General features: G+C 41.2%; 4 protein-coding genes across 11 annotated transcripts; 2 read left to right on the top strand and 2 right to left on the bottom strand.

Moving 5' to 3' along the window:
• Positions 1 to 10,419: 10,419 nt before the first annotated feature.
• Positions 10,420 to 12,640, bottom strand: LOC119650173 (mini-chromosome maintenance complex-binding protein). The gene is made up of 5 exons (XM_038052726.1): positions 11,666 to 12,640; positions 11,491 to 11,605; positions 11,257 to 11,436; positions 10,948 to 11,191; positions 10,420 to 10,859 (listed from the first exon to the last, which is right to left on the bottom strand). The coding sequence occupies exons 1-5, from the start codon at positions 12,531 to 12,533 to the stop codon at positions 10,494 to 10,496; spliced, it is 1,773 nt and encodes a 590-aa protein (XP_037908654.1). The 5' UTR covers positions 12,534 to 12,640; the 3' UTR covers positions 10,420 to 10,493.
• A 35,406-nt stretch (positions 12,641 to 48,046) lies between these two features.
• Positions 48,047 to 180,302, top strand: LOC119648144 (ral guanine nucleotide dissociation stimulator-like 1). Of its 8 annotated transcripts, XM_038049695.1 has the most exons (8): positions 87,299 to 87,525; positions 87,587 to 87,916; positions 137,993 to 138,526; positions 166,864 to 166,968; positions 167,029 to 167,814; positions 167,883 to 168,035; positions 168,100 to 168,249; positions 178,321 to 180,302. In XM_038049695.1, exons 3-8 carry the CDS (start codon positions 138,158 to 138,160, stop codon positions 179,227 to 179,229), a joined length of 2,472 nt encoding a protein of 823 aa, XP_037905623.1. In that variant the 5' UTR covers positions 87,299 to 87,525; positions 87,587 to 87,916; positions 137,993 to 138,157; the 3' UTR covers positions 179,230 to 180,302. The 8 variants fall into 8 exon arrangements, with proteins under 8 accessions (XP_037905629.1, XP_037905628.1, XP_037905626.1 ...); XM_038049698.1 differs by lacking the exons at positions 87,299 to 87,525; positions 87,587 to 87,916 and adding an exon at positions 87,107 to 87,262; XM_038049696.1 differs by lacking the exon at positions 87,587 to 87,916.
• A 3,480-nt stretch (positions 180,303 to 183,782) lies between these two features.
• Positions 183,783 to 185,328, top strand: LOC119648818. Its single transcript, XM_038050670.1, has 3 exons — positions 183,783 to 184,076; positions 184,367 to 184,615; positions 184,669 to 185,328. The coding sequence occupies exons 1-3, from the start codon at positions 183,971 to 183,973 to the stop codon at positions 185,154 to 185,156; spliced, it is 843 nt and encodes a 280-aa protein (XP_037906598.1). The 5' UTR covers positions 183,783 to 183,970; the 3' UTR covers positions 185,157 to 185,328.
• Positions 185,329 to 192,750: 7,422 nt separating this feature from the next.
• LOC119649143 (eukaryotic translation initiation factor 4 gamma 2) lies at positions 192,751 to 204,854 on the bottom strand (the record flags this gene model as incomplete). Its single annotated transcript, XM_038051154.1, has 7 exons — positions 192,751 to 194,412; positions 194,488 to 194,674; positions 194,770 to 196,129; positions 196,198 to 196,332; positions 196,400 to 196,614; positions 196,726 to 197,268; positions 203,745 to 204,854. Coding segments are annotated over 7 exons (3,726 nt in total), but the record flags the coding sequence as incomplete, so codon positions are not given.
• Positions 204,855 to 237,998: the final 33,144 nt, after the last annotated feature.

Here is a 237,998-nt window from a genome sequence, read left to right as displayed (position 1 = left end):
AACCCTACACGGAAAACCGAAGTTACGAAGCCAAAACAGGAGCCTCGGACTGGACGGATAATACAACGACTCGGCAACTTACGAATTGCGCATTTTCTCATGGAATGTGTGCTCCCTGTACAAAGATGAAGCTGCCAAGCAGTTAGCCGATAGTCTGTTCTAATATAGGGCAGATGTAACAGCGTTATAGGAGATGTGTTGGATAGGGACTCGTTTCCTGACGAAGAGCCCACCATATATTATAGCGGCCATTCAGTAAATTATTTGCTCGGAGTAGGTTTCTTAGTTAGCCAAAAAATGAAACCTACTGTTATCGGCCTTAGAAACATAAGCGAACGGCTATGCACTCTACGCTTGCGAGGCAAATTTAGAAACATTAACGTTCACGCCCCTACAGAGGAGACTGCAGAGTCGGAGAAGGATACCTTCTACGATGCAGTAGAACGAAACCTCGAAGCCTATCCTAGATATGATGTCAAAATCATCCTAGGGACTTTTAACAGCCAAGTAGGGACGGAGCCCGTATTCAGGCGATATGTTGGCTCCCATAGCTTACATCAAAATACAAATGATAACGGACTGCCGATTATTCAATTAGCAGTGTCACACCAAATGGTTGTTAGAAGTACCTGGTTTGCGCGGAAAACGGTCCACAAACAAACGTGGGCCTCTTCAGACAGGACCACTTTCAACCAAATTGACCACATGTTGATCGAACGCCGCCACCTCTCAGCCTTGATCAATGTCAGAAAATATAGGAGGGCCAGTATAGACTCGGATCACTATCCCGTTGGCATGGTGCTTCGAACTCGAATAACAACACCACTCAGAATCCCTCTGACAATCAGAGTTAATACTGAAGCCATTCACAACACAACCCTCCGCAACACCTATAAGAGGGAAATGAATGCCGCAGTCAACAGTCCTGGAGATGAAGCATCAACAAATGATCTTCACCATCACCTGAAGAAAGTTGTCATGGATATGACCACAAACATACTTGGCCCCAGCCGCAAAAAGAGTCGGAACGGCTGATTTGATGATGAATGTAAGCTAGCAGCGGAACGGAAGAATGCTGCATATCGAGTAATGTTGCATTCTCAAAGAACGCGGGCACGCGCAGAGAATTTTCCCGAACTCCGGCGAGCGGAGAAGCGACTTGACAGACGGAAAGAGGAAGCCTGGGGAAACCAACAGGTCTGCGAACTAGAAAAGTAGGCGCGGAAGTTTTACCGACAAGTCAGCAGGATGAAGCCTTATACACCCCGATGCTCATCCTGCCGTTGAGTACTTTGATGAGCTACTGAACAACCAGAACATCGGCGAGTTGGAGGTCCCACCAACTGAAGACGACGGACATATACTTCCACCACCAAGTATAGGAGAAACACTCCATGCAATTCATCGGCTTAAAAATCATAAGTCGCCAAGAGTCGATGGTATTACAGCCGAATTAGTTAAATATGGAGGTGACCACTTACACCAAATGGTTCATCAACTTGTGACTAAGGTATGGGACAGCGAAGCAATGCCTGACGATTGGCAAAGAGGCAGTATCTGTCTCATACATAAAAAGGGAGATATAACACAGTGCAGCAATTATAGAGGTATCACGTTGCTGAGTACCATCTATGAAATATTCTCCACTATCTTGCTAGGCCGGATAGCCCCACACGCCCAGAACATCTTTGGCCCATACCAAAGAGGCTTCACTCTAGGCAAATCACAAACAGATCAGATTTTCTCTTTGCGGCAAGCGATGGAAAAACTGTTGGAATATGGACAACAGTTGCACCATCTTTTCATCGCCTTTAAAGCCGCCTATGATAGCATAGCCAGGGTAAAACTGTACACGGCCGTGAGAGAGTTTGGTATTCCGATGAAATTGATAAGACTGACTAGCTGACCCTGACCAATGTGTGAGGCCAGATAAAAGCAGCAGGATCACTCTCAAGACCATTCAACATAAACAATGGTCTACGACAAGGGGATGCCCTATCACGCGTCCTCTTTAACCTGGCCGTCGAGAAAGTGACTCGTGATGCTGATGTAAATGCAAGAGGTACGATCCTCTTCAAGTCCATCCAACTACTGGCCTATGCTGACGATATCGACATCATGGGAAGAACAACCCGAGACGTACAAACTGCCTTCATTCAGATCGAGCAGGCGGCGATTGGCGCGAGATCTTGGGCTGCACATCAATGAAAGTAAGACAAAATATATGGTGGCAACGTCAGCACCAAAAACCAACCAACCAATAACATCTAACCGCACTGGTCAAACGGGAAGAATAAAGATAGGTGACCACAACTTTGAGACCGTTAAAAATTTCTCCTATCTAGAATCGAAAATCACAACCGATAACAACTACGACGATGAAATGCGCGCACGATTGCTGCCAGCCAACAGCTTACAAAAACTGTTCCGCTCGAAATGTCTCACCATAGTATTGAAGCTCTTACTGTACAAGACAATGATCTTGCCAGTACTCACGTATTCCTCGGAAACTTGGGTTCTTAGCAAGAAAAATTGCGAACTCTTGGCCACGTTCGAGAGAAGAATCCTCCGAAGAATTTTTGGCCCCCTACATGATGATGAACGATTCCGTAGCCTATATAACGACGAAATCTATGAGCCATACCATGACCGTCCGGTTGTGGATAAAATCCGGCTCAATAGGTTACGTATGGATGAGGATGATCCAGCCCGGCAAGTTTATAAGGGCAACATCTATGGTAGAAAAAGAAGATGAGGTAGACCCTGCCTGAGATGGAACGATGGCGTAGGTCATGACGCCAAACAGCTTTTAGGGATATCGACTTGGTGGACCTCGAGCAAAACCGGGATGTCTGGAGTTCCTTATTAAGGTAGGCCTAGACCGGATACCGGTTGTTGCGCCCTTGATGATGATATCCCTGTAAGATCATCGTACCTGTAACTCAATATTTAGCCGTTAGAGATCAGTAGTGTCGTTAAGGTATAATAAAATATTTACGAAGTGTTTTTTACAAGAGTGTCAAAATTCAGTTGTCGTTGAGCGATTCAGCAGGAAAGATCTGTATTGTTTAATGCATAAATGAATTATTTTTTCAGAAAACAGCACTTCGCACAAGGTAAGAGTATTTTTCATTCTTAGTTTTGTATCAAAAACGCACCATTTGGTTTTATGCCTGTATTGTAGAGGAAACGAAAGGTGTCTAGTTATTGTTTATTTTCATTCATGACGTTCTTGTACAGTGAGTGAAAAACATGGATTTTACTATTTTAACTTATGACATTATTGTCAATAAAAATGTTTGTCTCACACCAAATTGTTTTGGATCAATTTGTTTTATGACCCTCTTCTAAAGTAAAGTTGGCTCAAAATGAGAAAATTGTGCTTGCTGCTCTTCATTTGAACTGTGTCCTTATTGTCAGTAGAAACTAGAAAGATCTGCTGTTTGGAAGACGCCACAGGTCTAGGTTAAAATAAACGAACACTGCACACACTACCGGTAACATGACTTATCAGTACTGCCCGCGCATCCTGCCTTTTTCCTAGGTTGAGCATACTTCTTCTCATTACTTCTTAATTAACTTGTATCTTGCCTAGATTGATCATTATGGCTACCCGTGGAAAAATGTTGACAAACTTAGCGCTACATAAAATTCAAGATGATGGGTTCATGTGCAAATTCATCAGACAATGGAGGTGATCAAATTTTACGGGTCACAATACTTAATATGCAGCAAATGGTGCTTATTTGTTTTGATAACTAATCTTGGAAAGTTTATTTCTGCTTTTCACTTTTTTTTTTCAATTTGAGAAAAAACAATGCGAATCAAGTCAGTTCGATTTAGTGGTTGGGGAAGAAGACAAAAATTTCGCAGTGAATGCAGCAAATCCTTTGTTGAATGTTTATGGCTATTTGTTTCAGGAAAATCTGGTTTCCAAGTCAAAAGAAAACTCACTTTCAGTGATGGGCCGCAACCAGGCAGAAAACCCATAAGAGGCAAAAATTTGTAATGACGAAAAAAGACCCACCTAACGATGATATACCTTCAAATGTTGGTATGTTCGTTAGTAAGAAACTTGAACTAAAATTATCTAAATGAAAATGAACTATGAGCTGCCAAGAAGAGTACATAGTTGTGATCGGTCGCATGCTTACTATTTTACTTTCATTGGTTGCAAATTCTTTTGAAGAAAACTTGAACAAAGCCGACACAACCATAGATGCAAGCGTAGCTAGTGAGGAAAAAGCCACCCAGTTGGGTGTATGTGCCATTGACAGAACTGATATGAAGAACGAAGCGGTTGATGGGAAAACTTCTGAAGCTATAGATGAGAAATACTATGAGTTTTGTTGGAAATACTTGTTGAAATAAGCAATAATACAGAAAACAAATTAGCGAGAAAATCAACAAAGAGCATAGTAAAACAGATGTGTAAATTAAGGGAAGCAAAATTCACTTTAAAAAAAACATTAATTCAATTTGTTTTTTCTACGTATTGCAGGAATCCACCGTTCTGGATTCAGCTCTGATGAATCAAGCTCATCCTCTTCTTCATTGGAGTCAGGCAGTTCAAGTAATGGAAGCGAATCTGAAGTTTTCGATGATACTGATTTAGACAAAAATTGGAACCGTTCATCTGACGAAGAAAACAGTGAAGATGAAGTTCAGTAAGAAATTGACCGAGTTATTATGACCCAAACACTTTCAAGCAGTGATAGCCGTATCCTTTGTAGGGTAACTGGCACTGCCATCACTACAGACAAGTATTCTGCAGCACCAGCCAGCCGAACTCCTAATTTACCTGTAACAACTAGTACACTTGTCTCAAACAACATTAATATGAACAATAATGACCTAAAATCTGGTGACAGTAGCGCAGCCTCAGCTAGTAATGCAAAAACATTCGTTACTACTACTATTGATATTTTGAGAGAAGGTAAAAAAGGCAAACCAAAAAGAAATGAATTCAGCTTGAAGAGGAACATATTGAAGACAGCTAGAAATAGTGGAAAAATGTACGAAAGCCACCTAAAGGATCCTGAAAACACGTGAAAGAAGCAAGAAAAATTAAATCCCCATGTAACGATAGATGGTAATTAAAGTGCTCTGAAAAAATGACTGACGATGAAAGGAGGGAGGTGTTTGAGGCGTATTGGAATCTTGGGGACACTGCCAAACAGAAGGAGTTTATTCATAACTGTACAACTGAAATTAAACCTAAATATCGTTACGTGCCGGAAGGTGGACAAAGACCACGGAGAAATCATAATGCCGCACTCTTTTTTAATCCTGGTGACAGATGCATTCGTGTTTGTAAGAAGTTTTTCAGAAATACCTTATCTGTCAATGATCGTCCTATTCGCACTTTCTTTGCGAAGAGAGATAAAGTGGAAGTTTGCGCGATGGCCGAAGATAGAAGAGAAAATCATGGTAATCAGCCCAAAATGAGCGAAGCTGTTAGGAATATAATTAAAGACCATATCAACAGAATTCCTAAAATTGAAATTCACTATATTCGTAAAAATACAACAAAACACTATATTCAAGGAGGAAGAATAACCGACGTTTGTAACGATTATGTGAGCGAAAGAAATAACGTTACCTTCACTAACTTCAACTCTCCTGGATAAAACCTTATTAGCAGTTTACCATTTATAAGCTGTCATGCCATTGCCAAAAGGTGACTGCTCCACTTTCTATTATGCGTCGAAATTGAATGTCTTCAACTTCACAATTACTAATCTTCTTAAGAAAACACCGAATGTTATGTTTGGGATGAATTAAAAGGTCACCGCGGGGCAAATGAAATCGATTCATGTGTTTTAAAATATATTGAGAAAAATATTAGAGCATACAAGGATGTAACATTCTATTCTAATAACTGTAGCGGACAACAACAGAGTAAGTATATTTTAGCCGCATACATCTTTGCTTTTCCTAAATACGGCCTTAAGGGGGTCATCCCGTGCGAAGGCCGTTTTTTCGTATATGCGTAAAGGGAGATATCACACAGTGCAGCAGTTATAGAGGTATCACATTGCTGAGTGCCATCTATAAGATATTCTCCGCTATCTTGCTAGGCCGGATAGCCCTATACGCCCAGAACATCATTGGCCAAAGAGGCTTCACTCCAGGCAAATCAGCAGCAGATCAGATTTATATGGTAGCAATGTCAGCACCGAAGACGAATCAACCAACAACATCAAACCGCACTGGTCAAATAGGAAGAATAAGGATAGGAGAATACAACTTTTAGACCGTTGACAATTTCTCCTATCTAGGGTGGAAAATCACAACCGATAACAGCTACGATGATGAAATCCGCGCACGGTTGTTGGCAGCCAACAGAGTTTTTTACAAAAACTGTTCCGCTTGGAACGTCTCACCATAGGGTCAACGCTCTTACTGTATAAGACCAATACTCATGTATTTCTCAAAGACTTGGGTTCTTAGCAAAAAAAATTGCGAACTCTTGGCCGCGTTCGAGAGAAGAATCCTCCGAAGAATTTTTGGCCCCCTACATGAGGATGGACAATTCCGTAGTTTACATAACGATGAAATCTATGAGCGATACCATGACCGTCTGGTTGTGGATAAAATCCGACTCAAAGTCTATAAGGGCAATATCTATGGTAGAAAAAGAAGACGATGCAGACCCTACCTAAGATAGAGCGATGGCGTAGGCCAGGACGCCAGACAGCTTTTAGGGATATCGAATTGGTGGACCTCGGCGCAAAACCGGGATGTCTGGAGTTCCTTATTAAGGCAGGCCTAGACCGGATACCGGTTGTTGCGCCGTTCATGATGATAATGATGAAAGGCCTAATCAGTATGGAGAAGCGAGGCTATCAAATCACCATCGAGCGTATCAAGCCACCGGCCTTTTGGTCGTTTTCCATCGACTTCGATGTTCAAACCAAACTTGGTAAGTGAATTCTCTCGTCGCCCGTGACTAATAATAATTTTTGTTAACACTTCAGTCCTTTTAATTATTTTGTTTTATTTCATTTATATTTAGTTTGAATTAAATATATCTATGGCACAAAAACTTGAACTGAGTTCCTTTTTTTAAGCGAAGAAAATGACGTTTCACGAAACAATTTATGGTGCAGCAGAACTACCCTCGCCAACGGCAAATCGAGAGTGTCAGCCCGCTGACATTTTCACGATAAACCGCAACCGCATATCGATCACGAATACCCTCATTTCGAATGTGGTTATCGCAAAGTTACGCCACTGATCCAACATCTTCGTCTCCATTACAGTGAGACGCCGTTCATTGTCTTTTATATTTGGCCAATATTCAGCACTGTAGAGAGCGACAGGTCGGACGAGACTACGGTAAGCTTGGGGTTTGAGATGTTCGCTGATATATCAATCACAAAGAACGCCAGTTGTGGCACGTCACTTCATCCAAGTGCGTTAATGCGTCAAGCAATTTTATAATGCAGTTCACCATTCGCTGATAACATTAATCCGAGAAATCGCTCAGTTCTGAGCAGATTACCGCTGTAGTGATAGTGCCTTTCCATTAGAATTGATCGTCTGTTTTATTCAGATTCAATCTAAGGCGATCATTCCATTTTTGAACATGGATGTCGAGTTTGTCAGTGTCCATAACAAAAACAAAGAGGATTGTTGAGCGGGGCGCTTACTTCACGACCTTCGCGTACTAGAGTTCAAATGCTCTACCACGATCCGAAAAGTAAAGTTCCAAGTGTGGCGGGTGTATTAAAACCGCTTCATGTCTCTATTGGTGTTCATCAAGAAAGCGGCCCCTCACCACTCCTCTTTGTTCTTTTTATGGACACCGTCACACGGGACATCCAACGTCCAGCGCCCTAAACACTGCTTTATGCAGATGATGTTTTCCTAACATCTAATAGCAAAAGAACTTGTCCAAAAATGAAATGATCGCCTCATGCAACACGGTCTCAGATTGAATCTGAATAAAATTGAATTTTTGACGACCGATCTTCATGAAACAGATACAATCACTGTCAGCGGCAGTGACCTACCCAGAACTGAGCAATTTAAATACCTCGGGTCAACGCTATCAGCCAAAGGAGAACTGCATTATGAAATTGCTTCACGCATTAACGTAACCCGGATGAGGTGGCGTTTCACAACTGGGGTTCTTTGTAATCGGCATATCAACAAACGTCTCAAATATAAAATTTACCACAATGTCGTCTGTCTTGTCGCTTTCTATGATTCTGAGTGTTGGCCGACTATAAAAGGCAATGGACGGCGTCTTGCGGTAATGGAGACGAATATGTTGCGTTGGACTAGTGACGTGACACGTTTTGATCACATGCGAAATGACGATATCCGCGATCGATATGGGGTTGCACCGATCGTGGGAAGACTGTGAGAGAGGCGTCCTCTATGGAATGGTCATAAAATTCGCACTATCGAGAATTCACTTGCCAAGATTGGTCTGAACATCGAAGTCGATGGTAAACGACCAAAAGGCCAGCCGAAACAACTGTGGCTTCATGCACTGGATGGGGATTTAGAAACCTCGAGATTGCATCCAGATCAGGCACATGATAAAATAAAATGGCGAAATCGATCACGACGAGCCGACCTCGCTTTTTTTTGGCGGGGATTGCCGATAGCAGAAATCTTTGGTACGACACGGATAATAGGCCTAGAGAATACACTGCCTCAGCGAGTGTTCCAAACGGGCTTTGTTCTGGGACTGCTACTGTGGAACATCATGTATAATGATATCTAAAACAGCCCAGTTGCTAGCGAGGCCACAATAGTTTGTTACGCCGATGATATAGCGGTAATTGCTGTTGAAAAACCTCTCGCGAATGTGAAATTGTATTCATCCGAAGCAAACAGTGCTATAAACAAGTAGCTGAAAAATGCAGGTTTTGCACTCGCAGAGGATAAAACAGAGGCGGCATAAGGAAACCAATGTTCATATCGGAATGGGAAAGCATATCATTACTTCAAAACCAGCAATTAAATACCTTGGAGTCATGATAGATGCGAGGCTGAATTTCAGCAGCACTTACAATAAATTTGCACTAAGGCATCCAATGTTAGCATGACCCTAGCAAGGATGATGCCGAACAATGAGAGTTTATAGCTAGAGTAGTCAGCTCTACACTGCTGTACGCAGCGCCTGTTTGGGTAATTGGATTGTATACCGCATGCAATGCTGTGAAGATGAGCACGGTCTTCTCAAATAAAGCGGCTTACGAGGTAACCGGAATGTTGCCGATCGACATTTTAGTCAACGAGATGACGCGCATCTATGATGGACCTTATTCTTCCTCTGTTTGACATGTTGAAAACGCAGAAAGAGGGACATTAAGCACGTTGTTACCTGCCACTTATCCTGCAAAACGATGGGAAAGGGCGGAAAAGGTCGATGAACCCAAAGATTGATGCCCAGCATCAATGTGTGGACGCAGACACGATGACAAACCATGATCTCACGCAGTTTCTCACGGGATATGGTGGATAACGTAAATATCTCTATGGGTTTAAACTGGACAGCTCACCCGATTGCCCTAATTGAGAAAATGCTTGCGTGCCAGGCGAACTGGAATGCAATTAACGACATGGTGGGGCGGACTTAGTGCAGATTGAGAGGGGCAGAGGAGGCGAAAAAAGGCGCGACTACGAGGAAGAGGACAGGAGTTAGGAGGTGGTTTTAGCGGGTAAAATCGCACGTGTGCATTAATGTCTTTGGAAGACTTCCACTTCAAAAAACAAAAATAAAAAGACAGACAGACAGACATTGAGCCGATTTTAGGAAGGTTTTGTTTTACGTCCTTGGGTAACCATCACCCTGTTGAAAAAACTAAGGCTAGAAGGAATGTCCACCAAGGAGGCAAATTTTAATAAAGAGGACTTTTAGAAAATCCCAGTTCGCTGCTTACCAGCTCAAATCCAACTCAGGTACAAATTAAGTCCAGTGACATTCGGCATTATTAGCTCTAAAAGAGACGTTTCCGGTGTAAAAGCGTCAGCGAAAACGGCACACACTGTTATCTTAGCAGGAAAATATATGGTAAATAGAAGATTGTGGAAAAGATAATAACAATCGTTGGCGCAACAATCCATGTTGGATCGGGGCCTTGAAGTTTGTTAGAGAACTTCATTCAAGACCGTAACGGTACACTAGGAGGCAATGTGGTCAGCATTGCGCTCGTCCGAGATTATTAACCCGATTTCACTCAGGTACTCATTCACAGCTGAGTCGACTCGTATCCTACGTCAAATCACGATACAAATTCCACTGCCACCAGTGAGATTTGAACCACGACCTTCCGTACGACAGCCTTGCGCTCTAACCACTCAGCTATCTGGACACATGTGGAAAAGGTACTGGCGGAAATTGCGTAGTTTCACAAAGGAGATCACAACAATAAAATTCTGGTAAAAAATTATCAAGAGTACAAAAAATAACTTATATTTAGGATAAACCCTAACAACTACACAAATAACATGTACAAACAACTTACACCTAATCATCTCCTTTTGGGCAACTGTTCAAGACGTGATTGTTGTTCAGCTTGCAGAGACTTTGCCAGATTCCATAATTCTTTGTCAAGCATATTCCTCCCTCTGGCTGCTGCCAGCAATCTTGCCAGTATCAGGAGGGAACTCAGTTGATCCGGGCCAAACCGCTGATCTGCCTTGCGCATGTCCACAAAGTCCTGTTCGATCATTTGCGTAGTCTCAGGATCAATGTTAAATTGGACTAGTTTCGCTGTTGTTAGATATTTGCGAATTGCATTCAACTTCGGCTCAAGATAATGCTTCGCGGCCTTGAGAGTCTCTTCAATGAAAGTGTCGCCAGCCATTTGATCTTTGAGAGGAATTTGAAAGTCGCACTGGATTGGGGGAGAAAGTTTGGAATTTAGAATTTTATGCTCTCATCGTTTCAGGACTGAACGACAAACTCAGTAAAATATAACTCACCGGCAACATACTCCTTCCCTCACTCAATGTCAACACTGGAATATTCATGTCGTATTGCATTTCAAAGAATTCGAAATTCGCTTTGATCTGTTGCGACTTGATGAGATCAGCCAAGCTTTGAACTCCGCGGACTCCATTATTTTCCAACTTCCCTGGTTCGAGCCGAGTCTCGTCCAAGATTAAATGCGTGTGTGGGGCGAGTTGTAGCAAGCCACTCACCAGTTTATTCGTTTTATAATCTTTTCTGCAAAATAAAATGAAAAATGTGTTCATTGTTTATGAGTGGGAGGTTTGAGGAGGTGAACTTACTTTGGAAGGAACTGATGAGTGTTCATATTTTCAAGCGTCATCGGGAAGTAATGGCTTGCTGGGAGTAGTGACTGAATAATATCGTACAAAGCAGTCGTGTAGCCGGGAGGGTGACCTGTTGGGAGACCGCAAATGTTCAGACTGAACTGACCAAGTGTCTGCATATCTGTTCGAAGAAATCTACAAAAATAAAGATATTTGAATTTACTCCGGACATGAGTAGTCACCACTTACACATTAGATATTAAATGTAGTAACAAGAACTCTGCAGCCACCGGGTCTCCAAAAAGGCATTGCGTTAGGATAATGTGCAAATCCTTCCGAATAACCTCAGCGGTTTGGTCTAGATCTAAAAAAGGGAATTGTAAATCCACAAATTATGGCAACGCAAAGGAGAATTCAAGCTTACCAACGACTGGCTGTAAAGATTCATCCAAAAGAGGATTGACGTGGTCCAGCGGTTTAACGAGAATAGCGTGCAGTCTGGGAATCAGTGACGGTGGCGGGTTGGCTGCTTGTACTTCGCTCATTTCCTCAAAATCTTCTATTTGGTGGTTAGATCCATCGAGAGCCGGATCGACGGACAGGAACCCAACAACGTCCACAATGCTGTTCAACGGGAACTTGTCGAAATCCGAGTAGAGCTTCACCATGCATGCCTTGCTGGGCCGATCGGGCAGGGGGGAATTTAGAAGATATTCCGAGGACAACAGGTTATCGGACGTCGCTCCGGAATTCCGCATTGGAGACTGTTCGTTGCACAGTCGCTTCACTGTTTTCCTCTCCTCAGGCTCCACTTCCATATTTTCAGTTTCGTCATCCAATGATCGTTTCTGACCATGCCCGTTCACTGCTTCGTTGTTCGGTTTCTGGATTGCCACTTCACTAACGCTTCGTTCGTGGCTGACGGCCCAGTCATTCAGTCCTGGGACGGTTATCACAAATATTGTTCTTCGGTCTCCGTGAACATTCTGGTTCGAAGTCAAGTCAGCTTCCTCGTGCGGTCCCACCGCGAGGCAGTCCCGATATTTACCTTGTTGAATTCGAGAGCTTCCAGAGTTTTTGTCTCGGACTTCGTACTTCTCCAGGTAGATTTCTGGGTCACACATATCTTGAATCATTCCGCGAAAACGCACTAGCGACAGGTCCTTCAGTTCGTGTAAGGGTGCATGGTTGAGAAATGGTATTTTCTGCCAGTTCGTCGGATTTTGTAGCAATTCCAAGTAACCATTTTCATTACACAAAAAGGACTCGAGATTCAGCAACGGAATTTCCATGATTTCACACTCACTAAATGACTATTTACTGAAAATAAAGCTGAGAAACCAAAGACCTCACTAACAAGGCTTGAGAAAATATCGCGACTGACAGTATTGTGGTTGTCTATTGGATGAATTGGCGGGAGGCGAAATTACCCACTGCACATTTGAACAGTGAGTACACATACCGATGAAAGGTTTGAGAATAGCTGGAAGCAATTGGTTAAATTTTAAAACAAATAACTTTACAGAAAAATGAGTTTTTCATGATTGAATGAAAATAATTCTCATTGGTAAAGGAGTACAAACTTTATTTTCGTTATCCGATTATTAAATTGGTTGATTGAGTAAATTCCTGTCATAAAAAAGGGAGCATTCACCAACCTGACTTTTTGGACACATTTGGCAGCGTCATGGCGGAGCAGTTGGGCATGTATTCTTGATAGATTGATGCTGTGGAGTTCGCCGCTTCCTTTAATATTGGGTTTTATGTCTTTTTAGCGGGGAAAGAAGCGGTGGTCATGTAAGTCCATTTTATATTATGTTGAGCATTTACATTACACTTTATTTGAATTCATAGGTAGGAACTTAAGGGCGTGGATAACTGGATAACTGTGGATTGTTTTAGAGAGGTACTATCCGGTAATCTGATTTTGCCATTCAGAACATTCATTCCCCGACCTAGCTGTATTTTATCGGTAAGTTGACGCCGTTTGCTTAGAATAAATACCATTTTGCCATTGCACGAATATAATCCATAAGCCGCTTGTCCTTCTATTTCCCGACGTTCATTTTATCCTGAAACATGGACCTATTTTTTTTTTTATAGTGTTTTGTACGCCATGTCCTTAGGATACATATGTCCTGTTTTTGCTTTATTTGACGAGGCATCGGCAAGTTAATGATGATTCGGTTCACGACGGCTGCCATCAGAACGAGTGGCAGGCCTTTGCCTATGTACATCATCATCAACGGCAAAATAACCGGTATCCGGTCTAGGCCTGCTTTGGTTTAGCGCCTAGGTCCACCAATTCGGTTTCCCAAAAAGCTGTCTGGCGTCTTGACCCACGCCATCGCCCCATCTCAGACAGGGTCTACCTCGTCTACTTTTTCTACCATAGATATTACCCTTATAGACTTTGCGGGCTGGATCATCTTCCATACGTGACTCGCCCACCGCAACCTATTGGGTCGAATTTTATCTATAACCAGACGGTCATGATATCGTTCATAGATTTCGTCGTTATGTAGGTTACGGAATCGTCCATCCTCATGTAGGGGACCAAAAATTCTTCGGAGGATTCTTCTCTCGAACACGGCCAAGAATTCGCAATTTTTCTTGTTAAGAACCCAAGTCTTCGAGGAATACATGAGGACCGGCAAGATCATAGTCTTGTACAGTAAGAACTTAGACCCTATGGTAAGACGTTTCGAGCGGAACAGTTTTTGTAAGCTGCAATAGGCTCTGTTGGCGTCAACAACCGTGGGCGGATTTCATCGTCATAGCTGTTATCTGTTGTGACTTTCGACCCTAGATTGGAGAAATTATTAACGGTCTCAAAGTTGTATTCTCCTATCCTTATTCTTCTTCGTGTTTGACCAGTGCGGTTTGATGTTGTTGGTTGATTCGTCTTCGGTGCTGACGTTGCCACCATATATTTTGTCTTGCCTTCATAGATGTGCAGCCCAAGATCTCGCGCCAATCGCCGCCTGTTCGATCTGGATGAAGGCAATTTGTACGTCTCGGGTGGTTCTTCCCATGATGTCGATATCGTCAGCATAGGCCAGTAGTTGGGTAGACTTAAAGAGGATCGTATCTCTTGCATTTCCTCAGCATTACGGATCACTTTCTCAAGGGCCAGGTTAAAGAGGACGCATGATAGGGCATCCCCTTGTCGTAAACCGTTGTTGATGTCGAATGAACTTGAGAGTGATCCTGCTGCTTTTATCTGGCCTCGCACATTGGTCAGGGTCAGCCTAATCAGTCTTATCAATTTCGTCGGGATACCGAATTTTCTCACGGCCGTGTACAGTTTTACCCTGGCTATGCTATCATAGCCGGCTTTAAAATCGACGAAGGGATGGTACAACTGATGTCCATATTCCAACAGTTTTTCCATCGCTTGCCGCAGAGAGAAAATCTGATCTATTGCTGATTTGCCTGGAGTGAAGCCTCTTTGGTATGGGCCAATGATGTTCTGGGTGTATAGGGCTATCCGGCCTAGCAAGATAGCGGAGAATATCTTATAGATGGTGTGTGTATGTAGGGTGGGAGAGAAGCTACAGCTTCTGAGCACTCAGGTCGTGTTTGCCCATTGTAGTCGTCACCCCCGTCTAACGGAATATTCCGGATTCGTTAACGTATCACAGGAATTCCGTTAGTGGATGTGATGCTACCCGTCACAACTGGAGAACATCGGCACTAAAGATCTAATGCCTGATGCGTCCATAGGTGGGGCATTCACATAGGAAATGCTCCTTGGGTTCCGCTTCCTCATTACAGGAGAGACATGTATCATCTGAACATATGCCCAGCTAGTGAATTATGGCCTGTCAGAATGCCCACAATACACCTACAAGTCCTCCTGCTTTTCGACAGGATAAACTTTGCGGTACGCGTTTTCGGTTCTGGCAGGAAAAGTTTGTTGTGTCGAGCAGCATTTAGGCTCTGCCACCTGTCATTGTGGGAAGCTTGTTCCCATTTTTTGAAAAAAGACTTAGCCAATGCTACTGATACTCCAATTGCTGGTTCCGGTCCCGGCATAGGGGAAATTAACCTCTCTTTCGCTAAAGCATACGAGATTTCATTCCCCTCTACGCCAAAGTGACCAGATACGTAGAGTATTTCCACCGCATTGAATCTAGAGATAGAGTTCAAACGGTTTCTGCATTCCTGAACGATTTTCGAGGTGATAAAAGGACTACTAAACGCCCTCAATGTAGCTTGGCTATCACTGCAGATTGCGATGCGCCTGCCCTTCAACCGCTCGTCAATCACCCAGTTGCCGCCCTTAGGACCGCATAAACTTCGGCTTGAGAAACCGTTGCATATTGTTCCAAAGGAAAAGCCCACTTCTAGTTTTTATTCGAGGGCTAGACTCCGGTTTCAGGACCCTTCTTCTGTTTTTGAGCCATCGGTGTAGAAGACTTCCGAAAATCCCGCCACACATTCCTCTGGGGCTTCCCAGTCCTCTCTACGCTTCAGGGTAACTTTATTCTACCAAACAGATGTATGGGGACACGAGAATCGGAAGGCATTGTAAGAACTGGATTTAGTCCTCCCAGTAACTTTTCCAATGCTCTGTTCCCCCCACATCCGTTATTTCCCCATAGATCTAATCGAATTAGTCTATGAGTTGCTTTTATTGCAGTGCTTTGAATAAATATATCCAGGGGCTGCAAATTGAGTAGTGCATACAGAGCTGCGCTGGATGTCGTGTTCATGGCACCAGTGATACCCAGACACAGAGTTCTTTGCAGTGCGGCTAGTTTACGGTGAAAACCTTTTTGTCTCACCTTAACCCACCACACTACGGATGCATATACGAACATCGGCCTAATGATGGCAACGTATATCCACATTACCACATGAGGTCTGAGTCGCCATGTCGAGGCAAAGGTCTGTCTGCACATTCCATAAGCTATGAGAGCTCGTTGCGAAAGCACACCATTTTCCTCTTGTGGGCTGATATTTGCTGTTCTCCGTTTTCTTGGCGCTGATGCTAAAGGCTTAGGTCTGTCCTTTCTTGAGGGCATCTTCTGATTTCATGCCTTCCTTCAGATAGCACAGATGTCATTTAGCACCTTCGTCACTTAGTTCTCTTTCCATCCTGACGTCTGATATCCTGACGTTAAACGTACCCTTGCTCATCCTTGCCTTTTGAGCGGCACCTTTGTTGGTTGCGGTCTTCGCAGTAGATCAATGTTGGACTTGGCTCCACTAATTGACCTCCCCACTCTTATCTTCTTGGGTGTAGTCATCTGGAAATTTGTCTCCGGTTGGCCAGTTCGGTACGGAGTCCCACTTGTTTATTGTATGTCTTTTTTGTGTCTTTATTTTTTGTACCAATTTGAATACAACGAGTATGGGGATTAGGAGGTCGCCGTGCCATGACTTCCTTTAGCATGGTAAGGTGAAGCTTATTCACTGAGGCGTCTAAGTATCAGTGAGGCTTCGTTCGAATGCAGTCAGTTACCTCCGACTGCAAACTATTTAACAGGTTCGCCTAACACTCTGGATTGGGGGAGGTGTTTTTCGACTCCTCGGTCTAGATCCGTAGCGTTCTGCTAATAGTAAGGTCAACCTCGTACAGGGTGTGGCTGTTACCACCCACTAACGATTTTGGTACACGGGTAGGGTAGGTGAATGCGTTTACGCACAGAGTGATGGACCCCCGCAACAGTATGTTGTGGGACTGCAAATTAAACCCTACCATTACAGAACTAGCTTGGAACCGACGTGATCATCTCCATCCTCCTCTGACCCTCTAGGGTCTCATAGAGCAGGAAGCGGTCTTTCAGATAATCCTTCAATATCTGCAGGCGATAGCTTGGCATGTGGAATGAGCTTTTCCTATCATATCTGTCTATCTTACGGAATTGAAGGCATTTCTGACGTCAAGCGTCATGAGGACCACTATCCGTCGAGATCGGCGGCTGCGTGCCTCAGCGACCTCCATAACGGCATCCACCGTGGATATCTCTGTTTAGCAGCACAGATCGGTTTAGCGAGTCTACTCCTGATGAGTTATTCAAGCCCTTTGCCAGTCGTATCAAGCATACAAAGTTGTCGGTGAGGAGACGGCATCTCCGGGTCTCCTTTTCCATTGCTGGTCAACGTCAGTTTCGCTACCTTCCAGCGACAAGGAAAAATGATTTCCTTCAAGCAAGCGTTGAACGCGCCAAGCAGCAAATCTGCCCATTGGCGTAACACCAGTTTGTAGCCTTCGGCCGGAATGATGAGAACCCTTTGTTCGAGCTCTTTCATTGTAAAAAAGGGGTAATCCTCGACGCCTTCCGCGTTATTGACATCAACGCGTACAGGATGTCTGGGGAATAATGTCCGGGATCGTCTCATTTGGCGTCAGGTAAACGCTGAAAAACGCTACCTGACCGCATCTGCGGCATGCTGTTCTCCTGTCAGGTCCCCTGCATACTAACCATCCAATTTTGACTTGTTCCTGCTTCTAAGGAGTTTCCTTGAATATTGCTAGGGGACTTCCTCCACTTCGAACTTTTCTGTGAGGCAATCAAGATCTTGGATTTCTAGAAAGCACATGGACTCTTGACCGCTTCGCAGAACGTACTCTTGCTAGTCGTCTTCGGGCCTAGTTCGACAAGGACACCGCCACCGTTTGTTTTCTGTATGGAAGGCACTTCTACTCCGTCGCTCTCTACATTCGCCTGCCCTTTTTTGACGACTTTGCTGACGTTTTTCTGGAGGAACGGTCCCCACCGCATACGCTTCACCACTGCCGTGCATTTTCTGATGAGCGTTTCCTCTTCAGCTCTGGCTAGGACGGTCGACTGCACTTCTACTCAGTTCGTGTTCGAACCCACCTGCTCAGAACTAGCAATTTTGACTGAACTTTTTTTCGGAACAGTGATACTACAGGGTATTGGAGTTGCCGTCCCCACACCGACAATCGCGCCCCCGCCCGGCGTTACGTCGGGTATTTCAACTCTCGCTGCCTCTTTTGCTGGTCGCTGCGGTGAGTGACGCATTTTTGTGTTGCGCCCAAATGCAGTAAGCTCTTTCTCCTTCCTTGCTACTTCGTTGAGTTTTTTTGCGTATTTAGGTTTATTCTCCATAGAACTTTCACCAGCGCATCGTGTACAAAGGAGCGGGCCGCATTAGTGAGGACATCACCCCATCGACGTCAACAGAGAGCCGTGGACGGCTCCGAGGACTCCCAGTGTGTCCCGACATGTACCGGTCATTCACGGTTCGCTCTTCACCGAGAGGTTTTCTCTAGGACGTACTACAAGCGGGGTGGGGGTCAGAACTATTTACTCGGGCACCTCGGGTATGTCACAATGTAAGCGTCAACGGGTCGCGGGTTGCTGACGACCCCTGAGGTCATCTGGACATTCCACACCATACATCGGGACATTATAGGCTCTTTGCAAGACTTGCATGTCTGCAAGAGTTAATCATTGCTCAGTTTTCAGGGTGGCTTAAAGCACCACCTCGGTTTCAAGTGTCATCTGGCAATTGCATGCCATCTGCAGCCCAACGGGATGCTGAAACGTTGGCATCGGACGCTGAAGGCCTTTATTATGCCATGTTGTGAGCGCTATGTTGCGTTCTTTGTTCTGACGGCTACACCAGTGCGAGGTCGGCATTCAGCCTGTTGAGTAATCCTAAAATATACTTAGCCGCTAATGCAAACTGGTTAGCAAAATAAGTGCAAGTTGGCATTCACTCTTGGGCAACTATATGTCGTAGTCAGTTTTAAATACTTCAAGGTTTTTAGACGTCCGCAATCGTAGTTAACAGCGATAGTTGAATACAAGAGGTCCTGTCAGGCCTTCGGAAACATTAAATCACTGCCAGTATCCAAGGTCAATAGGATCGTGGGTAGTATCACCTGAAGCTGATTGTGGAGTTGATCAAACATTGTGAAATTACAAACGTATTATTGGACTGTTACTTCGTCCTCAATATGTTAATTAAACGGGAAATTTAAAATCAGTGGAAGATTTCAAATACACTTCACTTTGATAGTAGCTTCAGTCTTCCGAGCTGAAATTTGTATCACGTTCGAACATTTTAACTTGGGCAAAAAACACGTGGGAATTTATTGACAAGGTTTTTTTATTATTTCCACAAACTCAAGAAAATCTCCAAAAAAGCTTGCATATATTTTATTTCCCGTTCAATTCGACCCATTTCCAAGAAACATTCCCAAAATGTTTCATTCGACCCGACTATTCCACCTTCATTTTAGGTGAACAACTTCTGTATTTCCATACAACGGGAATGCGAATAAAAAGACGGTACACCACCAAAACAGTAAAGCCAGTCTTGCTGTAGTACAGTCGGAGTTCTTGGCACGTTTTGCTGGAGAACTGATCACCAGCCGGTTCTCCACGAGCAACAGTGATTGACTTAGAATGTAAATAAACTAATCTGGAACCAGCTTCCCATATGTGCTCGTATAACTCTATACACTGGTCAAATGTGCCTCCAGCACTAGGCGGAATAAGATGATGGTCATTGGAGTTAATATTGTCGTACATGGATATGAACTCTTTTTAGTGTTGTTAGCAAGGTAAGAGAAAAGGAGAGTATATTGTCGTTATTAGTTTAGTGCTGCTGGACATAGTCCAATAGAGGAGAATGTTGTGGTTACGGGCAACGTACATATATTGTTACTGGATCATATGAGGAATAAAATTTCACCTATAACAAATCTATAACACATATCAATTTTATAATTTTGAAAAATAATCAAGAATACACTTGGCACACTTAATGGCAGAAATTTTGGCAAAAATACAGAGCCATAGAGAAAGAGAGAACCCAGTCCCCAGGCGAAAATTATGCACTGTTTTCACCTTCAAGGCATCCTTTAAAGCCTTTCGTCCAGGGCAAATCGCTGATAGTAGAACATGACATACTTTGGACCTTCAGGTGCGTCACCGCATTCAAAACAAACACGTAGGGTAGGTAGGTGGGTATCGGTGACCGTTCCTAACATCCTAATTAGTGCTGTGGTGCGCCGTGTTAATGCCAAAAACTCCTAAGACCACTTGTTATGAGAGCATCGAGGCTGAGTCTAGCGGGCTCAGATCTTCAAAGCCACGCTGTAGCATTCACGAAGTAAAGCTGCTCTCCCACCCTGCGGCTAGAAATCTCTCTGAGGTCCCTAAAAGAATGGTTTACCCAGTGTTCGTAGCCTGGCTAGTTAGAGCTGGGCAATCGCAAAGGAAGTGCCTGAGAGTTTCCTCCTCTTCGGCAATGCGAATTGTAGGAAATGCCGAGGCTGGCGGCATGGTCTCCTATGGGCCAGCGCTTCGTGCAGAACGCCATAACCTTGTATGCATTTGCACGCGTCTGGCATAGTAGATTTCGTGATCGGATTTTTTTTATAGACGGGGCAAATCCTCCTTGACTTGGCATAGGTGGTGAGCCTTCGCCATCTGAGGCCCGCGGCAGCTAAGTAGTGCGAGTAGATTCCGCCTGCCAAAGGACTGCCAAGGGCAGAGCCCCGCTTGGCCAATCCGTCAGCCCGCTCATTCCTTTCTATGCTCCTATGGCCGGGAAGCCAGAGGAGGGTCACCTTGAGCGTGCCGCCTAGATTGTTCAGCGCGTTTCTGCAATGCCCTACCAGCCAGGATGTCTTCGCTGAGTGCAAGACCTTAATGGCCGCTTGGCTGTTGGTCAGAATGGTTATGTTACTCGGGGGGCTAAGATCATGTCCGAATCATTGACAGACTTTTAGTATCGCCAATAGTTCCGCTTGAAATACACTGACGAAACTTGGGAGAGCATACGACTCGGATACACTGTGTGTATTCGAGAAAACTCTGCAGACCAATTTTGATCCGTCGGTGAGGAAACTGTGTCATCGCCTTGCAACACGCCGCCGGTCTTCCACCCTGCCCTGGTTGGAAAGCCCAGAGCAAAGTTTCTCGTGAAGTTCAGTTTGCATGTGGCATATACCGTGGGGAATGCTCAGATTCCCTGAGGTAGGGCTTCGCTGTCCAGGAGCCGAGCTTATGTAGTCTCACGCCACTGCGCACTACAGCGTATTTAATGTGGAGGTCTAGGGTGAGGGGATGCAGGACTGCATTGCGAGCATCTGCTGGACAAGACTGTAGACTCCAGTAGCACCTGCACACGTGGTTCTTTAAATCATATTAAGCCTCATTCTATTGTACTTTTGTTCAAAGCCTGCCACCATACAATAGACCCATACTTTAGGGTTGGACGCGCCACGGCTTTGTACATCCAGAGAACCATCCTTGGCCATAGACCTCATTTATTTGCAAAAGTTCTCTTGCTGCCATTGAAGGTTAAACATGCCTTCTTAACCCTCAGTTCTATGTTCAATCTCCAATTTAGTTTTGGATTCAGGATTACACCCAGATACTTTATATTGGCGGAAAGAACCAATCTTTTTTCATTCGGCCGCGGTAGGTTGAATTCAGGTACTCTTGTCCTGGTGGTGAATAGCATCAGTTGCGTTTTGGTTGGATTTATGCCGAGTCTGCATTTTGCGACCCACAGACACACCTTTCGCAACGCTCCTTCCGACATCATGGAATGGACGGAAACATCCCTGACACTAATATCACCAAATCGTCGACATACGCCACCACCTTCACCCCGCTGCTGCCCAATATTCGCAGAATCTCGTCCGTCACTATTAAGCAGAGCACCGGATAGATGCCGCCACCATGAAGCGTGCCTCTGTTCACAGTTCTGGTACAATAGTTGCTTCCCAAATCATACTGGATTATCTTGGCTTTTGGATATAATCCAATGTGTAAGATACACCTCCAATCCAATACTGGTCAAGGCATCCTTGATTCAAGAAGGCAGCTAGGCTATACTGCTTGTACTGCATTTACCTCTGCAGCCTTTGAGGTATGCATGATGGGACTTGGAGAAAGGCGTTAAGTGGTTGTCCAGGACGCGAACTCATGGCCGCGCCTGCCCGCTTTTGGTCTGAAAACCATTCGTGCGCGTCTTCAAGACTGTGGTACGTATCCTAAAGTGATACAGCTGCGGTAAATTTCGGCAAGCCACGGCACAACTCGTTCCTGCTGCTTCTATATCATGACTAGCAATAATGTCATCTGGACTCGGAGATTTATATGCGGAGAAACTGTTTATAGCTCAGTCGATCGTATCCTCGGTAATTACCGATTTGATAGTTTCGCACGGCTGGTTTGGCTGCAAACCTTCCAAGCAAGGCTCTGATTCACAGTCCACGCTTGCAGGTAAGTGCGTCTGAACTCAGCAGCTCCAAAGTTTCACTAGATGATTCCGGCCAGGAGCCCTGCGACTTTTTAAGAAAGGATGGGCTCCTATGTTCTTTGGTTGTACCAGCAAATATTGTGAAGTGGTGACCCTGGATGTGAGGAATGCATTCAACTCGGCCAATTGGAACCTTATACGAAAGTCTCTGGCGACGATTGGTATTCCCACCTACCTCGCAGCTATTATCGATAGCACTTGCAAGAGCGGACACTCTGGTATAATACCGATGATGGACCCAAGGAGTACGTTGTCTCCGCGGGTGTCCTACAGGGCTCTGCGCTGGGCCCACTACTATGGAACATCATGTATAATGATGTACTTAATCTTCCGGTTCCTGAGGAGGCCACGGTGGTGGGTTACGCCGATGATATAGCACTGGTTGTGGTCGCAAAGCATCTTGAGGATGCTGAGTTGTACTCAAGCGAAGCAATCAGTGTTGATAAGGCTTGGTTAGAGAGGAGGAGGAAAAAGCGGAAGCGGTTCTCATCATTAAGCGCCGCAAAAGAGATGACGCCTACATTAGAATCGGGAATCGTATCATCACTTCCAAGCCGGTCATCAAATACTTGGGGGTAATGATAGACGGAAAACTTAATTTTAAGCAGCACATAGAGCATACTTGTAAAAAAGCATCCATCAAGAGTATGGCTCTGGCAAGGATGATGCCGAACTTTGGAGGACCGCGGCATACCTACAGTCTGCTCATAGCAAGGGTGGTGAGTTCTATCATGCTGTATGCAGTCCCAGTTTGGGGAAAAGCGCTGCAGGGTTTAGGAAATGCACATAAACTGAGTACGGTTTACAGAAGAACAGTCTTAAGGGTGTGTTCTGCCTTCAGGACCGTCTCAGACGGTGCAGCGTTCGTCATTTCGGGAATGATGCGGATTGACATCCTGGCAACCGAAATGATGAACATTTATAACACCAGGTCCATCTCTCCCTTATCGCAGGTGAAAAAAGCCGAAAGGGAGAGATCCATAAGCAGATGGCAAAAGCGATGGGAACAGTCAGAAAAGGGTCGTTGGACTTACAGGTTGGTCTCTTCCATCGGGGAGTGTTTGGAGAGAAGGCATGGGGAAATCAATTATAATCTCACCCAGTTTCTCACCGGCCATGGAGGATACCGTGAATACCTGCATAGGGTTAAATTGGACACCTCACCTAATTGTTCAAACTGCGACGGGATCCCAGAGGACCCAGCGCACGTATTCTTCCAATGTCCTAGGTTCGTGGAAACTCTAGGTGAAGTGCTATCACCCGTTTTTATGGGTAAAAATCCCACACTCTGGCGTCCCCAGGCCAGAGTCTTTTGAAGGTTTCTACCTTTTTTTAAAAAAAAGACGGACAGACAGACACCGAATTGATTCTAATGAAATTTTTATTTCACACAAAACCTTAAAAGGGGTGAAAATTATGCGGAGAAACGAGGCCCGGGGTGAAAATTATACTTGTTTAGAGTAAAATTATGCGGTCCCTCTATTATCCCTTTTTAAGGTATTGTGTAAAACATAACCTTATTAAAATTAGTTTGCTATCTGTCTGCCTGTTACACGCATTTTTCTTAGAAACCATTGCACCGATTATTACTACAAAATTTTATGACAAGGTGCGATCTGTGGACGCTCACTCATGCAGTGAGTTACATTGTTCTATGTGGAACTTAAGGAAGGTCTCCATACATGCAAAAGGGGGTGGATGTTTTTTTGACCAAATATTGTCATGTGGGGTATCAAATGAAAGATCTCGATTAGAACTTTTCAACGTTCAGTTCTGACATTTAGTCTAAAATGGGGGAAGTTGGAGGCTGGATGGTGGTCTTTTCTTTCACGGACCTATTTTCAGAAATTACCTAACTGAAAAATCTGAAAAAAAATCACGAAGCTGCTACTATACGGTGACTAGCCTCGAAAATATCCTCTGTATAGTATTGTGTATAATTTTTAGCAACTTACTGTAAATCCTCCTTAAGTTAGTAGTAGAATCATGAACTGAATTTCCAGCGATAAAGGCTATAATATAAGGCTTGATCCTACCAAGTCTGGTGCAAATAGCAGTACTATTAACAAAGTTATAGTAGGTCAAGGTTGTTGTTTCAGTTTCAGTTTCAGTTCGCTAAAGTGAGATTGCAAGGGACAAGTAGAGCAAATGTCCACTCAAATATTTTTATATAAAAAAGTACAAAACCTTTCATACCTGAAGTGTCCAGCTTCTGGTTTCTCGACGCTATTTCATTGGAATTACTATTACGTGCCCCTAGGAAACTCTGGATGCGGGGCGAATTTCCCCTTTTCACCCACTCTCGTCACTAGTCTGCCTTGAAATATATAATTGGGGAAATGCTTAAATTAAAGTTATCTCCGCAATCATAAAAAGTTAGGGTCAGAGGGAGGTATTATTATTATGTTAAGGGAAAGTCGCACCGCGTCCTTAAAGAACTATTGTGCCCTTTTTACTGGTTATTGGTCATAATATCTCAAGCAAACCTATAACCGTCAGGAACTTTAGTATGTTCTCTACTTCCAGATCTTTCTACTTTGCATCTGATATTAAGTGCTCTCCCAGATGCCTCGACCTACTTAGCACAAGTGCCGGACCCTGTCCCAGGACGTGTATAGGGGTTTCGTCACACTCCTCACAAAACCTGCAGGCAGTGTCTGTAAATATCCCTAGCTTCCCTAGGTGATAGTTCAGCCAACAGTGACCAGTGAGAATTCCCACTAAGATTCGGAGGTTCTTTTTGGTGAGGTTTAAACAATCCTTTGTGCGCATGGGTTCGTATCCCCCAATAAGCACCCTGGATTGCTCCATCCCTGGTTGCCTCGCTCAGTATCGTTCCCTCAACTGTTCCTCTTCATTTCTTAGAGTCATAGCCATGAAACCGTTTCCGATTCCATAGAAGGGTTCTGGCCCGTGTAAAGGCGTCCCTGCTCCCTTCTTGGCTAGTTCATCCATGGCATGGAATCCAAAGTAACCAGACCTTGTTGGACGAGCCGAACGTATTCAGTCTCTGAAAGCATTCCCATACTAGTTTAGAGTTCACCTGGTGGGACCTAAGTTCCTTGATCGCTGCTTGGCTATCGGTGGGAATAGCTATGTTCTGTCCCTTGTAGTTCCTTTGCAGATTAAAGGACGCACATTTGTCTATGGCGTATATTTCTGCCTGGAATATGCTGGTGTACCTGCCCATTGGCTTAAAGTACATTTTCCTTGGACCAATGACACCCGCACCCGCTCCTTCTGCTGTGAGGGATCCGTCAATGTATCAAGTAATCAGTTGCTGGTTTAAGCCGTATGTCGCATCCACGCTCTCCTAGTTTGCCTTGTTACTCCAACGTGTTTCAAACTTCTTATCGAAGTGAAACCTCATTGTCATGTTATCCCTTGGTATCAGTAATTCGGGATACCGCCTAGAAAAAAATATCAATCTTTCTTCGGTTTAGGCAGCTCCCCGCCTCACTGATACTCCCGGCCATCCTGAATATTGCCCTCTTTGCATGCATCTGTATGTGCAGATGGAAAGGGGTTAATCAAAGAAGGACCTCCAGGGATGCCGTTTGGCATATCCTCATTGTCCCACTGATACAAACGCAAGCCAGTCTTTGGAGCTTATGTAATTCCCTGGCTTGTGTGCTGAGTTCGGTTCTTCCTGCTCATATTACCGCTACATAGGTAATCATTGGCCTTACTATTGCAATATATATCGTATCTTCCGGCTGCAACCCCATTTTTTCCTGCTATGGATCTACAAGTCATCAGAGCCCTTGTGGCTTTCCGACATGTGTCTTCCAGAGTAATTTTTGGTCTAGCATAATTCCCAAGTATTTGACCTCTGCTTCTTGTTTCACCTCCATATCATGTAACAGAGGGAGGTAAGGGCGAGGGAAGCTAAAGAGTTCGAATGATGAATAGCCTAACCGCAAGCCTATTCCTGAAGCAATAGTTATATAAGGAATTCATGGTACCAAGACCTGGAAGAGGGAGGTTTTTATTGGTTGAGAATTGCATACAAACCAGCTCTAGTTTGGCCATATTGATGTGGACATCAAGACAAGAAGGTAAAGACTAGCAAAAAATCTTCTCTTGATTTTCGATGCTACAAATTAAAGCATGCAGCTTAAAATCCTAGCTTAATGGGAGCTTTGCCTCCTTGGTTGCCCTTCCATTACTTCTTTATAACTTCAAAATATAGCTACCAAAATATCAGCTATCGCACTCCTGCACACTCATCCTCGCTCTATAAAATTACGGTCGAAATCGTCTGGGAACGCATTGGTGAAATATTCGGCCTGATTTTTTTTACCAAAAGGTTTATGCAATACATGCGGACCCTCATATCTCAAAGTTCAGTATCCATAGTGTTTATGTGCTGTACCATGAATCATATTACGAATATTTAAAATACTTGTAGCAATGTAATCTGTTTTCGAATAAAAAAAACAAAATGGGCTGGTCGCATTCGCCTTTATCATACTCGTTAAACGCACTATTTGTAGTAGCCTGGGGGTATCGGTCCAAACATCATTGAGATGGTATTCGTTTTTACAACCCGGAATTTAACTATATTATCGAATTAAGGTAAGCTACCTTAGACAACGCCTGCCTAAGTCTAAATATTTTGCGGTCTCCATGAAAAATTTTTGTGTTTTAAAAACAAATGCGGTCGTTTCGCAAGAGTTTGAATGTGAGGCGTTCTTTGAACCGGCTGTCGCGGGTGCATTCTTGGTTTGGTGCGCAGCAGGAAGAATATTGGACATATATTGTGAGTAATCCATTAATTTTATCAAAGCAACAATTACCTAGGATACTGATTCAATATACGCGTTAGCGCATTGTGATTCACGTTAAGCTCAGCTAAGTCATTCTACATTTCGACCCTTCCTCGACAGAAACCTTTCCTGCAGATGTGGCTAATAATGTTTTTATATTCTCTATTTTAGAATAAATGAATGTTTACCTCTTGAATTTAGCGAAGTAAAGATGGTTAACTTAGATTGTCCTGGTCCTCACTGAACGAATCCAGATCATCATCAACGGCGCAACAACCAGTATCCGGTCTAGGCTTGCCTTAATAAGGAACCCCAGACATTCCGGTTTTGCGCCGATGTCCACCAATTCGATATCCCTAAAAGCTGTCTGTCATCCTGACCTACGCCATCGCTCCATCTTAGACAGGGTCTGCCTCGTCTTCTTTTTCTACCACAGATATTACCCTTATAGACTTTCCGGGCTGGATCATCCTCATCCATACGGATTAAGTGACCCGCCCACCATAACCTATTGAGTCGGATTTTATCCACAACCGGACGGTCATGGTATCGCTCATAGATTTCGTCATTATGTAGGCTACGGAAATGTTCATCCTCATGTAGGGGGCCAAAAATTCTTCGGAGGATTCTTCTCTCGAACACGGCCAAGAGTTCGCAAATCTTCTTGCTAAGAAGCCAAGTCTCCGAGGAATACATGAGGACTGGCAAGATCATTGTCTTGTACAGTAAGAGCTTTGACCCTATGGTGAGACGTTTCGAGCGGAATTGTCTCATGGCCATGTACAGTTTTACCATGGCTATGCTATCATAGGCGGCTTTAAGGGCGATGAATAGATGGTGCAACTGGTGTCCATATTCCAACAGTTTTTCCATCGCTTGCCGCAGAGAGAAAACCTGATCTGTTGCTGATTTGCCTGGAGTGAAGCCTCTCTCTCAATGATACGTCTATAATTGCTGCACTGTGTGATATCTCCCTTTTTATGTATGAGAGAGATAATGCCCCTTGCCAATCGTCAGGCATTGATTCGTTGTCCCATACCTTGAGCACAAATTGATGAACCACTTGGTGTAACTAGTCGCCTCCATATTTAACCAATTCGACTGTAATTCCATCGGCTCCTGGCGACTTATGATTTTTAAGCCGATGAATTGCACGCACTGTTTCTTCTATACTTGCTGGTGGAAGTATTTGTCCGTCGTCTTCAGTTGGCGGGACCTCCAACTTTCCGATGTTCTGGTTGTTCAGTAGTTCATCAAAATACTCAACCCATCACTCCAATATGCCCATTCTGTCGGAAATCAGATTTCATTCTTTGTTTCGGCAGGATGAACATCGAGGTATCTAAGGCTTCATCCTGCTGACTTGTTGGTAAAACTTCCGCGCCTGGCACGGTTGCCCGCTGTACTTTTCTAGTTCACAACCTTGTTGGTTCTTCCAGGCTTCCTTTTTCCGTCTGTGAAGTCGCTTCTCCGCTTCCGGAGTATGTCCCTGCGTGTGCCCGCGTTCTTTGAGAATGCAACATTACTCGGTACGCAGCATTCTTCCGTTCCGTTGCTAGCTTACATTCAACGTCAAACCAGCCGTTCCGACTCCTTTTGTGGCTGAGGCCAAGTATGTTTGTGGCCGTATCAATGATAACGTTCTTCAGACGGTTGTGAAGACCATTGGTTGATGCTTCATCTCCCGATACTCTGTTGACTGCGGTTTTTGCGGCATCCATTTCCCTCTTATAGGTGTCGCGGAGGGCTGTGTTGTGGATGGCTTCTGACCTGATTGTCAGAGGGGATTCTGGGTGGTGTTGTTATTCGAGCTTGGAGCACCATGCCAACGAGATAGTGATCCGAGTCTATTTGGTTGAAAGTGGTCCCGTCTGGAGAGGCCCATGTATGTTTGGACACCGCTTTCCGCGTAAACCGGGTACTTCCAACAACCATTTCCTGTGACACTGCTAATTGAATAATCCGCAGTCCGTTATCATTTGTATTTTGGTGTAAGCTATGGGAGCCAACGTATCGCCTGAATACGGGCTCCTTCCCTATTTGACTGTTAAAATCCCCAAGTATGATTTTGATATCCTTGGAATGTTAAGGGGTCAGCTACTCGCAACTCACTTTATTGGGCTTTAAATTAATGTAGAAACCATGCAGATTACTCTAGTGATGTAATACAGCGACCGATGACTTCCGGAGGCTTTTACCACGATGGATGTTGACTTTATAAGTAATAAAACCCATTTTGATGGATGCATGAATTGTCTGTTATTAATAATAATACTGTCAAGGGAAGTCGCACTGCGTTCTAGAAGAACTACTGTGAGCCTTTACTGGTTATATTATACTTATTAACTATAATAAACCGCTCAAGTCCTCAACCTTTATCATGTTCCCTACTTCCAAGTGTTTCAACTCAGCATCTGCTATTAAGTATTCTTCCGAGTGCTTTAACCTACTTTACACAAGTACGGGACACTGTCCCAAAACATGAGCGGAGGTTTCGTCACTCTCCACAAAGAATCAGCAGATATTGTTTGCAGATATGATTAGTTTGCCAAGGTGATAATTTAGCCTGTAGTGACCAGTGAGTATTCATATTATGATCCTGAGGCTCTTGGCGAGGTTTAAACAATCTTCCGGGCGAATGACAATGTTCCGTCCCTTATAGTTCCGTTCCAGGTTGAAGGATTCGATACATATCCTCCAGAAATATGCTAGTGCGCTTACTCTTTCGTTCAAAGTATTCCTTGGACCAATGATCCCCACGCCCGCTCCTCTGTTGCGAGGAATCCGTCAGTGTACCAGGTAACCAGTAAACCGGTGAAATGAAATCTTCTTCCCATCCTATGTCCTGGTATTAGTAATTCAAGATACCGCCTTGAAAGAATAGCCTGTACGAGGCAATGTGGTCAGCATTGCACTCGCCCGAGATTATCACCCTGATTTGACTCAGGTACTCATTCACAGCTGAGTCGACTCAGGTTGAGGGCCTCTTCTTCATCTAGGATTTCTTCCAGTTAGCACAGATACTATTTAGTGTGCGCATCACTTAGGCCTGATTTTAGTCTCAGACGTACTTTTGCAAATCCCTACCTTCTGATGAAAGACCTTAGTTGGCTGTGGTCTTCGCAGCAGGTTAGTGTCGACCCTGGTTGCGTTGACCAACTTACCAACTTCTCCCTTCTTGAGTGTATTCACCTGATTCTCAGTATTGCAAAGATGTGCCTCCGCTCGAAGGACCAGTTTGTGTACCTTACGGAGTTCTGCTTGTTGTTGTTGCTTGTATTTTTTATGCTTTTAATTTGTTTGCTCATTTAATTCTCACAAGTATGGAGGTTACGAGGTTCGTTGGGCCATGCCCACCACAATTAGGTGAAGTTTACTCACTGGGGCGGCCAGGTGATTTAATGGGCACGGTTCACATAACACCTTATTTTACGGCAGGACTCCTCAGTCTAGATGCGTCCCCTTTTGTTAATAGTAGGGTCACTTCGTACGATTGTCAACACCCACTGACGGTCTCGATTGGCTCCTGGCAAGCGCAATGCTGATCACATTGCCTACAGTGTACCTCCTGTAGTGCATCGTTGCAGCCTTCACTAAAATGTTCTAATCCACTTAAAGGACCGGATCCCATTGGATTGTCATTGATTGATCATCATCATGAGAGATTGATTACTCAAGGGTTTGACTTGATAATAGTGGAACCAGAACCAACTTTTGACTATAAGCCATCCACTGTTAAGTTTGTTCTGAAAAGTGAAGTAGCAAGGGTTCACACAGTCAAATCAAAGAATTTGAGCTCATGTGGCAGACGAAATTTTCGTGAGCGCCTACTGACTTCTCAGACCTCAGACAACGATACCTCGATAGAAGTCTCTTCAATGAAGGATTTGCATATTCGCTTCGCTAATACTTTAGTAAGTAGACAAGGTGTCTACATGTTCTTGTGTTGTTATTTTTATATTTGGAGAGAATATAATATTTTTCATTTTCATAATTGCAACTCTGTAAATGGTGCTTTTACGGTTCTGAGGCAAAGATATGAACTTATTTTCAAACAGAGACTCTTTCTTGAATACGCCAGCCACACCAATGTCGGCCTCAATGATCTACTGAATTACCTCTTTTGGACCTTATACGCTCTAAGGATTTTCCTCAAACATCACCATCTCTTCAATTATATTGTACGGTCTTGAGAGATAATAAGGTAGGAGATGAGAGTGAATGAAAGCTGGGTAGCAGTTCATCTAAGAGTTCTCCTATATTAGTCACGTCCTTTCTTTATAAATCTTTCTACATTGAATTCCCATAGGCAGTAATGTTAAGAGACTAGAACTCAGTCCACCTTTCTGAAGTTGCTAGCATGGTGGAATGTATATCGACGGATATTTGTGCGCAGCTGCACTTACGGAAGAGTAGACCTGCGCCTATGGTTGATAAAAATTAAACCGGATCGGTCATCTGGCCACCCTCGCGTTCAATGGTTCCACAGCGTTTTCTAACTACCTTCAGGCACAATAATGGGTCATTAAGTGGTCCAAGTGTTAGAGTAAAGCGGTCAAATTCGACAAAGTTAGGAGTTAAAAGATACTTCTGTGAACCTTTCAGGGTGGGGTAGCTAAGTGACCTTCCTACATTAACTTTTATCACTGTCATGAAACCGAGTCAATGCGAATACTTTATGCTGTGTAAGGAATTTCTCCAGTTAATCTTACTAAATCCATTTATAAATTCAAGGGATCTGTGAATGACTCCAGTGGTCCTTACTGCACATAGATTCATTCTCCTGTTCCTGTAATATTTTAGGTAGTTAACTTCGTTCGGTAAAACGTTTATTGATTCCTAGACGTACTTTAGACTCATTGCGAAATTAGGCGTTGGTTCATTGCATTGAACAATATTTTCACTCAAAGAGAGGCTTTCTAAGCCGGGATAGACCGCACTACTCCGGTTACAGGCAGTCTGCAACAGTACTTTTCATATATACTTGTATACCTATATGTATATATATTTGTTCCTATACGGAGGTATAAACAGGTGGAAAGACACGTCCAATCCAGTTTAGCCGTGGTCGAAGCCAGAGCGGGCGTGTGTGGACTTCGCAGCCATTAAAAATCATTCCCAGCCTCTATAGCCTCAACTCCGCGGAACCACCATTTAGGTATTACTTCGCGGGGTAGGTTTGGTCTTCACGCACTTGTGCTATCTTCCTTATTATTTCAGCAGCTCGTTGTGTACTTTTACGAATGCGGAGGAAACCATGTCCCAGTATTCCTTCGACCTCAGCATCTCCCCAACTATATTCTTTGGGCTCACACTCTTTCCTAGCGTTTCGTTTAGATGCCTTCTCTCCATTATATTCTCTAGATCCTCCGCTTTGCCATGGCATCACCAACTCCCTTTCATCATCATCAACGACGCAACAACCGGTATCCGGCCTAGGCCTGCCTTAATAAGGAACTCCATACATTCCGGTTTTGGGCTCACCAATCCGGTATCCCTAAAAGCTGCCTGGCGTCCTGGCCTACGCCATCGTTCCATCTCAGACAGGGCTGCCTCGTCTTCTTTTTCTACCATAGATATTGCCCTTATAGACTTTTCGGACTGGATCATCCTCATCCATACGGATTAAGTGACCCGCCCACCGCAGCCTATTGAGCCGGATTTTATCCACAACCGGACGGTCGTGGTATCGCTCATAGGTTTCGTTGTTATGTAGGCTACGGAATCGTCCATTCTCATATAGGCGCCAAAAAACTACTTTTTACCTTTAAGATTCATAATTTAGGTGTTCCCTAAAGCTGAGTTTGTCATCAATCTTGAGCTGCAGGTATTTGATAATCGGCTTTGGGACAACAGTATGTACACTGACTTTTACTTTCCCAGTGTTCCCTCTACGGTTCGGTGTTATGACAGCTTCCATTTTCTCATCCGCCAACATCAGCCCGGTTCTTTTTAGTCAGGACTTTGCTGCTCTCATTGTCTCCGTCACGCAGTCTTCTACATCCTCTTTTTTTTTTTTTTTTGTGGAGGTGGAAATCTTCAAAAGACACTGGCCTGGACACGCCAGTTTGTGGGATTCTTACCCACTAAAACCACCCCCGACTCCCTCCAAGCCCCGTGGAACCACCGTACGGTATTACATCACAGGGCGGAGTCAGCTCATTTTAGCTTCGTCCCCTTTCGTCTCTACGCGGCGTACGTAACCGCGCTTTTCTGATCTCCTCTGCCTTTCGCAGTTTGCTCTGGATAGATACGACCATGGAGTTGATCGCATCCCAGTCTTCCTGACATGTTAGCATTCTTCGCACCAGATTCTCTGGCACGAGCACCTCTCCTAGAGTCTCCTCTAGGTTCTTCCTTTCCTCCACAAACCTTGGACAGTGAAAGAATACATGCTCTGGGTCCTCTGGGACTCCATCGCAGTTTGGACAATGGGGTGAGGTATCCAGTTTAAACCTGAACAGGTTCCTCCATGCCCCGTGAGAAACTGCGTAAGCTTATAATTAATCTCACCGTACCGTCTCTCCAACCACTCCTTGATGGCAGGGATGAGCCTGTGTGTCCACCGACCCTTTCCCGAGCGTTCCCAACGCTCTTGCCATCTATTTAACGATCTCTCCCTTTCGGCGTTCTTCGTCTGCGATAAAGGAGAGGTAGACTTCGCATTATATATATTCGTCATCTCGTCTGCCAAGATGTCAATGGGCATCATTCCAGAAATGACGAATGCTGCATCATCTGAGACAGTCCTGAATGCCGAGCACAGTCTTAGGGCTGTTCTTCTGTAGACTGAACTCAGTTTGTTACCGTTAAATGTAACCTGCAATGCCTTTCCCCAAACTGGAGCTGCATAGAGCAGGATCGAACTCACTACCCTAGCTATAAGCAACCTGGAAGCATGCCGTGGCCCTCCCACGTTCGGCATCATTCTTGCCAGGGCCACACTCGCAGTGGATGCTTTGTCATAGACATACTGCACATGTGCTTTATAGCTAAGCTTCCCATCTATCATCACTCCCAAGTATTTGATCGCAGGCTTAGAAGTGATGATATGATTCCCAATTTGAATACGGGCAAAATTGACCGCTTCGGTCATCGGTGTCATACCAAAGACTACGTTCTTGTAAATAGCTGTTGATGATAGCTGCAAGATAAGCGGGAACACCAATCTTCGCCAGAGATTCCCGTATCAGGTTCCAATTGGCCGAATTGAATGCATTTCTCACATCCAGGGTCACCACTATGCAGTATTTGCTAGTACTGCCCCTTCCGTGGATTGCATTTTCGGCCAAGCCAGTAACCATTTTGACGGCATCAATGGTTGATCTGGCTTTACGGAACCCATACTGCCGATCTGAGAGACTTCCCTGGCTCTCAATAACCGGGAGTAATCTATTATAGATTACTCGCTCTAGCACTTTGCCCACAGTGTCCAAAAGACAAATAGGTCTGTAAGAGGTTGGCTCACCTGGTGGTTTGCCAACCTTAGGCAGTAGCACCAACTTCTGTCGTTTCCATGATGTAGGAAATATCCCCTCGGACATGCACGCTTCGAACAACTCAGCGAACATGTCCGGTCTGGATTTCACGGCAAGCTTAAGGGCCTTATTCGGCACGCCATCCAGACCCGGAGCTTTATTATCTCCTATCCTAGTGCAGATCTCCAGCAGCTCGTCACTGGTGACTGGCGGTATTGCCGTGTCGTTCAGAGGTCGCTGGAAGCTGTCTACGCCCTCCTCTTGCTGAGGGAATAACCCCTGGATGATTTCTAACAAGAGTGTAGGACACGTGATCTGCGGAGATGATCGGCCTCTGAATCGCCCCATCACGATTCTATAGGCGCTCCCCCACGGGTTTACGTCTGCTTCTAAACAGAGCTCCTTAAAGCATTCCCTCTTGCTCCGTTGGATGGCGAGCTTGAAGGTTTTGCGGGCTTCCTTATAGGCGCGCTCTTTTTGCCCTTGGTCAATTCTGCCTACCGTTCTTTGAGCCGCTCTTCTGGCTCGGTGACAGGCTGATCGAAGGCTGGCCAGTTCAGCATTCCACCAGTAGTTTGGTCTTCTACTGGGGAATGAGCACCTCCTCGGCATGAACGCGTCACACGCTTTGGCGATGCATTCGGCCACATGGACAGCTCGTTCCGTAGAGGCGCCTGCTTTATTAGGTTGGTCTAACCACACCTCCGTAAAGGTCTGCTCATCCAGAGCTTTAGCGGACCAGCCTGACATCTTTCTCGGTTTCGGGCATGGTGATCTTATGCCCGGTGACTCCACCCATATCCCAAAGAAGATTGCCTGGTGAGCGCTGTGGGTGTAGTGGTTGCTGACACACCAAGACATACCACGTGCCAGTGCAGGGCTGACAAAAGTTAGGTCTACGATTGAGGTAGACCCCCCTTTCTGAAAGGTGTTTACACATCCTTCGTTGGCCAGACCGACATCCAATTGTGCCGCTTTGGGGCGCTGATCTGTCCTCTACCAGAAAGTCCTCTCAGAGACAGAGAGAGACTAGCCAAATATCCAGGAACACCTATGTATGTCAACCAAGGCGCTTTACTTTCGACATGCAATGTTAACAATATAATTCATACACCCAGTTACCACCCCGGTCACCCTGCTCCCAGAAGAGAGGTGAGACCGCGTCTGATGAGTTGTCTCCACCCTGGACGAAAGTCAAACAGTCTATATATTTTTTTTTAATAATATTATATTTCAAGGTTAAAACGAGGTGTGGGGTGTATTTCTTTTCTCCATGCAGCATCCTGCTGCTATATTCTGGTAAGTCTCAAGCAAGTAAATAGTGAGGGATCACTGCTGGCAAACATAGCTGATGAGAGGGGAGTGGGAAAAGGAGATTCTCCTCGGGCCCGGAGTAGAAATCTCAATGAAAATAAGACCCCGGATTTTCTCTATTCGAGTGGGGGAGTGTCTGTGTGAAATTATTTAATGTACTTTTTCTAAATTCATTGCAGTTTATGTAGGAAACCAAGCCCCGAAATTAAAATTTTACTTTAAGAGTGGGCAATTTGTACAATTACAAATTAAAAACCTTGAGAAATAGCTCACATCCGTGGTATTCGAGATGGCTAATATGGAGTGTACTAAGAAGTCAATACCTAGGGGAAGCGTTTTAGAGACACTCATGGCTATTATTATTATGAAAATGAATTTAAGAAATCTACACTTAAGCATTGCTAGTAAAATGATGTCCACCCTACACCCTTTTCCTACGTGATCTGCTTTGCGATCACGGAATCTGATCTGCAATATGGAGAATTTATGTCTATATCTTCTCATTTTTTAGGACGAATCCTTTTCTGATGTAGATAGCGAGTTTCACTTACTAAGAGATCCATCGAGATCATTCCTAAAGTAGCAGACGTAATTGATATTCGGCTTCTAAATAATGGTGCAGAAACCGACCTGAACCTTATCTGCACTTTTTTTTAGCGGTTTAGTATCAATATCCCCTCTGTCTTTTTCAGTGATCATTTGCAGCCATACTCCATGGACATCTTAGCACCTTCAAGTGGTTTCTTAACCATAACCACAGTTAAATAATTCGCAAGACCTATTTTGTAGCCTTCTGCAGCACATGGCAGGACTCACAACCGAACTATGAGTCTCCTGTCGTGGGGATATACATTTTAGGTTCCTTATCCGTATAGTATAAAAGTATTGTTTTGAAGAGATTATTCTCAGATAGCTAACTTGACTAGGGCTCTTAATTCACTCATCAGCCATCTTTATTTTCTATGATGGCGGAAAGTTTGTTGTAAGTAATCCTCTTTAATATTCTTCCGGTGGTCTGCATTCCCTTTTATGTACTAATTTCTTCGATATTGTGGCTTAGCGAGATTCGATTCCAAGCAGGCATAACGAGTTGACATTGAGATATGTGTTAGTTGGCTTAGTCCGTGGTGGTCAACAGTTGGCCAAGTTGAACAAAAATTCTCAGAGTGCTCTAAAATTGCTCGTTGGATTGGCCTGACTGGAAACTTTATTATTATTTATTGAACTCTGGATGAAGTCATCAAAATTACCAATCGGAGAGTGAATGTCATCCAGTATGGCATCATCCCACTATCGAGCGTATCCTCTAGTACATCGCATCTGAGGTCGACGAATTGGAGCATGAAGAGTTCTATTGTCTCAATAATATCCAAAATAAAAAACATGAAGGTAATGCTACTTAAAGGAGAACTGCTGGCGTAGCACGTCGACATTCACGACCAAGGCCAACTTTGTAAACGGCCGTCCGACCAACCAAGTGGGCAAATGAACCCCCAAAGTGCAGTGAAGTCTTTGATAGTTATATTATTGATCGAGTACAATAGACCACTGGGGTCTGAGTGCTCAGAGGCTTCGCCTCTTCCTTACCTCATTCACTCAGAGATAATGCTCCCAACAGCCAACTGTTGCGCGAAATGAAGTAGGTGGGTGGTGAAATAGTCGGCACCGAGCTGCTACAGTCTTTGTGGCTGCAGAGATATCTGGAGAACACACAGGCCATCCCTACGTATGAGGATTCGCTGCCTCTAGACATCTGGTCGCCGCCGGAGACGAGCCTTTGCACTTTTTCTATAAAAAACTAGACTTTCGGGGAGCTATGACAATTTACTACCGCTTAAGCCGACGTTACTATCTTGTCGATACATGCGCTGAACTCTCGATTCTTCCCGCATCCTAAAATCATTACTTAACATCGTAATTGTTAAAACTCGCGGCATCAAATTCCTCGTCAATCCGCACTTATGGCAACAGACAGGTAGGTATGAGTCTAGGTATTCGACAAGCGTTTTGTTAGTGCTTCACTTTATCAGATATCAGCACTCCCATCTTAGGTAAAGATTTCTTACGCCACTATGGATTGCTAGTTGATCTGCACAACACATTGAACCTACATCCTCCCTCAGATCATCTGGAAGTGTCTCGAGATGCACGTCTAACATTCTTTACATCATTTTTGCCGAACCATGTATCCGCGGCCTTACCGCAACGTTTCTGCGGGGGATAGTCTCTCTGAGCCTGTTAAGCATGTTATTCACCACCACATCAGCACTACTGCCTCGTCTATCTTTTCTAAAGTGTGTCGATTACCACCGCAGAAACTTTTAGTTGCGTGGAATATGTGCGAATCACTTCTTAAGAAGGGTGTTTGCAGATCTTCACACAGATGTTGTTCTTCGCACTCCACTTATTCCCTAAACCCAATGGCGATTGGAGGCGCGGTGGCGATTACGGACATCTAAATTCCCTAACGAAACCAGACTGGCATCCCATTCCACTCATCCACGATTTTGCGCACTTTATTGCAATATGCATATCCTTTGGACCCGTCGAGTTCACTAGGGTGACTTTTTAGCCGCGTGCACCAAAATTCTCTTGGAAGTAGACAGAAACGCGAAAAAGCGTCCCTTTGTCAACTTCGAAGCCCGAGCTTTATCAATCAGTTCACTTCCGACATTCAGCACGTATCTGGAAAAGAAAACATAGTTTTCTTACTTGTTGCAAAGGTCGTCACTGTTGTGATTTTCCGGCAATCGCAGAAACGCAGAGGGATGACGCAGTTTTTAGAGCCTCAAGACCAACTCTTTCTAGAATTTACGCATGCCCCTCGACAACGGTAGCAAAGGTTCTCAAAATCTCCGCTTTCTCCAACTCGGGCGAAAATTCCGACGGTATAAGGTGGATATTCTTAGCCTGGGTGGGACTGTGGGGAGTACTCTTTTCCCTTTTGTGGAAATGTACTTTTGTATTCTGGAAAGTCAAGTTGGTCAAAGTCAAATGGTGCCAGACACGAATCTGTTATCGGGTTATATCTGACGGCTACCGTAACGAGTGCGCTTTTGATCTGGGAGTCGATTTCTGACAGATGTCTGACTACAAGGTTCCGGTCCAGGTTAAGAAGCATATCAATTGTGCAATGCTATGTACCAAAGGAAAGTTCCGATGTAATGGAGAAGGATGCTTTCTACAAGCAATTAAACGCAGTTCAGGGAAGGTTTCCTAAAAGTGACATTATGATCGTGATGGATGAACTGAATGCCAAGGTGGGCTTTGACAACACACTGCTCGGATATGTGCTGGAGAAACATGGTCATAGCGACAGTAACGAAAATTGTGGGAGTTTTGTGTAGTTCTGCAGCTTCCCCCGCCTCGTCATTGGTGGCACATTGATTGAGCACAGAGCCTGCCATAAGGTAACTTGGGTTCCAACTGAACGACATCGTACGAGCAATCAGATTATCGACTTTGCGATCATCAATAAAATTTAGGAGTTGTGTCCTGGATGTGTGTAACAAGAGAGGCGCTGATATCAACCTCGAAAGGGATCACCATCTGACGGTCACTTATGTTCGCTTGCATGTTGTTTTTGCCATTTTTCGCAGGATTGGAGAGCTGCGGTTCCCAAGTTCAACATCGACCAGATGATCCAGTTGTCGCTCGATAGTGGGAGAGTTATCTTGCTGATCGGACGGCAGATACACTGAATAACCCGCCTGAGTATATCTATGAGCCATAAAAAATGATCTTTTCTCGGGTGCTACGAAGGCCATCCGCCATGTCCGGAATCGTGGAAGTTGGTAGAGGAACGGAAGGAGTTCAGGGCTCTATTGACCGTTGCGTTGTGTGCGTCATGATAAAAGGGGATTTATTATCGCGCTGGTTAGGGACGGAGAAGATGGCGTAGAACGCAATGATTTCAGAAGTGTATACTACATCCCACAAGAACGTGTATGTGGACGCAAATCGTCATCCATGTTGACGAAAAGCTGAAGAGGTGGAAGGAACACTTTACCATGGTTCTTAATCGCATCACATCCGGTGAGATTCGTCTTCTTGTGGATGAAATGACTAGTCACCGTAACGTGCAGATATGGACTGTTTCCTCAAACAGAAGAGACATCATTTAAACCATCAATACACTCGAATGGAGTAAAGCCGCTGGGCTTGACGGTCTCCCCTTTTCTTTTCGCTGCACCTGCAGTTACTACAGATCTGTTACTTCCACTATTACGGAGATCTTGGGAATCCGTAAGCTCGATCGACAGAAAGCAGCCTGGTTTCTGCTGCATGGAAACCAATACTTTATGGATCATATTGGAACAGTGGATGGAGTTTGCTATCTCACCGCTTCATGTACCTTGGCCAAATGGCTCTGGATTTAGAAAAGGCAGTTAACATGAAGATAAACACGAACAAAACCAAGGTTCTCAGTCTGACGGCTTATCGCTTACTCCCTATTTACAATAATCGACAGAATGTCGAAGGCATCAATTTGTATATCTAGGAAGTGTGGTTGTATTTATTTCAACACCAAGATCAAGTTGAGACTGCTTCGGGCTAGTGTTTTTTCTGTGTTGCTGTATGAGAGTAGCACATGGAAAGTGACTCCGACGATCACTCGAAGGTTCCACGCTTTTGTCAACACCCTTCGGAGTCATATCAACGGAATACGCTAACCCGATATTATTTCAAACGAAGAACTAAGTCGCGCACACGACTGATGCAATGTGATCAAAAGACGGATGTCGCATATTTCACCTACCTAGATACATTAAAAAAGTGCGACAATCGCATTGCTGCCTATGCTATGCAGTAGAATTTACTCCCCCCAGATGGCCGATGAGTGGGTCGCCCCAAGAACACTTGGGGCAGGGCCGAAAAGAAGGAATGCGGGCTTCTCACGAAATTTTGAGGGAGCTGAAGGACATTTCAGGTAACCGAATTCCACGCTTCTTCTATGCATACCCTAATTAATATGGAGACCACCACAGCCACCTTACGAATGCCTCTTCGAAGTCCTCGTGCCCACACCATTTTAGCCTCGACAATGGAGGTGCGATCAAGAGGGTCTACCTGGCCCGATTAAAGCCTTTCTTCTCGGAAGAAAGCGCAGCCAGGAAAAAAGACAAGGGGCGCTTCCATTTTGATTTGTTGAAAACAAAACCTTATTAGAATTGGTCTGTCTGTCCGTCCGTCCGTCTGTCACACGCACTTTTCTCAGAACCGGTTGTACCGATTGACATCAAATTTGGCGAGAAGGTGGAAACTGTGAATGCCTACACATGCAGTGAGTTACATCGTTCTGCGTGCAACTTTAGGGTGAGTCCCAATATATACAAAAGGAGGGTGTAGCATTTTTTTCACCTAATATAGTTATGTGGGGTACTAAATGAAAAGCCTCGATTAGTACTTCAGGTCAGGTCTTAGTTTTGAAGTCGATTGGGAAACGTGGGAGTGAGGGGGTCATAAAAGGGTCACTTAAATTAAGCGGCCATTCTAAGAAACTACCCACGAAAACAATCTGAAATCTGGTGGCATATGCCGCCGACTTGGCGATATTTTTTTTTTGGTAGTAGGGTAGGTGAATGCGTTTACGCACAGAGTGTTGGACTCCCGCAACAGCACGCTGGCGGACTACCAAATAAAAACCTCCCTGTCATCAAAGAACTAGCCTGGAACCGATTGACACATTACTTCGGGCTAGCCCTCTCGCTCTCCCGGCTTTGGGAGCCTTTAAGTCAGGGAATTCCTTTCACCAACGGGAGGGGAGGGGAGGAAGGGAGTTGTTGTTAGTTCAGGGAACCCCTTACCGCCCGATCCCTCCGCCGGTCGAGTTCAATCTTCTTCGTAATAAGAAGAGCCCGAACGTAATGCGCAATACGATTCCAGCTACCAGCGCTCTTCAGCATCTCTCGCACAATGTTTTCTGGAGAGAGCTCCCCTGCGTCTGCATAAAGCTGCGAAAATTCCGACGGTATAAGGTGGATATTCTTAGCCTGGGTGGGACTGTGGGGAGTACTCTTTTCCCTTTTGTGGAAATGTACTTTTGTATTCTGGAAAGTCAAGTTGGTCAAAGTCAAATGGTGCCAGACACGAATCTGTTATCGGGTTATATCTGACGGCTACCGTAACGAGTGCGCTTTTGATCTGGGAGTCGATTTCTGACAGATGTCTGACTACAAGGTTCCGGTCCAGGTTAAGAAGCATATCAATTGTGCAATGCTATGTACCAAAGGAAAGTTCCGATGTAATGGAGAAGGATGCTTTCTACAAGCAATTAAACGCAGTTCAGGGAAGGTTTCCTAAAAGTGACATTATGATCGTGATGGATGAACTGAATGCCAAGGTGGGCTTTGACAACACACTGCTCGGATATGTGCTGGAGAAACATGGTCATAGCGACAGTAACGAAAATTGTGGGAGTTTTGTGTAGTTCTGCAGCTTCCCCCGCCTCGTCATTGGTGGCACATTGATTGAGCACAGAGCCTGCCATAAGGTAACTTGGGTTCCAACTGAACGACATCGTACGAGCAATCAGATTATCGACTTTGCGATCATCAATAAAATTTAGGAGTTGTGTCCTGGATGTGTGTAACAAGAGAGGCGCTGATATCAACCTCGAAAGGGATCACCATCTGACGGTCACTTATGTTCGCTTGCATGTTGTTTTTGCCATTTTTCGCAGGATTGGAGAGCTGCGGTTCCCAAGTTCAACATCGACCAGATGATCCAGTTGTCGCTCGATAGTGGGAGAGTTATCTTGCTGATCGGACGGCAGATACACTGAATAACCCGCCTGAGTATATCTATGAGCCATAAAAAATGATCTTTTCTCGGGTGCTACGAAGGCCATCCGCCATGTCCGGAATCGTGGAAGTTGGTAGAGGAACGGAAGGAGTTCAGGGCTCTATTGACCGTTGCGTTGTGTGCGTCATGATAAAAGGGGATTTATTATCGCGCTGGTTAGGGACGGAGAAGATGGCGTAGAACGCAATGATTTCAGAAGTGTATACTACATCCCACAAGAACGTGTATGTGGACGCAAATCGTCATCCATGTTGACGAAAAGCTGAAGAGGTGGAAGGAACACTTTACCATGGTTCTTAATCGCATCACATCCGGTGAGATTCGTCTTCTTGTGGATGAAATGACTAGTCACCGTAACGTGCAGATATGGACTGTTTCCTCAAACAGAAGAGACATCATTTAAACCATCAATACACTCGAATGGAGTAAAGCCGCTGGGCTTGACGGTCTCCCCTTTTCTTTTCGCTGCACCTGCAGTTACTACAGATCTGTTACTTCCACTATTACGGAGATCTTGGGAATCCGTAAGCTCGATCGACAGAAAGCAGCCTGGTTTCTGCTGCATGGAAACCAATACTTTATGGATCATATTGGAACAGTGGATGGAGTTTGCTATCTCACCGCTTCATGTACCTTGGCCAAATGGCTCTGGATTTAGAAAAGGCAGTTAACATGAAGATAAACACGAACAAAACCAAGGTTCTCAGTCTGACGGCTTATCGCTTACTCCCTATTTACAATAATCGACAGAATGTCGAAGGCATCAATTTGTATATCTAGGAAGTGTGGTTGTATTTATTTCAACACCAAGATCAAGTTGAGACTGCTTCGGGCTAGTGTTTTTTCTGTGTTGCTGTATGAGAGTAGCACATGGAAAGTGACTCCGACGATCACTCGAAGGTTCCACGCTTTTGTCAACACCCTTCGGAGTCATATCAACGGAATACGCTAACCCGATATTATTTCAAACGAAGAACTAAGTCGCGCACACGACTGATGCAATGTGATCAAAAGACGGATGTCGCATATTTCACCTACCTAGATACATTAAAAAAGTGCGACAATCGCATTGCTGCCTATGCTATGCAGTAGAATTTACTCCCCCCAGATGGCCGATGAGTGGGTCGCCCCAAGAACACTTGGGGCAGGGCCGAAAAGAAGGAATGCGGGCTTCTCACGAAATTTTGAGGGAGCTGAAGGACATTTCAGGTAACCGAATTCCACGCTTCTTCTATGCATACCCTAATTAATATGGAGACCACCACAGCCACCTTACGAATGCCTCTTCGAAGTCCTCGTGCCCACACCATTTTAGCCTCGACAATGGAGGTGCGATCAAGAGGGTCTACCTGGCCCGATTAAAGCCTTTCTTCTCGGAAGAAAGCGCAGCCAGGAAAAAAGACAAGGGGCGCTTCCATTTTGATTTGTTGAAAACAAAACCTTATTAGAATTGGTCTGTCTGTCCGTCCGTCCGTCTGTCACACGCACTTTTCTCAGAACCGGTTGTACCGATTGACATCAAATTTGGCGAGAAGGTGGAAACTGTGAATGCCTACACATGCAGTGAGTTACATCGTTCTGCGTGCAACTTTAGGGTGAGTCCCAATATATACAAAAGGAGGGTGTAGCATTTTTTTCACCTAATATAGTTATGTGGGGTACTAAATGAAAAGCCTCGATTAGTACTTCAGGTCAGGTCTTAGTTTTGAAGTCGATTGGGAAACGTGGGAGTGAGGGGGTCATAAAAGGGTCACTTAAATTAAGCGGCCATTCTAAGAAACTACCCACGAAAACAATCTGAAATCTGGTGGCATATGCCGCCGACTTGGCGATATTTTTTTTTTGGTAGTAGGGTAGGTGAATGCGTTTACGCACAGAGTGTTGGACTCCCGCAACAGCACGCTGGCGGACTACCAAATAAAAACCTCCCTGTCATCAAAGAACTAGCCTGGAACCGATTGACACATTACTTCGGGCTAGCCCTCTCGCTCTCCCGGCTTTGGGAGCCTTTAAGTCAGGGAATTCCTTTCACCAACGGGAGGGGAGGGGAGGAAGGGAGTTGTTGTTAGTTCAGGGAACCCCTTACCGCCCGATCCCTCCGCCGGTCGAGTTCAATCTTCTTCGTAATAAGAAGAGCCCGAACGTAATGCGCAATACGATTCCAGCTACCAGCGCTCTTCAGCATCTCTCGCACAATGTTTTCTGGAGAGAGCTCCCCTGCGTCTGCATAAAGCTGCTGGCGGAGGTCGTCCCACCTCTCGCAAGAGAAAAAGGTGTGTTCAGCGTCATCCGCCACTTCATTGCAGAACACACAATCACCGTGCGTTCTGTTCAACCATGGGTCTAATTTGTCGATGAGCCGCGCAGTCCACTTGCCCCTTGGCTCATTTTGCCAAGAATGTTGCCACTCGCTAAGGGTGCGTTGACGTTCTTCACGGGCAACCACTTCTCTTAAGTTTTTGCCCTTACGGCGATAGATAGCTTTGCGCTGCTTGGCAAGGAGGGCAACGGGGATCACTCTCGCAATCACCATCACAGCCGGTACGGAGACGGTGCGATAAGCAGACGCCACTTGCAAAGCTCCTCGCCTCTGCACTTGAGCGAGACGTTTACGATGCACCTCCTTGTCAAGGGCATCAGCCCATACCTCCGCACCATAGAGAAGAACGGACTGCGTTGCTCCCATGAGGAGACGTCTCCTAGTTGATATAGGGTCCCCGACATTCACCATTAGCCGACTCAAGGCCGCGACTCCAGCTGCAGCCCTGTCCGCTGCTGCTTTGATTTACTCGAAGAAGCTCATCTTCGAATCGAACATTAAACCAAGGTATTTAATCGCTGGTTTTGACTCTGTGGTCAACTCGCCGATCGATATGGGACGCAGGGTCGGGATTCTCCTTCTGGTCAGAATGACTACTTCGGTTTTTTCCAGCGCAAGGTTGAAACCGTGAGCAGTCATCCATCTGCTTACCCGTCGCATCAATATGTCAAGTCTGCTTTGCGCCTGTTCAACAGTGCGTTCGGCAACAAGTGCCGCAACGTCGTCTGCATAACCGACCAGGCGCGACTCTTCGGGTATGTCGAGTCTCAGCAGACTATCGTAGGAAGCGTTCCAGAGGTCCGGCCCTAGGATGGACCCCTGTGCTACTCCCAACGTGATTCCCATCCTCCTCTGGCCCTCTAGCGTCTCATAGAGCAGGGAGCCGTCTTTCAGATAATCCCTCAATATCCGCAAGAGATAGATTGGCAAGTGAAATGAGTTTTCTAGTGTGCCTAGCATATCTGTCTTACGGAATTGAAGGCATTTCTGACATCAAGCGTTATGAAGAGCACTATCCGTCGAGATCGGCGACTGTGTGCCCCGGCTCGATTAAACGCATCTACGACCTCCATAACAGCATCCACTGTAGATTTCCCTGTTCTGAACCCGAACTGCCTTGCGGATAAGTCCCCGGCAGCACGGACCCCTGATGAGCTTCTCGAGCACTTTTCCGGCCGTGTCAAGCATACACAGCGGTCGGTATACAGACGGGAGCTCCGGGTCTCCTTTACCCTTACTGATCAACGCGAGTCTGGCCACTTTCCAGCGACAAGGAAAAATGCCCTCCTTCAAGCAGGCGTTGAACGCTTCGAGCAGCAATTCTGGCCGTTGGGGGAACACCAGTTTGTAAACTTCCGCCGGGATGCTATGAAGGCCTGGCGCTTTCCTGTTTTTCATAGTGAGAACCGCTTCTTCGAGCTCTCTCATTTTGAAAAGTGGGCAATCCTCGACGTTTTCCGCGCTATTTACATCAACCCGTACAGGGTGTTTGGGGAACAATGCCCACACAATTCAGTCCATCTGGTCGGTGCTCAATATGCAGGGCTTCCGCAGAGCTCCGATTTTCCGACAAGCTTATAGCCAAGTCCCCACGGGTCGTCATTCACCTCGTTAACAAGGTTCTGCCAGCTGCTTTTATTTATACTGCTGCGGAGTCTCCTTTTTGCTGATCGGTATTGTGCCTTCATGGCACATGTCTCCTCTTTGGCGTGCAAACGTTGTGTCAAACGGCGGAGCTTATGACACTCCTTCCATAGATCGGCAATTTCTGCCGTCCACCAGTACATAGAAGGCTTGTCGCGCCTGGGGCCCCTCCGGGGTATGGACGCCTCATACGCCGTCGTTATCAGGTTCATCACTGAATTTACGACGATGTCAGCTGCGACATCACCACCCCCCGGAGTGCCTCCCAGCGCGGCCCTACCTGCTCCAAGAGCTTCGACGAACCTTCCGATGTTCACCCTCGCGACATTCCACACGCAGGGGGAACGTCGTGTTGGTGCTCGCCGGCAAGTAGCGTCAAACACTCCGAACGCAATGTACTGATGATCACTTGCCGAGAAGTCTTCTAGTACTCGCCACCTGTCCACCGATGATGCCAGAGATTCCGACGCAAAAGTGATGTCAGGAATGCTTCCTTCACAACCTGGGCGCCGAACTGTTGGCGTGGATCCGGTGTTTAAAATTACGAGCCCGGTTCTCGCCGCCATTTCCAGAATCCGTTTCCCTCTGGAGTCTGATTGAGGCATGCCCCCTTCAAGAGCCCTGGCATTAAAATCACCGCCAACCAGGATTCGTCCCTCCGTGCTCGAAACGGCGTCCTCCAGAGCATCAAGCCGGCACCGAAAGTCCGGAATCGACTCATTCGGCGTCAGGTAAACGCTAAAAAACGTTATCCCTAAACAACGGATCCAGACAAATCCGTCCCCCCGGCCTTCGGCAAGAACGTCGAACGTCGTCCCGAACCCAGATGGCAGCGGTGCCCGATAAGTCGAGATACCATGAGGACGGGCCCTTGTTTCGGTATTGCTCGCTGATCGGCACTAGATCATCATTTCCATATACGTTACAAGCTAGGTAAGAATGAAACAAATGTCTACTTAAACTTCGTTTGATTTTTCAATGACCATCTTCAACTAAAAATTGAACACGAACGGGCCTATCTTCCCAGCACTACCCTATTGTTGGCGAATACCATTTTTGCAAAGCCCACGGGTAGGGTATTACTCGGCATACGAGTATCCTACCAACGTGTTCGAAGAGTCACTGGGAAATGTGGAGATCTTGAAGATCAAGAGCTGCAACTAAAGATGAAGAATCATCTGCAGAAAGCACGGTGAAGATGGATCATGTTGCTGATTACTGCCGATCGCGATCGCGAATATAGTTCAGTAGTAACTGTAAATGAAGATCATCTGTTGGGAGAGTAACGCATCAACAACGATATTTGTAATTTTTTTGCTAAAAATCGTGTTCGATAATATCGACAAAAACACTGATGATCGCGTCATCTCCGTGGACCGTGGCGGATCACGTAATAATTAAAGCAGTTACCTTCGTGCGGCTGAGATTTCTTGAGGAGCATCCAATCTGTGGCCAATTTTAACGAAGAGATTCCACGTTGGATTGGTGAGTTGAGTGAAAATCATAGAATCTCGGAAAAGTGCTCGTGTGGCAAGAAGTACAAATTTGGCGATCGTGGCTGGGAACATTTCTCCCGATCAACGCAAAAGTTCATCATTCCACGGTGCGCGAATCGACCACGGCCGGAGCTGGTGCCAGTGCTTCCCGTAGACGTGTATGGTTGGAACTTCTGAGCGCGAGAGATCCGGGTTTTCCGCGAGGCACTGTAGAGATCTCATCTACCTGTGTCGTAGGCACACCATACAACATCACGATCGGTTCTCACCTGTGCACAGGTACTGTCGTCATCGCGTGTACCGTGTGTATGTATGTAGGCATAGTGTGTTGTTGACTCGTACTCGTAGCCATTCTCCGAGTGGATTGCTTCTTGGGTCGGCATTGTAGCATTGGTAAACCACTCGGATCACCATTGAAAACTGCTTTCTGAATGCTGGGAGGAGAGCGAGTTGTCTGGTGGCGAACCCCGAAGAGAGGCTGCAATGGGGAGGTTTCGGAGGAACACAACATAGTTCCGTTTGTTTCTGATGGACAGCAACTTCACGGGTGATGGAGTCAAAGAGACGCAGCAAGCGACATTATTGCTGTTGTTGTCGTCGTCATCGTCATCCGCTCCGCCGTGGTACACACATATTTTCTGGTAGTTGGACTTTCTGGAATGGCATTTGACACAGATTTGCCGTGCAAGCGAACGATTTGTAGTTTGTGAAAATCTCACTTTCTAGATAGTAACTGCTGCCCTGTGCCCCGAGAGCAAAAAGTGTATTCGGTCCCAGTACATCAAGTATTCCGCGAGTGATCTGCAAGTCGGAATTCATTGCTGAAAAGTGCAGTTCGCATCGGGAAAGAGTGAGTGGCGAGTGACCGTGCCCTGGAGGTGCCGCGTGTAAGGTTCTATGGAAGTTATCATGTGTTTTCCCTGAGTGCAATGAAAAGTATCTGTATATATGCCGTTTCGCAGCCCAGGATCCGGGGAGTGATGGAAATTGATTACATGGTACTTTCCCAGTGTTAAGTGCTATTGTATGGTCGCATAGTGCAAAATCATTGAGAGGCTCCAATTGGAATCGCTAATGAGAAGAAATTAGTTAATTCGGTCGTGGAAATGTTGCATCAGCAAACCTCTCACTAATGCAGTCGCAGAGCGGAGGAGTGCACCTTGGGTAGGAAAGCATCCCCTGCAATAATGCAAGTGCAGTGCTCTTGTCGCCCCAGTGAACGGAATAGAACGTGCTTTTGTTGCTCTCGTCTCCCTGCAAAATGTGATGCTATTTTAATTAGTGATCGTCTATGGAATAATGAATCAAAATGCTGCTGAAAGTTTGGTACGTAATAATTCGTTTAAACTCTTTTAACTTTCCCTTTACACGTATTTCCACTGTATTTCGTTTGATTTCTGGTACAATGCAATGAAGGTTTGAACGTGTGTATGTACAGCAATTACGGGCTCGTGAGGAAAGTTGCTGCATTGAATACAAAGCCATCGCAAGATTTCAAAATGCTAACTACTTTGTAGGTAGTTAGTGCAGGTCTTAGAGTCGTGATCATACCCAAAAGCGAGTTCTATTTCGGGGATTAATGGTCCATTTGAAGATAAATCTGCTCACGTTCTCGTATGAGTAAAGCCGCTGAGCATTTACGAGGGAACGGGAATACGTTTCCCAACTTAGACGAGCTTACCTAGAATTGCTAACGTTTTTTAAAATGGAAATAGAAATGCAAATTTCTTGGTTAATAATAGAACAAACTTAGGAATTTAGAAACTAACGACCGAATAACAGAATTCTCGGTTTTGCTGAGGGTAAGGTGTGAATTGAGGTTTGCTCAGTTAACATTCAGAACCATCTATCTGACAAAGAATGTAGGTTGGCCGTTAAATCAAAACAGGATTCGTTGGTTAATAATTTACTTTTCTAGAGAAAACTCTTTCCAGTCTAGATATAGATTTTAAAGTGAATTGATAAGTGACATTATGATTATAAGATCTGAAAGGCACCTAGGAACCTCAGGAAGTACTTGGCATGGAAACCTAGATATAGTTAACAATTGACATTGATCTTCTTAAACAATTCATTAGCTAGGTGCGGGTGGTGATGATATGATCTCAAATTAGCGTATGGAGTCATTCTGTTTTGACTAGTTTTTGGGTCGTTTTCCATTGACTTGTATGTTTAGACCAATCTTAACTACGGGGCTATCATCAGCACCGATAATATGACAGAAGTGTCCTTCTCGCAATTTCTCGACGATGGGTGCAACACTATATCGATCGCGAGTTTCCTCATTTCGAACGTGATCATAGCGAGTTAGCCACTGAATCAGTGCGACACCTTCGCCTTCACAAACGCTAGACTTTCATTGTCTTTGGCGGTCGGCCAATATTTGCAACCACAGAGAATGATAATGCGAACGATGCTGAGATAGATTTTGAATTTAGAACGTCCGTTGATGCATCGATAGTAACGGAAGCCAGCTGCGTGGCCCCACTTTATCTAGGTTGCTCTAAAGCGTGTATTAACTTCATACCGCAGGTCATCATAAGTTGAGAGTGCCGATTTGAGGTACTCAAATCGCTTAGTTCTGCGGTTTCTGGACGTCACTAAGACTGATTGTGTCGGCCTAATTAGGATCGGTTATGATATACTCTGGTTTCTTGAGATTCATCTATAGACCGTGTTGCATGAAGCGATTATTCCACATTGAAAGGTAAGGAAACATCATCTGCATGTGGCACTGTGTAAGGCATTGTATGTTGGATGTCCTGCGTGACAGTGTCTGTAATGAGAAAAAGTAGAAGTGACAAGAGGGCACTTCGTTGGTGATGCGAAGCGGTTTTGACGTACATGGTGGACTTCGAATCTGCCTTCTGGATCACAGTAAAGCGGATCAACCCAGAATACGAATTATGTACTAGCACTGAGGAAGGAGGCATATGGTATCCGAAACAATTTTATGGGGGAGAAAAAATAAAAATATTTACAGTATAAGGAAAAACACCTAGTTCTTTTCTTAACTTATATACCAGCTGTAAAAAAAACATGAACATTAATTTCAACCCAGAATACGAGTTCTCAGTATGTTTGACACACAAATCGGAGAAGAATATATGTTTTTTCCTGAACAGTTGTGCGGCGTGTATTGCCTTTGCAATGCTGCAATTTTTAACAAACACGGGCTTGGTTCACTGTTAACTGGCGCTGCGAATATGTTTGTGAAAAATATAATTTTTTCTTGGTTAGGGAAGAGAAATAAATTTCAGCACAGAGTGCCGACCTCCTGTTTTGAGAGAGACTAATGTCTAAAAGACCTTCTCCTCCCACATTATATAAGATAAAGAATATTCGGTATAGGGAACTTCAGGCACTTCAGGAAATATTAATCGTGATTTTACGATTTTGTGCCAAACCGAAAAAATCGAGGCCTCCTCAGTTACTAGGTTAGGTGATGATGGTTGATCATTGAGGTTATTGCATCTTCAGTTGCACCACGGTCGTACATCTCTGATGAGTACTTCTTGATTCGGTTGCCCATAATTATTACTGTGCGTTAAGATTCTCAGCCTTCATTCTATGAGCGTAGGTTTCCCTATCTGCCTTACCTTTGCCAGTGTATATAGATCTCTGCTCTGTAGCGTTCTGGACGATTAGAGTAACTCTTGCATTTACCAATACTGCTGGCTCCGAGACAGTGCTACTCGTGCAGCTTTCCGTCGTTGAGCCTGCGTAAGGTACATTTGCACAGGAGATTTCTCGTAACAAACTGTCGTGGGCGCAAAGTTAAGGATAGTGTCCTCGTAAGGACCAAGTTAGCGGTATTTAAGACAATGATCTCTCGCTCATTCAGAGTGTGGTTGACCTACACCTTAAATAAAGCATCTTTCATTGAAGTCTAGTCCAATTACGACTCTTCAGTATTTTGGATCTTGTCCTCAGAGTGTCGAACTTTTCCCAAAAAACAGATATAGGCTTGTTCGTTGCGAGGTAAAACTGAAAAATGTTATTCTTGCCACACGAAACTAAATCAGGTCTCCAGCCATGGTTCTCCACTCGTAAATTTACGGTATTTCGAACCCAGACAGTGGCGATGCCAGATGGATTGAAATACCACGATGGCGAGTCCTTATCCCAATGCTGCTTACTGAGGAACATCAAGTCAGCTCCTTCTCTTAGCATCTGGTCCATTATTTCATGAGCAGTTGCACTCCTATGTACATTGGCTTACATAATATGGTTCATGCAGCTTTACTTTCACTGTGTGCACTGTGTGTGTCACGCATGGGAACGAGGACCATGTCGCATTTTCGTGACGTGCAATCTTAGTTTTAGGTTTCGCTTTCGCCATCCTTATAACACAAAATGCTCCTGTCATGCGTTTAACATGCCCCGGCAATGCACTTATAGACCCAGTGCTTGGAACATCGGGACAAAACCACCCTTCTCCGTATTCTGCAGGTGATACATCTGATTTTTCAAAGCAGGGAACGTTTGTTTCCGTCCCCACGATGCACTGGGCTACATTGAAGACTGTATTCTTCTTATGATCCAAGTTCGACAAGTAGAATGCTGGTTGATATCTATCTACCCACGCGTTTCTAGCTTGGCGCTGTAGCAGAATGTTTGTCATTTCTCTTCTTGTCTTCTCACTTCAATGACATCGTTAATATGGCCCTTGACTTCAACTTTGCTAAAGTTGTCAACTTACGTTATTTTTTGGTGCATTGCATTGAGCGTGTCCTGTGTCTCATCTTTTGAATGAGCTCCAACCTCTCCGATGAAATACCTTGTGCCTATAACTGGTTGACGATTTCTTCAATATTTTTTCTTTTGGAGTTGAACTATCGCGCCTTACACCGTCCTCAAACCTAACGAGAGGGATGTGGAAGAGGGATTCCCCCGGGTGCAAAGTTTTCAATAAAAAAAAAGATAATATAAGGGCCCTCATAATCTTCAGGGGTCGATTTTCTCGCATAGTTTTCGCTTTGGGCCGGATTTCCTTTCTACGACCCCAGTCGTCTTCATCATGTTGCTCTCGGTATCAGTCTTTTGGCATATTGTTTGAAAAGAAAGTCGATCTTCCTTCGACTGACGCAATAGTCGGAATCACCGCTAACCATAGACATTTTAAAAATTTCCCTCGACTCGTATCTATCGTGGTATGCATTCGCAAATCATTAATGTTTTATTAGCTTTTTTCCATTGGTTGCTGATATGGTTTCATCAGATTCTTAAGGGTTTCAGCTAATGTTTAGACCAACTCTCCTGCAGCCACTAGTGATCCTTGGTTCTAGTTAAATTTTATCGCAGAGTATTCTATGCCGTCAGCATAACTTTGGACCTTTATTCCAGTATTTGTTAGCTCTTTCAGAAACTCGTTTGCTGCGATGCTACACAGTGATGATGGTATCCAACTGTGTGAACAATGTTGAGTTGTATTCATGACTATTGTATTACTTCCTATTAATTGGTACTTTCACTAGCCTAATTTTTCCGGAAGGCAAGGGTATACTTGACCTACGCGTTTTGTATTTATGCATATGAGGTATCGCCAAATATACCTTCCACGTCCAAAAAAATACACAGGTTATCCCTTTTATTACGACTGCGTCATGTAGTACATTTGTCAATTGTTGCAAGATAGTTTCAACAGACCCGGTATGCATGTTGACATGGATGTAGTGAGTTACACGTTAAAGTGTTAGCTCTAATGTACTTAGGAATTTTCTTTTTACTCACTTCCGAAAGATGATAAACTTTGTTTTTGGTATATAACGTAAGGCTACACTGCCTTCCACTTCAGTTTTCTTTACCTTTCCTCTGCTAAGAGGAGTGTCAAGCCGGAATGTCTGACAGTGTGCTGTTATTTCCTAATATATCATAGTATAAGGAGCTCCAGGAATTCGTGTTATAAAATATTTTTTTCCTAAATTTGGATCAAAGTTTCGTCATCCCTTTTTATCTAGATAAGGAGTATTTTTATGCCTTTGAACATTCTGGATTTTTCTGCGATTTTCTCGCTTTTCTTTGTGATAATGGTTGATGATCTATGCTAACCGTATTGTTTTAAATTGCATTATGAGCACGCTTCTCTACCTTGACCAGTCCTCGGTTCGTTATGACCGAATGAAGAGTCTACGAACATCTCTCCTCAACTTGGTTAGGTTTCTGCTCCACCAGGACAAAACCCTCAATGAGGGGACTGTTCTGATCGGGTAGATGGCCTCATATGCGTTTATGATAAGCTTATTGATGTATTTTGCTATTGGTTCTACATTTGGTGCTGCAGTGCTTGACTTTCCAAAGTCTTCGTCTCTATCCGAAACTCAATTTCGTGTTCTATGACAATAGTATACTGTGAACAGATTGTTATCTTATTGCACATCCGCCAGCCTGGAGGGCCAGTCGGCCCTCTTCTGTTTTAAGGCACACGGTTTACGCTCTCTCATCTGTTGCTTTGCAGGGCTTACCAATGTGGAGGTGAATTTTGAATTAAAGGAAGCGGGTAGTTCGTACAGTATGAACGCCAGAACACGTTGAGGGGGTCAGAGCTGTTGTCCTCCAGAGTTCTTTAAACTGCGTGCTGGTCATTTTAACCTCGTTCCGCCAACTATGCGTCGAATGTTGACCGTGGATTTAAGATTCATCTATGAAAGATGATGGTATCTCAACGGCTATTGGAAGTTGGTTATGATCATCATAAGATTTTTTTCGAAGGGATGAAATCTCTTGTGAAGGCAACGTGAATCCTATTTTTTTCAGAAATTTCAACGTTCCTATTTTCATTCAGATGCTTTGTCAACAAACAAAATTTTCGATGCTTTCGACGGAAAATCTAAGAGGCATTTACTAGACACCTCGACACAGTCCTCAGGGTACAATTTGGAGTGTTGTTGGTGGGAACGCGATTATCGGGAATTACTAGTTTGGAGAAAAAAAAGGCTTTTGCCAACCGCTATGTCGCCATGTTAACTGATTTCTTTTTTCCTGAAATCCTCTTCTGACTTAAATCCCTGTCTTGATCAGTTGCGCCACTTTGCTCTGTCAAAGGGCTGCCCTGGAAACAATTGCGAGGCTTTCAAATTAGCATCCAGCGTAACAAGCCACAGTCGCTTCGTTCGGACTTTTGGCGGTTACCCATTGATTTTGATGTTCAAGCCAATTTTGGCAAGTGAATTCTCGTTAGCGCGCATTACTTGTCCATACCATCGAAGACGCCTCTCTCGCAACAATAGACACGTATTTGTTTTGCTTGGATTAATTTACTTATATCCTGGCGCTGTCCATGCATCAAGAACCCTTGCCCATTTCTCGACAAGACCGGGGACCGTCTTGCCGCGTCGAATTTGGCATTTTCCTGGTCGGCCTGTCGCGGGATCTATCACCAAGAGAGATCAGGTAGGAAGAGGTATAGTGAAGTAACTCCCACTTTACTTTATTTAACTCCCACTATACTTTATTTATATCTCTTTTCCTGATCTCAGCATTTTATTTTTGTTTTACTGAGGATACTATAAAGTATGTTGCCTCAAACTCTCCTCCTTGGGACCAGCGTCGCGGAGTTAGACGAATAAAAATGTTATACTTTAAAAAATGCCGGAGTTATGATTTTGTTTCGAAATAATCTTGCCCTGAAATAACAATATTTACCATTACTTGTCCAAACCTCATTGTGCGCGTTGACAAAACAGCCGATCAAAAGTGTGTTTTTCACTGGTAATACTTTATCAGTTTATCGACTTGTATCGGTGGGATCTAGGGAGTGCCTCTTAGAGGGTATCTCGAGCCCACGTGCAGTTCGAAGGCTCTGCACTCGGTATACCTAGAGTTATAACTATAATACAATGCCAATTATGGTAATAACTATTCACCCCATTATTCAAATATTTTGGAGTCTTTCTCTGACGTGAGAATTTCTTCTTCTTCCTCTGATATGACATTCATCTTGGGCTCGTTCTCGGTCTCGATCTTTACGATATCAAGTTAGATAATCGAGCTTCTTCTCCCTACTAAGTAGACCTGTTTCCTTACCTCTTTCCGTGTTTTCGGTTTCCATTACTTGGTAATTTCTGCTGGGATCTCTGTAGGGATTTTGGCTGATGTATCTCCCAGAAGTCTTATCTATCGATTTCTCCTTGTTCTCTTGCACTGAGATGCAAACGAATCTGCATTTGAAGATGCCTTGGTCATGCGCTGTTTGCCCATGCTCTTCTTCTCTCTCAACTTGGAAAATTATGAGGTATATGAATTATTTGTCTCCACTCATGCACTGTAGACGCATAAACTGTGGTTGTGTCTTGCATTTGTATATCGTCCCTTTTTTTTCACCATCAGAATTTGGTTTGTTTTGTTGTTTTAAGGTCGAGCTTATCATTCGAATTTATTCGCAAATATGTAAAAGAGTTTTGTTTAGTAAGCGGTCAATTGTGATCCTAGAAATTTTTAGAAAGCACAGCAATGATCTTTCCACGAAAGGATTCATTTGTTTATCGAACGGGGGAACTTAAATTTTGGGTCAGTTGCTGAAGCATGTATGCAAGTGCAGGTCTTCTAGATTTTGTTTAGGAAATTTGGGGAGTCCTGAGTACGCCATCCACTTGATCCCGGACTGGACAAGTTGGGAACCAACTTATTCTCACTGTTTGTGGTCAAAGAACACCTCGGGGGGCAAGGACCCAAGTTGCAAAATCATGTGACTTGCGGTTTTGTCCAAGGCAAAAACAACTCCTCAGACGCTGCCTCACCTCTCTCCTGGAAGCAGCGTGGCCGAAGTGGCTATAAAGTGGTATTTGCGTCTCGTGTTTATGGATTTATACAGGTGAGTAAATACCAGCTTGTGGCCAATTCAGTGGCGCTATTCGCAGAACAAAGTGAAGTGTGAAGTAGCGGCTGATGAGTTGCCTCTATCCTGAGCGAAACCGCAAAGGCCTTCTAGTTTTTCGTGATTTGTGAAGATTTACCAGATTACCGGCATTAATTAGTAAATGAGGTTAGTCATGCGTGTTGCGGTGCACCCGAAAAGTATATCTCCACCGTTGCCCTGTATAGGAGAATAAATCGTTTTTGAATCCCTGTTGGCTTATTTCTCTAGATCTTGGTACCTTTACAGTTTCAATAATAGGAGACTTTAGCTCCGCTTCGATTTACCTCCGCATGTCAACAGTACAGGTGTACCTCTCTGGTATATCATAAAGTATGTGGCGAGCCTCATGCGGAATATTTAAATTGAAACACTGGGACAACGGCTTCCATTGCGTCTTCGCTGATTATAGAGCAGATATATCAGTTGGGGGTATGTTTAGATTTTCTTTGCAATGGTATGAATTCACTGTCTAGACTGGCGTCATTAATTAATGTATCTTTTCCGAGGGGAGCAAAACAATTAGTTTCACAACGAGTTTTATAGTAGGCGTGGCAGCGACTGTCAGATCAAAGGTCTGGATTTTAATGTTCACGTTAAACATTTAGTCTTACACCAAAAGCTAAGAAAAGCTATTTGTTATTCGTCGACCATTTCAACTTTAATGACTTTTATCTACATTTCACGCAGATACCAATTAATTAAAACCTAAGCTAAAAAATATAAAATGACAGAAAATTCAATTTGAAGCCAACGCCATTCACAACATCTATTTTATCTATGGTTATTGATCGATTATGACCATATTTTTATTTATCAATTCTATGAGGATTGATCATGACTCATGCTTGGCCAAAAATTCACAAGTTCTATATAAAAAATGGAACGATATGATGGCTTGGAAAATTTCGTGCAAATATTAAGATTACTGCAAATGGTGCTAATGAAATAGCTTGAAACTGTTATAATATTTTCAGTATTATTCGTTTTAGCGGTAAACACAATTTTTCAAGATTGGATACGTGTGGAGAGCTTTTGCCTACGTATTGCAATTCGAACGTTCTTCTGAGGTATGAGATCAATTATCACTCTTATTGTTTCCATGGATATATCACGATTTTCACAGCATTTACTCAGCCATTAGAATGAGGGATCCCATTGCGTATGAAAATGGAGTGGGTTCTCTGCTATTTTTCATTTTCATGCTCCGTGTTCATACATATGAACAGTACTAGAGGAAAACCATATAAAGCGAATCACATAATTTGCCGATATAATTGTTTCGTGTTCGTGAAATATAAAACAACCTACGGTAAAAAGCTCAAAACAAAAATAGTAATTTCTAATTAGCTGATTCGTAATAGAAGGTAACATTAATAGAACATACGCCTTCTTTGAGTGATGTGAACCTTGGGTTCCTACGCACTTTTATACTTAAAGTTTACATATGAAGATATTATGATGTGTGATTTACATACGTTACCTCTTGCCGATATCATGCTTAAATGCCTGGCTCTTGAGAATATTAATTATATTATTCAGAACCGTCAAGGGCTCTCTACCAAAAAAATGATTACATCAGATGACCACAAACATTTCCAGAATGAGCACTTTCCCTATGTTAGCATTTTTCGTTCAAGTCCCTTTTAAATTGCTAAAATTTGAAACCAATTTTCCTGTGACGTAAAGTTCGAAATGTTTTGAATATAAGTAGCTGCCAGATAATGCGTCCACCATCGGTAAAGATTCCTTACTCAGATCAAAATTTTCTCAAAAGATTTCCCACTTTGCCTAATGTTCTGCACCATGGAATCCTGGAGCGATTCAATCGTCTCTAATCTTAGGATAGTTGACTCCATTGTATGGCATTGACATCAAGGAATGTGTCACCCTTCCTCAATGTATGACCTATACAGAGTTTTTCCACCTTGGAATCCTGTCACCTTGGATGTATACCACGTAGTTCTTCATTCGATAATATCTCAGTTTAAAGTACTCCAATTACAGAACGAAGATGCGAGTTGTTGAATACTTGTAGCAATGACGATTACTTTCTACACCACAGTATCAAAGTCGTTGCCAATAAAAGGAAGAAATATTTAGTATTGCTGAAAGAATCCAACGCTATCAGACTCCACTTTAGACTTCAAATCCCCCAAAAATTTTACCTCTGTGCCAAAATTATCTCCAAATTCCGGTTATACTGTTCATTAATTTATAGTAATGTTCAGGCCCAAAATAGGGCTTTATTTTTTCTTTTGAAAAGGTCTTAGTTTAGAAGGAACCATCATCACATTTTTTTCCGAAACCATTACTGTGGGCAGTCCCGTGGGTTGTTTGGTTTATTCTGTTTCCTCACAAAATTACTACCGTTTAATTCGCAAAAAAAACAATGCATTCCATCAGTAAAACAGCAATGAGCGACTGATATTTAAGTGCGTTGGCCCGGTAGAGAAGGGCAAGTCCATGATGGTAAGTTTTCTTCGGGTCGAGTAATTGTCAAAAAACATCCTACTTGACATCGGGTCGATTTGTCTGCGGTGCGAAGGTGGTAAAGAAATAAATCTTGCAGTCAGCTGAAATAATTGTGAGCTTCAGCAACAGGTCATAAGATCGCTGGACTTCTTTGATGGCGTTACTGAAACTGTGGGAGATAGCCATGTCGTGTGCGTGGACTACTAAAGTAGACCTAAGCCAACTTTTCTCTTCTATAATGCAGCTTCTTCCCTGTTCATTGCATTACTGTTATCCGTTTAATGGGTCCTTTATTTCCCTTTCTGAAAAAATGATGGGTAATTTTTGTCTTTGGCGTGTTCGGCTCGGCTTTTTCGTTTTACTATAATTTCTCTCTGCAGTCTGTTGTTTATTGCTTTGTCCAGAATATAATTTTCTGATATCCCCCTTCCCTTTAATTCCTTTGTATGGTTGTGGCCATGCTGCGAATCGTTGCGTTTTATGTCGGCATTTATTTATGAAAATCGTCAGCCCAAATATATTATGAGATACTCGGTTGAGCATTTGTTGATTTTCTGAAGATGTCGTAATATCGTATTCAATTTGTCAATTTTCCCAGATTACATATTTGCAAGTCGGAGAAAAATATTTCAACCTCCTTTTCTACATATTCCTGTGGTGATGAGGTTATCATAAGCAGGTAGTCAAGAATCATTGGGGCTGAAGTGGTAATATTAATAACACCCCGCCACACTGTGGGCAGCAGATTCAATATGCGTTATTTGAAACGTCGACACAACTCTGATGCAGAACGTCAGCAGATAGGTGAACAATTAAATAAAGGTTTAATAAAGGTAGACCATTCCGAGTAACATAAAATACAAGTGGTTGAAATTCAGTTGGGATGATACTGTTATTAATTTGTTTTTATGTACTTCTACCGCTGTCACCAATTGTTACGATTTCCTTTACTTAATCCCGTCACTGTCACCAATTGTTACGTTCTTAGCTATTCGTACTCGTCACTAGTTACGTTACTTGCTTTAGCTTTGTAGAATAATTGTTTAACTAGTACAATTCGAGGCGTATTCATAACCGACGCTATCTGCTCTAACTGCAGAACTAGACTGACTTTGTTGGCGAATTTTCGGTCCTTTTATACCCCGTGGAACATTCCAGAAACGCATGTAAACAATTTACTAGAAAACTACTTTGCGACAAGATCTTGCCGAGATGAGAGTCATCTGTTAACAATTTTGGCGCCTTGGCTGATTGTCATAACTACGATTCACATTGACGTCACACATAGTTTTCCAAAGTGATCTTCATCACAATACGGTGAAAGTTACTCCAACCGTGCTACGAATGTAGGATATACAACATATCACTCAAGCAATCTCAACAGAGTGTCCAGGTAATACAGTTTTTGGTAAGCAAAGAAATATTGCAATGAATATTTGGTGGACGCTTGCGCAAAGTCAAATTTACAAAGCACCATGCCATCACCTATGCCGGGCGTGCATTCTACGAGTGTTACTGGAGAGAAGGCTCCAAAAGCCGAGGTATTTACCTCGAAGAACCGCAGACCTGACTGCGTTGGTATAAGAACAATAACTTGTTTGACAGCTCTAAATAAATTCATAATATTCGCTAATAGTAAGGAGCTACACGAGGGATGAGGATACCGGACTAATAAGAGGAAACAGAAGGATTGCCGTATTGGATCTATGAGGTGCACAGAACAGGTCAATCTCGATTCGGTATTCGCAGGTTTGGCAAACAGAAGTTAAAAAAAATTGTTTAGTTGTTGTATTAATTACATCAAGGCTTTTGATAATCCCTCGTACACATGGCTAATAGCTTCCCCACGGGTCTATTGCATAAATCGAAAATCAGTAAAGTTTTTAGGAGCAATTATGGAAGGGTGGAATACCACCTTGACAATGGCCCCATCTAAGGATTACAAGACCTCAGAGTCCATATACGGGAAAGCACAGCTACTAAACAATGGCTTTGAAACCAAATCTTGTCTACGTGCAATTGACTTGCAAGGTGCAATTGATATATTTAGATACTATCCCATACCCATGTTGGGACTGATAACTGCGATCTTAATGTGTTATATATATTTACTATATACCATGAAATTCAAATGACACTTGGTTGGGTAAACAAGTGTCAAATCTTCGGTGATAGTTGGTCTCCATATCAAACTATGACCAAGGCAGACTATAAATATCTAAGAATGGATTCCTTGGCATGACTCCAATTGAATATTTGAAAGATGCTATTTTGTCTAAAATTCTGTGATGTCTAAAGTCTGTAGTGAAATCAATAAGAAGAAGGTATCGATGCGTGGTGTTTTGGAGGTGTAAAGGATCTGGTTGGATATGTACAAGGATTTTTCCCTTCTTTGACCCGGAGCCTTTTTATCTGATAAGAATAGGAGTGAATCTAGAAGATGAAACCAAAAGTGATCAGAGATCGGATCATAACCAGTTGATCGGAGCGGAAAATCTTAACTTTTGAGGGGCTTGTTAAAGCGGAGAATACGGAGCAGTGGTATGATGGTACCGTTGGCACGGTTTAAAACCTTATTGATATGAGGGAGGAAAGCAAAACGCTAATCTCGTGCAAGAATCAACAGCGTATCTTCTGAATACAACTTATATAACACATTAGCATTGTCATCTATCCAGTAAAAGTAAAACATTCTACATGAGTAGTAGCTAGAAAAGTACAAACCTTGTAATTCTGCACTAGCACCTTTTCCATCGTCTGATTGGCGATTTATGTACACTTCATCTGCCCAATTAGTCTCTGGAAGTAATTTCAATGATCCTGGGGCAGCGAGGCCGGTGCTTGAAGCTACCTTACATTTTATGTGAGTGGGTAGCAGAGAAAGAGAAAGTTACTGAAAACAAATTGTGAATTCCACTTGAACGCAAAACAAAACCTCTAATAGATTCGAATAAAGTTCTCTTTTATTTCCTGCACGTCTCCACGTATTCCAGGATGTTGATCAACCCGAATCAACACGGGACTCATCTGACGTGGCTCTTGTCATGAAGTTCTTTATCTTCTTTATCCTTCATCACATTTGACATCGCTAAATATCAGAAAATCGAATGACTTCTTCTGAATATTCTCAGGTTCTTCTCTGAATTATTTTTGTGAATCCGTTCGTGTAGTGTGAATTCCGTTGAAACAAGTCACTTCAAACCACTTTAAGCATTAGATGTCCCAGTGGTGAAGACATCCTTCATCAGAGTCTGTGCCCTAGGGATGTCGATGACCATATCCTGTTTGATTATTTCTAAAGTTGCTGGTACTGAATTTGCGAGCTGTTCTGATTCCGCATACCATAACACGTACAAATCAGCAAGTATATTTCCATCCTTCACTTGAAGGCGCATCTGAGGAGAAATTACGCAAGTTTTCGTTCAAGCTCGCTTGCTTCTTACATTCAGTCTGAAATGGTTGAACTTATTGCTATGAAGTTAAAGGAGCATGAGATGAGGTATGTGTAGATTTTTTTCTTCAATTAAATGGTCTCGATTAGTATTTTCTGAAATGAATTTCATTTTTGACATTAATGGTAAAATAAGGGAGGAAGGAGTCGGTAATTACTATTAACTGGGAATAATTAACTTGTAAATTCGTAGCACGTGGAAATTCCATTAAATGTCAGCACTTTGGCATTTCAAAAGCATTGAATACATATACGAAAGCTGTACATATATAAAGTTTGACAAAATCTGTCTTACCGATAGTGGATGGTCGAAATATTAGGACCACATTTAAGAAATACATAACGTTAGTTCCTTACTGTTAGTGTATTGATTCTATTTTCTCTAAAAATTTCTCGTTTCATTTATTCCAACGGAGTCAAAATCTGGTGAATTTCCAGGTCAGCCAAGAACTCAGTATCTGTTCTTTTTTTTTCAAAAATTTTGTTACTTTTTGGACTTACGGCATATACCAAAGGGGTGCATAAATTTAAAATTGCCAACACTTCGTGTATTCCTCCGTTTCCATTGTCGTTCACTACAGGACGAAAGGAACAAATCAGAACTGCAGGGGTAAAAGCCATCGAGCATAATAACATGAGAACACCAACAACACACGGGAAAGAAATATAATTAAGGAGCTCAGATAGAAACCATTCTCAATCTTATCTTATCAGACACTGTCTAGCGTCTCTGCCTTGCTGAGCAAGGACATGGGTATGGATTATACCGAACCTGTGGAATTTGAGCCTAGGCACCTACTATCTTGTTTGAGGATAGATTAGTCTTGAGCCCGTCATCTACCTAATATGGGAACTCACTAATTTTGAGGAGCAACTCAATCCTTTCTTAGTGGGGCCCGCGATTAAGTGGATGGCGGGTTTATGTCCACTCTATCCTTAAAACAAATAGTAGGAGATACGAGACCTGGACTGAATAAGCAATTCTCAAAACTTCAGACCTATTCTTATCAGTTCAAAGTCGCATTTTCCAACCACATAATGTACTGGATGTTAATTCTTTCCATAACCGTTTCCATTGAATACCGATAAAAAGAAGAAATAATCTAACTGACAAGATGCAACCCTGACGGGGTACTCTCGATGTACTCCTTCTTCACGCTACCGAAAGTCTTCTCAAAATCAACTCTCATATCCTCCACTCATTGGGAACGATCTAGGATTCCCTAGATTTCCGTACAGTCTGCCAAACCTGCAAAAGCAGCGATGAATAGCTCTGCGGAGAAACAGTCAAGCCCAGCTGCTTTACCCTGTTTGAGTGCATTAATGACAGAGGTGATTTCTTTCGTATTTGGAAGAGTAGTCCATATCCGCACGTCACGGTAACTAGCCATTTTATCTACAAACAGGACAACTTTTACGGATATGATACGGTTAAAAACCGTGGGGAAGTGTTCTTCAGCTGCTTTCCATCGTGGATGATAAGTCGACACAACCATCGCAGAATTTGCGACAACATACAAGTTCTTTCGTGATACGATATACGGCTTTGAAATCGTTGTTATCTGCAGCAGTTGGCAGGACCTCCAAGACGCTGATATTTTGGTTGTTGAGCAGTTCATCAAAATACTCAATTCATCGCTCCAAAATGCCCATTCTGTCCAAAATCAGATTTCCCTTATTATCTCGGCAGGATGAGAATCGAAGTGTATAAGGCGTACTTCTTCTTCTTCACAGTTGGTTCTCCCACGCTGCCTTTTGCTGTCTGTCTGTCGTGTCTCGACGGAGTTCGTGATAGGCTTCTGTACGAGCCCGCACTCTTTGAGAATGCAATATTATCCGTTAAGTAGCATTTTAGCTTAGATTCATCTTCGAATCAGTCGTTCCAATTTTTTTGCGACTGGGATCAACAATCTTTATTGATAACGTCCTTCAGGTGGTTCTGAAGAAAATTTGTTGACGCTTTATCTCCAGGACATCTGTTAGGTGTGGTTATTGTTGCATCGGTTTCCTCCTTGTAGGTGTTACGGAGGGGTTTATTGTGGATGGCTTCAATATTCACTTTCAGCTGATTGTCAGTTGTTAGAAGGGATTTTCGGCGGTTTTGTATTTCGAGCCCGGAGCGCTATGCCAACGAGATAGTGATCCGAGTCTATATTAGCCCCTCTATATGTTCTGACATTCATCAAGGCTGGGAAGTGGCGGCATTAAATCAACACATGATCACTTTAGTTGGAAGAGGTCTCGTCTGAAGACGCCCATGTATGTTTGTGGACCGCTTTCCGCGCATAGCAAGTACTTCCAACAGCCAATGGGAGCCAACGTATCGCCTGAATAAAATCTCTCTCGCTGTTAAAACCTTCAAGTATGATTTACAGTCAACTGTCTCGCAGAAGGTATCCTCCTCCGAATCTGCAGTCTCCTCTGTAGGGGCTTGAATGTTAATGAGGCCAATATTTCTAAATTAGTCATGCAAGCGCAGAGTGCATAGCCTTTCGCTTATGTTTTCAAAACCGATAACAACAGGTGTCATTTTTTGTCTGATTAGGAAACCTGTTCTGAATTCATGGTTTACCTGGACGCCCGCTATAATATACGGTGTAGTGGCTCTGCTCTAGGAAACCGGTTCCTGTCCAACGCATATCCTGCAACGTTATTACAACAGTTTTATATTTCGACAGGGTATCGGCTATTCAGTTTTTACAGGGAGCACACGTTCCATGAAAAAATATGCAAATCGGTATGCCGTTTTCGTTCCCGGGTTCGTCGTTGTAAAATCCATCCTGTCCGAGGCTCCTTTCGTGGCTTCGTAACAAGTTATTTTCTATATAGGGTTGTCAACCCTACCCAACCCCCGACCTGGTGGAACAATTGGTACAATTTGTCCCGTTTTTAGGTGCGAAAGGCTCGCCTTCATCCTTCTCTGTTTGCATTAAGAAAGGACTCCCAGCGATCACCACGTGGAGGTGGAGATAGGGTTTGGTAGTAGAGCTGTTGGTGTTGGTCGAGCAGGCGTTTCGCAATTTTTATTGTCCATTGTGGGTACCAACCCGCGTTTCGCCCTGGGAACTGTACTATACAAAAAAGGCCCTGTGCCTATTAAAATAAAACTTGGTAGACGAGAAGAAAAGTGGAAATACGCCTCGAAGAGCATCTGAAGAAGGCTGAGCTGAGTGAAAAAATGGATCGACAGACTCCAGGGCAAAGGTAGCGGATCACATTGCCTTCGCGAACCACACTACTTCCAAGGAGGATACAAGGGATACAAGGAAATTAGACGTGGCTGAAAGAAAATTCGGAACTCAGAAAAAAGCACTTCTCAAGAAGGAGCCAGGTAACGGATATTCCTAGCTATTAAAATTTATCACGAAAGGCACTCGATTGACTAAATGCAACATCCGCGGGACTAGTAATCGGAGAGAGGTGTCAATGAGAATTAAATTACCTACTCCGCTCGGGAAATCAGAGTAATCACAAAAAATCTCAGATTTCTTTCCTCATTCCAATTCTAGTACTGAGGAAGGCAACAAGTAGACGCAGAAATATACATACATATCTCATTTTTTAGTAAAGCAAAAAGGACAAGATTTTCAATTTTAATTATTATCACTTTACTCAAACGTGCATGTTAATAATTCTGATTTATTTATTTGATTTAACGAACAACAAACAGAGAAAACTCCAATTAATTATTGTCCTCAGGAGGAGGAGAAAGCAAAAACCTTATCCTACGTTTAAAACTACTTAAAGTAGAGAAGTTCAAAGGAGCAAGCTGTTCTCCGTTGTAATTTCGGCAAAGCCTAGGAATGGGGGAATGAAAGTAGACTTTGAGCTCTGTGAAGGGCATGTTGAAAATGTCTGCGCTACGTGTGTTTTAAGACGCAGGACGACAGGTGATGTCATCAGGGGTGGAGCAGTCCATCAAACCCGAGGAAAGTTTAAAAAATGTGCATAGATCCAGATAGGATCTACGCTGTTGTCGGAAGGGAAGATTCAGGAAGCGGAGGCGGGAGGGGTAGTCCACACGATGGAAGGTTTTCTTAAAGAAGAGGGAACGGGTGTATTTACGTTGCACATTTTCAAGGGCAAGACAATCACAGTTACGGAAGGGAGACCAGATCACGGAGTAATACTCGAGGGTATTCCTCACGAGGGAATTGAAGAGAGCTAAGGAAGGTTGGATGGAGGCAAAATCAGAGGAGGAGCGAAGTATAAAGCCTGAAAATTTTGCAGCTCGATTGATGACATCGAGGCAATCGGTGTCAAAGCGGAACTTACTGTCAAAAGTGACTCCGAGGTCTTGAGTGGAATTTAAGAAGAATAAGGAATGCCCGTTAAGAGAGTAGGAGAAAGAAGTGGGTGAGGATTTTAGGGAGTAGCAAATAGAGTAACACTTTCTGACGTGTAGCGCTAAACCATTAGTCGAGCACCAACGAATCTGAGTGTCCAGTTTAGATTGAAGGGAAACACAGTCCATAGGCGACGATATAGCGGAAAACAGCTTAAGGTCGTCTGCATAGAGCAAACAGGGACAAGTGAGGAGGGGAGGAAGGTCGTTAATAAAAAATAAAGATAACAAGGGACTCAGAATAGATCCCTGTAGGACGTCTGAAGAGGGGGGGAAGGAACGGAAAGTACAGCCGTCAAAAGAGACGCGGCAGGGTCGGTTGGAAAGGTAAGAGGCAATAAAACAAGTGGTAAAGGAAGAGGGGATTTACAGTGTCGAAGGCTTTAGCGAAGTCAGTGTAAATGGTATGCACTTCTTGCCGTGAATTTAGACATTTTGCGACAAAGTTGGTAAAGTCAATCAGGTTGGAGGTAGTGGACCTACGTTTAACGAAGTCATGTTGCTCTTTCACTATGTGTTGGCCAAAGTGGGCGGACAACCAGTCGCTGAAATATCTTTCCAGGATTTTGGAACAGGAGGAGAGGAGGGAAACGGGACGGTAATTCTCGGCAAGCGTACGATCACCACTTTTGTATGATGGGGTCTTTCTCCTTATAGCACAAATATCTTATATTTTTTTCTCACCTCTAGAGGCTAAACTTTTGCGATCAATTGTTCAATTGAAATTTTGCAATAATTTTGTATTAGATTCCGTTTATATCTTCCCGCGGATCGTGTACTACCGATGTAGTTTATCTATTTGAGTTATCAGTACTGGTTCTCAATGTTTTTGTCTTAGATATTTTTCGCGAGGGGGGGGTCTTTTTTCTTTCCGTGACAAAAATTTATAATAAGGAAAAATACATTTAATTGTGTCATACATAGGTCATTTCGATAAAGAGCGGTTAAATCCCTTGACGATGAAAATTCGAGACACCCCGCTTTAAAAAATAGTGGCCCCCAAATTGTTTTTCTTTTTATATCATCATGGTAAAGTTTGAACTTTCAACCCTTCCTTCAGAAGGACAGGGGATAATGAGGTATGTGGGAAGAAGTGGAACATCCCTTCTTTCTAATCCTGTTGGAGAATTGTGGCGATCTTTTATCCCATAAAAACATATAACGCCTCAGTTCGCAGTAATTTTTAGGTAAAAATGGCAGGATTTCTTAACCCTACCGACGGAGGGGGTAAGAGGGGTCCTCTTTCTTCAATTCCGTTGAAAAATTGCGGTGATCACCCCTGCTAAAGAACTGCTTCAAAGGGGGGCATTTTGATATTATTTTCGTATTATTTGATTTACCAAAACTCACTGCCGAAAACTGAAAATCAATGTCGAACGCGTGTACGTGGAAACAAATACTATGCCACAATATGATGCTCATTATGAACCATTTTCAAAAATGTAATGTTGCCAGAGTATATAAGAAAATATAGTAGAATAGAGATACTAATAATCAGCACCCACTGTAGCTTCCGGTCTTGAACTTCTTTCTATATTACTTTCAAATCAAATTTGAGGAAGTTAACTTTTACTTATCAGATTTACTATAATTCCACCATGTCTTACATTGGAGAATCTCAACTGCTTAATGAAAACATCTAACTATAATGCAATAATTCGTTTCTACTGAGATAGCAACCTAAAGATACATAATACTATAATATAAGACCAAAATCCTCCATTAACAAAAATATCTCAAGCATGACCAAATGGAATTACTATAATAAAACCACCCAAAGTAGCGATTTTGTTGATAAACACGAAGCATGATAAATATGTTTCTACGAAGTTTCCATTACGGATAAGTTTTTTTCCTGATAGAATGTAATTTTTCATCACGTAGAGTTGTCGAATTAGTGTAAACTTCATAAAAATGAAAACACAAGCTCATTCTGATATCTACGGGGAACGAAAACTTTCTTTAACTTTGTTATGATAATTATTACTATTCGACGGGCATATTTTGCTTATCAGATCATTTTTCGTGGTTTCTTTTTTCCATCTTTTTCAAAATTATTTAACTTTAGTTTCTCCAAAGGAAAAAATTGTTTTTTTCCTGCATTTTTCGACTATTTTGTATAATGAACCAAGTGGGTATGTGGTATGTTGAGTCTCATTTATAAAAAATCTGCATAGATGGCTTTGAAATACCACGAGCCATTGGAATCTTCAAATGTGTTGATGTATGTATATATCCAAGTGCACATCCGTGACTGGCGTATCATAAGAAAATCACATATGTACGTAAGCCCGTATATGGAATATAGCAGGCACAAGGTCATTGCATGTTTGCCACTAATTTTCTTAGTGAAAGTTCATGATCGCGTATAGTCAAGGGCATTATACGATTTATCATTGATTGGAATTTTGATTTCATTACTACTACATATTTCCATACATACAATCACGCTATTATATTTTAATAATGGATTTAATCAAATACTTGTTGAATGTTATATATTGAATTGCAAAAATGCATTTGAATTCATTTCCGATATTAAATATTTCATATAAAAGATTAATCGCGATTGAAAGCTGACTAAATTGATTATTTGATATTTAGATGATGCAAAAACCGGAAAAAAATCAGTTTGAATTGAATATTTCACAAAATATAAAACGTTTCACCTTGATTCTAGTAGAATTAAATTGTCTTACTCTAATCTATTGTTTTTTTATAAGATATTCCGAATAGTTTCGTTGATTGATTTGAACGAAGATGTCTATATCAAAGATGAATTATATATATATATAGTTAAAAAAGTCCACGGACCCTCTTCCCGCCCAACCGGACCGAGGGCGACCAACCTAAGGATGGGCTGAAGGCAACATCCAAAGGTCCGCATTACAGCGATGATACGTTCTAACGCAAAGTGTGTGCGACCATGCGAAAATGTATTCCTACATCCCGATTGTCGCAAACACTTCAGCCAATGACGCGGTGGTTCTACACTACAGAGACATGGATCTTGTATCGAAGACAGTGAGGATCAAGACCGAAACCCATTAGGTCAGATTGTTACCGGACAGGACTTTTCGGATTATAGCACAAGTGGCAAGGATAACCGCTTTTTGCATCTCCATGTACTCGTATAGTCCAGCCCTAAGATCGAGCGTTTTCAGCGCTTTATGTAAGTTCTGCGGGACTAATCCCGTCGCTGAAATTACCACTGGGACTACTTCGATCTTTTGTAGTCTCCAAGTCTGCTTCATATCGTCTGCCAAGGGGCCGTAGTTCCGGATTTTTTCGTGCTGTTTTTCAGCAGTGTTCCGGTCCAACGGTACGGCTACATCGATTATAAAGCACGCTCGTTCTTCCTTCAGAAGCAGAACTAGATCGGGTCTGTTATGATTAACACTGTGGTCGGTGGTAATACTGTGATCCCACAGTAGTTTGACCCGATCATTTTCCAAGATTCTCTGCGGAGCATACTTATAGTAAGGATAGTAGGTTGCCACTAAGTTATACTTCAACGCAAGGTTTTGATGGAGAATCTTGCAGACAGAGTTATGACGATTGGTGTATTCGGTACTGCTCAACATCCTACACGCAGACGTTGTGCTGGATGGTCTCCTCTTCACAGTTGCATAACCTATAACTGGAGTTGGTGATTGAGGAGTCGTGAAGAATGTACCGTTTATAATTTTTTGTTGGGAGCGAAGCATCCTGAATTGAAGTTAGGAATGCTTCGGTCTCGTAGAAAAGTACACCATTAGTCAACCATTTGTTGGAGGCTTCCATGTCAATGCCTGACAACAACAAATTTTTTATATGACCTCCGTGAATGGGTTTCTCTTTCCAGATGTCGATCTTCTGTTGGACTGAAGTAACATTCGACATGGGATCCCATTCTCTGCTTCTCAAGTTCAAAGGAGATAATTTATTATCTGCCATGACGGTAGCCTGGTGTATTTGGCTAGAGGATTGTTTCTCAAAGAAAAACTCTCGAAGAGAATGCACTTGATTGTAGTGCAACGTTTTTAAATCAAGTACCTCCCTTCCTCCCTGATGACGTGGGATAGTGATCTTCAATTTTTCGGCAGCTCTATTGTGCATGTTGTTGTTTGCAAGAACTACCCTTACCCGTCTATTGACAGATTCTAAATGCATATTACTCCACTATATCACACCGAAAGTATATAGAAGGACGGGAATGGCGAAGGTGTTGATTGCCATGATTTTATTTTTCCCGAACAACTCAGTTTGAAGTACAAGATCCAGACGCCGTTCAAATTCCCCCAGCAACTTAGATTTGATTATTGCCACAGCAGGTGTTGTTGCTTGCAATATGCCGAGGTATTTGTAGACGTCGTCCGAATCTATACCCTCAATTCGGATGTTATTTTGGCTGTATCCTTCGTTGTCGGTGTGTTTTCCCCGAACAATTGTTTTTATGCGACATTTCTCCAAACCCAACTGCATGCCGATATCCGTGCTGAACTGGATGGTGATGTCCAGCAAAAAACGAAGTTGGTTCTCGTCTTTGGCATACAATTTGATGTCGTCAGTGTACATTAAATGGCTTAATGTACATTTCGACAATAGGCCATGCTTGACTTGGAACCCGTATTTGCTTTCATGCAAAAGATGGGATAGCGGATTCAAAGCCAAACGAAACCACAGTGGGCTTAGAGAGTCGCCTTGGAAAATGCCACGTCTGATTGGTATCTCTCCTGATGTTTACCGATACCGATAGTTCGTGCTCCAATTCTTCATTACTGCTCTCAGGAGAAGAACCACATTCAGACTGAGAGCGTAACACTTGTAGCAACCACGGATGTGATATGGAGTCAAAGGCTGATTTATAATCGATATAGACTGTCGAGATGTTTCGTTTTTGGTGGACAGCCTGCTTTACAGCTACCGTATCGATTATAAGCTGTTCTTTGCAGCCTCGGGAGCCTTTTGCGCATCCTTTTTGCTCCTCAGCTATCAATTTATGAACATCAATGTGTTTTGAGATGTTCGCGCACAGAACTGAAGTGAAGACCTTGTAGATGGTAGGAAGACAAGTAATTGGTGGACATTTTGAAGGGCAAGAGGCACCCTGTTCCTTGGGAATGAGGAAAGTTATCCCCTTGGTGAAAAATTGTGGAATGGTGGTTGATTTGCCAATATCCTGTGAGTGCTCGTAAACCGCTGCAGTCAGAAGTTGTGAATCTTGTCAACTCCTGACGCCTTCCAGTTACCTGCCTTGTCAAGGGCTGCTTCTACGTCGACTTCAGTTACGTCAGGCATGGTCATTTCGGGGAGGGCCTCGCATGAACGTATAAGGTGTGGGAGCCACGCTGCTTCTAAATTGCAACGGCTGGATTCGCTCCAAAAACTTCTCCAGAAGTCTTCTGCCTGATCCAGGTCGAGGTTACTTTCCCTACCTGAGTTGGTGAGATTTTTATAGAATCCCCGTTGGTAATGGAAGAACAAGGTGTTGTCTGTCCTTCGCTGAAAGCTTTTTTGATACCTACGGATGCAATTGGAGCATACCGCAAGTTTCTACTTCAGCACCTCGAGAATTTCTTCGATTGGCATATCATTGGACAGATGGTAATTTCCAATGATGTTCGCAACGCATCTGTGCACTCTTGGTGATGGATTTCCAAGAAGTGCTTGCGTCACACGACCAATCTCCTTTCTCAACTTTTCGACTCTTTTGTTGAGTCGAAATATCCAGAACGGTAAAGTCCTTGTGCGCATACCTCTGTTATTCGCTCTAAGATGTTGATTATGGAGACGAATAACCGTGACAGCTGCAACGTAGATCAGGCTGTGAACCTCTGTAGCAGTAATCTCGCAAGCCATACGATCAGCCAAAATTCTGTCAACGCCAGCAATGATGTTAGTAGTTGCCGAAGTAAACTTCAGGTTTGGGATCTTTGGCCTAGCGTCTGGGACAATCTCAGCATACTCTGTGAATGCGACCTGGAATGCGGTCAAAGCCTCATTATAAATTGCTCCTTTGTTCAGTCCGGTAAGTTGGTGACTCCAGACCGAGCTCAAGTGAAACCTCTTGGAATATTTGTTGCCTAGTTGGTAGGGCAACTCGATTATTTTTCACTATCACCCGGTATTGATTGACAACGTTCTTATGTTCTATGTTTATTACATTTCATATACAAAAGTGTTCGTTCTACTTTTCTACATACTCTGCTGCCAAGGAAGTACATTTTTCCCAACGAATTGGGAGTTTTTGAATTCCGTCTTCATAAAATTTTTTTGAACGTTCTCGAACCCACTGTAGGGAGGATGTCCTAAAATTTCCCAGCCAAAAGAGTCAAATTTATGTTTCCTTGAGTTGGCTACGTGAGGCATTGCGTTGTTATGAAGAAGAACCACGCTTCCGATTGATTTTCGCTTCCTTTTTCGCCAAAATGCCAATCTCGTGGCATTTAGCATTTCGCAGTAATACTGTGCATTAATAGTGCGACGACCATGAAGAAAATCAAATAGCACCTTTCCGATAAGAAAAAGGAGTTAACCTTCTCGGCAGACAATCCCGCCTTGACTTTCATCGGCGCTTCTTCCATTTCATACTGGCTTGCTTTCACTCGGGTGTATAATGATGCACCTAAGTTTCGTCACAGGTGATGATTTTGTCCAAAATCGCATCTCCTTCTTCACGATGCCACTTGTGGTCTTCCGATTTTTTTGACACTTTCATAGCTTATGTTGACTTCCTCAACCATTTCGAATAGGGATGCTCGTCGAATTTGTTCTATGAGCTTGCGGATCGCCTCGATGTTTTCCATTCGTTCTTAGGCTGCGATCGTGGCTCAGATTTTCGGCTTCTTCACACCCTCCAGAGGATTCCTTATGCCACGCAATCATTCGAGATATTTTCTCTGAACCGAGCGAAATTTCGTCAGATTCACTTGCTCGTTGCTCCACGGACACGTGCACTTTTTTCTCGATCATGGTTTCTCCCCATAATAGGGGGTTCGATAGAATTACGGTCGGCCCTCTCTTTTAAACAAACACTTAAAACCTGACTGCTGTGCAAGAGCAGTAAGAGCAAGGAGGCAGAGTCTAGTTGGCTCAGATTTTTAGAGCCAGATTATATGATTCTCGAAGAAAAGGAGCTCTCCTACCCTGCAGCTAGAAATCTTTCTGAGGTGCCCAAGGAATGGTTTACCTAGTGTCCGTAGCTTGACTCTAGCTGGAGCTGAGCAATCGCAAAGGAAATACCTGAGAGTTTCTTCCCCTCCTGCGCAGCTTCAACAATGTGAATGTCGAGTCTGGCGGTATGGTCCCCTATAGGCCAGTGCCTCGTGCAAATCTCCATAATCTTGCATCCATTTGCACGTGTGTGGCACAAGAGCACTCGCGATTGGGTTTTATTATAGGCGGTACAGGGGGTGAACCTTCGTCATTTGAGGTCCGGACCGCTTAGTAGTGCGAATTGATTCCAAACTTGGCAGTCGCCAGCGGGACACAGATTGTACCCTCTAAAGGACTCTCTGTTTCTATAACTGCGACCCCAGAGGAGGGTGACTTTGAGCATACCGCCCAGACTGTCCATCTTGTTTCTGCATTGCCTCACTAGCCGTTGTCGCTGAGTACAAGGTCTTAATGGTCGGTTGGCTCCGATCATGCCCCAGTCATCGACAGGTTTCCAGTAACGCCAGTAGTTCTGCTCGGAATACACTGGAGAATCCTGGGAGACAGTGCGACCCGGATACACTGTGTATATCTGAGAAAAATGCCGCACCGACTCCGCAGACCATCGTTGATCCGTCGGTGAAGAATACTGTGTCATAGCCTTGCAACACACCGCCGATCTTCCATTCTGCCCCAGCTGAAAAGTCCACAACAAAACTTCCCGTGGAAATTCCCGATCTACTTTGTCTAGGATGTTATTATGGCCGCAGGGCTTCGCTGCGCACCATCCCTAATCTTGTAGTTTGACAGCATTGCACGTTACAACGTATTTAATGCGGAGATCTAGGGGGAGGAGGTGTAGGAGTACATTGAAACCATTTGCCGGGTAGGACAACAGAGCCCCGATAGCACTTGCACACGCGGTCGTTTGATCCCTATTAAGGTTCCTTCTATTGTACTTTTTGCTCAGCGCCTGACACCATAGAACAGAACCGTACAGGATGAGACGTACCAGAGCTGTGTACATCCAGAGAACCATCTTCGGTCGGAGATCCCATTTTTATACAAAGGTGTTGTTGCATGACTATATAGGCCTTCGTAATCGGCAGTTCTATGTTCAATTTCCAATTTAGCATCGGATTCCAGAGACTTTATATCGGAGGAAACAACTAATCTTTGTTAATTTAGCTGCGGGAGTTGCAATTCCGATACCCTTGTCTTGGTGGTGAATAGCAACAGTTTCATTTTGGTTTGATTTATGTCGGCAAAAACGGCAAGTCGGCAATAAACCAGAAGATTCCGTCCAAGAACCTCGTGACTTGAAGAAAAGATGAGCTCCTAAGTTCCTTGCACATAATCTTACTAAGCCTCGCAGATTCGCTAGTGCTTCCAGTGTTCTGACAATAATCCAACCAGAACCGCCTCCTGCCAGTCTTGATGACCGACTTGTACTTCTTCAGGCAGTCCCTGTAAGGTGCCAATATTTGTCCCTGTAGCAAATGTTGAAGATCTCCCTGATTAGCTTCCTGAGGGCAATCAATTTTACCAATTTGATTTGATGTACTGCCCCTTGTTACCACAATAACGTGTGGTCTGTGGAAGCCACGTATGTAACGATTTGGATTAAGAGATGGCCATCCAGGCTGACCATGATCAATCACGAGACTGAACCATGCCATGAATCTAAAGAGAAATGGTGAAGTAGACCGTGCAGGCTCATCAACCCCTAAGCGTATCTTTTTTTGAAATATCCCGTCGTAGCCTGGCTCAGAAAGTGGGAGAAATGGTGTTCTTGGATACTTCAGTTCTAACATTATTAGCAAAGTTTTCACATGCCACTCATCCCATGTATTTGACCGCACTAGAATTTTAATTACAAAAAGGCAAATATCGCACGAAATTACCCAAGCAACGCGCCAGTTTTTGTTTTATTTTTCAATCAAACCGCGGGCATGGAGTCGCGGAAATCCACGACGAATCAGATATTCATCTGATGATCTGACTAAGGGCTTTGGGGTCCTCATCTACCTTAGCATGTTCCTGGCATTGTAATTGAAGATGTCTCTTTAATATGGCGCGGGAGTTCTACTGGAAATTATGTCATTCCAGCAGCGAATTGGTTAAATATCCTGAAATATTTCTGGACCATAGACCGGTCTAGCATCCGTGTACAAATAAGTTAAGACGTATATGCCGCTCAACCACGTTGTCCCGTTATACAACATCAGGGAAACCATCGCTAAGACAGCATCAAGAAGTCAATCGCTTTTCGTTGGTCCGTTCCTTTAACACATAACGCCGCCCAAAATTTCTTTAAACCCTCTCTTTGCTGTTTTGTTCAAAATTTGCAGTCGTATTCCACGTCACCGTTCTCCATAAATGGAGGGTGATCGCGACTGTTGCTCAAATGCTTCAAGTTTTCATCAATTCATATATGCTTATCTTGGAGGTATTCTGGGCTAAGACAGAAGCATATGACCAGTTCCCATGGACGCACTGTTAAGAAGGTGGAAGTGGCAGGGAATAAGTTAGACATTAAGGGGTTATGCGATACAGTGGAACTCAACCCATTTCAGGATGTCCGACGAGTATGAATGAAGTACACTGCCAATAACCGATAGCGACGAAACTTATGTGTAGTAGTAGTAGAAGATTCTCTGATCCATACTGAATCACAGTTTCGCCATAAGATTCCGCAGACAATCTACTCTATTATTGGAAAGATCCCTTTCTTTCTACTTTTTCAATTTCTCGCTTCTCTCTTTTTTGTAGATCTGTCCTTGCATCGATCCCAAGCCCTTCCCCAGCGATCGTAATGTCGCCTTTCTCAGTGTTGGGGTGTGGATCCTTTTATTCGCATCACGGTATCCACATTCCACGCTGATCATGGAAAAAAGGAACATTGGAAACATTCCCACTTGCAAATAAGCATTCGTAGCTTCACAAACTTACTGGTACACATAAAAAGATTTCTCTATTGCCTGGGCTGCTCTGCAAGGCAAAATGTATTAATGGCATGCTGGCATGGGCATGTACATAGCATTATGATGCTATTATACAAAGTAGTCAATGATGACTTCTAGTTTAAAATGCATCTAAATCATGATTATTAACAGGATTTAGTGTTTCGAGAGGTTTTGAAGGTTGATAGGTTTTGCGTAATCATTTTAAAATGAAATTTACACTATTCTCGACTGCTCGACTGCAGATAATAAATAAAGGAACAAAATGGTTTGCGTGTTGAGATACCATGGATACCAAAAAGTGTAAATTTGTTTTGCTTACAATACGTGAAATGTCAAACGAAAGGGCCCAATTTAGAACTATTATTGTATTTACTGCAACCTAAGATGTTATACATATAATGCAATTATATGAACAAACTTGTGTATGTGATTATTTGAAAATATTCTTCCTTGCCAGAATGAGTTTGTAGTTTATGGTAAGAAAAATTTCTTAAGAAAATATATCTACCTTTAATAATGCATTGCTAAAAAAGAAAATGGAATAAAATCTGTATTTGAATATTTATTCAAGCAAAGTCAAATAAGTATGACATGAGCTTATAACATCTGCGGAAAGATTTCTCATCACTCAAGCCGCTTTATAAGGCATATCTTTGTTTGTTTAAATAACGCAATTATTATAGTTGGGTATATTATAGCCTTATGAAGAAAATACCGCTTTTTGAGATATTTAAAATAAAAAAAATAAGAAAACATTGTTTATGACAGTACATCGGTTCAAAGAGGAGTGACGGCTTTCATTTCTCAAAAATATAAATATGTCCATTACTCAAGATTTTAGAAAAGATTTTGAACTCCGAAGGCTACAAATGGCGCATCGAGAAAAGGAGACCCTTGATTTCTCAAGTAATGGATTTCATGAAAGCATATGCCATCAATAAAAAAAAAATCTTCTAAAGTGATGTTTTCATTCTGTACGAAGAAATAACTCAAAAATCTTCAGCTGTTTTTTTCTCGGTGAAACTGTGAATGTGACGACCATAGTCAGATGTTTCTCTCGTGAAAGTATCAGGCCGAATTCTATTTAATCTTCACGATCTAATTTATCTCGTCTGTTTCACAGGACTCAGGTACTCGACCGAAAAATTGATCTGGTAGCAAGGGATCTAGTGTAATCCTCTAAAATTTTCTTGAAAGTTTCTATTCAGTCCAGGCGTTTGCGTTTAGAGCACTTTTGGGAGTTTCGGGTGGTGATTGATGTTGTAAATCTCAAAGCAATCAGCCATTCTGCATTCTGAAGCGCTTTTACCCTCTCTTAAAGTGTGACCTATTCACTGCTACTTCTGCTTTTAATAAACTTATCCATAAGTATCTAACTCGTCCACTGAGTTTATCTACTACAACTTAATACTATATTTCCTCCAAAGACATAGTCGTACACCACACTCAATTACTAAATAGTTGACTGGGCCTACCTCAGTGTCATAGAGTGAAGAAACACATACGGTTGTTCTGATATGCTGGCTCTAAATTTATAATATTATGTTATTTTCCGGAAAAAAATTTTCTTTTGCAGACACTTAGGCCGAAATTGCCACTACAGTATCGGCAGCCTGTGGTTATTATTTCCGCGACTTGACGTCGAAGCATCACAGGCTGCGACTACATTGTTGACGATTTCCTCAAATTTTTCCTACTGGGTCCATATCGAAAGTATTCTTGAACACGTCAGTGTTGTAAGTTCGATGTCTTCTTCCGAATCCACTGCTTCGGCAAACCGGACCTTCTGCTCCTCGGAAATAGTATCATTCTACTTTCTACTAAGCAGTATAGCTTGTCGGCCACCATATGTGTAAGATTTACTCACTCGTCAAGTAATGTAGACCACTTAGCCTATCCTCTCTTTGCAGAAGGAATAGGCACTTCCAACGTCAGCAAAAACAATATCTAGCGACGAAAAAGCTTCAGTTAATATCAGTTCCCTATGTTTCCAAACCTTGTTTCTCCACTCGGTGTGGTGTATTGGAATCTTCTGTAATAACAATGGAGTGTAAAGGTTACTCATATTTGATGCTTGTCGCGGTTGGACAGACATAGGAACTCTTGATATCAATTTGAATTTTATTTGTTACAAATCCGTTTCCAAGCAGTCGAATGAGTATCTTTTAGTCGTCCCAATTGTTCAACTTCTCTTCTTGTTGGTGGCCCACATCACGTGGTCTTTTCCTTGGTGTGCCTCTCTAATAATTGCCACTTTCACATCCAACTCTTCTGCAGACTGGACTAGGAGGTCGTGTGCGGCTTCGCTGTGGTTGAAGTTTATCTTGCTTTTTTCTTCGACGTTACCCTTGTCCCAAAGGCCCGTATCAACATGCCTTCAAGGCCTTTCTCAATATAAAAAGCCTGCTGTTAGGCAGAATTGGATCTATCGTACTTGCCTAGGCAAGATCTGGCAACGCAAGCATCTAGATCCCTTTCCCTCAACTTTTTATAGACAACTGATCTTAATTTTGCTCCCTGATGAGTACTGTTTACGTATCGCTGTATGTTTCCCGGATATTTTCGATTGAGCCGTCATTTTCGTCTACTGTTTAAGATTGCTGCCTTGATTTATCTCTCCTTCGTCGTAGTATCATCAAAACCCCGATATTTCACAGGTGTCTCGTGGGTCAGCTGCCCCAACTTGACCTCTTTTTCTAAGAATCTATACACGAAGTCCTAGGCGTTGGGCGTGGTTTTTGCTTTACGTCCTTTGCAGTTGTAGGAGAGATCCTCCTCCTTTAAGAACCCGATTTGGGTTTCAGGCGTTTTGCTCTTCTGGTGCTGTCTCCTCGAAGTTTCTGTATTTTTTGGTACTGGAAACATTAATGCTTTAATAATAATGAACAGTTCTTGCAGTGCGATTGCAGCACTCTCTCTCTTTGCAGGAATGCTGCAGTTTTCGGACCACTAACTTAGTTTAGCGGTTTAAGTTCTATTTCATATTGTCGAACTAATGCAGGATATTTTAGATAATGTTGATTTTTTTAGGCAACTTTTCAGCCTAAGTACTTCTGCTAGCGCTGTGTCAACCTTTCACCATTGGTATGCACTTCTTCTTTTTTTGCTGTGCCTAATATAGCGACTAGTAGGTAGGCTACTACTGGGGCCTAAGCGAAAAATGTAGTATTTTACTACTTCGCATGAAGGGATCTTGATTCTTTTTTCTTTTCTTTTATCCTTATACTTTTTGGGGTAATCCACTGCGGTAGCCCAATAGTCGACTTAAGCATTTCGCCAATGATAATTGTATTTGCTCTATGTTTTTGTCATAAATTCAGACAAGGGCTCCGGTTCACGGACCCGAGCAGTGAGTTTTCCGCCCTACGCTTCTTAGGGAATCCTATTCCCCCAACTGTCCTTTTCTCATTTTGGAAATGCTCACCTACCAAACAGTAGGCAACCACTGAAGGTTTGCAAAGTTTTGAGAGATAGGGCAGAATTGGCTGTACTAGCTCGGGTGTTCTTCTTTTTAGAACACTAAACCATGGTACATGGGTCTAGGAATTACAGTAGGGAAACTTGTTCGATTCTAAATCCCACAGCCTTGCCCGTGGGACGAAAGTCGTCATCCCACCGGCACGTCCGCGTAAGAAGCTGCTTATATTATTATGCAAATGGTTACTGCATTAGACTGAAACAGCAACTGATACGTGAATACATAAGCACGTCTTCAGGCGTATACCTCCATGTTCATAAACATCCGGCGAGGGCTCGTTCATTCGCAAAAAGAAACGAATCTACTCAGAGATTTGATAATTTGTCAGAGCTGTCTGTCTACTTATCAGTCTCTGACATCTAATTTATTTAGGACATTTGATACGATATTTATTGAGGATATTGGAATTGTGTGCCTCCATCATCATCATCATCATCAACGGCGCAACAACCGGTATCCGGTCTAGGCCTGCCTTAATAAGAAACTCCAGATATTCCGGTTTTGCGCCGAGGTCCACCAATTCGATATCCCTAAAACATTATGCCATCGCTCTATCTCAAGCAGGGTCTGCCTCGTCTTTTTTCTACCTTATATATTGCCCTTATAGACTTTCCGGGCTGGATTATCCTCATCCATACAGATAGAGTGACCCGCCCACCACCTATTCAGCCGCATTTTATCCACAATCATATGGTCATGGCATCGCTTATAAATTTCGTCGTTCTGTAGGCTGCGGAATCGTCCATTCTCCTCAAAAATTCTTCTTTCGAACGGCGGCCAAGAGTTCATAATTTTCCTTGGTAAAAACTCAACTCTTCGGAGAATACATGAGGACTGACAAGACCATTGTCTTGTACAGTAGGAGCTTTGCCCTATGGTTGGATGTTTCGAACGGAACAATTTTTGTAAAATTGAATAGGCTCTGTTGGATGCCGCAACCGTGCATAGATTTCACCGCCATAGCTGTTATCGGTTGTGATTTTCGACCCTAGATAGGAGAAATTATCAACGGTCTCAAAGTTGTAGTCTCCTATCTTTATTGTTCTCGTTTGACCAATGCGATTTGATGTTGTTGGTTGGTTGGTTTTTGGTGCTGACCTTGCCACCATCTATTTTGTCTTGCCTTCATTGATGTGTTGCCCGAGATTTCGCGCCGCCTTCTCGATCTGGATGAAGGCAGTCTGCACATCTCAGGCCTTTTTTCCCATGATGTCGACATCGTCAACATAGACCAGTAGTTGGGGGGCTTAAAGAGGATTGTGCTTCTTGCACCATGGATCACTTTTTCCTGGCATCTCGTTGCCTTAGACCGTTGTTGATGTTGAATGATTTCGAGAGTGATCCTGTTGCTGTTATCTGGCCTCGCACACTCGTTAGTGTCAGCCTAGTGAGTCTTATCAATTTCGTCGGGATACCGAAGTCTCTCATGGCCGTGTAAAGTTTTACCCTGGAATTTTATCTATTTATTTAATGAGAACAATACACAGAAAATAAATTCCTTATTACATATTGTCCTCAGAGGGAGGAGCAAGCGAATGGCTTATTTTACACTTAAAACTAGAGAAGGAAATAGAGTCAAAGGGCCCAAGCTGTAGGGCGTTGTAGGACCGGCATAGCCTCGGGATCGGAGAGTGGAAGTAAATCTCGAGCTCGAGAGAGTGTGGGATGTATTAATGTGAATATAATCTAGTAATGTAAATTTCCAGCTTCTGAATGGTATAGGCAATAATGGTTTCGGAAGGTCGATAACACAAACCATAAATACCTCTAAGGGCATGAAAAACACAGGTTTTCGTAGTACAGTTGACCGATTTGGGAACGTTTTTACGGTGCCAATCTATTCATGATAATTTGCTAAGGAGTACTAAATAAAAATGACACGAAACATTGTCTTGAATCGCGCTTCATCTGTTATTATTATTATTCTGTTAAGGGAAAGTCGCACCGCGTCCTTAAAGAACTATTGTGCCGCTTTTACTGGTTATAGTGTACCTATTGATCATAGTATCTCAAGCAGGCCTATAACTGTTAGGAACTTTAGTATGTTCCCTACTTCCAGATCTTTCAGCCTTGCATCTGGTAGTAAGTGTTCTCCCAGATGCCTCGACCTATTTTGCACAAGTGCCGGATACTGTCCCAGGACGTGTATAGAGGTTTCATCAAACTCCGCAGAAATCCCTGGTAGGCTCGCCCAGTATAGTTCCCTCAACCGTTTCTCTTCATTTCTTAGTGTCATAGCCATGAAACCGTTTCCGATTCCACAGAAGGATTCTGACCCGTGTAAAGGCGTTCCTGCTCCCTTCTTGGCTAGTTCGTCCGCCGCCTCGTTTCCTCCCAACCCAGCATGGCCTGAAACCCAGAGTATCCAGACTTTGTTGGACGTGCCAAGTGTATTCAGTCTCTCATGGCATTCCCATACCACTTTAGAGTTCACCTGGTTGAACTTAAGCGCCTTGATCGCTGCCTGGCTATCGGTGAGAATAACAAAGTTCGGCCCCCTGTAGTTCCTTTAGAGATTAAAAGAGGCACACCTGTCTATGGCGTGTATTTCCGCCTGGAATATACTTGATTCCAAGTACATTTTCCTTGGACAAATGACACTGGCACCTGCTCCCTCTGCTGTGAGGGATCCGTTAGTGTACCAAGTAATCAGTTGCTGGTTTAAGCCGTATGTCGCAGCCACACTCTCCCAGTTTGCCTTGTTACTCCATCGTGTTTCAAACTTCTTATCAAAGTGAAACCTCGTTGTCATGTTATCCCTTTGTATCAGTAATTCGGGATATCGCCTAGAAAAAATATCGATCTTCCTTCGGTTTAGGCAGCTCCCCGCCTCACTGATACTCCCGGCTATTCTGAATATTGCCCTCCTTGCCTGCATCTGTATGTGCAGATGGAGAGGAGTTAATCCCAGAAGGACCTCCAGGAATGCCGTTGAACATATCCTCATTGCCCCACTGATACACACGCAAGCCAGTCTTTTGAGTTTGTGTAATTCCCTATCTTGTGTGTTGAGTTCGGTTCCTTCTGCCCAGATTTCCGCGCCATAGGTAATCATTGGCCTTACTATTGCAGTATATATCCAAAGTAGTATCTTCGGGCTGCAACCCCATTTTTTCCTGCTATGTATCTACAAGTCATCAGAGCCCTCGTGGCTTTCCGACATGTGTCTTTCAGAGTAATTTTTAGTCTAGCGTAATTCCCAAATATTTGACCTCTGTTTCTCGTTTCACTTCCATGTTATGTAACCTTATGGCTTGTGACCAAGCTGATGCCTCCTGGTGAATAGTACTATGATGATTTTGGCTGGATTGATCCGCAGTCCCGCCCTGTGGAAAACCTTGTGTAGTGTTCATCACAATAGAATTTGTACCTTTCGGTACTTCTATTTGCCTGCTTTCTAGCATTTTGGCCATCCAGAATGTTTCCCACTCCCTTGCGGCTCAGGGCATCTTGTATCTCTCGGCCTCTGTTCTCATTCTGGCCAGGTTCCTGTTCCGCCATGATACATCCCTTGATGACTTAACTTAGATGGACAGCTGGCCTCATAAGCGTCAATGACGACTGTGTTGAGATTTTCCATCACTGTTTCTAGTTCCATTTCGCTCCTGATGTCACCGCATCTTGAAGGTGGGCAATGTTGTTGCTCAAGTGCGTTGCATAGGATTCCCAATCCGTTCTCCTGGGATTCCTTATTATTCTTTTTATTTCGGAGTTACCCTCAATGTAGAATCTGATTATCCTGTGATCAGACATAGAGGGTTCATCCGACACCCTCCTATTCCTGACCAACCCGTTCATTAGAGTATTTTCAAGAGTTATGTCTAGTAGTAGTGGTCACAAATGTTGAGGTTTTCCCTAAGTTATATATTTCTAACTTATTAATACGAATAAATTCAAGAAGGTACTTACCTCTTTGATTGGTGTCGCTGCTTCCCCAGACTTCGTGGTGGGCGTTGGCATCGCAGCCGAGGAGAAATGGTAATGCCCTGTTCTCACAAGACTTTACCAGTTTTGCGACTTATTCCGGTGGAGCCCGGAGTTCGTCTCCTGGGAAGTATCCCGATGTCACGACTGCCTCTCGAGTGCTCCTCCCGGCTTCCAATGAGACTTGGATAGCTATAAGGTCCCGATCAGTAACTTTGAACGACATATGTATTTTAAATTACGCTTAAAAATTATGCAAGCTCTTGGTTTTTCACAAGAGGGGTCCCAAATTACCTGCATGCTTCCTCCTTGCAGACCGGGAATCTGCCCCCGGTACACCCAGGGCTCTTGAGCCAGTACTATTCCAATGTTTCCCTTGGAACTTGCCCTTGCAGTTACCGCAGATGCAGCTTTCGCATGGTGGAGGTTTATCTGGGTTATCTTAGTGCTGGCCATTGGCTCCGTTATTGTTCGGAGCTGTTCCCCACTGTCGGAGTATCGCCCTCCACCTCCGACATGGTGCTTTCCTGCGCGTCGTTGTCCACGCTGAGCCCCAGGAGTCCTAGGTCTAGGTCGCGCGGCTTCTGCTCTTCACTGGGCAGCAGGTCTACTTCCCTGGTTGATACAGTCCTCTGTCATCTGTTAAAAAACATTCTAAAATTACAGAAAAGTGTAAATGAATCACCCTTTACTGCCCCCAACAACGCAGTGGTGAAATTTTCGTTATCACACACTAAGCATTTCTCGTACTTTTTCACGGAAACGGATCTGTAACGCGTCGAGCTCACCCTTGCTCGCGAGGATCAACAGAGCGCTCATTAATCGATTTACTCCCATGTTTCCATAGTCAGTCAGAACTTGTGACAATCTGATTCGGGAGGGAGATAAAAACACTTTTAATGCCGGCCCAGTGCGCGTCAATATATTTGGACGTGTTGTTAAGGGTTCTATCCCTATGCGAGCAGACATAGTAGCGACAGGCAAAAAAGCTTAAATGGTCATTAGATAACTAGCCCTTTGCAGGCTTTGCAGGCGATATTTAGATTCTTTTTGTTACACACTCCTCAATCTGTTGACCAGCGGTAGATATAGTCGATCTGTCGCAACCTAATAGACTTTGTAGCAGGCACTGTTCTGGATCAGCATCCCGCCAATGACGAGGCAGTGTAAGTTGTAAAGATCTAGATAGCCTTTCACCGTTTTTGTTCTGGTGTTGGCAGAGCCCACCTTGCCATTCAGTTAACCCATCCTGATCACAATATCAGCTTCTCCTAAACTGCGTGTTCATAGAAAGCCTCCTTCTCCTCTATATTGAAAATGACAGACGTAGATATACCAAATTTATTTCTCACCTTTAATCGACATGCTTATTTTATCCTACTCAGTAAATTTACTAGGGTCAAGCCTTTCATTCACAACCATGAAATCTGAACTTATCAAATATACAATTACTCATTAAACTATAGTTCATGATGGCATTATCGTAAATATCTATTTGCACCGTAAATTCCATTAACAAATCCAATTTGCACCTTGATACCATGGCGTCAGCGTCATCGCCACCTCAATTCCATCTGCTGTGGTCAACAGTGCATAATTTTCTGCAAAGGAGGCTATAATAAAATGTCGATGGCCCATCACATCAAAAGAAACAGCTGCTCTTAATACTTTAATCGTGACCTAATCATATTATTTCTATTTGATCAGCATGTTTCCCATATATTGTTATTTGGCAATCCATAGAACACCATTAGGCCGGGGGAGAACGGTGCTGGCACTTTGTGGGACGTCTAGTGTTCAAGTTAATAGAATATTCGTCTACAGAGGTCGGCCAATGTCTAAGGTCCCCCTTTCTCCGAGTAAAAGCCTATAAGCATCGTTTAGCCCGAGTAAACACCAAAGAGAATTACTTGCCAGCCGAACTGGAAACTTTGCCACCCGCTCTTAGCTTAGATACTTTAAGCTAAAGAATTACAAAGTCTTTTCTAAATGTTCTAAGCATTAGCCGCCATGAACACAATTTCCGTAAAGCAACTTCGAAAAGCTCTTTTCCGTCTAGATACAGTCTACGCCTGTTTTAGTGATTCTGTCTGGCTGGTTTGTAGGTACACGAATAGATTGTATCTTTCGAGGAAGTCACAGTGAATGCGTCCACACTGCGTCTGCGTTCGAAGAGGTTGGAGATACGGTTGTCAGAAAAGAAGCAAGAATACATTCTCTCCTGCTTTAGATACACAAAACGTACCGGTTTGTTGTTGTATACAGTCCGGTGGATATCACAAAGCCTGTCGATGACGAAGCCAGGTAATTTCTCAGACGTAAATTCAACAATATCTCAGTTGACTGCCGGCAGTCTTGAAGATAGATTTCACGAGTGTTCTGACGCTGTCGAGGGTCCCACTAGTATCCGTCGTGTATTGGAAGGCTTTGGTGATAGAGTGATTCCGTGATAATAGTGCGTTACGAGTAGCGATATATCCCTCATGTTCATATCCTTACGACCGACCGTGAAGTAATATAATTACCCCGCCTGCATTAGAGCCTGTCCGCCGGGGATCTCCTGAGATGTATGAATAATTTTGTGTATTACGTCTGTGATTTTATTGATTTTCCTTGGTAACTTTCCAGCAGAGGAAAGACTGAAGAAAAGAACTTTTTTCTATTGGAGAGAAAACAAAAAGGACGTTAAGTGCTTCTCGCAAAAAAAGATATTTATGGTGACTTGGTGTGAAATATTAAATGCGTTCTGAGTTGGTGATGCTTAGTAACACTGCTGAGGAATTCCCGCCACAATACATGTTCATATAATATTATCGTGTGTTGAAAAATACTAAACAAGTACCAACATAAGTGCCCGCCTTATTGTTTCTAATCTACAAGTAGCTTCTAATCGAGTTTTGATTGTTGATTTAATCGAGACGCCATCGAAATATACTCGGCAATAAATTAACGTAGATAGTGAGTACTTGAATCTTCAGACGAGGCTATGTATAAGATTTTTCCGGAACATTGCTAAATTTCCGTATATTCCCACAGTTAAAACATTTTGGTTGATATCACTTGAAAATTCTTGACAAAAAAAATATTTTTTTCTGACTCATAGCTCTGATAACGATGCGTTATTTGCTTACAATAATCGTTAAATACAGTCAGAATAATAAATGAGGCAACTTGGCGCACAAGGGTCAGATAATTTATGATGAATTTGTTTAATTTAATCCACTTGGGTCGTTGTGATAGTGCCATATTCTGCTGATTGGCTAAATTAAAGTGCAGCTCACCTATCCCATTTATCCGATTGTTGATTGCCTTTAATTAGCGGATATTTGTTATTCAACTGAAATCAAATGCTGGTCAAGGCTGTAGAAACGTAGTTAGGTTGCGTCGTGTTGAACGTAGATCATTCTCATGACGTGGTCCACTATTGTTAGAACATAAAAAGTAATCACTTAGGCAGCCTCACGCTTGGAGAAAAAAGCGATAATTGAGATTCTTTTGAATTTCATTAAGCCTTCTACAGCGCGATTCTAATCAATCGGCTCAGCAATATTCTAATCAATGCTAATGTGGAAATGAGGCTTTCTAGATATTCACATAGGATCTATACTTTGCACAGCTTGTTAGAATGATAAGGTCGTGAGTCTGATCTAATGGATATACGAACACTCCCAAGTGAAATACATTCATACATCACTGTTTTAAAATTTCGGATCCTCAATCACATTTGAAACATGTATTTGTTGTCGGATCTTCTCAAGAAAGTTGACCAGCTTTTCTTAAAAAGTAGAACGACAAAACGAGGGTTCATAATAGAGTTTTTGGACCACGAGGAATTTCAAATTTCTGTTTTATTATGATATATTATACATATATTAATGGTTATACAGCTGTAAAAAATATTCAATTTAAAATAATATATTCATTACAAATGGCCGAAATGCTTAAAAGAGGGGTTAAAGTACCAAGAACGTTCTATCTTGCCGAACTGTCGACACGTGCTGTGATTTATATATACGTGTGTGCAGACTTCAACGTTTCAAGTTTTTCAGGTGGTGCCAAATCCTTATCCTCAATTCAGATTATATATGACGAACGTATGCGGCCTCAATTTCCGTAACCCCATCTTCCTCCCAAATGACAATGATCAACTAGGATAAAACCTCTTCTCTTGTCCGATTGCCTTTAGCATATTCCCAGGTGTTGTAGACCAAATGACTATTCAATAGTATCAAATTCGTTCTAATCCATTAACTAAGCCCTCGAATTACGCTAGCGATCCAGCAACTAGCGCATCCAGGACGTAGTCTATCCAGCACAGTACAGACGAAAGTATTCACACGATCCAGCAGCTAGCGTGTCCAGCACATAACATGCCAGACACAAAAGAATTATTCTACACATTCATTATAAGAGTATTGATACGATCCAGTAGCAGGTGTTCCGTGTCCAGCTGGAGTATGTCAGGCAAGAACATTCGTTCCCCGGTTTGAATTTTATGGAAGAAAACTATTGCGCATGTACGCCATTCGGTGCATCCCAGTGGCATTTTCTACAAGTATTTCGTTCTTACATTAACGATTTCTTCTTCTTTTTCTTCAGCCTTTGTCCCGTTCACAAGCGGGGTCGGCTCATCGTGATCGGTTTCGCCATTTGGCTCTATCGAATGCCTGATCTGGGTGCAATCTCGAGGCTTTTAAATCCCCATCCAGCGTATCAAGCCACGGTCGGTCTGCCTTTTGGTCGTTTCCCATCGACTTCGATGTTCAGACCAATCTTGGCAAATGAATTCTCGTTAGCACGAATTGCATGACCATACCATCGAAGACGTTTCTCTCGCAATTTTTCCACGATCGATGCAACCCCATAACGAACACGGATATCCTCATTTCGGATGTGATCAAAAGGTGTCACGCCACTAGTCCAATGCAACATCTTTGCCTCCATTACCGCAAGACGCCGTTCATTGTCTTTTATAGTCGGGCAACACTCAGAACCATAGAGAGCGACAGGACAGACGATATTGCGGTAAATTTTAGATTTGAGATGTTCGTTGATACGTCGATTACAAAGAACACCAGTTGTGGAGCGCCATTTCATCCAGGTTGCGTTAATGCGTGAAGCAATTATGAAATTGCAGTTCTTCATTGGCTGATAGCGTTGACCCGAGGTATTTAAATTGTTCAGTTCTGGGCAGATCACTGCCGCTGACAGTGATTGTGCCTATTTCATGGGGATCGGTCGTCAAAAATTCAGTTTTTTCTGGATTCAATTTGAGACCGTGTTGCATGAGGCGATCATTCCATTTTTGGACAAATTGCTCGAGATCATTTTTGCTATCAGATGCTAGGAAAAGTGTTGTCGTAAAGCATTCGAGATGAGTTCGTGTGAAACGCTTTCTCTAGATTCAGAAATGCAATGTAAAGAGGGCGATGCCTCTCACGGTGTTTCTGAATGAGTAACCGCGCAGCGTGTATTGCGTGAGTAGTTCCGAAGTTTTTTTTTTGACAAATCCGGCTTAATTCGCGGTTATTTCAACGATTTCGCGAATATGGTTGTCAAGAATGCGTTGAAAAATCTTCATGGTATGGGAAAGTAACCGGATCGGACGGTAATTTGAACATTCTGCTGGACTACCTTTCTTTTTCCATATTGAAACAGTGGTACTTTATTGCCAGTCAGATGGTGTTCTTCCTTCCCGAACAACCAGAAGCGGTCTTAATAACCAACCGCAGGAAAAGCAACACTGTGAAAGTGAAATTCTATGGATATACGGTCGTATCAAAGCCGTTTATCAAATGATGATAATTGACACCAAATTTAGCTTTAGGGAAAACCTAGAATATGCATAACAAAAGGCAGCCAGTACCACCGCGGCACTTGCAAAAATGTTGTCGAATATTGGTGGGCCGAAACACTGTCGCAAACTCTCACAGGCGGAAGCAGGTGAACTCCGTTTACCTCCGGCTGATGGCTTTGAGGATTTGCAGTGCTTTTAGAACTACTTCAGATGAGGCAGTGTTGGTGGTAGCAGGCATGATCCCTGTCGACATTCTGATGAAAGGAATGAGTATTCTGTACCATGCAAGACGTGTGGAGGGGTACACAGGTCATAGAAATGCGGTGGTTTTTAGGGGGTGTGAATCCCACATGCGCACGCTGTAGCTCCGGCGATTTACCTAACTAGGCCCAAGCCAATTAGTTAATTGTTGGTTATGCCTCAGCATCTTCACAGCTGTTCGGATAGCTGAGCGGTTAAAGCACAAAGCTGTCGCGGTTCAAATCTCATTGGTGGCAGTGGTATTTGTAACGTGATTTGACGTCGGATACCAGTCGACTCAGATGTGAATGAGTACCTGAGTCAAATCAGGGTAATAATCTCGGGCGAGCGCAAGGCTGAACACATTACCTCCTATAAGGTATCCTGTAGTGTGCCGTTACGGTCTTGAATGAAGTGCTCTAACACACTTCAAGGCCCTGATCTAATATGGATTGTTGCACAAACGATTATTATTATTATTATCTTCGCAGTTATACTCTCCGGGTTCACGTTCCTTCAGATTTCCTCTCCATCGTGAAACTTTGTCGGTGAAACATCACATGCTACGGATTTTCTGGTACGCCACTACATTTATGACAGTTCAGCGAATTATCTAGCACGGAGCGATGCCAATACTGCCTGAAGCAACCGTTATGTTCTGTGATGAACTGGGTAGTTGTAGATGGTCTGCCCCGGTAGTAATGCGGTTGTTGGTTTCCGCTCAAACAATCCCCTTATAGAGAATTTGTCGTTAGCTAGAGCACGCATAAGAGGGGGGGTATCCTTTAAACACTTCAGTCCCTCACGTGACATTGTGGAAAACTTCGCGGTTCCTTAACTGGTGTGTGGATCCGCACCAGAATCAGAAAATAAAAAGAAATCAAACAAAAATGTGAAACTAAAAAAATAAAGGAATGTTTTGTTACTAACGCCAAGATAATTCCTATCTAGGCGGATAGGCAATTCCTATCTAGGCGGATAGGCAATTCCTATCTAGGCGAAACACATTGTAAACCAGCATTAGGTAGGGCCAGAATTGAATAAGGGTATACTAGGGTCACGCTACTAACTAGGATTAACCACGGTTTTGCACAATTTATAATCAACGCAGATTATTTCTTTTCTCAAATAGCACTGACGCTGTGTCTGCGATTACCGCTAGAAGCTCCTTTGATATCGTACCCTCTTATCATTCATACCAGCTATTTGATATCAAGTATTCCGTTTTGATACAACAATTTCATAATACTATACTTCCTTCCTAATACCCATGATCCACTCAGCGTGCTGAGCATGCTGGGTGGGTAACCCCCAAAGTCCACCCCAATGCTCTTTCGCTTCCGTCACCGAAAACTGTACTGTCTGGACGCTTTGTTGGGATTCGTTGAGAGATCTGAAAAAGCTAGTTTTGATATCACAATTTCCTAATACTGTGACTGCTGTGGAAGGAGCAAGCAATACAGAATCTAGACGACTCAGATCTTCAGAGCCAGCCCGTAGCGTTCACGACGGATAATACAACCAGAAATCTCTTTGAGATCCCCAGGGAATCGTTTACCTAGCTTCTGCAGCTTGGCTTTGGGCAATGCCAAAGGAAGTGTCTGAAGATCTCTCCTTCTCCGCAACTTTGGAAATGAGAATGGTAGGGTATGTCGCGTCAGGCAGCATTGTCACCAATAGGCCACGGTCCCGTGCAAACCACCGTAATTCTATATAGGGATTACGCTTTGTTGTAAGGGCGTGCCAGATTCTTCTTGACTTGAGCCTTCGCCATCTCGAGTCAGCGGCTGTCACACAGAAAACCAAAAATGTATGGACCATCAAAGGTAATAATTCTCGTTCTCGGAAATTATCCAACTAAAAGCCTGAAATTGATTTGATTTACCTAAAACGAGGGATCTGTGCCCTAGAAGATAGGAGTCAGTAGCTCCTCGAAATAATTGCAGTGCGAGATCAAATAATTGGGGGACTAGGGACCAATTTAAACAAAACATTTTTGCAATAAAAAGTTAAAATGCAAGATGAGACCATGCGTTTGGACTACACAATTTTTCAGCCGGCAAAGCCTGTATTCTGAAGATTTAAAGGAGACTTCCTTGCAAGACGCCAAACACAAGACAAACGAAAATCAGTGCAAGACAATTCCCAGCGCTTGGACGCACTCTAGAGACATCTGGGAAGTTTTACTTGTGAGACCCATATTTCAACCACAAAACAATACCAAACACACCAGACTTTCATAATATGCTACTCAGAAAAGGATAGAAAACTCTACAAGGTAGGATAGAGATGGAGTTAAGGAACACTTGCTTCAGGGGAAAAAAACTGAAGAATTGCACATGGAGCCTGACCAGAAACAAAGATAGGACATCGATGTATTTATATCTGATACATCAAAAGGAATTTAGGAGCCGGAAAGGACTATCTTCCACCTGGTTAATTTTTTGGAACCTAACGAATGTTGGGTCGTGAACATACCGACCTTACGTTGGACACTATTTGTGACCACTGTTAAAGTTAGGGACAGAGCTATTCCACAAAGTGACGGACCTTCATGGTCAATTTCGACCCTTTTCTTAAGTTTTTGGAATAGTGGTGCCCTTGTGAACATGGCCAACCAGCAGTTCAGACTTTCGCCAATTCCCAATTCTAACATAACAATTCTTTAGTACGAAATAGAAGATACGGCAGAATTTTGTTTCAGGAGAGGGTTATTAAAAGTGAAATGGACGGGCAGAGGCGGGAGGTTGTCTCCTTACTTGTCATGATATAAAAAAACAATAGCAAAATATTCTGCGTCCTATTTCGAAAGTAAAAAAAAGATCAATAAAGCAGTGATTCGAAAACTGGATAACGACTTCATCGGAAACAAGCCTTGTTATACTCTCCTGTAAGTACCGGTTATAAGCAACCTGTCTATTGTAAAATAAACTGCTGCTTTTCCTTTTGAATGGAAATGATCATCAAGTCCCAATTTCTTGTTCCTCCCGCTGCTTACCCCTAAGAACTTGTCCAAAAATATCTCAGGCTACCATACTTTTGTCTGTCCTACCTTTACGTTTTCTACCTGTTTCGTTTTGCTTGAAATATCAGTTTTGAAAATCGACATTTTCATGTCTCTTGTCGGGCGGCCCTCTGAGAGCATATGCTCGAGGAGAATTCCTGGAGGATGTGTTCTTGGCCCGGTTATTTGCGTACCCTTTGTCCGTATCATAAAGTAGCTTCCGCTATCGGAAGAAATCGAACATTATATTTAGTATGTATTTTGGTGTTTGTGCCGCGATGAGCGCTTCGATGATTTGGTTCCATCTGGCAGAATTGAACGCGTTCTTGATGTCAAGAGTCACCAGTGTAGTATTTTCCTGCCTCGTAGGCTTTTCTGGCTAGTTCAGGAATCAATTTGGTAGCATCAATCGCTGACCGAGCCTTCCACTGGTATCCGACATCCAGTCACGATAACAAATCCTTCTGCCACCAGTGAGCCGTCTCCACGTACTCGAGGAAGGCGATCAGATCCGAGTCTGCAAGGGACTCATCTGAAGTGGCTCTGCCACGAAGCCTCACCGGAGGTTATCTGGTACCATGGGAACCGGGATGGCCCTCTGAGAGCATATGCTCCAGGAGAATTCCTGGACAACTCGGGCGCCGTACCCCTTAGTTGCGGCAGAGGTGTTAGATAGGCCTCGCATCCACTGGTATGAATGCTGAGCCTGCACTCAGTATAAACCAGGACCGCTGTGCTTGCATGGCGGGGCTCTGATTGTGGTCCCAAAATCAATCCGTGTCCGAAGAGGACCGTGGGATTATGCCTACACGGCAGGTACTCACGTCAAACCCCCAGGACTTTCATGTCTCTTGTCGGGAATAATATGTATGCAACCCTTGAGAATTTGAACGGTTACAACTGCAGTTGGTGTGCAATTTCATTTTTACATAAAAGTCTATATATGTATATTGCTCTAAACATCTCATTCTACGAACCTCTTTAAAGGCGTCTTACGTTTCAAAAAATCATTAAATTCAATTCATTTGCTATTCTATACATACAATGTACATACTTGACGCCAACACTAGGTGACTAATTTGCTCACGAGAAAAATAAGATACATTTATTTAGTTTTATCGTCTTAGCGACTTCTTCGTTTTTGATTACTCAGATCATTATATCTAGAAATGGGGATTATCGGCTTTACATGATTAGTTGAGAATTTCAGAGGAAAAAATGATGTTACATTGTTTAAAATGTATCAATTTTTCCACCCAAATCGCGCTGCTTTTCCAAACCGGTAGATTAAGAACAAGTCCGCAGGTGAAAAACTTGTTTCTCCAGATATTTACGTACTTGTACGTATTTTATATTCGACGTGAGTCTGGAATAAAATTGCGGAAAACCGTAATGTAGATGTTTGATTTATGAATGATTAGATTAAGATGTTCAAGAGAAATTCTCGTACACCTAATTTATTGACTTTATAGATGTTTATAAGTGGGTTAAGGTTGCCCAGAGTTGCCAATTGCTTTTAAGTAGTTCGCTCGTAATGAATCAAGGTTACCTCGTAAACGGCAGGAACTACCCCCAGGACAAAAGTTAGCATTTACCTCCGAAGGGAAAAGGGAAATTCACTCCATGGTTGCAGGTTGACATACATAGGTACATATCTGTTAACGTATTAGATAATAATATTAATTTGATTATATAGAGAGTGGGTGTTTTGGGTTATGAGCGTATGTATATAGCATCGGCCCCGTTTGGTACGTACGTTTGATACGTAATTGATGACTGAAATTGGTACAAATTAGATAATTGTGCGCCTAATATAGGTTTCAGATATTATGATAGAATATAATCGTGGTCAGAAAATTGTGGCTTACTATTGAAACTAGTTTTTATATTGCCATTATCATTATCGTTTTGCTGTAGTTGTATATGGAAGAATTCTTATGTATGTTTTCACTCTGACCTTTGGCTTGAAGCGAGTTGAGTCAGGCTAAACTGTCCCTAAAGGCCCAACAACATACATTATCTTTTAAGAGGATATCTAGAACCGAATTCCAATTACGATCCAAAAGTTCAAGAGTGATGAAATGGTGATAGTACCCCATGATGTTATCGCTCTTTGGAATATTTGAAGCTAATGATTATTTACTTTCCATAAATTTCACCGTTACATTATTCGCAATTCGTTTATGTCCCGGAAGATCGCAATGCGACTCTATTAACCCATATTGAATACTAAATTTTACTGAATTCAAAGGAAGCAGGATTATATAAATCTAAGGCCGCCGTTTTCCAAAAGAAGGGAAGGATGATAGAGGTTTGAGGTTTTAATGGGGTTTCATGTCCCCTTTTATAAAGGACAATAAGGATGTCACTCTAATAACCTAATTTTCCTTCACAAAAATCTTCATCTGCTACAGCCTTTCAAATTTCTTCATTCATTTGAATAAATTCTTCTTTTAAAAGGAGTCTTAACAGTAAAGCCGGAGACAATGGTAGGGACGCCCTGGAGCGTCAATCAGTCAGCCTCGCACCCATATTAGGAATAATTCGTTCAGTCTGCTAAGTTTGTGCATCACTTGTTTGGGCAAATTAGTATTTGATAATACTTTACTTTATTTCCGGATTTTACATAATACTAGCACTGAGTGCCAAGCGTTTAGGCTCGGACGATCCTACATACATACTTAAAAACTAAAGGGGCGTTGGTGGTAGGTCAATGGGAGAATCCGTCGAGTACTCCCCGCAACATCGAGCACGTATGTAGAATGGTGTACTTCTGCACAGACTGTGCGAAAGTCCCAGGACACCAAGGGAAGCCGTGAGGGATTTAGGTACAATACCTGTAGCTGACAATATTATAGGAACTACAACCACCCGTTCGAGACGCCAGATTTCTTTGATTTCCTGGGCCAATGGCCCATAGTTCACCTTCTTCTCCACGTATTTCCGTTCAATGTTGCTATTATGGGGGATAGCAACATAAATTATATACGCGGAGAATTATATACGAGGAGAACTAACAGTACGTCAGGCTTGTTGTGTAGAGTATGACGATCAGTCAGAACTTGCCGGTCTTAATACATGCTGTAAGCAGAACTATCAAGTACTGCTTGCGGCTCATATCGATAAACCGGACATGTTCCCGTGATCAACCCATGCTTGTATGCAAGGTTTTGAAGGATAACCTTACATAAAGCATTATGCCTGGTGATGTATTGCGCTGGTGCTATAGCAGTGCAGTCAGGTCCACTGGTCGTTCTCCACTCGTTCTTTCATGATGAGCTTCTTATAAGCTCGAGTGGCGACCACGCCGTCCTGAATGGCACACATGAACTCCTCCGTCTCAGCAAAGAGCTCCCCAGCACACAGCCATCTGTTCGACAAATGGCTGCCAAAGACAATTCACGTGTTTACCATGCATTGCCTTCGACTCCCATTCATCGATCCGCTCTTGGTCCGACTTCACCCCACTCAGAGGATTGAAAGATCGGTCCTTCAAATTAAGTAGAGTCAGTCCACAGTTTGCCTTACAGACAAACGCGTGCAAGGGATCTACCTGCTCTTTGCTGTAAAAATAAGCGCGCAGCGCCACGTCAACCACGCCCCTACCTCCGATATCACGAGGCAGGTTCATCCGCTCCACGGTAGACTTTGAGTGACGCATTCGGAATTAGGACATAGTTATCCGCCGCTGGACGTTTTCCAGATCGGTGTTCGTTCACGGCAATATTCCAAATGCATAAGCTAGTGAACGGATAGCGAATACATCCAACGCGCTTATTTTATTCTTCCCCGAGAGATGCGATTTCAGCACCAGCTTTACACGTCGCCGGAATTCGGACAGTAGAGCATCCCTCAGATCACCAACTCGAGCATGAGTTCCTTGCAGAATTCCTAGGTACTTGTAGAAGTCTTTCTCGGTCATAGTCGATGTGGAGGTCACCAATGCTATATCCGACATGTGGCTCGTGATGGCATTTGCGGATTACTTGGATTCGACACTTGTCTAATCCAAACTCCTTCCGAATATCACGGCTGAACATGTCTATTATTCGCAACAGACTTCTAAGATGGTTGTCAGTACCAGCATATAGCTTGATGTCCTCTAAGTACATCAAGTGTGTCAGTTCGCACTTAGCACGTAGACCATACTTTATTGCAAAACCATGCCTTCTAGCTTCATTCAGTAGCCATAAAAGGGGGTCAGTGCCATACAAAACCAAAGGGGACTCAACGAATCCCGCTCAAGTAGGGGCGGAGCCCGTATTCAGGCGTCAGACGTCGGGTCCCATAGCTTACATAGGGATACCAATGATAACGGACTGCGGATTATTCTGTTAGCAGTGTGGCACGAAATAGTTGTTGGAAGTACCTGGTTTGCGCGGAAAGCGGTCCACAAACATACGTGGGCCTCTCCAGGCGGGACCACTTTCAACCAAATTGACCACGTGCTGATTGAACGCCGCCACCTCTCAGCCTTGATGAATGTCAAAACATATAGGGGGCCAATATAGACTCGAACCACTATCTCGTTAGCATAGTCCTCCGAGCTCGAATTACGAAACAACCTACAATCCCCTCTGACAATCAGGTGAGAGTGAATACCGAAACGATTCACAACACAGCCCTCAGCAACACTTATAAGGGCGAAATGGATGCCGCAATAACCGCAGTCAACAGAGATTCTGGAGATGAAGCATCAACAAATGATCTTCACAATCATCTGAAGAACGTTATCATTGATTCGGCCCCAAAGATACTTGTCCGCAGTCGCAGGAAAAGTCGGAACGGCTGGTTTGACGATGAATGGAAGCTAGCAACGGAACGGAAGAATGCTGCATACTGAGTAATGTGCATTCTCAAAGAACGCGGGCACGCGCAGAAACTTACCACGAACTCGCGACTTCACAGACGGAAAATGGTAGCCTGGGAGAACCCACAGGAGAACTCGAAAAGTACAACCGCACCGGTCGCGGAAGTTTTACCAACAAGTCAGCAGGATGAAGTCACACCTTAATGCTCATCCTGCCGAGACAAAGAGGGAAATCTAATTTCCGACAGATGGGCATATTGGAGCGATTGGTTGAGTATTTTGATGAACTGCTCAACAACCAAAATATCGGCGAGTTTAGGGTCCCATCAACTGAAGACGACGGATGAATGCTGCCACCATCAAGCATGGAAGAAACAGTCCGTGCAATTCATTGGCTTAAAAACCATAAGTCGCCAGAAGCTGAATTGGCTAAATATTGAGGTGATCAAGTACACCAAGCAGTTCATCAACTGATGGTCAGTGTGTGGGACAACGAATCAATGCCGGACGACCCACAGCGAGGTATTATCTGCCCCATACATAAAAAGGATATCACGCAGTGCAGCAATTATAGAGGTATCATTGGCCCATACCAAAGAGGTAAATCAGCAATACATCAGATTTTCTCTCCGCGGCAAACGATGGAAAAACTGTTGGAATATGGCCATTGGTTGCATCATTTTTTCATCAACTTTTAAGCCCTTTATGACAGTATAGCTAGGGTAAAACTGTACACGGCCATGAGAAAATTCGGTATCCCGTTGAAATTGATAAGGCTGACTAGGCTGATCCTGATCAATGTGCGAAGCCAAATAAAAGCAGCAGGATCATTCTGGAAGCCATTCAATACCAACAACGGTCTACGACAAGGGGATGCCCTAGAATGTGTCCTCTTTAACCTGGCCCTCGAGAAAGTAATCCGTGATGCTGAGGTAAATGCAAGAGGTACGATCCTCTTTAAGACCACCCAACATCGAATCGCACTGGTCAAACGAAAGCAATGAAGATAGGAGATTACAACTTTGAGGCCGTTGATAATTTCTCCTATCTAGGGTCGAAAATCACAACCGATAACAGCTAGGATGATGAAACTGTTCCGCTCGAAACGTCTCACCATAGGTTCAAAGCTTTTACTGTACAAGACAATGATCCTGCCGTTCGTTGGAAGAATCCTGCGAAGAATTTTTGGCCCCCTATATGAGGATGGCCGATTCTGTACCCTACGTAACAACGAAAACTATGAGCGATACCATGACCGTCTGGTTCTGGATACAATCCGGCTCAACAGGTTACAGTAGACGGGTCACTTGATCCGTATGGATGTGGATGATCCAGCCCGGAAAGTTTATAAGGGCAATATCTATGATAGAAGAAGAAGACGAGGTAGACCCTGCCTGAGATGGCGTAGGTCAGGACGCCAAAGAGCTATCCCTCAAATTGAATTAGTGGATCTCGGCGCAAAACCGGGGAGTTTCTAACTAAGGCAGCCACCTTTTTGGGATAAAGATGAGCGTCACAGAAAGAGAAGTCGCCTGCTGCTGTAATTGTTTATGATGAATTTAGGTCCCCCATTATTACTGCTAATGAAACAAATGTATGTAAATCAAACAGAAAAGGTTATCTATTTGAATGTCAGCCACAAACACTAGCAGTTCATTCCTAATTGTTAGATCCTATGCAGAATGTAGAGGGGCTATTTAGAAACACATAGTATCTACTTTATTTACTATTTATGTAATGGGGTCGTGGCATTCCACTGGAGAAGAGATTACCTACATATGTACTTAAGTTCCATGGTCTTGTTGACGTGCAAGAAGTTGACCGAAGCAAGGCAAGCATTGTACCTGATATCCCTTCAACTTTTTGTTTGCTATTCCTGGTTAGCATGTATACATTGTTGGAAAGCGTTGGTCTTTAACTTAACTTTGATTCTGTCCCGAGTGCTATCGAGTAATCGTTTAACATCACTCTATTAGAATAGTAGCATTTTCGAATTCCCCTGTACATGCATCATACCTAAATTGTCATCGAGTGAGATGCGGAATTATTATCCCGGTGCGGCGACCGAGTTCATTGTGCGTTCAATTTTGCTAAGCCGAGTTCAAATCCTAGTTCGTCATGGATGTTTGTGTTCGTCTTTGTGTTGCTCAGCCGCTATAGCTTCCTGTGTACAGATGATGAGTCTCAGTGAAAATCAAGTACGCAAGAAAGGAGAATATGAAAAAGAGAATGTGCGGATGCCCCATACTCCGCAAGGAAATGTGACCACTTCAACATGACGTGGAATTACCAGAAATCAATCACAGTATTCATGATTTAGCTTATAGAAAAATTTGACGACTTTTACCCTATTGGATTTCTAAATTGGCTGGAGGATTTAAAAAGTGCTTTCCTCCACATTCCACAACTGTCGGTTCGTCCATAATGGCTACTCTATTAAACAAATGCGTACTTTTTGCTCCGTGTATATATTTCACTTCACTTTCACATTCCATTTAAAATTACTATTCGCCACTTGTCACGAAACATGTGCATTAAATGTCAGAATATATTTCCTACCTGTTAAAATGTCTCTACCTAATGCAATGTGAATGGCACGTGCTTTGTAAATATGTCAGTTGAATCTGTTTTGGCTTTTAGTATAAATTGATTTTAGAAAATCAGAAATCGGACGTAGGGGGATATTCAGTGGAAAAACTTCATAAGTTTAGTTGGCGTACGAGGGAAACGTTAATGATACAAATGCCATACGTTGTGTGCTTCAACACTCGCAAGGATTTTCTAGGAAATTTACATTTCTCGTCAATTGTTCTGTCATGCAGGTTTTAGGGAAATAATAGTAGGTTGGTTTAATTGCATAGCATGATCAGTGAAAAAGGGCGACCTGTCCTTAATGTGTGACCTCTCCATTACCACTTTCGCTACTGTTTCTACCTCTACTCTTTCTTATAGTCATTAACAGTATTGCCAACTTAAACTTTTCAGTTAAAGGCGTTGGTCTAGTACTGATTGTAATAGACACTGCTATAATATGTGTCATCCGTAAGGCTGATAATTTTTTCTTATCACCATCTGTTGTATTAAAGCTACTTTCCGGTGGAAAGCGCAATTTTTATACTAATTTGAACTGTAATTTGGAGCAGAAACCTGCAAGGAACGCTAAACAGTAAGACCCTCAACTTTTCATAGAAATTCGCTCAACTGGCAGCCAAAAACATTGGAGCCACCATATTTGCTATTCCCGCAAACATTTCGAAACTAATTTCCATATCAACGAAAAGATCAAGCCATTCAACCGGAAATATTTGTTTCGAATATCTAAACAGAAATGAAATGCTCATGATATCTGCTGTCTCGAATAATGTGGGCTCAACTAAGAATCTATTTGGGGGAGCTGGAATGCTTGAGGGATGAGTGCTTTGAATCGAAAGACTTCATGTCAAATAAATTTCGGCTCATTTGCTTGCACATACATATATATATGTGCTCGTGCGAAAATTATAAAAATATGATCTATTATTACCATACATTTCCTGATAACAAATTCGAACGTTCTCCTTTTTCTATAAGTATCAAGCGTATATCCATGTGTCGGCCTCGATTTCGACTATTCGTCTTATTAAACTTTCTTGCAGCTGCAATATAGAACTGAAGCAGTTTTTTCAAGAATAAATAAATTCATACACGAGTACATATATCAACAACTGTGATTCACCCCATTTTGTTTGAAATGTTAGCTCTCAAGCTGGAGCATGTATGCATTTCTATGAACCAATTTGTGTATCTATTTGCACAAGTTTTTGGAAAATATTTATTTAAACTACAAATGGGGATACAGTTTATAAAAGCAATGCATTTTACTATCAGCGAAACTCATTAAAAGAGGCCACAAATACAGGAAAACTAAAACAGAATAAAACCAGCAAAAAGGATGAAATTTCTCATAAAAACTGTTTACATTTGAGCATTTCCCATAAATTATCTGGAATAGCTCCTTTCAAAAATTTCTCATCACGTGGATGAAAAAATTAAGAAATTTTCGTTCTAATGGTTCTGCTTAACATACAGCTTTAATGGTCTATCGGATCGTTTGGAAAAAATTTAAAAATTTCAAGGATTTCACAATTTTAAATGAAAGTTGTAAATCAATGAAATTAATATTAACACAAAGTCGTGTCTTGAATTATCCATAGGAAAGATAAATTAACGCGTACCACAAACCTCTGTCATTTTTTTGCAGAATTTTATTATCAAATAGAAATTAATGATTGCATAAAAGTCGCATGGAAAAATACCTGCTTAACATATTTTCACGTTGTCCATTTTGATTTTGCTCTGTTTTCATTTCAATGCCACGGAGAGTTGTAGCATTTATGGATTTGCTCTATTTTGTATTAACATACTGTATATGGCTGCCAAAAATTGCTGTGCGGCGTTAGTTACACCTACACATCATCGCTGTTGGTTTCTAGTAAGGAGCTGTAACTCACCTTACGATTCTCCGAGAAGCTTGTACCCTTCCTCCACTGTTTCACGCCACGTATTTATAGGGCAACCCACTCGTCGACCATCCTAAGATAGTGGGTTCCATTACAAGGTACAGTCCGTAATGGAGTTGTCGCCTTTTCTCATATGTCCAATGCAACTTCGGCAATTTTATCATCACGTCCGCAGGTTTTAAGGGTTAATTCCTGTAACAAATTTTGAGATTTTTTTTTAATGACACAGTTAAAATGAACAAACAAGTGGTACATTAAGGTATGGCATTTGAAAAAATGCCTAACATTTTCAGAAAATATATTAAAAAATAAGGCAATAGCAGCAATTATTCCGAAATGTCCCGGAAAAAAGTAGAACTGTAGTGCCCCCGAAAACTCGATGATGGATTATCTGAAATCAAAAAATCAAAGTTTTTTCATTAGACGATCGATTTCTCCCGATTTTTACAGAAGAAAGTCGGCTTATTTATTATTGCAAAAAATTAACAAATCTGAAAAAAAATACTCCAGCGTTACCTCGCCAATCGTGTACAGAAATATTCCAAATTTGAATAGGATTGGTGCAGTAAATTTGGAGTTTTTAGGTGCACCTACTTTGACTTTGATTGTGGGAAAAACGCTTTGAAGTTTGAAACACTAAAAAATTGGAAATAAAACATTCATAAGCGAGTTTTGTCGGTTTATCTCGCACTGAATCATTGGTCCAGGTGGTTACTTCTACCTTTATATGTTCCTCAGTTTTGCTCAGATTCATCTCAAATTTCTTGACTCTCTATTCAGAAAATGTTTAAAAAAAAGTTTAAAAACGTTACCCTCCCCCCTTAAACCAGTGTGGCGGCAATATAGGTACTTGTTTCAAGGACGTCGCAATCCAGCGTGCCCACTGATTTGACATCCCGATTTTCATCTCAAGGATTCAAAAATTTGTATTGTTCTTAGATAAATCTATAGAATGTTAAAAAATGTCAAAACTATCTTTGAAACTACAAATTTTTAGCAAAAATGAGAATTTAATGCTTTTAAAAATTCTCTCACTCAACTAGAAGATTCTAGTCCACCAAGGTGGAATGTTCCAAGATCAAAAAAGTATTTTTGGAGCTATCTTGCGCACCGGAATGAAAAATATTGTTTGGAGAAAAACGCGTTTCAGTAACGAAATATTGATAATTGTACGAACTCATAGCTATTCGTCGATTCCAGCCACATACTGTAAACTCTTCGTTTCCTCATAAAGGTTGCTATAGAGGTGTACACTAATTGTATATGTAACAATTAATCATTCAAAATGAATCAATCATGTGAGAAGATCGGCGCTCTCCCACCGGGAGGCTATAACTTCCAAATTATTTTGAATGCTATTTGTCAGGGTTTATTCCACCGTAGATTACCACCAGTCAGGTGATCCTGCCTTACCGATCTTGAGCAAGTTGGAATAAAAATTTCCATGTCTGACCTTCCCGAGCAACTATCAATTTGTGTCTTCTCTCTTGCGCTTATAGATGGTAGTGGAGGGCGATGGTGGTCACTCCCATCATCTCTATCACTACTGACTCTAAGGTACTATGGTGAGCAGACTTCACCCGCACTTGAACAAAAGTTTTAACGATAGGCTGTTGAGCATAACGGATTGCAGGCATTTCCTACTGTGGTAGGATCCTCAGCATTTGGCATTAGGCGATTTAAAGTCGAAAAAACTGCTGCAACCTTGTTTGATTTATTGGGAAAAGCTCATCTCCGAATCAAACATCAATATGCTTAAACGTTGGATTTGACTCTATAGACTTCAAGCCTATCACCACAGGACGCAGGGTTAGGATCTCTTTTCATTCAAGATTTTGGCGTCTTCCAGCGCAATGCGGAAATGCTTACCAGTCGCATCAATATGTCCGCTTTTTGCCTTTGCAGCCATGCGTTCAGGAACAAATGCCGCAATATCATCTATATAACGAACCAGGCGCGACCCTTCTATAATGTCGAGTTCTAGCAAATTATTGTGCGAAGGGTTCCAGAAATCCTATATTGTGGTAGTATCTATTGCTCTCAATCTGAACTGCCTTGAGAATAAGTTCTCGATAGCACAAATTGCTTCGGTTCCGTTCTTGATGTTTAGCACCCTCCGACTGTGTCAATCGTTCAGTGGTTGGTATGTAGAGGCCAACTTAGGATCTCCTTTGTCTTTACTAATCACCTTGCAGCGACGGCCGATTATGAAAAACAAATTTGAGTTCCGTCAGGTCTTAGCGCTTTCTTATTTTTCGTAGAGAGGTTTACGTTTTCCAACTCTTTCATTGTGAAAAATGTGCAATGTTTCATGCTATTGATATCAATCCGCAAGTGATGCATAGAGAACAATGCCCCAAGAATGCGGTTCATCTATTCGACATTAAATGGATAAGGTTTTCGGCCCTATTTTTCGATCGATCAATTCCCATCTCCACGTGTTCTCATCTTGTTCACTATTCCTACCAACGGCATACTTTGCTTTTATTTGTTGCGTTGCTGATTCTCCTTTTAGCTAATTTATACTATATATTTCTGGTAAATTTCTGCATGGTGCGCCAAATGGAGGAGCTTATAATACTCTTTCTGCAGAATTTCCACCGTCCACAAATACATAGAAGGGTTATCATCGCTGGGTGTCCTCTGAGTTATAAAAGATCCGCAGGCTATCGTTATCTCGTTCACAATTGAATTGGCAATAGTGTCTACTGCAGGCCTTGATCCTGCTAAAGTAGAGTTTTGACGAACTTTTGCAGATTCACGACGTTCCACGTAATGGGGAGCACCGTGCCGATGTATGCTGAGAGATAACGTTTACCATTTGGATCGTGATGTATTAATGGTCGCTTGCCGAGAAGACTTTCAGAACTCGTCACTTGTCCACCGACGACACGATTGATTACGATGTGAAGGTTACGTTGGAAATGCTTCTTCCGTAGCCTGCGACTGAGCATCGCTTGCGACTCCAGGATTCATTTCCATGTAGAATTTGGATGGCCTATGCCCCATTCAACTGGCCTGACATTAAAGTCACCTCCAACCAGGATCCGCCACCCCGTGCGGAGGATAGCGTCCTTCAGAGCATCAAATTTGGTATCAAAAAAATGGCAGCGTTTCATTTGGTGCTAAATAGACAAATGTAAATCCAGACAAAGCCATCTCTCCGGCTTTGGGATCGAAGAGGAGGTTTGATGCTGTCCTGAATCTAGATGGTATGGGCACCTGATGAGTCGAGATGCCATAAAACTGGATTCCTGTTTCAGTACTGTTTGCTAATTTGCAGTTCAGGTTAGCTTTTACTTCGGCAACAAAATGCGCTAGCTAGCCATGAGTGGCCACACTCTGGCGCATGTTGATTTATGAATGCTGATATCATTGGCTGCGCCCTAGTAGTTTCCAGTTCCACCCTAAAAACCGACGCCACGATCCTTACATTAGTAGCAAATTTTCGATTTTTAACTCACCTCCTCCCATCACATATCAACAAGTTGCAGATCTATAGTCCAAACACCTATAATATTTTACGGAAAATTCCATTGTTCGTATCCTCCGCAATCAATTTTCTCGCCGTTAAGCAGTTTAGACGAAAATTTTGCGCCGGATCAATGGCATAACTCACCCTCATTATATCCGATATCGTGGGATAATGGCGAAAGAGGTGCCTTTGATTGTATGGCTATGCAATCAGCACTGATGGTGACTCGTTGGCTAAGGTTAGTCTTAACATCCGATAGGAGAGATCCCAAAGTGCGCGGAAACAGAGATTTCCGATCCAACCCTCTAAACTTTGTAACTATTGTGTTGTATTCCTTAACAAGAAGAACTTCAACATAACCAATGTAAGAATATTAAAACTAAAATGTTGGATAATGAAACTCCACGACCATAGCAGTAATTTGAATTTGCCGACTTTGGGAGAATCGATCGAACGATCCACGTTGGAGTTAACAATTCGTTGTACTGGCAAACGAAGGATTTCCATGCAATACGACATCTGCGTTTCTTATAGCTTTCGAGTATTTGTTATTCTTATTTGAATGGAGGTGCTGCCAATGTGGCTTAATAGTAGTGCAGGGGAAGTTGCACCGCATCCTTAAAGAATTGTGCTCCTCTAATGGTTATAGTGTACTTATTCACTATACTATGTCGGTCAAGTCTGTAACCCTACTAGGTGTTCGGGCCTGGCATTTGGTATTAAGCATTCACGCAAGTGCCTTTACCTGCTGTGCACAAATGCTGGACATTGTCCTAGAATATGAACGGGGGTTTCAACGGTCTTCTCACACAATCTGCGGACAGTATCCGCAGATATCTCTAGCTTCCCCAAGTGGTAATTTAACCTGCTAACGATCAGTTAGTATGATCTTAAGGCTATTCTTGATCAGATTTGAGCAACTCTACTAGCACCTCTCATAAGCACGCTGGACTGTTTCTTTCGTGGTGAGATGACCCAGTGTAGCTCCCCCAACGGTTCCTCTTCATTCCTAAAACGTCATAGCAGTGAACCTTATTCTGATTCCCCAAAAGGATTTTGGTGCATATAGCAGCGCTCCTGCTCCTTTCCTGGCCAACTCATCCGCTGCCTCATTGCCTTCTAACCCAATATGGCCAGGGGCCTATGTAGAGTATTCAAGCGCATTGAATTTATTAAGGCATTGTCTCGAAAATTCAGAGTTGGACCTTAGTGTCTCAATAGCCGCCTGGCTGTTGTTAGAATCGCAGTGTCCTACCCCCTACAGTTTCTTTGGAGGCTGAAGGGGGCGCGCTGGATGTCTACTCAAGTGTATGTATCCAAATGTCTAAATAACACCACAATCGTTTCTGACAGCGAAATCTCCGTGAAGTATGTGTGTGGAAGAGTCACGGTAGGCTCAACGACAGCCCCTCTACGACATGGCGTTTGAAGTACGACATAGACATATGGTCACTATTTATCAGCTCCTCTATGGTCTATTCGCCGCCATAATCATTAGTCACTAAAAATGATCAGTGCGCCTTTATGGCATAGACTGTTTAAACGTATTGTATACGATTTTTAAGATAATTGTCTATTATTCATTTCATTGTGACATTTTTCCGATTCTAATCACGTGTAGAATTGCTCATAGTCCGCGGATCACGACATCAATTCAATTACTTGGTTAATGGTTGCTTGTTATTTAAGCTTTTTTTCAATTTATTTTCTTGGTGGCCATAGAAATTCGAAATGACGCTGGTTCGTTATTTCGACCCAATGCAGAGAATGCATTACGCATGCATTTCTCTCATTGTTGTGAGGATAGTTAAGAAGCCACTTAAATACTTTCGATAGTACTTGCCGCCAACGATACATTGCAGGATTGTCTAGCTCTTTCATACCATAAATTGCTTGGCAGACGGGAGTAACGTCTTGGATTTTCTTAATGTGGAGAAACAGACAAGGCGGTTACCCGGCACCAAGAAAATGAGTCGTATTTGCCATTGACCTTGATAATGATGCTTAATTTCTTAATTGGATTTTCTTAACTCAATCAGTTTATAAATATTCTGCTGGAAACTATGTTAAGATGGATGATGCTTGGGAGGGGCTCTCTCAGTTCCTTTGCAGACTTCAAGTACTTCCAGATGAAATTGAGCTTGTCCAATTAAAAAGGCTTTCAAAGGCTGTTAAGATCGGAAAATTCGCGAAGATAATTTCTCCATTGAAGGATAAATGACGGAGAGTAAATTACTTTGAAAACTTAATGTTTCGGTCGTGATTCGGGAACCAGTAATCTGACCAGTGGTTGAGTAAGTTTACAGCACGAACCTGCAACATTGTCTCCTGACGAAGACATAACGCAAACAATGAACGTTTTATGCTCCAAGAACATCGAAGTTACCGTTCTTTACTGAGTTTAATGACCAAATATAATACATAGTGTTACATGCAACCTTGTTGAAAATGATAAACTTTGTTACATAGTCATATCACGCAACCATACAATGCTCCTTCGAGAGAATCCATTGACAATCGACTGGAGATGATGGATATTTTCCTGGAAATTTATCGATTGACCTCTTATATGAACTGACGGTTACGTATCGCAGCAGGATGGGAATAAGTCCTTGACGAACGTAGGATGGAAGTTGTCTGCCGAATATGATTTAATAAAGGTTATTAGGTTATAGCCTGTAAAGGAATTAATACGATATTTGCTTCGTTCGCTAGGACTTCCCACGTGTATGCGAGTGTGTACAGGAGGGTAGGCAAAATATGTTGTTTCACGGTTGCTATGGTTTATCATGTATGCGTCCTGAGTACGTATAATTTTACCTATCTACATTAATCGTAATCATTGAAAGCCTTCATTACTACTTACGCATTATAGTACTATAAATTGGTGCCATTTGTGCTAATCCTGTTATTCTCATAAAGTGAAACGAATATTTGTTACGTATTCTCGTAGGATAGAATTTTCGTACCTCAGGCTCAAGGATAATTTGCGTTTGATCGATCTGTTTGTCCTTGAACTGATATAGGTTGAGCTTTACATTCGTAGCAAACAAGTGAATTATTGGGTGTCATATCGTGTAATAACATGGTTGTAGACGCAATAAAACCTCACTGAATTCATATATTACACGAAAATTATATTGGAATTTTGTAGGTAGGGAATCAGCTTTTCGTTGCGCGTGAACGAACATTTCCCGATTTGAATCCTAGGACATGGGGTCCAGGGGTGATTTACTTGTTTTCCAGTTACGCCTACTGCTGGCTTACAATTGCTTCATCGTTTTTGGAAAAGATAATAATGCGGAAACATAGCCACATTCATAATAATAAGCGAAAAGGGATTTTATTTATGTCTGCCTTTCAAACCTAGGATTGGATAGGGATAACAGTCAGTTGGGTAACCTAACGTAATTTATAATGGACACGTGCTTCGAAAAGGACATTCCCATGATAAACATTACCGTCTAAAAATGATTCCATTGAAAAACGATGACGAATGAAATCTTACGACCAATATTGGAAAAAGGTCTCACTCTTCACAGCTATTGGGCAAAGTTAATAGAAATAACAATCAATAAATTGGTTCAAAGAACATTGACATGACTGACTGTTTCCAGTACTAAGAAGTGCAGGAAATGTCCAATTTGTCCAATTAAGATTTCCGAGTAACGGCGAGGAAATCCTTAATAACGAGTTTCCATTGAAAATAAGATGATTTTAATGAGAAATAGGAAAAAGCATTATTTACGATTGGCATTAATCCTGTATACCCTCATTCTTCTTTCTGAAAGCATGGGTCTTATTGCTGAAATGGGGGAATTCTCCGAGATTTGTATTGTCATGAAAATCACTCAAATATATAAAATATTCCAAGATGAAGGAAGAAAAAAAAGACGGCACTCATGAATTCCTGCTCAGGGGACCCAATCCTAAATCACCCATGACAGGTAAAAACAAGTCGGGAAACCGGAAGCTTGACGCTTCAGGTATAAAAGATTTTGGGTTTCCCTATGTGAGAAGCATAACACAGTTCTCCATTGGCTGACAGCATTGACTGGAGATATTTAAATTGCTCAATGCTGTCAGCTTCAATAACCTGCCCAGAACTGAGCGAATTAAATATCTCGGCTCAATGTTATCAACCAATGGAGAACTGCGTTTTGAAATTGTTTCACGCATTAATGCGACCTGGATGAAGTGGCATTCCACAACTGGTGTTTTTTGTCATCGACGTATCAGCGCATGCAAATCTAAATTTACCGCAATGTCGTCCGTCTACCGCTCTCTATAAGGCGTCTTGCGGTAATGGAGACGTTTTGATCACGTCCGAAATGAGTATATCCGCGATCGATATGGGGTTCCACCGATCGTGAAAAACTGCGAGTAACGCCTTACTCGAGGCATTTAACTCGTGCCATAGATATAAGTCTGTAGGTCCGGATGGCATCATTCCTGCGCTAGTAATAGAAGGAATGGATGCCCTGGGTCTATATTCTGAATATATATCGTGCATGCCTAGCGCACGCTTATATTCCAATTAACTGGCGTAATGTGAAGGTGTTATTTATTCTTAAACCAGTTAAACCTACCTACACAGACGCAAAAAGCTTCCCACCGATCAGTCTAAGTCCTTTGTACCAAAAGGACTGCAAAGACTAATAAATCGGTTCATAAGGGATACACACATTCCTAAGTGGCTACTTTACCATAAGCAACACGCTTGCCAGAAAGGTAAAGCACTCCATGAACTCACCACAAAAATTGAAAAGGCGATGTCCGGAAAAGAATACGTCTTAGACGCATTCATGGATATCGAAAGTGCCTTCAATTATGCCTCATTCGCGGTAATTTGTGATGCGGCAAGACAGCGTGGAATCGAACCGCCGTTAATCAGTTGGATCCTCCACATGCTACAGGGGAGAAAAATCCATATATTGGTCGGCCAGAAGTTTATTGAGGCAGGATGCATTAGAGGCTGCCCACAGGGAGGGGTTCTCTCTCCGCTGTTATGGCTTTTGGAAATGGATACCCTGCTATGGCTCTTGGAGGAGAAATAAGTCTTCGCGTAAGCATTTGCGGACGACCTAGCTGTAATAATCACCGGAAAATTTGCGGACACAGTATGGGACTGCTTGAATGCAACTCTGCATGAGATCCACAGTTTTGGTGCCCCCGCAATGGACTCACGGTGAACGCTTGGAAGATTGGACTAGTTATGTTCACTAGGAACGTTAGGTGGGGCAGCTATACGCTACCCACCTTAGCAGGTGCGGAAATCCAGCTGACACAAACAGTCAAGTATTTAGGAGTAAATTTCGACTCCAAGTTAACGTGGAAGCACCATATCCAGGAACAATATCAGAAATCCTGCAGATTGCTCTGGTGCTGTAGGAATGCGATAGGTGAGACCTAGGGACTTTCGCTAAAACGGATACACTGAATGTATATTTATTTTTTGAAACCTGGGGTCCGAGGGGTCCGTGGACGAAAAAAAAAAGAGAGTAAGTTGCTCCCATCTGGTCCGGTCCAACAGTGGATGCGGGCTTAATCTCCTTTAATCCTTAAACAAAAAACCCAGTCAAAAATTTTGTACTATACCCGAAGTCTACCATACACTTTGGTTTTTGCATTTTTTGTGAATCCATCTAAATCTTAAAAAAATCAACCAAAGGCATTTACATATATGAAAAATCCGTACTCACTTCGATGCCAACCCAATCTAACCACAGCAACATGGAAAATTTCATTCCTATTACGAAGGAGAAGTTTTCATTCACACGCTGGCTGCCAATCAAAATGAAATTTGAGTAACTTTCTCGTTTTGTTTCTTGTATATCGTTCCATTAGAGTTTAGGGGTGGATGTCCTTGTATGGTTCACACGTATGTGATTTGGCAGTTCGCCACAAAAAACAACGTGACTATTAAGTAGCGTGGAATTTAAGCTTACACTTATACATACATATATCGAATTCCGTAAAAATATTCGGAAAAGGATATTTTTGTGAACTTCTCCATCTTCTACTCCTAATTTGTCTTTCCTTTCAAAACCGCATTTGAAATACTTCTTCCCTAAACGGCTTTAGGGTTTGTGGGAAGCGAGGACCTTTTGAAATCGATTTACTCTGCCTGCCTCTCGCAGACAATTGGTTCGAAACTAAGTATGAGATATGTGTACATATGAGGCGACCTGCAACCTGGGAGGAAAATACTTTTAGTTGGTTTTAAGGGGGTCATCCCGTGTGAAGGCCGTTTTTTTGCCTTTTTTTGAAAAATTATTTTGGAGGACTGGATAAAGATAGAAACCTGTGTTTTTTCATCATATGTTTATTGATATCTCTAGTATATGTGATAAATTTTTCAGCTTGATATTGTAGCTAGTTTTCGGAATATGTGTCAATTTATGCACCCATCTTCAAAAAAAGGTGTTTTTCTGTTGCCGCGCTGGAGGGCGCTGTGTTCACCTGAGGAAAAAACAACTAAACGGCATTTTAATGTGGGCAATATTCCACCGTCCGCAAACTAGGATAATTAGAAAATATTAAAAGGTAAATTTATGATGGGCTTTTAAACTTAATTTTTTGGATTTTGGTGTTTTTTTACGGCTTTTTTTATGAATAAAAAGAAACGGCACGTCCGATTGCAATTATTCTAGTTTGCGGACCGTAGAAATATGTATTAAAGAAGTCGTGAGAATTTCAAATTTCAAATTTGGTTGGATAGATTTTGAGCTATGGTGGCAGCCGATTTTCAAGATGCAGTTTCGAGAAAAACGCATTTTTAAATTTTCAAACGCGTTTTTCTCGAAACTGTGACTATCAACAGACAAATTTTCACTCACCATTAATCTGCTATACCTGGTCCATAGAGAGCACTCTCCGTTTCTTCAAAAAAGTCTTGTAAGCCCGATTGTTGCTCTCTGGTTTCAATTCTGGCTCTTTTAGCGAGGTCAGTCGATCGTCGTTCGGACCGCCAAATTCGCGCTTCATTACGGCGGCATAAACCTGACATATGTGACCAACTTGACATCCCATTGTCACTAGGATTTTGAGAATGCCATTGAATCCTTCATTGAAAATAATTACAGCCAGAAAAGTGGCTATTTCTACGACTGGCTATTTGGGGGTAAGGTAGGTGAATGCATTTACGCACACAGTGTTGGACTCTCGATCCGGTACGCCGTCGGACTACCAACTAAACACCTCCCCATCAAAAATGACTGACGGTTTCGTCCAGGGCAGAGGCAACTCATCAGACGCTGCCTCACCTCTGCCCTGGGAGCAGCGTGACCGAAAGTGCCAACAGGTGGAAAGACGCTCCCTTTTATCATCGCAAAAACCCGACAAGGTTGCGAGTTATATTGGACTTAAAACGCCAGTCGTTGTAGTCTAAGCTAGACTAAGGCTAAAGCTAGCTCCCCATCGTCAAAGAGCTAGCCTGGAACCGTTTGTCACATTACTTCGGGCTAGTCCCCGAACTCTCCCGCCTTGCGGAGCCTTCAAATCAGGGAATTCCTTTCACCAACGGGAGGGGAGAGGAGAAAGGGAACTGTCAGTTCAAAGAACCCCCTGCCATCCGGCTCCTCCACCGGTCGAGTTCTATCTTCTTAGCAACGAGAAGGGCCCGAACGTAATGGGCAATACCGTTCCATCTGTCAGCAGTCCTCAGCATCTCTTCGAAAATGTTGTCTGGAGAGAGATCCCCTGTGTTTAAATAGAGCTGCTGACGAACCCCATCCCACCTTCCACAAGAAGAAAAAGTGTGGTGTGTGTCGTCCACAACTTCATTGCAAAACACAATCCGGAGAACGCGCCCACTTAAAAATTGGGTAAGGAAATAGTCAGTCTCGCCATGCTTCCGATTCAGCCGCTCCGATGAACCGCGCAGTCCATCTGCCTCTAGTTTCATTTTGCCAAAAGAGCTGCCACTAGTCTAGAGTGTGTTGCCGTTCTTCGCGAGCAACCACCTCCCTTGCGCTTGTATATGACTTGAGGCTCCTTAGCAAGAAGAGCAGCGGGGATCACTCCCGCGATCACCATCGAGGCCGATTCAGAGACAATGCGGCACGCAGACGCCACCCGCAAAGCTCCCCGTCTCTTTACTTGCACGAGACGTTTATGATATACCTCCTTGCTAAGAGCGTCATCCCATACCTCTGCGCCGTAGAGCAGGACAGGCTGCGTTGAACTCATCAGTAGACGTCGCTTACTAGACGTAGGACCCCCAATGTTTGCCATTAGCCTACTTAATGCCGAAACTCTAGCCGTAGCCTTGTTCGCTGCGGCTTTGATTTGCTCAGAAAAGCTCATCTTTGAGTCAAGAGTCAACCCGAGGTACTTTACCGCTGATTTTGACTCGATTATCGACTCGCCGAACGATATGGGATGCAGGGTCGAAATTCTCTTTTTAGTCAGGATGACTACTTCGGTTTTTTCCAGTGCAAAGTTGAAACCATGAGTAGTCATCCATCCGCTTACCCGTCGCATCAATATGCCGAGTCTGCTTTGCGCCTGTTCGACAGTGCGTCCAGCAACAAGCGCTGCGACATCATCTGCGTAGCCGACCAGGCGCGACTCTTCTGGCATGTCGAGTTTAAGCAGACTGTCATAGGTAGCGTTGCAGAGGTCCGGCCCTAGGATGGATCCTTGTGCTACCCCCGACGTGACCTCCATCCACCTTTGACCCTCTAGTGTTTCATAGAGCAGGAAGAGGTTCCTCAGATAATCCCTCAAAATCCGTAAGAGATATTTCGGCACGTTGAACGTTCTACGACCTTGGCCTCAGAATGAAGGTGTTTAGGAGCGAAAGTCCAGATCAATGCATTTAACGACTCATTGTTATTCTGGGTCTCTGCTCCTAAACATCTGTTCAAGAGATCATCTCGTGACAAATCGTCGTAGATTTGTTTGATGACTGTTTGAACTTCTTCAGTCAAAGGTGCCTTCTCGTGGTGGAAACTATCCAGTTCTCCTTTAGCTTCCGCTTTGCGCCATTTGTACCAACTGTCCTCGCCTACTGGACAATTTGAATGCTGAGGATTTTCGTCTGCAGAACATTTTTGGAAGAAAATTGCCCAAATTTCTTGCTTCATGCCTTCTATCGAATTTGCGTGTCGACGAATAGCTTTTAACCTTATCAGTAAGTTTTCCAGCCCATTTTCCACCAATGCCTTTGCGATTCTTCTTTGCATTTCTAAGGCGCGTTTCCATTCTTTTTTCGACATGTCCTACGCATTCCTTTTTTACTACTACGTATATTTTATTATTTGCAGAGATTTGCAGAAATACCGGAGAAAACTCCAGCAAAATCCAATATACAATATACAAAACTTGACGCAATTGAAACATCCATGTTCATGCTTGCTAAAAGTTTCTTTGCTGATGTTGATGCGAAGTCCTTTTTCTTCTCTGATAAGTGTCGATTCCCATGAAATACTCGTTTTTCAGTGCGAGCATGACGTTGAACGTTAAAGGGATCTCCCTTCGTATGATTCATTTAAAAAAATCACGAAACACACAAACAGCACAATACTTACAACATAATATAACTGAGTATAGCTTGAAAGCCTTTCTGTGCTCACTCTAGACTGGATTATCCTTTTTATTCCAAACAGCAAATGAGTTTAGACAATTGATTGGTTTTCCATCTTTTTATATTTATACCTGTGTTCGAATTTATAAGGCTCAGGTAAAAAAAGATTCGATGCTCTTTCTCATCGAGCACTCTAGCCGCGGCTGGAAACTCCTGACCTGTTTAACACTGTAATTTCTGAACGACTCGGAATATCGGAAAATCCCTATCAATTATATATAGATACAATTCACGCAAAAAAAAATCGATTTCTCCAACTCGACACACGGGATGACCCCCTTCAGGGAAGGAAGTTTCTCATACATGTGAAATAGAGTTGGAAATTATTTTCGTCTATAAAGCAAGTCACGAGGGAAATTAAATGAAAAGGCTTGATTGGTACTTTTCTTTATTTGAACACTACATATATGAAATTTAATGGAAGTGGGTTTCAAAATGCAAAAGACCTTCATGCCTAGTCTCTGCTTTGTTTAAAATCAATCGCGCACTTGCTGAATAGTTTCGAAACCTGTAATTTGTCTTCCATTTTCACTTTCCCAGTCGACCGCTTTGCTAATAGTTCGTAGTACAAAAAAATTCCATACATTCACGTGGTTTGTACCTTTTCATGTTTTATTTTTAGAGCCCGTAACACCTCAGGTATTTTGAACGCAAGAAATTCTTATGTTGTGCCCGCATGTCTTTCAAAGCTCCAGGACCAGACAAACGTAGTTATATATGTTTTTGCTAAATAAAAATAACAAGCTATGAATAAGCCATAAATAGTGAGCTAAACACCATTATCCAATGGACGGGCACATTCCGAAGGCAAGAAAAACGTTCTCATGCAAATAATTTGTAAATACGCGAAACAATGAACTGACTACAAACAAGACATTTTCTTTAAATCCCATAATAGGAGACCATGCATGATTCATAAAAACCAATAAAGGTGGAAAATATTTATTGCATTATGCCGCACTGCTAACGTCCATTTGTCGTTTGTTATCCGCATGATAGGCAGCCTTTGTTTATTTTCTAAGCAAAACTTCTCAACCATGCAACGCTTTATCGAATTTTGTAGTAAGACTATTCGCATATGGTGTTGCACCAACGTAAGTGCAAGCTGATACCATTTTTAGAAGCTTGTATGGTAGCAATACTGCATTTGTCTAGTATGTATTTCCTCGTTTCAAATCACATTCCTTTCAGAATTCCCCAAGGGGATAAAGAGATTGTACTATGTACTATGCACTGTGTAGTATATGCAAACATATATACATAAATCCATGTTTACGAATACTTTCCACGTGTGTCTATTTCCTCCAAGATTTTATTGATTTTTTAAACACGTCTCTTTAGCCCCTGTATTCGACGAACAAAACAAACAAACAAACATTCAACGTACATGACTCAGTGTCCGCGTGGGTGATGCCAAGTTCAAAGTTAACTATAACGACCGAGAATGGAAGCTATTCTTATCGGTAACATGCTGCTGAGTATAATGATTTGGAAGAAAGTTAGGGGTGAGACATTTTTATGATTTGCCATGACAATAATCGGCCCGAGAGAGAATCGGAAAATTTGAGAAGAAAGTCTTAATTTCTAAAAGATATTTCGAGCTGCAACGGAAAGAAGGTGGGCATCAGCATGGTCTAGACTCAAAACAGCAAAGTACATTCAATTATTTTATTGCTTTTGAATTCGAGGTAGATGTCCTAAGGCATACCTGTCCCTCCAATGTACTCTGACCTATTTCCCCCAAATTGTGTCCGACATCCCTGTAATATGATTGACCGGGAAACATTTACCTCAATAGCAGTGGCCGTACTGTCTTCTGAAACAGGCTGACGATTATTGACCATGGCTTTCATTATCAAGCATTCGATTTCTCTCTCTGGAATTAATTTTCTACTTTAAGGGGACAGAGGGTTTGACGAGGGTGATTCGTCAGGAGGCAAGCCTGATGGTTTCTCTATCTCGTACATTGAACCAATATAGCTGCGGTTGAAATCAACTTCAAATGTGAATTATAACTTCTCATGGTATGAATGAATGCTATCAACCTCAGCTCTGATGGAATACATCGTCAATACCGTTTACCACACTCTGTGGAGCAAAATGAAGTCACCCTATGTCCTTTTCTGAAGCAATTTTCATTATGTTAATTAACTACCGGCCATGGAACATTTTCCACAGAAAGAAATAAATAAACTTTTAAAATCGAGATAAATGTTAATCCTTCCATCGTAATTACCAAATTCCTTACCTTGTTTGAAATATCACTGACGTCAACCACTAAATTTTTAAGACTGATTACCACTAATTTTTAGATTCAACGCATATCGCTGTCTACGCTTCTAATATTTTGGACAAATGCTTAGTTCAATTCAAATAAAAAAATACTTTTAATAACTCTTAGTATCCCTCTTCTATTTCTTCTTGAATTCTTACTATCTTAAAATAAAAATTAAAGATTATCAAAAAATACCCTTTAAGATGCTGACGTCATAATTAAAGGGAATAATTGATATTCGCGTGAAATATTAAAGTCGCATTTATGAAGAATCTGCTTCTCTCCAGCCCTTTTTAAGGTTTTGTGTAAAACGCTTATGTCAAATCTAAGCCTCGAGAGATATTCCATTCCGATATCTGCTCAAATAAACTTACTAATAGTGGATTACCAACTTTTAGAAATTGACTGAAAAACTGCCCTTAAGTTCATCCTAGGAGCACTAAATTTTGCACATTCATAGTCGACAGTAACGTGCATACAAATGCGAAGTATCATGAAAATCCTACTATTAGTGTCAAAGTTATAGCAGTTCAAACATATCAATTTGGTGCGAATTAACAGCATCCTAAGCCATACAAATAAGGTGCTGACGTCACAATTAACGAGAACAATTGACATTCGAATAAAATAGTAAAATTCCATTCATGAAGAATCTAGTTCTCCCCAGCCCTTTTTAAGGTTTTGTCTAAAACAAAAGCTTATTAAAATCGGTTTACTGTCTGTCTGTCCGACTTTTACCGACTAAAACCTCCCATATTTTCTCCGCACTCTCCCCGCGCGACCACCGTTTCGGTATTGCTTCGCGGGGTTGTTCAGTTCTTAGCTGTTCACTCCAAACGAGCTGCTACCGCTTTGCGTGGCGTTAATTGCAGTAACTTCCCTTCTATGTCTCCGCTGTACTTCTGCTGCTTTTAGTTGCTGGTGGATCCGTTTCACCAGTGCAATTACCGCGTTCCATGCTGTATTTTATTACACCATATCCCTTATCAGATTTTCCAGCGTTAAACAGATATTTACATAGCTCTGTTTCAAGCTTTCTCCTTGAGCTTTGAAATCTGGGGCAGGCGAAGAAAACGTTTTCTGCATTTTCGGCTGTAAATTCACACGTAGGACATTCGGGCGATATATCTAATCGAACCTATAGTGGTAACTCCTGTATCCACCGTGCCCGGTTAAGAACTGAGTCAGATCGTAACTCGTCTCACCGTGGTTCCGCATTGTCCACATGCTTATGTCTGGGATAAGCCTGTGTATCCACCGGCCCTTCTCCACCAAGTCCCATACTGTTTGCCATGCAGCCAGTGACCGCAAGCGCTCACTTTGCTTGTTTAGGCTCGCTTCCTGATTTTTGTACAAACGACTTGCCTCATCGGGAGATATCTACCGGGATCATCCCTCCAATCACGCATGCTGCCTCATAAGATGTTATTCGGTAAGCGCTACGTGTTCGGAGAGCGCTTAATCGATATGAAACTTGAAGCTGTCTGCGATTTTCTCCGATTTTTATCGCCGACGCCCACATTGGTACCGCGTATAAAAGTACAGAGCTGACGACTCGCGATAAAAGTAATCGTCGACTGTGCTTCGGGCCGCCTACATTTGGAAACATCCTTGCCAGTGTTGAGCTGATAGTCGCCGCTTTCTGCCCAGTAAGCTTTAAGTGGGGTTTAAAGTTCAGCTTGGAGTCGAATATTACTCACGTATTTCAGCGATGGCTGAGAGCTAACAACATGCGCCCCGATGCGAATTTCAACAGTTTTCTGTTTCCGCCTCTTTGTAAAGAGCACCAACTTCGTCTTGCGTTCGGCAAGCTCCAGTCCGTGGTCTTTAAGCCAAGACTTGATCGTCCGTATAGTCTCGTTCGCATATATCTGTACTTCGTCGGGGTGATTGGATGTTATGACCATTCCAACGTCATCTACGAATCCGATGACAACGGTTTGTTTAGCTACTGGCAGCTGTGAAACGCCACTATATATTAAGTTCCATAGCAGAGGGCCCAGAACAGACCCCTGCGGAACTCCTGTCGTTATTACATACATCTTCGACACTTCGTCCGTATCATAAAGTAGCTTCCGCTGTCGGAAGTAATCGAAGATTATATTTAGTGTGTATTTTGGTGTTTGTGCCGCGATGAGCGCTTCGATGATATGGTTCCATCTGGCAGAATTGAACGCGTTCTTGATGTCAAGAGTCACCAGTGTAGTATTTTCCTGCCTCGTAGACTTTTCTGGCTAGTTCAGAAAGCAATTTGGTAGCATCAATCACTGACCGAGCCTTCCACTGTTATCCGACATCCAGTCACGATAACAAATCCTTCTGTCACCAGTGAGCCATCCCCACGTACTCGAGGAGGGCGATCAGACCCGAGTCTGCAAGGGACTCATCTGAAGTGGCTCTGCCACGAAGCCTCACCGGAGGTTATCTGGTACCATGGGAACCGGGATGGCCCTCTGAGAGCATATGCTCCAGGAGAATTCCTGGAGGATGTGTTCTCGGCCCGGTTATTTGCGGTTGGCCCCCTAGTGGGAGTTTCATGGTGGTTGTGGTTATGCCTACATCGCGGGCAGAGCTCCTCGGAGCTCGAGCGTGGAGTTGCGCTGTACAACTCGGGTGCCGTACTCCTTAGTTGCGGTAGAGGTGTTAGATAGGCCTCGCATCCACTGGTATGAATGTTGAGCCTGCACTCAGTATAAACCAGGACCGCTGTGCTTGCATGGCGGGGCTCTGATTGTGGTCCCAAAAGCAATCCGTGTCCGAAGAGGACCGTGGGATTATGCCTACATGGGAGGTACTCACGTTAAACCCCCAAGACTTTCATGCCACCAGTGAGATTTGAACCGAGACCTTCCGCTCTAACCACTTGAGCCATCCGGGCACATCTATTATAAATAAATTAAGAAAAAAATCAGTTTCTTATCCCGATCATAAGACCTGCTATCAGTTTTTTCAAAAATAGGCACTCCTAGGTCAGCGTTGGCAATGAAATTTCCGATTTCTTGCCGGTAACATCTGGAGTGCCGCAAAGATCGGTTTCTGGCCCAACCCTGTATAACATCTTCACGCCAAAAGGCAAGATTCTATAGAAATCAAAAAAAAAGTCCGGCAGGGACGCGGAAGTATATCGGCGAGCAAATGTTACTCAATTTCATAAGAAACCCATAGAAATCATAACATTAGAAGACGGCACCCGTAGGGTAAAATAACCCTATTGGCAAGAAGACTAGAAGACTACACACGGAAGGAACAAATCAAGTTTCTAGGGGGCACAGAATGCTATTGCGTATTCATGGGGTAGGTACGAGGTAGGCCCGTGGACTTTGTGGTCCATATATTGGTGTGTCGGTGTGCAAATGTGCAAGATTTTTCACGCGCAAGTGGTCGAAGAACGTCGAGCATATGCAATGCTTTTCTTTCATCATATAAATTCAAGCAGCGCGACAGAAGACCACATACACAATTACACATTTAAGAAGCCAAAAACTTGGGTTTCGGAGAATGGAGATATGCTTCGAACTTCGCGAGCGTGCGTACAAGCATTTGTGTGTCGCTCGAAAAACATGAATCAAAGAGAAATCTTTCGAACAGTATGGGAATTAGTAGTGTACAATCGTTAATGCTTACATTATATGAAAAGTAGTTCGTTTAAATACATGGAACGAATATTAAATCCCCTCCTTATCCTGAAAAGGCAGACACCCGTTAACTGTGATTACTGCTTATGTATTTTCCGTCCTTCCTATAAAAAATATGTGATTATAATTTATGTGCAAGTTACCTGTGGTGCGCTTTGTTTACTAATCTCATTTATAAAGCCTCCCATAACATGATTTAGCTTTAATGTGCCATTGGACGCTCCTTTTTTCACTTTTGTTATGCTGTCCTGTTTCTTTCTGCACAGTTATTAAACATTTTATCCCTATTAAATCGGAAAATTAGCTACCTTTTTTACGATTACACATTTTTAGATGGAATTTATGATCTCACTTTCCGCGTTGTAATTACCACTTGTAAAACTGTTTCCTTTGCACGCCCGCCTTTAGTAGAAAAAAACGCAAGCGAAGGAATACTCATTTAAACGCTTCCGTAAAAAGTGTGCATGCACGTACCCCTGCCAATGGATCGATAACAGAAACTCCCAATAGCTAGCGCTGAGGCTGCTTCTCGCCAGAATTACATTTCCAGTTCCGTCTTTATGCAACATTTCTTGGAAAAATAGATTTCTGTTACGTTCTCTGATATAACTCAAATTGCATTCATCTCGCCATTACAACATAATTACATCCGCTTTATGAACTTACTTTAGTTACACCTTCCCTCATTTATCTGGATATATTTAGATGGACGGCAAATTATTCAATAGCGGGATGAATGTATTTATAGGGTCACTGGATGTGTAGTGTATTTTTAGGAGTGGCCGGACCTTTGTAAAAGGGTCGGCTCACCCGTCATAAACCGAATGTACGCCAGCAGGATGCCTTTGAAAGTTGACACGAAAAACAAAGATAATAAATTCATGCTGGAAATACTTTGGGGAAATCTGCCTCCGGTCTCTAGTGTCTTTTGGGGGATCATTATAAAAGAAGTGAAATTGAAACGTCACTCCAACGACGTGGGTCCCGGTCTTAGCGCTATTACCATTATTCATTCCACTTCTGTCTGCATGTGCTGCTCCACTGATATGCATATACACTGCGAAAGATACCAATATACAACTTACTAGAATGCAGATGCACTATAGATAGAGAAGCAATGCGCTCTTTGTTTGCCTGCAGCAGGAAAAAAGTTTGAAGAGTTTTTCATTTAGCGCTTTTGTGTAGTTATCCATAGTCCTCCTGTCTAGACGATGTATCTACTTCGCTAAATAATTGCAACTAATGTATATTACAGTATGCGGCTACTTGTCTTGAAAGCCTTATGGGTACCATATGCCTTGGCGTATGTAGTTCGGATATTTTGCTGACAGATTCCCTAGTCTTGAAGAGAATGGATAAAGGATACCGTGCAAATATTCAAGAGGGCTTCCTTTGTGTAAGTGTAGGGAGCTGAGATCGTCGCACTGACGAACTGAAATTGCTTCTTCACTTGAAAGAGGCTTATATTAAAATTCCTGGTGAATGAAAGGCCGAAGAACAGAACGGAATCTGATGACACCTGAAATGGGGGAGTTCTTGTGTCGATGATATTTCTTTGATACTTGAATAATTATATGTGAAGTCTAGTCTTCACTAGAAGAACATAGGTTTATAATAAATTATGAATTTGTGCTTTACTGTCTTTGGATATTCAGTAGGCAGATGATATCTGAAGACTGACTTGGGTAGATGCCATATCAGTTTAAGGGAAGTTTTTCAAGCAAAATTGTGTCACTGAGATACCGAATAACAACAGCGAACAGCGAGGAGTTCCCTTGTGAACATTGACTTGGTATATCTGAATAGTTTTTCATGATTGAAATATACATCAGTGTACACTTACTGCTGGTTCCCGAAATAAAATGGTTTTTTAATTACCAAGTCTTCTATCTTTTTTTTAAGATTTCGTGCAAAACAAAACCTTAAAATCGGTTTATTTTCTGTCTATCTGTCTGTCACAAACATTTTTCTCGGAGACGGTTATAGTGATTGACACCAAATTCGGCGGAAATGTGGGAACTTTGAAGCCTCATGCATACAGTGAGTTACATCATTGTACGTCAAATTTAGGGAGGGAGGGAGTGAAGTTTTTTTTTTCACCAAATATAGTCATCTGGGGTATTAAATGAAAGGTCTCAATTAGTACTTTCCTAGACCTTAGTTTTGACATGTCATTGGAAAGAGTCGAGTGCGGGGGGTCGAAAGTGATCATTTCTTTAACGGACGCATTCTCCGAAACTACGATTCCGAAAAATTTGAAATAATAAAGAGGCTGTTATTATATGGTGCCTAGGTTCGCGGTTATTGCCTTCTAGTTATCTTCAAACTAGGAACAATTAAAGGCATCAATGATTCCAATATCACACTTTGCCCTGCGAACTCAGGGCAAAGATTAGATGATTGCTGATGTTATATAATCCTCCAGGATTCCTTAGTGTTTCCTGTTCACTCCATCATCGAGTATAGGGCATCCACACAGTCAGATTGTACTTCAGTTTCACTATCATCACACTTAACACGGCGCAAGTGATGCGCTCACAGCAGCGAGACAAACACAAGACGAATGTAGACATCCATGACGACAATGATTCCAAGCCGGAGCAGCGAGAGGGCTGACCCTCTACTCCTCCAATCATCGCGGCGTCAGGATTCCTTAACACATATTAAAATTTTACGCAACTCCACATCACTAATACGATCTTTCACAAACTATAAGGGGCACCTATTTAAATATAATGTAAACTCCAGAATAAGCCTTAAAACATACCGCTAATACCTAAATTATGTTAATCGACAATGTGAGAATGTTCCAGCTAACCCCTAGAATACCGATACTAGGCACTATCCTTTTTTTCGCCAAAATCACGAGATCGTGCTTCTGGGAAAATTCGGAAAATATTCCAATTTCGGTATCCCATCTATTGGGAACTAACGGCCAGAATGTAACTATTAGTATTTTTAAGAATTGAGACAAAATCTTGGAAAGATACTGCTGAGCCAAGTAGTAACAGTGTACATTGCGAAGCCACTGGAAATCAGTTAATCTCATCCTGCCACCGTGAAGAGTTACCTTATGGCAGCTGTTTGCTTTTCAAGCACAATTCACTTTTTAATCCACTTTTTTGCATCATAATTATTATGGCGGCTGCCACGGTCTAAGTTTCGCCATTTCATTAATTTCGGGCAATGTGACATGACGTGATCCAGGTCCTTGGTCTTAGCGATATATTCAAAGCAGCAGAAGACTAATCAAGCTTTGGTCTTATTATGCCGGATTTACGTTCGATGTAATTCACACTAACGCTGTGTTTTAAATATTCTATAGAGGAGCGCTTAACACCTAGCCACTAGCCATCTTCGTCTATTATTTTTTTCAATAAAAATACTACTTATCATCTCTGCGCTCTGCAAGGTATTGTGTCGGGTCATAATTTATTCAACTATGCTCTGTTATAATGCATTTATCCCTCTGTTCTCATTCTCACTTAAAGATAATTTACCTCAATTGTCTGAAGCTCTATTGGGATCATTGTCAGGATAACCCCCGCAACACCTGCTGGTTCACGTGATGATGTCTTGAATGGACTACACCAGTCTACAGGATAATTAAACGATACATTCAAGAGGTTGATGGTGAGAACCGCCCCCCTATTTTTCTTCACCAAATCTAGCAAGCACTTGCTATATTAATAATTTCGCTTGCGTACAGCTCCACATGTTCAGTGTGCTTTGGAAATCAGAACCTTAAATCTTTCCATAACAAAGCATTCCTTTTATTCGAACTCAATACATCCTAATATATCCCAAAGGCAGAGCCATACATAACCTACTATCGTATCAACTATAAAATGAGCACGCCTTATTGCCATTCCGATAGACCACCACTCTTCTCGATGAGCGACATTGCCTGCTGCATGTACACGTTGATCACTTTCTGCTACATCTTTTCCACGGTTCTTCGAAAACAGATAGGCCGAAATGAAGAGGGTCCGTCGGGAGGTTCTCTGAAATGCTAGTTCCTACTACCAATTGAGTTTGGCCTTGACAACCAGTTTGAAGTCTCTATCCGAAATTCTAGAATTCCGGGTGTGCCCAGTACGTCCACTTATCTCCCGTAACTCCTTCGGGATAGTTGCAAATATCGAAAAAGCGTCCCAGTAGACTAGCCAATCACCCTAACATTTGTTGCAAGAATCCTTCGCCTTCTTTGTCGTTTCTTCCATCTTTAATGATGATATGGCCTAGTTGCCGCTGTGTGCTCATCTATCGGTCAAACTACCCCTCTCGCTTAAAAGACAATGATATATAATAGATCGGCAATCGAACCTAACCCTTTCTTCTCCAACACTCGTCACTACCATGCCTAACGTGGAAACCGCCAGCAATTATTTTAGAACTAGGATCTCTAGTGTCCAACACCAACTTATCCAACATATCTCCAGCATTTTATATGTAGACCATTTATTCTTGCCTTTACAATACCGGTTTCCAGGAGTACCCATCATTTCTTGTATAGTTTATTTTTCACATGCCTATATTGTGATGGTTGTCGATGCATTTCTCACTCAAGGAGCGCTGCCTTAATCACAAATAACCACTACGTCAGCATTCAAGTTTCGTATAATCTGAATTCGACTCTCGTATGAATTGCGAACTGCGTGGCGTAGAATAGTGGAAGAAGAGTGCAAGCTTCTCAGAAAATTGTGGAAGCAACTGAAGCATATTTTCTGCCCTACAAAGAGGAATATGGCAACTATATACGATCTACAAAAGCATGTGTTTAGTTGCCTTGTTATAGTTGACGTCGGTTTATATCAGCCTGTACGTCTCAACGTCTTCTTATTTTACATACCGGTCATTTACCATGATCTGTCCCTGGTCACATGTGTCCCTTTACACACAGAATATCCAAAGTTTCTCCGATGCAATCATCGATGATGTGACTTTCTTTTTCGCACCTTCCATCCATTTTGTACTAGTAGTACATGTTGCTTGAAAGTGGCTAAATTCCAGGCATCTAAATCTTTTTGTAAGATGTTTAGAAGTAATTATTTTTTCCAAACAGATTTTCTTTTCGCCCTTTTTCTTCTTCAACAGCTATCGATTCGTGGATTGGTCAGTTCTTCCAGTATTGGAATTTCATACGAAATCTTACCAAGTTTTATCGATATTTTCACCCGGGGAAGTGTTTTTTTTTCTTTCGACGAAAGAGGTTTCACCTAGGGTTTCCATGTTACACCTTCCACTGGAGGTGGTGGAGCTAGGTCCACTGGAAAAGTATTCACTCAGCTGCGGCTGACAAACTGGCATACTATTGTTTAAGTGATATTGAATTGTGAATCTACTTGGTGATCACTAACTCATCACTCTCTGCGCCAGATATGGACGTGAAATGCTCAGCTCATGCACCTGAAGTTTTCAGCCGCACAAATAGATATGATTTGAACCACTTCCTAGTTCGCCGATTACTCGTATATTATGAACTCATATAGACACAGGTTCGTATGGAAAACTATCGTCAGTGCCTTTAATTGCATCCGTGAAGGTGGTCCTACATTGCATATTAAAGGAATAGAGTGGCTAGGACTCTCTTTCGAACGTTGGTTGCCCGGGAAAATGTGTCTAACAGGAGGTAGTAGAGAAAATAGAGAAAGGGGGAGGTAGGGGGTTGTTTCCCCGCGCCTAGTGAAGTGGAGTGGTGTTTGCTCCCTATGATCCTGGTCATGTAGCGAAAACGTGCAAAGGGATATAGATGAGTACTTTTGATGGTGGATGGAGAAGTACGAAAAGGGAAATCAAGGGCATACAGCCAAAGAATGTGAAAATATCTGAAACTTATTTGGCGCGAAGGAAAGGGAGATTTACTTAATAGACATACTGCTGCGAACCGCAGATGTCGGTCAACTTTGGAGCAATCAGTCAGGATTCATATTCCCCGATTACTTCCGCAGTAAATTCTACAGAAATCTTCGCAATAAGCCACAGACCATTAGAATAGCAACGTAAGCATCATCATCATCAGGGAGTACTAAAACTGATTAAGGAGGGAAGAACGAAGTTATAAAGAAGCCTAAAGAAATCTTTGGGTGAGGAAGGCAAATCTAATAAAGTCTTCAAGATCGCCTGACATATTTGCTGAGATGTGCGAATCATGCATTGCAGAGGAGTGGTAGAAGCTTGTGCTGGTAACCAAACCTTGTAAACCTTCAGGCGAATATTGTCTTATTGGCTCATACATTCTTTAGGCACTGTAGATAAAAGCGTTGATCTGGGCTGTTTATATCCTGGAAGCCTTTCAAAATTGGTTTCGATTTCGTACTAGCTTGGCTAAAAATATTTAAATGGAAAAAATGCATCAAACTCGACCAACTGAAACTAAATTGGTAAGCTCCTAGTGACGATTGATATTCCCAGCAATAATGTTGCTTTTTCGACAATTATTCGGGGAATGAGCTCAAAGAATAGATTACCTTCACGGGTACCTTACCGGGTCCTATACTGCGCCCAATATTGTGGAACATCATGTACAAAGATGTACTTGGATTCTACTTAATTTTTCCATATGTCCGTGACTGTTCTCCTGACCGCAGAGAGTGTTTAGTTGTACCGCAGATCAGCATATCCGCAAATAGTCAGCCTTAGATTTTGTCCCTTCCAATGTTCCTCTGGAGTCCTTGACGCTCCTTTACTTCACAGCAAGTTAGGGAACGGGTTTTCCAACCAACGCAGCAAATATCTTATTGGCAGGTGAACACAACACAAGGAATTTGTAGGAATTGTATGGTGAATTATTACCCAGTCATTGTCAAAATGCAGAAAAGAAGATCAGTAAATCAAAGAATACAGTTAGCGAAAAGCTTGGAAACCCCTTCTTAAGTTTGTGAATATGAAATGTACATTCCAGCTGCTATATTTCAATAGTCTTAAAAAAATCTCTGAGTTGTTTGACCGTGCGTTGGTCGAGTTGGGAGAGCATCGGCGATGGAGTGAACAGGAATCATAAATATAGAACCTATAATTAGCCTTGCATGTATATGAAAATACCTGTAGAACTGAACACATAATTATTTTTATACAAAAAGGCACGTGGAGGGAATAACTGGCGTCAACCTCACCCACTTTTCGAAATCATATATTACGTGGTCTCCTTCCCAAAATAAAAAACTTTAGGGACATAACTTCCCTAAATACTTAAAGAGGGAGCAGTTGAAAATAAATATCTGCAAACATATATACATGAAACCAGCTAACAGTGAAAATAATTATTCTCCTTGGAAGGTCTCATCCCACACTATATCTTTAATCTTAGTTTGACGGCAAATTGCGGGCCTGTGTTCTTCATTTTATCCTTTTGATTATGTTCACACCCGTACAGGATACGCATCGCGCTATCGATTTCCCTCTACTCTACTATGGTTCTACCTAAATAAATAAAGGTACTTTACTTGATATTGTAGATTAAATGCTATACAAAGGATGTTTTCACGCTGTCAATCTTGTTTTCAATTTTCATCAAACGTGAATGGAATTCTGGAATTATCTAATGCTCTAAATAAAGCGCTCTTCCTGTCGTCGGTCTAATCTGTGCTTAATCAACGGGAAGTATGCCGAGAAATAAACAACCCTTTATATAGCATCATAAAAGTTGAATGAACTGGTTGTAGAATTGACTCCTTCAAGGATAAAACATTCAGCCCGGATGAGATGCATTGATCCCAATAAAATCCCTTTTGATTTTGAAATTGCTTGCGAACTCAATTAAGACTTGATTGGCATTCAATAAAAAATATGAACTAGAAAGTTTTCCTGGAATATTTGCACATTTCTGAATGGAGCTAAACAAAGTGGGATATAGAAAAGATATGAAAAGACAATCAATTTCTTCGTCGAAAAATATCGAAAAATAACTCCGGTAAAATGACGGTTGTTGGATGGTGTACGTTGTTTCAATTGAACTTTCTGGAATTCCCCCCTTGTGAATTACTCCTTCCTCAGTCAACGACGAATTTCAAGGATGCCTTTGGAAATGCTTATCCTACAAATCATACTAAGGTAGTAGCATACTACAGAATATAACGGTCGAAGGATTATAAAGTACGACGATGAGTTGATAAGAAGTACGAAGGATCATGCAAATATACTGGAAATTCAAGATCATTATTGAGACATTCAAATTAAATAACATGTGTCCATCATAATAGTACAATTTTCAGTAAATAATAGCCTCAACTCGTTTCTAAAGCAAAAATGAGGTAGTAATTAAAGGCTTTTCTTTTAGTAAGGGAATTGATAACAGGAAATCATTTAAAATCTTCCGCGTAAATGAAGGACTAGGTAAAAGACGTAAAGAAAGTCAGTGATCAAAAATTCAAATTGGAATTGAAGCTTCGACGAACTTCCGAAAAAAGAAAGATAACATAAATGCCTGTATCGGGAGATAACAATAGTTGGGATGATATAGGATCGAATTTATTGTAACAAGAAGGATAGCAAAGGATAAGAGAGTAATGTCCTGCTGAAAGATGAACATTCGAGCTCACTCCTGTTCTCAATAATTGAACTAATCAGCAACATAAGAAAGAACAATGAATTGATGGGGGGGCGTTTTTCTACATATGTATATGTACATATCTACCTAGGAAAATATTCTCGGAAAAACTTGTTGAAAATGATGCTTATTTTGGTTAGGTACGAATGGGAAGTGTAAGTAAAAGAAAGGAATTGACGAGGACCGACGACTTCAATACTGCTAAATATTCTATTGAGTGTGTACGAGCCCAATTAGCATTTTCACAAAATTAGCCAATTAGCATTTTGGCCAAGAAAAATCCCGAAACCTCAATTAATTATTATATTGAACTCAAAGTACATCATATGTTTTTCCCCTTAGTTAAGCAGGTGTTAAAGTATGCCGAGCACCAAGTTCTCTAAGATCGAACATCAAACAATTTGGTCCAGTGGCCTTTTTCTCCTCCTGTTTCGTTCCTAATTAGAGCATAGATCCTTCACAAAGTCCCTCTGTCAGGACGTGCCTTGCGCGGCCACTTACTGGCCTGTACAGATCCAGATCCGCAATCCAACGCCACTCTCGTCTTACAAAATAAGCTGCTATGATTTCTTCTTTTGAGATTTCCTACTTTCCTGGTTTGTTATTCGCCTTGACCAGAATAACTTGACTATAATTCTTAAACTATAATATTTTTGATTTTTCATTCAACTCCCAAAACGGTATCCCTCAAAATTAAGTATTGCGACTGAAATATTTCAACAATGTAGTGAGCATTTTTACTTGACGAAGAAATCATGTCAAATTTCTCACTAATTTGACACTAATGTAAAATTTTCACGAAGAAATATTAAAAAATAAAGCAATGGCAACAATTATTCGGAAGCGTCTCGCTCATAACTCGGTGCTGAAATCAAAGTTCTTTCATTAGATTATCGCTTTCCCCAAGTAACGCTGGGAGGGTTTTCCGAAATTACAATTTTTCACAATTGAAAAACGCAATTTTTGCTGAAAAATTATTTATTATTTATTATTATTTAAAAATTAAAAAAATATTAACAAATTTGAAAAAAAAACTGTCCAGTGTTACCTCATAAATTATGTGCAGAAATAGTGTTCAAAATTTCGAAAGGATTGGGGCAGTAATTTTAGTGTTATGAGACTTTGAAAACGTGAGTTGTGGGAAAAACGCTTTAAAGTTTTAACACTAAAAAAGATGATCTAAAACATTTATAAGCGAGTTTTATTGACTTAGCTTACACTAAATCATCGATGCTAAGTCCATAAAGGATATTACTACCATCCATGATGTCTAAGTTGCCTTTCTGTCTACGATGAATCCTGCCTTCTGTAGTCTGTTTAGCTAGTTTAGTGTGTTTCAGCTCCTGGCTTCGCTTAGCTTATCGCGCCTATTCATGGGCGGCATCCAAAATACTCATGGAAAAGTACTATACTTCTGTTTGAACGAATCCAATCCATTAGCAGCCGCAACTTTTTACCATTTGAACCACGAGTCCGCACTGAACCATGTATGGGACGTGGTTGCGTGAACTGGTGTATCTTCCTTAGTTTTGCTCCGATTCATCTCAAATTTTCTCACAATATTCTTAAAAGGTTCTCCATCAAAACATCAAATAAAAAAATGCAAAAAAAAGTTTGAAAGCGTAACCAGGCAGCAATTATCTGGACTGTCTAAAGTAAGCACCGATTTGAGGCATATTTTCCAATATTTTTAAATGCAATTTTTAACTAATTTCCAATAAAATGGAATACTTTCGTCTTCACGATGTTATATAGTAACTTCTGAACTCTCTAACATTCATAAATATACAAGGTGTATACAATGTGAGAAGAAAAGGCTAGCGCATGATACTGGAAAGTTCCATTGTAATCATACTATTATTAACAAAGCTATATTAGACCAAACTTGACTACATATTTTGTGTGAATTTATTAGACCCTAGACAGCATAGAATGCCAATAGTCTAATATGTTAAATTCATGTACATTATGACTTACTGGCTACGTACAAATGGCATCGTATTCTAACATATGAAATATACAAAGCCTAGAACTCCTGGAACTTTGCTGATAATTGTGACCTAATTGCTAAGACATTCCTGTCGTAAATTTATTTTAGCGCAAAGAGTAACTCGTGCCCAAATTAACTTACTTTTAAGTTTTCAACTTTACGCGTGGCCAACCTACCAAGGAGAGTCTAACATTGATTTCTTATCGAGGCTCAAGAAATTCCTTGAAAAAGTACTCAGTTGAGCCAATGTTAAATTTTTCTTGCTCTTTGAACACTTCAGTCGCTCACATGTCATTCTAAAAAACCTCACGTGTCCTTAAACCGATGCGTGCGTCCGCACCGGAACCTCTACGAAACACTTCGGTGAAGCTTTAGTATTTGCGGACAGACCCTCACGATCAATTTCGTCAAATTTTTACGCTTTTGGGATAGGTCTCCCCTCTAAGTCTACTTCGACCAATCAGGATGGTCATTAATAGACGTGTTCTTCTCCACAATTCTACACCTTTCATGAGCAGCAGAACTACGCCTCGTGGGTAGACATTCAGGGAAATTCTCTCCGTTCCAATAATCCTAAAATCACATCAAAACTAATCCCTTATCCATTAGAGGCAGTAGAATAAAGGCAACGGAACTTTCAATTTCTCCAAAATTACTTCACGCAATCCTGCAATTTCTACAGATGGGCCGTATTTATATCTGATATCTTTCCAATATATAACAAAAAGTGATGACTATTAAGATTTCAAAGAAAGATAGCCATTGTGAATGCAACAATTGGAAAGTTATAACTTTGTGCATTCCCTAGTCGCAAGCAATTATAGTCAATAGTCCTCGAACACTGGAAGCAAAGCAAAGCAAGTCGGTTTCTGCTCCAAGATTTATAAAAAATCACATTAATATCTTATCAGTCACAGTGAAAATAAATACTTCATGTTATAAACGCATTCCAGGCTAACTCAAATCAATTTTAAATTTCATTATGATATGACTTCTTTTCGTAATTGATCCTGGGGCTTTAGAATACACTCAAAGTCTTCCCTGCTTGTCGTAAGAGGCGACTAAAAGGGGAAGGAATTTTGTGCACTAGCAACCAGGAAATTTTGAAACTTTTTTGCTACCGAAATATCAACAGTGCCTCGGCTAGGGACTGATCTCTGGTTATTGAAAACGGACTATGATTGGTTTCTGGAATGTGTGTACAACGGCAACGATAGCGAGGGTCCGTAGAATACTCGGTTTCTCCAACTTGAGTTGAAATCCCAATGATATAAGCTAGACATTCTGGACCTAAACGAAGTAAGACTCTGCGGCAATGTGCTTTTGTACTCTAATGGGTGTCGGGTTGCTTCTGACGGTTACCGTTAGGCGCGCTCTCTTGACCTGTGAGCAAGTTTCTGCCAGCCTTCTAACTGCAAAATTCCGATCCAGGTTAAGGAGCATCACAGTTGTACAATGCTACGCACCAACGTAGGCTTCCAATGTAACAAAAAAGGATACTTTCTACGAGCAATTATACGCAGTTTAGGAGATTCTTTTTGAAGGTGACATTGTGATCATGATAGGTGATCTGAATGCCATGGTGGACTCTCAGTCCCTGCTCGGACATATACGCCTCGCCCTAGTATTCAGCACGGCCACCGGATGTACATAATAATAGAGGTACTAACATCGGCCTCGAAAGAGTTCACCCTCTTTTGCTTGCGTGTTGCGTTCATCACCTCTTGAAAATTTAGAGAGGCACGACCTCCCCGCCTTTTGCTCGACGTAGGAAGAGCTATCTTGCAGATCGGACGGCAGATACCCTGATTAACATTGGATTGTCATCAAAAATGCTCTTTTTTTGGGTGCTACATAGGTCGTCTCTCCGTCTCGAAGAGGCGTTATATAATATGACTGACTGCAAAATCGTGGAAACGAATCGATGAGCGAATGGAATTGAAGGCTCTATGTGACGCGCTCAAACTTCAATACCGTGCGCAATCTTAGAAATTCCAGTGTAGTGATGCCGCAGGACGCAATGATTTTCGAAGTGTATACCGCTTCACGACTGAACTTGTAAGTGGCGGTAAACCTTTCGATGATACTGTCATGACTGGTCGCTGAAGAGGCGGAATGAACACTTCACCATGGTTCTCAATCGTATCATATCCGGTGAGGTTCCGCAGCATGTGGAGGATTGTCGCCGTAATATGGGGATACAGACTACTCCTCCAAGTAGAAGAGAAATAATCTCGACCATCAATGCATTCAAAGTAGAGCCGCTGGGCTCGACGGTCTCCCTTCAGAACTATTTAGATCTGCACCTTTTGCTACTTCCACTCGTACGGAAATCGTGAGAATACAATTCTTTTTCTCTTTCCCAGAAAGTGGAAGAAGGAAATAATCGTCAAGATGCCAAAGAAGGGGGCCCGTTTTGAGTGTGGCAATTGGAAGAGTATCCGCGTGCTTCCTGCAGTCGCAAAAGTAATAGCTAAAATAATGCTGGAAGGCATAAAAAAAAACATCGAAAACTTGATCGATAGAGAACAGGCTGGTTTCCGCTCTGGACCCCCCTGCACTCGCCACATATCTACATCCTACAGATCATTTTGGAACAGTGCGCGAAGTTCAGGGCTTTGATTCACCTGCACATCTATTTCAGGAAAACTGCCGCCGGTAGCACCGCATCGAATGTCGCTCGACGATTAACAGCGGTAGATCCATTTTCGCTGCCATGTCTTAAATCTAGAAATGCAGTTATGTCAACACCAAGATTAAGTTCAGACTTTTCTGTACTGTATTCTTGATGCATTGCTATATGGGAGTAGCACATGGAAAGTGCCACTCGAAAATTCTAAGCCTTGGTGAACACATATATGCGACCTATTATGGGAGTACGCTGACTTCAAACGAAGAATTTGATCAGTGCACAGGCCTGTCACCCGTACGCGATGTGATGGGAAGGTGGAAGTGACAGTGGATATGTCACACATTATGGATGGGTGGCAATTCCATTGCTGGCTTCGCCATGCCGGCTCTCTCAAGATAGCTGAAGAGTGAATTGCCTTAGAGCGGAGCAATAGAGAAGAAGTGCTGGAGTCTCGGGAAGCCATGAAGCGCATTTCAGATAACCGCGAACAATGGCGCGTAGATGTGGTTGACGCACTATACCCCACCAAGGGGTGAATAGCAACCATATATTGGATGATCGCGCAAGTTTTGTGGCTTGCCGATTAAGGAACGTGGGGGAACACTTCCTGTTGGTATGCCAGAAACTGGTCGAAGCAAGGCAAACCCTGATTCTGAGACCTTTCAGAAAACACTCTCCACGCTGAGTATAGATACTAGCTAAGCAACTAGCATACAGCTGTAATATTAATGCTATCACTTTTGGAAAGCGTGAAGCTTTACGAAATGTTATGTCACTACCATACATAGGATAAAGCAAATGAGCCGCAGAATTTTGACCAAGTCGTACAGTAAAAAAAAGATTGTCAACATATGACACTTATGTCAAATTCATTTTTTTTTCTAAAAAAGATGGTTTCTATAAAAACCTAGTGCAACAAGAAAATTCAATGGTTTCCCAGAAACTTTTGAAACTTAAATTAATTTGTTTGTTTAATTATGTCCGGATAGCTGAGTGATTGGAGCACAAGGCTGTCGTACGGAAGGTCGCGGTTCAAATCTCACTAGTGGCAGTGGGATTTGTATCGTGATTGGACATTGGATACCAGTCGACTCAGCTGTGAATGAATACCTGAGTCAAATCAGGGTAATAATCTTGGGCTTGCGCAATTCTGACCACATTGCCTCCTATAGGGTACTGTAGTCCTGTAGTGTTCCGTTACGGTCTTGAGTGAAGTTCTCTAAAACCCTTCAAGGTCGTGATCCAATTGGATTTTTGCGCCAACGATTATTGTTATTAATTAATTATTCTGTTAAATATAGAGAAAGTGCGTCTTGTCATTAATCCTTCCATTACTTTCTGTAATCTCATATTGATTTCCCAATCACATCATCTGTTCCCTAAAGAAAATCTTAACCGGTTCAGCGTGCTTCCTGCCTGAAACCAGCGTATTTCTCTCCTATAGTTAACTTCTCGAAAAATAGCCAGCAGAAACGTTAAGCGTTCATTGGAGTCGACTATACCCAACTTTGGACTGAGGGGTTGTTTGGAAAAATACTAACTCTTAGTGATTAGATCAATTTGAAATTTTAATTTGGAGTCTGTAGTTAACTAGAATGAAGAATGCTTAGAAAGTTGTTTAGAACTATTTAACCAAGTATTTTTCGATCGGCGTCCTTAAAATTTTTGGTGCTACCTGTGTTTTTTTCTTTTCTTCAAAAATGACGGCTTTACGGTTTCTTCCCAGAACAGAGGCAACATCTACGAGCTGCTTCGGTTACGCTGCTCCCAGGGCAGAGGTGAGGCAGCATCTGACGATTTGCCTCTGTCCTGGTAACAAACCGTAAAGCCGTCACCGCCTGACATTTTTGTAAAGTTTGGGTGCTAAGCCCTAAACGAGGGGGTCCGTGGACCAAAAAAAGAGGGAGTAAGTTGCTCCCCATTTGGTTCGGTCCAGCATTAACTTGATGCGGACTTAGGACCCCAAAATTCACGAAAAAAATTCTTTTCTTCGTTAATATCCGTTTAAGACATCGTTAACTCGACTATGATTCGCGCAAGATAATACTAGGTGAATATGACATGACACTCTGGTTTATGGGAATTACTTATTGACAAAAAACACTTTGGGAGCGTAAGCGTGGCGCTCAGTAGTTCACTCCTCTTTTGTCACTCAATAGAACAATTTCTAAAGTTTTTCTGGTTCTCTTGAAATATGCAAATATAATCGCACGGTTTTATTTCAGTTTCATAAACATATCCTTAAATTTGGATTTTCATATTCAAGTGAATGCACTGAATAAAATAATTACCGAATTCGTCAACATACTCGAATGTATACATATAGTGTATATACGCTCACCTACTCTAGACTAGAATGAAAATTGTCACTCCTAATCTTAAAATAAATCGAAAAATGTTGTTATAATTAGGTCTACAATCTTATCGATGGCCATAACAACAATACAATGGCCTACAATAGTCTATTAACATTCATTCCTCATATTAAAGAATAAACAAGCTGATATCAACCAAAATGTTTACCTTCCTCTCTATAAAAGATTACAGCGATGGTGATGCATCCAAGTCGACAGTATGAAGTGACTTGAAGCCGTCCCAAGTGATATAGTTTTAACTCTGTTCTGTGCTCCAAATTATTAATCTGTGATTTAACGAGAAATAAGTGCTTTCAAAAATTGATTTCCAAAAGAATAAAATTAGCCTAAATGTTTTTTCCATCCAACGACACCATTCAAAATTTCACGGAAAAAACGAAGCATTTAGCGCAAAAGTGCTCTCACCAAATACAGCAGCATCTCCAGCATCAACAACACAATTGTCATAATCACAACCACGATAAAAGTACGACGGGAAACAAAAAAGATAAAGTTGATTATAGCAGTGATGGTAATGATGATGAAAACAACATTGGTTGTATCGGGTTCACCGGTGGTAGAGCCAACAGCGGTGGAGTTGAGAACGCCAAGGAAAGGAAGCCGAGCTTCACGTACTTTTGTGCATGCACGGGCGGTAGCTTAAGGGGATTAGCGAAAAAACATAAAGATGGTCAAGCCACTGTGAAGTGGTATGTGAAGGTAACTATCTAAGCTGTTTTAGTGATCTGTACTTTTTTTAGATAGTTTGGTCTGAGTGGAGTAGTTACTTTTGGTGCTCCGTTTGAAACTTGAATGAATTCCTAGAAATACGAAATTGATTTTATCTAAAAACTTGTTTGGGAGGTTGAGGCATTCCACTTGATTAACATTCCTTCTAGCAGGTGAATTGACCAGGGAGCAAGTGTCATTAAAACATCTACTGATTAAAAACAGGATGGAAAGATGTTTGTAATAAAATTCAAACGAGTGGAATAATAATTTGCAAAGATATGACTAGTGCGATTAGTAGCATTAACGGTGGAGATATGGCAAACATTTCCCATTACTTGGAAAATTGAGAAAAATTTGTCAACGTCCCCATATACACTTAATGTTCCTGTAACGGAAACTTGATTACTCCCAGTATGTTGCACTCATATTCATGATAAAGTAGAATATTTTAGAGTTCCATACTAGCCGCAAAAGAATGTCTGTAGCAGGAAGGGCATTATCAGCATTACACTACGACTGACAATCGGCATTATAAGCACTATATGATAACGCTGTATCAAGCCAGTTGGTCGGTCGAGAGACGAAGTCTCAGAGATTCAGTCAACCGAATAGAGAAATCGGAACTTATGTAAGGAGACGAAAATCTTGGCGAGAGAACCCAAAGCTGCTGCTGTTGTCCGCTAAGAAGGCTGATATGAAAGCCTTAGTAAGACTTTTCACAGGTCCTTAGTAAGACTTTTAGCAGGAAGCTGCAATTGCCTGACTTTCTCAGTCTTTGAAGTGTGTTATTCATATGATTTCCGTTGATACCTAAATGACCCCTACGCGCTATCGTTGCCAGTTCATCCTTCAGGAGAAATTTGCACTCGTCCTCCACTGTTCTGAGTCATGTTATTCTGGTGTGTCTTGTGCCTGTTGTATTTGGGTCTTGCACCAAGATGGATATCTATCAATATCGCGGGATAATATGATGTTGGAAGGCAAAATAAAGAATAAATAAACGGTTCGATAAAACAGCTAGCTGCCTCACCTAATATTAAGGGGCGGCATATAATTCCTTGAAATCGTATTGCCTATCTAAGATTCAATGTCCCTTTGTCCTCCCCAAAAACCATTATGTCAGTAAACTTTTAAGCAAGTCTAGAAAAGGCGCCTTGCTTACTACTTCGTATACGTCCCCCTCTTGCGAGGCTGTATATTGACACACCAATGTAAGTACGATTGGAGCAGAAATTAGCGAAGTTCTTCAGCAATGAAAAGCGGAGGCCTAAGTGATACAATTGCCGCGTCCGACTGAACTACCTCCGCGATCTAGACTTTTTCTGTCTGTAGACCCCAATCAGCTCAAAGAAACTCCGTGCCAACGGAGCGTCTTTTATTTCAGATGAAGGCATTAGAGCACTTCACGCTAACTGGAAATTTAGAGCGCCCAGGTTCTTTACTAACAATCGTTCCGATTACTACTGGAGGCATTATCAGTCTATAGTCAGTATGAATTTGTGATTACCCAACGAGCCATTCTTCATTTTTCTAGAATGGTTCATGCAACCGAAAGAAATCCTGGAAAGGCGGTTATTTTCACTGTACCCGGAAATCCTCAATGGCCATCACTCTTTATCACAAGAAAAGCAATCCTAATGCCGTACACTAACTGGCAGCGTTGATAAAAATAATGTGTTTGCTTTTGTTTGTTTTGATAGGCTGCCACTATATGATGCCTAGGCTCCGAAATACCCTTCATACCGATATCTGTTCAAATAAAGTTAATAATAGTATATTGCTATAATTTTTAGTTATTGGCTGCAAAATCAAAGTTCCTAGAAACAAATCGAAATGCAATAATGTAGGCTATAACATAGAGCATGATTATTCCAAGTTTGCTGGCAATCGCGATATTAAAGACAAAATTATAATAGGTCAAATTTGTCGCTTCTGTGCAAATTTAAGACTTTGGATGTCAGCCCGCGAAAGTGAATAATTCTCACATAGCATATGCATATATTATGTGCTAGATACTAATGAGACGGTTTCTCAACTTGTTTGTATCTGTTATAAGTTAATGCCTTCGAATTTGCGTATGAAGTTGACTATTGTCAATACAGTCTTTCCAGATCAAATTATTTGTATAAATGCCTTTTTAAAAAATAAAAGGAAATGGAATTTTAGCTATGTACACATGGAACTGTCATGCGCTCATGGTTCCTCACATAGGGAGACAAAAAATCGTTTATACTTGAAGCTGAAGCTTCCAGCTTCCTGACTTGTTTATAATTATAGCAGATTTATCTTAATTAAAAGATAAATGGTGGATTTTTTCAACTTTATTAACTGCTAATTCTCTGAGACAACTACTATTGTCACTTAAGTCAACGTTGTATGCAATGCGTTCGCACCGGAGCGGAAAAGTTGTCATTTGGGAGCGGTTAGTTTTGAAATCATTCTTGGCGCAATGAGAGTGTGGCTTTATTCTAGATTCTGCGTAACAACTTTTTCGTTTCGCCCCAAATGCGTCACATGGGAAGCCGACCTAAAACGCAAAAACACGAATTCCCCCAAAGTTGTCTGACGAATCGCAGAGAAAAATCGTTCTATCTCTGGAATTCCTCTATATTGTTTTCAATTATGCCTCGTTAAAGTGGATACTACGTCGCATACATGATCTTGTACCTTTGTTTGCATCTGTAAAAAAGGTTTTTGCTACATTTGGTCTGGTCCAATTTAACCTTTGGAAGAGGCTGGGTAATGAAAGCGGCAGAATTGGTATTTCTTTTCGAATTTCGACGAAGATCCCCTTAAGTCAAGAGAATGGTTGCCAAACGTTTAGTGAATATCCTGAAAAAAATGAGCTGCCGCCTTTTTAGTGCAAAACCATCTTCATTCGATGAGATTTACCGAAAAATTGGGAACATGAAACTTCACGAGCCTAATGTAGAAAAGGAAGAAAGACGCTTTCAAATTGTCTCTCAGCATCCTGCCCGCCGTCGACACAACCAATGTTTCTTGTGTAGCTCAAACAAAAACACCCAAGCCGAGAGTCAAGCAGAACCTCCACCCACAGAAGAAAGATTTGCGCTTGGTGGTACCAGAAGGATATATTCCATTGGGGGATAACTACAAGAAACATTGTAGTCAGCAAGGAACTATAAACTGCCCAGCTTTACCACGTAAATGAAGCAGTTCAACTGAAAAGACCAGAGCGACAAGGTTAAACCTGCTGCTTCACAACAACCCAATACCTGATGTTGCAAAAATGGTCAAGGGCGCAGTCCAAAAGTTCGATTGGAAGGTTCTTTACCATTCTTTCAGATATTTTTTAGATTTCGCGCCATCTTTTCCGTTCCCTGTGGAATCAAAACTAACCCAAACCTCTCTTCAACACAAGACCGGACAATTTTTTCGGATTGGGACCAATAAATTAATCGAAAGACGGGAACAGGTCGTGAGCATTAAGGGCAAATATAAAATTAATTAATTTATTGCTATAGTTATTGTTTTTATTCAAATACAACTCTTTGAAAAATCGCTACGAACAGTTGAGCTACCCAAGATGGAAATTTAGATGAATAAACTAATAATAATTTGAATCTGAAATAATAAAAAACTTTTAATAATTTGAATCTAAAATAATAAAAAACTTGTTGTTTCTATTTCGTTGGTGTAGATACTTATTTAGTCCTTGTTAGCACTGATGAAGGGAACAAGTGTTTCCCGAAATATCAGTAGTTCAAAGAATAAATATCTACGCCAACGAAATAGAAACAACAATTCGTTTTGAGAATGATGGGGTCCTAAGTCCGCATCAACATAATGCTGGACCGGACCAAACAACAAGTTTTTTTATTATTTCATATAATTAATCGTTGGAAACACCACCGTATTTTATTATGGTTGATTCATTGATCTGGATAATCTACCAGAAAAATAGGAAAATTTCGTTGATAATATTTATTAAATTACGTTCCTATACTACAAGAAAATCGATTCAATTTTACTAAAAAAAGTCATGAACTTTTTTGAAGACCCAATACATTTCTACTCTCCAGTCCTCAGAATATGCCGATACTATTATATAACAAAGTCCAGTCTTGCTCCTCTGCCTCTCCATATTGCTGACATTAAAAATAAGTGAAAGTGAATTTCAAACAAAGTGAGACAAAATTAGTTTAATTTGATAAAGGGGTTTATTTGCGTAAATCAATCTATTAATAGATGATAACTGGCATAGCTGTTTGTTTTACTTATGCTTGGGCTACTTCTAATTACCAACCGAGATAACGCTATGAAAATGGTGAGGACGCATGTGATACTACACAACATATGCCAACAGAACATGTTGTTAGAACTAAGTCATCTGATTTACTGGCATTCGCTTTTGATGTATGGCGTGTCCATTTCTGTAATAATTATGAACACTATCATATATATGTATCTTTCATAATGGTGGCTGCCACCCCTTGATATTCACATCTACTTCCATGATTATGGGATGGTCAATTAGCTAATGTTAGAGAATTCTCCACATCTTTTAGTTATCATCTCGCAATAACTTTATTGTATCTTATGAAGGTGTCCAGTTGACGCCTCGGCCTGATAAACGGATTATGAAATTTTATGGTCCATTGTTTCTTTTTCTGCAGGGTTGGCTAGCCAATAATTAACCACAACTGAGCTAGATTATACTCTTTTCTCTGACAATTCTTTTAAAAGAGTGGCTTGATAATCTCCTTTTTTTGGGATAGATTAGGTGAATGCATTTACGCATACAGTGTTGGACACTCGGTTCGGTACGTCGTCGGACTACCAACTAAACACCTCCCCATCGTCAGAGAGCAAGCCTAGAACCGTTTGTCACATTACTTTGGGTTAGTCCCCGAACTCTCCAGCCTTACGGAGCCTTCAAATCAACGGAAGGGAAGAGGAGGAAGGGAACTGTCAGTTCAAGGAACCCCCTGCCATCCGGCTCCTCCACCGGTCGAGTTCTATCTTCTTAGCAACGAGAAGGACCCGTACATAATGGACAACACGGACAACATACCTATCAGCATTCCTCAGCATCTCTTCGACAACGTTGTCTGGGGAGAGATCCCCTGTGTTTAAATAGAGCTGCTGACGAACCCCATTCCACCTTCCACAAGAAAAAAAAGTGTCGTGGGCGTCGTCCACAACTCCATTGCAAAACACACAATGTGCAGGTAAGACTGGTAACTTCCATGCCCACTTAAAAATTGGGTAAGAAAATAGTCAGTCTCACCATGGTTCCGATTCAACCACGCACCTAAGTTGCCGATAAGCTGCGCAGTTCTTCTGCCTCTAATTTCATTTTGCCACGAGAGCTGCAACTCGTTTAGAGTGCGTTGCCGTTCTTCGCGAGCAACCACCTTCCTTGGCTCATCTCCCTTGCGCTCCTTGCTTGACGCTTGACGCTCCTTAGCAAGAACGGCAACGGAGATCACTCCTGCGATCACCATCACGGCCGGTTCAAAGACAATGCGATACGCAGACGCCACCCGCAAAGCCCCCGTCTCTGTACTTGCGCGAGACGTTTACGATATATCTCTTTGTTAAGAGCGTCAGCCCATACCTCTGCGCCGTAGACAGGACAGACTCATCTTCGAATCAAGAGTCAACCCGAGGTACTTTACCGCTGATTTGGGAGGCAAGGAATTCTCTTTTTAGTCAGGATGACTACTTCGTTTTTTTCCAGTGCAAGATTGAAACCATGAGTAGTCATCCATCCGCTTACCCGTCGCATCAATATGTCGAGTCTGCTTTGCGCCTGTTCGACAGTGCGTCCAGCAACAAGCGCTGCGACATCATCTGCACAGCCGACCAGGCGCGACTCTTCTGGCATATCAAGTAAAAGTAGACTGTCATAGGTAGCGTTCCAGAGGTCCGGCCCTCGGATGGAACCCTATGCTACCCCCAACGTGACCTCCATTCTCCTTTGACCCTCTAGTGTTTCCTAGAGCAGGGAGCGGTTCCTTAGCTAGTCCCTCAATATCCGTAAGAGATAGTTCGGCACGTTGTCTAGTGTGCCTAAAATGTCTTTCCATCTTACGGAATTATAGACGTTTCTGACGTCAAGCGTTACGAGGAGCACCACCCGTCGAGTTCGGCGGCTATGTGGCTCTGCTCGTCGAACGGCGTCCACGACTTGCATGACAGCAATTATTGTGGATCTCCCTGCTCTAAAAGCAAACTGCCGGGAAGATGAATCTCCGGCAGCGCATATCGCTTCAGCGAGTCTACTTCTGATGAGATTTTCGAGCATTTTCCCAGCAGTGTCAAGCATACATAGTGGACGGTATGAAGACGGTAATTCGGGGTCGCCTTTCCCTTTATGGATCAGCGCAAGCCTCACCACCTTCCAACGAGCAGGGAAAATGCCCTCTTTCAGGCAAGCGTTGAATGCGCCGAGCAGTAGGTCTGGCCGGTGTTGGAATACCAGTTTGTATACCTCTGCTGGAATACCATCAGGTCCTGGCGCCTTCTTGCTTTTCATAGAGAGGACTGCCTGTTCCAACTCTTTTTTAGAGAAAAGTGAACAGTCCTCTGCGCTCCGCGCCGACGTCATCATCCCATACGGGGTGTGATAATCTCCTTAGGCTTCTCAGAAAGGCTTCTCATATACTTTCGTTATTCTTGTATGTTGTTGCCGTTTATTGAGTATTCAGAAACTGTTTTGAGGTGGAGGTTGCTTCTATAAAACTCTGGATTCATAATTTTACACTATTGCAAGAAGGCGTTCATACTTTTTCAGAAAGAGCAAATCGGTAAAATGTACAAATTATTGTTCTAAAAATACATCTCACCCATGCACGTGCGCTGTGATGTACTCTACTTCTCCGTGATGATCGTAACTGAACGAAATCAAACTACTTTTTACAACCCTGCTTCGATAGACTCCCATTTTTTTAAATTTTATGTAACACAAAACCTCATTAAAATTGGTTCACTGCCTGTCTTTCCGTCCGCTTATCGCACGCACTTTTCTTAGACCGATTGACACGAAATTTGGTGAGAAGGCGGGAACTGTAAACTGTGAGACCATACACAGAAGGCGAGGATGTGTCATTTATAAAACGATTATTTCTTCCACGGACCTATTCTCAGCAACTACCCAGCCAAAAAATCTGCAAAAATTATAAAGCCTCATGAGTCCTCAAAATACCCTCCATACCGATATCTGCTCAATTAAAATTAAAATACATAGTATATTACCTCGTTTTCGGAAAATTGACTATAAATCCCCCTTAAGTTTAGTATAGTAAAGAGTATCGTTTGATGTTCCGTGCGAATTTACTGCAACCCAAAACACTGAATATCAAAATCATACTAAACTGAGTAGAGTAGAGCAACGAACAAATGGAACAGTTCTGCGATCAAATATACTTACACAAGAAATACACAAAACCTTACATACGTGGAGCTTTCGACTTGTTTTAGTTTGTACTTACAGTGAATTTAAAATGTGTCAGATTTGGTCAACCCTTTACAAGTTCTTATCTTATTCCACAGTTCAGCAATAAATGTATCGTAGAAATTTTCCTTTTTGAAAAGAAAGCCCCATTTCTCTTCTCAGAAAACAATGTTCAAGGAAGTGATCTACTGTTTCTCTTGGGAGAATATCAATCAAGGAATTTTTACCCCCGGGTTGGTTTTGCTGCCTAATTTTCACCCCAGGCCCGAATTTTTTCTATAAAGTCCTGCTCATATAATACCATTAGTAAAGACTTCTATTTTTCCAAGTGTTTTCGTTAAAAAACAAAATCCCACAAAAATATGCCACTAAAAATGTTTGTAGTTCAAAATGAGCCAATTTTTATTTTTCTTACCATTTCAACTTGGCAAGTTTTATCTTCTTGTAGCCATTTACTTTCAAATTTATGCAGCTCAGGCTAGGAATAATTTCCATGCACAACATTTGCATTGACTTGAATCTTTTTCATAGAACCAACCATATTAAATTATTTCAATGAAATTAAATCATTCAAGCAAGTGTGTCCTTGAGATTTGTACAAAAGGTAGATGTTATTCTCAGGTAATCATATCATTATGAATTTTGTTGGAAAAAAAATTTATATTTTCTATCTTGCGCAACCAAGTGGCAGAAAATTATATCCATGATAAAGAATCCGTCAACCGTCCATATAAACATACCTCCTACATTGAAAAGCACTCAACCATATTCGCTTGACCCCAAAAGAAGTTCAATTGCTAGCCTTTACCTTAAAGCAATTGAATACAATACATACATATGTACTTTCTGCATCTATAGTACACCGGCATGTTTCCACTCAAGACGCAATTATATGTGAGACTTTATACTAAAATCTTCTTCATATTGGCTCTCCCGAAAGATACAAGACAAAAGACAAAATTTCTTGTGGATAAAAACGTCGCCGTTTCCGCAACAAGTATCTTGAAAATGCTTCAGTGATTTTGGTTACAGACTTCTACGTATTTATCGCTAGATGTTCAGAATATATTTAAATGCAAACCAGTTCAAAAAACATGTTTTTGATTAATGGATAAGGCATTTGAAAAGTTGCCAGATAAATTATAGAATATTTGTATTCCTTTAAACATGTGAAATGTTTAACCAAAGGAAACAACATAAACAAATACTTTGTCGAATGGGCTTGAAACCGGCTTAACTTCTAGGTTACTCGGTTATTGGAAACGATTAAAAGAGATAAAAATTGGAGCACCAACATCCTGCCGCAGGGGAGAGAACCTTCAAAAGGTCAGAACCAAAGCTTTCAACCGACATCGGCGAAATCCTCGCTCAAATTAAAAAAACACTCTTTGGCACATTCCAAAAATCAACCTTAGTCTGTGTTCGATAGGCAAGTCACAGTCAGTAAGTCTATTCTTATACGGAGCACCAAGCCACCAAAAATTCGCTGCACTAGCTCTAAAGTCGTTAAAAATATGTCAACTGCCACTGTGGCCACTTCATAGCTAAAAAGCAGCATGGACTCAAATGTATGTCTGGTGACACCAGTGGTGGTCTATTGCCGCGAATTTACTTGATTTGACCAGCTTGTGGTCAAATATCTAAATTCTCGGCACGAATTGCATCTTAACTACATCAATTTTTCTATAGACTTCGATGCACTAGATTGCAAGATACTTTAGTCCTCAATCAACTATTAAATGGCTCGGTTATCTAACCGACCCTGCAGAGCAACTTTCGATAGCCACATATCCCGTTGCTTTCCCGCTTCGTCCCACAGAGCAGGAATCTTTCTCTCGGGCTTTTCCCTGATTCTAAGATAATATCGGTATTTCCACTCCCTGATTCCGAAATCATATTGGTCTTTCCACTCCCTAATTTCGAGACCATGGCGGCGTTAGTTACTTCCCTCTATACAGCTTGTTGCTTCGGACTACTTTTCCTACAATAAATGATGCATTATCTACATTTCTTATTTTCTTCTCCCTTTGAAAAATATTTATTCTTAGGGTAGTTTTGCTTATTATCGTCTACAAATAAAAAAGCAAATTTTGATCTACGAAGGAGAACTTAGAATACATCATTGGATACCACAGTAATAAAAAATTATATAATTTTCAGGGTTACGCACGAATAAGGATTAATCAGTTGGAAGATTTCCGTCCTCGTCTTGATTGTCAAATTACATCGCATCTTGGGGTATGATTTTCTGCAGGCAGTGATTCCAGTTGTCATTTCTCAATCATATAATTGTTGACACTTTTAGCTTTCCGAATAGTTTGTACATCTCTCATCATTAACTCTTGTCCTCCTACTCGCATTGCTCCAGAATTTTCCTAAAGACCCGCCTTTCGTACATATTCAATAAGCGAGGAGATGCTTACTGAGGGTCCATGTCTCATATCCGTTACATAGTGCGGATCTCAATATCGGAATGAAGGAATACATATGGATGTATTGTCAGCATTCCGGCTGGGCATAATTTACTTACTAGACATGTCTTCATAATGTACTCTTTCTGCAACGAGGAAGCAGGATCCCAATGAATGTCCCACCTATCGGCATCCGATTTTTGGTGCTTATGTAGTAAAAAGACGTAGTATGTTAATCAGATGTCGAACGAGGGAAAGTTTGGAAAAGAAAAGAAAAAAAGCTAAGTCGGATAATAAATATCCCCTTTCCCTAACCTCAAGCAACGCTGTCTTGTTGTGACTTGTGGTACTGTTAATGTCATTGTCATTTTTACTAAACATTCTAATTTTACTGAGATGCCAAAGCTCAGCATTATTTGGTGTAATGCGATCAACGATCAACGCTGGGCTTGCTTGAACTGTTGAGGAGCGCCAGTAAGTTTAATTCTGATCATCTGACAAAACTTCCTCCATTCGATTCTCTTGGGATTCCCGACAGCTGGGCTCCGAGAAGTATCCCTGATCAGATAATTTCCAGTTCTCTGCCCTGACAGTTCCAATGTCAGTTAGTAGAGTTATATCAAGAACTCCCTGCAAACGGTCATAATTCCCCAAGCTGGGAAGGATGAAAGCTTTTGTACTGCTGTTATTATACAGCGATAAGTTTGTGCTAACAATAAAGTCGTTGTTGATTTCCCAACTGCCCCAAAACATACGCCGCGCGTTAGTATCGCAGCCTATCAACAAGTTGGCTTTCCCCCAATGCAATTATAGTCGTCAGATGTTCCAATTCTTTCGACAATGCTAATCGATCGTGAAGGGTGAGGTTACGCCCTTAAAAAGTGTGAGGTTATCCCCTGAAAAAGATCCTTAAAGTGTTGTTTTTAGATAATATCATGATTGATTTTGGATTTTCAATCCAAATCCCAAAGGATGAGAGGATGGGAAGAAGCGAAAACCCCCCCTCTAATTCCATTGAAAAAGCCTCAAAGTGGGGCTATTTTGATATCTTTATGGTAGGAATTTTTTTCTGTCTTAAATATTCTTACAATTACATGGTTCAAAACGATGTCGAAGATGCTTCTTCAAGGCTTTCCATAGGCCCGGTACTGACTAAACGGGCTGATCGGTGACAGGTGACGAGCTTTCTCGGGGTTGATTTTCTTAGGTCTTCGACCTTTGATTTATTTGGGATACTTTCTACATACAAGAATAGTTGTTAGTCGCAAGACCCTCAAATAGGCTCCAACGGATTCCACAATATGACAGTTTTCTGAAATTTAGAAATTAATTTAAATTTAGTGCTCTAGCCACTCAACTATCCGGACACTCTTCTTAAATAAGCCCTTATTATAACGAACGCAGAATGCGTTCTAAGAGGAAAGTCAGATCGTCGATCTTCATTTCCCCCAACAGCTCCTTGGCGACGTTGATTGTGTCCCAATCATCGTCCGATTTCGAGGTGTGAAAGACTTTGACCTTTGCGTTTCTCATTACCAACTGCACCCTGTTCGCCTTTTCCAGTGCCCACAAGCACTTTCCAATTATGCGGAATATGCTCTTTTCCTCTGGGCTTCCTCATCTCTCACCACTTAGCCGTTCATGAGATATGGAATTCTTTAAAGGAACAGCTATTGGACAAGCTTGCTCTTATACGTATCGTATTATTTGTACAACTTAATTCGGCCCATTTCTAAAAGATGGTTCTAGATGCTATACATAGGTTGGCGGCGACAGATGACTTTTGTTGTATCGTGAAGCATCAACATTTGTCAACTAAATAATGCTTAGAAATCTGAGTTATGCACAACATCTTCATTTTGTGTAAAACAAAACCTTCTGTCTGTCTATCACACGCACTTTTCTCCAAAACGGCTAAACCAATCCGTACGAAATTTGGTGGATAGATGGGAACTATGAAATCTCACGCATGTAATTTCGGTGAAGTTTAAAGGGGGTGCTCCCCATACATGCAAAAGGGGTATTTTAATTTTTTTTCACCGTATATAGTTGTGTGGAGTATCAAATGAAAGGTCTCGGTTAGTACTTTCCCAATCTGATATTAGTTTCGACGTAAATTGTAAAGTGCGCGACTTGTTTATTATGTTGAAAATATCGAAAATATTCAATTTCATGCGGGAATCTCATTTGGCTCCAACCAGACCTCACCCCCATCGGCAACCATTTGTTTCGATCTATGCAAAACGCTTTGACTAGAATAGGTTTCATTTCAGAAAAGGAAATCAAAAATTAGCTCGCTTCATTTTTGACTTCAAAAAATGAAAGTTTCTTCCACAACAGAATTCATAAATTGCCACAACAACGGGGAAAGTAGTGGCTAACAATGGAAAATACTTCGGGGCTTCGTCAACCATATGCGAGCAGTAGGTCACGTCGTATAGACTAATCTTGAGCTGCGTACCCTTCCAGGCGTCGTGAATGTTAGGGACGCACTGAGAAAATTCCTCGAGAACTGGCCCTCACACTGCCTAGGAGAAGTCAAAGCAGACGATATATCACCCCAGTTTCCCGATACTGTCTAGCATAATGACCGGCTCCGACAGCCTGACTTCAAAGGTATGGACTACCTCCGCCGCCAGTTTGCTGCTAATAGAATCGCCAGCGCCATCTAAACGTTGCTTTGCGTCCGAGCCCTTGTAAACTCTCCTCCCCTGCAAACTGCACTTCCTTGCAAACTCTACTACCTTGCGAACTCTTCTCTCTTACAAACTCTGCTTCCTTTGATTTTCTTCTTGACTTCGTCATGAAATCGAATGCATTTGACAGTAAGATTTTACCGTTTAATATAATTTTCATTAACAATCTCGTAATATTTAACGAGGTCTTTTTCGCCCCACCCGACGATAGTATCGGCCTCGTTATTTTTCGCAATCTTGTTCAAAATATAGATCGGCTGTTACTGACTTTTGAGCAGGACTCCCCTTCTTCCTTGGTTTCAGGCAGCGACACTCTTGTCAATCCTCATTCCCCAGGGGAGACCAATTTCGTCGGCAACAGGGAACTATGGTTGAAAATCGCTAGTTCGTAAAAGACCTCGCTCTTTTTGCTTTTGGTTCCAGGACAAGGGTGTTGCCTGGTACCCGGCGTACTACCATCGTCGGCTACTGTCTATCGCGGATATCCTGAATTCGGATGAGCAATCGATTCCGGAATCACGTTACTTTGGATAAAAAAAGAATAATTTTTTCCCATAAAAGGAAGCATTCAGTGGAGAACTCAGCAGATTTTGGTTTTCAAATAAAAAGCTATAGAGAAGTTGCCTGAAAGGATTCGTAATTAAAATTCACGCTAAATTGAAAAAAAAATTAAAATGCAAGTGAGACATTAAAGAACTTAGGAATGCTGGTGGAATTTTCGTAACGCTCTTTTACTTTCAAACCCATTGTATAATTTCATTTCTGAACCTTTTTAATGAGCGCTTCCTTCAACACTAAATCACTGAATAAAAAGCCAGAAGAACCTAAAAATAAACAGACACTCAAGAAGTCTACCTCCTGGTAACTTCCCCTCGAAGGTATTCATTATATTTTTCCATTTGTAAGATGATCAACTCAGAATAATATTTTGAAATCTCTACAGAACGACAAACTTCATTAGTGGGTTCAGCCATGCGACAATGTCAACTACTATGCCCATTCTTCGGTTGAATCTCTGTGCCAGTGCTCAAGGCGTATTATGCAGAATGACTTATTATTTAATTCACTTCTTGAGCTTTCGGACTTCCCCTTTGGCCGGTAATTGACATATTATGGCATTCTTCGCTTCCAACTACTATTTTTCTTTGGAAAACAAAAATCTTTTATTATCAAACAACGTAATCGCAAAGCCGATTGTGAAGATACTCGTGAATTGTATTCTTTCGCAATTTTAGATATTGTTTATTTAAGATGCCCGTCTCGGTTAGAAAGTACACAGTATTACAGCAATAGAGGATGCCTCTAATGAACTAGCAAAGTTCAGTGGTCTTTTAATTAGATAATTGATAGATTCCGACCGATGTGACTGAGGAAAACAGAAAAACGCCATTATTCGTGCTGTTAGTATTTATCTGTCGTCAAGTTTGATGATGTTTTAATGAAGCCGTCTCTTATATAAGAACGAAACGTGGAATTTCGTCCCCATTTGTTGCATCTTAGTCAACCAACGCCACAATGGCGACAGGCAACTTTCAAATAATTCACCAAATGATATACATTTCCTGTGCATCCATCAAACAAAGCCTATGTCTCTCACTTTAATATGCAAATACAATATTTGACTGCGATTTTTTTATGCAGATACTTCCATAAACAACAGAAATTATGATAATCACCTTCGTTTATCTCTCAAATATTTACATCAGCATTTCTGAATAGTATTCGAAAAAAACTCGTATTTGTAAACACTAGAGAGGAACAGTAGTGCAGATAAGTTTCTAAATATTTTTGCATTATTCCCGGGCCTACGTATTTCTCAATATTCGTGCAATTTTCTTAAATTATTTTCTATTTCCATTGTGCATGATAATGAGACCCTGCCAGAAAATATATTCAAAGTAGAAGAAATAAAAAAATAGATTTTTTCTTCGGTAAAAAGATCCTGAGATCAGCTCTGTTTTCTTAAAAATTCTTTCATCTTTTAGACGTCAGATGCCTGGTTTTGAGATATTAGAAGTGTGAATAATGTGCTTTTATTACATTCATTTATGCTATATACAAAATTAAAACAAAGAATTTTATTTTAGAAATCTGATACCTTTCTCCATTGTTTCCATCCATTTCAAAATAAAGTTTTCGATAATGGTCTATTAGATCAATTCAAAGGATGATTGATTCTTCCCATTGTGCCTAAATGATTGATTGAACAAATGGTGAATGCCAGCGAAAAGAGTATAATTTATTTTTTGCCGGGCAGATTATGTGTAAGCACAAGTGACAAGAAAAAGGAATACCATATATAAATGTGTACTGACATATTCCATATTGTATGGAAGTCTCTGATTTCAGAAAGACTGAGTTTTGAAAAATGGTCCTTGAGGAAAGGCTATTTTTTATTTGGTGCCGATTGTCCGTATTCTGTCGTAGCGGCTGCAAATATTGAAAATCATATGTTATAAAAACTCAACTTTATTTCCTCTTCCTTTAGGTAAACTAATTCAGCAATTGATCGAACAAAAATTATTTTAGGGTTACGTAAGACTCTTTTTCTTTGTTCGTTTGTTTCTTCTGCATGTTTCGAAATTCTATTGCTACCGAAAAGTCAGGAACCCTTCGAACATGAACATCGCGGCTAACACCTTTGGCTATCCAAAAAGGGTTTATGATTGGTTTCTGGAATGTAGGCACACTCCTCAACAACACCGACTTTAAGATGTCACGGATCAACGATGCGCATGTACTCAGTACCCCGCTGCTCAATCTCAAGCGCCTGATCCTCAACAAAAATGAGGAGATTATCCGCGAAAGCAACGCATTCAATCACCGAACTAAACTCACCCAACAATTCAGCCATAATCAGGTTCCATATAAATGGATCCATAGTTAATACCTTTGGGCAGCCGCCCTTCACATAAACCCACACACGCTCGTTGACACCTTGGATAAATGCTTTCCTACCATTGATGTAGCTCTTCCACAGGGGTAGCTCCTGATAGCCACACTCATAAGGTTTCGGCAACACAGATAACCAACTTAGGTAGTTAAATTCGTCTTTGAAATCTACAAAGATTCCAAGGAAGTATTTGTCAACGAACAACAACGTTTTTCTCTTGCATTAAAACGTCATTGTCGGACTTACCAGTTCGGAAGCTGTACTGCCATTCTGACGCTAGATTGGTGTTTTCATTCCCAGTCGCTGGACCATAATCCTCTTCAGGACCGTGAGAAAAGATGCGGTACTGTACGAGCGAGGATTACTCTTATCTTTTTATGGTGACTTCAAGACACAACAATTCTGGCAGTCTTCCAGAATGGAGGAACTCCCCCTCCTGTAAACTCATTCATATAGAAACTGTACATGAGATGGGATGGCCCGCCAGTCATCCTATCCCAGTCAGATTTCTTCCGACATTGCAAAGAATCAGCGCGATCGCCAGGAGACACTGTAAGCTCGGATCTCGGAAACATTTCATTTAGCAGGGCACCAACACTATCACGATTACGAAACGCCCCGAGTCTTCTTCCTTCGATTGCCTCAACATCTATTTATAACACCATATACTTCGCCTGTAAGTGTGTCTAACTTGGTCAATATCAACAAGGGGACGCTTTAGAATTTCTTTGTCAGGCGAAGAATTTCCTTGCAACTACTGCGAAGAGCATTCGTCCACCACGTGACATGGTTAAGGGCCATTCATTCGGAATTCCTCAGCGTGTTATTATTGACAATATACATGCGCTTATTCAACAACTCAACTTTTTCATCTATTGACAGAAGCATATAATCAGAGAAGGGAAAATGGTCGGCTAACTCCCTTATCCGGGTAATATATTCTGCATAGTTACACCACAGGATATATTCCAACGAATCGACTTGAGTGGTTGATTAACACTAACATTCACAACTCTTTTGACCAGCATGACCTTAATAGGAGTATGATGGCTACCTATCCAACAATTTCCATGACTAGACAAACAACTTTGCTGTAACATCTACAAATATAAAGTCAATATTACTGACACCCCGGAAGCTACCAAAAGTATAAACATTTGACGGGTCATTTAAGCGGACCCAGCAGATTCAATGGCGCATGTGCTTTTATCTCTGATGTTGAAGAAGCTACCAGCCACAACCAAAGAGAGCGTTACAAAACCTGACTGACTGCGGAAATGGCGAGAGCTCTGGTGATCACTGCGAGCGAGGGTAAGCGCGACGTGGTAGAGCTCTATTGTGGTAGAAAAATGTGAAAAGTGCAACGTAGTGTACGCCGTGACAAAAGAAATTCCATCAATGGCTTGGTGAGTGAAGCAGAAACTGTTGCTAACAGCAATCATTTCGCTACGGAATAACGTATCACAAACGAGCTTGCGGGTGATTGTAAGCCTTTCTGTCTGTCAGGGACGTTAACAATAAATTTCTCGACAACGATAATGAGTAGCTGAAAGGGTGAAAAGAGCATTGGTCTGCAATTCTCAACCGTATAACATTCGGTGAAGATCCACCTTTTGTGGATGATATGAAAAGTCATTGAAGTCGGCGGATACGGTCTGCTCCTCCAAACACAAGCGAAATTATCTTTACTTTCATTGCACTTAAATGAAGTCAAGTCACCGGTCTTAACGGTCTCCCTGCGAAACATTTCCGTGCAGCGCTTGCAGTGTCTGCAGAGTTGTTACTTCCACTCATTCGAGGAACTTCTTAGAAGCTTGATCGACAGAGAGGGCATTGCTTTCCGTTTTAGATCCTCCTGTACCGACATTGACAGATTATTGTGAACCAATGTGCGGAGTTTAGATCACTGCTCCATCTGGCTTTAATCTTTGGGCAGTGTGTACCAGCTACACAAGAGGAACATTCCGTTGAAAATGATAGCTATTATCAGAGCGATTAGCATATGATGTTACAAAACGCCACGCGCTTCAGCGAGGTAAATTTTTTGAGAAACTTCAAGTCCAAATCGGAGTCCGCCAGAGTTTCATTTTCTCCCCGATGCCATTTCTTCTCGTCATCTGTAATGATCTTCATACTGTTTTGGCTGGGGGACGTAGAGGAGCCAAATAGCCTTTCGTATCTGCTTGTTCTCTTCTCACCGAGTCTTGGGCTGTGACAAAATGGCTCTGAAATTGGAAGAGACAAGCAGAGTCGGAGTGAAGAAAAATACCGACAAAACCAAGCCAAGTGTGGCGAGGAGCAGAACAGCTAAGGCGCCAAACAATTTGCATGATTTGATATCATTCGACACATTAACAGCATTAAGTCTAACTTCGCTGTTTTGCCAAAAATTTGAACAACTATCTCAACACCACCAACCAACAGCAAGTGTTCTCTTTATGTTACTATATGGGAGCAGTACATGTAAAGTGACCACTACTGTTGCTCAAAACTGTCTCCCCGGGACCGGGATGATAATAAATGAAAAACTTGGAATAAATTCGAATGATACCTCTTAGAAACGCTGAAATTGTGGTTCTGATTTTTTGTTGTAAGATAGAAAAGTGTACTTTTGAGACTATCTTTTGGTTTCAGTGTTGAAGAAGGCAACCCTCTCAATAGTTTTAACCCCTCATTGAAAAATCTCACTTTAGTTTTTCTCTTCACAGAGAAGATTGGATCGACATCTTTCTCCTGGGTCAAGAGTTTTCAAAATATTAACATCGAATTACATTGGGGTTTATGGGTCACTGTTCATATTTTGGGCGAAAATACCGTTGACTTAGCCCTTTTTTTCTACTGCAAAACAAGCACCACTCTTGATCAGTCATGAATTCTTGTGGGAAGCAAATTTGCCAATTTCATGACCTTCTTTAAGGGGACGCGATTTCATACCTTCTGAATAGCAGTTTCTTACTCGTGAGCATAGTTGACTTCATGTTCATGGTCAAAATACGCAGCGACAATACCTGAAACCCTTCTATGGGGCTAAGTCAAATTCAGGACAATAATATTGTAGTTTAAAAACCACTTTTTCCTACTCGACGAAGCATGCACTAATGCATTGTTTTGCCTGCACACCACATCTTGCAGTCCAGGGTTTTGTGGTTAGAAGCTTGGCAAGCCAACAGCTGTCCGAATGATGAAAGAACAACCTCTTAAGATTCGTTTGTAAAAGTAACGAGGATTGTTCTTAGGTCATGTCAGTAATTTGTCAAACTATTGAGCCTATCCAGTCTAGTTACACTGTCATTCCCCTATAATACATATGCCAGCGTTTTTGTTCTAACCAAGGACAATATTTATGCAGAAATGTTCACCCCAGACCTCGAAAACTTTCATCCCGGCCCAGGGTCCGAATTCTGTCCGAATTGCTGCTATGTGATGGCGCATCATCATCCTGTAAAATTCACAAAGTGTTTTCCCACAAATTTAATAATTTTTCTGTCTAAGATAAGCGCGTGATGCATCATTATCCACTATGATTTAAAATAAGCCGATACGATTCTGTTTCTAGAGAAAACTCGTGCATATTGGAGCGAACGAACGAATTAAGGCAAACTGATCGTGCCCATATTTGGTAGTTATGAGAGAAAGATATCTAAAAGGTCTATAAAAAACTTGCCCTATTTTGGCAGAAAGTATACTAAATTGGTTCCCTCCGATAACTATAATTCAAGCAACCAAGGTGGCAATATGAACCAATTTTTTTTTAACCGTAAGGATGAAATGAGGTCAATAGTTGTGCCTAGGAGTTTTTAATCACTAGTCATTGCAGCATGCCGTGAAGAAATGTATTCTTCTTTTACACCCTAATTAGGTGCCCTTTATAGTTTCCGACATACAAATAAAGTCTAACCTTTAAGAAACGCGCCCACTGGGAACGACACGATATGACACTTTTGGTAACATCCAGTGGACAGATTGACGCAGATTGGCCAACACCCACTGGGAACGACACGACAAAGTTTTGCCTAGTGTATATGTGAGGTGTGCATATTGAAAACACTATTATTAACTTATATGTGGCGTAGGCAAATGTCTCCAGGTGTCTCAAACAACAGACAGTTAAATGTCTGTTTCCGTACCAGACGAATGTCTGTCTCGTGTAAGTGACTGCTTCAAGCCTCTGTGTCAGATAAACATCTGTACTTGTGTCAGACAAATGCCTGTGCCTGCTTCAGACATCAGAAAGACACCAGACTGACAGATGTCTGCATCAGGCAAATATGTATATGTTTCAGACAAAATCCGATTTTGTCTGAAAAAAAATCGCATACAAATCGAAAACAAATTGAGGAAGAGTAATTATCGATTTTTCTCCACCCTTCCCTAGTCTGTTTTTGATTTTGATGCATTTTTGGTGATGTGACCTAAAACGCGCTATCAAAGCAACACTGGAACCGGCGGCAGAGAAGTTACTGGTTTGGTGATGAACACTAGCAAGCACTTTACAAGAAAACGAGGCATACAAACAACATATAGAGCGAAGGACGAAAAGGAAAAATGACAAAAATCTCCGATGACCAGTTAATAAAATATTAAGGAAAAAGAATCGGAACATTTTGATGAGGATTTAAAGAAAATTTAAGACAACATTGCGAGCAATAACAAGCCTGCATTTTATTGAAAAATCTGAGACGTGGATATCAATCCAAAACCACCCTTTGTGAAAGCAAAAACAGGAGAATCATTGGGAGCGAAAGTGAAACACATGGGAGATGGGCGTGTTATTTCAAGGAACTCCTCAACGCCTCGCATACAACTCAATCACCAAAACCTATGCGAGTTATCCTGGAGCATAGTATGAACTTTTAACCAGCAATATTGGAAGAAATAGTGTCAACCATCAAATGTGAAAAAATGAGCAAGGCACCAGATATTGATAACAACCCCGTTGAGCTCATTAAATCAGGCGGCCCATGGACCATTGAAGCTATTCATAATTTGGCCCTCTAAATGTTGGTTCTACATTTCGATTTCGCAAGAACGGTCAAAAAGTATGATATGCCCTATTCACAAAAAAGGTCACAAGTTGACATGCCACAATTGCAGAGACATCTTATTACTTTGTACGTCCTATAAAATCTTCACAAAAATACTAGAGAAAAGAATTCGCCTGTACACCGACAAGACAATTGGTGAACAATTGGTGAGGTTTTCGGAATGGGAGATCGGTAATGGACCAGTTATTTACGGACAAACAGCCATCGACGTCGATCAAATATTCGTTGCTTCCAAGCAAATATACAACAGTATTGAGCAAAATGTACTGTATGAAGAAATCCTTGGGAATTCTAGGAAAACTGGTAGATTCTACCGGGATGACAATGTCCCACGCAAGAGCGAAGATCAGAGTCAATAATAGCCTGACATATGTGTTTGAAACAAACGTCGAATTAAAGCAAGAAGATGGGCTGGTACAAAAATTACGCTATAAACATCATGCCGCGAGTTTTCAAATCAGCAAGGAGTTTTGTATAAACCTCGACAAAACATCAAACGAAGTTTGTATACGAATTAACGGAAATAAGATGAGGATTATGAGCCAAACGAGAAAAATGGCGCCCACCAGACAAAACCGATTGACGAGTGCAACTTGGAAAACGTAGACAAATTTATATACTTACGTGTACAGCAGATGGAAGATGGAAGATGGAAATGAAGTTGACGAAATTAAACGCCGAATTGAACTCGCAAACAGAGCCTTTTACTCGGTCCTGTGGATTTTAAAAGCTAGCGGTATACACAGGAAAGTAAAAACCTGTGCTACGCTACGGATGTGAAACATGAACCCTAATAAAAAGTTTCGAAAAACTGGTCAATACCTTCGGGACCCTAAGCAGAATAGTAGAAGGAGGAGTAAACGATCAATGGCGAATCAGATACAACCAGAAGTTGTACCAAATACTTGACGGCCCTGAACTTTCCAGATTAATGAAGCTTCGGAAGTTGCAATGGGCTGCTCACGCCCAGCGTATGGATGACACTCGGATACCTAAAAGTGTATTCCAAAGGAGGGCAGAAGGCCGAAGACCCCTAGGAAAACCTCGAAAGCACTGGGCACGTTCTGTTGACGAAGACAGCGCTTCACTGCTCGGATTTCGAAATTTGAAAACACAATCGCTTCGTCAAATTGGTTGGAGGAAGGATATTCTGAAGGCCAAAGCCCGAAATGCGCTCTAGAGTCTCGACGACGAAAGAACGATTTTCAAAAGCGCGGCGATCGTGCTCAGATCTTAAAAAATTAGGGATGCAGTCAGTCATGTTACTAATATTTTGGTATTCAATCAGAGTGAAACGATGGACACCACCTTGATATTCAATAGTAGTGGAACGATGGACACCTTAGCATTGTACATACGCTATCAAAGCCTTTTATCAAAATGTCAGTTCTTTCGAGCAAGCACATCGACCAGTGTCATCTGCCTGTGCGAATAAGGAATGGGTTAAGAACTTTGGAGAGATTTCGTTAACGACGATAAAGAAACCTGGGAAACTGAAGGAAGACGGGGCTCGACTCGAGATGGTTAAAATTCCATTGATCACAATGCAATTGAATGTGATAAATAACCATAAGACCCGCCTGGGCGAATAGGAGATGAGAGGGATGTCATATTACTCTATTTTTTTTTAAATTACATTAGTTCTTGAATTTTGAATTAGAATTTTTTGGAATGACTTTTTATGTCATTTAAGGTGATAAAAATACAATTTTAAAAAATTGATGGTTGGATTACAGCCTCTTTACCCTGTCCCACTCTGTGTTTCTATTCTATCAGTAGTTTGTATTTTTTTGATTGTTGAGTCCTGCACCATTAAGCCTAATCGAATTACGAGTATATTGGTATATAAATGTATTTATCATTCCAGAATTTTTAACAAATGATTTCCCCAAGTTCCCGGACTCTATTCACGATTTAAAAATACGAAAATCTAAAAATATTTGTGCGAAAATCTGGTTAAGAGTAATTAAGTATAAAAATAAAATAATTAGTTCATGTTTCCCAATAACATGCTATCATCAATGCTTAGGAATTTATCTGTTTTGAGTGCAAATGCCTATAAAAACTTCCGTTCCAGGCAACAATTTGTTTTGACTGTTTCTTCCACCTATCATCCTGTTAGTTATGCTGTTACGCACTATGTACGTGTCTTGGAAAACGGATTTCCACCAACACACTAAATTATAGTATGTACGAGTACTACCAAATATTCTGCAAAGCCCACACTACACTTTAAATCAATTATCCTCACCTCGCCTCTGAAAAATACCCAAAAGAAATTTTTTTGGCAACCTGCCAAAGTGATCAATTCCAGCAATTATCATAAAATTAGGTGTTATATTGATCCTTTCGTTTTTGCGGTTAATGATTCGTCTTAGCCATCATTAAATATTATTTTTCGCTATAATACATGGTAATCTGTTGGTGTTCTTTCTGGTGCTAGATCAATTCGATCCCGCTTTTCATATGGGGACTTTTACTCCGAGTTTGAGTGGGTACGATGGGCGGTTTCGCGAAAGCCTACACTTCAGAAAAGTGTTGACCTGGAAAAAATGTTGTGTACGTGCCGAATTACAAAAAAAAATGCAATATCTTATGTTTTTGTTTTAATGGGAATAAAGTGTTTATTGATACAGAAGCGTAGAAGAATTTGGGCCTAAGGCGTAAAAATGAAATTTTCATAAACGCTTCATTGGAATTAGTTTAGCAGTGGGTAGAATGTTTTATTTTGGGGCGAATCTATCTGGAAATCAGTGGGGAGCTTTAAGAAGTAATGAACAATCAAAAAACACATGATTGAGTAAAATGAGTTTAAAGGGGAAGTTTCATTCAAAAGGAATAGCATTTTTCAATTGGAATTGCCATAAATCCTTACTACTTTCTACTCCCTGACTTTCACCAATTCTTTATGATGGCGTACACTACGCTTCCACTTCTCGTATCTTTAATTGTAGCCACGTAGTTAGTCATCGCCAGGTAACCACTAAAGCGATGGAAGCTTGGAGACTCCTTTGCCGGAACAATGTACTCAGATAGGCTTCTGCAATACGTAACTTCCGATTAACTGAACTAAGTAGCTGAGATTGGTCTAAGCGTCGTAGTCGAGAGAAATGGGGCAAAAAATTCAGTTGGTATCATTCCCGCGATCACGTATGCTGCTTCGCTAGCACCTCTAAACGCATCGAGACAATATACCGCTGACAGCTTCCGTAATTTCTAACATTAAGGACCTCCATTCACATTGATGCTGCATATAGCAGATTCCATAGGTGGTTTAGGCCCTCCAATTTTGAGCTTTATGCTAATTAGCGCCGCGACAACCTTCCCCGCTTTCCTATCCGAGTAAGCAAAGTTTTGCTTGAAAGTTAATGTACGGCTGGGACCCTACAAAATGCTACCCCTAACTGGCTACTGACTAGTGCAACTAGTCTCACTCAAGTGAGCGATGTTTCATATGCTCAGAGAACATCTTCAAGATATTTGTCTGCTACTACAATCGCGATATCGTAGATATAGCCGATACGTGTAACTTGTCGCGGGAGTTTGGTCCGTAGTACCTGGTCGTACACCACATTCCACAATAACGGGTCAATTACTGCTCTTTGAGGTACTCTGCCGGTTACAAACTGTTAGAGCTACGTCAGTGTCATATAGAAACTTCCTATTCGCGTCATGTCCAACCGGCTTAGGGAGGGATCTTATAATATAGTACTTTTTGTACCGTGCTGCCGTCTTTGTCTGCAATTGCTTCCTCTGCCAGACTAATTAGTGTCTTAATGGGAACCACCCTATATTGGGCAGAACGAAAACCCTGCAGTAACTTCAATATGCCTCCTACCTGCTACAACTGGTGAGCAGCCTGTTGCATGTAATTCGCTTCAGTAGCTTTCCCATACTAGCCAATAAACAAATGTAAATGAGACGGAACGGTTTGTCACTCTTTGCTACCAACATTAGCATCTGCTTTTTCCAGTGAATCAAAAAGGTGCTGCCTTCCAACTAGGTATTAAAATTGGAAATGAGCCACTCTGGTCTTACTTTTATCGACACCTTGAGGAGCCCACTAGGTATTCCGACAAGCCGGGGTGTTTTGTTGGCTCCTAACTTTGCGCAGGCGATGGAGAAGCTCTGAAGAATGCACTCTTGTGATCGCAATAACGCATCTGCCTTGTTTATCTTCGCACCATTTCTTAAACGCATTTCGTTTGCCTGCACGCATTTTGTCGTCCCCCATCTTAGTGCAGAAACCTATTCATTATTTGTGTGTTGCTAATTTGCTCTTGTTTACAGGCATTTGACCCACATTTCCTGATTTTGTCCTTTGATACTCTAATGGCATTATTTCTGTGCTTTCGCATAGTGCTGCGAGCACTTTGCAGCCTTACCTATCGTTTGCCGTTTTACCTATCGTTACGGAACTTGTATTAAATATATCAGTAAACATTTCCACGTCAACCATCATCGAATTCTCATACTACGTCCTACATGGTTTTTATCTTCCTTTTCTCGCCTTTATCCCTTTCACAAGTGGGATCCGCTGGTCTTGATCGGTTCGCCACTTTGCTCTGTTCAAGTCCTCCAAGGTCCAAGTGACGACGCTTTAGCGCGAATTACGTTACCGAAGAAGACGCCTTTCTGGCAATTTCTCCACAATCGATAACACCCCGTATCGACCACAGATATCCTCATTTTTTATGTGATCGAAGCGTTTTGCGCCACTAGTTCCCTGTCTTTTATAGAGGGTCAACATTCAGATCTACAGAGGGCGGTCCAACTTATTTCTCGGATAAATCATTCTGCTGTCCTCCATTACATTAAACAGTATAGCTTGATGTTCACTGTCTCTGAGATGTTCACTAACTTGCCTCGTCATTCCCCCAAACAATGCACTGCTTAAAAATGTAATATCCATTACTAACCCATGAGGTGGTGTGCGGCCTTACAGTGCCTAAGGTGTAATTGAATAAACCTTATTTACTCCTTGCTTTTGAATCTCTCTTAGATAGCGGGCGTGGCTCCTGTCACGAAACCTATATCTTTTCACGACATTCATTCAAAATCTTCCTCGCCAACCCTTTACAAATGCCTTTTTTCGCCAAATCGCCTGTATATCGGTCAGATCTATCGTGCTTCCTGAGATGTGTATTCTAGACACCTAAAAGATATAACTTTCAGATAATACAAACGACCCATCCGGTCTTGATTTTGCCAGTTTCGATTAACTTGTTTGCCAATACATGTCAATTGGCTCACCATGCCCTTTTTTTTAAGGATAATACCTAGTTGGGAGTCTTTTTATCCGACGTGTTCCGAAGCTATTTTCTCTTGATTCATATGATATTATCAGATAGGCTACTTAGCATCGGACCTCCCTTGACCCTAAGCAAAATCTCAGTGTAGGAGAGTCACCCTTACTCTCGATGATAATCGCGCCCAGACGGGACTTTTTTCATTAATCGTTTTTGCTTCACAATTTGTATTCCAGATCGAACTGAAGTGTAAATCTGGAAAATAAATCATAATCCTGCCTCAGGATACATTTGGATCTCTACCCAAATAAAGTTAATAAAAGTGTATTAATACATTTTCTAATTTTACTGGTAAATTGCCTTAAATTCATTTTTAGTTAGCAAAAGTTTGCAGAAATATAAACCATGATATAGGGAGTGATATTGGAAGGCAATCGTACTATAAGGCTTTCTTATCCCTATTTTCACGATCGCCCCTTTACTCTAGCTGTGAACACCCAACTTATCTCATTCCTTCAATGTTTTAATTCATGGTACACTTGGTGGTGCACGTCATTTATACCGATTTTTCTAAAGCATTTGATTTCCTCAAACACAGGATGCTTTTCTCAAAACACTGCCCAACCTCTCCTCCTTAAGTAAGCCATGGTTCGCCTCATATCTTTCTAGCCGTTCCTGCAGAGTTTCTTTTGTTACGATTAGTCATCCTGTTCTATTTTCTCTTCCTCTGTAATCCCACAACGTTCTTTTTTTATAAATGGCCTTCCATTTTACCTCACTTGCCCAAATTTACGCAGACGACCTTAAAATATTTGACTCAGTTTCGTCTCCCCTGGACTATGTTCTCTTGCAATCGAACCTAAATACTCTGGTGTTTGATGAACAAGCTGACATCAAATGTAAACAGATACGATGTGTTACACGCTCACATCCTCTCCAACATCCTTTTCTTATTCGCTTGATGAACAACCCCAATAACTTTTGAGCTCCTTTCAAAGCCTGGGTATTTCAATATGTCTGATTTTATTTTAGGCTCTTCTTCCAACTTCCCCACCTTCAACGTTAAAAACATCATTAAATATTGCTCTCTATTTGGTCTCCTTTTCGCAACTGTTACTGCCTCGCTCTTCAAGCTGTACAATGCAAATTCACTTGGCCTATCTTTTTTAAAAACAACTTTCCCCGTGTGAACTATCATTCCTGCCTCTGCGCTCTCAATCTCTCCTACCTGCAGCAAGGGCCGGTCTACCCAGATATGTATGTACTCTTTACAAACTCTATAATTACCTGATGGAAGGCTCTGTCTGTTGGGATATTATTATCCACATTGCCTCCCGAAAGCGTAGTTCCTGCGCATAACTACTTTTACTTCCCAGTCCCGAAATTATATCGGTCCTACAACGCCCAACAACTTGACTCCTTTGACTCTGCCTCTCTTCTTATTTGTAAGCCCAGATTAAGCTACTTACTTGCTCCTCCTTCTGTGGATAATTCATAATTCTTTTAAGAAGCGTCAATGGAAATTCAACATTTAAATCATCCTTAACTTATCCATATTTCGTCGATTCATTTATTAGTTACTGTAAACCTGACTAAAGCTGTTCTGCGTCATTTGCTTCACTTATATCTTGGTCATGTTCTACATTGAGATAGAATCTCAGAGGAATTTGAAATCCGAAGCAGAATCCCCTTGGGCTGTATCTTGTCACGCTTTCGATTCAAGTCTTACGCACCACCCTTGAGCCACACGGACCTGAATAGTTTAGGAAGAATATAAACTTCTCACCAAGTCCTGAAGAGAAAATCTGATAGCACACCCCCGGCAAATACGGCTTTTAGAAAAGGCCCCTCTTTTTCCTGTTTAGAGATCTATAGTAGTCACATATGCAATTGCAGGAAGACTCCTCCAGAAAATGTTTAAATTGTTGCTCAATAAAGAAATCTACATTTTTCTGCACGTCGTTATAAAAATTCTTATAAAATGAATTGCTTGCAAGTAAAATCAGACAAATACGAATCACTTGTAAGCGAATTTGCGTCAAATCAATGTCGCTTAACGTATTCAACATTCGTTCACATTATTCATTTTAAGATTACTACACTCGTGTCATTATTGTAAAATTCGTAAAACATCACGTTTTCAGATCCATTATTTTATCTGAAACCCATTCACTCTCAGCACCGACTTTGGAAACAATAGAATCATTCAGTTGTGAATATCGCATGGTGATAGTAATGAGAAGATTGCCTTTGGGGTTTAATACAATAAATCCTCAGAGTTACATAAATAGAATTACGTACATACACTACTCTCCTGACGTAAGTTCTCTCCTGCCCTTATATCATCACGTAACGAATTGCATAGCAGAAGCTTATAAGTCAAATGTAGAATAATACTCCACCTGCACTACGTACTATGCAATGGATAAGGTAATAGGGTCACTAGCCGCTCCTTGAAGTAGATGCAATACGTGCATGTATCCATTACGTTGCAAATATAATCCAGTTCACAAAATCGGATACCACTTAACCTAATATTGTCACTGAAATCCAATTAAATTCATGACTCTCCGAATTCAATTAGCTAATAATTTATTTAATTTTTTCCCAGCAGCCCACGTGGCGACTTTGGGGAGAGGAGCGTGAGAAGGATGCTGTTTTTACAGTCTACCTCAAAAAGGTGCGATATCATCGGCCCACACCCAGTGCTAATCAGGTAAATGTGCTGTAAATGCTATCTTCATCTAACACTGATTCATATGATTTCATATTCTAGGATTCAGACGATGAAATATCACATCTGGAATGGGAAACGGTGAGGGTGCGTTTCGTGAAGGCTGCAACATTGTCACGCTTAGTCGAAGCACTCGCCACGGACGATGGCGAACTCGAAAGTACATTTATCAATGTGTTCCTATCAACATATCGAACATTTTCGAATCTCAAAGAAGTTCTTGGATTGCTCATTAAACGCTATGAGAAGCTGAACGATATGATAATTTACGAACAGCAAAGTCTTGGCGAAGGAGCATCAAAGATTGAACAACATAAGAAAACTCTAGTCTCTGCGTTGCATGTATGGTTGGATGGATTCCCTGAAGATTGGAATGAAATCAATCTGCGTCAAATGCTGACGTTCACGTCTAAACGATTACCACATTCCGAATTGCATATGAAAGTCTTGCATCGATTGGATCGCATCGCGCATATTCCATCGAATCATAGTAGTATCGATAGCTATATACCATGGGCACATCCATATCCTGAGTTTGCCGAACAATTCGCCGGACTATGCTTGGCCCCAGCGCTACGTGGACCACCATCACATCTCTTACAAGCCTACCGTTTTCCACATGTACCTGTTAAACATTTTGCCGAACAATTAACCCGTATGGATATGGAATTATTCAAACGATTGATACCGCACCAGTGTCTGGGTGCTACATGGGCCAGGCGAGATAAAAACGAAGCTGGAACCGTGGTAGCAACAGTAACACAATTCAATGCCGTATCGTTTCGGGTCATATCTAGTATACTAGTCGAACCCAGACTTAAACCACCGGTAAGTCCTCCAACAAAACGAAAGCAAGAAACCCTATTATAAATAACTTTCCTAAATCCTTCTTCTAGGAGCGTGCCCAAATCATCGCAACATGGATCGACATTGCACAAGAACTAAGACTGTTAAAAAACTTTTCATCTCTGAAAGCTATTATATCTGGCCTGCAATCTAACCCCGTGTACAGGCTATCGAAAACATGGGCTGCTCTGCCTAGGGAAAAGGTAACATCGACAATTGTTTACTTTGCAAATGATTGAATCTCTAATTTATGATTTCACATTTCAGTTGGAAATATACAATGAACTTGCCAGAATATTCTCTGAAGACAATAACGCTTGGGTTCAAAGAGAAGTACTCATGCGCGAAGGCACTGCCAAATTTGCCGATACAGTTGGCGAAAATGATCGACATTTGCAAAAGGTTTTCCAAAAACAGGTAAGAAATCTGTTAAAATTTATCAGAAGAAATAAATAATGCAAGCAGGGATTGCGGATATGAAACCGTCCTAAGAGTAAACGTTCGGTAGCGTGGTAGACTTGCCTACATGGGATTCGCCACTTTTCTCAAATCACCACCTAGCATAACAGGCCATTACTGTGTCAGTTGACCTTTGGATTGTTTTTCATCAACTTCGATTTTTTCGACAACGAAAATTAGATGGTGATACCATCTTTGTCTACTGCGAGGTATCATTATTTATTGTTTGCCGGCCAACACCCACAACTAAAGAGAGCAAACGGGCGAACGATACTGCGGTAGATTTAGGATTTGAAACATTCATTGATGAATCGATCGCAAAGGATGTGCGAAGCAATTTCATAGCCCAATTCACCGCAGGCTAACAGTATTGATTAGAAATATTTAAATTACTCAGTAGTGGGCAGATCGCTGTCGCACTATCAGCGACAGTGCCTGCCATCTAAAACCCTGTTTTATACAGATTTATTCCAAGATCGTATTGTATGAGGCGATCATTGCGGCTATAGCGTGTATTGCGTCAGTAGTTTCGTAGTTCTTAACCATCCAGGTTTGGTTCATAGACGCTTGAACGACATTGCGAATGTGGTTGTCATGATGATGATGATGATTTTAAAAATCTCCATGGAATTCCCCCGGACTCCCTTTCGTTTTCCGTATTGGGACGGTAGCGCACTTCTTGGATTTCAGATGGAATTCTACCCTCCTTAACACCTCGAATGAAGAACACACTCCGTTGCGATGCCACCAAGTCATATTGCTATTCCTAATGTCCTTCTTTTGATTTCCACTTCAACACTTTTGATGCTGACAGGTGGAATTGCTCAAAATTTCAACATTGCTTGCAACAATCTTCCCAATAATATAACAGAAGTGTGGAATATCTTAAGTGCGCTGATGTCCGCTTTTGACAAATGGATAGAGGTCTCTCCCGTCGTCTCGATTGTCCATTTTACCGTAAAGATATTTGTCGTCTCGATTGTCCACTTTACCGTAAAGATATTTACATTGGGCTTCACGTTTCGCATTCTTATAAATTTGCCAATTAGCCAACATTTTTTCAATGAGAAACGGCTAGAGGCGTTTCTTCTCATTTGTAATCTCCGATGCCACCCCAAAGCCAAGTATCTCGATGAATCACTTATTTTACTCGCTGACGCCATCTGACCATGTGTTTAACGTAAGTACCTGCCATTTAGGCATAATACCAGGATCCTCTTTGAACACGAAGTAATTTGGAGACCACAATCAGAGCCCCGCCATAACTAGCACTGCGGTGTAGCGATTATAGCAGTGGATGCGAAGTACATCTAACATCTTTGCTACGACTAAGGGATACAGCGCCTTAGCTGTACAGCGGAGCGCTACCAGATAACCTTTGGTGAGGCTTCGTGACCGAAGCCACTTCAGATGAGTCCTCGTGCAGACTCGGATCTGATTGCCTAAAGCCTTCGAGGATTCGTCAATTCCAAGTTACTCCGTGTTAATATACCTATCATGCAAGCATTTTATATTTAAACACATATTACCTTGCTAATAATAAAGTATTCAAAGTAAGTAGCTCCCGAAATACCTTCTTCTTTCTCCTTCTTTAGCCTTTCTTCCGTTCACAAGCGAGGTCGGCTCGTCGTGATCGGTTGCGTCACTTTGTTATATTGTAGACCTGACTGAATCGTTGTTTTGGCCTTTTGGTCGCTTACCATCGATTTCGATGTTCAGGCTAATCTTGGCATGTTAATCTTCATCATCATCAACGGAACAACAACCGGTATCCGGTCCAGGCCTGCCTTAATAAGGAACTCCAGACATCCCGGTTTTGCGTCGAGATCCACCAATTCGATATCCCTAAAAGCTGTTTGGCGTCCTGACCTACGCCATCGCTCCATCTCAGGCAGGGTCTGCCTCGTCTTCTTTTTCTACCATAGATATTGCCCTTATAGACTTTCCGGGCTGGATCATCCTCATCCATACGCATTAAGTGACCCGCCCACCGTAACCTATGTTAATCTTCATTAGCGCAAATTACGCACCCATACCATCGAAGACGCCTTCCTCGCAATTTTTCCACGATTGGCGCAACCCCATATCGATATCAGATAACCTCATTTCGGATGTGATCAAGGCGTATTACGCCACTAGCCCAACGTAATATCTTCGTCTCCATTAGCGCAAGACGCCGTACAGTTTCTTTTATAATCGACAAACACCCAGAACAATAGAGGGCGACAGGGCAGACGACATTGCCGTAAATTTTAGATTTGAGACGTTCGTTGATTCGTCGATCACAAAAAATTTCATATCGCAGTTGGTTAATAGCAGGTCACTGCTCCGGATATTGCCTGTTTGGGGACCGGTCGTGAAAAATTCAGATTCAACCTGAGACCGTGTTGCATCAGGCGATCATTCCATTTGTGGACAAGTTATTAGAGACCATTTTTACTGTTAGACGATAGGAGAACATTATCTACATAAAGCAGTGTATGGGGCGCTGGACGTTGTATGTCCCGTGTGACAGTGTCCACAACAAGAACAAATAGGAGTAGTGAGAGAGCGCTTCCATGATGAACACCGACAGAAACAAGAAAAGGTTTTAATACACTCACCACACTTCCAAATTTACTTTTCGTATCGTGCTAGAGCAATTGAACCGGACACACGAATTCTCCTGACAATAGGTGTTGTCGTAGAGCATACCAGATGAGTTCGCATGGCACACAATTAAACGCTTTCTCCTTCCAGAAATACAATGTACAGGGAGCGCTATTTCTTTCCATGAATAATCGCACAGCGTGTATTGCGTCAGAAGTTCCACAGTTTTTGACAAACCCGGCTTGATTCACAGTTATTTGAATGATTTCGCGAATACGGTTGTCAAGAATGTGTTCTAAAACCTTCATAGCATGGGTTAGCAACCGGATCGGATGGCAATTTGAACATTCTGCTGGACTACCTTTCTTTTTCCATATTGGAACTGTGGTACTTCCTTGCCATTTAGATGGTGTTCTACCCTCCTGAATAACCCAACTGAAGAATTCACTGGGCCACAGTGTTGGATCCCAGCTCTTCGCTTTCTAGAACTCAGATGCGATGTCGTCAGGCCCTGTTGCTTTCCTCGATTTTATTCGTTTGATTGCTTCCTCGACTTTAGTGGAGCTGCCAGGTGGAATTGCTCCAAATGTCGGCAATACCTGTGGGAGTGAAGAATGAACAAATTTTTCCGTTGAAATTTGCTCGAAATATTCGAGCCATCTATCCGTCGCGAGTCATCGGTTGGTAAGCAAAGTACCGTTTTTGTCATTAACGCAACAGAAGTTTTCGATATCCTGTGGGTGTTGGTGTCGGCTTTTGACAAGTCGATACAGATCTCTTGCCATCCGGAGTATTCAGTTTATCGTAGGCCGCTTTATGCAGCGTGTCTTTAACTTGGTTCCACGAGTTTTCCACATTCGTAATGGTTGGCAATCGCGTAGGTGAGATCATTTCTTTTTTGTTCTCACGAAATCACCAACATTTAATGCGCGGCGGACCAGTGGTTTCCTCATGCTGTTTTATCGATGGCTTGATTCACAAGACGTCAATCAACGGCCGATGTTGAGGTGCGATGGTCTCATAGGGAACGTCTTTGCAATCAGTGACGGTAGTAATATGTAATCTAGTCATCAGCAGGCACGTTACAGGTCTTCGCAAAAAATAAATATTTTTGTAGGAGGAGAAGCTAGGGCTTTTATTATCAAATCTGTTTTTAAAGTAAAACTTAATCTGAATAACAGTAATTTTTTTTTGTATTTTACTCATGCTACCCAGACTTTTTTGGACATTATGAATATCCATTAGAGACGACGTGTTTGTATTATTCAAATTTTTTGTTAATGAATTCCCCTCCATTTTTGCATCCTCGTTCTTTCTATTTCCCAAGACTTTCTAATATTTAATCTGTATTATGGCTTACATACTTTTTCCTAACTTAGATAATTTGATGTAAACTCTAGATCAACATGTTAAGGGTTCTTGTTGAGAACCTCGTCAACTCTATTGACTTGCCTGAGCTAAGACTCGTTGGCCAAATCTTCAGCACGTCAGTCCCTCAATTGCATACTGCAAAAACTTGCAGTATCTAATTTTGCAACCCTATAGGTCTACAAAAACAAAAAACGGGTGAAACCTCCAAAAAAGGTCAAACGTTAAATCAGAAAAGCAAACGAAAAGAGGAGTATTAAATTGCTCGACCGCGTGCTTAGAGCCGAACATCTTATAATCGAAATACGCAATCAAGCGGATGTATAAATATCCCCCCTAGCCTCATGATGACATAAGATTCGGTTTTAGTGGTTTTTGGCTCTTCTAAGACCATTACGTTGTGAGCTCATCATTTGTACTAATTTGCCAGTCATTTTTGCTGATATCAAATTGTATAACCCTTCCTACCGATGACATAAACAGCAAGAAGATCCTTGAAACTCTATTTTAATTCTCCCATGACATTGTTAAAACTGTTCATCTGCATCCGTGCATCTGGGAGCGCTACTTTCCTGGAAATTGTAAAATATTATCACGTTTTTGCTTTACGTTGACTTGTCACTAGTTACGCTACTTGCTTTACGTAGACTCGTATCACTGGATTACGTACAAAAACCCGTTCTATAACTTTAATATAAGCGTTTATTTTACTTTAACTTATACAACTGTAATGCACAATTAATTATAGAACAACTCCTTCCAACGCGATCTATTCTAACTCTAGAACTAGACTGACTCCATGGCCGGCCCTTTTATACCTGGCGGAACATTCCAGAAACGCAAACACTTTACTAGAAAACTACTTTGCGCCTTTGACACGATCTTCTTACCGGCATTGGAGTCATCTGTTAACAATTATCCTAACTAAATATTCGCCCTACTGTTATACAATTTTGGTGTCCTGGCTAATTGTCATTACTACGATTTAGATTGACGTCACACATAATTTTCCAAAGTGATTTGCGTCACAATATCTACTGCAAAACTACCTACTTCATTGCTGAAGCATAAAATTGTTATTGTTCTACGTATTATATTCTAAATTGAGAGATCAAAGAAACAAGTTTTGCCCGCTTATCTTTATTCTCTGGGTTGTTCTGCAAATATAAACAGTTATAAAAGTTTATAATTGCACCATGCACCAAGTTATAAACTTTTACGCCAACGAAAATATTACAGCATTTAAGCACATCACATCAACTAATACCTAAACACCTCAGAAAATGATGTGTGTTTAGGTGAAAAATCCGTTTTAGAACATTTCATAGTTTCAGCTTGGCATGGCGCTTTCTTTACTTCATGCTTTGTACATATTCGTACAGATCTATCAGTTGGCCGGTATTGTCTTCTTATGGAACTCTATTCAGACATCTTCCTTCCAGAGCTAAGTATCACGGTTGATAAAGCCCCTCTCGCAATACTTGTGCAGGCGGCTTTATGGATTCAATTGATATCAAACTTCTTCTGGTGGTTGAATAGTTATTCATAAGGAAGCATCGCCAAGAACACCGCCGCTGGATGAACGGCATAACTTGACACGATCATGTCCGAAATGAGATATCGGCGGCTGACTAGTTGCCAGAGAAGATATGAGCATGTTGTCCGAGCTGATGTCGATGACTCGACATGCAATCTAAAAACACGCGAAACACTTTATTTTGGAAAATCGAAGAAAAGTAGAAAGGAGAATTTTGAGGCAGTTCTCTCCATGCTAGTGACCATAGTCCCAGATAATCATTTCGGCCGCCTATGACATCTACGATCATTACAAATGGCCCCATTCATTAGGTTTCAACTAAATGAACCTGAGGGAGATAAGCGATTCCGACCCCCAACTTCATTTTTAGTGTGTCGGATACAGATACATGGTTTACAGATATATAGCTACAGATAGTTTCCCAACGGCTTACCGGTTAGGATCTTTATCTTCTAACATTAGCAGGTGACATTCATTTTCCCCATTCGCATTTCACCTTTTACCATTCCAACTGATTTGAAAAATGTTTGACATTCTTTCTCCTTTCACGGAATGAAAGGCCAGATGAGATGAAATTTTGATGGAATACCTATTCCGCCCTCAATGTTGAAAAATCATTTTATTTTCTGGTTCCCAACGAGAAAAATTGGATTCTTGCAATTCTATTTTGCTTGATTTGGTTATGATATATTTTACAACCCGTATGACGTTTTCTCTTTTTCTGCGGTGGCACGAGGCCACAAAAAAGATCCGGTTGCTGGAATGGTTATTTCACGTAGAATTTAATGGCGGCGCATGACAAATCGCTTCACAAGCTGAAGGGTTGGTTCGAGTGGGATTGGCTCAATTTTCAATTTTCGGTACGCCACTCGGTAAGGGTGCGTTGACGTTCTTCACGGGCAACGACTTCCCGGGATCACCATCACAGCCGGTTCGGAGACGGTGCAATAAGCAGAGGCCACTCGGAAAGCTCTCCGCCTCTGCACTTGAGCAAGGTGTTTACGATGCATCTCCTTGTCAAAGGCATCAGCCCCTCCGCACCATAGAGCAAAACCGACTGCGTTGCTCCCATAAGGAGACGTCTCCTAGTTGATATAGGGCCCCCGGCATTCACCATTAGCCGATTCAAGGACGCGACTTCAGCTGCAACCCTGCCTGCTGCTGCTTTGATTTGCTCGAAGAAGCTCATCTTCAAGTCGAGCATGAAACCAAGGTATTTAACCGCTGTTTTTGACTCTATAGTCAACTCGCCGATCCATATGGGACGCAGATTCGGGATTCTCCTTCTGGTCAATATGGTTTTTTCCAACGCAAGGCTGAAACCGTGAGCAGTCATCCATCCGCTTACCCATCGCATCAATATGCCAAGTGTGCTTTGCGCCTATTCAACAGTGCGTCCGGCAACAAGTGCCGCAATGTCGTCTGCATAGCCGACCAGGCGCGACCCTTCGGGCATATCGAGCTTCAGTAGACTATCAGATCCGGCCCTAGGATGGATCCCTGTGCTACCCCTAACGTGATTTCCATCCTTCTTTGGCCCTCTAGCGTCTCATAAAGCAGGGAGCGGTTTTTCAGATAATCCCTCAATATCCGCAAGAGATAGCTTGGCATGTGAAATGAGTTTTCTAGTGTGCCTAGCATATCTGTCCATCCTACGGAATTGAAGGCATTTCTGACAAGCGTTTTGAGGAGCACTATCCGTCGAGATCGGCGGCTGTGTGCCTCGGCTCAACCTCCATAACAGCATTCACTGTAGATCTCCCTGTTCCGAACCCGAAATGTCTTGCGGATAAGTCCCCGGCAGCGCAGATTGCTTCAGCGAGTCTATTCCTGATGAGCTTCTCGAGCACTTTTCCGGCCGTGTCAAGCATACACAGCGGTCGGTATGCAGCCGGGAGCTCCGGGTCTTCTATACCCTTACTGATCAACGCGAGTCTGGCCCCTATCCAGCGACAAGGAAAAATGTCCTCCTTCAAGCAAGCGTTCGACACTTAAAACAGCAATTCTGGCCGTTGGCGGAATACCAATTTGTAAACTTCAGCCGGGATACCATCAGGGGCTGGCGCCTTCTTATTTTTCATAGTGAAAGCTGCTTCGTGGAGAGCTCTCATTGTGGTGAAAAGGGGGCAATCCTCGACGCTGTCCGCGCTATTTACATGAACCCGTACGGGGTGTCTGAGGAACAATGCCCGTACAATGCGATCCATCTGGTCGGTACTGAATATACAGGGACTCCGCAGAGCCCCGATTTTCCGGGTGGCAAGCTTATAGTCAAGTCCCCACAGGTCCTCATTCACCTCGTTAACAAGGTTCCGCCAGCCGCAAGCCTTGCTTTTATTTATAGCGCTTCGAAATCTCCTTTTTGTTGATCTATACTGTGCCTTTATGGCACATGCCTCGTTGGCGTACAAACACTCCCTTCGTAGGTCAACAATTTTTGCCGCCCACCAGTACATAGAAGGCGTGTCGCGCCTACGCCCCTCCGGGGCGTGGAAGCCTCACACGCCGTCGTCTCAGGTTCATTACCTGCCTTAATTGATGCGTCACGATCAACTGACAGACCTAACTGTAGATGTGATTTTTACGGACTTAATGATAGACATAACTCTTTTATGAACATGACAAACGACTATAAGATCATAACGTCCTGGGAGCTGGCTTTTGATCACACATTAACATCTTTTCCAATCAATCAGTTCTCTTCCGCATAGAAGCATTGACTAACACAACTTTACCGGGGATTTCAAGCTGCTGTATGCTCACGCATATACCTTCCTCATAGGCAGAGCAGCAGATTGGTAATGGAGCTATCACCAATCTGTCGAACCCACTTCATGACTGGGATATCGCGAGGCCGCATCTAAGGCTCATTTAAGGATTTTGAGAGTTAGCATAAAGGTTTTTTTGCTATCCAATAGGTTAGAAAATTCCCTAACGGGAGAGCGGAAACGGTATCTAAGTATTTATGCAGTTTTATCTACTGAGAAAACATAAGCATGCAGTAAATCTGAGGAAATCCTCGGAATGAGGATCAAGTTTTCATCAGATTGGACATTCATACAAAGACTATTTGGATGAACGCCTTGTCTTCTGCTATGATTGATGGTTACCAGACGTGCACAAGCCCGGAGATCCTAACCGTCGTATTCCAAAGCTCAGTTCCAGGACGGGGCTATCTTTGATACACATGGCTGCAAGGACGTTTGCCACAGTATTTTCGAAAGTCACCGTGTTGAAAGTCTGAGTGCTCAGAGACTTTGCCTCTCCTCCACCTCAAACACACACAAACACACACCGTGTTAAAGCGGAACTCGGCCCTTTTATCTTCAACAAACCCAGACTAGACTACTACAACAAGGAAATCGACATTTTCGGTTCCGAGGCTGTTGCACGTAAGACTTTAACAATGCCAAGCGGAACCTCGAGTCGAAATGAGGCATAAACCGCAGCACATCGAACTTACGTCAATATTGGCGCGAATATTGCGTAACCGTCGACTATATTGTCTCCAATAGTCCGCCTAGTCATGATACCCAACCTTATGCGGATGTCATAGTGTTAGATGAGTCAGTCTTGGGAATGATTGACGGGAATTAATTAACAACGGTCTATACAAATGGATGAGATTAGAGGCATCGATCTCAAGACAGCCAACGGCTGACTTTAGGTTTTGTGATCGGACGGAATCGATGTCGCTTCCCCTCATCCCATCGTTAACACAGAATTCGTATTTTGGTATGATTTTTAAACTCACATGGGACTTATTTGCACCTCCCATATATTTAGTTGAAAATGTCGAGAACGCCAACCAACATCAGTTGACGGTACACCAGCGAGCAAGGCTTGATGCTGTCATTAGCAGTTTTCCGCCCTTAGAGGCGGAGGGCTTAGAACATACAAGTCTTACGACACATTTTTGTCGATGTTGATAGTAATAAACCAATCAAGTAAAGCCGCTTTTCAGTATTTCCCGCAATCCAATAGCTCCTTATCCTAGATCGATCGGACGTTGGCTTCGTGACCCATTGGGGAATTGCACAGTGGCCCTCTGCTTGCGAGTTTTCCAGCTTAACACATTTTATATTTTCCACCTACACTTCGCGAGTTTCCAATCATCTTGGATTCGGATGCGGTCCCAATATAGTAGAATAAAAGACACGTGGAGTTGTATGAATGACGTGAGAGGAAGGGAAATCTCCAAAAGAACCCTCTCTCACATTTTCGAGCATATCTAATACAGAAGCGTCCAAGCGTCGGCGGGACACTTCAGTGGGGATAGACTAAGGTACCACTTTTCTTTAGGCTTATTATTTTGGCCACCTACAACATCTACTTTCTTTAGAATTTTCTTAATTAAAATTAATTATGGTATTTGGTGAACTATTAAACGCTAGCATAAGTACATAGTTAAATTAAAGTATTTCAACCAGACGAAATATTGATATTATGGGTAATTCATTATTATGAAACTTCTATAGAACCATTTTGCAAAAGCTGTATGACCATGATTTTAACTGTTCTCCATTCATTTTCAGAGTACGCATACATCACACGGAACTATCCCATATCTAGGAACATTTCTCACCGATCTAACAATGATCCACGCAGCTATACCAGACACCCTAGTCGATGGTCTGATAAATTTTGACAAAAAACGAAAAGAATTTGAAGTGTTAGCTCAAATAAAATTGCTTCAAGGTGCTGCCAACACTTACCAGTTACACGAAGATCATCTATTCGATCGATGGTTTGCATCAATGCTAGTCTTAGATGAGCGCGAAGCTCATACTTTATCATGCCAATTGGAACCCCCTACAGAACCTCGACGATCCAACAGCTCGGGACACCGTAAAACTGATTCTATCACATCAAATTCGAGCAGTGGTGCAGGTTCACAATTCTATTGTGATATTTTACATAACGGCGCATCAAGACATAGTTCAAGACATAATTCCTTAGATCGTGACGCCACACCACCGAATCCTTCGATTCTTTCGGCATCGAGTAGTGTATCCAACTTATCAGTGGAATCAAGTACTTCAAGTGGTCATAGGTTTGTCAACAATGGAAAGCATGTAGGAAACGGGAAAACACCAGCTAATGGAATCCCAATCATCAATGCCCAGCTAGTCCAAACTTCACCAGGCAAAAATTCAACTCCCGATTTTTATATTATTCGCGTTACTTACGAAACAGATAATGTCGAACTAGATGGAATCGTGCTGTACAAAAGCATCATGCTTGGTAATAACGAGCGAACACCTCAAGTTATTCGGAATGCTATGATGAAACTGGGATTAGAGGCCGACCCTGATAAATATACATTAGCGCAAGTCTTGCCCGATAAGGAGCTAGTCATGCCGCTGGATGCAAATGTGTATTATGCCGTCAATACAGCTCACAACTTAAATTTTATATTGAGACCAAAACGAGATGGACAATAATAAAGTAAATTGAGTCTGACACGAGGAACAAAAGGAACCAATGTACTTAAGTGGGCATTGAGACATATTCAGAAGTATGGCTTGGAAATGGAAGCATTTGAGTTCTACACATTTCATTGTCTCGAAAGTGTCTCTTGTTTCGTAATTTCGAGCTGATGCATGGGAAATCCTATTATTTCAGAATAGCTTATGCGGACTGCACTCTATGCTTCCATTCCCATATTAACGCCAAACCAAGCACCATACAAAATTACAAAATACTCACACAGAAAAACATGACTAATGTCGTAAAATTACATATAACCAACCGAAGAAAAATACTGACTGCAACCGAAAACATTTTGACTCGAATTTATATTAATGAATGTATTTAATACGCGGAGAGCACATAATATATTTTTATAATAAATACATTTACGGGCAAGAAGACCAACTTCGTCCAGCATGAAAAACAATTATGTTAGACAGTTTTGATAGGGAAATTTGATAATGATCAATGTTAATTACGTTGTATATAGAAGGGAACAAATTGAAGCGCCGGAACCAAGGTGTTGCGAGCCGACATCTATGAAGTGCTTACTTTTACCCCATTTTATTCGAACTCTTTCTGTTATAAATAATGTCCTTCTATCTATCTAATTTGTACAATATTCCAAACGATATGAAATGCTGAAAAAGAATTATTTATTTATATTACAAATATACGACGCAACAAGAAAAACTATGAATTATCGTAAAAGCAGTTTTCTGAAAGGTAAAAAATGTAAAACGATAAAATACAGGCTGCAAAACAAATACAAGAATACTAACATTTAGGCTTATAAAGGAAGTAATAATAAATAATCTTTAGTTGATAATTACGATATTACGATAGACTCCTTATACAGTGAGTAATTTTAAGGAATATTATTATATATTTATACGCGTAGGCACTGATTGGCAAACAAATAAAAAAATTTGAAAAATTAATGAAAATCATGAGCTCTGTAAATTTAATTGAAAGAATAATAAAGCGAAAGAAATAATTGTAATGGACAAAGAACCGTGATGAATAATACAAAGTACTGTAACAATTTCTGTGTTTCATTCAGTTCGAGGTTTTTAAGTCATTCTATTATCGGATATTATTCACAGATACTTTACCGTTGTCAAAGGGTAGTATAGGTCCCATGGCGAAACGTGGATTGGTACCCACGATGGAGCATGAAACCTGGGAAACGCCTACTGAACCAACACCAACAGCTCTACTACCAAACCCTATCTCCACCTCCCCGTGGTGACCGCTGGGAGCTCTTTCTTAACGAAAAGCTGCAGACGGAGAAAGATGAAGGCGAGTCTCCCGCGCCTAAAAACGGGACAAATTATACCAACCGTTCCCCCAGGTTGGGGGTTGGGTAGAGCTGACAACCCCACATGGAAAACAACTTGTTACGAAGCCACAACAGGAGCCTCGGACTGGACGGATTGCACAACGTCCCAATATAGAGCTGATGTAACAACGTTACAGGATATGCGTTGGGCAGGGACCGGTTTCCTGGAGAAGAGCCGCTACACCATATATTATAGTGGCCATCCAATAAACCATGTGCTCGGAGTAGGTTTCTTAGTCAGCCAAAAAATGAAACCTGCTGTTATCGGCTTTGAAAACAGAACCGAACAGCTATGCAAGTTTAGAAATATAAGCCTCATTAACGTTCACGCGTTTCCTCTGTAGGGGTACAGAGGAAACGCCTGGGTGCCCCCCGGGAGTCGACGCAGCCAGAGCGACTTTATCAAGTCATCGTCGATCTTGCTCCCACCCAATTGCCTCATTTCGCGAAGCAATTGGCTGGGAGTTCGATCGCCCAATGTTAAACCTGCCAGCAAGTGATCCAGCTTAACTGACTCACCTACCGATAGGCGTTTGATCAACTCGGTCTTCAGAAGAGTGTAAAAGGCCGACATTACTACGTCGGCTACCAGTAAGATGGACTCCTCATCCAGGCCGACTATCGCGTAGTTAAACCGGGTTGCGTCCACCGTTATTCCTCCAGATGAATGAACCACAGCTCCGGATTCCGTTCCCAAAATGGAAGGACGCGGACAGCGGGGGCGATCACATGAGGGTCAGATGGGCCTGCCGCGTCTTGAATATCAAACGACATAACTAAAGCTAAGTTAACAACGCGAGTGTTGTCGAAAGCGCGGCTGTACCGGATTCTAAAAAAGTCCTGCACTAACTACGGCAGACCGTACCCACAAATGCCCGCTTGAGCGAAACGCAGACCCCAACACCGCACTCCAAAGCGGATGCGTAGATCAAAAAGAAAAGAACTCGCCACAAAAGCGAAACTCCACCGGCGAACGTATAAGCAAAGTGTATAAAATTATTTCTAAAAAAAAATAACGAAGTAATGATAACAAATAATAGAATAAAAACCTAATTTTTTTCCATTCGGTGGCTCCTCGCGGCGACGTCGTCGAAGACAGTTGATTGTTGAGTTTGTCTCGCCGAACTGGCTGCTTCGCTGATTCGCTGTAATTTGGTGTAAGTAGACTAGCTGGGATCGGTGAGAGTCTGAACTTTGAGCTGGCCGGAACTTGAAGTAGTGGAGCTCGATGGACTGGGTGTCGAAAGAGCAGGCGTTCTTGAGGGCAAGAGACTTAATGTTGAAGATATAAACTTCTTTCCATCTGGCTAATAGGATGTCAATTCATAGCTTCGACTTGGGAAAATTTTCACAGATATTGTTCAAAATTTCCGATGGTGAGAAAAGTATCGTTTGTTTGATATTAATTTCTTAAACATCGGATTGGTTTTGTAGTTCGGGGTCACCAATTGTTGTTCTTCCTTGTTTGGTAAAGTAACACACTATTCATATTAATCATTTCACATTTAATAACATTAAAATAGAAAATCTTTAAAATGCTTTTAAAATAAATCTCATTTCTAAGCTTATCAATATTAATATTTACAATTAAAAAATTAATTAATCGTCATTCTACTTTTTTACTTTTTGACAGGCTAATCCCATTTTTTTCTTAAACTGCATTCAAAAAAAAAAATTCATTTTTTTTTTAAATTTATCATTTAAATCCTGGCCTGCTTCGCCACGGAGAACACCGATGGTGGCCACTGTCAATCGAATTAATAACATTCGAAATAAATGTTAACCCCGCTGCGCCCCCGTTTTTTTGTGATTTGGTCCTCTCCCTTATTAGGAGGTTTGGCAGTTTAGCCCGTCTGGGATTGAAATCTTCGGTGGTATCAATACGCCTCAAGACTTCACGTCTCTATTAGAATAATGTACCCCGGGTGGGTTTAGTTTTGTTGACTGCCTGAGTAATATTTAAGAACCAAGAACCTCGGCCCAGCAAGTGCCGTCCGGTTCCATATATTATCTCGCCCAGTCGGTGTTCACGACTGGCAAACCTGTTAGGGGAGTTTGGTTGGTTGACAGCCTTAGTGCCAAGATGATGCCACGCTGGACCCTCATCAAGTTGAATATAATTCGCATCCGTGTTTGTGTGTCCCAATAGTTCAGTGATTAGAGCACTGGGTTGTCATACGGGAGGCTGCGGTTCAAATCTCGCTGGTGGTAGTGGGATTTGTATCGTGACTTGACGTCGGATACCAGTCGACTCAGCTGTGAATGAGTACCTGAGTCAAATCAGGGTAATAATCTCGGGCGAGCGCAATGCTGACCACATTGCCTCCTGCAGTGTACTGTAGTGTACCGTTACGGTCTTGAATGAAGTGCTTTAACACACTTCAAGGCCCTGATCCAATATTGATTATTGCGCCAACGATTATTATTATCATAATTCGCATCCTTGTCGTGTTTGCGATTATATAAAAAGGAGCGGAGCGATTTCCATCTATTGCCACTCTCATGGCAGAGGTAAAGTAGCGTCTGATGAGTTGTCTCTGCCCTGAAGGAATCCGTTAGCGATTCTTTCTATTTTTTATCGTAACGTTTTCTAGAAGGTAGTCGAAAATGACGGATCCCATCTGTTGAAAACTGCGCAAAATTTGACTAAGCGAACCGTAAGATACGGCGGTCCAGTCTCCGACACTCTATTTCGCGAATCATCCACATTTTTTTTCTGATATTAATGACTTTCCCATGGAGTGGTAAGCAATCAGTTATACACACCTAGCCATACAACAAAATAATGTAACTTAAATAGGACATGAAAACAAATTTGATTGTTCATGGCAAAATATTTCTAGCCGTATTTTTCGTGATTCCCAACTTCCATGAGTAGTAGGCGTAATCTGCGACATGTCGCCATTTCAAACAGAACTTTCTCACAATACGGGCAAGCAGACTGTTCCGGATCTCATTTGATTAATGTTTCTTGCAACCTTAAACAAAATTATTTGTAACTTTTTTTATCCAAAATATTGTACAAATGATAACAGTGCAAAAATAACGTTCTTTCAAATACCACACATTCGCCTACTTATACTTCCGACATCACTTCATTCCGTTCTACTTTCCACTGTTTCAATAGGTACTGTTCGGAATTTATTCCATGCTGAAGTTTGACAGTTTGTCATACTGACCGAATTCCGACTGACGCTGTTTTGCTAGGGAGTTGTTTACCTGCTTTGCGACTAGAGTTTTTTGGGTCAAATACGCGCAGCACGGGTCCTCGAACAATTACGAAAAGCACAGTGAACACTGCTTGAAAATACCCTTTGAATCGACTCCCGTCACTCGTGAAATTTGATTCTTAAAGTAAACAACGATACGAAATGAGTGGATCCAGAGACGATGATGATATGTACTTTCATAAAAAGGCGAAAGGAAATGTTTGGCTCGACGACGAAACTGAGATTCTAGTTCAATTCTATAGTGAAGGTATGTTGGCACTCTCTGCTTATAAAATAACATCGTCCTGTAATTCCGGGTCACTTATAATTCAAACAAAGGATGTCTTCTCTATTTTATTATTGATGATATTGTACCAATTTAATTTTCCTTTTAACTAGTTCCTTGCAGGAATGTTTAACCCTAGAATTGATGCAATGCTTTAGGTTCCATGTAGGTCGGTAAATCTCAAAATTATTTTAAAAGTCACGCGAACCAACCAAACCAACCAAAAGTTGAACAAAGGAAAGCATTTGTGAACTCCCTTTTTGCATTTTCAGAATTATCTCAAACCCCAACGGTTGGGAAGTACCGACCTATCCAAAGCTATATGAATATCGCGAAGAAACTTAAAGCCATCGGCTACACTCGTTCACCCCATCAAGTGAGAAACAAAATTAAGTCACTAAGGGCAAGCTACTACGCCGCCCGGCGGGGAAGCGATTTAGATCGTCAACATTGCTTCATGTACGATGAACTCGACAAATGCTTCCGTGATTCCAGCAGAGACTTGCCACATAATCATGACGGTGAGTTGATTGGTTACTTGAGCTTTATCGTATATAACCCCTATTCCCTGCAGATATGACCCAACTGTCCTCAGACGATCCAATCGGTCTCGTGGAACCCTCCTCACACAAAAGACGTCGACAGTTCGGAGAAGCGAACATTGTGCATGATCGCAATGAGTTTTACGAAGAAAGCGAAGGAATACACAACGATTACTATGGAGAGTGCGATGATGACGAGTTGAATTCATCCTCGAGAAAGTCGAAAAAACCTCGGATAACTACGACAACCACTAATATTGAGAGGATATCGCTGGATGATAATGCTGAGAGTACATTGGTAGAATTCATGGCCGATCAACTAGAGAAACAGCGTCAGCACCAGCTGGAGGTTACTAAGATTTTCACGACTGCAATGAATGATCAATTCAAAAAGTTTTCCGACCTGATATCGAACTTAACGCAACAAATGTTCGAATATTCAAGAAGTAAGCAAGTGGTCCTGAATACAGAGAACAAGATTACGGAAATATTAGATGATATGCCCAGTACCGACGCTTAGTTAGCTTTTGCTTTTGCAAAGATAAGAACTGTTCCATAAATCCCAGACACTGCTCCAGACGCACTTTGGTGTTTGACCTTAGTTTTAGTGAAACGATTAGTAGTTGCTTTTCAAATATTAGGCAGCATGTTGCATATTTTCACATGAAATAGAAACCGATTTCATTCAAAAATACGTATTTGGAATTCAGCAAAGAAATTGCTCGAGACTAGTATATGGTTGCCGTTCACCCTTTAGTGGAGCATAGCGCGTCAACCACACCTACTCGCCACTGTTTACGGTAAGCTGAAATGCGCCTCAACCCCTTCCAGGAATACTCAAGATGCTTTCACTCCTCCATTGTTCTTCGCCATGTATTCCTGGGCCACCCATTCGTCGGTCATTTTCGGATAGTGTATTCCGCGGCACGGCACAGCCAGCAATGCAATTGTCGCCGCTCCATGATGTACGATCTGTACGCCGACGAAGTTCTTTGTTCGTAATTGTATCAGGCCTACGTTCTACCATGACACGTTGCAGACAATTGTTGACGAAGGCTCGGAGCTTTTGAGTAGCATCGGGTGAAAATTCAACTCAATATCTACTTATATCTTGAGAAGATGCCTGGGGCTGACCAGAATCACCCCTTTACACCAGGTCTTTGCGCTTGCTAAAGGGCCACCACTCCGTTTCAGAAGGCCTCTTCCGGCGGCCAAGGAACTTCTTAAATTCAATGAAAGGAATCCTAAAATCTACCAATTGGTGGTGCAAAACTCAGATGGTGACAATGGTCTATCTTCGATCTATAACTCTTTGCAAAGCTTGTTCGATACTGTAATTTTCAATGTTATTCCCACAACTTCTAATAAGCTCCAGGTTGCCCTGTCCTATGACTTGAGTGCTACTTGTGGTAGACCCCGTGTGGCGGCTGCGTGTGGTAGTGCCGGGGAGAGCCTCAAATCAAGGGGTTTTCGTGTTGGACGGTGCTTTCCTTCCAGGATGAGTGTGCCTGCGCTGTAGTTGGTCCTGAGGGGATGCATATCTCACGTTTTTCCTTATAATTAAGAACCATCTTAGCCGCTGAACTTTTTGCCGGTTTTTCAGGCCATCAATAGCCTTCAGAATGGGTAGAGATGGCGGAGAAAGTTACTATAATTACAGACACTCTCCATACCTGTAAATTACTCGAGCAAACTGTGCTGTCGCATCATTGGGTAAAATAATGCTTCCGATTCCCTTTTTAAATCACTGAAAATTCTACTGTGCCCGACGGAAAAAGGCTACCCACTGAATGAACTCGCCCATGTTGAGGCTTGCAAGGCTCTGAGGTTTAGACCTACCAAAATAGTCGACCCCTCCCATGGGGGAGTTCTTAAAACAATTCAGGAATACTGCTGTGGAGAATGGAAAAGGACTTTCTGACAAAATCACGATTTAAACCTTGGAAACAGAATTGAACAAATGAATAATAATTTTTTGGTGTAAGGATTATGCCCGGGTTCCGATTTAGTGTAGATGATACAATAAGTTTTTTAACTTTAAACAAATCTTTTTGAGCAGAGATCCGTGCATGATTGATGGCCTTTTATGTTTCTTTAAGGAAGCTAGAATCAGACTAATAAATATGGGGTGTTTTCACAGTTTCGAGGCACAGAATTTCCTACCCTCCTCTTTTCCTTTCTCTGCTCGACTCATCTTTATAGTCGCGTAGAATTACCCGTTCCACACCGTGTTAGCTACCTTTAGACCACCGTGCAGCTTTTACGTCCGCATTTCGACACAATGTTACATTTTAATTATTTATTACCAAATTAATAATGACTAAACATTTATAACCTTAACATTAATGACCAACATTTGTAAAGCCTGCAACACGTGTCTAGCCTGTTCGGGTAGGCTCGGACACTAAGGTGTTGGCAAGTGTTTCGGCTTTCATGATGTTTGGCTTTTTTAGCCAAGAACGATAGTGTTTTTCTAACAACGTAGGCTAAGTGCCTGCCATTAGTGCTGTTTGTGTAATTCGCAGGTGATATCAAGTCTCCTTTTGGGAAGTGTTATCACAAACAAAAATCAATAACAACAACAGCGGAAAACACTTTCCATGTGGTACTCCCATATAGCAACACATAAAGAACATTAACAAAGAATAGTCTCAAATTGATATTATTGTTGAGATAACTGTATCTCCAGATTTTAGACAGGGCAGAGAAAGTGGATGTGGCGCTGTTAATGCATTGAGTGACATCAACTTCGGTGCCACTGTGTCGGCAGAAACCACGGTTCCAAAATATGCAAATTGATCAACGCGTTCGACGCCCTTCCATTGGTGCTGTGTGAGAAAAAATTGAATGGTTCATTGAACGGGAGTCTAGCAGCATGAGGAACATCTTTGGTAGTTTAGGATAAGTGAGGGATCCTAAGTCCACAACCACTTGTTGTTGGACCGGTTTCTACTGGATATAATTCGCACCCTTGGCGTGTTTTCCTAAACATATAAATGGAGCGTTTTCCATCCGATGCCACTCACGGTCACGCTGCTCCCAGGGCAGAGGTGAGGCAGCGTCTGAAGAGTTGCCTCTGCCCTGGACGAAACCGTTTGTCCAACAACATCTTTGGTCTTCTTCAGCCTTTGTCCCGTTCACGAGTGGGGTCGGTTCATCGTGATCGGGATGTTCAGACCAATCTTAGCGAGTGTATAGTTGTTAGTGCGAATTACGTAACCATACCATCGAAAACGTCTCTCTCGCAATTTTTCCACGATCGGTGAAACCCCATATCGATCGCGGATATTCTCATTTAGGATATGATCAAAACGTGCCACGCTACTAGTCCAACGTAACATCTTCGTCTCCGTTAGCACAATACGCCATTCAGTGTCTTTTATAGTCGGCCAATACGAACAGGACGTACGGCATTGTGGCAAATTTTAGATTTGAGAACTTCATTGAAACGTCCATCACAAAGAACACCAGTTGTGCAACGCCACTTCATCGGGGGTGCGCTAATGCGTGAGGCAATTTCATAACGTAGTTCTCCATTGTTTCATAACATTGACAGTCATTGTGCCTGTTTCATGGGGATTGGTCGTCAAAAATTCAGTTTTATTCAGATTCAATCTGAGACCGTGGTGCATGAGGCGATCATTCCATTTTTAGACAATTTGCTCGACATCATTTTTGCTACTAGACGCTAAGAAAACATAATCTCCATAAGCATTGTATAGAGCGCTGGACGTTAGATGTCCCGTATGACAGTGTCCATAACAAGAACAAAGAGGACGCGAACGGTTGTACTGAACCACTGTATTTTTCCAACATTCATTATAACTTTGAGAAATTTTCAGTTAAATGCAAATACTTGCATAGGTATTGCATTTTTTAAATACGTTAACTATATCACCTCATCCTCATTGTGGTACTACAGCCCGACGTCGGGCCCTGGTCGTCTGAATCGTTGTCCTCCAATTATCTCAGTCACATTGTCGGGTCCTCCAATCTTAGGATCCCAGTATTTGCTCAGCGTTTCTATATATTGTATTCTCTCACCGTTCATAGCCTTTTTAGGCAAGCAATCGTTGATCATTCGTTGGACATGCTCTGCTCACCGAAGGCGTTGTAGTTTAACGAATTTCAAGACTTCTAGCTCATTGTACAGTTCATAAAAACTCATGGTAGTACCGAATGCGCCATCAACCACGTTCGTGAAACGCTTCAAAAATTCGCCGAAGAACTTTCCTTTCGAATGTGTTTAGTATCACCTACAACACCTCGCGACAACATTTTAGTTGTTTTCGGTTGTTTATATGATTTCAGAGTGAAGCTTTTGGAATTATGTGCATAATACACATCAGTAGACTTTTGTAAAACAATAGGAAGAAAAGGTGTGAGGAATAAATATGAGAAAGGTCAAAATTCTACGCTCTATGAAAGGGGCCTGCCAACTGTGAAATTGCTCACTATTTGGGCTAGAGCCATGGAATTGCCGCAATATTTTTGCCTGACCCCATAGTTTACAATGAGCGAACACTTTCTGGTCGCACACAACCCCAAAGTTGTCGCGAAAAGCGGAAAATTTTTCACGCTGCTTTAAATGCTACACGTCGGACCAGAGGCAGTTTCGAAAACTCTAAATAAGTCACCGAATCTCTATCATACACAAAAGCTTAAAACACCGGTGGTAAAACCAAAATATTATGAAATTAGAGCAAATTTCACGTATTATCATCAGATGTCGATACATGAACGGAACAAGGTAAAACAAGTTCCAATGAGTACCCTTTACCGTTTCACTTCTTTATGCTTAGATTGGCTGGCACCTTGAAAGAAGGTTTGCCTTCATGATCCAGACGGACTTACCAGATATTGGCGTGATTTGAGGAAAGAACCGCGCTATTTGGCGATGTCCAATTTTGATAACAAATCTGTTATAATTTGGGCAGTATATTCGGCACTCGGCAAATCGATAGCATCGACGTTCACCGCATCCGCTGGTATCCAAATCAATGTCAAAAATTAGCTGGAAATTCTGTGCAACTGTGTGATAATGCGATATATTATATGTCGCGGTCTACAAAAGGCTAGCTTACCGCTAATAAAGCACCTATTCTAGATAGAACTTCACGTTTTTTCAACTTAAACTTAATAGAACATCTGTTGGACATCATGTTTCAGCATATTTATAACGATTGCTGCCATTTCAACATCATTGAAGAGTTTATAAGGAATCAAAGGTGTCTGAGCCGAAATTGAGCATCAAACGACCAAAAATCTTATTTCCAACACGTACCGACTTACCGGTGGGAAGCCAATTCAATATGAAAAGGATCTGTGTAAAACGAAACCTTATTAAAATCGTTCTTGCTGTTGATTTTGTTTGTTCCGCGTGGTCCTGGCAAACTAACGATGCAATGCTATGTTGTGCCGATTCGGCTTATGATGACTCCCAACAGGAACAGAGTGACAGGTTCTTGCCTATGAAGCTAACGTTTTCGACCATATTCGATCATATTTCGTGGACATATGGGAACTATGAGATCCCAGACATACAATGAGTGACCAACTCGTCGTGCAGAGTTTAAAGGGGACTTCCCATACATGGCAAAGGGGGATGTAAAATTTCTTTTCACCTAATGTACCCATGTGGAGTATCAAATGAAAGGTCCCGATCAGCACTTTAACATTAGTTTTAATGTAAATTGTAAAATGAGTAGGTGAAGGGTAAAAATGTGCAAACTTAAAGTGAGAGGACTTATTTTGTAAAAAAAACCCAATCCAAAAATCTGGAAAAAGTCAGGACGATGCGCGCATGCGAAATTTAGGCCTCAAAATATGTCCCATTCGGATATCTGCTCAAATAAACCAACTTTTTTAATTTGAACGGAAAACCTCTTTAAGTTTATTCTAGGTTTATCAAATTTTGCGGCGTCTAAAGGACAGTATCGCCCACAATACGGCTGTCAAAGGTGTAACAGTTCAAATTTATTCATTTCACGCGAATTTACTGCATGCAAATAGGGTACCGACATCTTAATTAACGAGAAAAATTGACATCCAAGTAAGATATTTAAAGTCCCATATATGAAGAAGCTACTTCTCCCCCTAGAGGATATATAATGGAGGTGAAATATGGTGGAAGAGGTTTTATGGTTCGTATGTATATGTATGTATGGCGTATGGCGACGACGTATTGCATTTCTCCTGTTCACTCCTTTGTGGTGTGCATCTACAGTCTCACGTTTCAATGAAACTGTTTCAGTTTCATTATCATCACACATCCCACCTGATGTGCAAGTGGTAAGCCTACAGCAGAGGGACTGTACGAATCCATGACGACCGGTATTCGAAATCGAAAGGCTGGCACCCAACCATGTCGACCTCGTCAGAGGTGGGAAATATAGTCCCAATCAAGGAAACTATAATAATAATAATCGCTGGCGCAACAATTCATATTGGATCAGGGCCTTGAAGTGTGTTAGAACACTTCATTCACTGACTCAGGTACTCATTTACAGCTGATCCTGATCCTGAGATATCCTACGTCAAATCACGATACAAATTCCACTGGCACCAGTGAGATTTAAACCGCCACCTTCTGTACGACAGCCTTGTGCCCTAACCACTCAGCTATCTGGACACACGGAGACTATGGAGCATTAAAATTATGTTAATCAATTAACATCAGCGCCATGAAATTCAGAATCAAACGAAACTATAAATATTTCCAGGATAACAATCCAAACCAATTGTCAATGTATATCGTGTGTGTTCGCAAATCTGCTTCGACTGCTAATCCGCAACGAAAAGCAACTTAAAAAGTGAAGACTATATTTCACTCCGGTTCTCAACCTAATAACACCTGGTGGAGCATCACCTCACATGGTTGAAATGGCTAGTAGTGCGAATAAGGACTGTTCTTCTAAGTGAAATCGCCCAAGCGAAGCTGCTATCTCTGCAGAGCTGCTTGTTCTACTCGTCCGTAAATCCTGGGAGTCTGAGATATATCCCAGCGAATGGAAAAAGGAGATGATTGTCAAGATTCTGAAGAAGGGTATCTGCCTTCAGCGTGACGATCGTTTACATCGCTTCTCGTGGGGTTAAACATCGACCGCTTGTATGTTGCTAATTGAGTAATCCACCTGAGAATATTGATGAACATTGGGCCGCCATCAAATAATAGCTATTATCAGAGCGACATATGACGGCGCAAAATGCGACTTGCCACACCAAAGCAGAATCTCAGAGCAATTTTAAATTCACAACGGGGTCTGACAAGGCTGCACTTTCGCCAAAACTATTCCTTCTTGTTGGTGGCTTTCCCCATGCTGTCTTGTCGGGAAGACGTGAAAGGCTTTAATAATCAGCATTTTTTTTTTCCTCAAAAGCCTTGACTACGCTAATGACATTTTGTTCTCTCACTTTACTTCGTTCGCCAACATTATGTATTCCGACACTAATGACAAATAATAAGGTAGCTGAAAGAAGGCTCTAGACATGCCTCATTTTTGGCTGTAGGAATAACAGAAAGCCAGGTTAACCAAAGGTCGGACAACCAGACGTCTAGTCTATATCAATGAATTTAGTATTTAATGTTTTTTAAGTCATCAGTACCTTTCACCTTTATTGTAACATTACAGACTCGCCTCTTTCGGACCTTGGTTTGCAGCAAGGAACACGTCCAGTCACCTCTTACGTTATGACAAAACAAAAAGTCGAAATTGGTTGCTTTGTGTAACTAGCACGCGACCACCCAAGGAAATGGACAAACGACAAAAAAAAGTCCCGAATCAACATTCATGGGCTCTGCCCGCCAAGTATATTCGTGGCAGCAAATTTCAGTTTGAACTGAGATTGTACATAGCTTGACGGGCTACTGTTTCTAAGAAATTACTAAGGAGTACTGGACTAAAATCTTCCGTCCATTAGTACAGAAGGGTCCGAACTTCATTTTTCTCAAGAAAAGACCACATCCGTACAGTACGATCAGCTGGTTTTAACACCACGCCGTAAACTTTTTGGAGACGTAAAGACAATTTATGATCAAGAAAAGCTTCTACAACACTGGAATAACACACATCGGTAAGTCCACCGCAACAGCCCTTGAAATGATAAAAATGCAGTTTATATAGCCAATTCCAAAATCATATATTTCATTTTTCGAAAGCAAAAATTTTCATTTTTTTCTTTTAAACTGTTTCTAGAACAGAACAAAATTTTGTTGATATTGAAATTAAAAACTGAATGGAGTCTTCATAACGTTTTCGATAGCATACATTAATTTAGCATTGGTCAAACTGAAGTTGTTGTTGCTAAGCTGTTAATAATTGTCAGTATTTAGGAACAAAAAAGCATTTAATTTGGAAATGTGCTTCCAATTCACAATGGATTAGCTTTACCATCGAAAAAGTAAATGCATGAAAGCGCTAAACAATTGAATTAATTCGCTGTAACTAAGAAATCAAAAAACAATACTTCCGGCTCAGTCTTTCTGTGTCAATTATCAAAATTAAAACAATGCAACGGAATCTGTTTCATAACTATTTTCACTAAAGAGCACCGAAATCAGAACACAAACAAAAATGAACTCAGCACACAACGAACTTCTCCCACAAATGCTTTTTGTGGACAATATTTCAGATGATCTCCCAAATATTCTAAACGCTCGAAATAAAAGTGAATGTTACAGCTCACAACTTTTATTTACTTTTTTTTTGCTCTCTTCATTTATTTTTTTTTTGATAAACACAATCACGAAATTGGTACTTTTACTTTTGTTTTTTTTTTCTGGTCTAAGATCCTCCAATTTTATTTTTTTCTTCATGGTAAATTTCCAAATATATTTTTAAAGTAATTTCTGTAAATTTAAGGATTTTATGAAAAATTCGTACGGGAATAAGAAAGAAATGAATTACTCAATTTCTTATTAGAGCTTTAAAACCAATAATTGTTGAGGAGTAGTAAAAAACTGTAATAGGCGACTGAATCAATTACGGGAAGAAAAACTCGAGCTATTTTCTTTTTCAAAAAATTATTCTTTTAGTTCGGAAATCATAAAAAATAAAAATATTTTTTGATCATTTTTCTTTTTATAGTTTTTTTGTTTGCAAACATTTTTTGTTCTCTTGTTTCTGGGAGTCAAGAGTTCAGAGAATTATAAGAATGAATTTCAGCTGTTTTATCGTGTTTGGATATTGAACAAAAATTTGAGTTATTTCCACTTCTGTGGAGCATGATGTCTAGATTTTCCTCTGTTGCGTTTCCTTCTTAATTCTCCTCTGTTGATTTAGTGTTTCTTTCTCTGGACTATTGAATATTGAATCGATTTCGTTTACATTTGCTTTGTTACTAAGTTATTTATATATATAAATTCTTTTGAAGATGTTATGTAATCCTTTCCTCCCGTCCTTCCGTAACACACAATAGCATTTCAGCGGCAATTAATGTGCATTTTCCCCTTCCACCGATTAATCTTGCTTAAATTCATCACGTACTATCTTCCAGTTCGTCGTCTAGCGTAAAATTTCTTGTTATCGTTTATTTTTGTTTTCCTGCTATGTCTGTTCCGAAGCTCGTCCGTCCGTCCGATGGTGGTTCAAGTAAGTTGTGTTAGTCTTCGTCCTCCGACTCGGCTTGTTCCAACCAAGTCAGCCACGTGTTCACTTGGAATAGAGCTTCACCTTTGCCCGGATATTCATCAGTAATCTCCTCCTTCCAACGGACAAACGGTTCTTCTTCGATTACGTTACCTTCGTAGAGATTTTTGAACCAACGGCATAGCATTCCTGTTGGGTAAAACGGATAAGAATACAAACATTATAATCATGTTCCTTTCTATTGCAAATCAAAATGAAACCCACCTTTCGGGAATCCGAGATTGTGGCAATAAACTTGAAGAGCATAAACCGCGATCAACTGAAGATCGTGGTCTCCATGTAAAAAGGCAGCCAGAACGTTGTGATATTTGTTGAGAAGAGCTTGTTCCTTTTCAATTTGGGATTTATCAGGATTCTGTTTGATGTCTGCATTTTCGTTGAACGTCGAATCCTATAAAAATATAAAGTAATATTTAGAATCGAGCTATGACCGGTCAATTCGCTCCAAAGACAACATAGGGATTGACTGTGGAAGACGAGACTCACCTGAACTACATATTTCAAAATCACCGTCACCAGGGCCGTGATAAAACCAGCATCGCCGTAATACTTGGAATCCACATTTCCTTTTATCCACTTGTAGAATGTTTGCGGGTTTGGATCGGTTTGTATTTGTTTCCACATCTCAGCTTGCAACTTAAGCAATGGATACAAAAAGCTCAGATTCCTGTCGTCCAATATTTCGGCCATACGATCTTTGGTACGATCGGCTTCAGGCAGTGTAGTCATCAAACTGACCTTACTCTCCGTGAATAAGTCGCTCAGTTGATTTTTGCCCATTATCTTATGTAGCTGCTGGAGAACAAGCAAGAAGAGTGGATAGTGTTGTCCGCCTTTTGTGTAGGAAGCAATATCAGCGAGCTTGCAGATCTTGGCGTTGACAGCGCGCGACAGAAGTGTAGCAACCAAGGTTGTGATGCGTGGAATAGTCGCCTCCTTCTCGCTCATGCGATTCACAATTTGCCGGAAAGCTTCAAGCAGAGAGTTAGCTGGAATCTTATTTTCTCTACGCAGTTGTTGGATGAATTCTATAACACGGTCGTATTGCTGCTCCGATTTGTCAATGATTTCGTTGAAAATGCAAACGCAAGTTTCCTTCATGAACTTATCAGGCACTTTCAGTTCATAGAATGAGGCTACAATGTCGTCCATGTTCTTATCATCGTTCTCGTTGTTATCGACTATAAGATTCTCCTTTAGGAATGTCTGAACTTTCTTCAAAATCTCATCTTTGCTGGGACCTTTGTCTTTCTTCGATTGCTTCTTCTCAACCTTTTCCGTTGAACCTTGTTTCAGAAGTGACGCGTCCTTGCTCGCCGTGTTATTTAGTGGCGCCTGTCCACTGCCAATGGATTGCGATGACGAATTTTTCATTGAATTTTGCGACAAGCTAGCGTTTGAATTGATAGAGGTCTGCGATGTATCGGAAGCCGGGGCAGACGTTGGACGCGATTGTTGTTGAATCGAATTCGCTGATGGCGTCGAATTGTTAATGCTATTCGCGTTTAATGAGTTATAATTATTAGAAGATTGAATACTTGGTGGTGGCGTTGTTATGGGTAGAGGAGGTGTTTTAATATTGACATTAGCTTTAAAGAGTAAGCTATTAGCAGCCGGTCGCATCTGCAAGTTTTCAACAGGGTCTTGTGAAGCTGCAATCAGATTACGTTTAAAGCGTGGCGCCAAATCCTTGTTATTCATCATATTCGAGTACGATGAGTTATTGTGCGAATTGTTATGCTGATTGTGGCTATTGTGCTTGTTGAAACGATTGTTGTAATTATGACGGTTGTTGTTTTGATTGTTTCGTTCGTTATGGTGCCGGTTGTTGTTATTGTAAGAGTTTCTGTATGGGAAAAACAAAACGACACATAAGTATTGCGAAATATGATAGCTGATCATTTTGAAACTCACGGTGACATAATGTGGGATGGGCTAGACACTCCGCTAAAGCTGTTGAACATATCATTGTAGCCTGACTGAAGATTCAAGGGGAATCTGTTCATCCAATTGTCACTGTCTCGCTCATTATTACGCATGTCACGATTCCTAGGCAAGAATAGTAAAGCACGGTTGAAAAAACGATTCTCGATGTCCACACAAGCAACAAGCTTACCTGTTTATATACGGTGGCCTAATCATGTTTTCATCATCTGCACGTATCTGTCGTATAGGTACTGGACCCTCAGTGGTACCCACTTTACGCGGTATCCAGTTATTCTTACGAAGTTCAATTACATCCCGCAACATGAACCGTATTCGTGGCGGATACTTCTGTGAATTTGATCGTTGTTCCATCTTTTCAAAGTACTGTTCCATCAACTTTTTGCCCTGTTCAAGGATAAGTTAAAAGTGAGTAAGAGTCTCCACACATCGGAAGTGCTAGCGACAGCGAAACGCTGCTTCGCACAGGGTCATAGGAAATCAAACTGCAATATTTACCTGTTCTGTATCCAAGTTCTTTCCGCACGTCCTAATAAGCTGACAGAGACATTCCATATCTTCGCATTTATCCTGTATTGTGACATTTTTTGATTTCCGATCCAATAACTGTTGTATGCATTTATGCAAAATGTTCTCCGATAGCATATGCAATTTACTAAGTTCACCAATGAATTTAACATTGCCAAGCATACGCTGTTTGGCAACATGACGTTTTTCCTCTTCCTCAGGTGTAAGCGGACCATCATGACTAATAATATCACTAGTTGTTGAACGATTTAAAAATTTATCGCGACAAACATTTAAAAGTAAACGCAAAAATGTGCACGTATTCGATGGTGGATCAAAATTTGGTGCTTCGTTTGATAGTCTCTTGCACAATTGTGCATACATAGACGAATATTTCGGTTCATCTAAGGCTTTTTCAAATATCAAATAAATAACACCATTCAAGATAACAGTTGAATTTAAATCAATTTTAAGTAAATCATCACTTAATTCTTGAAATTTTTCTGGTGTAAGTTTATTAAGAATGCCGCGAACCTGTGAAAAAGAATGATTTCATTAACTACAATTGTCAAGCTTTTTACATCAAGAGGTAAACTAATGGTCGCAACTGAATACTTGGAGATCGGCTTCACGTCCACCACGTACAATTGCATACAAATTTCCATGGTGTGGTGCTACAGCAGAAAACTTGAGCGCCTTTACCATGAGAGTACAAAAGACAAAGCTGCATCTCAACTGAGATTTTATGCAATTTAGCCAACTAAATCGGAAAGTCAAAAGCATTCATTTACTGTATTTCAATTAAACCAATTAAGGGTGTCTTCACTCTACGGTAAAATCGTATAATAGTTGCCGTCTTTAGTCCAACATAGAACATGACTAAACAACAGAAACATTTCATGACAAGCACGGAAACAGATAACAGATGTCAGTAAACTGTAAACGATCCCACGGATAGGCAAACTGCACGAGTAGAAAATGGAAGCTAACAAACTTGGCAACACAATTGTTTTTCAAATGAAAAACCGTTGCTTGACAATCACTATAATGCATTTCCCTGCTATATATTGGAAATGCAGCAGCTTATAACTGACGTTAGAAAGTGATCAATGCGCTGAACAGTGGGTAACACTTCAATAGGCAAACACTCGGCGATTATCATTATTATTAATTGTATAGTGTTTCCAGTAGGGACGGGTCAATGTTGAAATAAACTGTGACGGATTTATTGTGTTGGCGGGGCCCCTCTATTATTTATTACTCAGTGACTGATGTGAAATGACAGGTTAGACAATTGGGCAAGTCCAAATGATAAAACTACATTATCAAAATTAATGTGTTATTTAGGAAAAAAGTAGGCCGAGAACATAGTCCCGTCTATGAAAGAGAGAGCACTCAAAACTTGACGAATGTTGCGTCGGGATTTGAGCGTGAACAAGATTCTACTGGTACGCTGAAACTTAATGAGCAGCATAGACAACGTCGTTTGTTTGGTGACTGGACATCGGAATGATTGAAGGAGACCCCAATTTTGATCGAGAAATCTTTAACGAAGGCGCAATTTTGGATGAATGCCTATGTAAACAAGCAAAACTAGCAATGCCAAACTAAATTATGTTTACCGGGTAGTAATGTATCCACAAAGTTATTGTTCGCTGCGGATTTTGAGTGGCTATTATTCTGCGCTTTTTCGAAAACGACGTTGGTGGCCCCTTCACCCGCACCTCTCGCGGGTCAATGATAACCATTTTTTTGGCCCAAATTGAGCGATATAGACATGGATGAGATGTGATTTCAGCAGGAAAGCGGTACACACCATACAGTGGATGCTACCATTAAGCATTTCGCATGAAAGATTCGGCAAAGTCAATGGAAACTGGATTTCTTGCATCCTTACTACTATGGGGAGATGCGGTGAACATTTGAAACCTCATCTCACATACAACTTTTACTTACTTACTTTTATTTCATTTCAACATTGACTCTTTCCAGCTTCTGATTTGTTTCTATGTTAGGAATATTCAGCTGTCTATGGCAAGTAGCGATTCTCCATTTTCATTTTACATGTCCAAAAGAACATTGGCGCCCAGGGAGCTCAAACTTTAATTCTGGATATGAAAGCCACTAGGGGGCGTATCTCAGAGTACACATAGTGGGTGTGTGAATCTGTACATTTTAAAAAACATGGCAACCAATCGATTATTTGCTGTGTCAACGCTTACGTGTTGTCAACAACAATGGTGAGAAGAGCGACATGCATTCGACCAATCATGGACCGAATTAAGGAACAAAAATATCGTGAGATTTCCTAGTCTACCAAAGTTTAATATCAATAAACCAATTGTTGATGAAAACGAATGGCAGCGACTCAACAATCGTGTTTGGATTGGCGAAAGGAGTTCCGAAGCACGTGGTAGGGTACAAGCTGTTTTCGGTAATTATTTTCCAGTTATTCAAAATGTTGAGAAATAGATAAAGCTAGGCAGTTGTAGCAGTTCTTGTCAAGTAACCTCTCCCATGTGTCAGAGCGATGGCTCAAGCAGACAATGCTTCAGCTTTGACGGTAAAGCAATTTGACAGGATAATCAATCTGGCTTCTAATTTCGTTAGCATCGACGTCGATGACAAAGTGCGCAAAAGGAACAAAAATGCATGAATACGTTGCAGTCATTAGTTCTGAAATGAATCCGTTTGTACATCGAGCATATTACGTACATCAAATGATTCAGTATTATCGAATGGGCAAACGAACTGATAAAAGGACTGTGCGGGTGATTATGCATCTATCATTTCTACTTGGGTGCAGAACAGAGATGATTCTACAAAAGCCTCTTTACTCAGCAATTGCAATTTGGATTCGATGGCATACCCCATGGAAGTAGTCAATGATCCTTTCAAACGAAAAACTGACGCACGCAGCGCAGTTGAACCCCGGGAGCATCGGTTTTGTTGTCCCACCTCCTCGCTGAATACTTCGATGAGCAGTACAAACGCCACGACAGATGAGCACTCAGAGGACTCTCATCGGCTAGAAAGAAAAAATCTCACCCCACCATGTCAGAGAAATAGGTGCGAATAGACCAGATTATGTATATTTTAAGATTTTTCATATCAAAAAAATGATAGTGGTGTTCAAAAGGAGGGTTGGCGCAAGTTTTAGCGAACCGGTAACGTGGGGTATAGATGTGATCGACATGTGCAAGATCAGCTGAAGAGAGAAAAATGGTGTTTACGAATTTCATAAAATAAATTGGTTGGGGAACGATTTTTTCAGCGATAAATTCCAATTTTTCCAAGATATGAATGTCTGCCAACTCTTTCTCATTGAATTGAATGAAAATCAATTCAAATGGGAAGTCGTGACATCGTGTACCTGCCGTGCCAGTTGCAAAGACCTTAAACCTCCGTGCATTTTTGAGCACAGCTAGTCGTTAGAAGTCCAAAATTGTTTCAAGGCTACAAATAAATGATGATCTAAAGGATTAGAACACCTATGCGTATACCTAGGAACCGTTTAGGTAAATTCTAGAGTTTATTCATAGAGTATATTCTGCCAATATGTTTGTCCATACAAGTTACATTTAACCTATCCCGCTTTCAAATTGCCATCTGTCAGTATGGTGTAAGCAAACTTCGATTTGCACAAACATAATCAGAGATAGAGGACCAAAGAGTGCAAGTCACGTCAGAAAATGGCCAGAATGATTCAGAAAAGTATGAAATTATCAGAAAGATTCCGAAGATTGAAAGCCCCGAAGTGATTCCTTTGGTCCTCGAGGTCCTAAACAGCGAACTTAGCGCCCATTCAGAACGTGAGGAGGACTCAGATTTGACTTCATCAAATTTGTGGCCGCGGTCTAGTCACTCACCTAGAATGTATCATAGATGTCGTGAAGGCTCCCATTTCTGAAGTAATGGGCACCATGCATACAAGAAGTTAAAACCCGCATGCAATTACTTCTAGGCTTGAGCAGATTCCTCGAAGCTGGCAACTGTGCCAAGTTTGGGGCAAACAAAATTATGCCCTGTGTTTATAAATCGGTGAATAGCCGCCTCAACTTCAATACAATTCAACTTTCCTGCCAGCAGCTCCACCATCTACTGATTCTGTTTCATAAACTTCAAACTTTTGGATAAAGAACTCAGTATGGAAGCGATACATGTACTTAAGCCTTTTCGTGAAATTAGAGCTACTAATTTAGCAATCACATGTTTACAGGTGAAAAATCGCTGTTTTGCAGCTTTTTTGCCTCCATTACTGCAAAACACATCATTGACTAATGTTTCATGACTAGTATCATTTCCATTCTCATCTGTCGCTAGTCAAATGCCCCCAAGCGCTCAATATTTTCATTCTTTCTTTCCAATACAAATTTTTTACGTATTCCCGTCCAATGAATAATTAGTCAGGTTGTTAATGATAAATACGGCAGTTCATCGATTCTCATTGTTTAAAAGGAGTTGATTCTGAAGAGCTAAAAACGTTTCCGCTGAATGCCAACAAGTCGAGATTTGATTAGAAATTGATGAAATTCTGTAATTGAAGATTGTTGCTACGTAATTCCTCTTTTTGGCCCTTATCTGCTTCCCTGGACTAGAAACCCATAGCGGAGGATCGATTGCATTGTCACATTTTTCATTCCTATGATGGTGGAGTGGTGGGATAATTACGCCACTGTAATCTATCTAAAAACCAAGCAGATCACGATCTGATCAATCAACGCAGGAATTTTTATCAGTAATAAACTGTAATATGAATTTAAACAATTTCCAAGGATATTGCCAACTAATTTGTTGCTACTTTCAATAACGGATAATGAAAACCTGTTTTAGTAGAGCAATGATTCTGGAAAAGGACTAACATTGCAAATACCCACATACTTGAGGCCGTACAAAGCTCCTAGACGCAACTTTGTTAGAACGAATGGCTGAGGACTTATTTTAACTTTGACCAATCTGTAACATGTTTTTAGAGAGACTCTATAACATAGCCTAGAGCCAAATGTGTGGCATGTTCTCCCATCTAGAGTATGGGATTAGAAATTTTGGATATAAAAAATGTATGACCGACCAACTGGCGAAAGTATATTATATGATCAGAGTGTCAAGGTGGCTTTAGATTTGGCAATCAATTATTTTCGGCGAAAGATGCCGGCAATAATAACTTGGAATACTAAGTGTAAGCTCGCAGTGTTAGCGATTGAATTATTTGAAATAATTAAGACTTGTCTTTTCTTTTGGCTAATAATATTTATACACCTGGCAAATACTGATATTTCGGGAACCACTTGTTCAGTTCATCAGTGCTACAGAAATGTGGTTCCCGATATATCGGTATTTACACAGTTAATAAACATTACTTGAAAAGACAAGTCTTAATTATTTCAAATTACTTGAAAATGTCGATCGCACTGGAAATAGAATGAGTCCGGTTGATAGAAGCCACAAAATGATGAAGACCCAAGTCGACATCCAAAACAAATTGGCAAAAAGCTTTCCAATAATTATCTTTACCTCGGTGTTCAATTACGTCATCATCAGGGCAAACTTTGTGGATACCAGGAGGTATGCTGCTCATGCTCTATTCAATATGCAATAATACCTTGCGCGAAAAACAGACTCAAGAGCAAATAAAATAGGGAGTCAGGATCAACGAATCGAAAATAAATAAACGTTGATCCAAGCGTCAAAAAAGTAGATCGATTTGGTAAATTATATTATTAAAAATGATCTGAAAAGTATACGGAGCAATCAAGAAACATGAGAGAGCAATAAATTATATAACAGTTGCTTGAAACCCCACCAGAATCACCTTTGATTAAATTCCGAAAACTAGAATGACTCGAGGATCCAAATAGTGCCAACATTGATTGAGAGATACCAAGTGTCGATAAGGTTTGAAAATCAAATAAGGATGTAAGAAAAAAATGGTTAACACGAACAGCCGGTGAACTACGGATTTGTCAAAAATGAATTGAAACGCGATAAATCAAGAGCTTTAGCTAACTTTTGCTCCAAGATGGGCGGAAATAAATAAATTTGTAGACATGCTTACATCAACTACCGAATAAAGCTTAAAGACCTTCAAGAATGCACCTCCTACTCCGATATAATCTGCCGAGTTTAGTTGAATATCAAATCGATGTGGAAAACAATCTACAATAAATTCGAGGCAATGCACTAGGTTTAATAGAAACACATTGATAAAAAATTCTCGGGCATGAAGTGCATCTCCATTATCCCAATGAAAGACTGGGTCCTTACCGAAGCAATTTCCTGCGACGAATTGAAGAAAATGAATGCTAAGTCCGAATTCCTAATAATTAAATTGCTACAATAACCAAGACCCGAACTGCCATTTGTTTATAAGAAACCCTGAATATTTCCTACAATTTCCTCATATTGCATTTGAAATCATCCTTTAAAAGTCCATACAAAAGAAAACAGAAATCGAGTAAGCCTCTATACCTCACCTCCTCTATTACCTCCCTTCACTGGGACTGAAATTATTTCAACCGTCATCCAAGACACTCACTTAAGATACATATATTTTGTGGAAGGACGAGGGAAATTCTGACTTCGCGTACATGATTTAAACCTTTAATGATTGCCCTACATGACACGAAAATGGAATTAATGTCTCAAGCACTCAATGTTGGTAAGCATCTTGATGATTGCATTCAAAACTTAACACAAAAGCAGCAAAATGAAAGTGTAAAGTTTGAAGATAGAAGGGGAGCTAACAGAAATTGGTGAAGCCTTCTGACGAAAAACTTCACAATATTAACACTTATATTGAATCCGACACTCAACAAGATTATCTGTAGAAAATTCACGGCACTAAACACATGAATGAATTGTAAAGTGCTCGTCATTATAAATGATCTTCGCATTTGAAAGAATAGAAAATCAACTTTAAGCGCAATCTCCAAATTTTCTGTTGGTCTTCCATTGTAATAAAAGGTAAAATAGAAATAACTTATAAAAGCATTATGAAAAAAACAACTTACTTTACGGAAGATTGCGTCGTTTTTGGCCTCCTGTGTGAGTCCATGTTGTGGTCGCAATGATGGAGGGACCCAGCGTCTAGATGCGGGGGGGACGTTATTATCCCTCCCCGGTACACGAGACTCTGGCCCCGGTTGCTTGGGGGCTTCCGTCTTGAGTGGGTCGGAAGGACCACGCTCTAAGCAATTACTTGCTATTCCTGCACCGCCTACGTCACCACTACGTCCACTTCGTTCGCTATCGTTACGAGCAAGCGCGGAACCCGAATATTGTTCGTCACCGTCGTCCGTATGATTCGATTCACCGTAACCGTTAAGTTTGCCGTTTTCGTAGTTTCGCGCACTACCGGCTCCACCGCCAATATATTGGCGACTTTGGGGCGGTGGCGATCTAGTTATTGGCGGCGAAGAGATCGGTGGCGATATGCTGTTATCGGGTGAACTAGCACCACGATAGTTTCGGAATGATGGCGGACCTTGTTGCTGGTCTTGATACGGCCTATGTTGTTGGGATGAGCGACCTAATCCGCCGCCTACCCCACCCTCACTACGTGAGGTTAGGTTAGTATTGCGACTGTTCTCAACTATATTTCTTCCTTGACCAATTACGTCACCTTTGGTATAGTAACGCGACGACGAGTCGTTAGGAAACGGTCGCCGTGGTCGAGGACTTACGTCGGTATCGTATTGACGAATTTTGGCAAAGTTTCTATTAAAATTGTTAGAAAAATTATTACTCTTGTTGTTGTGGTGGGGGTTGTAGTGGTGATAGCTGGATGGCGGAGGTGTCGTTGTACGAGCACTCAACGCCCCCGATGAGAATTGTTGATGCTGTTGTTGTTGTTGGTACTGTTTATCCGCAGCAGTAGTCGTCGTTGCAGCTGAATCCGTCGTAACTTGCGATCCTCTTTGATTAGCCGTAGTTGCAGTCTTTTTCAAGCTATTCGTCAATTTTAATACGGAGGAATAATCAGCAGCTTCGATTATTTTTTCACTATCTTCACCAAGTTTCTCCTGCTGCTGTGCCGTTATTCTTTTCGCTGGAATGGTGAATAATTTCGTATCTACCGAGTTTCCTCTCAAAATTCCTTCTCCTACGAGCACTTTATTGGTTTATGGCAATGTATTTCTTACTTCCCGTGTATCTTTAAATACCGTACACGTTGAGTCACTTTGTTGTTAGTCTGTGCGAGAAGAAACATTCTCTATAGTTTGAATATGATTTCAATCTTAAAAAGCAATCAAGAGTTTCCCGCCAAAATACAAACGGGGTCAACCAAAGAATTAATGGTATTCATCTACTGGAAATCTATTGAAGAATGCTATGCAAAATTTACTCACTTCTCTTGTTCTCGTCTTCTCTCTTGTATGTGTGTTGTACGGTACGTACGTAAACAACTTCTTTACAAAATTTTCTCTAATAATTATTTGGCTAAACTAAAAAAAGTGTTTACTTTTCCGTTACGAACTAAGAAAAGTTTCACAGCGGTCCCAGATTCCTTAATTTATATTATTTGGGAGTACACTGTATATTTAACTTGATTTGATCGGCCTTAAGTTTCCTGCAACAAAACGGAAAAATTTACAGATTAGTATTTTCAATGGAAAAAGTTTACACAACTTTCTTTGTTTAACGTTTGTAGACAAGTTTCATATTTTTTATTATTTACGCGATTTAGTACGACTTAGTTGGTTTAGTTGGTGTGACTTTTAATCTTACTTATTCTTCTGTCAAAAGACAAGAAAATTCATTACTGTCCGCAAATTGAGATAATTGACTTAAACTCCTATGTCTTGAGATGTTATTTAGCTTCATCTGTTGTAAACGTTGAACTTTGAACCGATCACAAAATCCCCCCATCCTCTTAATAACTCTGTCACAAAATGATTCAACTTTTTCACTGGGAATAGAACACAATGTAAAGGTCAAGTGTGAAAGTTCATTATCCCGATATTTATCACTTAAAATATATACATAAAAAATAGTCATATCAGATGAAGACGCAGTAGACAGCACGCGGCTTTAATGTCCCCCACCGTCATGACACTTCGATTAGTGAATTCGAGAAACCACACCAAGTTTCTTTCCACTCTTACTTCACACAGTCTATTTATATGTACTACTTATAAGCTGTGAACTTCACACTAGATCAAGAAAGAACAAGTAGCTTGACATGGCCATGCACCGCATCGCAATGCCGCCGCGAGCATTTACTCGACACTCAACATTGAACTGCTACCTCCCACATGCATCAGTCGAATCTCTTTGTGTCGATTTCCGTTTGCTCTTTCAAAAGATGCTTTATTCTTTTATTCTGACTGACCCCCTATTTAAAAATTTATGACTGCACGCAATTTCCAATGATTTCATTTCACGAATTGGTAGAGACTGAGACCAAGACTAAGGAATGTAGCGGTCAATGACGTGATGGTGTCGGGTCTGTCTCAAACTAACCAGTTAGTCAGCTATTCCTGGAATTTTCACGTATCGACCGATACCTTTACCGCTGGACTGTACGTGATTAAAGACAGGATTTGTTCTTTTATGAATTATAATACCATCTCGCAAACAAGCCCGTAAGAATACATCGAACCAACACGAAATTGCGTCCTATTATCTCGTTTTCTCATTCACGTGTAGTGATGCTGAGAGTATTGAGCTAAAGTAGATGACCTTCAAGTATACAGAAATCTCACGTTCTTGGAGTCAGTTCTTCATTGAGACCATGGCGGTCGATGATTCCTTCTTTATATTTGGTTTCCACCCGACGGGCTGCTGCCACGGTTAAATATCATTAGCCTCATGACTACCATCATTATTGAGAAGCGACCATGTATACAAGCTCAAACATCTTTGTTATAAATAATTTTTCACAAGTCATTGCACTCAGAAATTTTACTTTTCGTATTGTCTTTTGTTAGATATTATTCAGATCTTTTGACTTGGCAATGAATTTTTAGTTTCACACGTAATTACATGAATTGCGTTTTATAAAAATGAGTTATCAATCATTTCCCAGAAAGTTCGTTTAAGGTGTTCTCATATTATATATATGAACAAATATGATTTCTATAAAATATCCACAACATTTTTTTTGTATCTGAAATTTAAGCAATTTTGTCATCCACTTGTGGGCCCTTTACCCTAACTTTTTGGCACCCGCTCTTAGTACCTTTAAGTTTCCAATCTTCATAGCTCTTTATTTTCGTGAAATGATATGTAAAATGGACCTTCGTTTCTTGGTTACTGCATTTTTATCAACACTTCCAATAGGCATGCATTCTTATCTGTTTATTTCGTTATTCAGGGTTGGAACAAGTTTCTAATCACCTTCCCTAGAGGCAGCAGAAGCGGGGATCGCCCCTCTTTTAACAATACTAGATCTGACCCGCTACAACTTTCATTTTCTTAATTCATTTGTGTCTGATTTCACCTCAATCTGAATGTAGCTCATTATTCGGAATTATGTTCGGAAAAAAATCCTCCAACGGCTCGTCGTAGACAATTTTCAGAAGCCTGGAACGTCTGGGTGAAAGCAATCGAGACAACTAATCCGCATACATTTTTTTCTAACGAAATAACACTTTGAATTTTATGCAAACTCATGATGCAACAAAGAAACGCTGTTTACCTTTGAAATCTCTACCGAGATAAATATTCGAACGGGCGTTAAGATAGTACGAAAAGGAAGAAGGGGTACAGAATATAGAATAGACCGAGGCAAGAGTGTAGAGCAAATTAGGACTGTATAATAAATCAGAAGGTAAAAGGGGAGGAGACGGGACAGGGAGAAAAAGGAAGGAAATTTGAAAAGGAGAAGAATGAGAGACGATCACTTTAATAAGACGAATCGGAACAAACGAGATTTCGAAAACTGTAAACACTAATTCAAGGAAGAGAAACCCATGTCTATGAAGATTAATGGTATATGAAAATTCTTAATTCATGCAAATTGTTCCATCAATTAGGAGTTAGTAAGACGTGAAAGTAAACGTGGATTATCGAGACTTTAACAAAGCCAGGAAATATCCACGGTTAAGATTTGAATCCGATAATTTAACACAAAATACTTGTTTATCGATTTAAATCCAAAAAAACATGTTACATTATACAGATGGATGAAACAATTTTCTTCATGTTCCACAAAGGAATAAGCGATATCAACGATGGCAAAAAGATGCTATCAACTCAAAGTAAAACAGATTGTAACTTGACGTTTGATTGATGTATTCACATATGAATTTCGATCTAAACTTCTCAAGTAACTTTTCACATACATGATTATGAAGTAGGAAAAGGTGATTTGAGATAATGGAAATGGATAGCATAAGGAAATATCGATGGATTAGCGAAAACCTGCCTCACAGTTCATAGAAACATTAGTAGGCAATTTTCTGAAGAAGGACTCTACGCGGATAAATCAACAACATATCATAATTCTAAGATAGGAAAAAGATAGGTTTAGTCTGACAAGTGTGAGCAGAGGAAAATAACCTACCCGACCTTAAGAGGAAAGCAGAGCAGTAAGCTAATGCTTCGACTAGTGATCGTGCTATACTCGCAATGTGAGTTACCTCTAGTTACACTACACCTAACCCATGGTTCAGCAAGCCAAATTTGATAAAATTCTCGAAATAACCAGCAAATATTTCTTGCAAATAAAAATACTTCAGTTTTTTCTCAGATTATTAAATGTGAATTTATACGATGTCTGTTAAATAAAGCTGTCGCGACAAAGATCAGTAACAACTTGCAGGAATACCAAGTGCATATGCTGATTTCCATGACCACAGCACTATTCAATCTCCGCCACGTCGTTGATATATCTTACATGTAAGTATTGTCGGATTTTCACTTTATACAAAATGAAAGAAAAAGTTGATTAACTTGCCGCACAAAATTTTATTTAAGAATTCTACATTAAATTGAAGCAATGAGAACGACCTAGATAAAGGAGTGGCACCAACAGTTGAAGATGGCCTCTCATCAGTGGAGAGTAAAACACCTTTCTGGTAGGCCCTCAACACCCAAAAAACGATATAACTGGTGAACGTAGAACGACTTCGACTGAAAACCGCATAGTCCCTACTAACATCTTCAACACAGTGATCACTAGTGATGTCTTGGTTTTATGGGAAATATCCAGGAACCAAGCTATAGACATCAAAATGGCAGCATGCAACATCCCCGATGGCCAAAAAAGCGAGGACGTGTTGTATGCCCCCTATTCACTCCTCTGTAGATCGTCTCTTTCGTATCTAAATGAGATTGTGTTTCAGTTTCATTACTATCACACTTAATATCAAGTGATAAGCCTATAGCGGCAGAACAGCACAAAGGCACGAATAGAAACATCCATGACGAATTGAGATTCGAACCCGCGTATACGAGATCAAAAGGCTGCACATCAACCTCGTTAAATTTATATTGACCACCTTTCTGTATTCCACCACACCAATCAGGGCTTGCTGCGACTTTGTTTGGCTAGTCAATCCGAAATGGAGATTATGTTTGCTTCTCACGCCAGATTACATGCAGCGATGTTTTTAAGGGCTAATCTACAGACGCCAAAAACATTGAAGCACAGATTTTCATGACGAACAGAGTACTCTTCAGTTTTAGGTGGAAATATTGCGGAAGTGAATAAAGAATTAATGGAAGATGTTAGTTAAGATAGCGATTACCAAGATTTTGGCACCGGAAGTCATAGAATGACGTTGAAACGGCTATGTTTCTAGTTCTAGGGAGGCGCGAAGGAATTTTTAGATTCAATTATCCCTGGCGATCAGAACTGGATATACTACACGACACTTCACACTACAGAAAAATTCAAACAAACATGGTCTATTGAAAAAGTGATGCTTATTTTGTTTCGAGAGAGAAAAGGTGTATTCTGTGAGAATTTATGTCTGAAAAGCGTTATTAATCGACTGAAAAATGTTACAGTGCATTCACAGAACAAAGAGAGAGTTTTGACGAAAGGATTGTTTTTTATCTCAAGAACGCACGTCCCTACACAGTCCGTATTCATTCGATCTCTTGGATTAATTCTGATGGGAACACTTAGTACCCATTAGTTATAATTTATTTGCTGGCTTGAAATCACACCTGGATGGAACAAATTTCCAGATCGAGGCCGCATTGAAAGCCTAGCTCGAGTGCACAAGAATTCTATGATATGGATATAAAAAGTATGTCACAGTGCCTGCGAACCAGCATCGATAGCAGCGATGATTAGGCCTAAAAGTCGCTGAAATGCCAGCTTTACCATCAGTGTATAACTCATTACCGATAAACGTGCTTTTCTTTGCGAAAAAATGGGTATTTTATTTTACGGACAAGTCTCAGGCTGAACCATTGTCAACAAGCGTATTGCTAGGTGACAACGCTTGGTGTTAATATAAAACATCACCTGTGTGTATAACTGCCCACGGGAACTTTGCTCTGGAAATTCCAACAAAACTTCCTAAACAATTTCATATTGAAATTGTTTAGAACTTCTCAGTGACGAAATTTGTTTGATAAATCGACAGCGCAATCTGAGCATAAACAATTTGAAACGCGTGAACACACAAAATTGAAAAGAACATGACAACATTTATGCACACCTGCTGAACTTGCCTTTCATTTAAACTGCACCGCATAACTAAGTTGGCTTTTTACCAAAGTCATTAATCATATTTCAGTCTGACGCGCGAATTTTACCTATGAAAAACACTTTCAATTGAGCAGTGTCACGTTCAAGAATGTTTGCTGTTTTTTAAATTACCAACTAGAACATAAAGTGACCGAATAAATATAGATGAAAAATGCATAAATCTTGTTCGAAAAATGAGAGCAGTAGTTCAGTGATGTTTAGAACTGAGCTCCACATTTGGAGCAGTTGAAAAACATCCCATAACTGTAATTTATCATTTCAACTAGCATAGTCTCATATGTCCATATATTTTATGTAATAATGTTCTATTTCCACTCCCCTCTCATATTCAGTGTCATTTATTAACATTTCTATGCAATTCGGCCATTACATGCATACATTTTATCGTAGTTGCAGGAAAACAGCCAACAAACATGTGGTTAGTTCGCGTAAAACTCACACAACCAACCCACCACCACCCAAGAACTAGGTCATATCAAAAACTTGACCTCAATTATAGAAAACTTGCTTCGGTAGAGGAAACATTTAAAATTGCAAAATCAAGCTCGGTTGGCGAACAGTCAATGATTTTGTTGTTGTATCACTAGATGATTTTTGTCGTCGCTAAGATACTTCTGTGTGTGCTGCCGTTGCTTATATTGATGATAGACGACAACCATACTTGCTCTTCCAATTTATATGGCTCATGCATCTTGTGCTTTTTAGCACACTATTAGAAGCAAGTATGTTCAGAACGTGAACGGTTTTCAAACTAGTCTTGCACCATTCACGCTCCAACGGCTACAAATGCGCTAGAAGAGTTGGCAAGCAGAGGCGAACGTGAGGAAGTGTTAAATATGGAAAATCTTCTGGATAAAATGTCAGATTCTGGAAGAGGTGGACAAGAGGTGCTTCAGGGACGTTTTATATATCTCGGAGTTATCAATCAGTTAAAGTGATATTTGGTTCTCTGCTTCACGGTCACATATTTACGTGTATCACCATTAGTCACAAATAAAGGCAAGCCATTGAATAATTTGTTGGGTTTAATTTGCGTACTCACTGTACATATGCATACGTAAAACATCAAAATGCACCGCAGTATGACGCAAACCGACTTTGATGTAAGCTATTAACAAAATCTCAAGTGAACATCGTTTCCTGCCCCTGTGCCGATCTAAACCATTGGGTTTTGCCTCGCATAGACGCGTGAAAATGTTACCTACACAACGGCACGTGTTACTATCTTTTCATGACACGTTTCCACACTGACTTTATTTTTAGATTCATTTGCAATATATATGAAAGATATCAGGTATAATTTTTATTGGAATATCCAATCAAATTATAAAAATGAAACCATGAAACAATATAAAAATGAAGTTGTTGAAAATATTGAAAGCGTTAGCGTGCGACATCATAAATATAACAGAATATGTATAAGGAAATGTTACCATTCCTTAATAGGATGGACTTGGAAATATCATTGACGCCGACATAATAATTTTGACATTAAAACAATTTCAACCACCATTTAGCCAACATCATTTGCGACAAAGCTTATGTATATGCAGGCGATTACGTCCATAAATATGGTGAAATTGAATATACTCCACATTGAAGTTAATACCTCAATTGCAAATCAACATAAGTTTGAATAGAAAACTTTGCTAGATATACGTGCAAGATACTTTGAAACGTATGACTTCCTGGCTTTTGTTTCGTCACTGAATTACAATAGAGAATTACAGAGTGTTTGTTGAGATCCCACACTCAAAACATAATTTTACCTTGCGGCTACGTTGGCAGACAAGCTGCTTTGTGCAGTGATGCAGCTTAATCAACACTGGTATTATAAAGACGATGATAAAATTTCAAAACAGTGCGTAGTTAATTGAAGCGAAGGCTTTGTTAAAAAAAAAAGAAACAAAGCAAAGAATATTGTAACCACGATCTCTAGGATGAACACAATTTCAGAACAATTCACTTTCACTTGAGAGAGATGCAAATCTTTCTTTCAATGGCCAAAGGTTAACTGTTATCACATTTTCAAAATGATGAAAAGCAAATATTCAAAATATCCTCAGATATATTTTACCTGGAATTCTCCTACGCCGAACGGGTTTACCTGCTTCCCCATGTGTTCACGTTGCAAACCCTTGCTACCTGTGAACTTATCATCTCTTTTACAAGAATCTAGGTATATAACAACTAGCGTTCATGTGTTTCATTAACGCTCGAAGAAATACCTTAGAAGTTCTATTTCCATGACTTTTCGCAAATGCCTGGCACTAATGATTTGAATACAACTTGTAATTGGCCTTCAAGGAAAAAACGACTAAGCAAATGAGTGGGTTTGGTAGGAATTTTAAAGCAGTGACGAAAAGGTTATTTTCAAAACGATGCTAGCAATAATGCAAATGTCAGTAACAAAGAATGGATGAAGTTGTGTCCATAAATTCAATTGAGAGACTACCTACCTACGAACAACCTTTTTGCAGGATCGAATATTATTCTTAGAACAGACCAGCAATAACTAAAATTGCTCGCAGACATTAAGATGATGTAAGTAAATATTCCGGAGAGTTTGCAACACCGCAACAAATATGACTTATAAATTCGTCATTTTCTGGGCGTCTATGTAATACATAGACCTCTGATAAGCTTTCACTTGATTAGTAAGTATCAAGCCGGTTTCGCGTGGAAAAGAGTAAAAAATACAGATAATTTCGTATCCAGATAAACAAAAGAAATCAAAGATTAACAAAATAAATCACGATTGTCGATAACGATTTATTATAAACGTTTGTCATCGATTCGGGTGATATGATTGATTTTTTTCTTCAAATATCTGCAGTATTTTATTTCTATACAAGCTAACCTCGATCTTGAACACCTCACCCACAATATAAACTGTTGGCGGTGTGCCATAAACACTTAAGGTCGTCGCAATCGACTTCAAGAGCAACAACATGGAAATGCTGATTGTTTCTAATTGAAAAAATACATATAAAGCTTAACAAGTTTGAAATGAATACCTTGTTTAGATTTCCTTACTCAAGTCAATTGAAACTAGTGACGATGCATCTCTTTGTGATTCTAATGTGTATGAAAATACTCTCATAAACAAGGATATCAAGTTTTCTGTAAACATATCGCTTTGGAGCTCTAGTTTTTCCCAATCAACTCTTGATAAATCACATTGATTACACATCAAACTGTGTTTTATTAACCAGAACGCTTGTGTTTGAGATTCTCTATCTCTCAAATTACACAATATGAAACTAGTCATTGGTGGGTGACACGAATTTTTACGTCTATAGGGATGATTGATTGTAAATAACACTTTCATAATGTAAATTTCTGTCGTTTGATGATTCATTTTTCAAAGAAACGCCAAAGACTATTAACCTCAATTGCCTGACATCTGGGAGATAGTCTACTTATAGAGGAAATTATGGCTTGACGAATTAAGAATTCTAACGAATATCTTGAAAATAAATAATGCGAATTGCAATCTTCTTTTTCAAAGCTCAATTTCTCTAGAGATTAACACGAATGCAATTGGCATTATCGTTACATTTGGAAATTAATATCCGATAGCTAGTCAGTTAGCTAATTGCAATATTACCCTGTGGTGCGAGGCCATTCGAAGCCTAATATTAGTTAGGTTAGCTAATATCGAAAAGTCTATGTTCTTTCAAAAATCAATTTTGAAATTTCCAGGAGTAGCCGCCCAGGTAACCTATAAGTCATAAAAACGGAAACGGTCTCGCTTTGGGATGTAAATATGTAAATGTAAATAAAAATAAGATGCTCATTCCTCAAAAGGACATCGAAACTATGGTAGAAACTCAATCTTAAATAAATGGACCAGCCAAATGAGCTTCGAAAATTACCCAGAGCGAGTGAAAATGCAAAAAACTGAAAAAATTTCATTTTTTCATTTTTAACTCAGCTCACTTGGCTTTCGAATCCTGTACTAAGAAGAGGAGTACCCTATATATCAATGCCGCAAATGAAGCAAACTTTACAAATATAAGCAGTTAACGAACAATAATGCTTTGTCACTGGTGTAAACAAGCCAGCACGAAGCTAGTAATCTAGAAAATAAGCTAATAATAGGTAAATGCGTCGCTTGCGTAGTGGCAAACTAATTCACACCTTTCATCGATCATAACCTACTAAGAGAAATAATGTCGCTAAAATTACACCAAAGCTGTGAATTTGCGAGTTTTTTACTGTCGAGACGCTTTCAAAGATTTGTTGTCCTTGCATTTTGGAGACACGTGTATTTAAGTATATTGCGAATAATTTGGAATGACTTTAAAGGATTATAAATTAATTATTAATGATCTTTCTACCATGATAAAGCATCTCGATAAGTGAAACGTAAAAGTGGATAAATATGAAGAAAATTTCTGCGATGTGTACAGTTATGGGGAGATACATTGTGAACCGTTGTCTTTAAGTAGAAGACCAACAAAAAATTCTAGACGATTGCGATGTATTGGTAACAATATGAGAAAAAATAGTTATAAGAAAAGTTAACTCAGCATTTCTGATGATGAAATCAGAGGTGTACTCAAAGGCAGAAGGTGAATAAAGCAAGCAAAGAAACTTGTTAGCACTGATGAAGGGAACAAGTGGTTCCCGAAATATCGGAATTTGCAAGAATAAATATCCACACCAACGAAAAATAAACAATAATTTTTTTATTATTTCAGATAATAAAGCAATTGTTGAAAACAAACTTTAAAGCTTCCTAAACACCGGAAAACCACGACCGAATTATTCATCGAATCCACAATCCACAAATGCGACTGCAACATTTATTATTTGATATGAGATATCAACCATCCGTTTTTTCATATAACCTCGTCCCCCGAAAGTCTAAGATTCGGTTTCTTACCAACCTGATAAAAAGGATCTCGCAAAAGTTCGGGAATACCCCATAGTTCGGAAACACTCTGCTCCATTCCGTAATTAATGTGTCTTCTTTCAAGCGACGGTGAACTAGATCAGCTGGCGGACCTCAATTAGAAACACTAGACAGACACTAATATGTCATAACTAAGTATAAAAGCTAATAGAAACAGGACCCAACTAAGGATCAAATATTTATAATGGAAACATTATCTATATGAAAATCAACATCAGAAATTGAGAGCTAAATAGAATACAACCCAGCCATTTCCCAACGGGGTCATTATTCATTCGTTAGAAAGTAGGAAATATTCGCAACAAATGTAAATTATTCTACATACAGTTGTGAAGTTCTTGCTAAAAAAAAAAAATCGTAAATCGATGTTGCTTGTAATGCCAAGGGACATCTAAATCCATATAGTGCTGTATAATCAAAAGGATCAACCTCAGTGTATAGAGGAACAAAATTCAGCTTGTATGAGGCGATTTTCGATAAAACGGTGAATCATCTTATCCCAAGCATGTACCACACACAACAATAATCACCGTATCAAAAAAAAATAATTTTTGTACTAGTGACGATATTTGGGAAACTTATTTCTTCATCAGTATTCATGAAATCATAAAGTGACGAACACCAATGGAGGAAATAAATCCCGATATTTACACAAAAATCAAATGTTATCTGACAAGGAAACGATGACGCTGGAAATACGGCGACAAAAATAGTTGTCGTTCCTAATGATTGTAGTTTTTAGCTAAGCACTGAAGAGAGGAGTGAGTAACTCCCGAAAAATGAATTTGCTTAAGATTAAAAAAAATCGTTGGAAGGGAAACCCACCTCTGTTTCCTACCGCTATCTGAATTTAACAACAACCTCGTAAGATATCCGTTACAATATTTTGCCAATCAACGAATATCAATATGAAGGCTTAGACGACGTGTGCAACGAGGACAAAATAAAACTAAAAGAGTGTTATCTTAAATATTAAGGAGGAGAATTAGAGATTATTCATTAGGAAAAAACACTCAGAACTTCTTTTGATTCAAATTGCCAAAATTGCAGCGTCGAGATCGGTCGTTGATTAAAACATATAAATTTTCCCTCACGGGGATCGGCTTCTATGTTTCTAGGGACCGAATCCTACTGAAAGATCGCCAGTTGCAGACCAACTCTGAAGCCTTACTGTTTCGAAGAATACTTCTGTTTGATCATATTCGGAATCTTCCAATATTTGTCAACATTACATTCCTACAAAACATTTAGTTCGCAGAATAGCTCGGAATTGTTACATACTCGTACTCCGCTCGCAAGATAAGAAAGCATTTCACAACCAAAATTAAAGCGGTGTACATTATTCTAAATATGAAGTCCCTATTCCGACTAATCCAGATAATTTCTTATTTTATACCATTGAATGATGGTTTTCTTAAGCATTATTCAAAATCCTTCTCCTTCCAACTGGGGATTTGACTTCTATGAAAAATAAGACGATGGAACCCAAAACTTAACAAATGATAACCGTTGACACGACAATTCCAATTGGATCGGGACCTTGAAGTGTGTTAGAGCCCTTCATTCACATCTGTCAAACCTACCCTACATGGTCAGTTTTATAAGTCTCCTATAAATCAATCCATCAAAAATTGGCTAATGAAAAACTAATGTGATTGGTATTAAGAAGACGATAAAAAACCATTTTTCGTGTATGGATTTAAAGGTCAAAACCATTAACAGCTCTCAGCTTATCATCAGCCCAGCCAAACTGAAGATTTTATTTAAAAATTTAAATATTTATCGGTCCATCAAACATTGCCATACACGATTAGTTTACCACCCTGACTAACGCTAAACTGATGGTAGATTTTAAGCCCGCCATCCGCTTACAGTTCGGGCTGTCAGCTACGCCCATGAACGGAGTGCAGTTGGATCTGTCAGTTTTGACTGTTCAGGCGGCCGGTAATTGAATGGAAAATGATTCAGCCAACCGGCCAGACATGTTTGTTCAGGCTGTAAGTGCGGATTTCATGTTTGTTTAGGCTGTGAGTGAGAATTTTGTGGAGATCTTTATCCCTAGGGAATACACAAAAATATCTCAAATTCTCGTCTTAATGCCTTCAACGTCCAGAATTGAACTAATGGTGTTGCAGCTGCCCGATACATGGATAATACTTCCAGTTCAACTGCCGCCCGGGTGCATTGCAGGCTCTTCCGGCGTAATTGACAGACAACAGAATGTGGACGGCGGGCTTAACAGTATGTGGACTGCATTGCACTCGCAAATCCTAATAAAGGGATTCAATAAATTTAAAAACAAAAATCCAGAACATCTACAATGCCTTACATCTGCGAGGTACAGAAGAATTTATTATAAATTATCGGAAAGCTCTTGTCATTCGAACCAGCGAACCAGATTTGATTTGATTTCCCAAATTTTTAACGTACTTTAGTTAAATAATAGTTTAAACCATAAATCATTCAATCATGAAAAATGCCTTAGAATTAGGTCCGTCCTCAACATATCAATGACGATTTAGAATTCCTGGTGATTTTTCTTTCTATTTTATAGAGTTAACTTCTCCCAATCCATCTAAAATAAAAATAGGCTGTTCATCTAGATCTACTTTGATAAATTTTATGGTGACAAAATTGAGAAAACGTATTTCTACTATGGTTCGAGCCTTTATGGGCAAATTCAAACTCACGGCTAAGTTGATCGGAGCGTCATTAATCACGGATTGGTAGCTCACAGAAACCATGACCTCATTGATGTTATGTAAAACGAAACGAAGGCCACTATGTACCATAAAATATCCACAAATGAAAATTCTCAACATAAAAAATAACCGAAGCCTTGACCTTCCATTCACATCAACAGTTAGCTGCCGTTGCAAACACTTTAGAAGTTCATTCTTACATTCTACCTACGTCGATGGAAATTCCCCAATGTTTTGCAAAAAGTATACAAAGATCTAATGACTGAAGGCCTTCTATCAAGATACTCATCTTTCAAATGAGAGTTTATTAAAGTTATCTTGGCTCTGCAAGCAATTTATAGGGTCAAAAAGTTCCCAGCATAGCAACTATAATTTTTAATGATGGCTTTCCAGGGTTACCTAAAGTCATACATTACATATTATTGAGTGTTACTTATAAAATTGGTAATTTTTCGGACTGTTATTACAGGAACGACGCATTCATCGTTCCAAAAGAGCTTGTTGCAGCCAATAAACAACATTTATATGTACAAGATACGATTTGTGCGTCGTTGCAGAAAAATTCAGATATTGAAGGGATGCTTTGTGTTTCCAACCTAGTCAAGTTCAAACAATCATATGAAGACTTCGTATAAAAAACATACTTCGAAACTTTATTCGTCTCCTTTCAAAAAAATCTCATTTTGGATATTCGACCGACCGACAGCACCGACGATTTTGTACTAACTGATTTGAAGTTTTAATAACTTTTCAGATATATTGCCGAGTATGGTGAAGTATACACAATTTTTTCGATATGCATTCTATCAAGAAGGTCTATCCGAAATTCGTAAGTCGCAAGAATTTCTTCAATTTCATTTTGAATGAATGTGTTTTCCGTTTTTATCAGTCTACCTAAAGAGTCTTCTATGACCTTCGCAGGTGACCAAATTATTCACCAGTAGACAGTCCATGGAGACTAGACTTAGTTCGGACATAAGCTATTGTGATAATTCGCTTCACTTAAAATCATTAAAAATCAATTGCTCCAATGCCAACTAAGATATAGAACATTATAAAGCAACTTTGTAATTAGAGGATCAATTAGAATAGATTTGTATACATATTGTAGAAAATATAATTGCGATGAGACGTACATCACTATGGAAGAGGAGGACAAGTGATTCCCAAAATATCGGTACTATGCACTAGCGAATAGCAAAATATATTTTACTGTCTTCATCGCACTTAATTGTGGGTAAGCCTACAGAAGCCATTGAATAAAATACGGAATTAATTAGAGATTGTTTGTTCTGACCGATGCGACGATGGAATATAAATTTGAAACCAGAAACCGTTATCGTATTGTAACCGAAGATTCGAATATGATAAAGATGTGCCTCAAACTGGTCCCAAGTGTTGATCGACGAACAGAAGAAAATGCGAACATACGACGAGAACACATGGAAATGAACTTAGCTTTCTAAATCCAATTACCACCGGTAACAATGAGTCATAGCTTTTGAATAGGAACCGGAGATAAAAAAAGGCGAGTTCAGAGTGGCATACTTTAATTTTGCATGGCATGAGGAAGGCACTTATGATCTAGTTCGGAGTTGTCAGAAGCATTGCTCGTCGCGAGTTCGTATCTACATCGCAGCTTCCAAGACTGAAAAAAAAATAATCGCGCATTGGCGAAGCGACATCAAGAACACTTAACACTTGATTATAACATGCCAAGGAAAAATGTTTTTCCTGTGCTTCTTTACAGTCCTGACTCCACTGCAGTTTTTGTTTCCTCGCTTACATAAAAGGAATTATGATAGGGAAACATTGGGACATAATTCAAAACTTTCAGGCTCGTGTTATATTAGGTCTACAGTAAATCCTAGAGGAAACTTTCCAGGTTTGGAAAAGCCGTCTAATTCTAGTTAAATAATCCAACTATTAATCATCAGCTGTATTTCCAGACCTGGAAGGGTTTAATCTCAGATCTGGTCGCATTCCTATATACCGGTTGAATTGACCTTTGGAATACGTTGCTGACGTTTTTGTCCTGTCAATGAACAACCTTAGCTACTACTAGTTCCGCATACAAGCAAAAGTGCCCAAATACTGTGTTGTAAAACGCAATTGGTTAGCTCATGTCTGGCCAAACGCTAATATGAATTGGAATAAACAAATAATCGTGATACAATATTTATGAGAAAATGAAATAAGAGTTCATAGTCCAGTTGAACCATTTGCGTTTCATTTCATCATCTACCTAGGACATCAAATTCAGTCGTCGAATAATGAAGTGATGAAAAGTCAACAAAAATTAACCTTTCATTCGAAACTTTGAAGAAAGGGCTGGAACTTATTACTCTTACTACTTGATTCGAAGCGTCCTATTAGTCCATCTTAAGAAACCCAATATTCACATAGATGCCACTCTAAACAGTTTAAGAAAGATGGAATGGTTCAACGTTTAAATAGGTCGGAACGATATATAATATCACATAATTTCCTAGGATATTGTAAGATTTTCTGATAAAGTTGAAATGGTAAATGGAAATTTTCAACCCTTTGGAATATGGAGAAAAACTTGAAACTTTCAAATAAAAGAAAACTATTCCATGGATTAGGAAAGAAAGCAATGGAAAATTTTATTCATTGCACGCGTGACACTAAACTTCGTGACAATAGATTTAACCTTATCCGATTGAACTGTATACTTCCAGTAAACAGAAAATAAACCGATTTTAATTGGATTAACATCAATAACTGGGTTTTAATAAATATTTAACAAAATCTCAAAAATTGCAAAGACTGTCGTCCCTTTGTAATTGCACTAACATTCTTCTTCATGTTGTGTTTATTCAAATTTGTCAATTTGGAAAACTTTGCCATTGCACTTCATCACCTACAAAACTATCGCTTATTGAATATGAACCTCTAAATCAATGCTTTAAAATAGAAGTTTATCAATGCAACGATTGCCTTTAGGTACCGCGAGTCGATTATAATTGTAGGCAAAATAGGGCTGTCAATTTTCAATACATATGAAGACATATTGGTTATTTGCATGGAAAACTGCTCCTCTATTTCTAGTCGACCTTGTTACAGCTGTTCGATATTTACAAAACAAAAAATCCTGAATTGATATGCACTACAGCAGTTTATTGCATAGGTGAAAAGGTAAATTAAAACTGAGGATATAGCGAATATACGAAAGTATATGAAAATAGACTCTGTTGGAATTTTACCCAAAACCATCTGATTTTACAAATGAACTGTTCACAGAAACAGCTGTTTTGCTTGCTAAATTCTCAGTAAATGAGTATCCACGCTAATTCGTGGATGATTTCATCATTAGTGAGAAAGTCGCAAAAAGTAAGATATTGGAAATACGTTTGAATCATCTCTAAATTGCTTGATAACAAAATTCCCCGTCGTAATCGCTCTGAATGGAGAATTTCTAGAAAGCAAAAACATGTTTTGACTCATATCTACTCGTTGAAGCATGAGAGCCATAAACTCATCTGCGAATTATATTAATGCGCACACTCAGCCGTCTAATATTTGATTTGCCAGAAGGTATAATATAAACAGGAATGGCAGAATGCCGTTTGCACTTATCAATGCAAAATAAATTTCAAGCTTTCTTCAAAAACAAACTGCGTCGGTTGCTTCCCCGGGGGCTAAAGTTCGTCATATTAAAAATTTCTATGGGAACAAAGCAAGCAGTGTTTGTTTACTTGAGTCTAGTCTAGTTTAAATTTTAAATTCTATCCAAACAGATATAACTCGATACTTTTAATAAATGCAATGTGATTGCCCTTAGCCGATTCAAACTCCATAGGAAAGAGCCGATTAATAGCGCATTAGTTTCCCATCCACGTGTGATCAATATTATCGCATTTTGTTAGATGGAATTGTTATTATAAATGCGGAAAAAGCGTAGGAGATAAATATGTATGATACGACATTAACAGTTTGCTTGTATGTGTTAATTATCTAAATAAGCAATGCGTTCGACTATGGGAATCTACTTACAATGAGAACTGATTTGGCATTGCCGTTAGACTGTTTTATGATAACGGTAATAGCTTTCTTATCTGAAAAGCGTAGACATACAAAGGATCACCATTTGCGAATCTTATTAATATTGCCCCTAGGCAACTTGTCGAGTTTATATAAAGTAATTGTTTGGAAGGTTGCCCACGTCTTCAATCAAAGATAGTTTTGTTGTCTTTAGCTATACCTAAATTTCGGGTGTAGCTTCCCTTGTTCTGTACAAAAACAAAAGTAGTTTAACTAGTAGCGTTTCGACAGGATGTAGGTCTTCCAATATATCAGCAATTATACGTGTCATTCGTGTATTTTAATAATGGATTTTCTACTAATTTGGCATTAAAAAGGGTATTACCCTCAATATGAGCACATAGGCCCCAACATTTAGCAAGGAGAATATGCTAATTCCCCTCGCAATGTATTTTTTCTCCTCTTAACCAGCAGAAAAAGGGAAATGAATGGAAACCACCCAATTTAACGACCACTTTATTACCATATCAAATCCGTGAGAGCGTGAGTGTTAGCAGAGTCGTCATTCGAGCAAAATGAATCACCTAATGTCAATGAACGCAACATTTGTGATGTTTCCGTTTAGAAGTGTAATGAACCAAGTTCAATGATCTAAATGAAAAAGATTGAAAAGAAGCGTTAGTAGATTATACATTTCGCTTATAAATGTTTTTTTGTTTTGTTTTTATCCAAGTGTAACAACTATACGTTGTGAGCTAAAACATGTTTTATCAACCTTTTCCACCCTAAATGTGACATCAAACGTTTGAGAAATACATCTTTGTGACACCCTCTCCTCACAGTATTTTGGACCTTTCAAACTATCAGCGTCACCCTGGAACAGATAGAATATCATCGAAAAGCCTATCAATTTCAGAAATTATAAATCATGGGCCAAGACAGCACGCGTTGTGTATAGTATATGACGTTTCTGAACAATGTAAACGAAACGATACAAATTGTTATCTAATCGAATTTGTTTCGGACAAAGATTGTTAGTAAACCTTATACACACATATGATGTACAATGGTTCTTGTTTGATTCTAATAAAGCGAAATCCGGACTATTTATATCATTTTAATAGCTCAATATTCGTTTCATGCGCTGTTTACAGCTACAGACACGAGACGATGCGGATGTTAGTGGAATTGTTAGTTCACGTTGAACACAACGTGTCCCCTCTGTTTCATAAATTGATTGCTATGAAGTCTAATATTGGACGTGTAAGGCAAGGCAAGGCTAGGCTGTAATACTAGGAAGTTATGAATCTACAAAAGAATGTATAATAAGAAACGAGCAGCACATTGTTGAGAGTCGAATAATCTTGTAAATGGCATAGTCACGTTGAAAAGGCAATGCCGTTACTAGAAATTGTCTTTCGACAGTGAAAATCGTTAGTCATATTCATCTGTTGGGTGTTCGTAAATTGTGAAACCTTTTAAAACAGAAAGTAAATCAGTAAATTCAACTCGCTATAAACTTTCCTTTGTCATTAAAACTGTACAAAATCGTATTACATTCTCCATTACACCGTGCAAATCAAAGAAATTAAACTCCAAACATAGATAATGCCACATCATTTAAAAAATTCCGATTCAGTATTAAGAAGAGAAATATACTACGAAATAAAAGAAAGTATGAACATTTCCAATTAGTAGCTTTTTCCCTCTATTACACCCTGTGACTTGAGGAAGTCTTCCAGAGCTTGATAAATCAACAGAAATCTTCTATACATTTGTTAGCGTTGAAATGAAAATGAAAATATAAAAGTAGGACAAGTTTCATTTTAATGAAAGAAAGAAGAAAAAAAAAACTGGAAAGAAAAATTTAAAAAGAAGCTTCAAAGTTGATCACGCTTAGAAGCCAGTAACTACATAGTTACCCCGAATATACAAGAAATATGATATGAAAGAATGTGGGGCACACAAACATGGCATTCCAAATTATGTTTGTGCAAATATAGACAACAGAACACACAACTGGAAAAAGTGAGAAGAAAATATAGTTGAACTGAGTAAGACATGGGATCTGGAACGAGTAACTGTTACTTTTCGTGCTATTATTCAGATTGAAATTTTTCGCTTGTAGGATTGTGAGCGACTGTGATTCGAAATGAGAATCGGTGTGTTCTCGGTAGAAAATGGCCGTTATTGATTCTTGATTTATAGGGAGATTATAGTGAAAATGATATCAAATTATTGTGCTCGAGGAAATGTGTCGTTAGATTACAGATGACTTTCCATAAAACTACTATCAAGGTGCGCTGTTTGAAAGGCAACTGTGTTGCCTTCAATTGTAAAAGGAATGGGAAGCTGAAGGCACCTTAATGAAAATTCGCACTACGTTCTTTGCTTTACAAAATCTGATCACACTATTCACGATTCCGCTATAATGGTGTGATGTTGGCGTGCAGATAAAATGTCAACCTTTTGATCCTTTCGCATAGAACGAGTAAAAACAAATATTAAACAAGCGATAAAAGAGAATAAACAAAGCGAATGGTTTAAAAGGCTCCTAGGGTGATAGGGAATGCTTTTATCCATACCTGAGCTCTGACAGTAAAACTGAATAAAAAGAAACTATTTTGCATCATCGCTAAGAGTTGCTAACATCACTACAAGGACTAACGATGCAATACTTGTAATTTCCGGAATCAATTCCAATATCGATTAAAATTTTGATTTATGAGGAGCGCAAGTTATACAAGTAATGAGTAGAATGACGATTACACGAGAAATTGGCAGAAAGAAATAATGAGATAATTCCTATAAAAAGATTTGTCGCTGCGAAAATGCTTATATTATTTGATGCTGCTTGTAACTGGTAATGCCAAATACTATCGATGTTCGGAACCTGAATGTTATTCAATGGAGCGTTAAATTCCCAGATACGTACTTAAAATTCTTGGTAAAGATGACTAAGAATGAGCCTCTCGATCCCGTTACCCCGGGTTCGAGTCCCAGTCATCTTAGATGTTTATGTTCGTATTCGTACTATCCCGCTACTGTAGGCTTACCAGCTGAACTGCACTTAAGTGTGATGATATAATAATAAAACTGAAATACAATCCCATTGAAACTTCAGACTGTGAGGATGCTTCGCAAGGAAATCAATAGGAGAAATATATGTTCTGTCACCAAAAATATATTTATTTCAATATAAAATGACTGAACCAACCAACCTCCGGAACCAAGTGGTTTCAGCAGCTGATAATAGTAAACAACACCAACAAACCATGCGGATTTTCGGCTTTAGTGTTGACGACAATGACAACGATTGATTGGACTTAGCATAGTATTTTTTCTTTTTTCTTGAAATTATCATAGAATACTCACTTCTTATTATCGATCACAATTCAATACACAATCTTTTCGTTATTGCGTTCGAACCAACAGCTTGCAACTGCAAAACTGCTTTGCAAAGCTCCCCGGCTTCAGTTCATAAAACACTTAATTTCTTGTTTTTGAATTATTCCCATGGCTTTGACAAGATATGTTATGACGGTGCGATAATCAAATTACTTGAATATCAGCCTCCCAACCTCCTTTACTCAGGTGTGGATCCCAGTTCATCAGGAATATTTATTGTCCTGCTGCTATAGTTTTATCATCTGCACGCATTAAGCGCATATGATAATAAAATTAATGCACAATCTCATTGAGTACCAGAGTGTATGTTCCATTCTCAAAAAAGGATTGAACGGGACCCCACACCCATGATTATCAATCGTACGGAAGGGGCTTGTTGAATCATTCCTAATGATTCTTTACGTCCCTCTTGCGCGTACCTCTGGTCTTTTTAAATAATGCCTCCAATATTTTTAATTTTATTGGCTGTCCAAAACGTGTATTGCCTTCAATCTCTACGTGAAACGGTGAAAATATTCCCTGCATAATCTGTCAATTGGAGCAACTACCCCTTAATTTTCGCCGTAAGGCCGAGAAGTGATCCATCTGATACAAGCAGTGAATTATCTCCTCAGTTTGCCGACTAGGACGGGACTTTCCCATAAATTAACTTTAGTAAAATATAAAATAAGCCAATAGACTAGGCTTTAGTATTGGGCAACATAACCCAATTCTACAGAAAGCACCCTCTCCGGAATGGGCCTGCACTTTTCTTTGCAATAAATTAGAAAATTAAAGCCTTCCGCAGTGCTGGGCATATTTGTAATAAATTCGTACGATGATCTATGAATACGAATATATTCAGATTCGAAAAAGTGAATATTTTGGTATTTACACAAGTGAATACGAATACGGCTGTATTTTCACGTCCGAAAGTGAATACAAACGTATTCATATTTACGAGTACGAATTCTGTTGGATTACACTTAGAAATAGTGCGAATACGAGTTTTTTTGTATTGAAATCCAGGCGAATATTAGCGCCTTGATGATCTAGTCATGATGTACGTTTTGTATGTATGGTGTAGGTGGACTTAATATATTCAATAAGAAAATTAAAAGGCGTTGCAGGCGTAGATAAAAGTATGCACATATAAACTCGAATGATATTTTCGAGCGGAAAGAATGGTAAAACGGAGGTAGGTGTTGGCAAACGCTTAGAGCTTTCGAGTGACAGTACCAGTCATTTTCCATGAGCTCCCTACACATGTAAATTCTCGCGGGGAACATGTTTTGGACAAAACAGTAAAGACGAATTCGATACTACCCCCAGAAGAGTTAACGCTACCTAGATATATAAATTATTCGAAGCTTTCGATGCGATGCGATAACTTTTCAGACCGATCTTCGCTTGCTCCCATTTATCTTCCGTTCCGACTTCTCTGGCTTTTTTCAAATCTCCATGACTAGGTAAGAAAATAAATATATCGTCAACGCAGTCGAAGTGTTTGAATGTCATGTCCCGTTGAACTCCTGCATGCAGAAATGTAGAGAGCAAATTCGGAGCCGAATGAAAAAGATACTGATAAAGCTAGCCCAGGGTGTTAATTATGCCGAAAAACGGAACCCAGGGGTCTGAGGTGAAAATGATGTGGACTTCCTTATTACTCAATTTTTAGTTGAAATTTTTATTTCAGGTCCCTTAGAAAATTCCGAGTCCGGGGGGAATACCCCTGCTCTCATCTCATTAGGCTTGCCTGCATGTCTTCCGGTTTAGTCAAAATGGAAAACGTCACTGATAAGTGGATATGCTACCGGTGACAAAGTGTAACCCTGTCAGACTCAGTTTCTAAAAAAAAAAATCGAGGGAGCAAGCAGCTTTGTGAAAACGTATGCCGTCCTAATAAAATTAGTAATGTGATAGCTGAGTGGTTAGAGCATAAGATTATCATACGGAAGGTCGCGGTTCAAATCTCACTGGTGGCAGTGGGATTTGTATCGTGATTTGACGTCGGATACCAGTCGACTCAGCTGTGAATGAATACCTGAGTCAAATCGGGGTAATAATCTCGGGCGAACGCAATGCCGACCACATTGCCCCCTACAGTACACTATAGTGTACCGTTTCGGTCTTGAATGAAGTGCTCTAACATACTTCAAGGCCCTGATCCAATATGGATTGTTGCGCCAACGATTATTATTCTATTAGCTTCACCGGATTGTTCTTCCTCCAAAGGAGACTTTAGATGTACTTCTTGTTGACACTATCGAAAGATTTCTGGAAATCAATGAAAGCGGCAGTTTCAACCGCACTTTGCTTGACAATGATCCGCCGTGATTTGATGTATTCAGTACAGGATTATACGCGACCGAATTAAACCCGATCTATCGACCAATTTTCATGTTGTTCTTTGATGCTGCAACAGTAAGGAGGACGCAGATATTCCTACAGTAGAGATATCCTTCTTGGAATCTTAACAATTTTCAAGAGGACTATCCAATTTATTCTCGGAATCCTCGTAGAACTCCAACCAAATCAACATTTTCTTTGTAAGCGATGTTTCACAATTTTAAAACATATAAAAGCTTTTCTGATCCCGCCCAAATATTAGTGGTAAATGAAGAATTGAGGTCAGATCCTGGCAACAGCTAAATTGTTCACAGAATAGTTTGTTGTGTATATTGCAGTGAATGAATAATGCAATGAATAATTAGCAGGATTTTTATCTCTGACCGAAATAATTGCAAAATTTATCGCATAAATACAAATTTATGCAACAATATCATGCAATTTATCGTTACGAATTCCATCGAAAAAAAAAAGTTTGGCCTAGTGGAACTGCAGAATGGCTGGCTTCTGATAAAATAGGAGAATTCAGAATAGTGATTTTAATGGACAACAATACAACCCTTCTAATGACTCAAAATCGCGATATAGCGTACATTCTGGACGCAATCCCTACGCCACATCGTACGAACACAGCTATAGTGGAAGAGTGACGCTACGTTTGAGGATGATAGAATTTAATTGACCTCAATCTCTAGCCAACATTTTCTAAATAAAGCAGTTCACTTATGAACCACACAACACCAGAAAGCCGAACTTTTGGAAAGAATTTGTATGCTAACATCTAAAATTTTATTAAAAGCAAACCGTCCAAAAGTAATTCAATGTAACACATCCCCTTAAACAGTACCATCGGGTGCTAAGTACAAATTCCACTTCCACGCTTAAATCACACTACATCCATACAAAATCCCAATTAACTGAAGCATACATGCTAAAAGCAAAATTGGTCGTGACCTAAATTTTCGTCTCGCGATTCTTCATCCAAACGAAATTCTGCGCCAGGCAGCAAACATTTCATGCATTATTGATTACAAGCGTATACATCAGAACAGGTCCAACCTGACCCCAGTGGAGGTAGTGTGATCCAACCGTAGCATCGTTTGCGTACAGCTGGGACGAATAATCGATTTCAATTCCGTCCCCCTAAGTAAAATGGAGCGCAGAACAATGTAACACAACTGAGAGTCACAAAATTCATCATTCCACCCAGTCTCACTGTGACGATTACAATAATTAAACGATAGAAACCTGTTAAAATTTGAAATCCGGCGACGGCGATCAACTGACGTACCGGGGAAGCAACGGAACCTCAGCAATACCAGATTAACTTTTGGGTACCAATTCTAGTTCCATTACTTTAGCAGAGTTGCACAGTGGAATTGAGGCCGTGAGAGAGCCAATTGCTTAGTTCCCTCTTCTTTCTATTGAACAAATCAGCATTAGAGCCAGTGCGGTACACGGCGCGGCGATAATCCTCCTTGAACACGGTCGTTGAAGTAAGCCAGCAGACTCGCACCCATACAATAGGGAAACGCATGTGCGCACTCACACAACTGAATGTCCGACGTTTAGTTATATAGCTTCCTATACGCTCTCTACGTAAAGTAAAAATTTGCAGCCAAATGAGAGGTCACACACTTGCGCGCTTCCCGGAACTCCTACAAATAGAGTCCCGTCGTAGAACAGCCCTTTCGACGCATGATTCCACGCCAAGATACCATGTGAATATCGTCGGAAAGTTTTGATTGAAGGGCTTCCCCCTACCCTACGCCGCGTTTTAGGATAAAGGTGGGTTCTTGCCTGGAATAATTATACAGGATAGATGGCCTCAATTGCCACCTTCCTGCCAACAAATGCCGCAAGTTCCAAAGCTTCCAGGGAATTTCCCCACTGCTTTTCACAACGTAGATGTAAGAAATCACCTGCTTTATCACAAGGTTATTCCACAAACCTTAAAGCGACAAAGATCGCTATCTCCTAAGATGCAACTTTAGCCCTCAGAAATTCAAAATCCGCATTGATCCTGGCTTAGCTTAATTAAGTAAAAGATGCACTCAGGTAGCCGCCTTCGAACAAGAGAAATTGCCTTGAATATGACACAAGATTGCATCTAATCGGTAACACTGTCCGGCGTCGACATCAGTTCCACTTAGCAACTTGGCCGTCGTCTACGCACACACACGAAACCACGGCGCGTGCACAAGCACAACCACCACCGCCGACAAGTGCGCCCGTCCCTTGTTCTTCAGCCGCCGCAAACGCAAGGCGTGCGGAGAAATCGAACAAAAAGCCGATCGAAAGTCTCAAGCCAGATACTCCACTCGGCCATTAACAATTGCAAATTCCAAGCAGACTGCATCCGCCACAGATCTTTTATCACAGAAACCGCGCACCTAACTTCACCCTCGTTCGTTTCCCAGTCATTCCATGAATCATTCCGCAGTGATTCATGCCGACCCCTGTCGCACAAAGCACAGAACCTGAATCGAACGCTTGTCTGGCCGCTTCGTCGCATCCGTAATTGAATGACTGCGACCAGCATTACTGCAGCGACTGATGTATGTCGCCGTCGTCTGCTCGGTCTCCTTTTTATTGCTTCCGTTTTGGAGCAATCGAGGCACGGCTTTATCCACATTTCTACAGAGAATCCACGGTCGCCGGGTTGTGCATTACCTCCAGATGCTTTCTTTCCGTGAAAAGTGGAAATTTCTGCGGCGCCCGTCCCGCGAGGTCGTCGAACACTTCCCACGTTTCCCGAGTTCTCTCTTACATTTCTAGTCTTACCGTCTGACGTCGAGTTCGACTTGTTGTACCAAGAAACTCGACGTCTCTCGACGAGGTCGTCGCTGCGAGATTACAGATATAACCAACTACGTCAGTGTCCATATTTCTCGAAAAATGCCACACACTTTACCAGGAAAAAGACGTTGAAATCATGAGCTAATGTCGGAGCAACAACGATTTCCAATTGGCAAATCGACAACTCCCAGAAACGGTTCAAACCAAATTACACAAAAGTCACACCATCTTATCGTTTCGAATTTCGCTATTGTGAGAAAATGAAGGAAAGTCGACCATCAGCCAACCAGCACCAACGTTTCCGTCTTCCTTCATTTTCTCGTCGATCGCTCTTATTTCATCAAATATCCGTACAAAAGCCGAACAAAACACTTGTCAACAAACTTCTAAACTACTTTACAATTGAAAAGTACAATTATTCTATCAAAATTTATGAACAAAGCAGAGAACTTGCTCTTACTTGGAAAAAATTTCACACTTACAGGCCGATGCTAAATTAATGTATGAAAAACGGAATGGCGCTGTGGTGTGTATAAGGTCTAATTCAGCGCTGATTCAGCGGTAGGAGAGTCCAATTGCACTGCACGAGTCAAATTGGTGTTTATGCAGTGGTGAAATATTTCTAAGTTAAGAATGTCAGGTGTGTTATCCAATTTGAAAATTATCGTTAGATAAACGAAGACTGTTCCTTGGAAAACGGAAATCCGCCGCTCAAACTGCAAATTAGTTGGTTGACATACGAAGAGCATCCGGAAAAGTGACAGGTGTAAGATGTGGCTGGTTATTTCTGTGCACTGATCTAGTTTTCCTTCATAGTTTTCTTCAAGTGGGAGGTTGGTTTTCGTTGAGAAAACTGGCTTTGGAGATCCAATTATGCTTTTGTGCGGCCTTTTGAAAGAACTAAGAAAATCGAGCAGCATGATATAGAGGAATGTGAATGCAGTTTGGCGCCAATACGTTTTGGTTGAAATATTTCTATAGGAAAGTACTTTTTTCAAGGTAAATTGTAATTGGTTGAACTCATAAGATGGCACGGAATAGGAATTTTCTTTAACTTAATGATAATAAGATTTTCACGTTGGTCCAGATTTCCTCTACATAGTTTTCACCCCGGCCCTACTAAATAACACAGAGTATTATAGTAGTAGTTTAAATAACAAAATGAAAACCATGTTTTGATATTAGACCTGCATACAGTCTCTTCGGTTAACAAAATTATTTAATTTTCCAGCCAATGAAAGGAGAATGGGGGAGGAAATAACCTATGAAAACTTGATTATTGATAAGATCGGTAAGCGTTGACTAACGTTATCTTTGTGATTCTTCCCTTTCAAGGCTGTACAGTAAAATGGCAGGGATATCATACAATGTGATAAATATGAGGGTAAAGTGAGCATATCTTTGCTCAACTAGTGCGAGTGTTGGTTTTCATCTTCCAGAATTATATTAACAAAAAGCTTTCAAGGAATACATTTGAAAAAATGTTATCAAACTAATGTGACGGTTTGACAAAGCAGATCTAGTTATTTGAAGGAGCACGGAATGAACTTTCCATTGGGCAATTTACACTGAAGTTATTTATTATGAACAAATACCTCCGACAAAGGTTGTCAACCAGAAAAAGTTGCTCGAGGATTAATATCTGGTCGACTTGGGACTAGTCATCATCATTAACGGCGCAATAACCGGTATCTGCCGGTGCCTTAGTCAGGAACTCCAGACATCCCGGTTTTGCGCCGAGGTCCACCAATTCAATATCCCTAAAAGCTGTCTGGTGTCCTGATCTACTCAATCGCTCCATCTCAGGCAGGGTCTGCCTCGTCTTCTTTTTCTACCATAGATATTGCCCTTATAGACTTTCCGGGCTGGATCATCCTCATCCACACGGATTAAGTGACTCGCCCACCGTAACCTACTGAACCGGATTTTATCCACAATCTCACGGTCATGGTATCGCTCATAGATTTCGTCGTTATGTGGGCTACGGAATCATCCATCCTCATGTAGGGGGCCAAAAATTCTTCGGACGATTCTTCTCTCGAACGCGGCCAAGAGTTTACAATTCTTCTTGCTAAGAACCCAAGTCTCCGAAGAATACATGATGAATGGCAAGATCATTGTCTTGTACAGTAAGAGCTTTGACCCTATGGTGAGACGTTTCGAGCGGAACAGTTTTTGTAAGCTGAAATAGGCTCTGTTGGTTGATAACAACCGTGCGCGGATTTCATCATCACAGCTGTTTTCGCTTTGGATTTTCGACCCCAGATAGGAGAAATTATTAATGGTCTCAAAGTTGTATTCTCCTATCTTTATTCTTCCAGTTTGACCAGTGCGGTTTGATGTTGCTGGTTGGTTGGTTTTCGGTGCTGACGTTGCCACCATATACTTTATATTGCCTTCGTTGATGTGCAGCCCAAGACCTCGCGCCGCCTGTCCGATCTGGATGAAGGCAGTTTGTACGTCTCAGGTGATTCTTCCCATGATGTCGATATCGTCAGCGTAGGCCAGTAGTTGGGTGGTTGAAGAGGATGGTGTCTCTCGCATTTACATCGGCATCGTGAATCACTTTCTCTAGGGCCAGGTTGAAGAGGACGCATGATAGGGCATCCCCTTGTCATAGTCCGTTGTTGATGTCGAATGGCCTTGAGAGTGATCCCGCTGCTTTTATCTGGCCTCGCACATTGGTTAGGGTCAGCGTAGTCACTCTTATCAATTTCGTCGGGATACCGAATTCTCTCACGGCCGTATACAGTTTTATCCTGGCTATGCTATCATAGGCGGCTTTAAAGTCGATGAACAGATGGTGCAACTGGTGTCCATATTCCAACAGTTTTCCATCGCTTGCCGCAGAGAGAAAGTCTGATCTGTTGCTGATTTGCCTGGAGTGAAGCCTCTTTAGTATGGGCCAATGATGTTCTGGGTGTATGTGGCTATCCGGCCTAGCAAGATAGCTAGATCTTATAGACGGTACTCAGCAATGTGATACCTCTATAATTGCTGCACTGTGTGATATCTCCTTTTTTATGTATGAGACAGATAATGCCCCGTTGCCAATCGTCAGGCATTGATTTGCTGTCTCATACCTTGAGCACAAGTTAATGAACCACTTGGTGTAACTGGTCGCCTCCATATTTAACCAATTCGGCTGTAACTCCATCGGCTCCTGGTGACTTTTGATTTTTTAGCCGATGAATTGCGCGGACTGTTTCTTCGATACTTGGTGGTGGCAGTATTTGTCCGTCGTCTTCAGTTGGCGGGACCTCCAACTCGCCGATATTCTGGTTATTCAGTAGTTCATCAAAGTACTCAACCCATCGCTCCAATATGCCCATTCTGTTGGAAATCAGATTTCCCTCTTTGTCTCGGCAGAATGAGCATCGAGGTGTATAAGGCTTCAACCTGCTGACTGGTTGCAGTCTCTTCGGTTAATAAAATTATTTAACTTTTGAGCCAATGAAAGGAGGAATGGGGGAGAAAATAACCTATGAAAACTTGATTATTGATACGATCGAACCTTATCTTTGTTGTTCTTCCTATGGTATCTTCTTAGATTCTTCCTTTTCAAGGTTGTACAGTAAAATGGCAGGGATATCATTCAATGTGATAAATATGAGGATAAAGTGAGCAAAGATAACTAGTGCGAGTGCTGGTTTTCACCTTCCAAAATTAGATCAATTAACAAAAAGCTTTTAAGGAATACATTTGAAAAAATGTTATCAAACTAATGTGACTGTTCAACAAAGGAAGTTCTAGTCATTTGAAAGAGCATGGAGTGAACTTTCCATTGGGCAATTTACAATGAAGTTATTTATTTGTTCATAGCTCCGAGAAAGGTTGTCAACCATAAAAGTTTACTCGAGGAGTAGTATCTGGTCGACTTGGGACTAGTTTACTGCATCAAGAAGTATGTGCTAATCACCAGCAGGATAGATTCCTTCAGATATCAGTGGCTATGATAGTGAATTCATTTTAGTGGGTTTAATGTTGATAACAGCATTTTCTATGTAAGCCGGTATTGTGACCACTCATTTGGATATAGATGGAATAGTGTATTTATGTGGCATTAAGTTGGGTTTGAATATCAGTGGTGATATAGCGTTTTTCTGATGAAACTCTTATTGTCCATATCTGACTTAGCATTCAATACGCTGAGTATGCCTATACCAAGTAACCAGTCATAGTAGCCATGGAATTTAAAGTTGGTAGTACATTTTTTAGTTAGTTGCATTTATTTCTAATCCATACAGTGTGTTACAGGCAGTTACTTAATTGGCTAGACATAAGACGCATGTCTCTAATCCTAAATATGATTACTTGGATTTGTGAAGGTTTGTGTCTTGCTGTAACGAACGAATTTATTATGGAAAATCTACCGATCTTATGCTAGAATTTCCTGTTAATCAACGGTCAATTAGGTTTCCTCCCTTAAACTAGAACTCTTTTTTTATATACGTTGGAAGGCGGAAAGGTTCAAAACCTACCGCTGCCTCCTGCTATACAGTTAAGTGAGACTTACTCACTAAAACGACCTCCTTCTCCTACCCCGCGGGACCTGCCATTTCGGTATTACATCGCGTGGAAGGATCAGTTATGAACTGCGGCTTCTGTCGTTATTTGTAACTTTCATCTGAAGCTCTTCTCTCCTCAGCAGATTGTGGATCGTCTTCATTAATTTGTCTACCGTCCTCCAAGATATTTCAGAGCCTAGCATGTTGTCCACGATATTCTTGGGTGTCAATCGTGCCTGGGCGTCAATTTCCGCCTCCGCTCTGTGTGCGGCGAACCGCGGGCAGTTAAAAACAACATGCTCCGCATCTTCCGGAATCATCACGCATGTCGGGCAATACGGGGAGTCGTCACGCCCGAAGCGATAAAGGTATGTACGGTACCCTCTGTTTCCGCTTAGGAATTGAATTAGGTTGGTAACTAATTTTACCGTTCCTTCGCTTGATTCATTTAGAGACATCTGTTATAATCCTGTGTGTGTATGGGGATGCGATTTTTTTTCTGTTTGCTTCAACCTTCAAAGACGGTGCCCAGACTGGAACTGCATAAAGCAAGATGGAGCTAACAACTCTCGAGATCAGGGGCCGACGGCTTTGCCGAGAACCACCTATATTTGGTAACATTCTTACCAACAATGTAGCCACTCCGGAAGCCTTGGTTGCTGAATTTTCAAGATGAGACTTGAATTTCACTCTTTGGTCAACCGTGACTCCAAGGTATTTAAACGTTGGCGCCACTGTATGATGTGTTCACCAATCCTGATCTTTATCGACGTCTGCTTCCTTCGCTTGGTAATCAAGACTACCTCGGTTTTATGCTCCGCGAGTGTTAGACCAGCTTCCTCTAGCCAAGACCTGATTTCAAAAATTGCCTCATTTGTGAGTACCTCGATCTCATCAATATCTTGTGCCCCGATAGTTACTCCGATACCGTCAGCGAAGCCAATGATTGTCACTCCTTTGGATAGTTGCAACTTTCAAATTCCGTCATACATTATTATCCACAGGAGAGTACCGAGGACTGATCCTTGTGGAACCCCGCAGGTTGGTGTATACGTCTTAGGCCCATCGCCCCAATCGTAACATAATATTCTTTCCGGGAAAAATTCCATGAGTATGTGCACTAGGTATTTAGGAGCGCCCAATTTGGCTAAGGCCGCAAATATTTTGCTCCATTTTGCCGTATTAAAGGCATTCTTTACGTCGAGAGTAATTACCGCGCAAGATTGTCTGTCACACCCGATTTATTCGAAAACGTCTAGACCGATTGCCAGGAAAATTTGTGAGAGCGTGTGATCTGTTGTTCCCTTTACATACAGCAAGTGGCGTCATTTTGTGTTATGTTTAAGGAGGGGCTCACCATACATGTGAATGGAGGGTGCAAATTTTTTTTCATAAAATGTGTCCATGTGAAAGGGCTCAATTAGTACTTTTTGAAACTGGTTCCATATTTGATATCGGGTGAAACATAGGGAAGTGGGGGCCAAAATATGACCCCCAAAAATTGTAACAGGTCTCGTTCTCAGAACCCATCCAACCGAAAAATCCAAAAAAAATCACAGTGATGCATCTTTACAAAATCAAGGCCTCAAAATACATCCGGTTTCGATATCTTCACAAATAAAGTTATGTAAGGGATAACATAATGCACAATTTGGTCAAGTTTGAAAAAATCCAATTATTATTAACAAAGTTATAGGGGGTGAAACTTTGTCATTTTTTGTGAATTTCATGCACTCTACAACCTGTATGACGTTGTCATCACATATCAATTCGTCAATACCACAACGAAATCAGTTCTTATGAAAGGGGTCGCAAAGAATTATTGTTTTAGTTTTTTAGTCATTTGGATATGAATATCAATTACTCCAAACATACATCTGTGTATGTAGGTATACAGTCTATATGTGTGCTAATAAAGTTTGCGAGTAGTGTCTAATTAAGATAGATATATTTGTACATTAAACCAGCCGTATTTAATGTATGTGCTATTTCTGCACATATGTATGCTTTTGTGCACGAAGTAAATTGGAAATATGGGTATGGTCAATTTATATACGTGCATATATATGTACAGTATTCGGAAATAGGCAGTTTATTTGTTTAGGGTGAAGATAATATCTATGTCTGTAATATGTACGTATGGCTTGTAGTTTGTAAACATATTACATATTAGATTATGTTGGATTCGTAGTTGTATACGCATAGGAAAATGTGCATTAAAATTTCTTACATAAGATGGACACAAAACCTTTATACCCGAAGCGTGAGCTTCCGGTATTCAGACATATTTTGGTTTAAAATTATGATACCTGTGTACCATACTAAAATATCTATGGATGAACCCAATAGTGTCAGGACAGCTTAGTGGCTAGGGCGCTAGGCTATCGAAGCGGAAGGTCGCGATTCAAATTTCACTAGTGACAAGGGAGATTTCTATCGTCACTGGATTTCGGATATCCATCGACTCAGGGTAATAATCACGGGCGAGCGCAATGCTGACTTGACAATATTGTCTCCTACAGTGTACTGAATGAAGTGCTCTAACACGCTTCAACGCCCTGATCTAATTGGAATGTCGTATCAACGATTTAAGTATTAGATGAAAATAACGAATTGGACCCGAGACGTAGATGTTGCCTTGGACGAGTGATATCCACGATCGATAAGTTGTGATATGATCACCTAATTCGCGCCAAAGAGAATTCACTCGCAAAGATTGGCCTTAACATCGAAGTCGATGGTAAGTGACAAAAAGGCCGGTCGAAGCAATGTTGGCTTGATACGCTAGATGGTGATTTGAAAGCCTCACGACTACATCCGGATCCGACTTTTGATTGAACAAAATAGCGCAACCCATCACGACGAGCCGACCCCATATGTGAACGGCAAAAAGGCTAAAGAAGAAGAATGGATCAGGCGTACGCTTT

The sequence above is a fragment of the Hermetia illucens genome, chromosome 2 (genome assembly GCF_905115235.1).
Source record: "Hermetia illucens chromosome 2, iHerIll2.2.curated.20191125, whole genome shotgun sequence".
In the NCBI taxonomy this organism is placed as follows: domain Eukaryota; kingdom Metazoa; phylum Arthropoda; class Insecta; order Diptera; family Stratiomyidae; genus Hermetia; species Hermetia illucens.
Note: the sequence above shows the minus strand (reverse complement) of the source record. Positions and strands in the feature narration are given on the sequence as shown.

What these genes read in the sequence shown, in the direction of transcription:
- LOC119650173 (XM_038052726.1), bottom strand. Translation starts at nt 12,533, where the DNA reads ATGGAAATTCCGTTGCTGAATCTCGAGTCCTTTTTGTGTAATGAAAAT. An exon ending in ATCTTTACAGCCAGTCGTTG is followed by an intron (nt 11,606 to 11,665) that starts GTAAGCTTGAAT and finishes TCCCTTTTTTAG; the next exon opens with ATCTAGACCAAACCGCTGAG. An exon ending in ACTCATCAGTTCCTTCCAAA is followed by an intron (nt 11,192 to 11,256) that starts GTAAGTTCACCT and finishes TTTATTTTGCAG; the next exon opens with AAAAGATTATAAAACGAATA.
- LOC119648144 (XM_038049698.1), top strand. Translation starts at nt 138,158, where the DNA reads ATGTTTTTTCCATCCAACGACACCATTCAAAATTTCACGGAAAAAACG. An exon ending in CTGTGAAGTGGTATGTGAAG is followed by an intron (nt 138,527 to 166,863) that starts GTAACTATCTAA and finishes ATTTTTTCCCAG; the next exon opens with CAGCCCACGTGGCGACTTTG. An exon ending in CCACACCCAGTGCTAATCAG is followed by an intron (nt 166,969 to 167,028) that starts GTAAATGTGCTG and finishes TTCATATTCTAG; the next exon opens with GATTCAGACGATGAAATATC.
- LOC119648818 (XM_038050670.1), top strand. Translation starts at nt 183,971, where the DNA reads ATGAGTGGATCCAGAGACGATGATGATATGTACTTTCATAAAAAGGCG. An exon ending in AGTTCAATTCTATAGTGAAG is followed by an intron (nt 184,077 to 184,366) that starts GTATGTTGGCAC and finishes TTGCATTTTCAG; the next exon opens with AATTATCTCAAACCCCAACG. An exon ending in CTTGCCACATAATCATGACG is followed by an intron (nt 184,616 to 184,668) that starts GTGAGTTGATTG and finishes TATTCCCTGCAG; the next exon opens with ATATGACCCAACTGTCCTCA.